The sequence below is a fragment of the Martes martes genome (assembly GCF_963455335.1).
Source record: "Martes martes genome assembly, chromosome: 7".
NCBI classification, from domain to species: Eukaryota; Metazoa; Chordata; class Mammalia; order Carnivora; family Mustelidae; genus Martes; species Martes martes.
Window position 1 is genome coordinate 129,570,047 of NC_137894.1, and position 284,352 is coordinate 129,854,398.

Sequence of the window (284,352 nt, forward strand, 5' to 3'; positions counted from 1 at the left end):
TTTAGAAAACACAGTTGGGAAAAGCAGAATTTCTGTACAGATATGTTTGTTGTAGGCATCCTTTATAATGGCAAAAATGTGAACAACTAAAATATTTGGGTAAAGAGTTTAGTTAAAATAATTATGGCATATTTGTACCAGAGAAAAATTTCTTAGCCCTGAAAAGTGATAGAGCGTACAGTTGATAGAGCATGTGGCTCTTGAGCTCAGGGTTGGGAGTTCAAGCCCAATGTTGGGCAGAGAGACTGCTTAAAGAAAGGGGATAGGGCATATATAACTGTTAACATGAAATAATGCTTAGAAGACATTTTAAGTGGAAAAAATTATGTAATAGTAAGTATATGAGCCCAGCTCTTCACGTGGAAGGTATTTCAATAAATGACTGTCAATGGCTGTGGGATTCTACTTTATATATATATTTTTTAAGATTTTATTTATTTGACAGAGAGAGATCACAAGTAGGCAGAGAGGCAGGCAGAGAGAGAGAGGAGGAAGCAGGCTCCTCACCGAGAAGAGAGCCCGATGCAGGGCTAGATCCCAGGAACCTGGGATCATAACCTGAGCCAAAGGCAGAGGCTTTAACCCACCGATCCACCCAGGTGCTGTGGATTCTACTTTATTTTTAACAAGTAAATTGTTTTTTAAGATTGGGAAAGTTAGCAAGAACTCTAAACTGCTTTTATTTATTTTTTTTTAAGACTTTTATTTATTTATTTGAGAGAGAGAGAGCTCAAGCTAGGGAGCAGAGGGGAGTGGGGGAGGTAGAAACAGACTCTGCTGAGCAGGGAGCCCGATGTGGAGCTCCATTCCAGGACCCTGGGATCATGACCGGAGCCAAAGGCAGATGCTTAACGGACTGAGCCACCAGGTGCCCCTCTGAACTGCTTTTAAATTACATTTTCTTATTTACTGGATTTGATCACAGGCACTGTCCTTCTTGTTCCTAAGTCATGTAGTGGCCCCCATGGAGCCTTCTGGCAAGGGCCACAGCCTGTTTCCTGAAATGCCCCACGTGCAGATGGCTTGTCCAGCTGCCCATCCTGGGACCTATTCACAACAGATCCTCAGCCCCCAAAAATAAACAGCCAGGGTGTTTCCTCTTCCTAAAGGGGAAGCAGAAGCCCCTATGAGCAGAGGGAAGGGTGAGCCCTGTCTAGACCATCATCCAGGGGGAATTCTGTCCACCCAGTTCCCCCTGGAAATCCCCGAGGCCCAGAGCCGCTCGGCTGACTCAGGCCACCTATTCGACCAGTGCCTTCGATCCCAGCTGGCCTTCCTCCTTGAGCGCCCAGCTCCATCTCACCCCCCCCCCCAACCAAGGAAAGGCAAATTATCCCAGAGGCACTGTGGTGCGGGGTGAACTTTCAAAGTTTGCTCTCAGATAAGGTAATGGATCCAATTAGAGCCTCCTAGACTGATGGGCCTGTCAGGTCCGGCCTTGGAGATAATTCTCTCCTCTCAAGCTGCGGAATGCAGCAGTCTGGGGCTTGGCCGGAGAGATTCAAATAACAAAGAGACATTTCAGGAGGACAGGTGAACAGGCTGCATTATTGTTTCTGAGCAAAAGAATTAACTGTGGGCAATTTGTCCCCCAGGAGACATTGGGCAACATGTGACATTTCGGGTTGTTACAAGTGGAGGGTGTGTATAGGGGGCTGCTGGCATCTGTGGGCAGAAGCCAAAGATGCTGCTACATACCCCAGAATGGCCAGGACAGCTCGTCCCCCCATCGAAGACCCATCCAGCCCCATATGTCAATAGTGCTTGAGGTTGAGAAACTCAGATCTAAAGTACCTTTTGTGCTTTATAAATGTAAAGGAAGGGGGTTCTGGGGAATCCCCGGACTTGGGGATCTCTGAAAAGGAAGACCTACATGGGGGAGGATTTCCCTAAGCGGCAAGGTTTGCAAGCTGCTGGCCACCCATCAAAACGTGCTATAGCTCTATTTCAAAACTATATTTTTAATTTTTTTATTTTAAAAAATTTTTTATTTAAATTCAATTTAATTAACATATACTGTATTATTAGCTTCAGAAGTAGAATTCAGTGATTCATCAATGGCACACAACACCCAGTGCTCATTACATCACGTGCCCTCTTTAATGCCCATCACCCAGTTACCCCATCCCTCTACCTCCCTGCCCTCCAGCAACCCTCGGTTTGTTTCCTAGAGTTCAGTGTCTCCTATGGTTTGCCTCCCTCTCGATTTTCACCTTAGTTTATTTTTCCTTCCCTTCCCCTATGTTCAAAAAGCATTTTAAAGTGATTGTCTTCTTAGAGTGCAGGGAAGGGTAGAGGACAGAAGGAAAAAGTCCTGGATTCTGGTTCCTAGCTTTGCTCTGATTCTGAGCATTTGGTAACTACAGACAGACTCTTTTGTCAGGAACTTAGCAAATAAAGCAAATAAAATCCGTATCTGTCGTGTTCACTCTTACAATTGTCTGGAACCTTGGAAATATCTTTGACTATGCCTGGAAATATATCAACACGAAACGAGGTGAGCTAGACATTTAAAACCACTGGAGTTAGTCCAACTAACAGGCGGCCAGATATCTATGTGTGGAGATCAAGATGGAGTCACTCACGTCAAGCAGGGGCCTATGTCAAGCAATGACACAAGCAGTTAAGGGGTCTGTAGCTGCCAGACTGTCGCCGAGACCAACGTCATCCGACGACACACTCAGCACGGATAACCAGGAGAAGCAGGGGAGGTCTGCTGGGGCTCCAGACTGATTAAACCCCTTTACAGAGGGAGGATTTTTGTGGCAAACTGTCAGACTCTTCAGACACTGGCCCCTCTATGACCACTTCAAAAAGGCTCTGACCCACAGATGTCCAAACAGACCTGAGCTCCTTCACTGCTTGAACATAATAAGCAGTAAGTGCCGAGAATTGCCCCAGATGGGACTGAGGCCCCATCCCAACTGTGTGCCCACAGACTGACTTCACATTTGCTTCATTAACTTTCTACCCCTGTTCTATCTTGTTTGCTGTGTGACTTGTCTTGGGTCCTGCCTTGGGCTTCCTGTGAGAAGCCAAGTTAACCAAATGTCACGAGTTTGGAATCCCGAGCCTGTTTTATGATTATGTTAACCTTGCTTTGTGACGGAATAAGGCCAGCATGATGGAAAGACACAACTCATGCATGCACCTTCATGCTTCCTCATGGCCCTATGGTTGAGGTTGCGTCGGTGAAGATTTAAGTTAACTGTGTCTGCAGAAGGTCTGCTAGACCTTCACTTTGCTTCTCCCTACAAACTCTGGGTACTTCCTTGGATATTGTGAGCCTCTGATAGGATGTCATTACATGTCCTCCTTCCTGGACTCCTTCCCCAAGATCTGATTTGATTCACCAAGCACTTACTGAACCCTTCCAATGTGTCCAGCTGCTGTGGACACATACCATAGTACCTGGGTGCTAATTTGGGACTAGCATCTCTAGGATTTTGAGACGGAAGGCCTGGAAAGCTGATGTTGCCTCTAATGGAAGAGGATACTTGGTGAGTGAGTAGGAGCTGGATCAGAATGGAAGATAATGACTCAGGGCATGAGATGATCAAGGACATCCCAGTGGAAAATGTTGGTGAACTTATTGGAGCTGGAGGGTTGGATCTCAGGTGAGAGTATGAGCTCAGGATCTAAATGTGGAAACCTTCCATGTTAAGATGAGTCCACTGAGATGGCAGAAAATAGAACAGAAGCCCAAGGGCTGGACCTTGAGGTACAATTCATAGTTGAGAGGTAGGAGGAGGAAGAGAATGCAGCCAAAGGAGATGAGTAAGAACAATTAGAGAAAAAGGAAGAAAACCAGGAGAGCACAGCATTACTGCAGTTGAGGGGGGAGAGGTTTTTGGGTTTGGTGTTTTTTAAGGGACAAGCAAAAAGTGTCCAAACTTTTTTGTTTTTTCCGATGAAAGTATAATTGACATACAATATTATATTAGTCTCAGGTGTAAGAAACTGTCAAAGCTTGGGGCACCTGAGTGGCTCAGTCAGTAAAGCATCTGCCTTTGGCTCAGGTCATGATCCCCAAGTCCTTCGATCGAGTTCCACCACAGACTCCCTGCTCAATGGGGTGTCTGCTTCTCCCTCTGTCCCACAGCCCATTAGTGCTCTCTCAATCTCTCTCTCTCTCTCTCAAATAAATAAATCTTAAAAAAAGAAAAAGAAGTTGTCAAAGTTTTATAGCATGAACCTTGAGGAAAGGGAAAGATCCTGTGGATGGAGGGTGTCCTGGTTTGCCTAAGACTGTCCCAGTTTTAGTCCTGGAAGTCCCACATCTCAGGAAACATGTCAGTCCTGGCCCAACAGGACAGTTTGGGTAAGCAAAGCCCTGAGTTAGAGTCTAAGTTGGGGCACCAATGAAGAGTTCAACTGCTAGTCATGTTAATACGTACCCTCTAAGAGACCACATTTAAAAAATAATCAGATTCTGCATTTGCCACATCCTCCAAACATGACCCTGGCTCGGACATAGGCCAAGGTTAATAAACTGAACTAGTTGGATCCAGTCTTTGAAAATCTTTGAACACTTTTTGAGGTTTTTGGCCTGGAAGCATTTCCTATCATAAAATTCAGTTAGCCAAACTCTTACTTGGCTCCGGTTCTCTTTCTCTAAATTGACTTCACTCAAGTGATTGCTTTTACTGGAAACTCAGCTGTCAAAATAAAGTTGATGGCCTTTCAGAAAAGAAAGTTACCCTAAAAACTGATGTACCTGAGAGAGAGAGAGAGAGAGATTAAAGAAAATGAGCTCACTCCATCAGAGCTATGGATTCAATTTTGAGGAAACTGCAACAGATTTGGGGAACGACAAGATACATCTCTGGCAACTTCCAGAAGCTCACTGCTTTTCTGAAGACCAGATGTGCGGTGTTTTGTGGGTGATTGTCTCAAAGCTCTTCTGTTAGTTTCCTGTGGTGCTTGGAAATCCGGGGAAACTCTGAATGATTTTCATGTTTTTCGTTTTTGTTTTTCTACTTGCTTCTGGTTCTGCCCATTTCCTTTAAGCCGGAGGCCAAAAACTGGCAGCCTGTGGGCCAATTCAGCCTGTGAATGTGTTTTGTTTGGCCCGCAGGGTGTTTTTTTTTTAATTTTCAATTAGTTGCCAGCATTTAAAAAAATCAAGAGATTTCACACACACACACACACACACACACACACAAAATCCAAGAGATTTCACCGGAAAAAAATCAGGATTTCCTGCTTTTCTTGAAAAAATAAGACCTGAAGACATTGGGGTTGCGTGTCCACATGGCAATAATCCACAGGAGCTGAAAGGCCGCTCCCCCCTGGGGCAGGGTGTGGGCCCTGCCTTGGCCCCATCCCCACCTGGCCTGCTACCTTCCTTTACTTTATCTACCAGGCTCATCCCCCGACTCCACAGACAATGAAGCTTCCAAAATACCTTGGTCATTAGTTCTAAACCACTTGCCTTGACCTGTTTCCTGTTCTACATCCCAACATATTCCCAAGCCTTGGATGTTCTACTGTCATCGACTGATTTCCTGTTTGTGGATTTGACTCATCTACCCCCCTCCGCCAGGCCTAATACCGGGCACCATTTCCCCATGTTACCTGTGCTTCCTGCACACCCTGACCCTGCGCCTCTCAACCGGGAAGACCCACCCATGTTCCCTGCTGCTGACAGCCATACAGCTAAGCCACCGGCACCCCCTACTTGGTTGGCTCTCACTCTGGATCTGTCTCTGCTCTTATTCCTCACTTACCACCTCTCTCAAGGCCTCCCTGTTTGCTTCAACGTTGTCTCCTATTTCCACCCTTGAAATCATTCCTTGGGCTTGACTACAGAGTCCAGCTCTTCTTGTTTCATTTCTTGGCCCCTCCCCCTCTCTTAAACATAGCTCGTGACTCTCCCTACTGACAAAATCTCCAATTCAGTCTGGCTCCAGCTCTTGAAAGTGTAGTAGCATGATGCTAGCTGCTGTAACAAGCAAGTCCCAACATTTTAGGGGCGGAAAACTAATAAAAGTTTATTTCTCACTTCTATAGCAGTCAAATGGGAGTTTTTCTGACCCAAAGGACCCAGGCTCCTTCCAACTATGGCTCTGCCATCCTTGAGGGCCTCGCAATCCTCCTTATCCAGCCAGTAGGTGGCAAAAAGACAGAGTGAGGAGGAATCACTCATGAAGCAACACATGCCATGTCCACTCACATCCCATTGCTGAGAGCTAATCATGTGTTACCCACTAAATGGCAGAAAGGACAGGATATGTAGTCTGTGGGTGCGGTGCCACCCCCCAGGGACAGAATCATGCTGTAAAAGGGAGAGCCTGAGCTGAGGGAGGGCAGCGGGTAGTCTCTGCCCAGCACACAGTCCAAGCAGGAGCCCAGATGGGTGCTTCCCTGGCTGAGCTGGTACTGGTCCCATTAGGTGTGGGAAAGGAGGTGCACATTTCTCTCCAGGGTTATGGAACTTTCCATAGCGACAGATAGAAACCCAAATCAGCTAAGAAGAGAGCACTGGGGGCTCTTATAACGGGGAAGTCAGGGGGTTGACGTGGCCTAAAGAACAATTGGGTCCAGACACAGATATGGATGTTAGGTCCCTCTTTCCCACTTCCATATCTTGACTGAGGCCCCTTGTCCTGCAGATTTTTTCCGCAAGGCAGGGAAGGTGGCCAGCAGCTACCCTTGCATCAGATCCTCCCAGTTCCATGTTCTCCAAGGCAGACCTCCTCCAACTCCTCCAGCTCCAAGCTTTAAAAACCACAGAGAAGGCTGATTGGCCTGGTAGGGGTCACAGGATTACCAGGGAGGTGATGAACTATGAGGTCCTTTCCCACCACAGAGGCGTGAAAGAGAAGCAACTTCCTTAGGAAAGCAGGTACTGCTGAAAAGAGAAAGCGGTAAATACACAAACCTTTGACTTCGTAGCCTCTGATTATACCTCTGTGGTCAGCCCAGAGTCTGGGCCTCAGTGGAGGTCCCGGGAAGCAGCCTCCCGAGACCAGAACACTCACTATGCACTATTTTAGTCAAAGTCATGGTTTTGGTAAGACTTGATAGGATCTTCATGACTCCTCATGAACTGCTGATAATTTTTTTTTTTTTTTACAAAATCTGAAGACCTAGTAAGTTCCATCAAGTTCCACCAAAGGGATATATATGTACGAAATGAAGTGTCATTGGAAAATGTATGTTTTTCAGGCAGAAATTTCCTTCAAATGCTGAAGGACCTCCTTTATTCATCCATCCAACAATGAATTACTAAGCAACTGCAATGTGCCCAGCTCGGAGTGAGGTGCGGCTCCTGCCATGATGACTAAGTTCAAGGTCCAAGGCCTCAGCAGATGTAGAGTCTCTATCTAGGACTTCAGGAACCACTGTTGAGACAAAATGTGATACCATGACCAAGTCTGCAAGATAACTTTGTCACACAAACAAACAAATAAAGAAAAGACACCTTGAGTCCTAAGTATGGAATAAAGAGCTGCTCAAGAATGGAAGAAATTCCTGAGATGCTAAAGAAAGGAAGGTAGGAATTAGGAGGAAATAGCTATCAGAATATCTTGAATTCATGGTGGATGGCAAAACGCTTCTGGAACGCAGGTATCACTGGTATGCTACCTGGCCGGGTTTGCTGTTTGGACAAGCCGCCCTCTGGCTCCTTCCCCAAGTGCTACTTAGTTTTGGTTGGAGAGTTTTTTCCCCAAGAACACACATTTCCAATTTTTTATTGTTCAATCAAAGGCAATTGTCCTACATTCTCAGAAACTTACTATTATTACACAAAGTAAAGAAAACCTATGCAGTCTAGCTCTTGATTCTTTTAATAAACTTTTTATTTTGGAATTATTTTAGAATAATAGAAAAGTTGCAAAAATAATACAGAGAGTTCCCATATACCCTTTCCCAGTTTCTCCTAACAGCACATTTGTCAAAACTAAGAAACCACATCGGTACACTACTAACTGAACTCTCTATTGTGATTTTGCCAGTTTTTCTACCAATACCCTTTTTCTGGTCGAGGATCCAGTCCAGGATACACATTGCATTTTGTAGCTCTTTTTTTGTTTTTTGGGCGTTTTTTTGATGTTTATAATCATTTAACGAACATTCCAAACATACCTTCACTGTGTTACAGGTGAGATTCATGATGATGGAAGCTGAAGAACTACCCACCCAAGTGAGCACATGATTCACTCATGGTTTCCCAACACCTGGATATCAACCAGAAAGATTCAGCAGGGAATAGCATGATCACTCAACCAGAGGCTCCTTGGGATTCTTACTTTCCTTCTTCCTTCTCTTCTTCCTCTACCCCTTAAGGACCTCCTGCAAGGGTATGGATGCTCAGGATGGGAGAAGGGGCTTGGAAGGGTGCCATCATACCAGTGCAAATGCATTTTGTAGCTCTTGATTTTTAAGGACCATTATTCTTCAGGCATGGGTCAATGCTGCCTCTTTTCCTGCTTGCTGCCAATGCTTTCGATATTTCATGGTTCATTAGCACCTGCTCTGGAGTGTGAGCAGGGGAAGGAAACAATTTTGAAATGCAAATTAGCCAAATGTTGTTATTTATTGGTTGGTGGCCATTAGCTCAGTTGCTAATAAGGCCAAGGTTATTTTGTAAATGAGTCAGATGGCTTTGCAATGACGGGAAATTTTGACCTGTGGCCATTATTTGCTCCCTCAACCCTATCCAGCTTCTCTTAAATGCAAACTTTCTGCCAGAAGGGGTGATGATAGGACCCCCTTATACTGTTACCTTGCTACTTAAAGTGTGATTCATGGACCAGCAGCAGAAGCATCACCTGAAGCTTGTTAGAAATGCAGATTCTCAGGCCCTTGCTTGGGTCTAAGAATCAGAATCTTCCCTTTAACAAGATCCCCAGGTGACGAAGAAGCATGGTCAACCAATAAATGTTGATTGAGAACCTACCCTGTGTACAGTGCTTGAGTCTCAGAAGAGTAAAGGAAGCACATCTCGCTATCATAGAGCATACAGCCAAGTAGGGATTCCAGACAAGCAAAATGATAATTACAATTACAAAGGCATTTGCAGGGCGCCTGGGTGGCTCAGTCAGTTGGGTGTTCAACTCTTGATCTCAGTTCAGGTCTTGATCTCAGTGTCATGGGTTTGAGCCCCACATTGTACTCCTCACTCCTTGTGCTCCATGCTGGTTGTGGAGCCTACCTAAAAAAACAAAAGAAACCCTCCCCCCATCCCCACCCCCACAAAAAAAGCTTGTTAGGTTAGATCAAAGTCTTCAATGATAGGGTATAGCTAGAGAACAAGAGAGGGCCTAATCTTGGACTGGGGGACCAGAGGATTTTCAGAGAATATCATATTTGAGCTGAGGCCTGAAGAATAAAAGATTCAGCCACTTGAAAGAGGGAGGAAGTACAGAGAGTGGAGGAAAAGCAGGTTGGAGCAGAGGACTCTGGGGCGAAGGAGAGACCATGGAGTCTCTTGAGAATTACACATAATGTAACGGCTATAACATCCAGTGTCAGCACTGGGAATGTTTGATGAGGATGATCCAGAGATTTCCTTCTCTCTGTATTCAACAGCATCATCAACACATATTATTTTAAGATTTTATTTATTTATTTCACAGACAGAGATCACAGGCAGAGAGGCAGGCAGAGAGAGAGGAGGAAGCAGGCTCCCCGCTGAGCAGAGAGCCCGATGTGGGGCTCGATCCCAGGACCTGGGATCATGACCTGAGCCGAAGGCAGAGGCTTTAACCCAATGAGCCACCCAGGCGCCCCAGTAAATAAAAATTTAAAAAAAATTAAAAGGGTATGTGAGTCCCATGGAGCAGGGGGTGATGCCAAGGTCAACACCGGGCAGGAAATGGGAAGCACAGATACTCACTTTCTATTGCCGTGTAACAAATCACCACAAACTTTGTGGCTTAAAATGATACCCACATATTAGCTGCAGTTCTGCAGGTGAGAAGTCCAGCAGGCCAGGTTGGGCTCACTGCGTAGATTCCCCCAAGTCAACGTATCAAACAGCTGAGCTTTTATATGGAGGCCCCAGGGAAGAACCACCTTCTAAACTCCTCCAGGCGTTGTTGGCAAAACCCAGTTCCCCATGGCTGTAGAGGTGAGCTCCCTGTGTCCTCTCTGGCTGCCAGCCAGGGTCCACCTTCTGCTCCTAGACAGTGCCCACGTTCTTTCCCAAGTGGCCCCTCAAAGCCAGCAACACTGCATGCATCTCATCTCCCTGGTGCTCTAAGTCTCCCACCTCCTTGGCTGGGGCCTGCGGCAGAGAGCTCTCCTCTCCCCACACGCCGTGAGATTAGATCAGGCCCACCTGGCTCATCTCCCTGGCTTCGGGTCCCCTGTGTCATGGAATATATCACCACAGGTGATCTCTCATCCTATTCAGGGGTTCCGGGATTAGGATACCTGCGGGGGTGGAGCGGGGGCCATTTCAGAAATTCTGTCTGTGGCAGGAGCTAGAAATGTAAATGGAGGTTGGAATCCTACCTGGTAGGCCTTGGTCAGCAGCCAAGTTTTCCAAAGAGACTTGTGGCAAAGGCAGAGATGGAGTCTGCCCTCTGATGAGCCCCTGGGAGGTATGCCTATGCACCACGGTGACTGCACACGGTCGGAGGAAGTCTTCTATCCACCCATGTTTTAGCTGATCTCCTGCAGGATTCTGGGGATCATGGCTACCTCTGGGGCCAAACTCCCCTTTCCCCTGAATTAGATCAAGACTTGTCTCTTCTCACCATCCTGATAAAGGGGCCCTGTTTTGTCCCACAACATCCAGATCTGGAGCTCAGTCCCATTCCGGTCTTGGCACAAAAAGCCACTCACTGTGTCATGGTGGACAGACCTTACCGAGGTCTGAGACACACACCCTAGAGTCCCCCTAATAGCACTTAGACATCTCTCTCCTTTGAGGTCCTTCATGACACTTGGCTCTCTCCCCCTCTCCTCTCCCAACTTCCCTTCTCGTACCGCTTGACTTCTTCCTTGCTCTCAGGAGCCAACCCGTCTCTCCCTTTATCATGTACACAGCAGTTCTGATACCCCCAGCTCCAGACCTTCTCTGCACAGCTGATGGTTTGGCTAAAGCTTTGGTGTCACTGCATGGAAGGATTTACCAGATTCACTCCTCAAGTCAAGACCACCCTCCTCCCAAGTTTTTGTCTTCCTGTGGGAGCGAGGTTGAAGGTGGTTCCCTCCTTGCAGTTTCACGTGCTGTGGACTCAAGTGCCAAGTGTAACGGGGGCTGTGGACTCAAGTGCCAAGTGTAACGGGGGCACAGGGTTGGAGCACCTCCCAGGCAGATCAGAGAGGTGTAGATAGGAACAAGAGGCAGTCCTCCTCTCTGCCGTTCCATCAACGGGACCCCGCCTGGAAAGCTGCTTCTTCATCTTCATTACTTGACACTTAATCTTCTTTCAAGATTAATCTTAATCTTCTTAATCTCCTTCCTCACTCTCTTCCTTTTAAAGATTTTATTTACTTATTTGAGGGCAGAAGGGCAGAGGGAGAGGGAGAGAACCTCAAGAAGACTGCACACTAAGAGTGGAACCCAACTTCTGCCTTAACTTCTGCTGGGAGAGGTTATAAAAGTGGCACTTTTCACTAAATAGACTTTCAAAAAAATATGCTCATGGTTGGCATCCACGTTGCGATGGATTGAGGGGTCTGAAGCCACATGCCTCTTAGCACATGGGCTTTTCTAGGTTAATGTTCCCAAAGTGTGCTACAAACATCCCTAATGATACATAAACCCTCCTCTGTGGGAGGATTTTGGATAGTACACAGGTGAACAGTTATAGAATTTTAATAGACGTGTATTAATTTTAATGCATACTAGAAGAAAATTGACAGATAGCATACCAGACCTGATTTCATGAATCAATGACTTGATGAATAACATAACATTAATTGTTCATAAACAATTATTCACAAACACTATTGTTTATGGCAAGACTAGAGTTAGGGTGGATAGCAAGTGCTCCAGCAGAACATATTGATTTTATGGAAAATACTTAGTAACAGGTGATATGCAACTTTGGCAAAAACCACGAGAATGGTGTTCAAATTGACTGTTTGGGAAATTCTTTCCCAGCGACTCATTTTTGGGAGTCCCCTCCCTATAAAAAGAGGGAAAGGGAACAATTTGAGATCAAAAATCCTGTTCTTGGGGTGCCTGGGTGGCTCAGTGGGTTAAAGTCTCTGGCTTCGGCTGAGGTCATGATCCCAGCGTCCTGGGATCAAGCCCCGCATCGGGCTCTCTGCTCAGCAGGAAGCCCGCTTCCCCCTCTCTCTCTGCCTGCCTCTCTGCCTACTTGTGATCTCTGTCTGTCAAATAAATAAATAAAATCTTTATAAAAAAAGAAAAAAAAATCCTGTTCTCGGGGCACCTGGGTGGCTCAGTCCATTAAGTGTCTGCCTTAGGCTTGGGTCATGATCCCACCATCCCACAGTCGAGTCCTGCATCAGACTCTCTGCTCTGTGGGGAGTCTGCTTCTCCCTCTACCCCTCCCCCTCTGGTGAGCTGTCTCTCTTGTGCATGTCCTCTCTTAAATAAAATCTTAAAAAAAAAAAAATCCTCATCTCCAATCTGTACCAGACCCCACTCCCAAAGACCACCATTCCTTTTAACTCCAGATATACTGAAAGGTCTAAACTTCTCTGCAGTGTCATAGAGAGAGAACACCCGGAGCCGCAAGTAGGTTATCACACGTCTAGGTTGGATCAGCCCATCAGTGGCACCAGAGAGTGGGGTGGGGAGGAGAAACTGCAAAATAAGCCTGGCTCCAGGAACAGCCTGTATTCAGCACAGAGCTGTCAGCTCAGAAATACCAGACTTGGGTGTGTTTGTTATGGAGACTTTCTACGGCAAAAGGGAGGGTGAGAACCCAGGATTACTCTCCCCAAAGGGAAAGCTGGCAAGGTCATCTCCCAAGGGTCCCTGTCAAAAGCACAAGCCCCAGACGCACTGACAAAATAAGAGGACAGCTAAGAGCCACCCTACCTCCTTGTCCTTATTTTCATCCCTCCGACCGCAGAAGAGATACTGCAGATATATGACTCCAAATGTAATGAGTACAAATTGCAACTACTCCAAAGCTGTACCTTGATAATGCTTAACTGCAGCAGCAGGGAGATAAGACAAGAGACTGGACTGGAGGACATTTAGAAAAAAAGGGTATAATAGGTCAGTGATTTCCAAACGCCCATCTACAGATCAGTGTCCGGCTGGCTAAGAATAATCACCTATATTGTGGATGGGTGTGTGTTTTTTAAAAATTTTTTCCAGCTTTATGAGATATAATTGACATATAACATTGTGTAAGTTTAAGGTGTACAATTGTTGATTTGATATGCTTACATATTGCAAAATGATTACCACCGTAGCATGGGTGTGTGTTTTACTCCCCGTCACCACCCAGGGCAAGTTCTGGTTCGGGCTGGAAATGGACTCATGGAGGGGCTCCTTGGTGGCTCAGTTGGTCAAGTGTCTGCCTTTGGCTCAGGTCATGATCCCAGGGCCCTGGGATCAAGCCTTGCATCGGGCTCTCTGTTCAGCAGGGAGTCTGCTTCTCCCTCTCCCTCTGTCTGCTGCTCTGACTACTTCTGCTCTCTCTCTCTGCCTGTCAAATAAATAATTAAGATCTTAAAAGAAAAAGAAATGGACTTTTGGAATGGGTATTTTTAACAAGGTGTCTGATGGTCCTGCTGTTCAGTCTCGTTTGCAGACTACATTTTGAGCACTTGAGACTCAAGTCTGGTTGCTTCTGCTTCCTTCCTCTTCCCACTGGCCCAGTCTGGCTCATTCCTTCCATGTTGGGTGACTCTGAGAGTTTGCTAACCCATCTCATACCTCTCTCTTTCTTTAAACACTTTAGAGCCAAACCAATGACTGTAAAGGACAGAAAAATCATATAGGAAAGAGAAACAGGATTTAGTGTTTAAAAAGAACATTACCTCTTGGGAAAAGTCATGGAACCTCTCAAATCTGCAATTTTCCTCATTTTAAGGTAATAAATGTGCCCATGTTACTGGGCTGTTGTTGTAAGGATCAAACAAACCTGTTGATTCAAGCACCCAGTGACATGTGGTCTATGTTAATCGCATCATTTCTATGCTTAGAAGCATCTAGTGGCTCTTACATAAAGCATCCCATGGTTGTCTGGCTGGTTGTTCTTCCTTTAAGAACTCTTTTCCTTTCCCTGTTCTGCAAAATTCTGGAGGACAGTGCATCCCAGAGCCTCTAAGGTGGGCACAATCTAAGCCAGTCAGACTCTTCTGGAAATCTGGATTTTGAGTGGGGATTCAGGGATGGGAGGTTTGAAGTTGAGTCATGAGTTCATCCCCTGGAGATCCCCTCTCGCCTGGTCAGTTCTTCCTTCAATTCCGTAAACTCCCCGATGTCCTTCCAACAGATTGCCCATTTTTCCCTTTCAGTTAACCCAGAATTGGTTCCTGCCTTCTGAAACCGAAGAGCCCTAATTAACAGAGCTCATCGCCCACAGAGTGCAGCATGCGACCTTCTCATCCTATGTTACAAATTCTCCACATTGTGTTCGTATCTCACTTGATGATCCTTCCCTCTCTAAACTTAAGCCTCTATGTGACAATCCCTGTGGGCTAGTTATTATACTACTTGCATTTTATGGGCAAGGAGGGTGTCTAGCTCATCTCTGTCCCATGCTAGATGGCTTGATGTATTTTGATCAGATTTAATTGAGGACCAACTCTGACAATTAAAAATAACAAAAGGCATTCTGTGGCTCCAAGCAGAAATGGTTGCCAGAGATTAAGATTAGAGAAAATCTGGATATAAACCAAATTCTGGGGATTTTTTTTTTTTGTAAGATTTTGTTTGTTTGAGAAAGAGAGTGCACGCACATGTACAGGAGGAGGGGCAGAGGGAAGAGGGAGAAGCAGACTCCCTGCTGAGGCGGGAGCCTGATGCAGGGCTGACCCTAGGACCCTGAGAACATGACCTGAACTGAAATCAAGAGTTAGAAAGTCCAACCTACTGAGCCAACCAGGTGCCCCTCTATGAATATTTTTTTTTATCTTTTTTTAAAGATTGATTTTATTTATTTGTTTGTTTGTTTATCAGAGAGAGAGAGAACAAGCACAGAGAGTGGCAGAGGGATTAGCGGACTCCCCACTGAGTAGAGAGCCTGATGTGGGACTTGATCCTAGGACTCTGGGATCATGACCTGAGCCAAAGGCAGATGCTTAACCAACTGAGCCACCCAGGTGACCCTCTGGGGATATTTTTTTTTTTTTAAGATTTTATTTATCAGATAGAGATCACAAGTAGGCAGAGAGGCAGGCAGAGAGAGAGAGAGAGAGGAAGGGAAGCAGGCTCCCTGCTGAGCAGAGAGCCTGATGCGGGGCTCGATCCCAGGACCCTGAGATCATGACCTGAGCCAAAGGCAGAGGCTTTAACCCACTGAGCCACCCAGGCACCCCTCTGGGGATATTTTTAAAGCATATTCTAAAGGTATATTCTAGTCCTTCAGCTAAAAATTAGATTTGGAAGTTTAAGATAGAGGATCCAAACGAACTAGCCCACTGATGGTCAACGAGGCCAAACGTCTTTGGGTTTACATATAACCCTCTGGGTTATGCATTTGAATGTTCAGAAGGGTTATTTGTACCCTCAGGACATTCTGATGACCCAGGAAATCTTACTCATAAGTAGTTAGTTTTGAAAACTTAAATCAAACTATAATTTTTTTTAACTAAAGGAGTGCAAATTCTTAACTGATCACCAATAAAATTAAGAAACAAGACTTTAAGTTGATTTTAAGTTGATCTAGTGGCAAAACTATTAATAAATTCTCTTTCCTTTCCTTATCTGTTTTGCTCCCTCTGCTAAGTTAGCTCCAGTTACCAATTAGTCATTGTTATCTGGGTCCATGTTCACTAGAGGGTTTTTTTGTTTGTTTGTTTGTTTTTTAATTTATTTATTTGTTAGAGAGAGAGAGCAAGCTATCACAGGCAGAGAGTGGTAGGCAGAGGCAGACGGAGAAGCAGGCTCCCCGCCGAGCAAGGAGCCCGATGTGGGACTCCATCCCAGGACGCTGGGATCATGACCTGAGCCGAAGGCAGCCGCTTAACCAACTGAGCCACCCAGGCGTCCCTAGAGGTTTTTTTATTCTCTGAGAGTAGAGAGAGAAAATGATTAAGGTAATTTCTCATTCCAGAATGATGCAATGACCAACACAGCCTTGGAGTCCAGTAAACTTGGGCTTACAATCTGCTCTGGCATTTGTTAGTACTTTAACTTGGAGTAAGTAATTTTCCTTTTCCAGGTCTCAGTTTCTTTATCTGTGCAATGGGGACAATAACATTGCCCCCCCCCCCCAGCTCCAAGATTTTGATCCTGTTGGTGGCTGTGGATCCTTGGAATTTTGTTAACAGTGGGTTGATATGAGAATCAGATGTATGAAAAGCCCTAGAATTGTGCCTGGCACCAAGTCAGTGTTCAATAAATGTTTCTTTTCCTTCTCCTTCAATGCTCTCTTCCCTGATACCTTCCATTCTTTTCCATTCCAGACCTCTGGTTGCATTATATACAGGAATTATGCACATAAAAACACATGATTTTGATGTGTAAACATATTCTTTGTACATATTCACTCGTTTGTTCAACAAAGAGTTATTGGGAATCCATTTGTACTGGGCACTGTGATAACCAGCTGGACAAGTTCCCTGTTCTCATAGATCTTATCCTCTAGTCGGGGAGTGTCCCCTCTGATGAGGAGCTGCGGGTGTGGGGAAGGAAGGCCACATGGACCAAGCAGGGAAGGCTTCTCTGGAAAGGAAGCTTTTGAGGCCCAGAGGAGGAGAGGAGCCAGCCACGAACGAGCCTGGAGTAGAGTACCCTAGGCAGAGGGCACAGCAAGTGCAAAGCCCCTGGGAGGGGGCAGCTTGGTGCTTTTGAGCAACAGCAAGTGTCCAGTGCCAGGAGGGATGAGAGTGAGAAGCGGGGTTGGCAGGGCCCTGTTGTCATGGTGAGGTGTTAGGATTGAAATGGGACACGCTGGAGATGCTGAAGCAGGGAAGGAATGGGATCTGATTTAGGTTTAAAAAGCACCACTGTGGCTGCTGTGTGTCAGGGCAGATGGCAAAGGGCCAGGACGGAAGCCAGTGCACATGACTACATACACATGATACCAGGCATGTAGACTCCCAGAGTCAGAAAGGAGTGCAAAGCGGCTCTGGCTCAGAGGTGTGGGTATTCCTGGGGGTTGAAGGGGGTGGTCACCATTGTGGGGACCACTGGTTCTCACCCCACCTACCCATTGCAATCACCTGGAGGCACAGTTAAAATTCCAAGGATCTACAGCCATTGTCATGGGTCAAGAGAATCAAAATCTAGACGGGGGCCAGGCTTATGGGATTTTCTTTACAAAACTCCCCAGGATATTTTATATGCATCCAGAGCTGAAAATCACTGTGTCCAGGTGAACTCTCTGGGGCCAGAGATCACTTTCCAGTGTCCGACCTCCCATTACCTCTACAATGTTCTTTTTCGGTGGCGCTTCCCCACATGCCCACTTATGTGACCAGTCAGCAACTCTCCTTCTCCTACTAAAGTTACCCTTCCCTTCACCCCCACTGCCACACTCACCGCCACCCAAGGCAAATCTCGGCAAAGGAAACTGGCTGCGGATGCTGGAACCCTGGATAGGAATGGGGTGGTCAGGGGCCTCCTGGGGTGGCTCACTCAGTTAAGTGTCTGACTCTTGATTTTGACCCAGGGCATGATCTCAGGGTCCTGACATCAAGCCCCTGTGAGGGGCTCTTTGCTCAGCGGGGGAGTCTACTTGGGATTCTCTCTCCCTCTGCCCATCCCCCCGCTCTCATGTGTGCTTTCTCTGTCTCTTTCTCTCTCTCAAATTAATTAATTTTAAAAAAGAAAAGGGAAGAGGTTGTCAGGCTTCTGGGTATGCCCTGCAACTCCCCGCAGGTTTCCATTCTGACAGATCCTTATACTCAGGGTCGCTGTGTGTACTACTCAGAGCCCAGTCTCTGACCAAGTCCCCTGGAAGGTAGGTGAACCGATAAGTGTCCTCCCTGACCCAGTCAGCATGTATTACTGGAGAATTTGAGGACTGGAAGGGACTTTCACATCAGTAAATTATAACTTAACCCCAGGTTGGTAGGGGGTGGAGGAGGGGACCAGACACTAAATATGGCCAGTCTTGTATTTATGGAGCATTCTTAGAAGCTTGAGGTGGGGAGAGAACTTGATCACCTGCATTCTGGCAGGCTCTGTACTCTATAATTTACGGTTCTCATAATAGCTCCATGAAACAGGTGTTATTATTCTTTTAGAGATTAGGTAGCTGAGATTCAAAGAGGGAAAGTAACTTGGCCAAGGTCACACAGGTGGTCAGTGCTGAAGACCCGAGGAAAATTGAGTCAGCCTTGCACCAGTGCTGAGGCTCTGCCCACCACTTCCCTGTGCTCCCTCTCGGTATCCTTCTCTAGAATCTTCCTTCAATGGAGAGATAATCAGCATCACCCCTTTTCCCATGTCACCCCATTTGAGTCTAGGAGCCAGCTTTCCAATTCCTGCTACTCCTCACCTGGCACTGTGTGCCCCCTACCAGGGCCCTGCCCCTCTGTCCCCTCTGTCCTCTTCCTCCCTGCATGTTTCCTGCAAACCTGGACCAGAGCATCAAACAACCCTACAGCATTAAGAAGGAACAAAGCATGGAAGTTAAAAGGTTGTCCATTTTGCTGACACGTTTTGATGGAGGAACAGAGAGAGGGAACTGTTTTTACTCTTGTGTCTTGACATATCACTGGTTGCTTTGCCTGGGTTGCTGTGATTTTGCATGCATACTCAACAGTGAGAAATTTCCCAGCTACTCAAGGCCTACAGTCACCTCTCACTTTAGGCTGTGCCCCCCAGAGTTAGCACTTACATAGGAAATCAACTTACCCTATAAGGTTCTCTTGTTGTTGCATAGGACACGTTATAACTAGCTCCCCCACGCCCTGCACAGCCTTCATTAAACCAAGAGGTTAATTTGTTTTGTTTTTTAAGATTTTATTTATTTATTTGAGAGAGAGAGAGAGAGAGCACGCACACATGTGAGCATGAGCAGAGCAGTGGGAGGCAGAAGGAGAAGCAGACTCCCAGCTGAGCAGGAAGCCAGACTCCTAGCTGCATCCCAGGACCCTGAGACCATGACCTGAGCCCATGGCCAATGCCTAACCTAACAGACTGAGCCACCCGAGTGCCCTTCAAGGGGTTAGTTTTATATGTCATTTGTGTTTCTCAACACCCTCAGGTGCTGATGGTTCTTGTCTGCTAAGTGATTGGCTGACCCTGTCCTAGGAAGGGACCACTCAATTTACACCTGAAAGGTAGCGCCACACCTACTCCTAGACCTCACTGGACCGGGACTAGAGAAAGAAGCGGTTCTTCACGGTGTTTGCTTTCAAGCCACAGTTCAGTCCCTGGAGGAAGCCACTCCTATAAGCACCTTCCTCTCCCACCTGAAGGCAGCCTGGGGCTCCTGGCAGACCCCTCCCCCTCCGCCTCCCCCAGGAACTCTGGAGCTAAAGTCTTTATCTCAGGCACTCTCACAGGTTCTTAATGGGTCTTATCTTACTTCACTCTCCCAGCATACCTAGGTGGTGGTATTCCAGTTTTAGAGCTAAGGGCAGTCAGGACCAGAAAGGGTAAGTAACTTGTTCCAAGGTATAGACTGTGCAGAGCAGAAATGAGTTTAGAACCCAGGTGTGCTGGGTCTCGAAGCGTCCGAGCATCTGAGACTCATTTCTGTGCTTCAGCGCAACCAAGATTCAAGGTTCCTCAAGGTGGAGACCAGGTTTGGGTTCCCCACGGGCCTTAGCATAGGGCCGAGGCAGAGTGAGTGTTTGCTCAGTAAATTGTCAGAGGAAGTTCACCCTGATTACCTAGTGTGTGAGAACCAGTATTGGGGAAAGAGGAAGTGTTTATGTAGTGATAAGGCCTGTGTGCCTGATAGCGGCCACAGGCCGTGGGCCCGGGGCAAGAAGTGGGAGGATAGGCAGCAGAGTGGGGCCCCTAACAGGGGCCGATGGGAGAGTTAGGGGCAGCCAAGAGACCTAGAATTTGGGGAAGGATGGGAGGGACACTGTGAGGGTTGACTGGTTGTTGGTTTCCCTGACATCCAGGCCTACTGGATTCCCCCACTTGAAGGAGTGACAGAAGCAAGAAAGGAAGAGGGAGGCAGGCTTTCCGTGGATACAAGGGCCACCTGGAGGCTGTGGGAGAAACCAGTCAGAGCGGCTGTGTGAGAGGCAGCGTTGACCACTTGGGTTTGGGAGACCCTGGGGGCCGATGTGGGATTTGAAGGGACTTCTGGGAAGATGGAGGAGAAACATGACTTGATTCAGTACCTCAGAGAAGAGGACATTTTCTCGAAGGACCCCCATACAAAGAAGGCAAAGCACATTAGCATGGCTCGGAGGGATCAGAGAAAGTGGGATTTGGTGTGAGGAAGCTGGGGGGGAGGTTTAGGAAGCTGAGATCGCGGGGCCTGACAAGGGTAATGCCTTGCTGGAGGGCGGGGAGGGGTCGGAGGAGCGCAGGGAAGCAGTGGGAGAGGGGACCCAAGCTGATACTTCACAGCTGCACCTCACCATTCACTGACTGTGGACCTTTGGGGAAATTTCTTAACCCTTCTGACCCTCAGTTTCCTTAGCCATAAAATGAGAGATAGTAGTATACCAGCTACCGTCGGTACACCGTGGCTACGCAGGAGAAATGAGATAAAGCACGAACTGAGCTCAGCACAATGCCTGGAAAAGAGAAAGGCTCCGTAAATATTAGCAGTAACTGATGATGGTGCGACGATCAGGGTTTGTTCCCGGGAAGGAGGGATCTAGGAATATAGTGGAAAAAAGAAGCCACTGGCAACCTCTTCTGTTTCATGACAACTTAGGTTCACTGAGGGCATCGTATGTGCCAGACCCCGTTCTGTGTTGCAGACGTTTTATTTCAGTGAAGCCTCCCTGTAACCTTCTGAGTAGGCACCATACTGAACCTCATTTACACGAGGAAGCAAAAGCACAGAGGGTTTAGGTAAACAGTCTGAAGTCACACAGGCAGCAGGCGGCACAACTCAGGCACTCCGATGCCAGGTCCGCACACCAACGTCCTGCCTCTCATCAGCTTAAACAAATGTAAGATATCAGCCATACAGCCAAGAATGGGTCATAGAGTTCACAGGGTAGCATGGGGCTTTTCAGACCTCTGGGATGTCAGACTCCTCCAGGAGATGATCTAAAATGCACATTCCAGGGCCCCCTGCCTAGAAAGGCTGCCTCTGGCCACAGGGACAGTAATAGGGGCTGGAGCAGGAAGGTCAGAAATTTGTATTTTTTAACCAGCCCCAGAGGGGCTGGTGGTCTGGGGGTAGGAAGAGAACACATGGACAGTGCAGAAACAACTAGATGGTCCAATGGAGATAATATCTGAGTGGCATGAAGTGACAAGGTCTCCCAGATAAGGTGGGATTTGACCAAGGATTTTTAACAAATTGAGATATAATTGACATATAGCATTATATTAATTTCAGATGTACAACATAATGATTCAATATTTGTATACATTGCAAAATGATGACCTGGGATTTAAGGATGGATAGTCTCCATTTGGAGGCTATATTGGCTTAAACTGTGTCCCCCAAAAGATATGTTGAAGTCCTGACCCCAGGAACCTGTGAATGTGACCTTATCTGGAAAAAGGGTCTTTGCAGATGTAATTAGGTTAAGGATCTTGACAGGAGACTGTCCTGGATGATCTGGGTGGATCCTAAATCCAAAGACAAGTGTCCTTGTAAGAGACAGACAGAGGAGAGACGCAGAGAGAAGTAAGTCTATGTGAAGACAGAGGCAGAGATGGGAGTTATGCAGCCATAAGCAAAGAAATGCTTGGAGCCACCAGAAACCAGAAAAGGAGAGGAAGAATTCTCTAGAGTCTTCAGATGGAGTACCTCCATGCTGACACCTTGATTTCAGATCTCTGGCCTCCAGACTGTGACACAATACATTTGTGTTGTTTTCACGATCCAGTTTATGGTGATTTGTTATGGCAGCTCTTGGAAACTAATACACACTTGTATCCTACCCACAGCATTCACCCCAGGGAGGTCTTTGTGATTAGACAGAGCTGTGGAGGCCACAGCCTGTGGACAGCTCAGCTGTGCTTGCTGGAACCCCAGCCAGGGCACAAGGCCCTAAAGGAAATTGATGGAGCACACCCATTAGGGACTTGGTGGCATCACCTTTGCCAGCTTGTGACTTCTCCATTTCTCCTTGGATGAAGGCTCACGAAAGTCAAAGAAAGGCTCAGTCTTCTGGCTTCTCATTTTACAAAGGGGGAAGTCACACTTAGAAAGCATAGTTTCCAGCCCAAGGTCCCCCAGTAAGTGGTGGCAGGCCAGGGCCAGGACCCCTGTCTAGAACATACACCTCCTATGGGATGTTCAGTCCATGGCTGTCCATGTGGGCTTGCCACGAAGCCCTGGTTATTATAATGCTGTAATATTGTTACTTGAATTTCACTCCAAAAGACTCGATTATCTGCAATGATTTTGCTCGGTGGTCGGTCTTCTTGCCCTTGACCAACATGTGGGTGGTGGTGCCTGACCTCTGGCTTAGATATTCTGATGGTTCCCTTCCCCATAGCTGGGTCTTCTGCTTTAGGGACGCGAGTTGAGCTATCTTTGGAAGCTGCTATCTGAAATGCAGAAGTTGGCCATCTGTAGGACTGAGAGCACTGGCTGTGGTCTGTGAAACACCAAATCTTGGAGAAGTACCTCTTTAGAAAGCTTATTAATACTTCCTTGTCCACGTGCCACAATGACTTTCTGCAAGGGAGAAGAAAAAGACTCCCTCGTGTGCCTGCGGAGAGCTTCCTCCTCATCTGAAGCCCTTGCTTCTCATTCCTCTCTCTCTCTGTAACAGTCGAGCTGGTAGAATGTGGCCACCCAAGGAATGATCCTCGTCCCCAAGCTGGTGTTCCAGGTACTCTACCTACCAGAGGACTAATTTCGTGCTGAGTTCTAGGAGAAAGGACAGCAGGGCCTCAGCAGGAGAAATCAAGCCAAGAAATATTTATTGAGAGCACACTACTTAAAAGGAATTGAAAGGTTAGGTGTTGAAAATAGGAATGGGGTTAGTAAGGGTTAAGGTGGAGCATTAGGGTTGACAACTAATGCTCCACCTTAACCCAAGGAAGTTTTTAAAAAATCCTAATGCCCACGGGACACCCCATACCATTGACATCAGAATGTCTGAGGGTGGGAGTCTGGCATCAACACTTTTCGAATATCCCCAGATGATTCCAGTGGGCAGGAACATCAGGGAACCACTGAATCATTCCTAGGAATCATACCCAGATACTCTTGTTTTCAGTGGCGTGGGATGGGTTCTAGGTGGGTCCTAGACATTGGCAGTTCTTAAAGAGCTGCTCAGGTGACTTCGGGGTGCAAAAGCGATTCAAGTGAAGTAGTAATGGGAAGTCATATAGGCATTATCAAGGTTCCTGCAGCCAGTGCTCTTGTCCCATCCATATGGTCTGTGTCTCTCACAATATGGAGGTTTGGTTGAAGAAGAATAAGTTTTGGTAGATTTCAGAGACAACTAGTGGTGGTGGACATCAGATGTGGACCGCTTAGTAGCCTATCAAAGAAAATACATTAACCCGAAATGTTCTCAGAATCAAGAGAGAAGGCTGAAAACAGTGTAGTCCTATGCTCCAGGTTACCCAGCTTTAAGGTCTTAAGAGTACTTTTGAAGTAATCCCAAGCCCTCTGAGGATCTGCATATGGACAAGTTTCAGGCATGGCTCTGTCCAGATGCAGAGTGTAACTAATGTTTTGGGGTAGATGCATTTGGTTCTCTGTTAATCCTCCTTTGGAGCGTCTCAACTCTGGGGCTACTTGACAAAGCACTGAGTGATTTTCCCATTTCTTCTTTCTTTCCCAATACTTTTTTCTTCTTTGTAGCATATGTGGCCATAGACATAAGGTAAGTAAGGGCCCCTGCAGTTCCCATCTTACCTCCCTGACCTTACTTCCTTCTCTCCCAGAGTCCCACCTTCACAGCTCTTCTTTTTTGTCCCTTGGTTCTTCCACTACAACTAGTCCAGCGGATATCTCTTCATCTCATACCTGCCTTGAGATTTCCAGGACATCACCTCTCTGCACTGGGCTCTAGGGCTGGTGTTCTCCATAAGCAAACAGTGCTTATGGGGCAGAGGAGATGCCTCCCATCTTCAACTCCCAAAGTTGGTCTTTTCAATTTCTGTTTGCTCTCAAGGCATATGGGTAGTGTTGATGGTTCATGTGATGGCTCTTAAGCTTTCTGAAACTTATTCTTTTGGGATACATTTTATATCCTTTACTTGCATCATCCCTAAAATTCTTCCTAATAATTTTTTTGTTGTTAAATCCAGACTTTTGGGTGCTCTCAGCTCATATACATTACTAGAATGTTGATCCTGGTAATCAGGATTTACAGGCTGTAACATATAGAGCAGGGTCCCAATAGTTTATCTTGACATGTTGTATGGACAACAGTGATGAAAGACATTAATTTTCATGGAGAGCTGGTGAAGAGTTCTTGTTTCCCACCTAGGAAGATAAAACTTTAGCACCATGGGAATCTGGAGAGGAAGATAAATCTCTTTTTTTTCCCCCCTCCAAGTAAGTGAATCGAGGGGAGATGCTAATGGATGCTACCGGCTTCACACCAACTATTGACAACATCACAGATATTCTGGAAGACTTAAATTCACTTAAGCATAAAAGTTATATTATGAATATAAATGAGGATAGAAAAAAGGAATCTTCTCAGTAGTGTGGGAACGCAATAAAAAGTGCCATGTTTCATCAAATGTAATCACAACGATGTCTGAAAATTGGGGTGCAGTTAGGAGCTTTCATTTCTATTCTCGACTCGAACACTGACTCACTGTATGGCTTGAAGCCAGTCACTTAACAGTTTTGGACCTCAGCTTCTCCATATGAAAAATGGCAATTAAAATACTAGATAGAGGAACTAGCATTTATTGAGCAACTGCTCTATGTTGATGTGCTAAACACTTTATTTTATGTTGTATTCTGATTCATTCCCCAAATATTTATGGAGCACCCAGTAGTTACAGGGTATTGTACCTGGCCTAGGGATATATCAGACACGAAACAAAGACCTTGCTTTCTCAGAGCTAAAATGCTAGTAGGGCTGGGTGAGAATAAATAAGAAAAGAAATATCAAGGGTGCCTGGGTAGCTCAGTCATTGAACGGCTGCCTTCAGCTCAGGTCATGGTCTCAGGGTCCTGGGATCAAGTCCCGCATTGGGTTCCCTGCTCAGTGGGGGGCCTGTTTCTCCCTCTCACTTTGCCTTCTGCTCAGTGTGTCAAATAAATAAAATATTTTTTAAAAAAGAAAAAGAAATATCAAGGTACATTTAAATATCAACGAGTGCTATATAGATAATAAAACTAGATCGTGGGACAGAAAATAACGTAGGGAAAGTGTTACTCATGCAGGGTGGGCTCTCTAGGAAGAGACATTGGAGTTGGAACCTGAATGATGAAGAGCAGCCTGCAGAGTCTGGAGTCCATGGGACAATATCTGGGAGAGAGCACTCCAGTTAGACAGTAAGTGCAAAGGCCCTGGTGCCCTGTAACTATAGATAGGAGAGTGAATGGTTGGGTGGTGAGAGGGAGTGATTACTGGGTAAAACGAGATTAGAAAGGTAGGCAGGAGCCAGACCACAGTGGCCTTTTGGGCTGTGATAAGGTATATAGGCTGTATTCTGATGGATCTGATGTACATTTTAAAAAATCGTTAAAAGTGTATTAAGGAGCATAGTGCAAGCAAGAACAGAGGCAGAGACAACAGTAGGGAGGCTGTTTTCTCGCCTAGGTGAGAGAAGCAAACTTTCAGTAAAGGATCACATAGTAAACATTCTAGGTTTTATGAGCCACATAATTTCTTGGGTGATACAAGAACAGGAGTTTGCATGCTGGATTTGGCCTGTCTAGCTGGGCAGTAGCTTGCCAAATCTTGGCTTAGAGAGAAGTAGAAACTGATTGGCATATATTTAGGATACAGAACGGGTAGGACATGCTGATGAATTGCCTCTATGTACGGAGACGGTAAGAGAAAGAGGAAACAAGGACGGCCTCAGTGAAGAAGTAGAAAGTGGTGCCATTTACTGAGATGGGGAAGAAACAGATTTGGGGGGGGGGAAGGGGAAATTAAGAGTTAAGTATGAGTTGCCTATTAGTCATCCAGTTTGGAGATGTCAAGTAGGGAGCCTGATACAGACTCTGGAGTTTAGAGGAGAGGTCAGGGCTGGAGATCCACATTTGGGAGTTAACAGCTTATGGACGCCTTTAAACTCATGAGGCTGGATGAGCTCACTCCCAAGTGCAGCACAAAGGTTCCAGGAACAGGTCCAGGGGGACTGCAGAAATTAGAGGACCCGAAGTACTCCTTGAAATCACTCCCTGGGTCAAAGAGTGTGACACATGACAAATATTGCCAAATTGCTCTCCAAAAGAGTCTTTTGTATCTGCACAGAACCCATCTTGTTTTAGCTGTTTAAATACACACTGTAAGTGGGGCTGTACACACGAGTGGGCAGGGACACAGAGTTAGGAATTCTTGACTGCTTCTGCATTGGGGGCGGGGGGAACAAGCCACACTAGAGGATGAGGCCAGTTAAAGGAGGCGGTTAAAGGAAAAGACAGAAGGCAGAAGTGCTTCCAAGGGCTTCTGACCACAGAATGGCCCAGCAAGTTTATTACAAAGGCAGATTTTTAAAAAGGAGCTGCTCCCTCTCATATCAATGAAAGGTTGAGAAACCTGTGGGGAAGGGATAGTCTAGGTAAAGAGTGCGTCCTGGTAACTTATGTTCACCTCCAGAATCTTGGGAATCTTGAGAACCTGGGTCTCGCTAGGTACATTTCAGGCTGATGGGATGGCAGAGACTGTGAGGCTAAGAAGCAGCATTTTTTCTGGTTGTGAGACACTTTCCATTTGCTCTTTTTCCCCCCACAAAAGTGTAAAATAGTGCCTTCTTCAATGCAGAAGATACAAAGTTTAAAGTTTGGGCTCCTCAGGAGTATCTACTCAGCCTTCCAGGTGCACAGTATAGAGGGGAGAATGGTTTTGGGTTTTTTCTTGTGTTCTTATACGAAAACAATAACATATTTTTAATTTAAAAAAATACCCATTTTGTTGGCAAAACTGAAATCATACCTACACTTTAGATATGTTGTGGATTAAATAAATTTGTATGAAAACAGCTAAGGAATAAGGGAAGGAGTTTGCTGTTAGGCCTTTTGCTAGGAGCTAAGGAATTAATCTTGCATTTACTGAGCCAATATTTATTGTAGCCTAGGACCTATTTTAGATTCAGAAGATAAAGCAGTGGACAAAATAGACAAAAAGCTCTGCCTCTCACAAAACAGATAACCTAGCTAAGGACACAGATTAATTAACACGACAAAGAAATAAAATGTATACTGTGTAAAACAGTGATGGGTGTTATGGACAAAAATACAAAGGAGGGAAGGGGAACAGGAAATATGTGGAGGCAGGATACATGATAATAAGGACACGAAAGTACATGTGGGCTGCTAGTTAGAATCAATTTCTGTAAGTCTCAGTTTCTTCATCTGTATAATAATAAATAATAGTGCCTTCCGAAAGAAGGCTCGGGCCCTCAAACTGACTTTGTCACTTTTAAACAATGGGATTTTGGTCTCTGAGGACCTCAGTTTAATTTCCCTTCTGTAAAATGAATAGACTTGTCTAGCCTATGGTGTTTGAAAATGTCAAGTGATATAATTAGGTGAAGATATTTAAAAACATGTAAGCTATTATATAAATGTAAGATAGAAATTAAAACACACACACACACACACACACACGCACCCCCAGGATTTTATGGGATGCAAATCTTTGGCTGATGGTCAGCAGAGCTTAAGGACTGAGAGTAAACAATGAAGTAGATAACTCCTTGGTACTGATCCCCTGGCCAGGCAGGGAAAAGGCCAATGCAAATTATCAGAATGTACTGCGTAGACTAGCAATCTTATCTTAGATCAGGGATAAAATAACCAAACTAAATGTTCGTAACTGGACACCTCATAAAATAATTATTATATGGCATTTGTCAAATTTTAAAATGCTTTATAGCTCCTTTATGTTTGTTCTTGTTTTCCTTGTGGGACTTCAGTTCCAGAAGAACCGGAAGGACTGAAAGGAGTTATTAAACACTGAAAGCAGACAGTCCCTCTTTTGGGTATTTCTGTAGATGCTCAATGAACACTAATCAAAGCAGATGATTCTAAACAAAAGCTCTTGTGTAGTCCTTTTTCATCTTCCTATTTTCTTCAGCCCTGAATATTTGATAGCAATAGTGATTTGTTAAATCAATACATGTTAGTATTTATACATAATATAGTGTCCAGCACATAGTAGGTACTCAATAAATATTTATTAAAGAAATACATGAGTGACTATCATGTGAATTTACTTACTACAGACCGGCCTATTTGATCCCTTAGGTGTTTATGCATTTAAAACACACAAACAGGGGCCCCTGGGTGGCTCAGTGGGTTAAAGCCTCTGCCTTCAGCTCAGGTCATGATCCCAGAGTCCTGGGATCAAGCCCCCCATCGGGCTCTCTGCCCAGCAGGGAGCCTGCTTCCTCCTCTCTCTCTGCCTGCCTCTCTGCCTACTTGTGATTTCTGTCTGTCAAATAAATAAATAAACCTTAAAAAAAAACACACACACACAAACACTTGACAGGGCTTCTCTGGTAAACCGCACAGGCTCCATCTCTTAGGCTGAACTAAAACACTGTTTTATTCAATTTAAATACAAAATACAGGGGCGCCTGGCTAGCTCAGTGGGTGGAGCATGCAACCTTTGATCTGAGAGTTGTGGATTCGAGCACCACCTTGGACCTAGAGATTATTTAAAAGTAAAATCTTAAAAAACAAACAAACAAACAAACAAATCCAACTTTAGTTTGAATGTTACCTAATATAGTAAGCACCTAAGGTTTAGCCGTTACTCCAGCCCAAATACTCTGTTCAAATGCATTCAGGATGCCACCCAGCTCACATCCAACACGTAACCCGTACACCTAATCTGAGATACTGGCCACTGGCCTAATAGCCAAATTGGAGTCTTTCCGCTCAGCCTCTCAAACTTTTCTTCTTAAGTGCTCCATGTCCCAGCCGTCACCGAGGCTGCAAGGTGCTTAGACTGCACGTCCGCCTCCGCCCGGAGCGTCTAGGCGGCCGGTGGGTGGGCCCTAGGAAGGCCTTGTGGCTGTTTCCTATTGGGGCATGGTTGCTATGGTATCGCCGACTTTAAAACTCGCGGCTACTACTTCCGGAAGCTAAAGGAGAATTACTTCCAGGGCTGCCCATACTTGTTACGGCTGACTGAGCAGTCGCTAAGCTCAACAAAAATGAAACTTGGGCAGTAAACAGCTGGAAAACCTTACTTAACCACTTTAACTTGTGGATACTACGTGGTGTCGTATCCTTTCTTCCCTTTCAAAAGACTTATCTTGCGGTCCTCGTCTATTTGCCAGTCTCCAAAATGGCGCCCACGGCATTGGGTCAGAGGTGAATCACGTGGGCCCTCCCGGTTCCGGCGCGGGAGAGGCCCGAAGGGGTGAGCAGTCTCCGGCACCATGTCGGGTTTGTCCGGCCCACCAGCTCAGCGTGGCCTTTGCCCGTTAGCACTGCTGCTTTTACTCCTGCTCGGCCCCAGCTCGGTGTTCGCCATCTCCTTCCATCTTCCCATTAACTCCCGCAAGTGCCTCCGCGAGGAGATCCACAAGGACCTGCTGGTGACGGGCGCGTACGAGATCGCCGACCAGTCTGGGGGCGCTGGCGGCCTGCGTACCCACCTTAAGGTGCGGCAGTGGGCGGCGCGGGGAGGGAAGACTGTAGGCGTCGACGAGGGGAGGCTGAGGATGGGGACGGGAGCCGGCGGGCGGAGGCCTCGAGCGCGGCCTGGCCTCCTCGAGGCACTCAGGGTGCACTGTCAAGACCGCCCCCTCACCCCGCTGGTTGGCGTTCGCGGGGCGGGGCCGAGCGCCAATGCCTGGGAACCCTTGGAAGGACCGTGAGGCCTTGGCGGATGTAGTGACAGCTGCGCTGGGGCGGCCTCGACTTTGGGTCGTGGTCGGGGTCCTGTACCAGTTTCGGTCTTAAGTATCTTGAACTGTGACTTGTTTCTCCAAAGAAGTCTCTGGGTGTTGAGTATTTGTGGGTATCTTAAGACAGACCAGTATCTGCAGGAAAATCATGGAGACACTGAAGCTTACTGTGAATAAAAAAACCTGATTTTATTGAGTGGTGGCTGTGTGTCAGGTCCTGTGCCCCTTTATACGTGATACCATTTAGTTCGTACTCTACCCTATGAAGTGGGTACCCTTGGCCTCATGTTACACGTGAGCAAACAGGCTCAGAGAGATGATGTCAGAGCTGGAATTCTTAGTTTGGGAGTTAAGTAAGGGGAAAGAAAAGTACTGCAATCTTACACTCTCCTTTTTATTTGTGATTCCTGTGTTTGGTTAGAGCCGATCGCAAAATGGTCTCAGTCTAATACTTATTTCCTGGTACCCCAGAGTCTGGATTTGGTCAATTTTTATGTAAATTTCAGCAATACTCTTAGATGGTGATAACTACTATTACAATGCCAGTTTGGTCCTGTTTTGCTATTAGGATCACCAGCCCGATCTTTGAAACATTAATACGATTTTAGTCAAGATTTTATTGTGCTTTATTTATTCGCAATAAGCGTTTTGTTTTGTTTTGTTTTGTTTTAACAAAAGGGGTCTTTAAATAGGAAGAAACATTTTACTTTCTAATAGAGCTTCAGATGTAATAAGACTATTATTTTTGTTTAAGGTGTTGGAACCCAGTAGTGGTAATAAATGCAATTTATTTATACTTTATTTGGGAGATATAAACTATTTTTAGGGGTGTTACTCAAGTGACCCTTTGTTTTATTATTCTCTTCAGGTACCAAACTTCTGTCTGGCCAAGAAAGCTGTGATTGTTTAATTTTAGAGGCTTAGATACAACGTTTTGATGCCAGCTCCTGGAAGGATACAGTGCATAGAATAAGAGAATTTGAGCAATGAGGCAGACATTACTGTCATCTCCAGTGTTGCCCCTCTGATTTGTATTTCTTCTTCTTTTTTATTTTTTTTAAAGATTTATTTATTTGACAGAGAACACAAGTAGGCAGAGAGGCAGGCAGAGAGAAAGGGGGAAGCAGGCTCCCTGCTGACCAGAGAGCCTGATGTGCGGCTAGATCCCGGGACCCTGGGATCATGACCTGAGTCGAAGGCAGAGGCTTTAACCCACTGAGCCACCCAGGTGCCCCTGCTTTGTATTTCTAATTCGAAACCCTTCAGTGGCTCACTGTTGCTCATCTGATAAAGTTTAAATTTCCCAGCATGCTCTGTAGTACTCTCTATGATCTGTATCTGAAGCTTTACTTTGTCGCTTTCCACTTTGCATGTTATATGAGCCACCCTGAACAATACCCTAAACTCAGTTATTTTCATCTTCTATTGTAGCTATTTTGCTTTATCTGTCTTATTTAACTGTTAGTATTCTGGGGGAAGGAATTATTTTCATGTTCATATTTTCCAGAATATCAGGCATATGGCCTTGCTTCTAGTGAGCACTTATACAGGATAATGTCGCTTTGTGGCCTCATGGGAATTACATCTGTCTCCAAGGTTGTTGGGGAGACCTCAGTAGCAGGAATCTGTACATCTACACGCTCGCATTTTGCTATCACTCATTTGCCGTCCCCATGTCTGCTCTGTTCTCTTGCTTCTAGCCAGCTTAATTGAACTACTCCTGGGGTCCTACACCCAAATGCCCAGTAGTCAATCTAAATGAATGAATTGGGCCAGGCATGTTTAAAACCAGCAGCAGAAACGATAAATGGGGGATAACTGGGAGCAGTAGTAACAGTTAATTTGGAGTACCCAGTACTAATCTCTTGATGTGGGCCTTATTGGCATGTTTAATTTTTCATACGAAGTCAGAAATCCAGATTTTGATGTGAAAGCTCCTGATTTTTAAATATCAATAATTCAGATTAGTTTTCGCATTGGTTTGTTTGCAAGTTTTTTTTTTCTTTTTTTTTTTTTTTTTTAAGTAGGGTGCATTGCCAATGTGGGGCTTGAACTCACAACCCTGAGATCAAGAGTCGCATGCCCTACTGACTGAGGCAGCCCGGCGTCCCTGGTTTGTTTGCAGCTTTGTAGAAAAGAGTATGGTCAGCCCACTACTGTAAGTGCAGTACCCAGATTTAGTAATTATCAGGACGTTGCCACACTTTTTTCATCGAAACTGCCTCTCCCTTCACATTTTCTGCTGAATTGTTCTAAACTAAGTCCCAGATAGCGTGGTATTTCAATCTTGCATACTTCAGCATGAATCTCTTTAAAAATATGAACATAACCACCGTGTTAATGTGGCTATAACCACACCTCGCAAAACTAACAGTAATGCTAATAGTACACTCAATTCATACTCAAGTTTCTCCACTTGTCTCAGAAATACATTTTTAAATTAATTTGTTGTATCTCTCAGGTCTCTTCAATTTAGAGCAATTCACTCACTCTCCTTCCTTTTTTTTATTCTTGCAGTTGTATTGTTAGAGTCAGTTGTTTTTAAAGAATATCCTGTGTTGTGGATTTGTCTGTTTACTTCTTGAGGTAGCATTTCAACACTTCCCCCATATTTCTTGTAAAAGGAATCAGCTGTAAAGATGTAATTAGATTCAGGTTTATCTTTCGGGTGAGAGTATGTGGTATCATGGCAGAGGACTGTACTTTTCATGCCTCTTAGTGCTAAGATTGATCAATGGGTCCACGTGTGTAGTAGTAGCCTACTGCTGCTGTAACAAATTATGACAAACTCAGTAACATAAAACAAGATGCATTTATATTATAGTTCTGGAGGTCAGAAGTCCTAAAATCAAGGTGTCAACAAGGCAGTGTTGTTTCTGAAGATTCTAGGGGAGAATCTGTTTCCTTGCCTTTTCCATTGTCTAGAGACCACCCGCATTCTTTAGTTGGTGACCCCTTCCTGCATCCTGAAAGCCAGTAATTAGTATCTCTAAATCTTTTTCTGTTTCTCACCCCTCCCTCTCTCCTCTGCCTCTCTCTTTCCGGTATAAGCACCCTGTGATAATCTCCTTATCTCAGCCTCTGATCACACTTGCAAAACCTCTTTTGCCGTGTAATACAACATTCACAGGTTCTAAGGATTAGGATGTGGACTTCTTTGGGGAGGTGGGTATTATCCTACTACCTACCAAGGTGGTAACAGCTCAGCGCCTCCCTTGTAAAGCTTCTCAGTCTTTTACTTATCGGTCCATTGATAACTGCTGTGCGAATTTATTGTTTTATTAAGGTTGTGTAACGATGATTTTTCTAATTTTGTTATTCCTTCCATATTTATTATCTCGAATTATTTTTTTTCCTTTCTAAGGATTTTATTTATTTATTTGAGAGAGAGAGCACACTTGACGGGTGGAGACAGGGAGAAGCAGACTCCCCACTGAGCAGGGAGCCTGATTTGGGGCTCAGTCCCAGGACCTGGAGATCATGACCTGAGCTGAATGAAGGCAAATACTTAACCAACTGAGCCACCCAAAAACCTGTTAGCTGGAATTATTCTTAAAGAATTCACCAATTTTTTAAAAGGATTTATTTATTTATAGAGAGAGAGCGAGCGAGCATGTGTACAGGACAAGCAGGTAGAGGGAGAGAGAATACCAAGCAGACACCCAGCTGAGCATGGAGCCTGACACAGGTCTTGATCCCAGGACCCAAGATCATTACCTGAGCCAAAATGAAGAGTCAGATGCTCCATCTACTGAGCTACCCAGGCTCCCCAAGAATTCATCAATCCTTTTTTAAAGATTTTATTTATTTGAGGGAGAGAGAGAGAGAGAGACACATTCCCTCAGTGAGAGAGGGAATACAAGCAGGGGGAGTGGGAGAGGGAGAAGCAGGCCTCCCGCTGAGCAGGGAACCCGATGCAGGTTTTGATCCCAGGAACTCAGGGCCATGACCCAAACCAAAAGCAGATGCCTAGTGACTGAGCCACTCAGGCACCGCAGGAATTCATCAATTTTTAAGACCATTTGGTTACCCTAAAATTTATAGGATAAACACAATTCATTCCTTCTTGACAGTTTTTGTTGCCCTTGTCTTTTCCAATGTGGTTGGAAGAAGGTGTTTTTTGTTTGTTTGTTTTAAGATTTACTTATTTATGTTGGAGAGCGAACAGGGGCAAGGGCAGAGGGAGAGAAGCAGACTCCCCATTGAGCACAGAGCCCAACACATGGTGTGATCTCCAGACCCTGAGATCATGACCTGAGCTGAAATCAGGAGTTGGACACTTGGGGCGCCTGGGTGGCTCAGTGGGTTAGGCCTCTGCCTTTGGCTCGGGTCATGATCTCAGGGTCCTGGGATCGAGCCCCGCATCAGGCTCTCTGCTCCGTGGGAAGCCTGCTTCCCCTTCTCCCTCTGCCTGCCTCTCTGCCTACTTGTAATGTCTCTGTGTATGTGTGTGTGTGTGTGTGTGTGTGTGTGTGTCAAATAAATAAATAAAATCTAAAAAAAAAAAAAAGTTGGACACTCAACTGTCTGAGCCACCCACGTGCCCCAGGTGTTTATTGTATTTTGTTTTATTTTATTTTAAGTATTATACTGAAACCATTTTTTGTTACCATTTCTGTTTTTAGAGTTACTGTTTTTATCAGTTGGATTGTTTCTTTATACTCAGGTGTCCCTTTGACTCTCGTATCCTTTTGACAACAGCCCTGTTAGATTTTGATAGCTTCCCTGTTTTGTGGAAAAGGTATCGTAGGCCCATCTTTGTTTGTCCAACCTCTGACCTGGAAGCAGTTACTGCTTCAAGGAGTTCAGGTCCCTTTTGTGGGGAATAGTGTTTTAGAGAACACAAGCCGGGTGTCATTTAACAAAATTTAATATTGTGTGCAGGTCACAGAACACTTTTGTGGGCTTGATCCAGTTCCTCGTCATAGTTTGTAACCTTTTTTCATAGCATTGCTTCACTTTCTCTTAACTTTTGACCACTCATGTCCCAAACTCTGCTCAAGGATTCTCTTTGTGCGTCATTTCTGCTTCCGAAGTATACCTCTTGAGTGAGAGAATCTGATTGGTTTAACTCTTTTTATATGCCAGGCCACATTCTAGGTTTCTTACAGCCTATTGATGTCTTCTCTTGGGTCATTTGTCATTGGTTCAGGCAGCATTTGGGTTAAGGTTAAGGGGTGGGGGGCGCCTGGGTGGCTCAGTGGGTTGGGCCTCTGCCTTCGGCTCAGGTCGTGACCTCAGGGTCCTGGGATCGAGCCCCACATGGGGCTCTCTGCTCAGCGGGGAGCCTGCTTCCTCCTCTCTCTCTCTGCCTGCCTCTCTGCCTACTTGTGATCTCTCCCTCTGTGTTGAATGAATAAATAAAAATCTTAAAAAAAAAAAAAAGAGGGGGGCTGGAGGCTTTCTGAAGTGCAAAACCTGGGCAGCTGGGCTTGATGTTTCATTGTTGCTCTGAATGAGGCAGGCTCTCTCATAAGGATTTTTGTGAATGTCGTTGAGCAGAGACTGTGTCTCATCGTTGAATGCCTGTTACAGTGCCTGGCACATAGTACATAGTAGGATTTCACATAAAGGGTTAATGAACAAATGAATTGGCAGTGTCCTGCCCTTATCTCTTAATTTTTTTCTCCTCTTTCTTCCTCTTCACTTCTTTTCTCCCATTCCTGACTCTCACCATACTGAACCCCGTGCAGTACCTTGAATACAGTGTTCTGTTAATATGGACTGGCATTTGCCTGTACACCCTCCGATGTATTTCCATTATAATCCTGTTTGACATGGCACTTTGGATGTAGTATGGCACTTACTTTGTGAAGTCTTTAATATCTCATTCATCTTTGTGTCTTAAATTTAATGTACTATGTATTCATTGTTGTACAACTGATTTAAATATATTAGTTGTATTAAATAGAAGTAGAGTGGAAAGAACGTGGATCTGGAGTCAGACAGATTTGAGTTCAAATCTCAGCAGCTTCACCACTTAAAGGGTGTACGGTCTTGGGGCGCCTGGGTGGCTCAGTGGGTTAACGCCTTCGCCTTCAGCTCAGGTCAGGATCTCAGGGTCCTGGGATCGAGCCCTGCGTCGGGCTCTCTGCTTGGTGGGGAGCCTGCTTCCCCCTCTCTCTCTGCCTGCCTCTCCGCCTACTTGTGATCTCTCTCTCTGTCAAATAAATAAATAAAACCTTAAAAAAAAAAAAAGAAAAGGGTGTATGGTCTTGAGGGAATTACTTAACTCTTCTCCTTGGGTCTCTGATCTGTAAGATGGGGATGATAGATCTCATAGAATTGTTGGAAGGATGATTGAGGTGGTTCTTTATTATTCAGGGGATGGGTCATATATACTGGTACTCTTTTGTTTCCTCTCTACTGAATGAAAATTGAATTGCTAATCTGACTCCCCTGTTTATGTCATTGCAGTAACTTGATAAAGTATATTATAATGAGAAGACTTCTGTGGATTTTGTTTGTGATTCTCCTATTCATGCGATAAATATTTTAATGTTTAGTATATGTCAGACCTAAGTGGGGAAATGGGGATGAACAGCAGACAAGGTCCTTGAGTTCTACTGGCGAACAACGACAGCAAGTTCAAAAAATACAGTTCAAAAAATACACACAATTGCAGGTAGCAATAAGGACTGTAAAGAAAAATCAAATAGTAGCAGGTAGGGAGTGACTGAAGGGTAAAGAGTATTTGAGTGGTCAGGGAAGGCCTTTCTGAACAGGGCTATCTGAACAGAGAAATGGATTGAAATGATGGGTGGGACTCTGCTGCTAAGAAATCTGGCCTATAAAATGTGTTTTGTGTTGACATTTGTACTGAATTTATCCCATATCACCCTTCCCTGTTCTTTTCACAAAGTGAGGCTAACTCAGGCTAAGTAGTATCAGATTTAAAGACTTTGCCTCACGAAATTGAAGCAGGAAGTACTGACTCATCATTGACTCATCATTTATAGTGAATGTATAAATTTTCTTCATTGTTTCAGGTCCATAAAAAGTCTGTTGTAGGGACTCAGAATCTCAACTCTGTTGATTTTTGAATTGAAAACCATATTTTTATTAAGACTAGATGATATTATAATAGTTTAATAAGCTCCAATACCACTTATTAGTTAGAATGCTTGTTAATAGAGGAAATTGGAGGGTGAATGAATTTTAGGGGATGAGATGGGTTGTTGCCTAAGGGCGATTTATACTTTAGAAATAGATTACAGAGAGAGAAAAGCAGTTGTCTGCAGTTGTCCTAATCATCACCCCAAAAGAAAGAAAAGCTTAATGGTAATAACTGAAATGATTTATGCTTTTTCAGCCTCTTCCAAATAGTCTGATCAGTCTGACTTTTTTTCATTGTCGTTTTCCAAGAGTGCTACTGCTAATTAACAATTCATTTTGGTAAATGCGGTCATTTTTCACTGGATGTTAATACCTAGTTGTGCCACTCTCTCTCAGCTAGCTTCTAGAAAGCCAAACAGATCACTTGAAGGGCTCAGCCTTGAGTCATAGGCATGTCTCAGTTTAAGCCTAAAAATTATCGAGGTGCATCTTGGCAGCTGGGAAACCATTGGCTTTTAACTTTTTTTTGCCCACTGAAAGCTATGGAAGGATTGTGTGTGTGCACATGTGTGTATACACATACGCATATATATGCTATAGTTTTGAGATTCTTTTATTTACAACAGTTACTTCATTTTATTACTGACATCTGTAGTAAGGGCTAATCTTTTTCTGTTGGGAAGAATCTGTCTTTCAAATTGACATTTGATGTGACTATTGTCCTAGGTTAGAAACAGTTCAATAAATAGGTGGTTTAATAAAGAAGGGTAATTGATACATTAGCATTTAATAGTATTAAAAGCTGGGGCGCCTGGGTGGCTCAATGGGTTAAAGCCTCTGCCTTCGGCTCGGGTCATGATCCCAGGGTCCTGGGATCGAGCCCTGCATCTGGCTCTCTGCTCGGCAGGGAGCCTGCTTCCTCCTCTCTCTGCCTGTCTCTCTGCCTACTTGTGATCTCTGTCTGTCAAATAAACAAATAAAAATCTTAAATTTAAAAAAAAAGATACCTCTTTAAAAAAATAGTATTAAAAGCTAGTTTCTTTTTGTATCATATACAAGATTTCTGACCTTGTGTTTCCTTCTCTGTAAAAGTTAAACAGTATGTTACTTCATTTAAATCTCTCTTATTAGGTGAACAGTTGTCTGCAGCCTTCTGTTTTGAACTGATGCAGAGAAAAGGGCTGCTTAGAAATTGAAATTGCTATGCCATGTCTTTATGATGGCTTCTGAAGACTGAGCCTAGTTTCTAGGAAAATGGAACAGATTTATGAAGGTAATCTAGCAGAGTACAATTACTTCTCTGCTGTCCTCGCGTGAATTGCTGACTGGCGGTTAGATCTGAGCCATTGCCCCCATATGCATGCTCAGCCAGGCAGTCTGGACAGTAGAGCCCTCTGTGAAGTCAGCTAGCTGGCCACAGACCAGAATCTGGACTCCCAAACAAGCCTCTTACTTGAGGGAGGTTGATGTCATCTGCTTTATCCTGTGCCCCAAACCTCATTGTTCAACGTAACGTGTGGGAAATCAAGGGACTAGTTGTTAAGAAAGAACAAGGCTTTGTTTGTGCCTAAAAGGGTCACGCTGGAGGTTTTTACCGTAAATAACTTTGGAACAGTATGAAAAAAAACATTTGATCTGGCTTCACCCCCGCAGTAGTATTGTTAGGGCAGCAACTGGTCTTTCGTTCTCATTCCCTCCCTTCCTCCCTCTCTTTCTTCCTTTCTTCCTCTCAACTCCTCCTCCTCCCCTCACCCAGTCAAGCATGACGTTTTGCCTGTATTGAGTTAATGTAGCAAATGTTGATAGAAGTAGGAGGACAGCATCTATCCATTATCATACCCAGTGCTGGAAATTTTCCATTTCTGATTTTTAACACGACTACTTCTTCCTTTTTTTTTTTTTTAAAGGATCCTTTTTGGGATGTCTGGGTGGCTCAGTTGGTTAAGTATCTGCTTTCGGCTCAGGTCATGGTCCCAGGGTTCTGGGGTCAAGTCCTGCATTGGGTTCGTTGCTCAGCTGGAAGCCTGCTTCTCCCTCTGCCTGCTGCTCCCCCTGCTTGGGCTCGCGCTCGCTCTCACTCTCTCTCTCTCTCTCTCTCTGACAAATAAATACATTTAAAAATCTTCCAAAAAAAAAAAGAGAGATTTTATGTATTCGTTTATTTTAGAGGAGGGGGGCAGATTGAGAGGGAGAATCTCAGGCAGACTCCCCACTGAGTGTGGATCCTGACATAGCTCAGTCTCAGGACCCTGAGATCAAAACCAGAGCCAAAACCAAGAGTCAGATGCTGAACCTACTGAGCCACCCAGGTGCCGCAAGTTTCATCACTTTGACAAGCCTCCTCAAGCAGTACTTCTGTGCTGTGCTATGTCGTGTTAGAAATTGGAAAGAATTTAGTGTTGCTAAATGCTGCTTGTAGCCTAAGTTTGACTTTGTTTTGCAAATAATCTAGATGTGATCCTTTGCTTTCAGGGATGCAACTGGTAGACTTGGTTGGAATTTGCTGTTGTTTGAAAGATCAGGGTAAATTAATTTTATGCCCATTATATATCGCTTCTAGGCCATCCGTTACTTGTGTTCTTCAAGTTAGAAAACAGTGGTGACATGTGGTAGCTTACCTTTCTTGTGATGATGTGAGATGATGAAATGTCTGTGTGATGAGAAGAAGTGAGGTGAATGACGTAGACATTGTGAAGTAGCATTAGGCCACTGCTGATCTTCTGAACGCACATCTGATGGAGGATCATCTCCTTCCATACCGCAGTGGACTGCAGGTGACTGGAACCACAGAAAACAAAACCAAGGATATGGGGAGACTGCTGTACCATTTTTCTAGTCTAAAACTACAGCATCTTCAGTGATCTGGTCTTCTTTCTCATTTTTTATGTCTTAGGGTAATAGACCCCATGGCTCGAGATTCACTCATGAACTTTTACCAGTAGAAGGATATAGGCCTACCACCCCTAATCATGCACATGTAACACTCTCCCCTCCCCCCCTCCCCTCCAGTGTTGGGTCCTTCCTGTAGTTTATTATTTATCAGGTTAAAAAACATATGCAGGAAATGCTGGGGTCCTCCTGTGTTTCTTACTACCCCCTTGTTAGCAGCTAGAAGGTATCATGGAACACCTGCTTAGTTGGACATTTTGTATCCCTTCAGTTTTTAAATCTTGCTCCTGCTTCCTTGAGAATTTACCTTTCTGTCTTTTTCTGTTTCTGTGCGGTAACCATTTGGCTCTAACTATCCCTGGGTTTAGTCATTATAGTGTATTTTATGTAGTTTGGTTGGGAAGTATGGTTAGTGACCTAAATGTTTATGGAGTTCTGAGTTGTTACTAACAAGCAGTTAATCATAATAGTGCCAATGACCGTGATGATAATAGTGACACTTACTGAGTGCTTGCCATGTGCCAGACACCATTCCAGGCGCTTTTACCTGTATTAAATTCAGTCTTCACAGTAACCTCAAAAAGTGTATGCTATTGTCCTGATAAGGAATATGCCCAAAACTTTACAGCTAGTAAGTGACACAGTTGTGATTTGAACACAAACCTGAGATCTGACTCTAGAACATTCAATCTCTTATGCTGTGCTGTCTCTCAAAGGGAGAAGAGGATAGGTGTTTCTGTTTCAGTTCATTTTTATCAGGGTACAAGGCTGCTACAAGGGACCTGATGTTTCTGAATTCCTGAGTTAGTCATTCCAGGGCTTCAGAGGTTGATACAGTTACCCTGAAAATATATGTACACTTTGTATACTCAAATGTTCTACCACAGACTGATTGTAAACCTGAGGAAGACAGAGTGCAAGGAGGAGTCTATTTGAAGGAAGTTACATCTTCAGATTTTCACCAGTTACACCAAAGCTGTAAGCTGATTGATCTCTGCTGCTGTGGTAGCCCTCCTGGAAATGAAGTGTTTTTGTTTGTTGTTTATTTTCTAGCATTTTCTTGGACTGTTGGGGTATGGAGCTGATTGAGTGAGTGAAAGCAATGTGTGACCTGTGCTAATACAAAGACAGACTCGCCACCTTCCCCATGCATCATATGTTATTTTACAGGAATAAATACAGATTTTGTCTAAAGTAACTTTGTATATATCTCAAAAAAGTTTGTGAAAATAATTTGATGCGGGGTGCCTGGGTGACTCAGTCTTTTAAGCATCCAACTCTCAGTTTTTGCTCAGGTCATGGTCTCAGGGTCATAGGATTATCGGGCTCTGCTCACTGTGGAGTCTGCTTGAGATTCTCTCTCTCCCTCTCCCTTTGCCCCTCCCGCTGCTTGCATGTGCTATAAATAAATAAATAATCTTTTTTTAAAAACGCACTATAATTTGAAAAAAAGATGCTTGATGCTTTCTTGGCTCTGAGTAGACTGTAAATTTCTTTTTTTTTTTTTTTGTAATTTTATTTTTCTAGTGTTCTAGGATTCATTGTTTATGCACCACACCCAGTGCTCCATGCAATACGTGCCCTCCTTAATACCCACCACCAGGCTCACCCAACCCCTGACCGCCCCCCCCAAAACCCTCAGTTTGTTTCTCAGAGTCCACAGTCTCTCATGGTTCATCTCCCCCTCCAATTTCCCTCATCTCACTTCTCTCCAACTCCCGATGTCCTCCGTGTTATTCCTTATGCTCCACAAGTAAGTGAAACCATATGATAATTGACTCTCTCTGCTTGACTTATTTCACTCAGCATAATCTCCTCCAGGCCCATCCATGTTGATAGAAAAGTTGGGTATTCATCCTTTCTGATGGCTGCGTAATATTCCATTGTATATATATACCATATCTTCTTTATCCATTCGTCTGTTGAAGGGCATCTTGGCTCTTTCCACAGTTTGGCGACTGTGGCTGTTGTAGCTGTGAACATTGGGGTACAGATGGCCCTTCTTTTCACCACATCTGTATCTTTGGGGTAAATACCCAGTAGTGCAATTGTAGGGTCATGCAATTGCAGGCTCCTAGGGTAGCTCTATTTTTAATTTCTTAAGGAATCTCCACACCATTTTCTAAAGTGGCTGCGCTTTTGGGGTAAATTTCTTGAGACTCTGGAGAGATGTGTGTATATATGCATTTGATTTCATCTTTCTGAATAGTATTTTTTTAAACAAATTTTTAATTTCAGGAGTTTTAGATTTGCAGAAAAACTGAAGATGGTATAGCTGCCATATTCCCCACGGCCAGTTTTCCCTACTGTTAACATTTTACTTTAGTTGGGTATATTTGTCACAGTGAATGAGCTAGTGTTGGTACATTATTATTGACTAAAGTCCATATTTATTTAGATTTCCTTAGTTTCACTTAATGTCCTTTTTTCTGTTCCAGGATCCCATCCAGGATATTTTGTATTTAGTCATGTCTCTTTGGACTCCTCTAGATTATGACAGTTTCTCAGATTTTCTAGTTTTTGACAACCTTTTGAGTTTAGAGGAATATTGGTCAAGTAATTTTATAGGATGTCTATCTGTTAGGATTTGTCTGATGTTTTCTTTTTTTTCTTCTTTTAAAGATTTTATTTATTTATTTGACAGAAGGAGAGAGAGAGAGATCACAAGGAGGCAGAGAGGCGGGCAGAGAGAGCAGGGGAAGCAGGCTCCCTGCTGGGCAGAGAGCCCGATGTGGGGCTTGATCCCAGGACCCTGAGACCATGACCTGAGCCGAAGGCAGAGGCTTAACCCACTGAGCCACCCAGGCACCCCTGTCTGATGTTTTCTTCATGATAAAATTGGGATTATGGGTTTGGGGGAAGAAGCCCACAGAGGTAAAGTGCCATTTTCATTACATCATATTAAGGGAGCGTACTGTCAACATGATTTATCATTGTTACCATTGACCTTGATCATCTGGCTGAGGTAGTGTTGGTTAGGTTTTTCCACTGGAAAGTTACTTTTGTGCCCTCTGGAAGGAAATCACCATGTGCAGCCCACAGTTCAGGAGTGAGGAGGTTTGCTCAGTCCCAGTCTTCTTGAGAGTGCTGTTTTCTACATAAATTATTTGAATTTTCTGCGTGGAGATTTGTTCTCCTGTGTTTAATCCTTTATATCAGTATGGACTTGTGGATGTTTATTTTCTAGTTACACTTTGGATTGCAGTCAAATACTACTTTATTTTGTTGCTCAGATTCTTTCAGCTTTTGCTATTGGGAGCTCCTTCATTTGGCTTCTATGTCCCTTTGACATACCCTCATTCTGTTTTTTTGTTTTGTTTTGGTTTGGTTTGAACTTTTTATTCATTTATTTGACAGAGAGAGAGAGATCACAAGTAGGCAGGGAGGCAGGCAGAGAGAGAGGGGGAAGCAGGCTCCCTGCTGAGCAGAGAGCCCGATGAGGGGCTCGATCCCAGGACACTGAGATCATGACCTGAGCTGAAGGCAGAGGCCTAACCCACTGAGCCACCCAGGCACCCCTTGGTTTTGTTTTTGAATGCATCCTTAATCTCTGGTACTACAAAATGCAGCAGGCTCATCTTGTGTAACTTTCTGCCCCAGTCTAGGATCAACCATTTCTCCAAGAATCCCTGGTTCCTTTTATTGGGGAATGGTATTAGAAATTGAGGTCTGGGTAGATAATAGTATTTTTAAGACCTTTCTTCCTAATCCCCCCCCCCCTTTTTTTTAACACACTTGCAGATTCAGCAAGTGGCCAAAAGTAGTCCCAGCCTTCTTGGAACTTTAGTAAGTCTGGGAATTTTGTGAGCAGTAAGGAGGGAGGTGGGATGGGGAGAGAGATGGTAGTGCTCAAGGGCAGAGAATTGGGGCACTGGAGCTCTTATCTAGATCCTTCAGGTCCCACCTCTGCATTAGGTCAGGTACATCATTATAGAGGAGCACTGAAAACACTCATTCTACTGTCTTTGTATTGTTAGCAAGGGCACGGTTATTTGGAGAGTCTGATATTGGGCACAATCCTTTTACAAGGACCTTCCCGATACATTGTTCTTCCTGTCTAGCCTAGTTCCAGGAAAATTATCTCTGAAGATAAATTTGTGAGCTTTCATCAGAAAACAAATGATGTGTAACCAGCTTGGTTCTCGTTGTAGTCTTTTAATGTTGGCTTCCAGAAAACTTAGAGCCAAATATATTGTGTACATATCATTTGCTTATTTTGGGTTCTTGATAGTGTACCTATTTGTTTCTTCCTCCAGGTGAATTCTGTATTCTTTTAATCCTAATTGCTTTATTTACCTAGTGTTTGGGCCTAAGCTGCTGCTGCCTTTTTTTTTTTTTAAAGATTTTATTTATTTGAGGGGTGCCTGGGTGGCTCAGGCACAGGTCATGATCCAGGGTCCTATGGTCAAGCCCCGTATCAGGGCTCCCTGATCAGCAGGGAGCCTGCTTCTTCTTCTCCCACTCCCCTGTTTGTGTTTCCTCTCTCCCTGTCTCTGCCAAATAAATAAAAATAAAATAAAATTTTATTTATTTATTTGAGAGAGAGCATGAACAGAGGAGAGGGAGATGGAAACTCCCCACTGAGCAGGGGGACGGATGTGGGACTTAGGATCATGACCTGAGCCAAAGGCAGATGATTAACTGACTGAGCCACCCAGGAGCCCTTGGCCTAAGCTTCTTAAAGATCCTTTTCAAGTAGGCAGCGTGTTATCTTGACTGTTTCATAGAAGAAATGGGAGCAGGCTTTAGGAGCAGGACCTGCTCAAGAACCTTGTTTTCTGGTTGGGGCCTAGAATGGTCCAAGAGAATCCAATTCTAAATGAGTTTATTTTCCCAGTGACCTGTATTTTTACTTACTTGACAGTTTCAGTGTGAGTATTCACATATTCTTGACATCAGCTACTCTGCTTATACAATTAACACTTTTTCCCTACTTACTAAGTTGTGAACTTTGGTTTGCTTTTCAGAAGGTGTTATCTAGAACAATCTGTATTACTTCCCATTCCTTGATGTCATGTGAGCAAATTTTAATCGTTCCATATTACCTTTTTTAAAATTAAGAACTTTATAATAAATATTAGAAGTGTTTATTGTTTAAAGAAAAGTAAGTACTTTTTAAAGTGCTGTTACAGGATGTAAAAGTGGCAGTTACTTTCATAATTCCAAAGTACGTTAGTAAAATTTAAGAAAAAAAAAATAGAATCTCTTAATTCTTGAGAAATCAGATGATCTTTTAAGGTGATCTATAATTAGAACACTTTAATTAGAGGAAATTTAAAACCATCATTTCAACCTTTTAGACTTTGCCAGCTAGTCATGAGCTTGGCTCAGTTTTCTATTTCTTAATTTTAGCTGCCTGCTGATTTATGTAATTACGTTGAGGTTAGTGTATATGATTTTTTTTTTTAGATCAATGGCGTGGGTCACACAGACATACACACACAGATCAGTGATTTGTCTCCTAAAAAGCTGCAAAGTTATGAACTACATGGGAAACCTACTGATTCTCAGAAAAATTCTAGGATCTCAGAATGCCCAACAGTTCTTAAATGCCTAAACTGAAAGTTAATCTGTCATGTTGCCTGCCTGGATTTCCAGATATCTGGAAAAACAACCCTCATATAGTTGTGTCTACTGAAGGTCATAGGGAGTATGGAAATGTGAAGGCCCTTAGGGAATTGTGATCATTATCACACACTTTCAGGGAGTTAATTTCATGGTAATAAAAGGTGTAGGCAGTGATGGGTCCTTTGCCTTCAACCTCTCCTAAAGCATTTGAGGCTTTGCCCTGGGATGAATCTTTAATACATTTTCTTTCAGATGTCATAGAAGGATGTCCTCTTTCAGATGTCAGATCACCAGAGCAGGTGATTCTACCATAATTGTAGTTACTCAGTATGATGTAGCAAAGGACAGTTTAAACAATTTTTACCCCTTCTGAGTACCGGAGTCTTTCAGAAAAATAAGGTTCGCTTCTTAGTTTATTTTGCGGAGTGATCAGTGGAGGACTTTGCTAATGCCTTAATAAGAGTTTTCTGTTTTTAAAGATTTTTTATTTTTGAGTGATCTCTACAACCAGTGCAGGGTTCAAACCCACAACACTGAGATCAAGAGTCGCACGCTTTGCTGACTGAGTCAGCCAGATGCCCCTTAATAAGACTTTCCTGACTTAAATCTAGGCTTTTTTGTCATCTAGAGAGGCTCCTGTCCTTAAATTAGTTATTTAAAAAAAATTTTTATCTATATATCTGTCTTATCTATTTGAGAGAGTGCAGACAGGTGCAGGAGCAGGAGGGGCACAGGGAGACAGGGAGAGGGAGAGAATCCCAAGTAGGTGTCCCACTAAGTGTGGAGTCCATCACAGGGCTTGATCCCACAGCCCTGAGACCATGACCTGAGCTGAAACCAAGAATCGTATGCTCAACCGATTGAGGCACCTAGGTACCCCAGGTGGATTTTTCCTAGGCTAGGTCCTTTCCTGACTTGTAAAGATGATGACATCTTTAATGACCGTTTGGTGCTGTATTCTTGACGCCGTGCCCTGCTGTCCTCCACTGGTTTCATCTACATTCAACATTTCTAATAACCTGTAAGCCTTTCCTTCTGCCTTATGGATTAAATTAGGGGCGCCTAGCTGGCTCAGATGATAGAGCATATGCGACTCTTTATCTTGGGGTTGTAAGTTTGAGTCCCACGTTCGGTGTAGAGATTACTTAAAATTAAAATCTTTTTAGGGGCAGGGAAAAAAATAAAAAATAAATAAAATCTTTTTTTTTTTTTTAACGAAATAAACTAGTGTGGTCAGCAAATCTGGAAGCTTTTTTTTTTTTTTTTTTAATCCAAATATGCCTTGGAGAAGTTCTACATTTTCTACAACTTTATTCATAGGAGCTAAACCTAAGTTAGAGGTTTTAGATCAGCTTGAAATGTGAAATTCTGTTATTCCTGCAGTCTGTCTTTTTGAACGTCCTCTTTACTCTTAAGAATTGTCGTTAGGCTTTTGGGAGCCGGGGGATGGGGATGTGTGAGTATCTGGTGGGTGAACAGATTCTGAAGAAAGGAAGAGTGACACCACACTGGTAACTACATATTACTTTGAAATTTGATCAGTTCCCAGACCTTTTGCCCTATGTGTGTGTGTTCAAGGTTCGAAAGAAGTCCTTCCTTAAGCCTTTTCTTTTAATTGATTCAGGAAAAGTATTACATGAACAAGAGGCCTTTAGGAATCTTCAGGGCTAAATATTGCCTCCCCCTCGCAGATGACGCAGTTATTGCCAGCCTCAGGGCCTCGCCCTCATGTCTGTTGACCCCTCCATGGTGGACACTGGCGGGCTGAACAGTGCAGCGTCCCACCTGAGAGGACTCTTCTGCACTCTGACTTGCCCCGACCCAAAGAGTCCATCCCATTCTGTTAGTCTTTCTTGGCTTCTGTGCAGTCCATTCTTTCAGATGTTCCTTTTGTGGGAAGGCAACATGGAATGTGGGAAGAACATGGATTTTTTTTTTTAGGTTCTTATTTATTTATTTGACAGACAGCGATCACAAGTAGGCAGAGAGGCAGGCGGGGGGGGCGGGGGGAACCAGTCTCACTGCTGAGCAGAGCGCCCAGTGCGGGGCTTGATCCCAGGATCCTGGGATCATGACCTGAGCCGAAGGCAGAGGCTTTAACCCACTGAGCCACCCAGGCACCCCAAGAACATGGATTTTAGACTGCTTCAAATCCACATAGACAATTTATTAACTCTGCTGATGGTCAAGTTACTAAGTTTTCTCATCAATAAAATGGGATTAATAAGACAGGCCTCTCTGGGATTGTTGTGAAGATTAAATAAATATTATGTAATAAGTTAATAGCATAATTCCTAATCCCCTTATCCTTCCAAACCACTCAGTTGCAGAACCTCAAGCCTAAATCACTTAATACTTTTTCCTTTGTTCTGCATGCTGGCTGTTAAGCGCTGCCACTAGAAATCAGTGGTCCATAATCTCAGCTGAGACCTCAGTGCTGCCTAGCAGTGCTTCTATGTGATTTTTTTTTAAAGATTTTATTTATTTATTTGAGAGAGAGGGAGAGAGAGAGAGTACAAGCAGGGGAGGAGTAGAGGGAGAGGGAAAAGCAGACTCCCCACTGAGCAGGGAGCCTGACTCAGGGCTCACCTCAGGACCCCGGGATCATGACCTCACCCAAAGGCAGATGTGTAACTGACTGAGCCACCCAGGAGCCCCCTTTTATGTGATTTTAGTCATCTTTCTTCTTGTCTTATGCAGAGGTCAGAAGTTGGTGGCCCAGAAGGACTTTGTTCTATAGTCCTCTTTCGTTTGGCCTTGACATAGTTTTTCATATGTTAGGATTGGCTGTGAGGATTTAAAACTTGAGAGATTTCAAATAAAAGTTAAAATGTCTACCTTCTTGGGGTACCTGGGTGGCTCAGTGGGTTAAGCCTCTGCCTTCGGCTCAGGTCATGATCCCAGGGTCCTGGGATCAAGCCCCGCATCGGGCTCTCTGCTCAGCCGGGAGCCTGCTTCCTCCTCTCTCTCTGCCTGCCTCTCTGCCTACTTGTGATCTGTCAAATAAATAAATAAAATCTTTAAAAAAAAAAAAAAAGTCTACCTTCTTTTGAAAAATTGGATGCTCTGAAAACCCAGCGTGACATGGCAGTCATTGGTTTTTCTCTTGAGACAGGCACATCATCTCACTTTGCCAAATTGTCCATGACCTTGTGGACCTACACGGGCCCATTAGATTCAGTTACATTGCTCACTTGATCCTTGTGGATATTGACTTTTTGGTTTTATCCTGTGGGCTCTCCCTCCTTAAAATCCCTTCAAATTTGTCCCCTTCTCCTCATACCCAAAGCTTTCATCATTTCTAACCTGGAGTCCTAGAATAGAGTCATAATCCATCGTTTCATTGCTAGTATTATCCCTCTCAAGGGACTTGTCTTCACAGTATTATCAGATTCATCTTTCTAAATTGCAAACTGAATCACATCACTCTCTTGTTTCAGATTCTTCATTCACTGCCTTTCCATTTTGTATCAAATGAAGTTTAAACTCCCTAGCATGGTGTTGCATTTCTACATGATCTGGCCAGTACCGCTCGCTCTGGCCTCTTAACCTCTCTTTGTTTCAGTTTCCTGCTATGGAACACAAGAGAAATAATAGTTCTTACCTATAGCATTATAATAAAGATGAAACTTAAAATGCATATAAAGCACTTGGCATAGTACTCAAGCTTTAGTAGGTGCTCAGTAAGTATTTGTTATTAGTATTATGATACTCCTGTATTTTTGTTTTGTGTTTTTCTGGACCCTAGGTCCTCATATTTGTCTTTTCTTCTACCCTGAATGTTTTTATGTCCCTGTTTTTTCCCTAAATTGCAGCTCATCCTTCAGGACTTAGCTCACGGGTCACTTCCACAGTATACTCCTTGAACCTCTGTATCCCACGGCACCTGTGCTTACCTCTAGTAGTGCACTTTTCACGTTACAGTGAAGTCTCATTTAGACTTTTAAGTTCTTTGAAGACAGAAGCTATCTTACCTATCCCTGTATCCCAGGCATTGACAAATTAATGGTCCACCTCATTCATGGCAGAAGATACTTGAGTAGTATTACTACTGTTACTTTTAGGGAATTTAGAAAATGTGTCATAAAACCTTTTTTAATTAACCCCTCATTTCAAATTAGTCTAGCAGAGAAAACTATTCTTTTTTTTTTTTTTTTGTAAGATTTTATTTATTCATTTAAGGGAGAGAGAACACAACCAGGGAGGAGGGGCAGAGGGAGAGGGAGAAGCGGGCTCCCCGCAGAGCAGGGAACCCAATGTGGTGAACCTAGGCACCTGAAAACTATTCTTTAGTTACCATGTTTTTCCTCAAAATAAAATACCTTCATTTCTGACCGTAAATGTTACACACCTTTGTAGAAAATCAAAAGAAAGATAAAAGTATAAAGAAGTCTTACTACTCAGGAAAAAACTAGTGTCATTAAAGTGCTTTAAATGCATAAGCTTTTGTGTTCTGCTCAGTTTTCACATTTAAAATCTCACCTATAGAGACACCTGGATGGCTCATTCGGTTAAGCTGCTGCCTTCGGCTCAGGTCATGATCCCAGGGTCCCTGGATCGAGTCCTGCATTGGGCTCCTTGCTTGGCCGGGAGCCTGCTTCTCCCTCTGCCTCTGCCTGCCACTCTGCCTGCTTGTGTGCTCTCGCTCTCTCTCTCTCTGACAAATAAATAAGTAAATAAATAAAATCTTTCAAAAAATAAAAGTAAACAAATAAATAAATAAAATCTCACCTATAAATTAATCTTACTTTACAGACAGCATTAGAACATCTAGTTTAAGGAAGCTACTGCTTTTGTGTTCCATTTTGCAAGTAGCTTCCTGTCTTAAATAATGAAATGTGCCTTCTGCCAGGACAGCCATGAGCCCTAAAAAAGAAGTTGCAATCCAGTGTGTCATACTACTGTGTCATCCCCTTGTTTTATATATGACCATTCACTTACCAGTGTATGCCACATCATCCGCGCTTACAGGCCATTCTCTGCCAGTGGAGCAGTTCCAGTTTGGAGAACTAAAGCTAACAATCTAGAAGAAAGAAATTATCACTGGTGGAAGCCAAGGATGTCTTTTTAAGGACAGATTTCTTGTTTATCCCCATGTCTTTCTGCCACCCCATTTGACCACTGACATAATTGATGTGAAATTTGGAGTTGATCTTCCAGACTTTCTTTTCCACACATGCCTTCTTTCCTTCTTTTTTTGCATCAGATGTCTCATTTCCATTCTCTGCCTCTACCTCTACCCCGTCAAAATTTGTTTTATAGAAGAGATGTGTTTGTTTTAAACATATAATGTATTGTTTTAGGGGTGCTAGGGGTACAGGTCTGTGATTCATTGGTCTTACACAATTCACAGCACTCACCATAGCACATACCTTCCCCAGTGTCGATCACACCGCCACCCCATCTCTCCGAGCACCCTCCTCCTCTCCAGCAACCTTCAGTTTGTTTCCTGAGACCAAGAGTCTCTTAAGTTTTATCTCCTTGTCTGGTTTCATCTTGTTTCATTTTTCCCTCCCTTCCCGTATGATCCTAGAAGACATGTGTTCTTCTGTGTCTTTCTCCTTTTTGTAGTACGTTCTTCTGGTAATTGTCCACTTCATTTTTGTGACCTGTCTCTTTCTAGGTATTGATACTGGTATACATTTTCTATAGCAAACTTTTGCTAATAAGCCAATTTATATCAGTTGTTTGCCTTTTTAGTATGGTAAGACATTCAGTAGCAGTGACGTTTTAGCCTTAAGTGTGGGTATATGTATGTTTGAAGGAAAGAAATTTGCTGTATTTGGGTTTCATCTTCTAATCCAATTCCTGTCTTTTAGAATGGACTGAACATAGTCATCATAATGAGAAATAACAGCTGTCTTCCTAAACATTGTTTCTTCCCATTCTCCAGTTTCTATTAAGTTCTCTTCCCCAGTGTTATTTGCTTCCTATTCTTACTTACCTTTTATTTTAGATCACAGATTCTGCTGGTCATATTCTATACTCCAAGGAAGATGCAACCAAGGGGAAATTTGCCTTTACCACTGAAGATTATGACATGTTTGAAGTGTGTTTTGAGAGCAAGGGTAAGTAATCACAGTGTTTTCCCTGAATTAAGTGTCTCCTCTCAAGTTAGAGCATGAACTTTCTCTCTTGGGCTATTAGGAAAAGGGAAAGGAAACTACATTTGTTTATGTCTTTCACGCATATGAGTGAAAGTTGGCTAATCAGCTGAGTTCTTCATGTACAGGAGTAGGCATTTCTTCAATGCTGTGACATATCTGGCTTGAATGATAGAGTTGAATTTCATATAGATGCTGGAATATAATGCATTTATATATATGCTAGTGACACATTTTCTCAGGCATTAGAAATAAGGCCTGTCTGACAAACGACGTATGGCAAAGTTAGAAATACTTTCAGTCTCCAGAGCATTTTCCTCGTTCTATCTTGGTGTGAATTCTTCTGTGCATCTCAAGGTCAAGACCCCATAGTACCGTTCAGTCTGAATACTTGATGGCTTCTGTGCTTAGTAATGGGTGAAAAGGCAGAGTCCTTTTTACTCCCTATTCATTAGCTTAAAGGACACTAGACTCTAAAAGCTTAATGCGTTTATACTTGTTACATTACTTGGGACCCTTTGGGGCTGCAGGACGTAAAACCTCAAAGTGTCTTAAAGAAAAAGAAGAGATAGATTGTTTGATTCTCTGAACTGGGGAGTTTGCAGTGAGTGTGGTGCTGACCTCAGGCACAGCTGCATCTTGGTGTTTTAACAGTATCATTGGAACTCTGCCTCTCTGTTTCCTTTCCTTGCCTCCATTTAATTTTAGTCTCGGGCTTCTTCTGTGTAGTAGCAAAAGGACTTCTGCCAGTTTTACATTTGTAGAATATTCAGAACATAGGATTCTGGAAGAAGAGTGAGCACCTTGGCTAACAGTGTCAGTAGATTCCCTTACCGGGACGGCAAACAAACCAGCTGCTTTTAACAGTTCATCAAGAATTGACTCCCTAGATCTAAAGTTGGTCAATTTAGCTTAAAAGCTAAGGGAGTTTGCCAGAAGTAAATGGGCAAATAGATGAAAAATTTTTAAAAAATTAAAGGATTTTAATGGTGATTTCATCACTGATATCCTTCTGTCTGCTCCCACTGGTGCCAGTTCCAGGGTGTCTCAGCTATATTCTAGACATTTCCACATGGTTGTGCCACTCTTGCCTCAAAACCAAGGTGTCTCAGACTGTGTTCACAAGCCTCCCTTTCAAACGAATTCCCCTCTTACTAGTGTTAACCACTATCCTCCCAGTTACTTGGGCTCACATTTTGAAGTTATTCTTGCCTTTTTCAGCCTATCATTGAGTTATACTGATATTTCTTTCAAAATATCTTCTGTGTCTGTATCTGTCACCACACAAATGTGAACTCTTTTAAATCATGGATTGTGTTGGGGTGCCTGGGTGGCTCATTTGGTTAAGTGGCTGGCTCTTGATTTTGGCTCAGGTCATGAGTGATCTCAGGCCTGGGATCGAGCCCTGCGTTGGGCTCTGTGCTGGACATGGAGCCTGCGTAAGATTTTCTATCTCCCTCTCCCCCTGTTGTACCCCCCAAATACATATGTGTGTATATATATATGTATAAATGTATACATACACAGTATAGTCAGCACTCAATTTCTAGTTTCATTTATTTTGATATGGAAACGAGATACCTTATAGTCTTTGGAGCAGCTTTTAAGAAATTGTCCATTTGACAGAGAAATGCAGAGAAGTTTGGTGTTTGTTTTGTTTTGTTTTTAACAAAAGGGACCCTCTAGGGCCATGATGTCAGCTAAGGGGCTAGGCTAGCTGGTTTGTGCAAGAGACCCTATGGTCTAAACTGAGAATAGCCAGAGGTCTGTGGTTTCATGGTTTCACTTGTGTTTGAATAATGCTAATGCTGTGCTGTGGCAACAGAAAGATGCTGGGAAGAGTCTGTTAAGAAGAAAATATTTTCGTCTTTTGGGCCAGGTGGGGTTGTAAGCTGATTCAGTTTCATAATTTTTTAAATGAGGAAGGAGAAGCAAAAATCTGCACTGCATCTGTTATGGGCCAGTGCTGTGATCACGATTACACATTGGATTTGAGAGAAGAGAGCTCCCTCTCTGGGTGCCACTTTTTGTTTTGTTTTGGAGACTTACTGGTTTAATGCTCAGAAGGCATCTGTGACTTAGTTTCTTAGTTCTTCCTAAGTAGTGTTATTTCTGTTGCTTTCTCTCTCTTTTTTTTTTTAATTTACATTTTTAAAAAGATTTATTTTTATTTATTTTTGAATATTTTGTTTATTTATTTGACAGAGACAGCAAGAGAGGGAATATAAGCAGATGGAGCGAAAGAGGGAGAAGCAGGCCCCCCGCTGAGCAGGGAGCCTGATGCAGGGCTCAATTCCCAAATCTTGGGATCATGACCTGAGCTGAAGGCAGACACCCAAACTGAGCCACCCAGGCACTCCAAGATTTTTATTTATTTATTTGTCAGAGAGAGGGGGGGAGCATAAGCAGGGAGAATGGCAGAGAGATGGAGAAGCAGGCTCCCTGCTGAACAAAGAGCCTGATGTGGGAGTCAGTCCCAGGATCCTGGGATCATGACCTGAGCTGAAGGCAGATGCTTAATCATCTGAGCCACACAGGCGCCCCTGATGTGCATTTTTTAAAAGATTTTTATTTTATTTTTAAGTAATCTCTTACACCCAATGTGGGGCTCGAACTCAACCCAAGACCAAGAGCCACAAGTGCTACCAACTGAGTCAGCCGGGTACCCCTTTGTTGCTTTCAGGTTGATCCTTCTAATCTGTCTAAAAGAACTTCTTAACTCATACTCATTTCAGTGTTTGAGCCCTTGCCTGTGCTTTTGCCCTTTGTCTAGAGTACTTTGTCCTTGACTTCAGGTGCTCTCTCTCTTTAGTAAAGTCTGTCCACAGCTACTCCCTTCCCTTCTCTAACCTTTACTCCATAGCTGGGATTATCTGAACTGGTTTTTTCCTCTTCAAGTTTTTACTGCTTTGCATTTGGATCGTAGCTCTTATGCATGCTTGTCTTAGATCCCCATCGAATTATTTGAAGGCAGAGATTGTAATTCAGTCACCTGGTGTGTTCTCACTGAGTAGTTATTGAATTGACTTCAGTCCATTTCAGAAGCTTCAAGACGCAGAGTGTAGTGCTATTCTCTCTGGCTTGTAGTATGGAGAACTCCCTTGCTTAAGTGGCACTGTTGCCCTAAACTCCTAATTCCATATAGGCAGGGTTTTTTAAAAGAATTTATTTATTTTTTTGTCAGAGAGAGAGAGAGAGAACGAGCATACAGGCAGGGGGAGTGGCAGGCAGAGGGAGAAGCAGGCTCTGAGCCTGACGGGATGTCCCGGGACTCTGGGATCATGATCTGAGCCAAAGGCAGACGCTTCATCAACTGAGCCACTCAGGTGCCCCCCATGGAGGCAGTTTTCTATTCCACAAATAATTACGTGAATTCCTGGGGACTGGGGCTGAGCAGTTTTCTGGGACTCTTGACTCTTTTTATCTCTCCTACCTGTTGATTTAAGATTAAATTCTTTTTTGATCAAGCTGAATCAGTTTACCTTTTCTAATATGAGCCTAGCTCTGTTGGCACTCCTGTCCCAAATAGACATTTCTCTTTCTAAGTAGCGTCCCTGAAAATTGTACTCTTCTTTACAAGTGTTTTTCTTGGGCTGTTCTCTTTTAAGTGTTTTGTGGGTCCTATAACATTTTACCGACCTACCGAAATGTCCTTATATTGAACCAAAAGGCTTGAATTAAAGTGGAATATTAGCTAAATTCTGTGATGTTTTCAGTACTCATGTTTATGTTAAGTAAATCCAAGCTTAGCATATACCCAATAATCCTTTTTTTCAAAATTTGACAGGGCACGCTTTTCAGATGTGGAAACATATCTTTCAGTCTCAGTTGGTGTCTACTACCTGTTGGTCTATATGCCACTCAGTTTTATACTGTTTTGACTTGACTTTTATTTCCTAATCCAGTAAGCCTATACGTTGTCTCTTCTGCTCTTCTGTCCCTGTGCAGTACCAGCTGCAGTGTCTTGTGTCCTGCCGGCTCAGAGATGTTTGCCAGCAGCATGTTCTCGTTGCTTTCCGGCACCCCACACAGATAGAGGCTTTGTCTGGAATGCTTGTGATTTTAGCCAGAGCCAGGAATTTTCTGCAGCTGAGTAGGGGGAGGAGTTGTGGCTGTTTCCCTCTATTGAGAGGGTAGGGGTTAGAGAGAGGGAGGGTGGGTGGGTGATTTCCCGGAATTTTAAATATTCTACACAATGAATCTTTTGATTTCTTTCTCAGGAACAGGGCGGATACCTGATCAACTCGTGATTCTAGACATGAAGCACGGAGTGGAGGCGAAAAATTACGAAGAGGTATGTCCTGCTCTAACAGCCAGTAGTAGTGTGCTGTGCTATGAGGCTTCTGTGACCCAGTCAGGCCAACTGGCTGTGCTTTGCCCAGAAGGCTTTTGTTTTCTCAGCAGTCATGTGACGACCAGCTACAATCTTATTGATACAAAAAGTTGTGCTAACAGCCTTGAACAATAGTTCTGGCTGTGGCTTCTGCCAAATGACTGAACCAACTACCCATAGACAGTGTTGGTGTGTAGGGACACCTGGGTGGCTCAGTTCATTAAGCCTCTGCCTTCAACTCAGGTCATGATCTCAGGGCCCTGGGATTGAGCCCCATGTTGGGCTCCCTGTTCAGTGGAGAGTCGGCTTCTCCCTCTCCTTCTCCTCCTCCCCCTGTTTGTAGGCGTACTTTCTCTTTCTTTCTCTCAAATAAATAAAATCTTTTTAAAAACCCCAAAGCCACAGAACTATTTAAGACTGGAGGATTGGTCTTTACAGAAAGTTGAGTGTTTTTTTACCCAGATCAGAAATCTTCTTACAACAGGACCTGAAGGTGCAAAAAAGAGGTGGGGGACAGGAAATGTAAATGGTTTTTTAGAGAATGTAAACTAAATAAAAGAAAGTTGATTTAAGTGATTTGAGAGAATTTTCTGGGACTGGTGGACCCACAGAAAGTTCCATCTTTGGTCAGGACCTGGGAAGGAAATGTCCTAAAATGGAAGAAGATTGGAAGTGACCCGCTAATTCTCCAACAGGAAGTAGCAGTACAACAATTGCAGCTCAGGTCTTTCCTCTTTTTCATAGTTCAGATATCCAGTAGAAGAACACAAGGCTGAGTTATTTGTAGGTGATCAGCAGGAGGGAGGGAGGCGCTAGAGGTAGTGAATGGGAGATAGTTCCTGGTAGAGACTTTGAATTGCTTTGTTTCTGTGTCCAAGCTGGTTTAGTTAAAAAGCAGAAAGAAAGCAAGAGAGCCTCTTTATTTGATGAAATGAAGAGTAAATTGAAATAATCCTTTTTAACCTTTGATGGTTGAGGGGAATCTTAATTATATTTAAATAAGATGTTGTAAAAATGCTATTGTAAGGTAAAAAAGAGAAAACCTTGTTGCAGTTATTCTGAGGTAGAAGAGTGGGTAAGATGATTTTCAGTTTTCAATGACTGCTGCTGTCTTCTTAACTTGACACCACTCTCTAAACCAGTGTGCATTGTTACACCAGAAATTTTACCTGTTGTAACTTTTTCCTCCTGATACGATGGCTGCCATTATATTAAGTAATAGGGCACTTGATTAGACATTAGATACCATTTTTCCCTCTAAAACAGAGGGCATTATTGTGAGTTTACATGGAGAATGATGTGGACATCTCTGTCACAAAGCATGTTAGAACTCCTGTTCTTCCTGGAATGTCTACCATCCTTAGACTTTGTTGACATTGGGGACGGGCTTTTGTCTTTCCTGACCTTCTGCTTAACCCAAGAGGGGAATCCCTAGCGGAAAGGAAACCACAGCACTTCCTTTGCCTGCTTCCTGCTTTGGAAGTCTGGCACGTCTTAAGCGTCGTTGCGCACATAGTTACAACACAGCTCTAAATTCTGTTTCTTAACCAAGAAACTAACTCCTGCTACTACTCTTTTTGGCGATCTTACCACCAGCACTTCCCCCCCCCCCACCAAAAGCAAACTGAGGCAGAGGAGAGGTGGTTTCAACACAGGCCAAAAGCAGCCCTTTCCTCAGTCAGTGGCTAGGCTCCCTTGAATCTTGCTTAGAAATAGCTATTACTTGTCTCTCAGCAAATGCCTGTGACAAGAACATGAATAATAGAAACACTTGTTCTCTGGTTAATTACCAGAGAGCACTGAGTGTATGTAGAGGTTCTGAGGCATTTAATTTCAGGCCCTTGAAGTAATAGCTTTTATCTCCAGAGGATTTGGGCCTATTGGTATAAGCATTTGGCTTTGGGGAGGTGGCACATTTCTTTAAGTTTCTCCCTCACAGTTGTGGGCTTCATGATTCTAAAGTCCCTTGTGGTTTTGTAAAATTGAATAGTAGTCAGTGTTTCAGTAGCTGGGCTAGAGGGCTCCAATGCCTGCTAAATTGTTACAGAGGATTTACTTAATCAGTGCATGTGAAGTTAATATGTAAACAGTACAAATGTAAGATGATATTTAGAAGCTGGAATGGTTGTCCTGTTGTGAAGAAGCATAGAGTCTTATAGTTTGAATTCTTTAAAGAGTTCGGAATGCTTATGTCCTCAGAAATAAAGCACTTTTGATTTCCTGTGTTGAATTTTAAGGACCTTTCACCACTGTCTTTTGCCCATGGTTGGGGGGGGGGGCACATCTGTATAGAGTCGGTATGTGAATTGAGCCAGTATTTTTTTTTTTTTTTTTTTTTGAGTTTGTGGTCTGTGGAACTAGAGCAGCTGCTTAGGAGAACTAATTGTCTAATCCTGCAGTTGCGGAAATGAAGGCAGTAACTATTCCACGAAGAAGGAGCTATCTGACCCGTCCTCTAACTCTTGGGCAGTGTATGTCCCTTCTTGATGTGGGTGTCCGCATTTTCAGCACAACTAAAATCCTGTTGTGCCTGTGAGTTCTGTTAGTGTGTCATTTGCTGTCAACGTGTATACCAAAAACAGTTGCTCTTGTTGGAGCAACAGTTGAAGACTTTCCAAAAGTTCTACTTTTTTTGAGTGCCCTTAGGGAGGAAGAACTCTGGTTCTGTGTGCTAGCTCCAAAATACTTATCTTGACATGGCCAAAATGAAACAACGTATGGGCAAGGAACCCGACCCATAGTTTGGTTAGTTCAATAGATTTTGCTCCCTTTGCCTACCCTTTCTGGAAACTCTGACAAAGTAAATAGGATCCTGCTAAATTCCATATAACCCTAAGATTGGCCGTATTATCTGGCCTTATGTTGGCACATTCTTGACCTTTAGAGCTTCTGTGAAGAGGCTTGTGATTCACATACCTCCCCACACAAGTAGACTTGTCTTTGGCTGAGGTCTGCCTTCTTTATCTTCATTATGGAGACTAGGTGATGTCCGCTGTTACTCTTCTAAAATTTGGGGGGCCCTGGTGGGGAATGTGGAGGTAACAGCAATTTGACTGAAATTGGCTTACCACAAGAAGCTTCTTTTGAGTTTCAGTGCTCCACCAAGGAAAACAATCCAATAATTCTCTAGATAGAGGTCGGTTTCACGTGTGTTTTAAGAAGTTTTTCAGAGAACGTTTCCTTGGTGCAGTTACCTATGACTGAATTCTAGGTTCAAGTCATCACTAGGGCAGTGGAAGATTTGGATATGGCTTAAGAAGGGTAATTTCGGGGCACCTGGGTGGCTCAGTGGGTTGGGGCCTCTGCCTTCGGTTCACATCATGGTCCCAGGGTCCTGGGATCGAGCCCCATGTCGGGCTCTCTGCTCTGCGGGGAGCTTGCTTCCCCTGCTCTCTCTCTGCCTGCCTCTCTGCCTACTTGTGATTTCTGTCTGTCAAATAAAGAAATAAAATCTAAAAAAAAAAAAAGAAGAAGAAGGGTAATTTCACATATTTTTGGAAATATGCAGGGAAAGGCTTTCTAAATTGCAGCTTTTCCAAGCGGTCCTGACCACTGCAGATGAGAGATAGCATGGTAGGGAGGACTTTCTCCTGAGCACTAGGTCACAGTAGATGCAGAGTGCTCTGAAGAAGCCTTGCTTCAGGACACCAACAACACTTAATTATCTCCTATGAGAAAGTTGGCTCCTCTGAAGAAGGCATCAAATGGGGATGCTACACAAAGTATACATTGTGTGAGTTCAGGGGCCAAACTAGCGTGGGGAAAAAATCAATGTGACTATGACAATATATGATTATTAATTATGTGGCACGGTCTGAGTGCTGTAGGACTTTAGGAAAGAGGGAGTCGGTGTTGACGGAAGTGATTATAGGAAGCTTCACGGTTAAGGCTTGAAAGATAGGAAGGATTTGGGTACACTGAGTGGATAAGGCTTTTGGAAGTCAAAGGTATGGTTTTGCTTGCATTTTACAGCAGCAGAGCTTTACAGTTCTGATGCTGAATAAATGCTCTGGTGACCTTGTCTAGGCATTCAAGAGACCGGGGATTGCTAGGCCTGGTGTTCCACCCAGGGGACTTGATAACTGGAAACTTCAGTTTCATTTGTCAAATGAACTAACTCCTTTGTAGCTCTGGTACTCTTCATTGAATGGCCATTGTACCGTTCACAGGGGGAATGCTACCCTCTAGTGGACAACCTCTGGTACATAACATCAAGTAGGCTTTGCTTTCATCAAGCTGTTGGCAAAATACAGATCATCCTTCCAGGCTAAGGAGAGAGAAGTAGACGGGAATAATGGCGTGCCGTCATGAAACAAGCGTAATTTCACATTCTTACAGACAGTTTGAACATTAAATCACACATTTTAGGAGGAGCAGAACAACAGTCAGCGGGGATTTTTGATACAGGTGTTCTTGTTATCTTTTTGTACTGACTGTGATAAAAGTCTTGATGATACTCATTGAATACTTAGTCCTGGGCAAGCGAAGAGGGTCTTCCTGAGAATAGTGACAACAATTTACATAACATTTTTACTCTGTTAGTCTGTAAAAATTAAAATAATAGCAGTACGAAACCATGGAAGTTTGACTAATAAACTGGACAACTTACCCAGATCTTTGTGGCCTAATATAGCTTGATCACTTCACCTTTGATCCAGAAAAAACTTAGTGGAGTCTGCTAGTCTCTTTCATCAAACTTTTAGTACCTTCAGAATAAACTATAAACTCAGACTTGGATTCCAGTCTCCATTCCCATCAAGCTCTGAGAACTTGGGCAAGTTATTTAACACTTTGAATCTTAATTTACTCATCTGAAAAATTTAGGGATAATAGTATTCACCTTATATAGGATTATGAGGATTAAGCAAGATTATAAGGTATAAAATATATACACATTGTGGATATATACTGATAGATCTAATTCTTTACACTACTTTCTTCATCCTCGGCTCAGTTGAGCTCCACCCGAATTTTTGAGCATTATATTTGCGATTACTAACCACCCTCCCCCAAGAATGGGTGTGTGTTGACACATGAGTACACGCACACGCGCGCGTACACACACACACAGATCAGACAATGTACAATCTAAACAAGATCTGCCTGCAGTGTCCTCCCTCCGTGTTTTGGTTTGCAAGTTCCCCTCAGCCTTGAATGTCTTTCTCTCTCATCTCTTTCAAAAGCCTACGTAATTTGTGAGACCCACCTCACCCACTTCCTGTTAAGCTTTCCTTTATCCTTGCAACTATGATTAATCTTGTGCTATTTTCTTTCCTTTTCACTTTTAGTGTGTACCTATGTTGTAGAAGTTAATATATAATGCCTTATATTATGGTTATAGCTTTTTATATGAGCCTCCCCACCAGACTATGAGCTTCTTAGGAGCAGAGATCATCATTTATCTTTGTTCCTTGCACATAGTAAGCACTCAAGAAAGCACTGTGGTTAGGGTCTTAAAATGTTTTTGTTTTTTTTTTAAGACCGCTTTGTACATTTTTTTTTTAATCTCTAGGTGTAGATTAGATGTAAATATATATCCATTATTACTGTTATTTTCCATTGAGTATCCATGATGTGTTAGATGGTTGGAATAGAAAGTTGGTTTTCAGCATTGTTTGAGTCTCTTGGCAGTTATTTAACTTTCCTAGATTTAAAATTAATATCAAGTAAGTAAAGCTGTTTGTTAGGCAGAGATGTGTTTTAGGGAAAGAGACCTTCATCCCACTCATAGAAGGCTGAAATAATTTACCAAATTAAGGAAAGGGTTGAGTAAGGGTTATTTCATTGAGGAAATAACATCAACAACATTTCCAACATCAAGGAAAATGGGAATTGGGCTGTTTGGTTATGAATAGAACTAGAGTTTGGAGGAGGACCTCTACTGGAAAGAAGTTGGGGAATTGAATGATTAAGTAAACAATGGCCTGTAGGCAGTATGGAATCCTGGGTAGCAGTTAAGAAGAATAGGTGAATCTATAAGCACATAAGTTTTTGGAAAGATCTTATTAAATGAAAAAAAGCAAGCTGTGGACAATGTGTGCAGTAGGACCCCCATTAATAAATATGGTTTTAATTGTGTGTTTCTGTGTACATTTATATGTGCACCAAAGCATAAATAGCGTGTATCTTTCTAGCGAGGTCTAGAAAGATACACACCAAAATGCATGAGCATGGTTACCTTTGAGAAGGAATGTGTGAGTAATGGGAATTGCGGAGCCACGTGAAGGTAGGCTTTTTGTTTTTGTTCCCTTTGCTTCTGAATAGTTTACATGTGTAGCAAGAGAACATGTTTATGTGTTGCTTGTACAACAAAAAAATAAATGAAACGTCAGAAAAGGAAAGGATTGGGAGCAGGATTTTTGGTCTGTAATCTACAAAGGCCATCCTCAATACCAAGTTTACTCGGTTTTTCAGGTTTTAGGGCATTTCAGGTTTTAGGCATTTGGCCTATTGTCATTTAACAGAAAAGGTGAGGAGGGTTACAAGTAGGCTTCAAAGTATTTTTTTTTTTTAATTTTTATTTCTTTTCAACGTAACAGTATTCATTGTTTTTTCACCACACTCAGTGCTCCATGCAATCCATGCCATCCCTAATACCCACCACCTGGTTCCCCCAACCTCCCACCCCCCGGCCCTTCAAAACCCTCAGGTTGTTTTTCAGAGTCCATAGTCTTTCATGGTTCACCTCCCCTTCCAATTTCCCTCAACTCCCTTCTCCTCTCCATCTACCCTTGTCCTCCATATTATTTATTATGCTCCACAAATAAGTGAAACCATATGATACTTGACTCTCTCTGCTTGACTTATTTCACTCAGCATAATCTCTTCCAGTCCCATCCATGTTGCTACAAAAGTTGGGTATTCGTCCTTTCTGATGGAGGCATAATACTCCATAGTGTAGATGGACCACATCTTCCTTATCCATTCATCTGTTGAAGGGCATCTTGGTTCTTTCCACAGTTTGGCAACCATGGCCATTGCTGCTATAAACATTGGGGTACAGATGGCCCTTCTTTTCACTACATCTGTATCTTTGGGGTAAATACCCAGTAGTGCAATTGCAGGGTATTAGGGAAGCTCTATTTTTAATTTCTTGAGGAATCTCCACACTGTTCTCCAAAGTATTTTTTTTTTTTTTTTTAAGAATATTTCCAGGGGCGCCTGGGTGGCTTAGTTGGTTAAGCTTTTGCTATCAGCTCAGGTCAGGATTGCAGAGTCCTGGTGGGCTCCTTGCTCAGTGGGGAGCCTGCTTAATCCCTCTCCCTCTGTGGCTCCCCCTGCTTGTGCTTGTCCCCCCACCCCCCGCCCCATCAAATAAACAAAATCTTTAAAATAAAGAATATTTTCAGCTGGCAGAGGCATGGCCATAGTTTCACTTCCAGTTCTTTTTGCAAGTTTCTGTTTAGAGAGCCCTAAATCATTTATCGCTAAAGAAATTTCATGCCATTGCTTTTATACTATCTCATTCAGGATGCTTTGGAGATAAAAGTATAAACCAGGAGGGAAAATGTTAAACAGACGAAAGCTGAGGTTATTATATATATATATCTTGTATTGATATCTTTTCCCTGGGGAATTTTTTTGCTCTGTGGCTCTATACAAGATCAACAGATATGTATTCTAAATTAATGACAAAATTTGGCATTTGGGCATTAAGCTAGGAGAGTTAGCTAAATGCATTAACTATTAGTTAAATGTTATAGTCCGTTAGCTTCATTCTGTTTCTAGCTGTCAGTTATGTCATTAATTCTAAGCCAGCACTTTACGAATGTAAGAAAATGTACATCTAGTCTGAGAAAACTTAGGTGGATCATTGCAGAGTCATCACATTTTATGTACCTTACTTAAATATAAGCTTAAGGGATGCCTGGGATGGCTCAATTGGTTAAGTAGCTGCCTTTGGCTCAGGTCATGATCCCAGAGTCCTGGGATCGAGTCCCACATCAGAGTCTTCTCTCTCTCCCTCTGCCTGCCACTCTGCCTGCTTGTGCTCTCTCTCTCTGTGTCAAATAAATAAATAAAGTCTTTAAAAAAATACATAAATAAATAAATACTTAATTTTTATATCCACATCCTAACAGCAATTTCTAGTTTCATTTTAAGTGACTTTTTAAATTTTTTTTCTAAGATTTTACTTATTCATTTGAGAGAGAGAGAGAGAGGCAAAGAGAGCACAAGCAGGGGGAGAGGCAGAGGGAGAAGGAGAAGCAGACTCCCCACTGAACTGGGAGCCAGACGTGGGACTTGATCCCAGGACCTGGAGATCTCAGACTGAGCCAAAGACAGATGCTTAATCATCTGAGCCACCCAGGTTTCCCCAAATAACTTTAATTTTCAGTGACTTCACATGTTCAGTGCAGAATGTAGATGAGCAAAGAGAGCATAAGAACACCCTTAAACTTTTCCTGTTCATCCCATGTTAACTGCTGTTAACATTAACTGAAAAAGAACAAAGAAGGTGAATTGGACAAAAGAGAAGAAAAGGTAGGGAGTTCTATAGAGAACATAAAATAAATAGAGAGTAAAGAAGCAGATATAGAAAAAATTTTTTAAAGATTTTATTTATTTATTTGAGATAGAGTGAGAGAGAGCATGAGCAGGGGAGCAGAAGGAAAGGGAGAAGTAGAATCCCCACTGAGCAGAGAGCACGACGCAGGGCTCGATCCTAACACCTCGGGATCATGATCTGAGCTGAAGGCAGACGCTTAACTGAGCCATCAGGCACCCATAGAAAAAGAATTTTTGATGAATTCTCTATGTAGAAAAGATCTAAGAGCAACTGGTATATGAGTTTTAAGATCTAGAAAACTCTGGTGGTATATCCTCATTTTAAAAGTAAATCACAGTCTTAGATTGATAGGAAAAAAAAAACAAAAATAGAATAATGAAATCTTTGCTTTTGTCATATCTGCCTTTAGTTACGAGGTACTCTTGGAGGTTTCACAGTGGTCTAGGCTGAGAAAGGAAAACAGTTCATTTCTTTCTCACATCCTTCCTTCTTTAGCATACAGGGAAGTCCTCGGAGATTTCTTTTGATAACTGGCTGTGTAATTCTTAAAAAATATATATATATAGTGTTTTTTGTTTTTGGCTTTTTTGTTTTTTGGTTTCTTAGCAAAGCTAGGATTCATCTGGGCTCTGGAGCTCTGATATAAACCCTAAAGCTATTGTGGGATTTAAAGGAGCAAACCAGAATTCTTTAATTTTACAGTTTGAGTTGTTATCTTGATGTTATAGTTACATATACTCTCATTCCTGTGCATTGTGTATTGGGAATTTGGAGGGTTTTCTTTTAAAATCACATCTGACTAATAATGACTTCAACTGTGCTGATAATGTTGTTTCTTTCTTGGACATGAGTAGAAGGTCAGTGTAAAGCCTGCTTCTCCCTCTCCCCCTCCCCCAGCTTGTGTTCCCTCTCTTGCTGTGTCTCTCTCAAATAAATAAATAAAATCTTTTAAACAATAAAATAAGAAATCTTAGGAAAATATTTTACTTTATAACCTACCATATTATAGTACTTCCAAGAAGGTTTTAATCAAAATTAAAGTATCAAAAAAGTCTGAGATGGAAACATAGAAACAGTTCGTGGGGAAGGACAGAAGCCCAGATTTTAAAATATGTTAGAGTGATAACAGAAGAGATTTTAAGTTTGGTAAAACTTTTTTTTTTTTTAAGATTTTATTTTTAAGTAATCTCTACATCCAACGTGGGGCCCAAACCCACAACCCTGAGATAAAGAGTCACATGTTCTACCAACCGAGCCAGCCAAGTGCCCCAGGTTTGGTGAAACTTTTAAAAGACTCATCTGTCACCTTGTGTTCTAGACTAAAGCAGTTTTGTCAAGGAGTGGGTTCATAATTCCTTTCTTTTCCAGATTGCCAAGGTTGAGAAGCTCAAGCCTTTAGAGGTGGAGCTCCGACGCTTAGAAGACCTTTCAGAATCCATCGTTAACGATTTTGCCTACATGAAGAAGCGAGAGGAGGAGATGCGAGATACCAATGGTGAGGGGAGAGCAGCTCTTGTTTCTTCGTAAAGGAGACCAAGCTCTTTTCTCAGTTTTGCCAGATGGGGATGAGGGGAATGGGATGATCACTTACTTCAGTGTTGCTACTTTTCCAAGTACATGAGCTTTGTTAGATTTTCAAGGCAATAGAAATTCCTGTGGTATGCAGTTGACCATATTCTCAGCTTACTGAGTATCAAACTGATCGTAGTAATCTTTGTAATTTTTAACATTTATATGTAGAACAGTGAATTTTTTTTTTCTTCCAGAACAGTGAACTTTTAAGGAAAAACAATCCAAAATCTACTGTCAGGTCTAGGGACTGAGTGAAGTTAATTATTTACTTTTCCCCCTGGCCGCCGTGTAGCCTGCTGAGCCTCACTTTGTTGCCTTATAACACTTTTATATTTTTTAGAGTCAACAAACACTCGGGTCCTGTACTTCAGCATCTTTTCAATGTTCTGCCTCATTGGACTAGCCACCTGGCAGGTCTTCTACCTGCGTCGCTTCTTCAAGGCCAAGAAGTTGATTGAGTAATAAGGCCCAGTCTCCTCCCACCTTGTATCTCGGCCAGCTGAACATCACTGGGACATGCCTGACTTAAGGCATCCTACTAACAGCACCATCAAGGCACATTGGAGCTTTCTTGCCAGAACTGATCTCTTTTGGTGTGGGAGGACAGGGGTTACTGCCTACACTCAACAAGTCAGTGAGAGACTTCTTTTTAACTTGGTAGCATTGGGACTAGTTTTGCAACAATAGGACTATTATTAGAGTCCTCTATAACAAAAAATAGGGGTTACCTAGGTAATGCCAAAGTCAGCATTTGTACTGGGTTTCCTCCTGTGATCTATTTGAACCATGTTTTCTTTCCTTTTCCTACTTGCTCACCAGCTTGGGCTTCCACTTTAGTTCCTTTACCAAGGTTTGTATGACCATGTTGAACTTGTTTCATTCTGATTGTCCTCTTTGGATTTCTTTGTGAAAACACACTTCGCTTTCTCTTGACCCTTAGCTGAAATGTTTAGGTAGCTTCTGGTGATTTCCTTTCATCAATTCATGTCTCTTGAAAGGGTGATAGATGGACACCTCATAGAAATGAGCTTTGTACTGTACATAACTCTTAAAGAGGACTTCATTTTAGAGAATTAAAATATTTGTGCTCAACTGCTTGAACCTCTTGTATTTATGTGTGTTTAGCTCTATGCAGTTTTATCAGGTGTGGATTTGTGTGATCACCACCGCAAGATAGAGAACAGTCCCAACTCTCGTATCCCTGTACTACTACTTTTTATAACCATAGCCACCTCCCTTCTTTTCCCCAAAGCCCCAACTTCTGGCAACCACTAATATGTTCTCCATCTCTAATTTTGTCATTTCAAGAATGTTTTATAAATGGAATCATACAGTATGTAACCTTTTGAGATTGGATTTTAAAACTCAGCATAATTCCCTTGAAATCCATCCACGTTGCTGCATGTTATCAATGGCTTGCTTCTTTTTATTGCTCTGGAGTATTTCATGGTACGCAGGTACCACAGTTTGTTTAACCATTACCCCATTGGAGGACATTGGGTCATTGTCAGTTTTTGGCCATTTCTACTAAAGCTGCTGTGAACATTCGTGTACAGGTTTTCATGTGAACATAAATTCTCATTTCTCTGGGATAAATAAATGCCCAAGAGGGCAGTTGCTGGGTTGTATGATAAGCACGTGTTTATTTTTGTAAGAAACCATCCTGCTCTCTTCTTGGAGTGACTGCCATTTTACCTTCCCACCAGCAACATGTGACCAGTCCAATTTCTCCAAATCCTCGCCAATATTTGCTATTGTTGTTATTTTTTATTTTAGTCATTCTCATAGGTGTGTCTAGTAATGCCTCATTATGGTTTTAGTTTGCATTTTCCTAATGGCAGATGATGTTGAGCATCTTTTCATGTGCTTATTTATGGTCCATATATCCTCCTCAATGAAATATCCTTTCCTATGCTTTTTACCCACTTTCTAATTAGCTTGTTTTTTCTACCAAGTTACAGAGTTCCTTATATATCCTAGATACAGGTTCTTTGTCAGATATGTGGTTGCTTGAATTTTTAACATAACTTCTAGCAAGGAAAATACAAGTAAAATTTACCAGCTACTCTTACGTGGCCGGTCACTGACTTAATTCCTGTCCTTATGTGTTCCATCTAGCAAATTAAGACATTTGGGGTCTAAGAAAAACACATCTGGGAGGATTATGAATAGAACAAATACTTGAAACTGAATGTTGCAAAAGCAAAGCCAAGAATTACTGTGGGAATGTAAGGTGCCTAAAGGCCATTAAGTAAGCAAGGTGTGGTTACAAATGACCATGTTTGTGGACAGTTACGAAAAATAATGTCACTTGAGAATATCTCCATTTCATCCACGAAAATGGATAGGAGTCTGTCCTTTCTGTAATCCCTTAACCCCTGCTGACTGTTACAGGGCTTTGTCTAACCGCAGAGGCAAGAATTACAGGATTTAGGGCATATAGCTCGCAGTTAAGCAGTGCATTAGAATTAACAGAACACTGTTGTGATGACCAGGGTAAAATACAAAAGTAAAAGAGGGAATGAGTTATGTTGTTAAAATCTCAGGCTGTTAATGTTCCAGCTACTGTGAACCCGAAAGCCCTTTATCCCCGACTCTTGACTTCTGTGAATGCCTCTGGTGTGGCATTAATTTGTGCAACATTGCCATCTGCTGGTGGGAATTGATTGGTACGGCTCCTGAGAACCTGGAGGCCAAATCCTGAGCGTAAGGACCGCGGATGTTGAGAAAGTCCATCTGTGGTATTACATACACTAGATGACAGAGGATACATCCAAGTGGGGAAAAGAATAACCAGATTTGTGGGTCAGATCCATTCTTAGAGGTCTGAAGGTCAAATTTTCTTCTGTACCTTTAGCCTAATAAGAAACTCTCATATTTCTGAATGGTGCCTTTCCCCTTTTTCAGAAGCAATGAAAGTTCTTCTGTTTTGACAAAATGGCAAAGAAAAAGGTAGGAGAGGAGAATATTTTATTTTAATGATGCTTTTGTTTCCAGGGGTGACTTTGTGAAACTGGGATTTTTTTTTTCCATTCTTCCCTTTTACTCACATGCCAAAAATACCAGCTCAGACACTTGTGCTTTCAGTTTAAAGTTCGTTGATAATTACACCTTCATTTTACCAAAAAAGTAAAAATTATTTGCCTTTGGTAGAAGGCTAGTGCAAGAGTAAATCAGCTTTAAAAATGAAGAGTTTATCTGCTTTCCTCCATTTCGAGCCTTTTCAACACAGTCTGTATAATACAGATAGGGGAATGATACAGTTTAAGCGCTGTTATACCATTGTCATAAATTCCTGTCATTAGCCATTTTTCTGTTTGCTTAATGGAAAGAGGCATGTGGGATTTCTACAGATTTGCTTGTAAATGTTGGATTGGGGATTTTTGTGTAAATTTTCTCAAATAAATGCTAGCAGAAACCATTTTAGGTGTATTGAGTATCTCTTTGTCTGAATTGGCAATAATTCTTCCATTTTCTTCAATTTTAAAGTACGGCAAGTTATCTGTGATAAATTAGGGAAAAGATTCTATGTGATTTACTACAGATCGATAAAGTTTATTTGAGCTAATATAATTTTATTATCTTTTATATATAAATATGTAAGCTATATATAATGTGTATGTAAACTTAATCATAATAATTAACATCTTCAGAAAGGCTAAAATAGGGTTCTGTAAGCCAAGCATTTTCTGTAGCTTCTCTCTTTGGGAAACTGCTGTTGGAATTATTTCCAGAGTGTCCTCTCCCTTACGTTCATTCTTAAAATTCCCCTCCCAGTTTAGAACCTCTCAGGACTTCTTTTTTGCCCATTACATCTATATAAAACCCAGTCCAGTGGGTTAAGGCCACTTTCTCCTTCCTTTTACTTACAGTTGAACATTTTTCATAAAGCTCCTTTCCAAGAGTCAACCTGAAGGCTGGCATCTTATTTACCCTCAACCTCCAGTCCTCCAAAAAACAGATAATTTGTCAGTGAATCTATAGTCTATAAAGTAGGGATTCCCAAATTTGAATATAACTTTTAATATCAAAAATGTCTTATTTCTCACTGATGATTTACTTTTAGGGAACATAAACGGTGAACGAATTCAGCCAAACTTTTAAATGAACTTAATCATCTCAGCAGTATCATATGCTTGTTAAATGGTGGTATGTGTTTGGCATATTAATTATTCAGTCTGCTGTAGTGGTATCCCACATAACATACACCCCATGTATAGTTTTAAATTTTCTAGTATCACAGTAAAGTGAAAAGAAACAGGCAAAATTAGTTTTTTTGTTTGTTTGTTTTTTTTAATTTTATTTATGTGACAGAGAGAAATCAGAGCTAGGCAGAGAGGCAGACAGAGAGAGGGGGAAGCAGGCTCCTGCCGAGCAGAGAGCCAGATGCGGGGCTCGATCCCAGGACCCTGAGATCATGACCTGAGCCGAAGGCAGAGGCTTAAACCACTGAGCCACCCAGGCGCCCCAAAATTAGTTTTAATAATACAGTCTAACATATCCAAAAGAGCATTTCAACATGTAGTCAATATAAAAATGATTAGTGAATATTTTACCTTTTTTTAAGATTTTATTTGTTTGACAAAGAGCACGAGCAGCGGGAACGGCAGAGGGAGAGGGAGAAGCAGACTCCCCACTGAGTAGGGAGCCCAATACGGGGCTGGATCCCAGGACCCCAAGACCATAACCCGAGCTGAAGTAAGGCACCCAACCGACTGAGCCACCCAGACACCCCACGAGTATTTTTCTTTCTTTATCTCATATAAAGTCTTTGAAGTCCATTGTGCATTTTACAGCTATAGCATATCTCCATTCGGACTAGCCGCAATTCAAGTGTTTAATAGCTGCATGTAGCTAGAGGCTAATATTGGAAAGTGAAGGTACAGACTTCGCTTGGTACTTTGGTAGATTTTTTAATCTTTACAGTGACTCTGTGGCCCCAGGGATCTGCCATTCACAAGTGGGAACTTCTGCTATATAGCATCCTGTTTACTTGTTAAAATACAACATAGATATATCCGTTTTTGACCAGAGGCAGTCTGAAATCAGTTATACCTTTAGAATGTTCAGTACTTCTGGATTTATGAATATTCAAAGGTTAGATGTTTAGTTTCATTTATATCCAGTATAATGAAGAACTGAGCATGAGTGTTTCTGTTCCATACTCTCTAAGAGAACAGGACGTTTGTCTCTTGAGCTTGTATCTATGCATTATAACTAAAACAATTTGTAATACCAGGCTAACCAAGCTACAGAAAACTATCATTCCTCATGGCAAAGATACCAGAATAAAATGAAAAAGCTGTGGCTGAAACCTCTTTACTCTCGATTTTAAGTAATTACTTTTTCCATTCTTTTAACTGAAAAAAAAAAACAACAACAAAAAACCACATTTATTGAACATATATTCTGTTTAATATGCTGAGTTAAACTCTGGAGAAGACTCAGATAAATAAGCAATACCTATCCTCAAAGTGCCTTGTAATGAATAGGAGGAGGTAGCTGAAATGGCCTCTATCCAGAATGATCTCCCTACTCTGTTTAGCCATCACTGACTTAACATTTTGCATATTTCTCCAGGAAGCCTTCATCAACCCAGCAAGTTTGGCTTGGAAAGATGCCCCTCTTAAATTCCTTTCTAGGAGCTTGTACTTACTATAGCACTGAAACAGTTGTAATTGCCTAGTTATTTGTTATATAGACTGTAAGCTCCATGAGAGTAGGAACCACGTTATTTTTGTTTTCTGTTGTAACTCAGCACCTGGCACAAGTTGGTATTCAGTGTTTGTTGAATGAATTAATTGAGAAATTTAAAAATATCTATGTAATCCGGCATACTGAAATGAAACCAACATAATGAAATCTGACAGGGATTATCAGTTGGGCTTGCGTTTAGGTTTAAAAAATATTCTATACAGAGGTGATAATGACCCAATATTTATCCATCAAATTTTTTTTTTTAGATTTTATTTATTTATTTGACAGAGATTGCAAGTAGGCAGAGAGGCAGGCAGAGAGAGGGGAGAAAGCAGGCTGCCCACCAAGCAAAGAGCCCGATGTGGGGCTTGATCCCAGGACCCTGAGATCATGACCTGAGCCGAAGAGAGGCTTAACCCACTGAGCCACCCAGGTGCCCCACCATCAAATAATTTTTAAGCTTATAATAGCAAGCACTTTTCTAGGCACTGATAAATAGTTGTAAATGAGTACAAAATCCAGGCTCTTGTGAAGTTTACATTCTAATGAATGGAGATAGTCAATAAAGAACATAACAAGACATCAGTATTTTCAAGCTTTGCAGATAAGTGATGTGATCTAGTGGAAGAGCTGTGTTACTTTGGATTGCTTTGGATGTGGAAAAGAAGCGTCGTAAAGTACAAGTATGGTATAAGCAGACTATTGTTACAAAGCCTAGTATACTAATAGAAGTATTCCACCCAGATCAAGGGAGACAGAAGTCCCTTGTGCTCTCCTATTCAGAGCCAGTGTGGAATGTTATACAGAGTGTAGGATATCATACCTTACAAGGGTCACTGATGAGCTGTAGAGAGGTCATAGGTAGGAGTGTGAGCTCATCCTTCACAACTCCCCTATCCCATTCTACCAGGTGTCTCATCCTCTGCTTGCTATCACTGTCCACCTCATGAAAAATCACAAAGTGAATCTTCTGGACTCATACTTACTTCATCAACCACATCTCAACTGATCACAAAGTTCTAAATGTTCCTCAGATGGGGCGCCTGGGTGGCTCAGTCTATTAAGTGTCTGCCTTGGGCTCAGGTCATGATCCTGGGGTCCTGGAATCAAGGCCTACATCAGGCTCCTTGCTTGGTGGGGAGCTAGCTTCTCCCCCTTCCCCTCCCCTACTCATACTTTCTGTCCCTCTCTCTCAGGTAAAATAATGAAATGTTTTTAAAAAGTTAAAAAAAAAATGTTCTTCAGATGGATTTCTCAAACCTGGACTTCCTTTCTACTCACACTGATAAATACTTCAGTGCCTCTTCTTTTCTTAGAATATAAATCGCCTCTTAACTGGTCTCCTTGCCTCTAGTCTTTGTCCTCCACATTGTTCTTTGTATACAAATATAACTTTGGTCTTATGTAAAGTGACTGTATTGTTTATTATCTGAGCTGGGCACCTGAGCAAAATAAAGCTCTGTTATTCCTGGGGGAAAGGTGTGAACTGGGACTTCTCTAGCAAATTGAGACACACAGTCACTAATCATATACTCCCCTGCTTAAAAATCTTGAACAATTTTTTATTGCCCACAGGAAAGCCAAACTTAACAGTTGAGGCCCTGTCTTCTCTTGCTTTCATACCACATATACCCTGGCCTCCAGCCACATAACTTTCTCTTGGTCCCAAAACATCATGCTCTCTGAATGGTGTGGATCCAGATTACTGGGTTTGACTCCCAGCTCTCCATACTAGCTGTGTAACATTGAGCAGGTGACTTAACCTGGGTTATCTCCGTTCCTTCTATAGAATGAAAATAATTTGAGGATTAAGTGGGATGACTACTTTAGCGTAGTATCAGGAACATAACACTTAATAAAAGTTAGCTGTTACCTCTGTGATGTTAGTCCTGTTCCTACAACTTTACAGATTAAAAAAAATAATAATAATCTTGGAGATGTAAAGTTGACCAAGATCAGTCACTGATGGAACATGTTTTTTCACTGTATTACAATTCTCTTAGTGACTTGCGGGTAAGGAGCATCTTCTTGTTTTCCCACCCACAGAAACACTGTCTGGCACCTAGTGCTTTAAAGAATGTTGCATGAGATGAGACGGTCAAAGATGTGGAGGGGCGCCTGGGTGGCTCAGTGGGTTAAGCCTCTGCCTTCAGCTCAGGTCAGGATCTCAGGGTCCTGGGATCAAGCCCCGCATCGGGCTCTCTGCTCAGCAGGGAGCCTGCTTCCCTTCCTCTCTCTCTCTGCCTGCCTCTCTGCCTACTTGTGATCTCTGTCAAATAAATAAATAAAATCTCTTAAAAAAAAAAAAGATGTGGAAATACACACGAAAGGAGAATGTTAAATCTGGGAAAAGAGTGTTAAGGAGAGTTGACTTGAATTACTTTTGGAGTTGCATAGAAGAGGAACCTAGGGTGGCTCTGGGAGCTATAACTGGGCCCACGGACTGAGGTGACAGGAGGCAAGCATTTCCGATTACTAGAGTATCTTCAGTATCTCACTAAACAAAGAGCACTGTTCAACGTGGAATCACTGCCCTTGAGATAGGCTTGGCGCCGCAAAGCGACTGGGCGACCTCCGGACCTCGAAGCTGTTTGGAACCTGGCCAGGGATCGGGGGCGGGGTCTACGCACCCGAAGACGACTCCCCTGCCGCAGCCTGAGGCCTCCGGTTCCCTATCCCTCACAGCGGCCGGTGGGAGGGAGGGAAGTCGGGACCGCGAGACTAAGCAAGTGGGCGAGCAAAGGCGGTGAGGGCGTTGGGGGCGGGGTGGGGGGGGAGAGAGTGACCGCCGGGCCGGAAGCACCCGGAACTGTTTCCGGGTCAGGGGGAAGGAGCCACCATGGAGCCTCGCGGGTTTGCGGGGCTGACGGAGCCGCGGGCCGGCGTCTGAACAGAGAGAGGCGTAGTGCGGCCAGCGCCGCTGGGGACACGCAGGCCGGTCCCGCAGCCGCCACCATGTCGGTGCTGGGCGAGTACGAGCGACACTGCGATTCCATCAACTCGGACTTTGGGAGCGAGTCCGGGGGTGGCGGGGACTCGGGCCCGGGGCCCAGCTCCGGCCCGGGGCCACGAGCCGCCGGCGGCGCGGCAGAGCAGGAGGAGCTGCACTACATCCCCATCCGCATCCTGGGCCGCGGCGCCTTCGGGGAGGCCACGCTGTACCGCCGCACCGAGGTAGCGGCCCCTGGCTCCGGCCGCCCCAGCCCCTCCTTCGCCGCCCCGCTTCCCAGCCCCGACCCAGTCCCGGCTTTGGCTGCGGCTTGCTCCTCGTCCTCACTTAGGTTTGCCTGGCCGCAGGGTGTTATGTCTCAGGGTCTTCTCCATTCTTCCAGCTCACCTGCACTGGGAACTGTAGATCACTGGTTTTACTGACTGGTCGTTTCTGTCGAACCCGGGGAACTGAGCAAGGCAGTGGACCTTCTCTGAGCTTTAGTTTCCCCATCTGTGCATTGGGGTTAATGATAACTATCCTAAAAAATAACCTTGATTTTTTAAGTTTAATTTTGAGGATCGAACGAAGGTACTTTGCAAACTGTAAATTAAAGTGGCATACGAATGTGAAGTCTTGTCAAAACTTCCTCTCATGTGTATAGCTCTCCAAGGTCGGGGTGGAGAGGAGGGGCGTAGCCTCAAAATTCCCACGTCAGTGGCAACTCCGTGTCTTTGCCGTTATCTTTAAGTTCAGGTATGAACACTTAATTGGAGATTTTTCTGGAAGATCAGTGGATTCGTCGTTGCTTTCTTCATCAGTGTTTATGCACGGGAGATACCTTTTCGATATATTCTGAGCCACTATTTCTTAACTTGGCTTGGCGGGAGGCAAGGACTCCTTTGAAAACCTGATGTAAACATAATCCCACCCTTCCCCCCATCCCCTATTGCATATATACAGATCCTTTGGAGAGATTCGTGGATCACTGACCCCCAAGTTCAGAGCATAACACTGATCTGAAATCCTGTAGTGGTGACTCTACTTCCAAAAACTAACCATCATTTGGATGTGATCCCTTAAGTCTTGAACTTGACTTTGGATGATGATGATTCATCCATAAGTGATCCATCTGCAGTTCTGGGGTGTGTTCCAAGCTAGCATACTTTTAAGGCTGAAAGATGGAGGAGAGGGGTGGTTGCAAGAGAAAATCTTCAAGTGTTTTTTATCTTAATGCAACATTAATGTATGATTTTAGGGTTACCGTTAGTATCTGTTTTTCTTATTTGTACTCATGAAAAAGAGATGAACATTGCTATTTCTGTTTTATAATTAAAGAAACTAAGACAGTATATTTAAATAACTTTACACTTCAATTAGAACTAAATCTTGGGCCAGAACAGAATTTCACATTTCCTCGCCCATGCCTCTCCAGCATGTTGATCTTGATTATTGAGGTTGGTTTTATGTTAAATTTGATTACACTTCCCAAAATTGGCATAGCATTATCCATATCACCGAATGTTTATTAGGTTTGTGAATTTACAAAGGGTTGATTAGAAGCAGCCCTTTCCCTCCAGAAGGTTATATATCAGTGGGAAGACCAGTTAGCCCTGTTAGTAAGAAAAGAGCATTTAAGTTGTATGTGTATATAAATGAGAAAGGATGCACAAATATCTTATCAGTGTATGAGTTCTGAAAATGAAGGAATGGATTGCACTGGATAAATGCACAGTAGAAGGTTTAATCAGGATATCTCCCTAAAAGGCCTGGCAGAATCATTTTAAAGGTTAGGGAAAGTGATTTAGGTGGGGATACTCCTGGGCTGGAGAGCAGTATCAGTAAAGAATTTGAGTGTTATAAGAGGGAGTGAATATTGGGAGCTGCAGATAAATTGTCATGGATAAAGAAAAATACATGACATGTAAAAGTTGTAGGAGACACAGAGTTGCAAAATAGGGCAGGTAAGGGAAGTGAATTCTAAGCCCTCAGGCATGACTTACTCTATCTAGAAAGCATAAATAGAAATCACTATAGAGAAATCTAAATTTATACAAGTAGAGGTAAGTTTAATATTTCCATTTTACAAGAAACTATGGTCAACTCTAAGTAACTACTCTGTCCAGTTCTCCATTTCTCCAGTATCCTCGCCCTACTACAGTGTTTATCATGACTAGAGGCAGTTTGTCATGATGTCCTTCAACAGAAATCTTTGAGATGTACCCCTAGCTCATATTTTTACCTGGAATTGACATCATGCAAATTAAGTAAGTGTAGCAACAATGTCACAGTATCTTAGTGCTTTACTTTCCCCAGTCCTGTAGTAAATGACAATGCTCAGTTGTATGAAAAACCATTAAATTCTGTTCCTGTTTTCTTTAAAGGAAAAAATAAAAGGAGTCAGTCTCTGCCCATCTGGGAAGTTTTTTTTTTCTAGGCTTACAGATCAAGGTGTGGATTCATTCTCTGCCAGGCTAGAGGAAAGCACGATACCTCTATTACTGTGTTGTAGGATGACTCATTGGTTGTGTGGAAGGAAGTTGATTTGACCCGACTGTCAGAGAAGGAACGTCGTGATGCCTTGAATGAGATTGTTATTCTGGCGTTACTGCAGCATGACAATATTATTGCCTACTACAATCACTTCATGGACAATACCACTCTGCTGATTGAGCTGGAATATTGTAATGGTAAGGTAAAATTCAGTGGGACCTCCTCTGGCAAGACATTGTTTTGCTTATACTTACCTTGAAAGGGAGAAGAAAATAAGAGGCATATACGTTGATTAAAAACTTTAAACAGATTGCTAGTTTAAGAGAAATAGTTCAAATAGTTTAAGATAAGAGTTCTTGGAGAATTTTTAAGTGATTTATGAAATAAGGGGAAGGATTTTCCCCTGCATACTCAAATTCTCTCCTAATGCTTCTAGTTCCGTCTTCAAATTATTTGTTGAGTTGAATTTTACATTCACTTTTCAAGGTTTTTTTCACATGAATTGACTTTAGTTAGGCATTAATGTTAGACATCTAATTAACCACTAGAGGCATAGTGTGGCTTGGCACTGCTTGATGTAATATTTAATGAAATCTTGTGATATTTATATCGACTCGGACAAAGCTATCCAGTTGAAAAGTGGTTCAAAGATCATAGCTGAATGAAAATGACACATAGCAATTCATGGCCTTAATTTATGTGGTCTCTGATTTCTTTGGACCATTTTGCTTGTAAGATAGCAGTATTAGCTCAGTCGTAGGAATATAGACTCAACCCATATCACAAACTCTATACTTCTTAACTCTGTAACTTTGCACAAGAAACTTCTTTGTCCCTCAGCTTTCTCATCTTAATATGAGTTTATTAATAACAGTACCTGTCTCCTAGGGTGATTGTATTAAATGAATATGTAAACCCCACAGCTTAGTACTTGGTGTATAGCAAATCTTTAATACACACTGTACTAGCTGTTATCCTTGTTACATAGGAGAACCCTCAAAGCCCTTTCTTAAGCTACATGCTAAGGAAGTCCCAGCATATCCTTCACTTAAATCTCTAAGAGAAAGCTCTTAGACTTCTAACTTTTTGTCTTGTCTCTTGTGTACTATGATTGTTGCTGGTTCTGATCAACCCTAAATGTACAGGATTATATTACAGATTGTGAAGTAGCAGAAGCCTCAAGCAGTTAACTTCCTTTGTGGTTAGGAGGGACTAGAACAAATGGTAGATTTGTTGAAACACTGAGTTACTAAATTGCAGGGGAAATGAAGCTGTGAAACTGAGCCAGGACTAAGGTGTGAGTTATAGTTTTAGGAGGAAGTAAAATGAGTGGTGATCATTTGTAGTCTGTTACTTGATAAAGGAAAGGGAGAAGCACATTCAGACTTATTCTGCAGAAAGGAGTAAAGGGAGTAATGAACGGAAGCAGTCTAGGGTGTCCCCTAAATTATGGGAAACCTTTTCAGTGTGAAGTAGTAAAAAAGGAAGTTGTTGATGAGATGCCCCTGTACATACAAAACATTGCATCACAGGTATAGCCCAAATGTTCTAATAGTCACATCAGAGAGTTGTTACAGAAACATCACAGATTCCTTTAAATAGAGTTCTAGAGAAGAAAATCTTCTGATTTTGAAGATATTCAAGGTATTTTGTTAATTGGGATAATATAGGATTGGCCTTTATTCTTCTCTTTTCTAAAAATGTACTTCCTATTTTTGTATCGAACCTCATTTGTTAGGGAGGGGAATCTTTGAAGAAGACTTTGGATACAGTCCTTGAAGGATAGGGAGGGTTTTATAAAAAGCCAAGAGAGATTCATTTTTTTGTGTCAGCTGTTAAAACCCTAGTAGCTACAGGAGCCAAGCTTTGATCTTTATGAAGCATTTCACACCTTTCTCTTGTTTAATTGTAGGAGGGAACCTGTATGACAAAATCCTTCGTCAGAAGGACAAGTTGTTTGAGGAAGAGGTAATTCATGCTTCTGTGGAAGGAAGCTAGAATTGTATTGTTGTGATTCTTGCATTCTAGGCCTGTATTTACTCTTCCAACAATGAAGAGTGTTTTTTTCCTTTTGTTCAGACTCCTTCCAGGCTCTGGTTGCTATTCATGAGAAAGGAAACCTCTAACAAGGAAGCTGTCTATAGCTGCTTCCTAAACGCTTTACCTCCACATCATGATTCTCTATGGGCTTTCTTTCCCGGTTCTATTACTGCAGACTGGTATGCCCAGTTTTCTATACCTTTGCATTCTTCTTGGATTTCTTTCCACAACTCTGCTTCACCATACTATATTTTATAATGGCATTGGAACTGTTTTATGATGACTTGCTTTTTATTTTTACCCCTTCCACTTTTCTTTGCCTACTCAAACTCCAAGCAAGAGATGTCAGGTCATGTCGAATCATAACCTCTGATTGTAGCTTCCTTTGTTTGTTTGTTTTAGTGTGTGTGTCTTTATTTAAGTGGAATTTTTTTGTTTCCCATCTAAATATAATTTATTTACTTTTTCTATAGATGGTGGTGTGGTACCTATTTCAGATTGTTTCAGCAGTGAGCTGTATCCATAAAGCTGGAATCCTTCATAGGTAATGAGTAAAAGAATATGGGACGGAGGGGCACCTGGGTGACTCAGTTGGTTAACCATCCAACTCTTGTTTCAGCTCAGGTCTTGATCTCACAGTCATGAGTTCAAGCCCCGCGTTAGGCTCCATGCTTGGGTGTATGTGGGGCCTATGTAAAAAAAAAAAATACAGGGTGGATTCCTCCCCACCAATCTAACCCCCACCTTGGGTACCTCCCATCAGCACTATTATATTTTTGGTTAAGCAGGCAAGGCTTTTCCGTTAATATAATTTAGGAAGGAAAGAGTGAGTAATGACGGGTGTTACCTTCACTTCCTGAAGTTAAATTATGTTTGTGATCTAAGAAGACTCTCAGTAGCTAAGTACTGCTCAGTCACTTCTTTAAGAGATGTTTTAGAGTTCAGTTCATTAATTCATCTACAAAGTCTAAAAGCCACTAAGAGAAGTGGTATTAGATTGGTTGGAATTCACAGTTAATGTTTTCTATGACCAATAATAATTGGCAAGTATTTTTAATTTTATAAATGAGTCTTAATTTAGATAAAAAGCTAGTTTGTACAATTAATTTTACAATTTTACCAGATCTTTGGGGGAGGGGACCTGCTTTCTTTTCATTTCTAGCTATAGGAAAGAACTATTAGAACATTTCCACATTATACCCTTATTAAGTGAGTCATTGATCATTGCTAGAGATTAATGTTGATTCACCAGTATTTTTTTGTTGATGGTTTATTCTTTCAGTTAAAATGTGCTTCTTAATAGCTATTGAACGGCTACTAGTTGCATATTATTTTCTTTTCAAAAGTTACAAAGAGTATTCTGGTTTTTCCACATCTTAAGGAAACCAGAGTGTGAACCAGGCACGCTTTATTTGTGTTACATATGACCAACTCATCTTTAGAAAAATAGCCAGTGATTTTATTTAGGTGACCTAAACAGCCTAGTCATGTTGCTGCTGGGGTGTGAGCCTCTTCCCTCTTCTTAACAGATTTGAAACTTTAATACCAACCAATTCAAGACATAAATGGTAATTGAAGAGGCAGTGCACCTTATAGGAATTATAGGATTACCTGGAGCACTGTGTTTTCCATCTGGCCCTCTCAGTTTTTCCCAACATCTTCAGTGGTGTGGGAGACATGCTTGTGCTATGAAGCCCTGGAGAACGAAGTTAATTCTCTGACTCCATTCCTCCAAATCCTCTTTTCAATGTTAAAGTACATAGGAAAGTGGTGACCACTGTTTGGGATCCCATAACAGTTTGAACAGGGGTAATTCTGTATTCTGTACAGAATTATTCTGTACTAATTCTGGGCAGAGTCGGGGATGAAACAAAACAATTGTCTGTAGGAGTTTAATATACAATATATTTTTTTTCCAGAGATATAAAGACATTAAACATTTTTCTGACTAAGGCAAACCTAATAAAACTTGGAGATTATGGCCTAGCCAAGAAACTTAATTCTGAGTATTCCATGGCTGAGACGGTAAATATATGTTGCTCTTGTCTTAATTTTTTTTTTCTTTTCCTTTCTAGTACTCTGAGATATAAATGTACACCACTCCAAATCTCACACACTTTTCTCAGTATTCTTGCAAGTTCTCCATATTTATAAAGCAAGTCTTCTGGAGTCTTTTTCCTGTGCTTACTAACAGGCATTCACATGCTCAGGTATTCTTTCAAGAGTCATTGTCCACATCACATCTCCGACCTCATAGCCCTTCCAAATGCTTTCTAAAAACAGGAAAATGGGGCACCTGGGTGGCTCAGTTGGTTGGGCGTCTGCCTTTGGATCAGGTCCTGGTCTGGGATCGAGTCCCCCATTGGGCTCCCTGCTTGGTGGGGAGTCTGCTTCCCCCTCTCCCACTGCCCCTCTCCCTGCTCGTTGTCTCTCTCTCTCACTCACTCACTCTTGGTCTCTCTCAAATAAATAAAAATCTTTAATTAAAAAAAAATAAAAACAGGGAAATGCTCTACCATTTTTTTCTGGTTTAGGATCTTTCATAGATTTCAGTTTAGCTCTTATTTAGTATTTGAGTTTATGGTGTTGGACATATCTTTTTGTGTTTCCTCTGAATTTTTCTGGTTCAGGAGCCCTATGTTACAAATAAAGGCTGATGCGCAGAGAACAATCTGATGTTAATACCATACACCATCTCAACGGCAGGGCTCCCTTCTCACTTGATCCTAAGAAAGACCATTGGTAAAGAATAGACATAAGTTCCTCTTTAAGGATAGTGATTTCATCCTTCTAGGAATTATAAAACCCATTTATTACTCTTCTGGTTTCATAGTACTCTGTCCTTGAAAGAATTTGAAAATGTAAGTTAATAAAATTAATTTTGTCCTGTTGATGTTTTTGATAATGTCAAGATATACCTGTAAGTAATTTAGAATCATCCAAGGATGCTAATAGCCAGGTTTGGGAGTCTGCTTCAGGAACTCAGTCTGCTTGTATGATGGTGCCATATTGAGCTTCTGAAGAAGCAGTCATGTCCTTATATGGATTTTTCTCATCAAAAATAGTCTGGTAAAGCGAAGACTTGACTTTTTTATCCAGTTAAATGTAAAGAAGGAATGATATGAAAATTTATAAATGCCATATAAACCATCTAAAAATTGCTTTGCTTCACTGGTTAGAGATGGCTATCAGTTTTATTAGAACTTCTGGAGTACTCATTGTCTCATCTGGGGAGAGGCACAGCCTCCATTGAAGACATTTTTATTTCCAAATCCATTCCTCAAGGTAGAATGTCTTTTTCAAATTTGAAAGAAATTTCCCTAGCTGTGTTACTATTGCAGAGGTCAGACTGAGCCATTTAACAGAGTTTTAGTACTATGCACTTGGGTTAGAACTTCTGACCCCTTTATTTAGTTATCATCTCCCCACTGCCAGTTTTTTTGTTTTTTCCCATTGGTGAACTTTTACTAAGTATGTCTTTATCTGTATGAAGTCTTCAGTGGGCCTAAAGCCTTTGTGATCCAGGAATCCCTGCTGTGCCTCCCAAATTGCCGTAGTACCCTTCATAATTGGTCCAAGAAATTTGATAAGAAAAAAGATTTCTCCCCATAGTGGCATCATCTCATAAAAAACTTTTAGAATATGCTGATGAATATTTTATAGTTGTTATCACTCATTTGTGGGAAATTTACTTCAGTTGTTGAAATATTAATAGAGTTACCTCAGAAATGAAGTTATTCTTTGATTATTTTCTTTGTCATTCAGCTTGTGGGAACTCCGTATTACATGTCTCCAGAGCTCTGCCAAGGAGTAAAATACAATTTCAAGTCTGATATCTGGGCAGTAGGCTGTGTCATTTTTGAACTGCTTACATTAAAGAGAACATTTGATGCTACAGTAAGTTGTATTATCCCCACCTGGTCCTTGCAAATGATATAAGTTGGTTGAGAAAATCAAATTCCTTTATCCCTGAGTTTCTGATTTCTTCATCAGAAATCAGCTATAGGCAAACAAACAGACAAAGTATTCAGGCAGTGGCTTGGTGTAGTGTATTATTAAAATGCGTATACCAGATTTATCTTTAACTTCAATTCCCCACTGAAATAATGTTACTCAGGTGCTTTGAGCATTGTACTTGAATTTGTTGACTATAATTTTGAAATTGCCTCTAGGATCCACTATGTGATACTATAGTTTGGATAAGCCATTTCATTTCTTATGCTTCAGCTACATCATTTTTTTTTTAAGCTAAGGCAAATTAAGTGTTTTGACCTTTTTTTATAAAAAAATTACACAGTGACTCATATTAGAGGTTGTTACTGTTCAATGGACAACAAATTCCTTTTAGTCTTTTTTCTTTTCTTCCTAAGTAAAGCCCAGTGTAAAGCAGTGCTTCTCCAACTTTCATACACATAGGAAATCACCTGGGCACCTTGTTAAAATGCAGACTCTTTTTTTTAGTAGGTCTGGAGAGAGTCCCAATACTCTGCATTTCTTTTTTTTTTTTTTTTTTTTTTTTTTTTTTTTTTAATATTCTGCATTTCTAACAGGCTCCCACATGATGCTGATGCTGCTAGTCCATGGACCAATCTCAGTAGCAAAAGTGGATTCACATCCAATGTTCTCTACAAACCATGTGTGAGAACTTCAGAATAGTTTTCAGAATTTCTTTGATCCTCTATTTCATTATCTGTAACAAGGAAAAAATCTGTATCTTTCTCATAGAGATGCTGTGATAATGTATATGAAAAATGCAAATGTAAGAGAATGCAAATTCATTGGCCTTTCATGAGACTTGTTTATTTTTCTAAATCCTTAAGTTTATTCTGGTGGATCATCTGATTCTTCTAAATACTATAGTGGAAGAAAAATGAGTTTTAGAGTCAACACAGACCTTGAGTGGAGTTATGACTCCATTTTTTACAGTCTGTGTAGTCTTGGGCAAGTTACTTTACATCTCTGAATTGGTAATCATAATAACCTCCTTACGGGGGTTTGTAAGAGTGCCTACCTAGCACACTGTGGTCTCTCAATAAAGTTGTTAACGGTGTTATTATTATAATATTATTCTCATTGTCATCTTATTATTCACTGCCTTATCTGTTGCAGCAGAGTATCCCCTGCATAACCATTATGAGAATATATACATTAGGAGGCAGATTACTTGGCAAAGAAGATACTTAAAGCCAGGAAGCATAGCTAATCTTGTTTTCCTTTTTCTTGGGATTCAGTTGAAGGGTCGGATTCTGATATACTCCAGGTATTATACTATTGGCCACATAATCATATCTCTGTGTTGGCCGTTTGGCTTTATTCCTTCTGATTGGAACAGTGTATTCCTAGCCATTTCTTGGTGATGCATACTAATAGTTATGAAAGAAATCAAACCTAATGCAGAACTATTGCCATTTCTTTAAAAAAAAAGAAAAAGTCATAGACATTTCTGCTAGTAGATTATAATCTTTATATAACCAAGAATAATCATTTTGTCATAGAATCCACTCAACTTGTGTGTGAAGATTGTACAAGGAATCCGGGCCATGGAAGTTGATTCTAGCCAGTACTCTTTGGAACTGATTCAGATGGTCCATGCGTGCCTTGACCAGGTAAGTGTGACTTACATGTTGATTTATGTTTAGGGTTTTCCCTTTACACCATAGTGTTTGGAGTATGGTATGCATAGGTGAACCCGCACAAAGACACATTCACTTCTCCAGGGTAGGATATATTTGTGGCTATACCCAGAGGAATAGGCATTGGTAATTCATGATAGTTATTTGTTTCAGGCAACAAATCCTGAAGCTTTATTCTGCTTTATTCTTACTTTATTGATTTGTGAGGTGATTTTACCATCTAAGTAGTGCTCCGTTTTTTTAATGATCAGGATTAATTTTCATAGATTAATTTTACAAAATTGTAGTCAGAGATAATTTAGAGTTCCTACGGTGCAGAATATGTGTAGTTGTATAGATAGTAGTGTAGCTCCAGGTTGGTATTATTCAAAATATGGTTCATGAACATAGAGTGTTAGAATTGCTAGGGAATGGAGGATTTTTACAAATAAAAAATGAAGATTCCTGAGTCCCACCTCAGACCAACTATATCAGAATTTCTGTTGAGAAAGCCCAGAAATCTTTATAACAAGCACTATGGGAGATTCTTATGTGCTATATATATTGCAATTTGAGAGGCAGTGCCGTAACTGAACAAGTAAGGAAGGTGCATTCTCATTCATGTGCAGGTATTGATGATAATAAGATGATATGCATAAAACATAGAATGTGACATGAGAAATTGTTTTTTGAAACGAGGATAACATACAGTGATCTTTGAGTAATTAGCATGCAGCCTTCTAAGAAGTAAAATGCCTCTTTAGACACCATTTTGCCCTTTTCCTTTAAATTAAAACTGACCCAGTTTGTACTTTTTAGGATCCTGAGCAGAGACCCACAGCAGATGAGCTTCTGGATCGCCCTCTTCTCAGGAAACGCAGGAGGTAAAGTACAGAGACGTCCACTCTGTTGTCTTTCTGTGGATGGTTGACTGTTAAAGGCCTGATCAGAGGACCACAAGAGAGGGCAGCGTTTCCTGACTTGGCCGCTCTGGTGCCTTTTTCTACCAACATCTTTGCTTTTGCTGCTTGAGAGGAGCTCCTGACTTTCACCTCCTTAGCCTGTGCTATTTTGTTCTGAATTTATACTGATGAGACCCTAGCGCCCTGCGCTGTCCTCATCTGTGAGTTTTAATCTAGAGTTAGGGCATTGGAGTGTAATACTTAAGGGGGGAGGTCTCTGCACTCCGACATCCTTAGGTTTGTATCTGAGTTGTGTTATTTTCTTTGCCAACTTATTTAACATCTCTGTTATTTAATTTTCTCCTGTATAAAGTCAGATAGGGTAAGGATTAAAGGAGGGAATGCATATAAAGTGCTCAGCCCAGGGCTTGACACAAGATGCTCAGCGATTGTCAGATTTAAAGTGGGCCTTTGTTTTTCAGTGCATTCATTTAGACGGTATATTGCAGTGGGAGGAATCTTCTTCAGAATAAGCTTGCATGAGTGTTGACATGTTACTTCCTGAGATTTTTTTCTGCGTTAGAGGTCTCTAGAGATAGGAAGGAGGTCCTCTATCCCTCACGTCCTGTAGGAGGCTTCAAACCCAAACTTAAAGGAAGATGTGTTCTTTGTTACTCCTTTTTTTTTTTTTTTTTAAGTAATCTCTACACTCACTGTGGGGCTCGAACTCACGACCCTGAGATCACGAGTAACATTCTCCTCTGACTGAGCCAGCCAGGCACCCCTTTATTATCCTCATCCTACTGTTTTTGTCTTACTGTCCTTTTTCCTCCCCTACCAGTTCTTTGTTTCTGTATCTTCCCAATGTTCAAACCTTTGCTTTGTTCTTTTTTCAAGTTTTGCCCTTAGATACGTTAAGTATATACTTAATTCCATAATCTTTGTCATTTGGTCAATACCTTTATTTTGTTGTGTTCTTTAATTAATCTTTTCTGGTTCTTCTCCAGTTAAGGTGTAGCGAGTGTTTTAGTGCCTAAAAGTAATACTCCAGAAATAGCACTATTACCTTCCATTTTTGTCCGATGCATGTTCAGCAGTACCACCCTTTGGTGCTGGTTAAGCATATGTAACTTTGTTATCTGACTTTTTTCCCAATAGTATAATCACTATTTTAATTTCTTTTCAAATATTTCCATTGATAATTTTTTTTTAAAGATTTTACTTATTTGACAGAGAGATAGAGAACACAAGCAGGCAGAGCAGTAGGCAGAGGGAGAGGGAGAAGCAGACTCCCTGCTGAGCAGGGAGCCCGATGTGGGGCTCAATCTCTGGAGCCTGGGATCATGACCTGAGCCAAAGGCATCCGCTTAACCAGCTGAGCCACGCAGGCGCCCTCCATTGATAATTTTTAATTGCAGTTTTTATTGAGATGATTATAGATTTTTACACAGTACTTCATTAGAACTTTGTACTTTGATGGAAAAACATAAGACAGAGAGGTTTCCGGATAAAGCATAGTAAGTGGTGGAAAATATTCAGGAAATACTGAGTCCTACTTGACTAGATTAGTGGTTCTAGACCTGGGGTTCTCAATAGCAACACCTCAAGAGCTTTCAGAAACTACTGGTACCTAAGCATCAGCCCCAGGAATTCAGCTATAAGTATTTTAGACTGAACAAGAATCCTGGGCTAGAATATAGGGAGTATGTAGAAGGAAAGAAGGCTGGAAAGGTAGGTCAGGATCTTGAATGCTAGGCTAAGGGATCTGTGCTTAATTCAAGCTATTGTACAGTAGCAGATGTTTATGAGAGCATAGTTCGTGTGATAAGGGGCATGCCTAAGGAAGACTCATTTAGCAAACTAATCTCAGTGTTAACTCGGTATAGGACTAATAGAGTGGATTGGCAGTGTGGGGAGTCAGACCTATTGGGAGGTCCTACTGCAGTCTAGGTGGGAAGCAAAGTTGCCCAGAGCTAACGTGGCAAGCCTGGAGAGGAGAGGGGAATATAAAGGGCGTTGTATTGGAAGAATTTGTAGGACTCAAATATTGAAGAAAGGGAGACAGCTGAATCAAAGGTTTTAAGCCTAGTCCACTGGGAGAATGGGGAGTGCCAGTTGCAGAAATAGGAGAGTCAGAAAGAAAGGCTGTATGGGAGAAAGAATGAGCTGAGGTTTAGAGATGCTGGGTGTGGGAAGTCAGTGGACAGCCTGGATGGAGAGGTCAACAGGTATTTAAAATGTGCAATAGAAGTACTCTAGTTTCTCTGTTCCAGCTTGAATGCTTCTGGGAGAAAGAAAACAAATGGCCCCAAACTGCTGGCCCTGTCATATCTAATGATTTGTCCAAAGCCAGGCCCGTGTAACTTTGAATTGTATCGAGGTACTTTTCCAAAAGTATTGTCGTGTTGCAGGAGGCATATGGTTTATAGATGATTGAATCTGTGAAATGTATTAAAGAGACACTGGTACAATGTAGGAACCTGTTCTTTCACTCATGTATCTTTGCTTTTCTTTTGGTAGAGAGATGGAGGAAAAAGTCACACTGCTTAATGCACCTACAAAAAGACCAAGGTAATGCCTAGGACACTCGTAAAAAGTGGTATCTCTTAAAATACCATCGGGGGTCTTTCTTTCTTTGCTCCGTGCATTGTTTGATCCCACTAAGTAGCCGCTGGCATCCTTTGAGAAGCCAACATCTGCGTAAATGTCAGATAGTCATTTCTGAGAAAACAGAAGGCTATAATTTCATCCTCATACTGAAGTGGACATCATTACCATGATGAATGTTGAAAAACTGAAAAGTGTAGGTGTTACGGACCAGACTAGAATCCGATCTGGCTGTGCCAGGATGAAGCCCTGAGGCAGGAATTGCAAGGCCTGCGATGATAGAGGGTTGAAATAAGTTGTCGAGAAAGAACATACTGTCTCATGCCATAATTGGCAGTTCTTCTCTGGGAACAGACTGGAAGCATTTTTCTTTGATACAGTTTTTTATGTTAAATGTGCCTTTGTTCTGGGGGTTGTTGACAGGTCAAGCACTGTGACTGAAGCACCCATTGCTGTGGTAACATCACGAACCAGTGAAGTCTATGTTTGGGGTGGTGGAAAATCCACTCCCCAGAAACTGGATGTCATCAAGAGTGGCTGTAGTGCCCGGCAGGTGTGTGCAGGGAATACTCACTTTGCTGTGGTCACAGTGGAGAAGGAACTATACACCTGGGTGGTAAGTGAATGCTAAGTACGTCAGAAGACTGATGTAAGCCTGATTGTTCACTGGGCTGAGGCTGTCTGAGTATTTTGTTAGTTGAACGTGTGCTGCAGGAATGGCAGCATGGGGTACTGGAATGTAAGCTCTTACAAGAGCAGGGATTTTTGTCTGTTTAGTCCACGGAGGTATCTTTCCCCAGTGCCTGGTACATATTAGGTCATTTGTAAATGTTTTTTGATGAATGAATGAATGGGGGAAAGAAGGAAAAAAAGAATGAAAAGAGCCCCAGGTTTGGACTCGGGAGACTGGACTCTCATTTATAGCTGAGTGATTTCAGAAAGTCACTTAATCACTCTGTTCTGTTACCATGAGTTTCGGAGCAACCAGTATCTATGAAATAGTTACAAACAAACAAAGCAGTTTGTTTGCTTATCAGGAAAATTCCAAGACCTGTATCAGTGATTGAAGATATCTTCAGTAGGATTTTCCTTTGTTCCCCTCTAGATTTCATCCTCTCTCTCACCTTCTGGAACAAATTACCTGTATTTGTTACCTGTTTTCTTATCTCCCACTCAGTCCTCATTCACCTACAATGCAGCTTCCATCCCTGCCACTTGATTAAAACTGCTCTTAATAAAATGACTTATAAATTATGAACATAAAACAGATACTTTGGGGACACCTGGGTGGCTCAGTCGGTTAAGTGTCGGCCTTCATCTCGGGTCATGATTGCCGGGTCCTGGGATCAAACCCCATGTTGGGCTCCCTGTGGAGAAACTGCTTCTCTCTCTTCCCCTGCCGGCCACCCCTCTCTTGTATCCTTTCTCTCTCTCTCTTTTTCTTTCTCTCTCAAATAAATAAATAAAATCCTTAAAACTTCGTTGTCCTTACTTTCTTGACCTCCTGGCAGCATTTGACATAGTTGATCTCTTCCTCCTTTGACCTTTGTCTTCCCTTGACTTTCATGACAGCTTCCTCTCTTGGCTTTTCTCCTTTTTGTGCCTTCTCACTTGTTTCAGGGTGCTTTTCCTTTACCCAGCCTTGTCTTAGTTCTTCTCACTCTTCCTCTTCTTCCTGAGGGAGCTCGTTTTTTCCAGTAGTCACAGATAACTTCTCCACAAGGACAGGCTTTGTCTCGAGTATGTACAGTAGATGTTCAGTTAGCAATAGGTTGAAAGAATGAATGAATGATTGGACCTCTGTTATAGAATATTAACTGTTATCTCCTTAAAACCCTGTCCCTTAAAGAACTAGCCCCCGAGGGGCTGCCACAGATGAATTGAAATTATTGTCCCTTAAAAAACATTTATATAAGGACTTACAGTTGAGTTCTTGAATGAAAAAAATTACTTTTCTCTATAAAACTGTTGAAACATCATTTAGAACTATTCTCAGTACTATGTAGCAACCTCTTTGATTCAGCTAGATTCTTTATAATTGTTCCATATTTCAGGGAAACTATGACCAAAATTTGTAAAACTTCTAGTAAGGATTTCCAAGAGGCTATCTTCCGGTAGAAAACAATCAAATTAGACTATATAAAGCATTTTTTTCACTAACACCCATAGTTAAATATAGAAGTTCACCTTAGACTTGAAGGAGAAGGACATAATTGGGAATATACTCTTTTAAGTCTTGATGGATATCAATCTGGATACTTTTTAAATCTTTACCTGTTGGCAGGGGTTTTCTACTAACCATCATTAAAAGGTTGACTTTCCTTTGATTTTTTTTTTTTCATTTCTAAATTTCCAGCTGATTTTTTCCTTTGGTTTTTGATAAGAAATTATATCGAAGATTAGCTTTTGGCTTGAAAAGTTAAAACTTCACAAGATCTCTTTATTTCACAGAATATGCAAGGGGGTACTAAACTCCATGGTCAGCTGGGCCACGGAGACAAAGCCTCCTACCGACAGCCAAAGCATGTGGAAAAATTGCAAGGCAAAGCTATCCGTCAGGTGTCTTGTGGTGATGATTTCACTGTCTGTGTGACAGGTAAGCCATCAACAGTAAGCATCCCAGCACATTTAATGTGGGGTATTGTACTTAACGCTGTGCAGGTTTAACTGGGACTTTATAGCAAAAGACAGTATTCAAAGAACCAAAGACAGTGAACAGATACAAACATTAATAACAACATCCCCAATTTGCTGTAGTATTAGGGTGGTTGATAAGCAAGGAAAGGCACGTGGAAAACGGAAGAGGTAGGTTCAGGAAAAACATGTTGTCTGTTCCAGTTGGGGGGAAAGCTAATGTTACCACCTAGTTAGGTATGGATAATATCAAATCAGGAATCAAGAGTTTAAGTTTAGTTAGCTTTTTTTTAATCCATTTACATTTTTTTCCTCAAATTTTTATTTAAATTCTAGTTGGTTACTATACAGTACAGTGTTGGTCTTAGGAGTAGAGTTCAGTGATGCGTCACTTCCATATAATACCCAGTGCTAAAGTTTAGTTTTCATCTTGCCATTACTTACTTTTCCTTTTCTGTAGAAAATAGAGATGACCCCAGTAGAATTTCAGCATGGTACAACCACTTTTTAAAAAATTGTTGTAATAGTACCCATGACCCCCTAAATAAAAGCAACTCTAGACTTACACAGTCTGTCCTTCGGATTTCTCTGATGTAATCATTTCATACGAGATCCCTCGCTGGGATAGTCACATTCTAGCCCTGCCCAGCTTTCTGATTGGACAGAATCATTCTTTTGATGGGTTATGCCTGCCTGCCTTTTGCAGATGAAGGTCAGCTCTACGCCTTTGGATCTGATTATTACGGCTGCATGGGGGTAGACAAGGTTGCTGGGCCTGAAGTGCTAGAACCCATGCAGCTGAACTTCTTCCTGAACAATCCAGTGGAGCAGGTCTCCTGTGGAGATAATCATGTGGTGGTTTTGACACGAAACAAAGAAGTCTATTCTTGGGGCTGTGGCGAATATGGTAGGTGTAGCCTTGTCTCTGTCCACTTATTCCCAGGGGCCAACTTGATTTCAGGCTTGTATGTATCTAAACACATGTAGCCTGTACTTGAGAAGTGTTGATTCAGTAAAAGAATGTTACACAACATTTTCATTGGGACGAAGGACTTCATTTTAATGGTTTTCTTTCTTATGTATGTCTCAGGACGACTGGGTTTGGATTCAGAAGAGGATTATTATACACCACAAAAGGTAAACTCAGAAGCAGCTTCTTCCTAAAGCTTATCTAGGTCACACAGATTCCACTGATAACGTAGACTGCTCTTTCCCTGACTCCTCATGTCAAGGTATTTATTTCTTAAGTATTTTCTATCTGGGAGACTGACAATCTAGCACTATGTGGCCTTGTCATCTGACTAAATCATAAACAGTTGAGAAAGAGGATACAGTCATTGTGGACACTCTGGAGTCACATTTTACTCAGGAATGAGAGCTGAAATCAGTATGTACCATGAAAAAGTCACATTAAGCTAAATACACCCCAGAAAATTCCTTGGGAAGTTACTGGAAAGCAGTATATTATCTCTTTACCCAATACAGCCATTTTCGCCTCCAGTTTCCACAGTTGAACACCAGACGAAATACGTGTTTGTAGTTAGGGGTCATGTTGTATGAAACATAATACTGCAGGAGCTAGCCCTGCCGGAGTTGGCACAGGCGCTGAAAGCTGCAGGAGGAGCATGGTCAGCTGGCTGGCCTGCCCACTGGAAGGTTGCCTGTAATTGACTGTACCATTCACTGTTAACTATGTTTACTTACATTTAAAAAATTAACTTACAGTATTTGTGGGACCATGACTGCTCCTCTTCTGAAAAGGCTGTAGTAGAAACACTGAGGTTTGAGTTTCACAGACAAACCTCCTGTCCCTTTACCATTCCCAGCCCTGTTTAGTTAGCTTAGAGGGATGTGAGCAGTTGGAAGGAAGTCCTGGCTGCTGTCTCAGTACTCTGTCACCACACTTAAAATGTGACCAGACTAAGACCCTTGAGGGCTACTGAGTTTCTTCTGTAGCTGTCGTGGGGCCTACCTTCTTAGAGGACAGAATCCGCAGTGGGTTAATGCTTCTCCTTTCCCAGTGTTTTCTGAGATGTCTTTCTAAGTAGGACCTACTACTAAAACAAACATGGACAGGGCTGTTTAGCCAACCTGGAATTGCCTTCTTTTATTTTATTATCAAACCTGAGCTCCTTGTTGAAAACTATAGTCTTTAAGCTGCTGGGAAAAATAAGAGGATATAACAATCTTTCCTGTGGGCAGTTCTGCTACATGTAAGACATTACTTTTGAAAGAATTTAAGGGTTTTTTTCCCCAATGCAAGTTACGTTTGGAGATTTTTTTTTTTTTTTAATTTCTGATTTTTTTTTCATGCAGGTGGATGTTCCCAAGGCCTTGATTATTGTTGCAGTTCAGTGTGGCTGTGATGGGACATTTCTGCTGACCCAGTCAGGCAAAGTGCTGGCCTGTGGACTCAATGAGTTCAACAAGCTGGGTCTGAATCAGTGCATGTCTGGAATCATCAACCATGAAGTGAGTACCCTCTTTGGTGCCCTAACCACGCTGTCAGAACTTCTCTTAGGTTGGAATTTCTTTGGGAATGCTATTGGTTAGTGACCGTGGAATTTTACCTAGAATAAAGTATTTCACAGACATTATTACGTTCAGCAAAAGAAGCCAGCCACGCAAGAGTACACACTATGTGATTCCGGTTATATGGAGTTTATGATGGCAGAAGTCAAAGTAGTGGTTACTTCTGGGAAAGGGGGTATGGTTATTAACAGAACAGATCCCAGGGTTGTGGAAGTGGTTTCTATTTTGATCTGGGTGGTTTTACATTTACAGAAAATTTTTTCAAGAATTTTTTTTCAAGCTGTACAATATTTTATAGTGTATTATGCCTCAATAAATAAAGTGGTTACAAAGAATCAAGTGATGGGTCAGGTTCTACCCTATCACTGAATTAGGTACAAGAAAATTAACATGAAAAGAAACATTTTCATATACCACCTCCCTGGAGAGTTTTTTTGGGGTTTTGTTTGTTTGTTTGTTTAAAGATTTTATTTATTCATTTGACAGGCAGAGATCACAAGTAGACAGGCAGGCAGAGAGAGAGGGGGAAGCAGACTCTCCATCGAGCAGAGAGCCGGATGGGGGGCTCGATCCCAGGACCCTGGGATCATGACCTGAGCTGAAGGCAGAGGCTTTAACCCACTGAGCCACCCAGCGCCCCCCTGGAGAGTTTTTTAAGATTTATTGTTCCCAAATCACTGATCCTGTGCGGGCTTAGTACATGTAATTACCATTCACTTCCTTGAAGGATGTCATGAAATTCACTGCTGATATTAAGTCTTCATTTTCTCTTTGTGTTAATATGATGAGTTTTTGTCATGTTCTAAAGAACCAGATTAAGAGACAAAGGTTTCCAAGGGCACCTGGCTGGCTCAGTTGTTGGAGCATGTGACTCTGAATCTCAGGGTCATGAGTTCAGGCCCCACATTCGGCATTTTTCCTACTTAAAATAAAAAAAGAGAGACATAAATTTCCTGACTGAATAAGAATTTTCAAGCGGGGTGCCTGGGTTGCTCAGTTGTTAAGTGTCTGACTATTGTTTTTGGTTTAGGTCATGATCTCAGGATCCTGAGATTGAGCCCCGAGTTGGGCTTTGTGCTCTGCATGGAGTCTGCTTGTCCATCTCCCTCTGCTCCTTCTCCCACTCTCTCTATCTTCTGTTTCTCTCTTTCCCTCATAAATAAAATCTTTAAAAAAAAAAAAAGAATTTTTAAGCAATCTCTGAAGTAATGATTCTCAACTGGGAGAGTACAAATTTGGGGAAGTCTGGGAAGTGTGTCTACATAGTTGGAAAAGGCATATTTAGAAATATCATTGCTTGATTTGGGTTTTTATTGTAACATTGGATTTGTTGTGAAATTTTAAACTTACATGAGGGGAATATTTTAATGCTAATCTAAAGGGAACATGGGGGCGCCTGGGTGGCTCAGTTGGTTAAGCAAGTACCTTCGGCTCGGGTCGTAATCCTAGGGTCCTGGGATCGAGTCCCGCATCGGGCTCCCTGCTCACTGGGGAGCCTGCTTCTCCCTCTCCCTCTGCCTGCCGCTCTGCCTACTTGTGCTCTCTCTCTCCCTGTCAAATAAATAAATAAATAAATAAAATAAAGGGAACATGGGTTTTAACATGTTGAGAGCACTGCCTTGTAGATGAAATTAGATCACAGTAAACTTGTTGCCTCATGGGCTGGACAGAGTCCTCAAGATTTTAATTCTTTGCCCTGCATTTAGATACACAGAGTCTCTAACCAAGAAAAATGTCAATGGCTCTATCCTTGTGTAGATACTTTCTGTGATACAGAGTTCATGTTTTTTATACTCTTAGATCAGGTATCTAAAACTTCTGTTGTCAGAAAGTCCTGCCTCATACACTAATTAAATTCTCTGATTACATATTGAGCTTATTTTGTCTTGTGTTCTGTTGGATGTAAAGCTACCTGGCACTTTCTTCTTAATAACAGATTTGCTTAAAAGCCCTTTTGGTCACCATGACAACATTCTCAGCCTACTACCCCTTCATTTTTACCTTTGAGTCTTTGCTTTGTGTTTTACCTTGTTTCAGGCATACCATGAAGTTCCCTACACAACCTCCTTTACCTTGGCCAAACAGCTGTCCTTTTATAAGATCCGTACCATTGCCCCAGGCAAGACTCACACAGCTGCTATTGATGGTGAGTTGATTTGTAACTTTATACACAGGCTTCAGTAGCTCATGCTCTTTATTTTCTCAAGTGTTAGCTCTTCATTTTTTTTAAAGATTTTATTTTTAAAAAAGTAACCCCCATGTCCAATGTGAGGCTCGAACCCACATCTCTGAGATCAAGAGTTGCATGCTCCGGAGCGCCTGGGTGGCTCAGTGGGTTAAGCCTCTGCCTTCGGCTCAGGTCATGATCCCAGCGTCCTGGGATCGAGCCCCGCATCGGGCTCTCTGCTCAGCAGGGAGCCTGCTTCCCCCCTCCCTCTGCCTGCCTCTCTGCCTACTTGTAATCTCTGTCAAGTAAATAAATAAAATCTAAAAAAAAAAAAAAAAAAAAAAGAGTTGCATGCTCCACTGACTGAACTAGCCAGGGGTCCCAAGTATTAGGTTTTCTTTCTTAATATTAACATTCTCCTGCTTCCCCCTTCCCCCACATCCAGTATTATCTCATTAACAAGTTAGGCATGCAAGTAAATGGGGTTTTTTTGGTAATCTTTATAAATGCAGCCACTACATCCCTTAATGAGAATGCCACGCCTACAATTCTAGACCACTACTGCCTTTAATTAGTACCACTTAGGAGTTTGCTAAGTTAGGTAGTACCCATTTTCCACATTTAAAATATAGTATTAGAGGGTTGCCTGGGTGGCTCAGTCAGTAAGCGTCTGCCTTCGGCTCAGGTCATGATCCCAGGGTCTTGGGCTCCTTGCTCAGCAGGAAGCGTGCTTCTCCTTCTGCCTGCCGCTCCCCCTGCTTGTTCTCTCTGACAAATAAATAAAATCTTTCAAACAATAAAATAAAATACTAGAAGATACGATATTGAGTCACTTCCTGGGTCAAATTGGTCATAGATCTTGATTCCATAGCTGCCATAGGTGCAAGATTGTGCGGCTAGCTTTCTGTTTGTAGACGCTTAATAACCAGAAGCTAGTCCACGGAACTGTACATTGGCTACATTTTCCTTCTGTTCGGTGCCCCATTTGTGCCTGGTTATTTGTTTTTATTCTCTTTCAGAGAGAGGCCGGCTTCTGACCTTTGGCTGCAACAAGTGTGGACAGCTGGGCGTTGGGAATTACAAGAAGCGTCTGGGAATCAACCTGTTGGGAGGACCCCTGGGTGGGAAGCAAGTGATCAGGGTCTCCTGCGGTGACGAGTTTACTATTGCTGCCACTGATGGTGAGTCTGTACATACCATCTCAAGCTTTCTAGACAATGGCTGTATTTTAATGTTTGACCGGCACAGAGGTGGACTGGTAATTTATATAGCTGGATCATACATTTACTTTTTATTTACATTAAATCGGTATCCAATTGTTATGCATATGGAGCTTCATTAACTTGTCATGTGTTCAACATAGTGATTGCGTTAACAAAAAAATATTTCTAAATAATGGCAAAGTTAATATTCTAAGTCCCTACTTTTTTTACTTTAACTTTTTTGGTTAAACATTTTAAGAATTATTAAATATTTCTATATATGCCTGGCCTTGCACCATGTTGGTTTCAAAAAGTGTTGGCTGGGTGGTTGGAGAGAAGGACATAATCTATCCTTGCTCCCTGTCTGGGATCAGCCAGACTGCAGTGATGTTCTCAGGGACTGCTGAGGCTTGAAGGGCTGAATACTCTGTCTTTTGGCTTCCAGAATTGGAACTGGTGTAACTGAATTTTCTTCTCTTTCCTCTCATTGCTCTTTCTTCTCCAGAGCATCTTCTTGCTCCTTTCACTGCTCTTCTTCTTTACCACCACTTGAGCTCGTCTTCATTCCTTTTCCTCTCTCTTCTGCTTTCTTTTCTTTTCTCTTTCCGATATCACCTTCTGAACTTTTTTTTTTAAGATCTTATTTATTTATTTGAAGAGAGCGAGCAAGAGAGCACAAGCAGGGGGAGTGGCAGAGGGAGAAGGAGAAGCAGACTGAGCAGGGAACCTGATGCAGGGCTCGATCCCAGGACTCTGGGATCATGACCTGAGCAGAAGGCAGACGCTTAACTGACTGAGCCACTTGCCCCCCGACTCCCCCGCCTCTGAACTTTTTTCATTATTGTAGCCATTTCTTTCTTGTGACTGGTGAACAACAAAGCACATTTCGTCTTCTTGTCTTTTGACTCATTTCACCTCTTTTAAGGTATCTTTGTTTCCTTTTGGTCTGTGCCTATTATATACACATGAGGGATCCAGGGACAGTGTCAGACAAGTTATCTATTACCAAATTTAATTAAGTCAGCCAGCTTTTGGGGTGGCATGTAAACCTTTCCCACTTGTCCCAAAATAAGTTCTGACTAAAATGGAAATAAATTTAATGGAGATAAATGGAAATGTTACCTAGAAAGACAGAGTAAGAATGTCACTAAGGATTAAGTAAGTGCTGCAAGTCCAGTAGCACTTCCTGACACGGCCTCGAGGAGGTGATGTTTCTTCAGTACATCCGTGTCCTTCAAAAGGTCAACTTCAGAATGAGAAATGTAGAATTGGATTCCATGGTTGGGCATATTACCTCCTAATAAGTGTTTCTCTACTTCTCTGAATTTACTCTATCGTATTATTCACACGCTCAACATAAACCGAGTGCTTACTATGCTCCAGGTCCTCTTTTAGGCTCTGGGAATATAAAAGGGAGTCTCAGAAAGCGCCTAATCCTTAAGGAGCTCACAGTCTAGTAGGGTAAGGGAGACGTTCATATAAACAGACTAGTATAGGCAGATAGATCAGGCACCATTGATATCAGTATCCGATCCCTCTAAAACCTGGAATACCCAGGACTCAGTGCTTCTTTCTCTCCACTGTTTCCCTTACGTGAGTATTACCTTAAGTTCCCCCTGTTCACTGATAGCTTCATATCACCACCTGAACACCAGGTTCAGTTACTCATCAGCCCCTGGACTTAGACGTAGGGTGGCTTTAGAGCTCAGCTTTGCCAGGTCAGTCCTCATTCGTGCCTATTGTCTAGGCTTAATCAGTAATAGTACTGCTTTTCATTAAAAAATGTTCTGATTTGGTAAGAAGTTATAGGATCAGACAAACTTATTATAGTCAAAATCAGACTTTTGATTTTTCTGCCCAAATCTGTTCCTCCTACAGCTCCTGTGTCACTAAATTCAGCTTCATTCTATACCCTACATCTCATCCATCAGCAAACCCTACTGATTATCTTCATAATATATCTGACCCACTTCTCACTGTCTTCACTACTAGAACTGGTCTCCTGCTACCACCCTCGGTCCCCTACAATTGATTCTCCTCATGGTAGCCTGATGGGTCATTTTAAGTACCTAAATACTACTCCTCAGAATTTTTTTCTCAAATTGTGTTTATTGGAGAAAAAGAGCACGTGTGTGCAAGAGAGGAGTGTATAAGCAGGGGAGGGGTGGAGGGAGAGGGAGAAAATCTCAAGCAGACTCCACACTGAGTGCAAACAACCTGACGCAGGGCTTGATCTCATGATCCAAAACCAAGAGTCAGATTCTTAACTGACTGAGCCACCCAGGTGCACCCTACTCCTCAGAACTTCTAATGGATTCCTATCTCAGTCAGTAAAAACCAAAGTCATTACAATGGGCTGCATGGCCCTACATGACCAGGACCCCATCTGCCTCCTGACCCCTTCTCTGTCCACTGTCTTCTCCTTTATTTTGCTCCTGCTGCAGGGTTCTTCATAGTCCTCGTTCATGATACTCACGTTACGCACATAGGACCTTTGCACTTGCTGTTCTCTCTGCCTGGAAAACTCTTCCCCTAGCTGTCCACGTGCTCTTTCTCTCTCACTTCAGTCAGGTCCCTGCTCAAGTGTCGACAAGTACTTCTCTGACTTCCCTATCTAAAATAATGAAACCCCACTATTATTCTTTATTTCCACCTTTCTTTACCATTTAATTTCCTTCATAACTTTTATGACTACCAGAAGTATTAGATAGTTGATTGATCAGTTTCCTCTGACTAAAATGTCAGTTCCACAAGGGTAGTGACTTCGTTTTGTTTACTGCTCTATTCCTGTACCTCCAGCAGTGCATGTCATGAAGTAGATGCCCAGATATTTATTAATATCTGAATGAATGACCAAAAAAGTTGTTGAATGAGTGGATGGGTAGACGGATGGATGGATGGCAGCACATAGGAGAAGTGGTCATTTTTACCAGGTTGGCATCAGAAATTTTTCAGGTTTATTTAGGGAAATAAACAGCTTTCCCTTTTTTCTTTTCCTTTCCCTTTTTCCTTTAGTGGAAAATCTTTCTAACTCTGGGACATAAAGATGGGGAACCCAAAGAGTAGGGAAATTAGGTTTCTATTAAACTATCTGCTGTTTGATTTTTTTTTTTCCCTAGATAATCACATTTTTGCCTGGGGCAATGGTGGTAATGGTCGCCTGGCAATGACCCCCACGGAAAGACCACATGGCTCTGATATCTGCACCTCATGGCCTCGGCCTATTTTTGGATCTCTGCATCACGTCCCAGACCTTTCTTGCCGTGGCTGGCACACCATTCTCATCGTTGGTAAGAGTTTCATACGTGAGGGTTGGGGTGGATTTGGCAGAGGGTAGACTCACACCTAAGATTCTGGTGGTCACATTCTTAGAAACAGAAGTGTCCTGAAGAAAAGAGGCTATTCCTTTAAGTCTTACAACAGTGACAGCATACCTGGTGGTGGGACAGAACACTGTCGTTTCCTGAGCTTTGTTGTTTGCCACCTTCTGACCATTTCTTAGCATGATAACTTTGGGCTCTGCCTCCTTTGCTATAGAATTGTTATCTCTAGTTGTCCACCATTAATTGGTTGTCTGTGTTCATACTGTTGTGAGAAACATGCAGGATACCTTTAAAAAGAAATGAAATCATAACTCTTTCCTGCATAAAGAAGACTCTGTTATGGACTAAATGATTAAAGCCTGCGTGAGGGTCTCCACGTCCATTCTTTCAGATCAGTGCTTCACAACCTTTGCTGCACATTACGATGACCCAGGGAGCTTTCAGAAATCCACTGCCCTGACCAATTAAATCAGAATCTCTGGGGTGGGACCTAGGTGTTGTTCCTATTTAAAGCTTCTCAAGTAATTCCAGAGAACAGTTAAAGTGGAGAATTGCTGTTCTACATAGTGAATATAGTTAGAGTAGCTAGTGGCGCTTTCATATCTAGAAAAATAAGTAATTATAAAGTTACCTGGCGTGAGGGATAGCTCTTATCTTACAGATGAACTCCCTATTCTAGTCTTCTCGCTATTCATGCCTCTAGCTCTTTACAGTGCTTACCTACTGAATATTTTTCCTCAGAGAAAGTATTGAATTCTAAGACCATCCGGTCCAACAGCAGTGGCTTATCGATCAGAACTGGTAAGTAGCAATGTCTCGGCACCAGCGCTTTTTCTGCACTGTGGGTCTTTGAGTTGGATTCCATGTAGTCTCCAAAAAAGGGAAATAGGAAATATCTTTGGGAAATGAGAAATACGGTGATCAGGAGAGAGGATCATATTTTGATGGATTTCACAATAAGTTACGACTTTTATTACATTGTGGTCAGAGGGAGAGTACATCTTTGCCAACCAGGCATATGGAAGTAATGAAGTGGCTTGCCCAATACTGTAATGTGGCTTATGTATTGTTCCTTTCCTTACCATGCTAGGGGCTGTGGGTTCTATCTGCTCCTTACTTCTACCATATTCATGGGGTTATTCCAGTCTATAGAAATAGTCCTTCAAAACAGGCGCTCAGAATTAAAAGTTGGCGAAACTTCCAGTGTGGTTAGGAAACTCAGCCCAAAACTCTCTGATAGTTTTCCTTTGGCTGCTTTCTGCATGGTTCTCTGTTATTTGGGACTATGCCAGAAAACTAAATTTATGTTCCTTTTTGGTTTTCCATTTGCTCTAAAATACCTTTTACTCTTTGGTATCTCAGAACCTGGGATTCTGATAGTTTGTAGAATCAAAGCAGATAAAGACCCAGAATAAAAGCAGATTAATTCTTGAAAAAGAAAGTTGGGTGTCTGATCTGGACTTGTACTCTATTTACACACACATACATCATACCTTTTATTAGTTTCCTTTAGTAATCTCTTGCTCAGCATTTATCTGGGCATGTTAGTATCTGTCACAAATGATACATCTTTTTGCTAAATGCAGCTATTCTTTTACAGCTTTGTTTTGGTGGAACAGTATTTAATGGAAAAAATAAGATTAAAAGCACATATCCATTGGCTGGAAAATGTAAACTCCATAAGGGCAGGGATTTTTGTCTTTTTTATTCATCAGTTTTATCCACATTGCCTCAAAGAGTGCCCGGCAAATGGTGAATGTTCAGTATATATCTGTTGGTTGAGTATGTTCCAATCGTCCAGTGCAATCTTATAGAAGAGTAGAAGTGAACATCTACAAATAGTTCCAGAATGTGAAATGTCAAAAGCAAGTTGCAGCAGACTATGTGCCTTTTTATATAAAGTTCAAAAACAGCCCAAATTAATTACTTAAGGATACATAAATATGTGATGGCCTTTTTTTTTTTTTTTTTTTTAAGAAGAAATGATAAGTACAGAATTAAATCAGTAGTTAGGTCTAGGTAGGAGGCCAGAGAAGGAAGGCGTTCACAAGGCAGATGCGATACAGGTAATATTTTAGTTCTGCACTGTCCCAAAAATCTTTCTGCAGCAGTGGAAATATTCTGTGTGCTGTCCAACACTTGAAAAGTAGCTACTGAAGGAACTGAACTTTTTATTTTATTTAAATTTAAATTGCCGTATATGGCTTGTGACTACCATATTGGAAAGTACAATTCTAGTTCTTCTAGTGCTAGATTCATGTTTTTATTTTGTTAGGTAGCAAAACTTACACGTATGTTAAAAGTAGTCTTATGTATATTTCAAATGTAACCAGATTTTTAAAAGCCATTTAAAACAACAAGCCTCAGCTTTTGTTGGCATCTGTGGTTCTGCTGCTTCAGCAGGATCAGTGTGGCAGTTAGTGTCTGAGCCACTAGAGCTGGGGATCAGGAGCAGTCCTTTATGTTTAACTTGAGCATATACTGGGCAATTACTTTTTTAGCTTTGGTAACTTTACTTTCTTAAATATATATATCTTTGGCCCATATTTTATATATATATATATATATATATATATATTTGGCCCATATTTTGTTTCATTTTCTGACAACACATCAGCTAGTCTTCATTTCATGACGGTAACTTGGAATAATCGGCATGATAGGAAAGAACCAGCCATATTTTAAAAATTCTTAACAAGTAGTTATCAAAGAACTTAATGAATTGAATGGTTAAAGACTTCTCCAGAAAGTTTATCTGGCAGCTTTAAGAGGTGTTTGGCTGAAATGTGAAAGAGCTTTGTATTTCTGTGAAACCTTGATGAGCCGCGGTGGAAATGCCGGAGTCTGGATTCTCTGTTAAAGCCTGGGTGGTAGACTGAGTGAGCTATGGTTGGGGCAACTGTTCAGTAATGCTTTCAGATTTGATAATCTGCTGTGAACATAGACATAAGTAACTTTGGGTTGTAGAAGTGGATTATCATTTTGAAGATACTGATAATACCTTGTGTAAAAGCTAAAAATTTAGCCCCAGATATCTGACTTAAACTGCTGCTGTTACTTCATGTGACTCTAGGAAGCTCTCCGGGGGTCACCAGGGCTGTAAGATTGTAAATCTTTCTTGCTGCATAGCAAGGTTCTCTCTTTCTGTGCTGTGTATCTGTTAGTGGTTCAGAGCTCTAGCCCAGGAGGCGGCGGCGGTGGGGGAGAAGAGGAGGACAGTCAGCAGGAATCTGAAACTCCTGATCCGAGTGGAGGCTTCCGAGGAACAATGGAAGCAGACCGAGGAATGGAAGGTTTAGTCAGTCCCACGGAGGCCATGGGGATCAGTAGTGGGGCCAGCAGCTCCTGCCCTGGCTGGCTTCGAAAGGTAATTCCTTTGGCAGAGGTTATCTTCAATAAAACATCAGGCTCTTGGCAACAACTTGAAAGGAGCTGTCAGCATCTCTCTGTGTCCCATGCCCTATTCAGGTGTTCTACAGCAGGCATCGAGTCATCTGATTTCCACCTAGAACAAAGTTACCAAATATCTAATCCTTTTTTACTTCCTGACAAGGAGACACACAAAATGTTCTCATATCTGTAGTACTTGACATGAATTTAAGTAAATTAAGAAAACCTTCCTTGAAGGCAGTTTTTATAATGCATGTATGCAAAGATTAAGCTTAGAGATTTTGTACTGTGATTTGTAGAAGTGAGATTTGGGGTAGTCAGGATGTTTTACAGTAGAGAGATGGGTTATGAGAGTTAAAGTGCAGCAATAAAAATGTTGGAGTATATTTATTTGGATGGAAAGTTGGTTACAATATATGGCTGGGCAGAAAAAGATGGAATACCTTTGCAGTGGGACCCCATTCTCTTGGAAAATATATAATGCATAGAAGGATGTCTGCTATGAAGACTGAAAACAGTATTGCTCGTTTTAATAGTGTTTATCTATGAGTGATGGAATTGCTGGTCCTTTTTCCTGTCTGTATTTTGCTCACTTTCTACAGTGAGCATTTGTACTTTATGAAATTTTAAATTTTTACAAAAAAAAAAAAAAAAGAATCTAGAGATTTAAAGCTGCCCTTACAAGACAGCTAAAATCGATAGACAATTAGGGGTAGGGATGCAGGAAGCAGCACAGCTCTTCTATCTAAGGTTTCAGCCTCGGCCTTAAGCAGCCTGGCCACTGGCCTGTCATCACCTTCCAGCTGCCCAGCTCACTGAATAGGCTATGTAGAGTAAGTGTGTCGAGGAGATGTGCCACAAACTCCAAACTGCGTTCTTGAATTTGAGTTTGAATTCAAAGCACTGCTACTCATCTGAGGAAGGCATGGCCGGCTCTTGACAGGTGCAGTGAGCTGTGTTTGAACCCACAACTGTCATGCTCCCACTAGAGGGTGCTGATGTCACAACAGAGGGAAAGCTGTAGCAAAATGGGAATGGGGGAGAAAGAAAATAAACGGCTCAAACAGAACTGATGAGATTCTCTCTCTTACACATAGGAGCTGGAAAATGCAGAATTCATCCCCATGCCTGACAGCCCATCTCCCCTAAGTGCAGCTTTTTCAGAATCTGAGAAAGATACCCTGCCCTATGAAGAGCTACAAGGACTCAAAGTGGCCTCTGAAGCTCCTTCGGAACACAAGCCCCCAGCAGGAGCCTGGGTAACTGAGCTTTTTGCCTCTGAGTCACAACTAAGTAGGCAGAGAGCTCTCCCCACTTCTCCTGGCCTCACCATCTCCTCTAGCTTCCTTGGTCACCCTCTGCCCTGTATCCACTCATTAGACGGTCTGTTCGGTAGTGCTTAAAGCCGTAGGCTCAACTGAGTTTGCCTTGGAAAAAAGTATTGACCCTTTTGCAGTCCTGATGGGCTAACAGCTTTCTACACAGAGGACTGTCTTTCTTTCTCTCTGCCTCAAGTACCAAAATTAAAGTTGCATAATTCAAATCTAGTTTTTTTTTTTTACAATGCTAGTGTGGGTGGGAGGCTCTGAATATGAGTAAGAAGTAATGCTTGTAGTCCAGTGAGGGAGCTGCACATGTGTGCCTAACCTTGGTAGAAATCAAATTGTGGTAAATGCCTCAAAGGCAAATCCCAGGGGTCATCAAGCCTTTTCTATAAAGGGCCACATAGTAATTATTAAAGGCTTTATGGACCATCCAGTCTCTGCTGCAGCTTCTCAGCTCTGACACTGCAGCACAAAAGCAGCCACAGATAATACATAATGAATGAGCACGATTGTGTTCCAGTAAAACTTCATTTACAGAAACAAATCGGTAGGCCGGATTTGGCCCACAGGCTATCATTTGCTGACCCTTCCTATAAACAAAGTACAGTAGAAGGGGAGAAATCCAGACTAGAAAAGATGTAACAAAACCTTTGAAACTTCCAAGTGAATGTTTAATTCGTCTGTCAGTTAGCGTTCTTGAATTATTTTGGCGGTCCTGTTTTCCGAATACCTCTCCGCTGTCTCCTAAAGTGTGGTCCACTACATGTTATGGATTCCAAACCGAATCAGGCCTCCCCCACTTCAGCATTTTCAATGGGAGATCAGTGCACTTTAAATTTTGTGAAATTCTCCAAAACAGACGAATGTTCTTTTACCTTAGCATAACAGAGCCTGAGGCACTGAGCATTCTCCTGCCCTGTTCTGTTAGAGCCAGGGGCTGTTGGAATCCCAGCGCGTTCTGCTCCTGTTGCATTTACTTTGTGTATCTGAATGGTTTATCTTGTTACTTTAAAGGTAAAATCTGATAGCATTTAGGGGAAGATGAGGTTGGGGAGCTGTGGCATCCAGGCAGAACTGCCTATGACCTCTTCCTCCTCTTCTTAGCCACCTCAGCTGAATCCTGCAGCGACATGTGCTGGGAAGGCAGCACCATTACCTCCTACCTGTGCCTGCAGCACTCTGCAGGGGGAGGTTGAGAGATTGCAGGGGCTGGTGTTAAAGTGTCTGGCTGAGCAACAGAAGCTACAGCAAGAAAACCTCCAGATTTTCACCCAACTACAGAAGCTGAACAAGAAATTAGAAGGAGGGCAGCAGGTGAGAGCATTAAAAGAATAATTCAATTTCTAATTCTGTTTGAAGAAACACAGAAACAAAACACCAGTAGACACTAAAATAGATCTACTCCTTTGCAAGTCCTATCTTTTGATGAGGTAACTTTTGTAATTAATCCCAGCAGCCCTGGGCCTTGTTCGGGTGCCTGGGTTAAATCATTGTCATCACCTGACTTCCATTGTTTTTTGTTACCCTATTTTTTTCTTTCAGTTTTTATTATGAAAAACAAATCATTGCAGTTCAGTGAACACTCATATCCACCATCTAGGTTCAACAGTTGTTAACATGTTGTTTGTTTTAAATATGTGTATATGTGTGTTTAAAATATGTGGGGGCATATATCTATATTTAAAATATATGTGGGTATATGTGTGTGTGTGTTAGTATTTAGCTAGACCATTTTCAAATAAAGTATAAAAGTCATGACATAGGCCCCCTAAATACTTTCTAATACACACCCAAAAATACATTCGTTCTCCCAGATAAGCACCATAGTATTATCACACATAACACAGTTTATGCTAATACTACCTCAGCTTTCATCCAGTGCCCAGTTGATAGTAGAGTTTTCCCAGTTTGCCCACAAAATTGTCCTTTGTAACTGTTTTGTTTTTGTTTTTAAGGATCCCATTTATTTGATAGACAGAGATCACCAGTAGGCAGAGAGGCAGGCAGAGAGAGAGGAGGAAGCAGGCTCCCTGCTGAGCAGAGAGCCTGATGCAGGGCTCGATCCCAGGACCCTGAGACCATGACCTGAGCCAAAAGCAGAGGCTTTAACCCACTGAGCCACCCAGGGTCCCCTATAACTGTTTTTATGAGATCAGAATCCATTCAAGGTCCCTCTGCTACATTGTTATGTCTCTTGTTTCTTTTTATCTAGAATACTTCCCTGTACTACTGTCACCTTTTTTTTTTTTCCTTTAAATTTTCATGGCACTGACTAGTTGAAGAAGCAGGTTCGGTTGTTTAACAAAATGAGCCACATTCTGAATTTGTCCTCTCTTTTCTTGGGACATTATCTAACTTGTTCTTTTGTTACCCTGTCATTTCTATAAACTGGAAGTTAGACTTCAGGCTTGATTAAAGTTAAATATTTTTCGTAAAAATATTTCCCAGGTGTTGCTCTGTACATTGTTGTTTTAGAGAGAGAGAGCACAAGCAAAGGGGAGAGGGGCAGAGGGAGACAGGGAGAGTCCCAAGCAGACTCCTTGCTGAGCGCAGAGCCCGTGGATGTTATGCTCCATCCTGTGACCCAAGCCAAAATGAAGAATCTCATGCTTAACCGAATGAGCCACCCAGGAGCTCCATGTGTATTGTTTTTAAAAAGCCAGGTATTGCTCTATTTAGAGTGAACCAGGAAGGGAAATAAGGTGCAACCCTTAGCTTTGCCATTTCCTAGTTTTATGTGTCTGGAAGAATTACTTGGTTTCCGTGAGTCCTGGTTTCTCGCCTAAAAGAGGAAAAGAATACCATCTGCCTGGTATGGCTGTTCTGAGAATTAAATGAAATCATGTCTGGGAAAGTACTCTGTAAAGTAATATACTCACTTGAGGTAAGCATGGGGTGATTGGCAGCTATAGCACACAGGAGGATTGTTTGGCTTAGGGCTATCTTGGTTTTAAAGTTGAGAGTTCTAGGGCATCTGGGTGGCTCATTTGGTTAAGTGTCTGCCTTCGGCTCAGGTCATGAGTCCCACATCGGGTTCCCTGCTCATTGGGGAATCTGCTCCTCCCTCTATCCTTCCCCCCTGCTCGTAATCTCTGTCTCTCTCTCAAATAAATAAATAAATATTTCAAAAATATAATTCATAAAATAAATAAAATAAAACAAAATTGAGAGTTCTACATTCCAGAACATCCTACAATCCTGGGCAAACAGTTGGTCATCCTACCTGCAGCAGGTGTAAAAGTGTGGACTTTATTTAATGTAGTGTTACTAAAGTATTATCTAAGGTAGTATCAGGAGCTTGTCACACAACCGTGGCTACAGATCCTTAGAGGTCAGTGTTGAAAACCTAGTCGTGAACCAGTGTGACTGGTGGCAGTATCGTTAATATGGGACTGTGTTTTGTTTGGACAGGTGGGGATGCATTCCAAAGGAACTCAGACCGCAAAGGAAGAGATGGAAATGGATCCAAAGCCTGACTTAGATTCAGATTCCTGGTGCCTTCTGGGAACAGACTCCTGTCGACCCAGCCTCTAGTCTCCTGAGCCTGTATGGCCTCCAGGAAACTGGGATCCAAAGAACTTCACAGCACACTCACTGAATGCAGAGCGCGCTTTCCTGGCTTTGTTCACTTGCAGACAAGGAGTGCAAGGCGGAGGCTCTGAAGCACTTTCCGCGTACACTTGGAGAGTGGCATTGCCTATTAGATAGGATCTAGGAGTGGTTTTGTTCTGGAGAATGGAGGGGCCCCATGGCCCTGGCTTTGTCCTCAGTGGCTGCCATAGCAACAGCAGCTCTGTACCTCATCTGGTGACCCCACCTTCGAAGAGGAGACACAATGCTCACCTTAATGTTGCTGGTAGCAGCTTATATCCCATTTATCATTTCACCAGTACTTGGAAGCTGCCTTGGGAGTTCAGCACCAGGCATTGCACCTCTGGGTGGAGGAGGGAAAAGTGTGAAACTCGAGTGGGCTGGAACCAGGTGGGGCCCACGCAGGCTCATCTGGAGGGTGGTGAAGCGGTCAAGCCCTCTCCGGAACCCTGAGTCTGGGAAAATACGTTTGCTGGAGTCAATCTCGGGCTTGTTTTCAGAAAGTTCAGTTACTTAGCGCAGCTAAATGCTTTAGGAGGAAAAGTGGGCTTCGATTGCTTTTCCTCTGAGGGTCGATTAAAATGTCTTCAGTGACGAAGAGAGAAAGAAGGCTAGGGTCCTTCCTTGTCACACAGCTGGGGTTGCCGTCTGTGCCCGATGCAGGTAGGATTCCCTGACTCTGGAAGGTACCTCTAAAAGGTGAGGTGTCTCTTAGAAAATTGAGTCAGTGGGCCAACAGGAATGGCCTTAAGAGAAAACCATGAGGGAGAGAGGTCCTCCATTGGCTGCCTCTACTTGGTATCTTTAGGAAGGTCTAGAGTGCCTCTGCCTTCGTGGCTCTTCAGGTCTTAACCCACTCCCTTTCTGTATGTCTAGTCAGTATTAGTCTCTTTTTGGTGTTTTATGAAGCCATATCAGTGAATCTGTATCATCTTTCCTACTTGAGTGGCCCAAAGCCAGCACCAAAACCTGGTAGTCCCTGAAGCGTAACAGAACGGGCAGAAGCTGCCAAGTGAAAGGAATTTGGCTGAGAGCTCCGTTCTAATCCCATAGTCATTCTGTCCTTGTCAAGGAGCAAGCTAGCTTTGCCAAAGAGAGAGTGTCCTCAAAGCTCTTGACGGTTTTCACTGAAGGATGCGAGCTTTGTGTTTTCACCTGGCCTTACAGAATGTTCCTTTAGTATTTTGGGTCATAGGACTTGCCTTGATGAGCCTCCCATGCTCCCTCCTTAGAAACCGCTAAATTAATTTTTGTTTCATTTTCCCCAAACCAAAAAATGAATGTTTGATATCTCTTCAGTATTTTGGAAGGATCTGTGCAATGGAGATTTTGCCATTTCCCTAAAACTGGTGGGATAAAGGCTGATGCTTGGGGAAAACCCCATGGCTGGGGACGGGCAACTCTGTTCAATGGGATCTTCTTTGGTTTGATGTTCCCATTGTTTTCTCAATTCTGGGAAGCCTAGTACAATGGTACTAACGTAATCACTAAAGCCTTTTCTTAAAATAAGGGAAGGGGCCAACCCCAGATTAAAGTTACAAGTTCTGGGGACTTCGGGGTTTGCTGTAAACCCCAACAGGGGGTTTTGGTTCATCATGTAAATGCACCTTTGATTTTTTTAAGGACTGACTGGCTTTTCACGTTCCTGTATCCCTCATACTCACCATCTCAGCAGGCCTGAGAGGCAGGCTCAGTTTGGGTGTTAATCCTGAGTATTGCTTCTGCTGTGAAACTGAGGAACAGGGGCACGTTGCTGAGACGGGAATGGAAGTGAGCATGGAAGGGAGGGAAGAGCCCTGCTCTTGTTCCACAGGGGAGCCGTTCTCTAGCAGGGGAACACTGCTCATTTTCTCCAACATGTTCCCTCAGGAAGTCTCGTTTGCTGTTGATCTGGCTGAGAATCTGAGTTCTGTGCCTTAGAGACAATTTGCACTTTCCCAAATTGTGCCTGGGACAGCCACATGACTTCTCCCACCAAACAGCTATGCAAACAGAAACCAGTTCAAAGGTGGTGGCCATGCATTAGATAAAAACTGAAAGGTTAGGCAGCAGAGATGCCTTTGAATGGTTTTCTGTAGCTAATTCTCTTGAAGTTTGTCCTGCTTTGCTTCTTTCTGCAGCGCGAGGTGTTTTCAGTTTCCCAGTAGTATTGCTTTTGAGTTATCGTATAACCTGAGTTACTCCTCTGCTCTGACATTGTTGCTGAAGAACTAGCTCATTGTTAGCCAGATGTTTGAAAGGTTGAGGGTGGAGTGGTTTGGCATTTCTGTTTTAAATAAACATTTAAACTCTCAATCAGTGCTATGCCTGCGCATGGACCTTAGTCACTGGGGATGAAACACCCAGATACTAGGCCTTCGTGAATCTTTGATTTAGTGAGTCTTTCTCTAAATAAATAAAAGACCTTGTAACAGAAACAACAAACACAAGGCACATTTGCACACATAATCTTTGCTTCTTTTCCAGTTTCTTTTTCTTGCTAACAGAATCATCTCTGCTGCTACAACTTTTTTCCCCTAAACTTGTCAAATACAGTGCTTAAAATGCAGAGGCAGGGAAAAAAATGAGCCACTGGAAGAGGAAGGAGCACTTCTTATACTAACCTCCTCAGTCACAGTGGGCTTTTTCAAGTGATTATGTGTGTCTGTGTTTCCAAAACTGTTTTCCCTCTAAGAGGGTGAACACTCTTTGGTCTCCCTGGCATAGCACAGCCAAGTTACCCCTTCTCTTGGCTCAGCATTTCACTGAAGTTTAAAGTTAAAAGCAGCCTTAAACTCACATTTCATTTGACTTGCCATATATTTGGAAACATTCATAACAGAAGGAACAGCTCTGGAGCAAGGATGTATTATAAATAAATTCTTTCAAATGAGTATCCCTGGGCCTCCAAAGAAGTATTACTCATTAGTGTCCTGCAGACTGGGCTGTAGTCAGGACCACAAAACATGTTCCTTCCTGCCACAAAGCCAAAAATCATTTATTACTGCAATGATTAACTATGGAAATAAACATGCTGATCACCAAACCTCACAGAATCAGGAACATGTGAGAGAAAAACACTGTATCACATCTCTGCTTCCTCCTTTGTAGTTGTGAAGAATGATAAATTAATGACCGAAAGCAAATGTTGGCCAAAAGGTACCATGCGGCCTTAAATACACTACTGTTAAGAAGTACTATTTCAGCACGTCTGCATATACTTTCATATGACATGAGTTTCACCATGAGATATTTTCCCCATTGCTTAACTTTTTTAAACTTTAAAATTTATATCATTTGCTTGTACTGAAGCTTCTTGGATAAAGACGCATCACCCACGGACAAGACCAAGCAGCCTTACCCACTGTCATCTTCTGCTGTCCAGGAGGGACTTAGAGAGAAAAAGGGTTCTGACCTCTTCCCAAAGAGCAGATCAAGCTAAATTTAAAAGACTAATAGATCGCCCTAATTTAATCAAGGCCTATGCGTGTTGAGATTGGAGGGAACACTGAGGCACTATTGCGTCACTTCTCCAGCAATATAAGAACGAATAACTGCTTCCTGTGTCTGTAGAAGGCACTCCCCACACATACATTTGTTCTCCCCAGAGGGCCCTGATCTGTGAACTTAATCCCATCATCCGGGGATCCCAAACCTGAGTGCCCATGGGGCCAGGTAGGAAAGGTGACTAGGTGCAGCAGGCCAGGGTGGGGGGCCTGGTGACTGGTGTGGTCAGCCCATCTGAAGGGTTGCTGGCCCGGTATTTCCAGAACTTCCAGCTTTTCAAAAGATTCTCCATATCCCAGATTTTAAATGTCAGATGTATGTCAAATCCGTAGGACAAAGCAGTCCAGAGGCTACCACTTTGCGGCCTGGGCCACAGCTCATTCTTGCCGTCTGCATTTACCATCAAGTGTGAAACTTACAGTCTGTACTTCACTAGACTTGCCTGGGGAAGGTATATATTGGGTTAAATACCGTGTGTGTGTGTGAGGTTTCTTCAAATGGCCAGCCTAAGGCCCCACTCTGTGATCCCTTTTTTTTCTTTGCAAAAATTTAGAAGCATAAAGCAATTCATTATGTTGTGTTTTCTAAGTATGTACGTTTTTTCCAGGCTGGGGTCCTAATTGGTTTGGTCTATTAGCCCAGCCCAGAAGCTGCAGAGGAAAAGCTGTAGTGAGTGGTCATTTGTTGTTAGCAGAATATGGTTTTACTGTCTGCTTAGTCACCTTGGCCCCTGTCAGGTTGGGTGTTTTTTCTGCAGTATTTTAAACTAACAATTTGAGTGTTGCTCTCAGTACAATAATCCTACTGTTATTTCGGATCTGTTCTATCTTCATCCTCTCTGAACTGATACTACCCCCGACGGGCATTACCTTATCACTTCTCCCATCTGACCAATCTAGGACTTACTCATTTTATCATTTAATTTTAAATCCCCAAAACCCATTGAAAGAAGGTCTAATTGTGAAGACTGCAGTACGTACAATGCTGCACAGAAAAACTTTAAAAGATCCAGTATCTTTTTCATCAAAGTTTACTTTCTAAAAGAGAAGTTCGCTGTGGTAAAATGGGCAGGGACAGGTGACTTGGCAATGTCCCAGCTTGCTTTAATGGTAGACTTTGCTGCTGTGTTTAAAAGCCATATACCCAACCTGATCTCAAAGCAGAATGCCAGCAAGAGCTGAAACTGAAGTTTCTTCCTTCTTCTTCTTCTTCTTTTTTTTTTTTTTTTTTTTTTGGACATATGCAGTCCATTAGCAAAGAGCAATTCCTGGGGCATACAGGACGCTCTCTCCCAGCCCTACCATGCAAGGCACAGAAAGATGAGGTTCCCTCTATGGCACAGTACACCCCACAAGGAGGGTTTAGGATAGACTGGCGCCCTAACTTTACATACTGGTATTGGCTTTCGGCCAGGACCATGCATCACGGAGGTCAAGGATAATTTTCCACCTGCCTTACAGCAAAATCGTATTATCTTTTGTAAGCGCTGCCACCGGGGTGATCATGATCCTCTGACACCAGCTCAATCTCCTATAGCATTGAGATTCCTTTAGAACTCTTCTGCAGGAGCAAGAAGAGTTAACAGGAACCACAGGCACACACGCAGAGGCAGGGGCAGGAAGGCACAGCAGACGCAGGCACTCAGCACAAACCACACGCCCGTCTCTCGAGAAGGGAGCTTTACTGTGGGCCACTCGCTACATTGAGAGTCTTCGCCCATCCGTTCCCAGGCCAGTAACAAGGCGCACCAGCCTGAGGTGGTAATTTCGTGGGAAGCTGAGGCTTCCTTTAGCCTCCTGCTGCTTAGCGATGGGTCTCTCCTGACTGATTGAAGCTCTGCAGGCAGATGTGGAAGTTTTAGTTCTGTTTTGCATCAAATTGTTCTACTCCCATTAACTGCTGACGAGAGCAGAGCCTTCTGCGGCTTCGGCTGCTGTCTGCTCAACCGTAAAGCTTCCTTGGAGGCGGAGGCCGGTTCTTAATGGTCTTACACTTGGGAATGTGCCGCTCGGCCACCTTGGGAGCAAAGTGGCGGCTGCAGTGAGGACACTGAATATAATCCGGATTTTCTGCAGGCAGGATGGGAGGCAAGTCTGCGGGGTTTCCACCTTTGGCAATTACCTGCTGGACCTCTCGGGCCTGACGGAGCGTACGGATGAAGGACTCGTGCTTCTGTCTCCAGTTGCTCTTCCGAGGAGGTTCAGCCTGTAAGGGGGAAGAAGACAGGTCATTCAAGTTGCCGTTTACCACATCTCCTTCCCAGTCTTCATCAGAATGACAGTAAGGAAACGTACAGGGTGTTTATCCGTCAGATCAGAGAGAACAGGAAAGGAGCAACAGAGCTGCCTTGCCAGAGTGGAGGCACTTGAGCTAAAGGCCTGCCCCGGGGGACAGCACTGAGAGGCTCGGTGCTTATCGTACAGGCAGTGGAGAGGGAGAGGTGCAGGGCCGGGAATAAACTGGGTGCCTGGGCCCCTCTCCCATCTTGCACACCCAAGTGTCAGTCACTTTGAGCACTCTCACGGGAGAACAGGGCTTTATCCTCTGGAGAAACCGAACCAGACAGGTTTCAGACTCGGGAAGTCCAGGCATAGTGGAGAACAGGGTAATACTGAGGCTGAAAATTGGGATTAAGTGCAGGTATATGTGATGAATTATCGCACTGTCGGCCTCCTTCCCCCATACAGCTCCCAGGATATCAAACACGTTGGCACCCTCATAGGAGACAGGAGTTCTCTGCGTGCACCAAGCAGTCGAGAGAAAAGCCGTTAGATGCCGACCCTGAGTGACTCCAGTGAAAAGGCTCACTGTTTGATAACCCTACTATGAAGGCCTCCAGTCAACAAGCCCCACTTCAGGGCGCCTGAGTGGCTCAGTCGGTCAAGTGTCTGCCTTGGGCTCAGATCATGATCCCAGGTCCTCAGATCAGTCCCACATCAGGCTCTGCGCTCAGAGGGGAATGGGCTTCTCCCTCTGCCCCTCCTCCCTCCCTCTCTCAAAAAAATAAATAAAATCTTTAAAAAAAAAAAAAAAGCACTGCCTTAAAACAATAACAACAACAAAAACAAGCCCCACTTAAGCTTAAATATGAATGGACTGCCTGGGATCACCAGATATTTCAGTAAAGTTCTAACGAGAGAAACCAAAACAGTTACATGAATTCTCTCACTCACTCTCAGGAAACAAGAATGAGGGAGGTAAAAGAAAACTTAAAGCCAGAGAACCAGAAAGAACTATTATAAATAAAAACTGTGATAGCTAAGAGGCGCCTGGGTGGCTCAGTCGCTTGAGCATCCGACTCTTGATTTCAGCTCAGGTCATGATCTCGAGGTCATGGGATTGAGCCCCATGTTGGGCTCTGCACTCAGTGAGGAGTCGCTCATTTCTCTCCCTCTGCTCCTCCCCCTGATCACTTGCTCTCGCTCTTTCTCTCTCAAATAAATACATAAAAATCTTTATTAAAAAAAAAAAAAACATTTAGGGCGCCTGGGTGGCTCAGTGGGTTAAGCCTCTGTCTTCAGCTCAGGTCATGATCTCGGGGTCCTGGGATCGAGCCCCGAATCAGACTCTGCTCAGCACGGGCCTGCTTCCCCCTCTCTCTTTGCCTGCCTCTCTGCCTACTTGTGATCTCTCTCTCTGTCAAATAAATAAATAAAATCTTTTTTTTTTAAAGACCACTTAAAAAACGGTGATAGCTAAAAATAAAAATAGAAATGTTGTAAAATATCAAGAAAATTGCTCAGAATGGGAAAAAAGATCCAGATGGAAAGTAGGAAAGATTAGGAAATTAGTAAACCAATTTAGAAAGTCCAACGTCTGACCAAAAGGAGTTCCAAAAAGAATAGAAAAAGCACACAGAAGATATTATTAAATAAATAATACAATAAGCATTCCTAGAATTAAGGTCACTGCTCTTGAAATTGAAATTATCTACCAAGTAGCCAACACAATCTTTGTAGAATTTCAGAATAGAGAATCCTGTAAGCTTTCAGAAAAAGAGAAACACCAGAAGAGGTTTCATATAGTGGAGCAGGAAGCAATATGGCATCAGATTTCTCAACAGTAACATTGGATGCTAAAAGGGAAAATGCCTTAAAAGTTCTAACAGAAAATCATTTTCTACCTAGGATTCTGTACCTGGTCAAATCATCCATCAAATATAAAGCTATTGTATGGATACTTTAATTCATTCTGAGACATATATATGTATATATACCGCCCATGCATGTTTCTTGAAAGCTTCAGCAAAGCAAGGAATAAAGCAAGAAAAAGGACATAAGAAGCTGGAAACAGGACCCAACACAGAGGAGGAGCAAAAAGAAGCCCCAAAACAACAGGTTTGCACCAGGCCTAGAGAATAACCAGTCCAGACTGGTGCAGGAGGAAAAAGAGTGGTGGTAGGGAAGTTTCCAGAATAAGGAAAAAAAAAAAAATTAAACTGACGGATTAGGTGTTTGGGCATTTAAAAAAACACTAACAGGTGTCTGACATCAGCTAGATCGTTTAGGAAAAAAAAAATTAGAGACAGGTATGTAGGAAACCCAAGCAAATGAAAACATGAGTCAGCTATTAATTCCAGGTTCATGTGGGCAGAGGCAGAATTTATACATTCATCAGTGAACAAAATTTACATGGTTATTATAATGTAAAAGCTGACTACTGGTTTAACCCAACATTGTGATTCCACCGTGATGGAAGGAGAAGGTAAGAAGAAAAGAAAAGGAGAGGAGATGTGAAAGCTTAACCCGCAGCATTCACAGGAGATAGTGTGCAAAACTGATTAATCAAGAAAATAGGCACATTATTGAGAAATATGGAAATGCATACCAGAAAAGTCATCTATCAGGAACTGAAGGCTGCCACTGGGGGCCATTAGGATGGAGAAGGGTAAGGCAGGATCCTGCTTGCTGCCTTACAGATCACTTAGTAACAGGATTTTTAAAACGTATTCAAGTATTTAAATTAATATAAAATTAATTTTAAAAAGACAAAAAAAGAAAGAAGTGGCTGTTTGGTGATCTGATATTATTAAGGATGAATGACAGGAAGAGATATTATCAAAGGAAAAGGATCTTTCAGGAGAGAGCCTTACTGAAACAGACAAGAAAGCAAGAGAATCTGTGTGTTAGAAATAGTATCCAGGAACTTTTAAAAGAATTGGGGAGGGACGCCTGGGTGGCTCAGCGGGTTAAAGCTTCTGCCTCTGGCTCAGGTCATGATCCCAGGGTCCTGGGATCCTGCCCCATATCGGGCTCTCTGCTCAGCAGGGAGCCTGCTTCCTCCCTTCTCTCTCTCTGCCTGCCTCTCTGCCTACTTGTGATCTGTCAAATAAATAAATAAAATCTTAAAGAAAAAAAAAGAATTGGGGAAAGTTCCTCAAGTATATATGATAGTTCATCATATTGAATTAACTATTAATTCATCATATTCATGATATTGAAATTTTAATTCAATTAACACTTATTTTTCACAAAGCACAAAGATGTGGTCCCTGTGCTCAAATGCTTAAGGTCCAGTGGAGAGACCAGAGCTACGAGTCTGCTGGAAGTTCTGTGAAAATTAAAGGATACAAGGAAAGTCACTTGTTCTTGTGAGCACACTAGAGGAATAACAGGGAGACATTCAGCTTCCAAAGGCACAAAGCTTTGGAATAAGACTGAGAACATTCCAAGGAATGTTAGTGCATCTCAATCCAGATCCTTTCTGCTTCAGTATCCTCGATGCATCATATCCCCGCCCCCCCCCCAAAACTAGTTTCCATGAAGCTGGGGTGTCTGATCTCAGAAATCCAATTATGTTGCTTCACTGCTACTGTATTTAGGAATTTAAGAAACACAAGATTCTTTTCAGGCACCTGCTAGAAACCACCCCTATAGTAGGACAGAGAAGACCCCAGTGGATTATTGGGTTGACCAGAAAGAAAACAGGAACAAACAGGAACTGGTGATCCTATCATTCTCTACAAGAGCAAAATGTTGAATTCTTGTTGGAAACTGGACTTCAGATAGATTATCTTTTTTTTTTTTTCAGGTAGATTATCTTTGAACACAGAGGAATTTTTTGTGGTGATCTTTCAAACGATACTGAAAGAAATAACTGCAATTGACTTCTCCTAACAACCACTGCAAAAATTTGAGTTTTATAAGGCCCCAGCAAGTATGCCTGCCCATAAACCGCAAAGTGCTTAGCAGATAAGAGGTGCTAGTGCAGCACGGGGAGGGTTGGAAAGAACCAAAAACACAATACGCTGTCATAATTTTGTTAGAAAATTACAGCTGGATGGGGCTCTGAGATCACGTGGTCTAGGCTTTCCCAAACTTTGGTCATCTGCATACCACTTTCGCTTTATCCCCCTTACCATAAATTACTTAATGTTTTTCTTTACATTCATGATTCCTAGAAAGCACGGGCTTCATATGTTGTTATATTTTTCTAATACACACTAAAACTACTAAAATCAAAAATGGTTGCCAGCATGCCCCACCTTGAAACACTCATTTAGAGGCCAAGGGGCATAACACCGACAGGGTGGTAGATTTATTCATGAGACACAGATCTAACTGTCCAAATACGCCTGTGAAATACCCCTAAACTTACCAGGCAAGTGTCTCACAGTCTTTTTACAACCTAGTTTTTCTGCAGTGGGAAGGTTAACCAAAAATAAACTCCTTCACCTTTAAGGTATTTAGACTCCGAATGGGGAGAAAAAGGATCGCAAACTTAATTGTGTTTCATGTATTTACTAAGAAGTATATCAGAACTGAGCTAATCTTGAGAAAATAGAGACCATTATAGGAGTTGTAACAAATCCTAATCATGGGAGGTGGCAGAGTATATTACAAAGAGCAAGGAACTCTCTCCCGGGCGTGAGGTGCTGCATCATTTTTTTTCTTTATATTTTTCAAATCTTTTAAATTTTCTACAGTAAACATTTATTAACTTTCATAATCAATAGGACATATATTTTTTAAGTCTAGATTTTGCAGTCATTCTGACCCAGATCTATATGCTGACTCTGCCATTTATTTATTTATTAAGATTTATTTACTTATTTTAGAGAGAGTGTGTGTGCGCAACTGGGGGGAGGGGCAGAGGGAAAGAGAGAACCCTCAAACAAACTCCCCACTGAGCACAGAGCCTGATGCGGGGCTGGGGCCAGATGTAGGAGCCCAAAGTGGGGCTTGGGGGGGCTTGATTCCAGGACCCTAAGATCATGACCTGAGCCAAAATGAAGAGTTGATGCTTAACAAATGCTTAACCGACTGAGCCACCCAGGCACCCCATATGTGCTGACTCTGCCATTTATTATTATTTTTTAAAGATTTTATATATTTATTTGACAGGGAGAGACACAGCGAGAGAGGGAACACAAGCAAGGGGAGTGGGAGAGGAAGAAGCAGACTTCCCGCCGAGCAGGGAGCCCAATCCCAGGACCCCAGGATCATGATCTGAGCCAAAGGCAGATGCTTAACGACTAAGCCACCCAGGTGCCCCGACTCTGCCATTTAAAGCTGTTTGTGATCTCAGGCAAGTTAAACTCTCTCAGACTTGACTTTTGAATTGATAAAATAAGAGACAACGAAACCTTCACAGGATTCTGTGAGGATCTTAACGAAACGCTCCCATCACAGTGACTGGCACACGGTAGTAATCAATAAATGTTAATTCTCACTTTCTCCCTATATGACACACGAATTTTTTCTAAAGAAAACTGATATGACATCCCTTTACCATGATCCCCACTCAAAGTCAAATCCATAAGGCCCTTGCCTTGTTACCTTGACTGAGGCCGATCCCTTCCAGTTTAAGTACTGCTCTAGTTCTGTGCCCTTGGCCCGGGCCCTGGAGGAGTCAAACACTTTCCTCTTGGACCCCTGCATCCTGCTGCAGACGTTGGAGTGTCTCTCCAGCCTGAGCAAGAGAAACTTGCGTCCACAGTGGCTACATTCGCCAAGTTCGGCCTCTTCAGTGGAGCAGCTGGGAACCGAGGAGTCTGGGGCCCTAGACAAACTCGGATTGCTGGTGGACCCCTGCCAAGCACTGCCAGGCCCTTCTGAAGACTGAGAACACTCTTTTGATGGCTCTGAGACTAGGTCTCGGATTTTGTTATTGCTTGCCACCAGTCTTTCCCTTTTGAGTTTCTGTATTCCATAATCAGAGAGCTGAAATGGACTAGAATTTTCTTGAGACCGTCCCCAAATTTCATCCTCTCCCTTGGCTCTACTGAAGACCTCCTCAGACCCAAATTCTGGGGAGAAGGCAGGTCTGTATGCGGTATTGCTATTACCTTTAACTCTCCTCCTGGGGAATGTCATTCTCTGTAGCTCTCTTTTTTCATCTTCCTTAGCCTGTTCCTTTTCTTTCTGGATCCTTCTGAGTTCCTCCTCTGTCTTCTTCAGCTTTTCCCTTAGGAGGGTCTCCTTTCTTCGGATTTCCTCCTGTAAGCTCTCCCCTGCAGCTTCTAGTCTTTGGATCTGCACCCATTCAGTTCTGTTGGGGTTTGCCATGGCCCTCTCCTCCTGTGTGGCAGCAACAGTACGAACCACAGATGAATGCACCCAGTTCCTCGAACCAAAGCTGCTGTATGGAAACTCTCTTGGCTCAGGGGGTCTTGGAGAGACATTCTGGTCCCCATCAATGCCAGCCTCCCCAGTACTATGAGACTTCCTGTGGAACACGGGTTTCAGTGGGTATGCCCGGTCTACCCCAACTCGCTTCTTTGTGAAGGAGATGAATTCCTGATTATCTGTTTTGGGATACCGGGACTGAGGACTTGATGAGTAAAATAAACCCTTTGTTTGGCCCTGGGGATTGCTTCTTAAATCTTGCTGGCTGATTCCAACACAGTGGGGATAGGAGCAGTTCCGGACTTTCGTGCAAGTGTTCCATTTGGAGTGAGTGTAGATATTATCCAGTGTCAACTCTTTGTTGCTCAAAAGTTTCTGCTGGAGATTGTTCCTCTGGTGCCCGGTGAAGGACCGCTGAGAAGAGTCACCTTTTTCACAGGGCTCTTGCTTAGTGGAGAGGAGCCCTGGAGCTTCTGTCTTATTATATGGAAGCATAACGCCCACAGGCAGAGATGGTGCCAACTGGAGGCCAGCCATTCAGGGACTGGACTGAAGCCTAGGGGAGATTTAAGCCAGATATATGTGAGGAATTTGTCTGAAGTTCCTCCCCGCTGCTAAAGTAAAAGTGATTCTCCATGTGTCCTACCTACCTATTCTCTTGAACTTTTTAGGGACAGTGGTGCTGGGTCTGCCAGAGCTTTCCTTCAATAAGCATTTGGTGAATGCTCATTATTTCCTGTGGGTGCTTATTAGGTCCTGAGGATAGAAAAACAAATGTGACACGGGTGTTCCTGCCACCTAGCTTTATTCCAGTACCAGCCTCTGCCATTCACAGTGATGCTCCTGCCATACACAGGACACTCCCTAGTTGGGGGAGGAAGATTTACTGGGAAGAGCTATTGGATCAGAAAATCAGGTTTTAGGCCTGTGACACAGGACAAGCAACTTGCCGTTGCTGCCTCGTTTCTTCACCGGTAAACTGAAGTTCCGCTCGGAGTTACACGACTGGCATTTAGGGACCTTAGGACTCTGAGTCCAGCCCTATTGTTTCACAGGTGAGCAAACTGCGGCCCAGAGGTCAGCGACAGGCACAAAGAGCTCTGGGGCGTCCCTCCTGCTGGAAGCGTGCCTGACTCCAAAGAACCCAGAGGCTGCCCAAGGCCTGCAGCAGGTGCCTGGTGTCAAACCCTCACCCGAGAAGTCCCCGCGGCGCGGACTACGAAAGGTCTGTAAGCTGAGACGTGGAGGCCACCTGGCCTGGCCGCCGCAGCTTTTAGATCCGGGACGCTGAAGTCACGCACCGTCCTATAAAGGGTCAGCCGGGGCGCCCCCACTGGGGACTCCGCTTTGAGAACAAGCCCTCGCTCTTCTATCCATGGGGCCCTGGGGAGGTCGAGGTGTTGACCCCATGTCTGCCCTCCCCTTCCGCGTACCTGAGGCTCTGGAGGACCGTTCCTGCTCAGGGAAAACCCCAGCACTTAGCTTTCCAGACCAGAGCAACCCCACGCCAACCGGTCGCCGCGCAGGCGCTCTCTCAGGGCCTCTGTTTTTCTCGTTGCCTGGAGACGGAGCGCGTGAGCGCCCAGCCCCCTTCTCCAGCAGCGAACGCCGCCCGGGAGGCGCGCGCAGGCGCAGACCGCAAGCGGTCCGGAGACGCCCGCGAGGGGGGTGTGGTCAGTTTGAGTGTCACTTGACCCGGTGTCCCGCCAACTCTGCAGCTCGGTCCCGCCCTGCCCTTGGGGAACGGGAGAGGGGGGCGGGAGAGGCTTTCTGGGGCTCCATCAAAGAACTTGTATTTTTCTGAGAACGATGCTCCCAGACCCTGGGGTGTGCCCTTCTCTGGCAAAAGTCGGAGCCCCTAGATGTGCCTTGGAGTCATCCTGCCGCCGGATTCCGGTGTCCGCCCGCTTAGCGGGAGTGGGCCTGCTGATAGCCTTTCTTAGCTCGCTCGGCTGCTTTGTACGGGCCCCAGGTATGGCTGTCCCTCCGTGCTTTTCCCTAGCCAATAGTTTGGAGCTTGCGGTCAGATTTTAGCAACTTGGCTGGGTTTTGCTACTCAGTATCTTTCCGAAGTAGTTTTTGTAGCCAATCTAATTATTTTGATATAATGTTTTTCTCTCACGTGATAACTCTGGCCGTCTCTTCGTGGGGCCCAAGAGTGACTCAGCCAAGTGTAATGATAATAAAGTTAACTACTAGATTGAAAATAATCAGTATAATCTGGTTTCAACACGAAATAATATTCTATAAATTGTAAACATTAGAAGAGAGCTTATTTGTCTTCATGCTTTAATTCATTTGTGTAAGCTTTTTGGAACAGGCGGTTTACTTTTTTTCCTGTAACTACCCAGAAGATTCATGCACATGGGAAATAAAGTGGACAGCAGTAGTCAGTGTTAATGCTTCAACATGTCATTATTACAGTTTTACATGTTACAGAGAAATTCCTTGGTGGGCCCTCCGGGGCAGTCCTTTTATTCCTTGTTTTCTTTCCCAGCTGAGTCTACTGCCTTCTCTATATACCCGCTACTCTCAAGGTCCTAGTTTTCTCAGCATCTGGCCGGCCTGTCACCAGCTCCCGCAGCTCCCCTCCAGTCTGGCTGAATTTCCCAGAATGCCTCCCTCCATCTTGAATTCCTTCTCTCTTGTGTCTGAGGAAAAAGAGCCTCTCTCTTTCCATGAGTTCTTTTGAATTAGTCCCTTTCCATACCCCCGAGGAATTAACTCCATCACTTTATCCCTCCATCTTGTTCACTTCAAGCTGTATCTATCCGCACACTCCTCCTCTTTGGTTTTAAAATGCGTTTACCTTTCCCCTGCAAAACGAATTTTATTTCCTGTGACCTGCTGCCTCTCATCTTAGGGTCCCATTTATTTCTCCTCTTCTCCGCAAGCTTTCCTAATAGACAGCTGTGCATTTGCGGCCCCCATTCTCTCATCTGCTTCTCAGTGTCCCGTCCATTGTGGTCTGGCTTCCACCGCCCCCATTTTATTTAACTGCCGGGCTGTTGATGGCTTCCCAATGGCCAGAAACAAAAGCTGCTATTTCTTTAGCCTACTCATTTGCCATCGTTGATTTTCCACTTCCGTGGAACTCTCTTCTCCCTTGCTCTCTCGTGCCTTCTTGGTTTCTTCTTTCATGTTTTTGCTCCATCGTCTTCCAAGTCTTGGGCATTTATGTCTTTTCCTCACCTGCCCACCAAATTTAGGTGTTCTCCAAAACCCTCTTATTTCTCATATACACACAGTCCCAGACATTCTCTTCCTTAACAGTTTCAACCAAAAGCTGAAATTTCAGGCCTCTCCTATGTTTAAATGATACTCAGCTTAGGGCTCTCTCCCTAGTTACAGACTCAAATTTCTAGCTGCCTATTTAGCACCCCCACCAGAATGTTCCTCAGGAACCTCAGACTCAGTATGACAGAAGACAAACTCATGATCATTTCCCCCCCCAAATTTTTATTTATTTATATGAGAGAGAGCGAGCTCGAGTAGGTGGAGGGGCAGAGGCAGAGGGAGAAACAGATTCCCCACTGGGCAGGGAGCCTGGTGTGGGGCTCAGGGCTCGATCCCAGGACTCTGGGATCATGACCCAAGCCAAAGGCAGATGCTCAACCAACTGAACCACCCAAGTGCCCCTTGTCTGGTTGAAAGCATCAGTCATCTTGCACTCCTCCCTCTCTTTGTCACCCCTTCTGTCTAATTAGTGAGCAGGCGCTCTTTAATGTACTTTGCAATGTCTCATATATGACTGGTCCTTTGCATTGCTACTGCCCTTGGTGAGCTCTTCCTCACTTTTCTCACTCTCCTGCTATTCTTGCCTTCGACATCTACTCCCCGAGCTCATTTTTTAATGCTGCTGCCAGAGTAATGATCCTAAATAACCTCTGAACCCATCATTCTCCTACCCAGGGGCTTATTCTTTACCTATACCTTCTTTACTTTCACCTTTCAAGTTGAAACACATAATTTAACATGGTATGTCAATGTGCCAGATTAGGTCCAGCCTGCCTTTCTAGCCCTGCCTCCCTCCCTAGAGTCTAACCCAGTGGATATCAACCCTGGCTGAGCTTTAGAACTCCCTGGAAAGCAACTTCTGGGGGTGAGATCTGGGCATTGGTATTTTAAAAGTTTGCAGCCAGGGTTGAGAACCCTTGGTCTAGCCACACCTGACTACTTGCACTTCCTCCCTCTTTCTTTCTCTCTCTCTCTCTCCCTTTCTTTCTCTCTTTCACTCTCTTCTTTTCTTTTTTCTCTTCTCTTCTTTTCTTTTCTTTCTTCTTTCTCTTTCTTATCTCAGTGGTGTTACCAGTGGTGGTAGAGCGTAGCATTTATGGGAGTGCGTTCTGTACTCAGACTGCCTGGAAATAAATCCCAGCCCCATCACTTACTGGTTGTGGTTGTGTAACCTGAATGATGTCCTGCTTCCTCCAAGAACACTTTCCCAATCTTCTCAGTCAGAGTGAAACTTTTTGCTCCTTTGTGCTCTCAAGTATTTTCTGTTCTTGTTGAAGGACGGACTGAGTCATGATGAGCTCTTAATGGATGTTCATGGAATTGACTAATTGTGCATTTTAGTGTCATTATGTGCATGCATATTTGTCTCTTATACAAATAAAACACTCTTTGAGAACAAAGATTGTATCATTCATCTTTGTATAGCCTACAGTGTCCCATATGTAGTAGACAGTAGTTGTTTTTTTTTTTTTTTAATTCTATCGAGAAACTCGTTTTTCCAAAAAGAATTTTTAGGGCACCTGGGTGGTGCAGGTGGGTGGGTGTCTTAGTTTCAGCTCAGGTTGCAATCTCAGGGTCATGAGATAGAGCCTGCTTGAGATTCTCTCTCCCTCTGCCCCTCCTGCTAGTGCTCTCTCTCTAAAATAAATAAATCGTTAAAAATTAAAGATAAGGGACTCTTGATTTCAGCTCAGGTCAGGATCTCAGGGTTGTGAGATCAGGCCCCGCATTGGGCTCTGTGCAGGGCGCAGAGCCTGCTTAAGATTCTCTCTCTCCCTCTCCCTCTGCCCACCTCCCTCTCTTAAGAAACAAAAAATAACAAATAAATAAAAATGAATTTTATTTATTTATTTTTTTAAATGAATTTTAGAGAGGGTGCCTGAGTGGCTCAGTCAGTTAAGCATCTGCCTTTGGCTCAGGTCCTGATCCCAGGGTCCTGGGATTGAGTCCCACATCGGGCTCCCTGCTCAGCGGGGAGTCTGCTTTCCCTTTCCCTCTCTCCCTCCCCCCTGCTCCTGCTCTCTGTCTCTCTCTCTCTCAGATAAATAAAGAAATCTCTTAAAAAAATGAATTTTAGGGGCGACTGGGTGGCTCAGTGGGTTAAAGCCTCTGCCTTTGGCTCAGGTCATGATCCCAGAGTCCTGGGATCGAGCCCTGTATCAGGCTCTCTGATCAGCGGGGAGCCTGCTTCCCTTCCTCTCTCTCTGCCTGCCTCTCTGCCTACTGTGGTCTCTGTCAAATAAATAAATAAAATCTTTTAAGAAAATGAATTTTAGAGAAAAAAATAACATAAGCCAGGCACTCTATTTAGCCGTCATTTTCAAACATTGCCAAGCATAACAACATTCAATCCAGCTTCCCACCCCACCCCCAGCCCACTCCAGCGCTGTTATATGATTCTTCAGGATCTGGATCCTCACTTTTCAGTGGGGGAACAAGAAATGATTAATCTTTTTGGCTTCCATTGTAAATCCATCTCACCTCACGCAGTTTGCCCACCTAGAGTGTTCATATATGGAATCTTTTTTAAAAGATTTTATTTATTTATGACAGAGAGAGATTGGGAGAGCAGAAACACAAGTACAGGAGAGTGGGAGAGGGAGAAGCAGGCTCCCCACTGAGCAGGGAGCCCAATGAGGGGCTCGATCCCAGGATGCTGGGATCATGACATTATGACCTGAGCCGAAGGCAGACACTTGACTGACTTGGCCATCCAGGTGCCCCTCACATATGGAGTCTTATGTTATGAAGAGATGTGACGCATACAGGCAATTCAAAGAAGAACAATAAATACTACAGTTTTCCTTCATACTTTCTTAATCATAAGGTTAGCTGGATACTGATGCCTGCAAGGTCACTATACTTTTAACAATCATCAGCCACAACTCCCTTGACAATTCCATTTTCTCAAAAGAAACTCATGCATTTTGGTCATTTGGCTTCAATTGACTGATTCAGTTGTGATTCTGGAGCCCTGGGTAACTTTGCATGTGCTTGTAATCAATTGATTTAGATAAGCATTATTTAGAGTTTTCTCTAAGTAGGGCAGCTTCCAGAAACATAGAAGGAGGAATAACTTTCTCTGGGACTTCCTATTCACTTAACTCCCTTGCTACCAATTCCAGACTGGGGCATGGCCCCAAATTTGAAGAGAACAGAAAGAAAAAGTCAGGGCAGAAAAGTATAGGCACACCTCAGATACTTTGTGGACTCTGTTCCAGTCACTGCAATAAAGTGAATATTGCAATTAAGTGAGTCAAATAGAAACACAACTTTTATTGGCACTGGTTTCCCCGTGCACTATATTGTAGTCCACTAAGTATGCATTTGCAGTATGTCTGAAAAAAGTACATACCTTTTTTAATGAATGTACCTACCTTAATTTAAAAGATACTTTGCTAAAAAAAAAAAAATGCTAACCATTATCTGAGCTTTCAGTGAGTTGTAATCTGATCATAGATCGCCATATCAAATATCATAATGATGAAAAAGCTTGAAATATTGTGAGGATTACCAAAGTGCAATTCAGAGACGCAAAGTGAGCAAATACTGTTGGAAAAAAATGGTGCTGTTGGGCTTAATTCAGGTTTATAAAACTTAAATTTGTAAAAAAAAAACCACAAAAAACGTAGTATCTGTGAAGTGCAGTAAACTACAGTAAGACAAGGTATGCCTGTCTGTGTCCTATTCAATTTATTTGTGTATTTAATGTTTATTGTCTGTCTCCCACCTCCTGAATTTAAGTTCCTCCAGGCCAGTGACCCTTTTTGTCCACTGATGGAGGTCAACCACCTAGAACTGCGCCTGGCATACTGAAGGCTTTCAGTAAATATTTACTGAGTGATTGAATTTATTTCAAGTCCTTCTTCATCTACGCCTTTCTCCCTACGAAAAAAAATGAGGAAAAAACGTACTTAGTGACAGAGATGGGGTGAGGCCTGGGTCTGTAGAATCAGAGCTGAGACTGGACAGATAGATGCCCAGCTTGAGGCTTGCTACTTCTCTCAGAAACCGCGTTTGGAAATCTCACCTTCTGGGCGGGCTCTGGGCCGAGCGCTCCATTTCTGATTGGTCGGCAGAGGTGATGGGCATGAGAGACAGCGAAGGAGGAGCCGCTGTCTAGGCTTCCGGGAGCCGAGGTTACCCGGCGGTGGGAACCGTTGGCGAGCGGGTCGCGAGAGTAGTCCCAGGCGCCCGAGAGGAGGACGAGGAGGGTGAGCGTGGGATAGGGCCCCGTAGCGCGTCCATAGTTTGATACCCCCAAAATGTTAGTAGAAGAGTATTCTGGTGGCCTATGGAAGCTGGGTCCCTGGAAAGAGAAAGGGATGGAGAGGAAGCCCGATGGGGGATGGGCGTAGGGAGGCAATTGGATAAGCAGGTCATTACCCTGTAGGGGGCCTCCGGGCAGCTGCGACCCGAGGCTCCTTGGCCCAGGTGTCTTCTTCCTGTGACTTCGCACCCCCGCGCTTGCACGTACCCGCTAGTGTGCTCTGGCGATGGAGAACCATCGTGTCAGGGAGAGGTTACAGGGGTTACAGATGGAGAAGGGAGCGTCTGGTCCTTTCTTCCTCGGGATTTGGGGTCCTGGAATCGGATAACGAGACCTTTACTTTTCTGCTTTTCTGGTCTTTGCCTTTACTTTTTCTGCTTTTCTGGTCTCTGACAGGTGTGGGCATGAACATGGCAGAAGGGGACACCCTGATATCAGTGGATTATGAAATTTTTGGGAAGGTCCAAGGGGTATTTTTCCGCAAGTACACTCAGGTATGTGGCCTAGAGGCTTTGGGGATGTACCAAGGTTACGTGTAGGGGAACAACAGACCAGGTTCCTGATGAATGAATGTGCATTGGGAGAAGCTGGCTCTTTGGTAGCTGCATGGTGGTTTGTAGAGCAATGGGAATGAAAACGCTTTGGAGTGGACTAAAGACAATATAAATAGCAGAATCAGGAGCTGTTATTATCATTCTTTTCGGACAGCGGTACCACGGTACCTAGACACATATTAATGAGCTTTTCTGTTCCCAAGAGGAGTTGAGGGCTTCCCCAGTTCTCCCTGTTGTGGCCTCATCACTCAGATCACAGTTCTTGTAGGAAAACTAGCATTGATCAGATGGCATTTTTAAAATTAACATATAATGTATTATTTGCTTCAGGGGTACAAGTCTGTGAATCATCGGTCTTACACAATTCACAGCACTCATTATAGCATATACCCTCCCTAGTGTCCATAACCTAGCCATCCTGTCTCTCCCCCGTGACCCCCCAGCAACCCTCAGTTTGTTTTCTGTGATTAAGAGTCTCTGATGGTTCGTCTCCCTCTCTGATTTCATGTTGTTTTATTTTTCCCTCACTTCCCCTATGCATCTTTATTTTGTTTCTTAAATTCCACATGTGAGTCATATGATAATTGTCTTTCTCTGATTGACTTATTCCGCTTAGCATAATACCCTCTAGTTCTATCCATGTCGTTGCAAATGGCAGGATTTTGGTTTTTTCCCAATGGCTATATAGTATTCCATTGTGTATATATACCACCTCTTCTTTATCCATTCACCTGTTGAGGGACATCTAGGTTCTTTCCATAGTTTGGCTATTGTGGACATTGCTGCTATAAACATTCGGGTGCATGTGCCCCTTTGGATCACTACATTTGTATCTTTAGGATAAATACCCAGTAGTGTGATTGCTGGGTCGTAGAGTAGCTCTATTTTCAACTTTTTGAGGAACCTCCATGCTGTTTTCCAGAGTGGCTGCACCAGCTTGCAATGATCAGATGGCATTTAAAGATTTTATTTATTTACTTGAGAGAGAGCATGAGTGGGAGAGAGGGGGGCAGAGGGAGAAGGAGAAGCAGACTCCCTGCTGAGCAGAGAGCCTGCCGTAGGGCTCGAACCCAGGACCCCGGGACCATGAACTAAGCTGAAGGCAGACGCTTAACCAACTGAGCCACCCAGGTGCCCCGATCAGATAGCTTTTAGATGAATTCATGATATTTATGAAATTTATGTAATTGCTTCCTCTGTAGCTGCTGCAGACAACCTTCAGACCTCTTTCATTTATTCAGCCTTGCCCATTCCCCCACTTGATTCCTTTCTACTCATTATGGCTCTGAAAGAAGAGTTACCTTTTCAAGCTAAAGCTTTTCCAATGAAAATACTCGATCTATTCTAGGCTAAGTAATGGTAGCACTGAACATGGAGTCCACTGTTCCTATTAGAGTAACATGGTGTAATTGTGAGGATGAACAAACCGTTGACAGCCTGTACCTCTGCCTTAATGTCACTAATCTTCCCACAACATGCACATGGAGTTGTAATCTGTTTCCCTTCTGTCTCTGTTCAGGGGATATCAGGCTGTTGCCTTCCCAATGTATGGCCAAAGATAATGAGTTAAGACTGCGGAACTTTCCAAGTATCGCATTCCTGGTACTGTGGTACATAAAATTCAATCCTGAAATCTTCGAACTATGGATGTTACATGTCATTACCTCTTTTTTTCCAATAACTTGCAAATCATTTCCTCCTGTTCCATACATGAAGTGCTTGTTGAAAGAGAATTGCTGAAAAGTCGTAGCAAGAGCTATGTTGGAGTTAGCTTTAGTACCAATTATGCAGGGTAAATTCCTGTAACTTAGTGAATGGGGGTGACAGCTTCAAAGAAAAATTAAAGTTGTTGAGGGAAAAGGACCAGACAGTAGTATAGCTCATATTTCTCTACTGTCCCCGCACCCCGCAGTTCAGAGAGACAATAAAATAATGCAGACAACAAATATTGATTTGGAAAACTACAGGAAAATGCCATCTCTGGGTGCCTGGGTGGCTCAGTTGGTTGAGCATCTGCCTTCAGCTCAGGTCATGATTCCAGGGTTCTGGGAATGATCCCCCCCACCTCCAGCCCATCAGGCTCTCTGATCAGTCTGAACAGTGGGGAGCCTGCTTCTCCCTTTCCCTCTGTCTGCTGCTCCCTCTGCTTGTGCTCTCTCTTTGTGTCAAGTAAATTAGGAAAATCTTAAAAAAAAAAAAAGAAAGAAAGAAAATGCCATCTCTTTTTCTTCTTAGACTTATAACGTATTCTTTACTACTTATAGTCATTTAACCATATGTTCATTTTAACAGTTGTTTTCTTTCATGACAGTCTATATGTTGATATCATCTCGCCTCTGAATTCAATCCCTTTAATCACTCATTCCTGGAATAAATGATGATAGAACTCAAAGGAACTTTTTTTAAAGTTGCGATATAATTGACATCCCATAAAATTCACCCTTTTAAATAAAAGTGTATAATTTTAATGGTGTTTAGTCTATTCACAAAATTGTGCACTAATTCCAGAACAAAAAGAAATCCCATCCCTCCCAGCCCCTGGCAATCACTAACTTCATTTCTGTCTCTATGGATTTGCCTATTCTGGACATTTAGTGTAAATGGAATCATGCAATGTGTGGTCTTTTGTGTTTGGCTTCTTTCACTTAATGTAATGTTTTCCAGGTTATCATAGCATGTGTTAGTAGAGTAGTCCCCCTTAACTGCAGGTAATACATTCTAAGACCCACAGTGGGTGCCTGAAACTGGTTAGTACCAAACCATATATATACTACATTTTTTCCTATATAGACCTATGAATGATAAATTTTAATTTATAAATTAGGTACAGTAAGAGATTAACAGCAATAACTAATAAAATAGAAAAATTACAATATAATAAAAGTTATGTAACTGTGGTCTTTCTCTCAAAATATCTTATTGTACTATACTCACCCTTCTTGTGATAATGTGAGATGATAAAATGTCTGTTTGATGAGATGAATTGAGGTGAATGATGTGGCCACTGTGAGGTAGCATTAGGCTACTATTGTCCTTCTACTGACACTTCAGAAGGATGATCATCTTCTGAACTGCAGTTGACTGAGGGTAACCAAAACCAGGGAAAGTTAAACCATGGATGGAGAGAGACTACTATACTTCCTTTTTATGGCTGCATAATACTTCACTGTATGGATGTACCACAGTTTATATATCCATTCACCAACTCATGGACATCTAGGGTGTTTCCACTTTTAGGCTATTATGTAAACACTTATGTATTTGTTTTTATGTAAACATTCTTTTCAATTCCCCTGGGTGTTTCCACTTTTAGGCTATTATGTAAACACTTATGTATTTGTTTTTATGTAAACATTCTTTTCAATTCCTTTATGTACCTAAGAGTAGATTGTTGGGTCACCTGGTAAAAGTTTATAACTTTTTGGGAACTGCCAAACTATTTTCATTTATTTTGTATATTTTCTTTTTTTAAGATTTTATTTGTTTATTTGACAGAGAGAGACACAGAGTGAGAGAGGGACACAAGCAGAGGGAGTGGGAGAGGGAGAAGCAAGCTTCTCACGAAGCAGGGAGCCTGATGTGGGCCTCAATCCCAGGAACCAGGGATCACGACCTGAGCTGAAGGCAGCCACTTATCGACTGAGCCACCCAGGCACCCTATATTTTCTATTTTCTATTTTCATTTCATTTATATCTCCACTAATAATGTATGGGAATTCCAATTTCTCCAGATCTTTGTCAACAACTGTTAATGTTTATCTTTATTAGAGCCACTATTATTCTAGTGAGTATGAAGTGTTATATCACTCTGGTTTTTGTTGTTTTATTTCATTTTAAGGTATTAATGAATTTTAGAAGATTGAAGTCATACAAAGCATGTTCTCCGTCCACAATGGAACTAAACTACAAATCATTAACAGAAAGACACTAGGAAATCTCCTATATCTGGAAACTGTGCAAAACACTTTCTTAATAAATTGTGGTAAAATATACATAATGCAAAATGTATCATTTTAACCATTTTTAAGTGTACAGTTCAGTGACCTTTAAGTACATTCACATCATTGTGCAACCATCACTACCATCCATCCACAGAACTCCTTCATCTTGCAAAACCAAAACTCTGTATCCCTTAAGCAATAACTCCTAATTCCCCCTTTCCCTTCCTAGCTCCTGGTAATCACAATTCTACTTTCTGTTTCTATGACTTTGACTACTCTAGGTACCTCATATAAGTGAAATCCTACAGTATTTGTCCTTTTGTGACTGGTTTATTTCACTAGCATGTATCTGATTTTCCTTGTTTTTCAAGGCTGAATAATATTCTGGTGTTTGTAATATACCTGGTATGTGTGATTTTGTTTGCCTTCTAATAGTTAATGATGTTAAATATCTTTTCATGTGCTTATTGGCACATGAAAGAAAATAAAGTTTATCTTTTTTGAAGAAATGTCTGTTTAAATCATTTGCTATGAGTTATGGCTTCTTATTATGGAATTGTAAAAATTTTTATATATCCAGGATTCTAGTCCCATATTACTTAAATGACTTGAATATATTTCTTATGCCGGTTTTCTTTTTATTTTCTTGATGAAAACTTTGAAGCACAAAAGGTTTTAATATTGATGAAGTCTAATTTATTATTTCTTTTGTTGCTTGTACTTTAGTGTCGTATCTAAGAAACCTTTACCTAATCCAAGGTCATGAAGGTTTATGCCTATGTTTTCTTCTGAAAGTTTCTTCTAAGGGTTTTATCACTTAAGCTCTTAGCTTTAGATGTTTTAATCCAGTTAGAGTTAATTTTTTATATTGTGTGAGGTAGGTGGATTTTATTCTTTCGTATGTGGAGATCCAGCTGTCCCAGGATCACTTGTTAAAAAGACTATTACTTTCTCCCATTGAATTGTCATGGCACCCTTGTCAGAAATCAATTGGCTGTAAATGTAAGGTTTATTTCTGGACTCTAGTTCTAGTCCATTGATCTATCCTTATGCCAGTAGCACACTGTGACTGTCATAGCTTTGAAGTAAATTTTGAAATTGGGTTGTGTGAGTCCTTCAACTTTGTTCTTCCTTTTCAACATTATTTTTAGCTATTCTGGGTCCCTTATGTTTCCATGTGAATTTTACCATCACTTTGTCAATTTCTGCAACCCGGGCAGCTGGGATTTTGATAGAGATTGCTTAAAATCTGTAGACCAATTTAGGAAGTATTGTTATCTTAACAATATTGTCTTCCAATTTGTGAACATGGGATGTCTTTCCATTTATTCACATCTTTATTTTCTTTTGACAATATTTTATAGTTGTATGTAGTAAGTCTGGTACTTCTTTTTGTTAAACTTAGTCCTAAGAAATTTATTATGTTCAATACTATTTATAAATGGAATTGTTCCCTTAATTTCATTTTTGGTTGTTCGTTGCCAGTTTATAGAAATACAACTGATTTTTGTATATTTATCTTGTATCCTGCAATCTTATAGACTTATTAGTTCTAATTTGTGTGTGTGTTTGTATTTACCCCTTAAGATTTTTCTGTGAGTGAGTATGTCATCTGTGAGTAAGGTAGTTTTACTTTTTCCTTTCTACTTTGCATGCCTTCTATTTCTTTTTCCCTGCCCTGGCTAGAACCTCCAGTATAATATTGGGTAGATGTGGCAAGAGTCACTTGACTTTTTTTTTTTTTTTTTAATTTATTTGACAGAGAGAAAGAGAGGGAGCACACACCAGTAGGCAGAGCAGCAGGCAGAGGGAGAGAGAGAAGCAGGCTCCCCATTCAGCAGAGAGCTGATGTGGGGCTCGATCATGATCGAGCAGGACTCTGGGATCATGACCTGAGCCAAAAGCAGATGCTCAACTGACTGAGCCACCCAGGCACCCCAAGAGCCACTTGTCTTGTTCCTGATCATAGGGAGAAAATAGTCTTTCACCATTAGGTATGATGTTAGCTGTGGGTTTTTCACAGATGCCTTTTTATTAAGTTGAGTATGTTCCCTTCTATTCCTAGTTTGAATGTTGGATTTTGTCAGATTTTTTTTTTCATCTATGAGTTGATCATCTGTTTTCATCTGGTTTCTGTTTTATTAATATGCTTTGTTATATTTTATTTATTAATATTGTGTTTTAATTAATATGATTTTTAAACTATGGTATAATTGATTTCTCTGTGTTGAACCAACCTTGCATTCCTAGGATAAATCCCAATTTTTCATGATGTGCCACACTTTTTATATGGTGCTAGATTTGATTTGCTCATATTGAATTTTGTGTCAATATTCACAAGTGATAGTTTATAGTTTTCTTGTGATGTCTACGTGGTTTTGATATGAGGGCAATACTGGCTTAATAGAGTGATTTGGGGAGTTTTCTTCTGTTTTTTGGAAGAGTTTGTGAAGGATTGGTGAAAGAGTCTTCTTTAAACATTTGGTATATTGGGATGCCTGGGTGGCTTAGTAGGTTAAGCGTCTACCTTCAGCGCAGGTCATGATCCCAGAGTCCTGGGATCGAGTCCCATATCAAGCTCCTTGCTCAGTGGGGGAGGCTGCTTCTCCCTCTGCCTGTCACTCCCCCTGCTTGTGCTCGCTTACACTCTTTCTCTGACAGATAAGTAAATAAAATCTTTATAAACAAACAAACAAACATTTGGTATATTCACCTGTGAAGCCATCAAGCCCTGGGTGTTTCTTTGTGGGAAGTTTTAAATTACTGAGTTTCTTTACTTTTCATATTCAGACTGCCTATTTCTTCTTCTTCTTTTTTTTTTTTTTTAAGATTTTATTTATTTGACAGAGAGAGACCACAAGTAGGCAGAGAGGCAAGCAGAGAAAGAGGGGGAAGCAGGCTCCCTGCTGAGCAGAGAGCCCAATGCGGCTGGATCCCAGGACCCTGGGATCATGACCTGAGCTGAAGGTCACCTGAGCTGAAGCCACCCAGGCGCCCCTGCCTATTTCTTCTTGAGTCAGTTTTAGTAGTTTGAGTCTTTTTAGGAATCTCCCCTTTTCATCTAAGTTCTCTAATATGTTGGCACACAATTGTTTATGGTACTCCCTTATAATCCTTTTTATTTTTGTAAAGTTGGTGGTGCTGCCCCCCCCTTTAATTACTGATTTTAGTAATTTGAGCCTTCTCTCTTTTTTATTAGTCTAGCTAAAGGTTTGGCAATTTAGTTGATCTTTTTAAAGAACCGACTTTGGGTTTCATTGATTTTTCTTTTTTATTATTTTGCTAATTCCTACTCTAATGTTTATCATTTTTATCTTTCTGCTTGTTTTGAGTTTGGCTTGATCTTCTTTTTCTAGATTCCTAAGTTGGAAGTCTAGGTTATTGATCTGAAGTGACTTTCTTTTTAGATTGAAACTGGAGTTGGTGATTATATTCCTTAAAATAATGTTTCCAGAATATGGTTATGAGGAAGAATTAGCTTTTTGGAATTTTCTTAGGACCAAACACTATTTGGTTATTTAGATAGATATTCAAAATAGAACATGAGTCAGCAACATTATGGTATTTAAAAGTAAGAACAGAATCAAATGCACAAATAAAACCTACCAGAAATTCCCATTCTCACTAGTCAAATTTGGGAGGTTTTTTTTTCACTCTTAGAAATCAGATAAATCTCATTGCAATTTAAGAATTTATTTGACTTTATATCAACTCCTCCTCAAAACTCAATACAATCATTATTATAGCTAGTTACCATATAAGGTAACTTTGAAGAGCTGGAGATAGCCAACTCTCATAGGTTAATTGGAAGCAGAAGAGAACAATTGTTATACAAAGTCAGTTGGATATGGGCTTCCTTAATATCCATTTGCTACATCCTTTTTTGGTGCCCCTATCTTTGGCACTTAATACATGCTATAGGTATTTTCTATTTTTCTTCCTTAATTTCCTCTGTATGCCTTAAATTGTTATTTGGCTGCAGTCTCTTTTGTTCATTATACAAACATGTCTTTGCTTTGAACATAACTGATTTGATAGATACTTTAGTTTCTCATCAAACATGGTTTTGCTGTGCATAACATTTTCTTTGGCCAACTGCAGCAATTTCCCATATTTACTAGGTCACTCCTCTGGCATTTGGGCATGCGGTCATGGTAACTCCCATTTTCTTTTGTAATCCAATTCCTTCCATTTAGATAGGTTACTTAAATGATAACTTTTCTAATATTTCTGCTTGCAAATTAAAAAAAAAATACCTCTAAACATGGCTACGTTTCCCAGTTCTTCAGTCATTCCACAGTTTCATGATGTAAAGGAAGGAACATTGGAAAGGCTAGAGCAAAGCAACTACAATGATTGGACGGTCTTCATAAAGCTGTGATTATTTAGACAGAAGAGAAGAAAGTCAAGGAAAAACCCAACAGTTACGTAGTCTCATGAAACTTTGATGTTCAGAGGCTGATCACTACATGATTTTTCCTTCCCTAGGAGGACAGAAAGTGGGATTTGGATACAACATAAAAACCTTGGGTGAGACAATTTTTCTCAAGTGGGAACAAAAGAATGAGTTGCCCAGGAAATAATGATCTTTAAAGATACAATGGACACTCATTCATCTGGATTTGTTTAGGTGTGGTCCTGGCTGAAGACAAAGAGAAGGATCAGATAACTTCATGCTTTTTCTATTTAATATACCCACTAGATTCTTGATTAGGAGAAGGGGAGATGAGCAAGATACGGCCCAGGATCCTAAAAACAATCAGCCTCAGGGAATCATTTTAAAAGCATCTGATTTGCTTTAGTGCTTAAGTCTTTACTACTTAACCAAACTGACCATGTAGTGAAAATTTCTAGTGCCTAAGTTTTATAGGGTAGAAGGAGGAGATGAAGTCAAATGGCCAACACTTCATGTTAAGGTCAATGAGATTCTCCTTGCTGTAGTTCTGTTTTGACTGTTCTGGACAACATCAAATTAGTTTCAGTGGCTTGATTCTAGGCCAAGATTCTGGCAACTGATTGTAGTCTTACTGTTTTGTTCAATCTCACTGGATTTTTCTCTCTTTTGTATTTTTCTTTCCCTTAGGCTGAGGGTAAAAAGCTGGGATTAGTTGGCTGGGTCCAGAACACTGACGAGGGCACCGTGCAAGGACAATTGCAAGGTCCCATCTCCAAAGTGCGTCATATGCAGGAATGGCTTGAGACAAGAGGAAGTCCCAAATCACACATCGACAGAGCACACTTCAGGAATGAGAAAGTCATCGTAAAGTTGGATTACTCAGATTTCCAGATTGTGAAATAATGGCTTGAATTTAAATTTTCTAAGATAAACTCACTGGTTTTGTTTTTATTGTTAATATAGATCTAGTCTGTGTTCAGTATTAGAATTGGTCAGTAAGTTATGTTAGTATCAGATATTTGAATATTAGTTTATATTATATGTATGATAGATGACCAACTCTACACAATTCTAAATAAATAAAAATGCATTAGAACCTTTTGCATAGGACACTGTCTTTGCTGAACTTCACGTGGGGCAAAATAAGAGGTATTTATTCAGTAAACATCTGTGGGAAGAGAATTTTGATGTAATTTAAAGAGCTGAAAGAAAAAGCAGTTACTTTGAATCTCTATTTTTTTTAAAGATTTTATTTATTTATTTGACAGAGCACAAAGCAGGGGGAGCAGCAGAGAGGGAGGGAGAAGCAGGCTCCCTGTTAAGCAAGGAGCCCAATGTAGGGCTCTACCCCAGGACCCTGGGATCATGACCTGAGTAGAAGGCAGACGCTTAACCGACTGAGCCACCCAGGTGCCCCTGAATCACTTTTTTACATGGTTTCCATAAAGTTTTCTTCTGGAAATTGCACACCTAATAATAACAAATCCCACAATTTCAGTTTGTTAGTGTTCAAATGATGTTTTTGGACTAATTACTTTTCTGGAGTTTCTGCTGTCATTCCTTTCCTCTGGGCAAGGATTTCATATAAAGCAATGTTATGGGCTAAATTACATCACACACCCCCAGCCCACCCCCGGTTCATATGTTGAAGTCTTAAGGCTCAGTACCTCAGAATGGGACAATCTGGAGATAGAGCTTTAAAGAGGTAATTAAGGTTATATGAGGTCATTAGAGTAGGCCCCAATCTAATATGCCCCAGTGTCCTTAAAAAAAAGAAAGAAATTGGACACAGACATGTACATGCATAGAGGAAAGAACATGTAAAGACAGAGGAAGAAGACTGCCATCTACAAGTCATGAAGAGAGGTCTCAGAAGAAATCAACTTGTCAACACCTTGACCTCAGACTTCTGGCCTCCAGAACTGTGACAATAAATTTCTATTGTTTCAGTCACTCCATCTGGTATTTTGTCAGGGCAGCCCTACAAGCAATAATCAGGATTTTGCTTCCTCAGCCCTCATGTTTCCCAGTTTGGCTTGGTCAGCCATTAAACATGTTTATAGCAAATGCTTACTGGATTTAACAAGTTTGTCATAAATTAAAAAATTTGGAAATAATAGGTTTCTATGAAAATGAGACAGGAAGCAAAAACTGAGGATTGGGTTAATAATTTTCCAAATACTTATTCTCATGTTTTTACAGTTCTCATTCAGTTTGAAAAGGAGCTGCGGGGGCATTAGGAACATATCAAGAAAGTAAATGAAAGGACTCTTGGTGTCTTTATCTGCAAATTAAGAGGGATGGGCTATTTTCTCTGCCTTCTCCATCTCTGAAATGCTATAACTCTGTAAGGTGGAAAGCTGTGGATTTACTCATCCATTGAGTGCCTAACAGGGCAGGCACTGTAAAGTAAACAAAACAGATAAAATCCCTACCTTCGAATAGTTTCCATTCTAGTGAGAGAAGACCTACTAACACAAATAACATATATATTGAATTAAATGGTAGGTAGTACACATGAAGGTGGAAGGGGAAAGGAAAACGAGAAAAGCAGAAGTGAAAATTGCTGGGAACAGCCTTTCACACCATGGTAGAGGGGGAGAAGGATTGAGAATTCGGGGTACCATTGTGAAGAGATCCCCAGGTAATTTCCCAGAGAGCAGCTGGTGCGCATGCGCATTTGGGTGTCACCGACGAAAGCGCGTTCCCAGCGGGTCACCTAGGAAGCGCATGCTCGTGGCGCGTGCATGAGCCTCTCGAGCCGACGTGCGCGCGCCCCGCGTCCGAGGCGATTGGTAACCGGGAGTTGGGTCACCTAGGAAGCGCTGTTTGAGGTGACTTAAGGCAAAGCACGCGTCGAAAGGACGGTTCCGGGAGCCTTTCTAACGGCGGAAAGGCCCTGACGACCGCCGCGAGCGTGTTTGGGACCCGGCGGCGCACGGGCTGCGGGAGGCCTCGTGCGTCAGGGCGGCCGAGCTTGGCCTGCCGGTTGGGGGAGGGGTCGGGGTGGAGCCTGAGCCTGGGGGACCTGCGGCGGCGGTTCTTTTCCCCACCCCCACCCCCACCCCCGGAGCTTTCGCAGCCGGGGAGCCGGACCGAATCGTCGCCTTTGATTGTGGCCCGGAAAAGACTGGGATGTCGTCAAGAAATCGTTACGCTGGGTAACAGTCGGAATACCAGTTAAATGTTGACCTCTCATCCGCTGCCGGCCGCGAAGTTCCTTACCTTGAAAAATACGGTCTGCGATTGGTGTTCCCGGGCTTGAAAAACCAGCCCTGTCACTTGTGAGAGGTCCGGTTCACGCTGCTCTCTCGCCTGTGAGGAAGGGAGGAGATTTAGTGACGCTATAATCTTAATATTTTATACCTGGCAGGAAAGCGTAAAATCCAGTCCAGACAGCCCCAGACCCTCGCTGCTGTGGTGAAGGTAGTGCGGAGCCCTCTGTAAATATCACAAGACGGTTAATACAGGGACCTTCTGAAAACTGATTATCAAAGTAATGTGTGAACAAGATTTAAAAATCAAATAATACAGAAAAGTGGATAATAAGGCAATTCCTGCCGTACCCTTTACCATTCCCAGTCTCTTTCCTCTGAGGCAACATTTAAACCAATAATAAGGAATAATAATCCCTTAATGCCCATCTCGTCTTGATACAACAGTTTGATTTTTTACATTTCCTCTGTCTTAGCACTTCATGAGGAGTTTTTACTAAAAGTCATGGTTATTGTGTAATGTATAAATATTATGAAACTAGCTTGGACACTTTTTTCATGAATTTCTAGCTGAATTTAATTTAGACATCTGTTTTTGGTGAAGTGATTAGAATTTTGAGCACTGTCTTACGGGTCAACTTCAATTGTGATTATGATTTCACTTTAGGGCATGTGGGATTTAGAAAGGAGCAGTGAAAATTATGAAATTGTGAATGCTCCTTTGGATATTAAATCCATTGCACCAAACGTGAGCTGTGTGATCTGCCTAGAGATCAAAGCTATAATTTGTTTTGTTTTGTTTTTTTGCACTGTGGTTTAGTAAGAGTTTTAATTTACCTCAAATGGTATTTCTCTGTAATGCTTGAGAGAAATGGATAATGCTGTGTAACTCTGAGGCTTTGATAATGTGTGTGTGTGTGTGTTTCTCCCACAGGCAATTATTTCCAGTGAGACAAGGAAACCAGTGCCTGGCATTCTTACCAGCTTTCTACCTGCCATGATCAAGTGTTTGTCAGTTGAAGTACAAGCCAGATTGCGTTCTGGTTTGGCTATATGCTCCTTAGGCCAGTGTGTTGAGGAGCTTGCCCTCAACAGTATTGATGCTGAAGCAAAATGTGTGGCTGTCAGGGTGAACATGGAAACCTTCCAAGTTCAAGTGATAGACAATGGACTCGGGATGGGGAGTGATGATATAGACAAGGTGGGAAATCGTTATTTCACTAGTAAATGCAACTCTCTACAGGACTTGGAGAATCCCAGGTTTTATGGTTTCCGAGGGGAGGCCTTGGCAAGTATCGCTGACATGGCCAGCGCTGTAGAAATTTCATCCAAGAAAAACAGGACAGGGAAAACTTTTGTGAAACTGTTTCAGAATGGAAAAGCCCTGAAAGCTTGTGAAGCTGACTTGACTAGACCAAGTGCTGGGACAACTGTAACAGTATATAACTTGTTTTATCAGTTACCTGTAAGAAGGAAATGCATGGATCCTAGACTGGAGTTCGAGAAGGTTAGGCAGAGAATAGAAGCTCTCTCACTCATGCACCCTTCCATTTCTTTCTCTTTGAGAAACGATGTTTCTGGTTCCATGGTTCTTCAGCTCCCCAAAACCAAAGATGTATGTTCCCGATTTTGTCAAATTTATGGACTGGGTAAGTCCCAAAAATTAAGAGAAATAAAATTTAAATATAAGGACTTTGAGCTTAGTGGCTATATCAGCTCTGAAGGACATTATAATAAGAATATGCAATTTTTGTTTGTGAACAAAAGACTAATTTTAAGGACAAAGCTGCATAAATTCATTGACTTTTTACTGAGGAAAGAAAGTATTATTTGCAAGCCAAAGAATGGCTCTGCTACTAGACAAATGAATTCAAGTCCTCGGCATCGGTCTAACCCAGAACTCCACGGGATATATGTAATCAATGTGCAGTGCCAGTTCTGTGAATATGATGTGTGCATGGAGCCAGCAAAAACGCTGATGGAATTTCAGAACTGGGATACTGTTTTGGTTTGCATTCAGGAAGGAGTGAAAATGTTTTTAAAGAAAGAAAAATTATTTGTGGAATTATCAGGTGAGGACATTAAAGAATTTAGTGAAGATAATGATTTTAGTTTATTTAGTGCTACTCTTCAGAAGCATGTGCCCTCTGATGAGAAGGGTGACCAGGCCAGTTTCCAAGAAGCATGTAATAGTATTTTGGATTCCTATGAAATGTTTAATTGTCAATCAAAAGCTGTGAAAAGAAAAGCTGCTATAGAAAACAGAAGAAACACACAGAATTCTAGAGATTCAGAAGATATCAGAAAAGAGACAGATGGTTCATTTTTGTACGTTTATGAATCAGACGGCCCAGGCCATAGTAAAGTGATGGAGTCATCTTTACAAATCAAAGATAGCTCTTGCTCAGAATCAAGGATCTTGGAACAACAGACAGCTGAAGTATCAGAATCAGGAGAAAATGAAAAACGTAAAGAACTTTGCTTAGAATTTAACTGTTCAGAAGATCCCTGTGGAAGCAGTTCAGAAATGTTTGCGAGCCCTTTTCAGACATCATACTGCTTTGAGAAGAGTGGGGATGATCTAGAAATACAGAATGCAAGTACTATTGTTAATGGCATGGCTACCAGTATCCTGGAAAATAATGGAACCCAGAATCAACTGGAGAAATTTAAAGATGCTACCGAAAGGGGATGCCAACCTCTGCCTTTTGCGACATTATCGAGAGTACATGGTGCTCAGAGGGAGGAAGAGAAAAGGAAAAAACAACCTAGTAATTGTGGAGGAATAAACATTTTTAGTTATGGACAAGTTAAGTTATGTTCCACTGGCTTTATAACTCATGTGGTACAAAATGAGCAAACTAAATCAACTGAAAGAGAACATTTGCTTAAAAACTATATTCAACCTGGTCCTGTGAGTGCCAAAGAAACATTTGTAAATAGAACGTGCCATTCAGTTGAGACTCCAAACATCGAAGACAGAAATAGCACTTTAAGTAAAGAATTTGCTCAACTATCTAACAAAAAATTATGCAGAACAAATACAGATTTTGGGCTAGAGAACAAACCTACAGCAACTTATAAAAATGTTTCTATTTCTCAGGAAAGTAGTAAAAAATCACACATAGGTTGCTTATTATCTGATACATCCTCTTCTTCCCCTTGGTGTATACCTCTTTCAAATGGTAGTAAGAAAATAGATGAATTGATTGGTTCCTCCAAACCCATAGCCCGTAAGAAGCTAAGATTAAGTTCACAACTAGGATCTTTAGAGAAGTTTAAGAGGCAATATGGGAAGGTTAAAAATCCTCTGAATATAGAAGTAGAAGAAAATAATAATTTTGAAATCTCTACCAGTCTCAGTCCTCAAACTGAACCTGACATTCCGTGGACAGACCAGAATCACTTAGACAACTCAGACATTTGTAAAGTCACTAGTGTGAAACATAAAGACCCAAATAATTTTTGTGTCAAGAAGTCTCCTAAATCTTTAGCCTCTAAATTATCCAGAATGAAAGGTTCGGAAAGAGAGACTCAAGCAATGGAAATGATGAGTCACTTTGATGAACTTCCACTATCAGATTCCAGGAGGAAAGACCATGACTTGTGCAGCGGGTTAACCTTAGATTCTTGTATGTTATTTCAAAGTGAGTATGAAAAAACAGAGAGTGGCATCATTCCAGTGTTGGACTCTGTCACACAGGATAATTCCTTCAATAAGGATAGTGAAACATACTCTAACAACAACACAACAGGGAACTCTGTGATACCAGAAACTCCTTTGGTGTTACCCTGTAATCATTCTAATGTTGTCAGGAAAGATTCAGATGTTCTTGTGGCTTCAGAACCACAGATAGGAAGTCCTGAGTCTCCCAGTAGAATGTCAGTGGGTCATGTGGAAGATTCCACCTCTGACCAAAATGGACCGTGTTTTCAGAGTGAAGAGTTTAGAGCAAGAACTTGTTCTGTAGATGAAGAGTCAAGTACATGTTCTTTGGATTGGCAGCAGCATTTTGATGTGGCCCTGGGAAGAATGGTTTACATCAACAAAATAACTGGACTCAGCACATTCACTGCTCCCACTGAGGACGTTCGGGCTGCTTGTACTAAAGACCTAACAACTGTAGCTGTGGAGGTCATACATGAGAATGGTAAGCATGTAGTATTCACTGGCATGAAATGCTTTTGAAGGTGGAAATAGTGGCCAAGGCATGAGATAATCATTGCCCAAAGAGATTATCTCAGCTTTTGGAACATTTTGAAGTTTAATTACAAAATGTCTTTTATGGTATATGAAGATTCTCTAGATCCAGTACTATTTATATCTAGAAATACAGGAAAGACTGATAATAGGATGGAAGTGTATGTATATGTGCCTATGGGTGTGTGGACATATAGGAGGATGAGACTATTTTTAATGAAAATGATACTATTAATAGTTGAGAAGATCCACAGTGCTCCCCTACCCCACTTTCTTCTCTCTCCCAAACATACATCTCCTAGAAATTTGTCTTTAAAGATACCTGCAATGCCAGTGTGGTAGTTTTCTGGAAGTTGCTTTCTGCAGCTCCCAGGTAAAGGGCCAGAATGATCCTATAATCATCCTAGGTTTCCCAGATAATCTTTGGCTCAGTACAGTACTATATATTTATGAACTTTGTTGTGTGTTTTTAGAAAAAGACCTGACCATAAATTTTTTGGAATGTAGGTAAAGTATGTACTTTCCTAACTGTACTTTTCAAATATAGTTTGTTATAATATATATGTTAACCCATTTGAACTGCTTATGCTATAAGTAGCTGTTACTCAGAAAGACAACGTAGCTTTTAGATCCTACCACAAGGCTCCATCAGAGCCTACACTGCGACTCTTGAATTCTCAGGTCCCAGTCAACATTAAAGTTTCATGGTTTTGGCAGTGTGTTGAAAGCCAGACGTTGGGAGATGGTAAAGTGATTTCCATCTGGCTATAATCTTGGTTTTGCATCAGGAGGATAAACATTAAATGTGCATCCATATTAAAAGTCTTGAATTTGCAGAAGAGTGTATGTATGAATGTAATTGCAAATTAACTTGTAATTTTCCCTAGGATGAATATCTCTAGCAAGAGGCTCTGATTTATCCAAGGTCAAATAAGACCTTTATTTTTCAATGGTTTCCAGCTTTTCCCTTGTGAAAAAAATAATTACCATAGTAATTTACAAAGTATTAAGTAGGGAGAAAACCCTTGTCTTTGAGTACTGCTCCTGAGACTCTGAGGTTGCTCCTAAAGACACACGTGGTTTTCGGTCTTTGTAACTTAATGTCCTGATTTATACCACATGCTTATCAGAGGTAAGCCCAAGGCACTGGCACCTCATCTTCCTGAAATACAACTGCTTCTAAAATGGTGACAAAAAAGAACTTGATTACATTACACTGACGTGGTTGTTGCTAAAACCAAGGGGGGAATCTCAGTTGCCGGTTGCCGCACTCAGCATAAAACTCTGCTCCCGTTAAATCAATCTAGATGTTTCAAACACTTCAACCTACTTGACTTTCTAGATTAGCAAGTCTTGCAGTGAGCTCTGAAGGCTCATGTTAACTCAATTTCAGAAGGAAAAATAAAGTATGTTGGGTATAGAAACAAGTTCCATGGAAAGATGGCTCCTAAGCGCCCTCTACTCACATGGAATATTACCTCTCTGGAAAGGACTCATATATAGTAGGACATTGGAACACTGTTGGACCTTACATAAAAATGTTACCTAAGATGAGTTGTTAAGAGGTAAATTAAATTGTACAGAAGAGAAGATCTATAAAGGTAGTTTTAAGGAGTAGTGTCAAATCTTCAAGCCCTGGCAGTTTTCTTTAAAAAGGCTTTAACTCTGTCCTTCCTATGATGGTGACACAATCTTATTTCACCTTAGCCTTTAATTTTATCATTCTGAATGAACCTCTCCAATTTTTGCCCAACAGATTTATCTCTTTGAAATAAAGTTTCATCATGTTTTACCCCTATTCAAAAACTGTCAAATTCAGGCATTATTTCTAAAACTCAAAATCATCCTTCAGAGAGGAGGGCAGAATTTGGGCCAGATCTTACTGGACTTTGGAGTTTATATTGAGAAGTTTTCATTCTTTTGTCTACTCATGTATTCATTCATTTATTGACTGATCATACTGTGCTAGGTTGCAGATTCACTGACTTGGCTTGCAGGAGTTCACAATCTGTTAGGGAAGACAGCTATCTAAACATAATATGGTGACATAAATGTTATAATAGAAACATGTTTTGGGTATAAGAGACATACAAATTGGGGACTGGTGAAGTTTGCACCAAGTAGTGAAGGATAACAGTCGAGAACCACTACATATTTAATATTGACTATCTCAACCATGACACTGTTGACATTTTGGACTAGATAATTCTAGTCCAAATGAACAAAAATAATGTCTAGTCGTAGGTTTGTCCTACACACTGTAGGATATTTGGCAGTGTCTCTGGCCTCTGTCTGCTAAATGTCAGTAGCACCCCTCACACAAGTTGTGGCAACCAAATGTTGCCAAATGTCCCGCATACGAAATTGTGCCCATTGAGAATCGGTGATCTATTTTCGGTGCTCATTCTGTGGTATAGATGGATAATGGGACTAAACATTAATGTAGGTTCCTAAGTTAGTAGCATAACTTCATTTAAGAACTCTGATTCTCAGTCTAGTAGTCAATCTTATATCTTGATTTGGTTTCTGTAGAAAGATTTTTTATGTAACTTGATTTTTTAAATAATTTATATTTTGAGTTCAAATGTGTAGGTTTCCTTTTTACATTTAGGATCTCAGTACAGGTGTCATCCTTTTAGAAGCGACCTCGTTCTTCCTTTCCTTCCAAGAGCTCAGGAAGAGAGGACTGTGATGAGACAGAAGAACAGAGGTAGGGGCAATAACAGAGGTTGCTGGGACACCTAGAATGTCCTGTACCACCTAATTCAAAAAATTTTTTAAAAAGCAGAGTTGTATTATTAAGCTTGATCAGTGCCAGCTGTGCCTTACTGGAACCAGGAATTCCCCACGGTCCTATTTAACAGCAGAACTAAGTAATTCAGTGCATGCATTTACACTTGATCTTAGCCAAAAGGCCGAGAAGCGATTCAGTGCATGCATTTAGATCAGAAATTACTTTTCCAGACTTGAAGTCAATACTGGGTGATTATGAACCATCTATGGTGTTTTGTGATTGAGAAAATATCTCTTATTTTTAAAGATTGGAGGTTTGCTCCATATTGTTGTAGTTTTATGTAAGCAAAATTCTTATTTTCAAAAAAAGCTACAGACATTATGTTTGTTCCTTATTTCTAAAAATAGGTAAGGTATGTTTTTATCTAAAGATGGTGAGACTACTAATTTGAACCAGTTTCTTCTCAACTTGTATTCTGAAATATCTCCTGAACATAGTTTGGAGAAAAAGCTATAATGCCAGAAGACGCAGTCATCATCCCTAGTTTAAAAAGTAACAGATCAAAACAATTTAGAGATCCAGCAAACACTGAACATTTGTAGAATATTGGAACAATATGTCTGCTCTTTGATCTTGAGGCTGCACCACACCAAATATGAGACGCCATTCACTTTCTTTTTCTGAGGCTCTTGATGCCAACTATACCTGTTCCCTTTTGCCTTAGATACTGTGGTGGATGATCCTGTTGGTAGAGAATCGCTTCAGTCTTTGTTCTCAGAATGGGAAAATCCAGTATTTGCCCGTTATCCAGAGGTGGGTCTACAGCAGTTTTTCTTTGCTCGTTATTTTAAAATTTGGATTTCATTTAAGTTGTCTATGGGCATGAATGACTATACTAATTTTTATTTTTATTTTTTTAAAAGATTTTATTTATTTATTTGACAGACAGAGATCACAAGTAGACAGAGAGGCAGGCAGAGACAGAGACTGGGGAAGCAGGCTCCCTCCTGAGCAGAGAGCCTGATGCGGGGCTCGATCCCAGGACCCTGGGATCATGACCTGAGCCGAAGGCAGAGGCTTAACCCACTGAGCCACCCAGGCGCCCCTATACTAATTTTTAATTACAAATGGATAGTGGGCATGTTTCCAAATTATTCAGAAATACTATTTAATGTAGAGAGGAGGAATCAGTATTCATAGCATTTTGGGAGCTCACACATTTTGGATTAAACATGTGTAAAGTGTGATCAGTTTGTGAATAGTGAATGTGTTTGCCACTTTTAGAAAACCTGACTTGCAGCTTTGGCAAAGTATTTGGTGAGGGGGTGATAATTTAAAAAAAAAAAACACATTAAATCATTATATAAAGTAGCAAGACTTCTACTGGCAGGATACTTCATCATGGGATGTGAGTTTATGTTCTCTCTTCAGTGGGTTATCACAGAATGTACTCATGTGTTGGAATGAAGATATAGAATAACTAAACATTACTGATTACTGATTTTTCAGTTAAGTTGTGTTTAAGGACTTGATCATGGTGCATAAACAGATTGTTATTCTGAAACAGTATTGGTTTTTGTTAGTAATTTTGTTTATAACCAAAAATTATTATATAAGACTAATAATTTACAGAGCCTTTTGAATTTCTGAAGTCAGCACACCTCTAATAGGTTCTATGAAAATGAATGTTTTAAAGCACTTTGAGACCTTTAGTAAAACAGTTCTGCAGATATAAAGAATTAAAATTTAAATGATGTTTATGCTGGGTCTTTCTAGGTTGCTGTTGATGTAAGCAGTGGCCAGGCTGAAAGCTTGGTGGTTAAAATTCACAACGTCTTATATCCTTATCGTTTCACCAAAGAAATGATTCATTCAATGCAGGTAAGAATTTGACTTTGAAATCTCATAAAAATATATGTAAGACCCAAGCTGGACCAACTTTTATGAAATTGAATGTATTTGATGATCTGGACCACCCTGGTCAAGGCACATGGATGTTCTAAAATCTTACTGGAACTTTTATTATCAGAAGAAAAAGCAAAAGGACTAATTTTAATTCAAAGAAAAAATGTCTTCAGTAGTGTGAACAGGTTTGGAGGGATGAATTATAGATTGAGGTTTACAGTTTCAAGGATTATATGTATTGACTTTATATTTTGATGATAATTAATAAATCAAGTAAATACTGTAGAGGCATTGTCCTTAAATGTATAACAGTGCCCCTTTGTAAACGACCTTCTATTGTGTGAGGCTACAAATGACATGGCTTAGGAGACTCCAGATTCAGGATCTCAGTTAACAAAAGGAACCCCTTGTTTCATCTGCTTTGCTTGTTTGCCCTCTCCCTACACCACTCAGGCTATCTTCATCTTCTTATTTTCAGTATGGAAACAAATTAGGAGGTTAGACAGATATAGGTAAACTCCTAACCTGGCACTGACCTGGTGCCAGAGCAAAGCAAGCTCTTTTTTTTTTTTTTTTTAAGATTTTATTTATTTATTTATTTATTTGACAGAAAGAGACACATAGAGAGAAGGAACGCAAGCAGAGGGAGCAGGAGAGGAAGAAGCAGGCATCCCACTGAGGAGGGAGCCTGATGTGGGCCTCAATCCCAGGGCCCTGGGATCATGACTTGAGCCGAAGGCAGCCACTTAATGAATGAGCCACCCAGGCGGCCTCAAAGCAAGCTCTTGATCCAGATTTAGGGGAGTGAGGCAGGGAAGTACAGGGAGAACCTTATCTGTACCTGGACAGAGAGGAGCTACCACGGGTTAAAGCCCCTGGTGGCTTTTAACTTACAGTTGTAAGGGACTAGCTCCTCCAAAATGATTTTCCTTGCTTTTGCATAAATTTTCAAAATTTATTTTAGCCCCATTTGTTAGCAGTCTCTGATCATATTAATAATTCTCTGGTCCTATTTCCTATTAATAAGAGTTATTCTATTGGGAACATTTCAGGTCTACTCTAAAGTTTTGTTAGCATGTCCCTTTTAGAATCCTTAGCCTGTAGTCTCCTTCCTTTATGTGTTCTGATCATTCTACTTGCCCATTTTTTAATCTTTCCTAATGACTCCTTCAGGTTCATCAGGACCTTACCATAGTTTTAGATATGAATGTTATAGTGCAAATGACTCTTAATTAAGTACACTTTTTTCTCTTTATATGCAGATAAAACTTTGTTAATTTGTATTTAGTATTGTGGCTCTTATTTTAATGTGTGGCAGGTTCTCCAGCAAGTGGATAACAAGTTTATTGCCTGTTTAATGAGCACCAAGACTGAAGAGAATGGCGAAGCAGGTAAGATTGGAGTTCAGGGGGCGACTGGGTGGCTCAGTCAGTTGACCGCTGTCTTCGGCTCGGGTTGTGATCCTGGGGTCCTGGAATCGAGTCCCACATCAGGCTCCCTCCTGAGCAGGGGAGTCTGCTTTTCTCTCTCCCTCTGCCCCTCCTCTAATGCTCTCTCTCTGGCTCACTCTCTCCTCTCTCTCTCAAATAAATAAATAAAATCTTTAAAAGAAAAAAAAGATTGGAGTTTAGCCTTCATTAATAAGCAGCTGGTCTTCTGGTAGACTCCTTTTAAGGTTTTTTTTTTTTTTAAGATTTTATTTATTTATTTGACAGACAGAGATCACAGGTAGGCAGAGAGGCAGGCAGGCAGAGAGGAGGAAAGCAGTCTCCCTGCTGAGCAGAGAGCCCGATGTGGGGCTCGATCCCAGGACCCTGGGATCATGACCTGAGCCGAAGGCAGAGGCTTTAACCCACTGAGCCACCCAGGCGCCCCTTAAGGTATTTTTAATATACAATTCAGTTGCAGTGATTTGGGCAGATTAAAACCAACTGGGAAAACCAATTTAAATTAATATTATGAAAGAACAGTTTTAAAGTACATTAATTTTATATGCATATGCAGAGACATACATATATAAGATACATTTTAAGCTATTAATAATAGTTACCTTGGGAGTGACAATGAGAGTGGGCAAAAGGGAAATTTCATCTTTTACTCTCTAAAATATTTTATAGTATTTGACTTTTTTATGTTTTCATGTAGTCCCTTTATAATAATAGAAAGTTTATATAATGAACTCTGCTAGGTTTATTAAGAGTTATATATAATACCTTGGTGACCTGCTTTAATAAAACAATAATAGTTTGTAAACAATAACATTAACTCATTCAACAAATATTGATTGCCTGTTGCATGACAGGGACAATACTAGGCCCTAGAGCTACAATGGTGGGAAAAATACACATGTAAGAGAAACAGATAAGTAGATAAACATTAAAATTTTAATTCTAGCTAATGTTATGGAACAGAGAAACAAGATGCTGTTTTGTTTTTTAAAATATTTTATTTATTTGAGAGAGAGCGAGAGAGAGAAAGCATGAAATGGGGGAGGGTCAGGGAGAGAAGCAGACTCCCCATTGCACAGGGAGCCTGAAGTGGGACTCGAACCCAGGACCCTGGGATCATGACCTAAGCTGAAGGCAGACGCCCAACCAACTGAGTCACCCAGGTGCCCCAGGAAACAAGATGCTGTGAAAAAATGGTACTGAGAGATTTGATTTAGTTAGGAAAGCCTGGGAAGGTTTTCTTGGTAAAGTGAGATCTGAAGTATGAGTGTGAGCTAACTAGGTAACCAGGGGAGGGAAGAGTATTCTGGGCTAAGGAATGACAAATGGCACATATGTGATTTCCTCTCCTCTAGTGAGAGGAAGCAGGACAAATGCAGCTGGAGTGAGAGCATGGAGATGAGGCCAGAGAAGTAGGTCACAGCCAGATCTTAAGTGTCAGTTACCATCTTCGTATTTGTCTCAACCCTGACTGGAAACAATGGAAAGCTTTTTGTTTTCTTTTGTTATTGTTTGTTTTTGTAGTGACACATGTCACATCACATTTGTACTTTGGAAATACTGCTCTGGTTGCAGTATGCAGAATGGGTTAGGGCTAGGGTAGAGTCCCAGTAATTGCAGAGAGACTGTAGGAGGATACTGCAATATCTAAAGATGATAGTTGGTGAAGACCAGGGTGGACTGGAGAAAAGTGAGTGCATTAGAGAGAGACGTAGAAGATAAGGTCAGCAGCGTTCAGTGATGCATTGGGTATGGCAAGGGAATCAAAGATGACTCCTCATTTTCTGACCTCTTCACTGAGTGGATGATGCAGGACCAGGTGATAGAGATTCCAAGGAGAGACTCAGAAATCTGTCCCATGTAAGAGAGGGACTGAAGGAGGCTGAGGGTGAAAGAAGGCTTGTTTTTCATTTTTCTTTTTAAATGGGAAGACTCGAGCACATTTATGAGGACTGCTTGATAGTGTATGGCTGAGAGCTCTGAGCACCCATGGAAGGCTTGGGTCCAGACAGGCAGACGTACAGGGGGATGCTTCAAAAGTTTGGAAGCAGTTCGTTCTCTTTGTATTTCAGAGTATTCCCTTTTACCTTGCTTATGTTGTAGATTTATTTAGTAAATGTTATAATAGATCAAAGGCAAATTAAAAGTGCTGTCAAAATTGTCATAAATATGAGTGAAAGTCAAATTCTAGCAGTTTCACCATTTTGGGAAACTGAACAGATTTTTTTCTAAGGTTTTGATTACCTGGAATTCTTTGTTGTTTAACGATTTTGTTTATTTATTTATTTATTTATTTGAGAGAGAGAAAGAGACCCAGCACGTAGAGGGAAGGGCAGAGGGAATCGCAAGCAGAATCTCCAGCAGACTCCACACGTGCTGAGCTCAGACCTGATGCAGGGCTCGATCCCACAACCCTGAGCTCATGGCATGAGCTATTGAACCAAATGAGCTACCCTGGCGCCCCTCTTTGTTGAATAACAAAATCTCTATAATGGCATCTGAGATGAGTGTAGCCACAAAATCCGAGATGTTCAGAGAAGCAAAAGGGACCTATTTAAATTTCTCTTGCAATTCTGTATTAGTATTGGGTTATAGTTGACCTTTGAGCAATGCAGAGGAGCCCCAAACCCCCACACAATCAAAATCGATGTGTAACTTCTGACTCCCCCCAAAACTTCACTACCGCATTGGTGGTATAGTGGTGAGCATAGCTGCCTTCCCCAAAACTTAAGATTTTATTTATTTACTTGACAGAGTGAGATCACAAGTAGGCAGAGAAGCCCACAGAGAGAGAGGGGGAAGCAGGCTCCCCGCTGAGAGCAGAGAGCTAAATGCGAGGCTCGATCCCAGGACCCTGAGGTCATGACCCGAGCCGAAGGCAGAGGCCTAAACCACTGAGCCATAGCCTACTGTTAACCAAAGCCTTACTGATAATATAAACAATGCATATTTTGTGTGTTATGTAGATGATATGTTGTATTCTTACAATAAAGTAAGCTATAGAAATTGTTACTAACAAAATCATAAAGAAGAGAAAATACATTTACCTTACTGTACTGTATTTATCGAAAAAAATCGGCATGTAGATGGACCCGAGCAGTTCAAACCCATGTTGTTCAATGGTCGATGTTAGTTAGATACCACCAAAGAGAACTCTTAGATAAATACATTCTTTTAAAATCAAAATATGTGTTTTTACTGTCACTCGTGAATACTAAAAGCAGTTTATTCTTGTAATTGACTTATTTTAATATTTGCATGTTTTTGTAATTGACAAATATATTGTTTTAAATTATAGTGAAATTAATCCCATATACTCATAAATTGGCATTTTGTATTGCATACTTCCACCTGTGATAAAATAGAGTTGTTATGATACCCCAAAGAATAAGGGTTCTTTTATTTATTTTTTCTGTAAATATTTATTTTGTAAATTTATTTTACAAAATTTATTTTGTAAATATTTATTTATTCTGTAAATATTTATTGAGTGTCCTTTATGTGCCTGGTACTATTATACATGCTGGAAGTATAGCAGATAGAATTCCTTCCCCTTATGAAACTGCTATTCTGTTGTGTTAGAATATCAAAAATACAGCTTCTGAAATGATTAAATTACTTCCTGTCTTCTGCTTTATTCAAGGAATGGAGAAAATGTTGTGAACAGTATATAGACTATAAATCATTCTGCTACCATCAGGTACAGAATTGATTTCCTAGGGCCCCTGACTCTTGGTAATTCATGCCGACTCATTTTAAGTTTGAGCTTACTCCCTCACAATTTTTTTATTTATTCCATTGTTTTGCCCAATACAGGATGTTCCCTCTTCATCACAACCAGCTGCAACTCCTCCTATCCTCAAAGGAATTTAAAATTCAACATTTTAGGGCCTGTTCCTGTGGTTGAACATGCCGTCAGAAAAATTACTTCCTTTTTTCCCTTAAGTCTTAAGCTCCCATGCCATGAATTTGATGGTGTTATAGTAACATTCAATTCTTTAGTAGAAATGGGAAAAACAGGAATTATTTATCTTGATCAAATTCAAGAGGAGAACTTTTATTTCAATATGACCAATAGCAATAAACCTCAACCCTTTGGCCCAAAGTGATAAAATTACAAGACAAAAAGATGTATTAATGTAATTGAGAGTCAGTCCTCTCAGTGAGAAAGGGATTTCCCTGTAGGTTTGGCTTTTTGGGTAGAAACATTCTGCCTTCTCTCTTGCACTTGAGAGTCAAAAGCCTTGCTATTCAAAAGCATGGTCTGTAAATAGCATCACTTGGGAATTTGTTACAACTGCAGAATCTCAGGGCACCTGGGTGGCTCAGCCAGTTAAGCGTCTCCCTTTGGCTCAGGTTGTGATCTTGGGCTCCTGGGATGGAGTCCACATCTGATTTCCTCCTCAGCGGGGAGTTGGCTTCTCCCTCTCTCTCTCTCCACCCCCCCAGCTCATGCTCTCTCTGTCTCCAATAAATAAAATCTTTCGAAGAAAAAAGAATTGTATGATCTTGCGTCCCATCTCTAATCTGCTGAATGAGATTCTGCAGGACCCGTAGGTTATTTGTGTGCTCATCAGAGTTTGAGAAGCCTGAGTCTGAAGCAAGGCAAACTATGACTGGAGGGCCAGATCCAACCACCCCGCTTTTGTGCATCCAGGGAGCTAAGAATGGTTTTTACATTTTTGAGTGGTTGAAAAAAGCAAAAGAATAATATTTCTTGACACATTAAAATGATATGAAATTAATATTTCAGTATGAAGTTTTATTGGAACACAGCTACAGTGTTAATATATTGTCTATGGCTGCTTTGGTTCAAAAGGAATAGTTGAGTAGTTATGACAGAAACCATATGTCCTAAAAAGCCACAGAAAAAATTTGCTGATCTCTGATCTAAAGTGTACTAGATCTGGCGGCCACCTTTTTTAATATGTAAATGGTTTGTGAGAAAAGTTGAAGTTGGCCAGAAGAAGGATGTTTTTAAAAAAAAATTCTAATTACACTTATATTTAAAAGACATAATTATTATATAATGTAAATCAACAAATTGAATTTATATGTTTGGCTATAATGTTTCTTAAAGTGAACAACATCTGTCATTTATTAAAAGTGTACTCCCTGGGAAAAAAAAAAAAGTGTACTAGAATTACGTTCTTCATGGGCTCCAGAGTAGCTTGTAAATCAAAGTCAGCTGATTATGATAATGTGTGTAAAGTCCTTCATTGTATCAATTTGAATTAATAAAGCAAGATCAGTCTTTAAACATTAGGAATATAGGGCCTTAACCTTGTTTTATAAATGAAATATCATGAACTAAAGACTTTCTCATCGGGAATAAATTAGTTATAGTTTTCCCCATAATTTCAATTTTTTTTTTTTTTTTTTTTTTAAAGAATTATTTTTTTTTAAAGATTTTATTTATCTACTTGACAGACAGAGATCACAAGTAGGCAGAGAAGCAGGCAGAGAGAGAGGAAGAAGCAGGCTCCCCGCTGAGCAGAGCCCTATGTGGGGCTCGATCCCAGGACCCTGGGATCATGACCTGAGCCAATGGCAGAGGCTTTAACCCACTGAGCCACCCAGGCGCCCCCCCATAATTTCAATTTTTTAAGAAATGAAGGATATAATTGTTACTACTACGTATGTATGTTTCCCTTACGCTTATGTTGTTAAATAGTTTGAATTAATCTTTTTTTTTTCTCTGCACACAACATGATTATTTTAATGTAGATCTGAGAATTTGAAACTCCAGTAATCCTTGCTAATCTTCTAGGTGGAAACCTGCTGGTCTTAGTGGATCAGCATGCTGCCCATGAGCGTGTCCGTTTAGAGCAGCTGATTACGGGTAAGGATTTGTTTGGGACTAGAAGAGATTTGACACTCCCTTGCAGAGCTTGTATACTGAAGGAGTTTTTCTACCTGTGACTGTTTTGAGGAAAGATGAATTTTATGTTTAAAAAATTAAGCTGAAGTCTTCTGGTTTGGCTTCCTTTATAACTGAAAGAACATAGTGATTCGCTCTGGTGATTTGAACTTGGTGGTCTTAAATGGTCAAAGATATATTTGCCATACATTTATCATTGACCCTAATGGTTGGGTACCTAAGAATTAGGCTACTTTATTGTGACCAGCATAAAGATACACTGTGTGCCCATATGATCTTGTTATATGTATCTTAACACTTCATCTGGCAGAAACTACCACCAGCTCATAAGACCCAGTATATTGTTTTTATTATAAAATTTGTTTTGAATAGGTGGTATAATCAAGTAAGTTCAAGTCTGAAAGGTATAAAAGGTAATATAATAAGGGCTCCTTTCTACCCTTGTTCCTTATCCCACTGGTTTCTCTCCCCAGAGACAAGCAATATCACTAACTTGTTATATGTCTTTTCCGAAGTCAGTATGTGCTTTTTAATCTTTGCTACCCTATTTTCTCATCATGAGGTCGTATGTTCTTCAAATGGTAAAATCCCAGGAAAATCTTTACTCCTGTGATCAAGTAATGAAAACTCATGTCAAAGAGTTAGGGGAGGACCTAAGGAGATAGTTCATGGACTAGAATGGCAGTGATATTACTTCGACGTTCACTTTTCCTTATGAGATGAAGACTTAATTGTCAGGAAAGATACCGTAAAATTAGTGTTAGGAAAACTTGCCATAGGCTCGGGACTATTTGAGAACAGTACTGACCAATTGTCTTCAGAGACTGGGAAACCCTTCTGAAGGAGTGGGGAAATCCTGAGCCTTACCTGTGTTATTTTCTCAGTAATCAACAGTATTACCCCCATCCCCTGTTATTAAAACCACATATATTGACTATCTACAGAAACATTGCCTTGTTCATTTCAATGTAAGACTTAAGTCTTATATTTCTTATTTTGGAAAATACTGGTGAAATGAATAAATGGACTAGATATTTACTAGTTTGACTTTAATAATGGAAATTCAAAACCTAAAACTGAACATGGAACACATTGCTAAGCACGATAATAATTAACATGGCTGTACCTCACCATGCCTTATTTTTATCTAATTCTGGAAGACTTCACTTCCTCCTCTTAACCCATTCATCTTTTTTCCAATAGATTCCTATGAGAAGCAAAAGCCACAGGGCTCTGGTCGGAAAAAATTACTGTCTTCCATTGTAAGTCCTCCACTAGAGATAAAAGTGACAGAGGAACAAAGGAGACTCTTACGGTTAGTACCGTCATGGGAATGTGATACTTAACAGTATAATCTCTCACAGTAATTCTGTGGGGTATAACTATTGTTCCTTTTTTCAGGTGAGACACCTGAGACCAAAGTGAGTTTACATGACTTCTTCAAGGTTATAACAACTCTTGAGTGGTGGAGCAGAGCAGTCTTTCAGATTCAGGTCTTCTGACTCCAAATGCTCTTCTTTCCACTATATCACAGATGTTGAGTATAGGATAGTGTTTCCTTGATAATTTTTTCCAGCAGTTGGCTTAGAATGCTCTTACCATTTCTTGGAAAAGTCTGTGTTTATGCTGTGTTGTTTCTGAAAGCAAAGTTACTGCAGTAATTGCTTCCATTCTGCTTTGCCTTGGTGCATTCTAGATTCTTAGTTTTCATTACCATAATCATACTTGGGAAGAAAGTAAAACACTGGGCCATGAGGAAGGGGTAAATCATATGGTGAGTCACAAGATAGGACGCTGTCCCACTTTTGAGCAGCACAGATTATTGGAAATAAAAAAAGAATTGTCTCTGAATTTATGTCAGGTTTGGGAATATGCAATTGCCAATAAATCTTCTTCCCTGGGGCATAATTTATAATAGAAACAGATCCATTTATTTACATGCTGTTAATCAGGACTTCTCAGTTCCTAGGGTTGTTAATTACCTCCCTGCTTTAATGCTGATTCAGAACATTCTCAGCCCTTTTATTTGTGCCCAACTCCTTGAACTGCCAGCAATGAGGAGAAGTTAGCAATTCGTCAGTGAAGAATAAAAACTTAGGAACAAGACTTAGAAACAAACTTGTTTCTCTCAATGGAAAAGAGAAAAAAAGATGAAAGTTACTATAATTCAAAAAGGAAATTTGATGATAAATTCCTAAACAAATGACCATAAGTATGAGAAAAACAGTACAACTCTTAAAACTTGTGGCTGCTTTTGAGAAACTATCCAGTGTTTGGATAGTAAAATGTGAATGAAGTAATACTTTTGTAATTGAGGTTATCTCTTTAGGTGTTACCACAAAAATCTGGAAGATTTGGGCCTTGAAATTACATTTCCAGACACCAGTGATTCTCTGGTCCTTGTAGGAAAAGTACCACTCTGTTTCGTAGAAAGAGAAGCCAATGAACTTCGAAGAGGAAGAGCTCCTGTGACCAAGAGTATCGTGGAGGTAAGACAGAGCTTCACATGTTGAGGAGGTTGCTGAGTGAAGGTAACCTCCTGTTTTCTTTAGAAATTCCCTATATTGGGCGCCTGGGTGGCTCAGTGGGTTAAAGCCGCTGCCTTCGGCTCAGGTCATGATCCCAGTGTCCTGGGATCGAGTCCCGCATCGGGTTCTCTGCTCAGCAGGAAGCCTGCTTCCCTTCCTCTCTCTCTCTGCCTGCCTTGCTGCCTACTTGTGATCTCTGTCTGTCAAATAAGTAAATAAAATCTTTAAAAAAAAAAAAAAAAGAAATTCCCTATATTCGTCGTTTATCTAACAAGCATCTGTGAGATCCCTGCTATGTGCCAGGTGCTAGAGATTCAGAGATGAATTACCTCAAGTTGAAGAAAGAAGGACATTTAAGTAATTATAAATACAATGAAATTTGGCCAGTAGAGCTATGTTCAAAAGTGCTGTGGAAATCCAGAATGATTACTGTGCCCAGGGGGATGGAAGTCAAGGAAACTATCACAGAAAAGCTATTTTTTTTTCCTTAGGAAAAATCTTGTGGAACCTTAGAGGAGAAGGGCAGTCTAGACAGAACAACTGATATGAGAAACACGGAGCAGATCCTGTGTTTAGAGAACTACCAGTATAGATGGCTTAAATGAAGATATATATGTAGTGATGGACTAGATAAGGCTAGAAAGACCATGAAGACCAAGTCATAAAGGGATTTTGCATAGTCTGTTAAGTTTGCATTTCATCCTCCACATACGTGGTTTTTTGTTTTAAAGATTTTTATTTATTTATTTGACAGACAAGTAGGCAGAGAGACAGGCAGAGACAGAGGAGGAAGCAGGCTCCCCGCTGAGCAGACATCCCGATGCAGGGCTCGATCCCAGGACCCTGGGATCATGACCTGAGCCAAAGGCAGAGGCCTTAACCCACTGAGCCACCCAGGTGCCCCCACATATGTGTTTTGTTAAAGGTCTGGAAAACTGCTGCTGGGATGTGGCATTGGTGGTGTTGAAGAGAGAACCATACTTCTTATTTATGTGTTTCACTTTTTAAAAAAACAATATAGTCTCCACGCCCAGTGTGGAGCCCACTGTGGGTCTTGAACTCATGACCCTGAGATCCAAGACTTGAGCTGAGATCAAGAGTAAGATGCTTAACCACCTGAGCCACTCAGGCACCCTACACTACTTTTTACAACAGACAGTTTCTTTTGCCTTTGTCATCTTTTCTTTACTCCTTTCTGGTTTTCTATTAGAGTTTTCTCTATTTCTTCTTTTTTTCCTCTCCTAGTTTAGAAGTTACATATTCTATTGTATTCCTTTAGATTAGCCTTGAATTTCAGCCTTAACAAACTATCAGGTAATTTGTTTCTCTGTTCTCCCTAAACTGTACAAAAACCTTACAACCCTTTATCTTCCATCATTCCCCTCCTATCTTCCATGCTGTTGCTCAGTATTTAACTCTATCTTGTTTTTAATCTCCTTAGCAGTCATTAATTTTATAGTCAATGGTTATTTATTTTATTTTTTAAATTTAAATTTAATTAACATTTAGTGTATTATTAGTTTCAGAGGCAGAGTTCAGTGATTCATCAGTCTTATATAATACCCAGTGCTCATTACATCACGTCTCCACCTTAATGCCCATCACCCAGTTACTCCATTCCCCAAATCCCCCTCCCCTCCAGCAACTCTCAGTTTATTTCTTGTGGTTAAGAGTCTCTTATGGTTTGTCTCCCTCTCTGATTTCATCTTGTTTTCTTTTTCCCTCCCTTCCCCTATGCTTCTCTACTTTGTTTCTTAGATTACACATATGAGGGAAATCATATGATAATTATCTTTCTCTGTTGACTTCTTTCACTTAGCATAATAACTATCCTTTAGGTCCATCCACATCATTGGCAGTGGCAAGATTTCATTCTTTTTGATGGTCGAGTAATATTCCATTGTAGTTATATACCACATCTTCTTTTTTTTTTTTAAGATTTTATTTATTTATTTGACAGAGAGAGATCACAAGTAGGCAGAGAGGCAGGCAGAGAGCGCGGGGGAAGCAGGCTCCCCACTGAGCAGAGAGCCCGATGTGGGGCTCGATCCCAGGACCCTGAGATCGTGACCTGAGCCGAAGGCAAAGGCTTAACCCACTGAGCCACCCAGGCGCCCCATACCACATCTTCTTTATCCATTCATCTGTTAATAGACATCTGGGCACTTTACATACTTTGGCTATTGTGGACTTTGCAGCTATAAACATTGAGGTGCAGGTGTCTCTTTGGATCACTACATTGGTATCTTGTGGTAAATGTCTAGTAGTGCAAAGGCTGGGTCATACGGTAGCTCTATTTTTAACTTTTGAGGAAACTCCATACTGTTTTCCAGAGTGGCTGCACCAGCTTGCATTCCCACCAGCAGTGTAAGAGGGTTCCCCTTTCTCTGCATACTCGCCAACATCTTTTGTTTCCCAAGTTAATTCTAGCCATTCTGACTTGGTGTGAGGTGATATCTTATCATTGTTTTGATTTGTATTTCCCTGATGCCAAATGATTTTGAGCATTTTTTCATGTGTCTGTTGACCATTTGTATGTCTTCTTTGGGGAAATATCTGTTCCAGTCTTTTGCCGGTTTCCTGATTGAATTATTTGTTCTTTGGGTGTTGAGTTTGATTAAGTTCTTTATAGATTTCAGATACTAGCCCTTTATCTGATAAGACATTTGCGAATATCTTTTCCCATTCTGTCAGTTGTCTTTTGCTTTTGTCTGTTTCCTTTGTTGTACAAAAGCTTTTTATCTTGATGAAGTCCCAATAGTTCATTTTTGCCTTTGTTTCTCTTGCCTTTGGAGACGTGTCTGGCAAGAAGTTGCTGTGACTGAGGCGGAAGAGGTTGCTGCCTGTGTTCTCCTCAAGGATTTTTTTTTTAAGATTTTATTTATTTATTTGACAGATGGAGATCACAAGTAGGCAGAGAAGCAGGCAGAGAGAGAGGAGGAAGCAGGATCCCCGCCGAGCAGAGAGCCCAATGCGGGGCTCGATCGGGATCATGACCTGAGCTGAAGGCAGAGGCTTTAACCCACTGAGCCACCCAGGCGCCCCTCTCCTCAAGGATTTTGATGGATTCCTGTCTCACATTGAGGTCTTTCAACCATTTTGAGTCTATCTTTGTGTGTGGTATAAGAAAATGGTCCAGTTTCATTTTTCTGCATGTGGCTAGCCAGTGTTTACTTAGATTAACCAAAACATTTACCACAGTCTTTGTTCACTGTTACTCCTTGAATCCTACTGTTCATTTCATGTTCAGCTTTCTTTCTACCAAAATCTTTTAAAAGTTCTTTTATTAAGAGTCTATAAATGGGGGCGCCTGGGTGGCTCAGTGGGTTAAAGCCGCTGCCTTCGGCTCAGGTCATGATCCCAGTGTCCTGGGATCGAGCCCCGCGTCGGGCTCTCTGCTCAGCGGGGAACCTGCTTCCTCCCTTCTCTCTCTGCCTGCCTCTCTGCCTACTTGTGATGTGTCTGTCAAATAAATAAATAAAATCTTTAAAAAAAAAAAGAGTCTATAAATGATAAACTGTCTTTGAAAATGTCTTTATTTTGCCTTCACACTTGCATGATTGTCTAACTAAAAACAGAATTTCACATTGTCATCCCTCAGCGTTTTGAGAACATTCCATTACTTTGACATTCTATATGCCACTGGAGTCCATTGTCAACTAGTTATCAGTACTTTGTAGGTATGTGATTTTATCTCTGGTGGCTTTTAAGATTTTCTCTTTGCCTTTGGTGTTCTGCCATTTCACTTTGATATGCCTTGTTTCCATTTCCTTCTTGAGATTCATCAAGCTTCTTCCATGTGGAAAATGTACAGTTATTATCACTTCAAGCACTGCTCGTTCTGCCATTCTCTCTTGTCTCCTAGAAATCCTGTCAGATGTCTACTGGACCTTAACTTTTTAACGTCTCAGTCATATTTCCCATTGTCTTACCTCTTTATGATACATTCTGGGCAATTCCCTCATTTATCATCTAGTGAACTAAATTCTCTCTTCACTTACTGTTTAATCAAATGTTTAACTGATCCACTGAGTTTATTTCAGTGACTGTATTATTTTACTTCCAGAATTATGATTAGGTTCTTTTTCAAATCTATCTGTTCTTTTTTCATAGTGTCCTGTTTAATTCATTGTGGTTTCTACTCCTTATTTATCTCTAAGTCTTTCTGTTTGGAGCACAGGCAAATCCACATGAATCCAGTCTACCATTTTTCGAGAAATCTAAATTACCTTAGTCATATCTAAAAATTAAAAAAAAAATTAGAAGATTGATTTGGTGGATAAATTGTGTGATAGATTGATACAGGAAAAGTTTGAGGCAGGGAGAGCAGTTGAAAGACTATTGCACTCGTTCAAATAGGAAAGGATGAGGGCCTAAGTCATAGCATTGGGAATGGAGAGGAGGGATATATTTGAAACATAAGTTGGAAGGTAGAATCAAGAGGACCTGAGCAATAGAAAGTATAAAAGGGATAAAGGAGAAGAGATGAGATAGGATTCTGAAGGTTCTAGCTTGGATGACTGGAAGGATGGTGGTGCCATTGCCAGAAGAAGGAAATAGAGGAGGAGGGGTACACCTGCCTGGGGAGCTGGATTATGAGCCTGGGTTTAGAAGCATTGAATGTGCCTTCAAGTGGAGGTGTCTAATGGATAGGCAGACATACAGATCTAGTGCTTGGGAAAGAAGCTTGGGCTCTGTGTACCTATCTGGGAGTTAACAGTGTATATATTTTGATAATATCAGAAGCTGGAGAAGGGTCTAGCGGAAGTGTGAGTGAGTGGGGAGAATATGAAGAATAAAAAGAGGAGAGCAAAGGGTGGAGTTGATGGAACACCAGCATTCAGGGGGCATATGTCTTGGCAAAGGTATGGAAAGATACTGCTGAAAAGAAGAAACTGGAAAGGATGGTTGAAAATATTTGGTCAGAGAGAGAGGAAGGAAATGAGGAAAAAGTAATATCTCTAAAGCCCGTGGAAGTTTTAAGCAAGAAGGAAGTGGTCAACAATAGCCATAAAGCTTGAAAAGTTGGGTTTGCAATCATGAGAACAGTGGTGCCATGGTGGAGTCTGTTCCTGGGAGTGGGGGTGCAGAAGACAGATTGCTATGGGTCCAGGAGGGAGTGGAGGGAGAGGAGGTGGAACTGAGTAGACTGCTCTTTCAAGATCTTTGGCTGCATTCAGGAGAAGAGAGAGAGGGTGATAGCTAAAGGTTAGGAGTGGTCTGAAGTGTAGGTCAGGACACAGGGTTGAGGAAAGATTTTTGATTGTTTTCAGATGAGAGAGACTTCCGCATGTCTGTAGGCTAAGGGTGAGAAGACATCCGAGAGGAAGAGGCAGTTAATAGCACCAGCTTTTGGATTACCATGAGTTTAGCCCTTCCAAAATTGCCCTTTGATCAGACAACCTTTGCTTTGCTTTCATCAGTGCTCGGTCTCCCAACACAGCCTTGTTCTCCAAGGCTCCTCCTCCTAACTGTCTTAAATCCAAAAGATAGGATCTGTTAGAATCTTTTATTGTAATTCAATCCCTAAGTATTTAACCAGAAAATTATAATAAAAACTTTTCCCAAAGTGACTTCAAAGACTACTGGTAAGGAGTTTACTTCAAATTGAAATAAAACTTATGGCTTCAGAAACTCTTGACTATGGGGCGCCTGGGTGGCTCAGTGGGTTAAAGCCTCTGCTTTCGGCTCAGGTCATGATCCCAGGGTCCTGGGATCGAGCCCCACATCAGGCTCTCTGCTCAACAGGGAGCCTGCCTCCCTTCCTCTCTCTCTGCCTGCTTGTGATCTCTCTCTCTCTGTCAAATAAATAAATAAAATCATTTAAAAAAAAAAAATTTAAGAAACTCTTGACTATGTTAAGTCACACTGATCAGGAAAGATTTTGTTGATTCTGGAAGAAGCTGGAACAGTTTTGGTGTCTTAAAAAGGAGATAGCTACTTGGATCTTAACAGTTGAAAGCTCATGAGTATTTTCTTTCTTTCTTTCTTTTTTTTTTAAAGGTTTTATTTACTTATTTGACACAGAGAGAGATATCACAAGTAGGCAGAGAGGCAGGCAGAGAGAGAGGGAGAAGCAGGCTCCCCGCTGAGCAGAGAGCCCAATGCTGGGCTCGATCCCAGGACGTTGAGATCATGACCTGAGCCGAAGGCAGAGGCTCAACCCACTGAGCCACCCAGGCACCCCTCATGAGTATTTTCTATCAAGTTCTGTCCTCTAGCCCAATGAATGAGCTTTTTAAATATTATTTAAATTATCAAGCATTAATTGAACTACTGAAATGTGAAATGAACAGAGAATATAATCTGTCTCCCCCTTACCAGGCTTAAAAAACAGTATTTCACAAGTCCCAGATGAACAAGCACAAGAGAGAATGGTGAAGAGGTTAGGTTTGATCACTGTCCATATTGAGCTCTGTTAGTGGGTCAGGTATTATGAGATGTCTTTTTGCGTAGGTTTGTTTGGAGAAGTACATGGCTTTTGAAAAATACATGGTATCTACCCCTAGCTCTTGCTAACTGTGCTTATTTACGAGCATGGTGGACTAGAGTGCATATGAGGAAAGGGGGAGAATTTTCTGAGTCTGATTTAAGAAGATCTATCATGTTGTACTCTTAGGAAGGTGATTTATATACACCACCAGTTCTAAGAGTGAAAAAATCTTGTGTTTTCTTAAAGAAATTATTAAATGGGCCTTATCTCAGAAGAGTTTTTTTTTAATCTCTAGAGGTTAAACAGATTGGTAGCATGAAAAATAGTGTCTGCTTTAAATTTCTTTGAAGTCCTTTTGTAAATATTAACATCTGCAGGGGTAACTATCGAAAAGGCTACCCGAGGGACAGAGATATGCTGGTGAGGAGAAACTTCTGAACAAATTGCCTCAGAAAATAAGCTTTTTGACCTGAAGGGAATTGTTAAAAAAAAAAAAAAATGTCTGTGGGAACTGAAGTGACTGCTTATGTTCATGATATATCTAAGTGCATGTCAGACTCAGTGCCCAGTTGTGTTGATGACCATGGTGTATTTATTCCATTTGTGTGTAATATTACACTTGTTTTGGCTAAGATCATGAGTACAAACAGCCTCTTAGTGAGAAGTCTCCCTGATACTTAGACTCAGTTGAATCATCAGGGCTGCTCTCAGCAGTTACATAACCTCCTGAGTTATGAGCTATCTCTGGAGGAGGTTTCAGTAGCTAAATATATTCTCTAGTCAGTAGGAGTTCTATTAAATTGTCTTGGTATTTTCAGACTTGAAGTGCCTCACAACAAAAAAATTATTTGCACCTAAGTGCTATACTGCTGGAACTCTCTTCTTTAGGGGGTGTATTTTTAAACTATAAAAGGATATAAAAAGACAATTAAAACAGAGTAATGCCTGTTTTCCTTTCTGCTTTGTAGGAATTTATTCGAGAACAAGTGGAGGTAAGCCTTTCTCTTATTTTGGGGTTTCATACAGAGACCCTACACACAAAGGCTCTGTTGTCCCATTTCCCTTTCCCATTAATGAAGAATGTGTTTATGCATTAGCTACTCCAGACCACAGGAGCCATCCAAGGGACTTTGCCACTAACTGTCCAGAAGGTGTTGGCATCCCAAGCCTGCCACGGTAAGACTCAGCACACCAGCTAGTGAGTGCTTCTGTATGCTAAGCACTGGCAGGGGTATGACTGTTAGGAAAGAAGTAGAAGGCACAGTTACTACTCCTTGGAGGATACAGTTTGGGTCAAGAAAGTGTATACACTAAAAGTGAATACTAAAAAATCGCTTTTACAAAGCAAAATACCAACACATACGTTTGACCATAATTCTGACTGACATATATGAGTAGAGGAGTAACTCATGGAGGAGAGGGATTTTGAGTCAAGCTTTGAATGAGCTGAGGGACATGGGTTCCGGATAGAAGGGAACGTTTACCACAAGAGGTAGAAATAGCCCGTGCACAGACTGAAAGGCAGAAACAGATTAGTTATATGAGGAGCAGCAGAGAATACCAAGGACACCAAGAAATTAGGCTGGTAAGAAAGATCAGAGGCCTACAAAAAAATTTATGACTATTGTATAATTATTTGCTTAATGTTTGTCTCTCACCTGTTAGACCCATTAGATCATAAGCCTGTGAGGGCAGAGACCGTCTCATTCACTGCCTGGCAGAGGTCCTGCTACAAAGTATATACTTACAAGTATTTGTTGACCGGGAGAATTAATGTATGCACAAAGGCAGGTTCTGGCCACATGAGAGTTTAGACCAGGAAGATGATTACAGAAATAGAAAAAAGCAAATAAAATGGGCATTGTAGGGAATAATCACAGATCTTGGCAATAGATTGGCTAAAAGATGACCTCGATTTCACAGCCTATAAAAATATTGCCCTTGCCTCTTGAGGAAAACTCAGAAAGCAAAATCCTAACAAGTTAAGGAATGCCTCCTAGGACAACGATTCCATAGGGAAAAGCTGAGACATAGGTTGGTCCTGAAGCCTTAGTTTCATCCACGGTCAGTAAGTCCCAATTTCAGGCAGTCTTAAAGTCACATGAAAAAGTCTAAGAAACCTTTTACTTTCCCAGATATTTGGCTCTGGCCCAGGGTCAGGATTGGTTTCCCACTATACACACCATAACCTTCTTGTTTCTGTCTTTCGTTTAGGGGCCATTAAGTTTAATGATGGGCTGAGCGCAGAGGAGAGCTGTCGCCTTATTGAAGGCCTGTCCCGGTGCCAGCTGCCATTCCAGTGTGCTCATGGGAGGCCTTCTATGCTGCCGCTGGCTGACATAGAGCACTTGGAACAGGAAAGACAGGTACCGTGATGACCGACAGGAGAGGAGGGAGCAAAGTTTATCTTCTCTTTCTGGTCTAGATCCTATTAGCCAAATGTAATCTACCTTAATCCTTTCCAAAATACGAGAGTTTTATAAAGTATGCATTGAAAGTTTATTTATATACAGTCTCACCATTTCATCTTCTACTTCAAATTCGACACGGAGCCTAGGCTACACTGTCAGATTACACACATGATGCCTTTGTATTGTATAAGCTTCACACATGTTCAGACTAACATAGCCTGAACATCTGTTGTCTCCTGGCTTTCGGTTTGATAAGATGTAGAAGTTTGCTGTGGGGCTCCAGAAAGTTGATAGAAACACAGCAAATCCCCTGCTAGCAAATACAGACTATAAACAGCCACTTGCTTGATGGTATGTGCTGTAAGTGGGGCCCTTGCTGGAAATGGTAGCCATCTCTGAGGATCTCTAGAGTTATGATTTGGGGATCATTAGGCAGGAAACCAAGCTTAGGAGATTTTCACATTATGGTTTGGCCTTGATTACTCAACAACCCAGGAATAATGATGTGGGTAATGCAATAAAGCCCCAGAGTGGTTTAAATTAAAGAACATTTTCTGTTCTCGCTATAATCTTAAATGAAACAGAACATGAGAGCATAATAGGAATGTCCATGTTGCTGCTTTCCAAAATCTCTTCTTTTGCTTGCCTCTCTTGTAAGGGCTAGAGAGTCTTCCTTACATGGAGTTTTCTGGTACTTTTGTTTTCTGATACATCTAGTAGACTTTACTCCATTAAACTTACTGTTTCACATGACAATGAAAAAAGGTTTTGTCCTCATTCCTGAAGAGATGAGAATCTAGTTAGAGTTTGTAGTCCCACTTATCCTAAGAAAATCTCTCCTCTTTTCTGAATCCAGAAATTAGAAATCTAAACAGATTGGAATAACCATAATTAGGAAATTTTTATATGCTCCTTGGCTTTTTGTGATACATATGGGAGTTATTCTGTTTCTTCCCACAGATTAAACCCAATCTCGCTAAACTTCGCAAAATGGCCCAGGCCTGGCACCTCTTTGGAAAAGCAGAAAGATGTGATGACGCAAGGCAAAGCCTGGAGGCATCCATGCCTCCTTGTGAGCCACCATGAGAACAGAACTACTTATCTATAAGGAACCAAAGGGACACTAACTCTATGCCCCTGAGCAGAGAGCATGAGCTGCAGGTACCAGCAGAGATCTGAGTTGGCCGGTGCCCCCAGGCAACATGACGGGCCAGTCTGGAGCAGATGAGCCCTCCAGCTAAAGCCAGTTCATTCATCTGCAGCCCTGGACACAGGAGGTTGCCCTATAATACCTACTTTTTATAACTTATTTAAAGATAAAATTTAATGATTAATTGGTTCATTTGTGGGGTTTTTTTTGTGGGGGAGGTAGAAGTGGTTTGGTTCTATTTTGCAATTTTTTCCAGCCTCACAGTTTGCATTGATGTGATTTGCCTGATGTTGAACTCCCCAGGATCCAATCTGCCTTCCTACACAGCCCATAGCCACGCTCCATGGTCCCCACCTTCCTCCCAATCTTCTTCACTTCCTGCTGCTGCTGGCTTTACATTCTAAATCTCCGACTTAAAGAGCTTCTCTACACTCAATAAAAACATCCCCTGCAGTCTTCCATCAGGCCTATAGTTAGATTATTTTAGGGATTAAAAACTATTGGTAGAGAGAGACAAGGACAAGGATAGAGTAGAGAAAATTTGAAGTCCCGTCCTGGTTTTTTGTCTCATTGCCTCTTTAAAATCTCATTCAGAGTCTGATACTGTTCATATCCCAATTGGTAAAATGGTGAGAGTACTATGAACTTGTTTTTTAAAATATGATTTTTTGTGGGTATTTTAAAAATATCTCTCTTTATGTGAAAGCAATTTTCATATCAAAATGCAGCATTCATTCTTTCAACCTAACCAGGTATGTTCTTTGCATTTTTTCAGGAGTCAGTGGTTCTTTTGGTCCCTCTCAAGTCCTATCTCAGTTTTATTACAGTATGCCTATCTAATGACCTCATAATTTCACTTGGGACCAGAACTGATCTTTGCACAAATGCTTGTTATGCCACCCTTAAGCTGTATTTCCTCTACCTTTTTAAAAGGTTTGATTTCTGGTTAATAAGATTCAGTAGAATAAAGCTTTGTAGGAGGACAAAAAGAAAAGCACAAAACCAGCTGGCAATGTTTTCTGCAACTGGGATACTGTACAATGAGAAAGACGTTGCAGTGAGAATTTCCCCTTTTGTATTTTGCAGCTTGCTTAAATTGGCCTTTGTATCAAGGGAATGATTTTTCTCATTTTTAATACAGGAAACAAATTTGTGCTCATGGAAGAAAAGTTTGTTCGCCAGTAGCCCTGCAGTGAATCTTACAGGAGCAATGAAGTATTGCATTCATTAGTGTGTGTCTTAGAGAAGGTTCAGGAAAAGCCTTCACTGGTTTTCAAGGGGATCCTTGTAGAATTACGTAATCGGAACCCTGAAGAATAGGCACCACTGTCTAAAAATGGTCTTTATTCTTCTAAATACATATAAACGGTTTCATAGACTGGGAGACATGACCTTAGAAAGGAGGGTGTTTTCAGGGGATTTGCAAGGCTCTCAGGGACTCTGCCTCCAGGCCCAGTGGGGTGCTGTGGCCTCGGGACCTCAGCCTCCACTCTCCAGAGCTATACAGAGGCCAGCTGTCCTGGGAGTTTAAAAACTTTTTTAGGTTAGACCAATGTGTGGTATTTAAATAAGTATTATGATACCTCTTACATTAGGATGATGGTGTATGTTTTGCTATAATCCCAAACCACATGTTTTTGTTTTTGTTTTTGTTTTTTCAGAATAGCGGAGGATTAGAAAAAGTTATCCATAAATTATGTAACTAGTCTTCCTGGCTAGCCTGACTCAAGTAATGGAAGAGATAATTACCCTATTTTAATAATTTATAAACTCAGTTGCATACATCAGCATAAAACCAGCCTATTAGCCAAAAATATCTAACATTACTTTTGTTCCCTTTTAGGATTTTGTTTTGTTCTTTCTTTTTCTTTTAATTTTTATTTATTTATTTGACAGAGCGGTATACTGAGAGAGGGAACACAAGCAGGGGGAGTGGGAGAGGGAGAAGCAGGCTTCCCACCAAGCAGGGAGCCCAATGCAGGTCTCAATCCCAGAACCCTGGGATCGTGACCTGAGCTGAAGGCAGGTGCTTAACGACTGAGCCACTCAGGTGCCCCTGTTCTGTTTTTAACTTACCTGCCATAGAGCAAAGATACATTTAATTTTCTAACACATGATAGTAATCATTATCACCTTATGGTGCTTTAAGATTTATAAAATAATTTTTGCAGACGTTATTTGAATTTCTTGGCAACCCATGAGATGAGATGGTGTTATGCTTCTCACTTTATGAAAGCTGAAATACATTAAGTGATTTATTTAAGATCACGCAGGGACTAAGTAGTAAAGCTGAGAATGGTAAACAAGTTATCTGGCTCCACCAACAAGAATAAATGTTATCATTTATTAAGGCCTACTATATGCCCAACCCTGTGTACATTATTTCTAGTCTTTACAACAGTTCTGTTAGCAAGCTAGTGTCTCTCTTTCAGTGAGACTGCTAAGCCTCAGAGAAGTTTCCCCTTTTAAGAGAGTCAGAATTCAGACCCAGATCTATGTGGCTTCACGTGGCACACTCCTTCCCATTGTTAACCCATGCTGCCCCTTCATTTCTTAGTTGTGAGGGACTTAAACAGCTTGTCAACTTCAACTTTATTAGAGTCTGGCTGGTGGAGACTTCATTAACTTCAGAGTAAAACTTGACAGATGCCATGTGCAACGAAGCCACCCTCCAGGGTTCCTTTTTTTGGGAACATTCATCACAGTTTTATTGAGCGACAAGGGTGCATGCCCGCAGAAAGCTTAACTTTAGTCAGGGAGAGGACAAGGAAACATGATTGAACGCAGTAACTTCCTCCAGGCCTAGGGGTCACTGAGTTCCAGCTATGTCGTCGCTTTTACTGGGATAAGAGGAGATAATGGTTCTGTCAGAAATTAAGGCTATAGATGGTAGGAAGAGCTAATATAGGAAAAGCTTAAGGCAAAGCTTAGAGTGTAGGCTAGAAGGGAGGGGAGGGACTGGGGAGAAGGCTAGGGAAAGATCCAGAACCTAGCTCGGGATCTGGAACTCCATGAGCAGTTGAGAATGGGGATGTTCTAGCAATCACATATCAGAGCAAGGAAATAAAAGGTCAGGCACAAATGAACAGATGGGATCTGAACCTAACAGTGAAAAAAAAAAAAACAAGGCAGCCGAAACAGGGGCGGAGCAGGAGGGGGCCCAAGACCGAGTTCTAGAGATGTGTAGGGGGCTGAGGAAGCCATGCGCGGTGAGAACAGATGCAGCCCATCAGTTCCTAGAGAGCACTGACAACCGTGCTGGGCTGAAGCCTCAAGAGGGAGCCCGCAGTGGCATATCCGTCGGCATATCTGAACGAGGCGGGAAGAGCAGTTTCTGGCACAAAGAGCCGGACTCTTCCAGTCCTCTACCTGAAGTGCCACCCCGTTCCAGGAAAACCTTTACACAAGCAGGTTAGCGAACTGACCACTCACTATGTTTGCCATTATCTGTCATGCCCTTTCTCCCTTTCTCATATCGACAGGAAGACAGCAGCAAGGTGGACTCAGAAGAGAAGAAGGAAGTTTGGGGAACCGAAAATCTAGATAATCTTTGCCAATTAAACCCTTCCTTCTCTTCTCCACTTATCATTCAGTAACTAAATGTGTGGGTCCCTTCTAAATGTATCAGAATTTGTGGGGATATAAAGAAAAAAGAGGCTCTTCCCTGGTTTAGGATTTTTCAGACCATTGGATCATTTTCACCCCCTTCCCGTTTGTCATAGAGCACTCTGCTCAGAAACATCTGATAAAATGCAGGCAACCTGATCCCAGTCCAGGGAATTTGAGTGTCTGTGGAGCCTACAAGCTAGCGTGACTCCAGCAGCCATGTGAAGAAGCTAGATTTGGTCCAACTTTACTCTTACAACTTGCCCGACTAAACAACTTAATCTTATTTACTGCAAAAGCAGGGAGTACGCAGTGGTGGTCGCCTATCCACCTCCCCACCCCCAAAAGAAAAAAAAAAGATGGTTTGGAGTCGGAGTTCGCTACTGCTGTTAGTGTAGCCTTTATTCATGGTACTTTGCTGTGCCTCTTTTATAGTAAACTGCAGAATTTTACATATAAATTATGAATTTTAGGAATCTTGTCAAGTTTTCAAGTAGCTTCCTCCTTCTCAAGATAGGTCTTAATTCTAAATGTAACAGGCCTGAAAAAACACTCCTGAAAGGCTCCTTCTCTTCAGCTCAGTATTTAATATAAACATCAGGCAATCACAGTTGTAAGTGTGGTTAGGCTCAAAGGCGGCCCTCCGTTGTGTGAGTGTCGTGCAGAAGACTGAAAGCTTAGACTATAAGCTCTTTATTAATAATTGCTTAGCCATTGCACAATAACCTGGAACAGCTGTTTGGTGAGTGAAAGAATAATTCAAAGCAAAGTAGGCCAGATATAAAACACTTCCAAACCACATTTCAGAATAGCTCCTTTGTGTCCAAAAGAGGTGCGCGCCTGCAGAAGGAGTTTTGCGAGGACAGGTGGATAGTATGGGGCCTTTATAGTAATCACGCCACTATCTGGTACTATCTTTATGTCAAAACGATTCTGATGTGCTGAGTTCTACATATGTGGTGTTATAGTCACGTAGCTCGATGATGGAACTGCAGGACTGGCAGCCTTCATTACCCCAAAGACTGATAGGACGGATTGCTTTGAGAAATGGTTTCAAAGCACATCTGTGAAACGTATGATCCTACGGGTACTAGCATGTATTTCTTTGAGGTATCATTTTACGCTGAAGTTTTCCTTGGTGGAGTATTTTTCAAAGACTTCTCTTCTGAGACTAAATTAGGAATTTCTGTTCCTTATTTGAGTTCCAAGAATTGTGCCTTTCCTGCCCTCCGCCCAAACTGGAAGATATAAACCGTGGGAAAAGTGTCTTTACAAACTGTATTGAGTAACTCTCTAACTTGGTTTATTTAGCGTATTCAGGAGGACTTTTACCTCCATGGAGTCCTCTTTCTATTAATTCCCTTCAAGCTAAAGCTACAAGTTTTTGACCTTAGTTTCTGGGTTCCGCCTGCAAAAGCAGGGGCAGGAGGCAGGCACAAAGGCCAATAGGTAGGAAGTTAACACGGAACCCCTGTCTCTCCCTGTTCAGATCAGGCTCTCCCGTTCCAATATTTACTCTTCCTCAAACAGGAAAAGGGAGAGAGGGAAATAGAAAAATGAGGCCTATAAATAGCTTTGTGGGATTTGCTTAATTGAGGTCCTAAAGAGCTTAAAGAATACACCAATGTGTATTCTTCTGTCCCAGGAACTTTAAGAGTTGACCAAAACGAGACAGCCTCTACCCTTGTAACCTTCATCCATCTCACTTATGCCTGGGAAGAATGTGGGTGCTAATTTTAGATCCAGAGACTAAGATGCACAAAGGACAAGTATCATAAAGCATTTTTGGAGCCAGAAACAGATTTAAGTTCCTTGACTCACTGTTTCTTTTACTCCAGACCACACAGTTGTACCCAAGTGAATTGCTGTTAGGATTGGTGCCTTCAGAGGAGACAATTGCTCATAATTGGTAGCTACAAGCCACTTCACTGAGAAAGCGTGGGGTCTTAGATGCTTTAAGAAATAACTGACAGACTGAGGCCTGAGTCAGGCTCTTCTGAGTCACAGAGCCTTTAGGTCTATCTTTCAGACTGACCCTCTTCAATCTCGTTTTTACCCTCTTTCGGGGAAGACAAAGGCCTTCAGGCAAAGATATACCCCAAGTTAAGGTCAATGAGTAGAGACCTTTCCCTCATAGCCTACTTCTGGCCATTATTTACCAAAGTGTGGTTATCAAATCACCTGTTAAAATCCCTTGGGGTCCTCATTAAACAGGCAGACTCCTGGTGCTCCCTCCCTCCACCCCACAGAGGATGCTGCAGGAGCCAGGAAGCTGGCCTGTGACCAGCATCCAGGGGGTTCCTCAGCACACTTGTCTGCCTTGGACCTCTGCTCTGGACCAGTGGTTCCCAAACATGGCAGATCCTCTGGATTACCTGGGGAGACATTTTTTTTCTTTTTTTTTTTTTTTAAAGATTTTACTTATTTGAGAGGGAGAGCAAGCTTTGAGGAGGGGCAGAGGGAGAGAAAAGCAGACTCCCTGCTGAGCCAGAAGCCTGATGCTGGGCTCAATCCCAGGACCCAGAGATCACAACCTGAACCTAAACCAAGAGTTGCATGCTCAACCGATTGAGATACCCAGGAGCCCCTTCTTTCAGACTTTTATCCTACTGTATGTACACAGTTTTGTTTTAATGAAGTAAAAGTCATATTATGCATACGGCTCTGCAGCTTGACTTTTTCCTAGCTTATTTTTAATTAATAGTATTAAATGGACCTCCTTACAAATCTGTCCCTTTTTTTTTTAAATAAAGATTTTATTTATTTATTTGACGGATAAAGATCACAAGTAGGCAGAGAGGCAGGCAGAGAGGGGGTGGGGGGAAGCAGGCTCCCTGTTGAGCACAGAGCCCAATGCGGGGCTCGATCCCAGGATCTGGGATCATGACCTGAGCCGAAGGCAGAGGCTTTAACCCACTGAGCCACCCAGGCGCCCCTGTCCCCTTCTTTAGAACACAAGGTTCACAAAGCAAATGCCTATAGGGGTTAGGCACGTAATGTAAATGAGTTAAATGGGAGGGACTGCAGAAAAGGTTTTTCCATTTTAATGGAGTCAGAAGCAGCCCAGCTACAGCCAGCTGCTACCACTTTGGAAACTGGGCCCAGAATTGCCAAAGCCTGTTTTCAAGGGAAACAAGAAATCTGAATTTGTTTAATGTGCAACCTCCACATTTTTTTTTTTGCATTTTTAAATATTGGTAACTAATTCAAATTAAATACAGAATGAACAAGACAAATCGTCTTTAATGCAAACACTGCCCTTAAGCCACCCTTTTGAAACCTCTACTGCAGTGTATACATAATGTTCCACAGTATGTCTCACTTGCTTTAAGCAGATTCCCAGGTGCCATCCCAAAGATCAGATAAAATGGGTCTGGGATAGAACCCAAGATGGTACATTTTTTTAAGCTCCCAGATGATTCTGATGATCAAAAAGGTTTTGGAACCACTGTCTTACATTACTAACAAGTTGTTTGGGACCACTCCCAGTGAATTAGGAAGGAAACTGTAAATACTTTTGCATTCTGTTTTAGCCAATTCCCTCTAACTACAGCCCTCTGAAAGCACAAAAAGGGCTCTGCCGCTCCTGTTTCAGGCTGTTCAATCAGAGCAGAACAATAAATAAACTAACTCAGGAATCTTCAAGAAGCTTTTATTGGCACAGCCCAGGAAAAGGTGTGGTAGCCATTTCTGAGCAAAAACCTGTATCCCAGCAAGGTCTTCGGTGTTACGTTTAACACCCCACTGAACCAGAAAGTTTAAGTTCCTGAGACTTAAATTCTAGGCTCCCCAGGTCACTAGGAGGTTAAGAGGTTCCCCCACCAAAAAAATTTTTAAGTAAACTCTACACCCAACATGGGGCTCAAACTCACGATCCCGAGATCAAGAGTCACGTGCTCTACCAAATGAGCCGGCCAGGCGCCCCAAGAGGTTCCAAAATTTATAGGTCAAGCCCTGCTGCTCCTGTTAAGATCAGAAAGGCAAGAGATAGTCTTGAATGTGCATCCTGTTCTGGGATGACTAAAAGGGCAGGAAACAGTATTAAGTTTTCTCAGATTGACTCCAGGTCACTCCCCAACACAAGGACGATGTTTTTAGCAATCACACTGAAGTCCCTCTCCATTCTGTATTTGGCTAAGCAGCTTCTGCTTAGGATGGGTGGTGGTCATAGGACATGATCATCAGGATGGTAGAGTTCACTCATCAGGCGGTAGATGTAGGAAGGTGCATTCCCACCAATGTTGGAGATAAAGAGGGTAATGAGCTCTGGGGGAACGTAGTCAAACACAGGGCAGTGAACGCTGACCTTCTCCAGAATGTCCCCTGAAAGGCAATCACATATGCTAAAGATAAAATCAAGGATCCTGCTCTAATAAATGAGCACACAGATTCTAGGCTCAACAGCACACGTATATGTGCTACCCCAAGAAAAGGAAACTCAGCAAAGTACAAACCAGAAGAGATGGCTTCACACCATGACACTCCTGCTTCAAACTCTCCCATGCCTTTCCATAGCCCTTAGAATAAAATTCCATCTTGGGAGAGTAGCCTTCAAGATCTGGCCCCGCCTCCACTGCACTACACTAATCGGAATTCATCCCACTCTCCCTCGTGCTCATTGCTCTCCAGCTATATGAACATCTTGTTCCAACTGGCTAAGCTTGGACCCAACTCAGGACTTTTGCACCAACACCTGGGAGACTCTTCTTGATCTTTACATGGTGGCCTCCATTCATTCTGGACCCAGCTGAAAGGTCCTCTCATTTAGACCCCCTCCCCGACTAAGGTAGTCTCCTACCACTTCCCATCACATCAGCCTATTCGTTTTCTTCCCAAAATATCCGATGACCTGACATAATCTTGTCTGTCTGCTGCAACTGAATGTGAGCTCTGTGCGAGCAGGGCCAATCCGTGTGTTCTTTGTTATATCCTTAGTACCTAGAATAGTGCTGGATATGTAGTGGGTACTCAAAAGATACAAGTAATCCTTGAAAAATATGTAAATAAATGGATGAAGTTATTCAACTTCTAAGAATTAGCGCCCCAGGTATGGTTTAAGGGAGCTTAAGGCCATCTCATGTTGATAAGGTGGCAGGCTCACTGAGCACAGCTGCTGCCTTCAGAAGTCAAAGGGACCCCAACACATGAAGGTACCCAGGTTATAGGCAAGTTTTAGAGTAGGAGCCTTTTAGAGCATGCTTCCTTTGGCAGCCATGTCACCAAAATGAGTCCCTACAGCAAATGAGAATGAGTACATTTTCCCACTGGGTTGCTGCACATGTGTCAAGCAATGTGCAAAGCCATACCCCATCAATGCTGGATGATCCAACCACCATGGCCCCAGCAGACAGTTAAATACATGAGTGTCAGAACAAAATGAACACAGATGAGGTCCCCCCGCACTCAAAGATGCTAAAGAGAAGTCCCCACAAGAACTATGATAAAAAACACAACCTGGCAGCATTTAATCCCGATTACCAAAACGAAAGCAAAAGACCAAAACATACACACATGCACACCCCCACACACCCCCATACACCCTTCTGTACCTTCTGTGAAAGGCAGGACTTCCTCAGGAGCCACAAACTTGTGAAAAGAATCTTCTTCATTAGGGAACTAGACAAGAAAAAATTTTTTTAAAAAAAGGAGCGAGAGAGATCCAGCAAATTCCACTTTTAAGTATATGCCCAAGGGAAATAAAAAAAAGGTATGTCCACACAGAGACTTGTACACCAATGCTTACAGCAGCATTATTCACAAAAGCCAAAAGGTTGAACAACCCAACTGCCCACCAACAGGTGAACGGATAAATAAATGGCGGTACATCCCCCAACAGAGTATTATTCAGCCACAGAACGTGCTGTGCTATAGCTAGGAACCTTGAAAACATGCTAAGTGAAAGAAGTCAGAAACAAAAGGCACATGTTGTATGACTTCTTTTATATGAAATATCCCAAACAGGCAAAGCCACAGAGACAGAAAGCAGATCAGTGATTCCTAGGAGGTGGGTAGAGAGGGACATAAGGAGTGATTACGTAATGGGTACACGGTGTTTTTCTGAGACGATGACATTTTAAAACTAGAGAGTGGTAGTTGCCCAGTGCTGTGAATGTAGTAAATATCCCTGAACTGTACATTTAAAAATGTTTAATTGTATGTTATATGAACGTCACCTCAATTTTATTTTTTTTTTAATTTCACCTCAATTTTAAAAAGAGACCTGCAAATAGATTGGTATTTCAGAGCAAACAGCTTCAATCACTAATGAAATGGCTCTTCACTTGGTAATACTGCTTATATTCAGGATACAGAGGACAGTCCCTCCAACGATGACAAAACCGATTCTGTGTTCCAAGTTTCAACTTGTTTGGCATTCTCAGAAATGATCAGCGTGATGGGTGATGGTGGCAATGTCAACAAAGGGCCTTCCCTAACAATGTCCCATCCTGACCTAACAATTTTGATTTCTCAAAGCTGACAAGTTATAACTCTCAATATTTTTTCCTGGGTCAAGACTTCCGTGGCTTTTTCCAGCCTCTAAGGGGTCTAATCCATTGAGTAAAGGCAGCTAAAGAGAAGCCCCAGAGTGAGTAGGTTGAAGGCCCAGAGTTCAAGCCTACCGTTTGGCTTCTTTCTCTCTGTTGGCTACAGACAGACAGACATACCTGTGGGGAAAGCTTGAACATGGGAGCACAAACGATGAGCGGGGTGGAATGGTGTTTTGCTGCCAGTGCTAGAGTGTGAGTTCCTGTCACAGCTCTCAGGGCACCGTTGGCCAGGATTGTCTTTGTGCCAATGATCACCTTTGGAACAGAAAGCAAAATGTGAGTTATCTTAGGGATAGAGCCTTAAGTGGACCATTGGGCACCAGAGGCTAAATGCCCAGGCCTCAGTCTTCTGACATCGTGAGGGTCACACACTAGTCAAGGAAAAGGGATTCTATGGTAAGGACCAGGTGTTCTGGCTCAAGAGTGGCTTCCCAGGGCGCCTGGGTGGCTCAGTGCGTTAAGCCTCTGCCTTCGGCTCAGGTTATGATCCCGGGGTCCTGGGAGAGAGCCCCGCATCCGGCTCTCTGCTCGGCAGGGAGCCTACTCCACACCCCACCCCCCACCCGCCTCTCTGCCTGCTTGTAATCTCTGTCAAATAAATAAATAAAATCTTTAAACAAACAAACAAAAAGAGTGGCTTCCCAAAGAAAGAATGAACATTGTATGTGATAGGTAGCTGCACTATCTCTTGCTATTAGCCCTGCCTTTTTCTGTAATCTATATGCCATACCTCCTGAGAAGCTAAGAGCCTTACTAGTCACCATCCACTACTGTCAAGCTCTCTGAGCAGAAGGCAGGAACCCTCTACCCAATGCCTAGCAGCTGCCACACTTAGCTTAGACCTATTTCATTCTCTTCAATGCTTTCACCAAAACGAAGCTACTTGGGGCAGCTGGCTGGCTCAGTCAGTAGAGCATACAACTCTTGATCTCAGGGATGTGAGTCCGAGCCCCACGTTGGGTGTAGAGATTGCTTTAAAAAATAAAATTTTTATTTTGTTTAAAGATTTTATGTATGTATGTATGTATGTATGTATTTATTTAACAGAAAGAGAGAGAAAGAGAGACAGACCAAGAGAGAGGGAACACAAGCAGGAGAAGTGCAGAGAAGGAGAAGCAGGCTTCCTGCAGAGCCGGGAGTCTGATGTGGGGCTCGATCCCAGGACCCTGGAATCATGACCTGAGCCCAAGGCAGACACTGAATGACTGAGCCACCCAGGTGCCCCCAAAATAAAACCTTTAAAACAAAAACAAAAAGAAGCTATTCTAAGTAAGGAACAATGATACAGATAAAGGGACAAGAAATCCAGTTAATATATTAAAAAGGCATGTATGTACTTTCAAAAGGCACTAGAAGCTTTCTTCTCTTCTCATGGATATTATAGGAGGGAGAAAAAAAAATCAGTATTTTAGAAGTATAATCTTCATGAATTCAACATAACTCCAAATACACCCACCTTGTTGACTCTTGACATAACAGCAAAAATGGCAGCATCAGTCATGACAGTTGTCTCAATACCTGCTTTGGACAAATTGACTGCCATTTCATGACCCTGCAATAGGAGAGAAAGGCCTGACGTTAGAGAAAAGGTGAGAGAGAGTGGAAGGCACCTCCAGTGGAACTGGATCTGGAGAATTCTGTGATACTGGGCACAGTCAACACACAACTGCCAACAGTTAATTTCTTCTTCTCCTCATGGTAGGTATTCTCTGGCATGCTGCAGAGAAGCCCAGGAGAAGCCAATAAATGTTGAATTTTCCACAGGAGCACTAGGGCAGCCACAAAACTGGAAATACCGCTTGCTTGGGTAATTAGGGAGCACTGACAGGATAGCTCCTGGCTTATTATTTTACGACCTCCTGCACCCTTACATATTTCCTTTCTAGAGACCTATTATTTATGTAGGGACTGAGTGAGGTCAGCCCAAGCATCAGTCATCCCCAAGATAATTTACTCTTTTGATTCCTAAGAGAACCAATGCGTTTCTTTTCTTGGACCCAGCATTTCCCCTAACCTTCCTAAGCCAATGTTTAAGAATATTGACAAGGATGAGCAACTTGAAAATTCCCTTCATGCTTTCCTTTGTCTTCTCAATGTCTTACTTATCAATTCAAAGGTGGCATGGAACTCCATCTATCACTTCTTTAGTCCCTCCTCCTTTTTCATTTTTCTTACCAGCTCCAGCAGTCCCCCTACCTGACAGAAAGGAGCACATTCTGCCACAATGACATGGAATTTCCTCTTCCGGGCAGCCTCTTTGAGGAAGGCCTCTACTGTCCGGGAGAAGCCAATGGTCATGATCACCTCATTGGAGTGGATGTGCTCCAGAGCCTGGGCGGCAATATTCTCTGTAGTCCCTTCTGCAAGAACAGTTGGTTTGGCAAGGGAAATGTGAAACTGCTGTGCCACAACACAAGACAAACGTGATAAAACATGGAAAGAGACAGGTGCCCTTCTCACAGACGGCCCATGTAGCAGACATGGGTAACACAGAGTGAAGGGACTTAATGTGAAGGTCACCTTTTCTTAAAAGTCCCGCTCCTCTGCGATCTTCTACTTCCCAAGTTCTCAGTCAACCCTTCCCCAATGACACCAGCTCCTTATAATCCATTCTGAACACAATGAATTCAGGCAAAAAGTGGTCCAATTTGGGAAACTGTAAAGTGCTGACAGTGGGGTAAACAGTTTCCCCCTAAAAGAACTCCTCTAAAAGGTAGCCGCAACATGCCCACCTGAAAAGGAGGCCACAGAAGAAAAACAGGAGAGGAATTTGGAAGTAGCAGGGTCAGACACACAGACCCAGCTTCTTCCTCCCTTGGGGAACCCTGACTGCAATGAATCTACGCAGGCCTCCTGGGTCATAATGACAATGGGAATGGCAGTGGTGCATCTGTGCATATAAAAATTCAAGAGAAAATTCAGGGAAGAAGAGTCTATCATCTGTGGTTTTAGGGAGCTCATCTTTAAAATGAAAATAAAGCTCTGTCCTAACAGTCTCGGCAGCAGTGGACCTGCAGTCTACCAAGGGCTGGTCTGTAAGGAAAGGCAGAGAGGGCTATCTTAGCCCTGCCACCTGTTCCAACCTTTTCTCTTAATCAGGATGGAAGACAAAGCTCAGAGAACCGCAGACTGGTTACCTCCTCTCTCTGCTGATGAACAACTTCCCGGGTCTTCTCTTCCCTCATCTGCCTGTAACCTGTCCTGTCCATCAGGGATCAGGACTCTTACCGAGTTCCACAAGAAGCTCGTTAATTGCGTCAATGATGTTGGACTGGAGTTGGGCATAAGGGGAGCTGAAATCTTCGCTCAGGCCTTCGGATGTCAAGAGTTTGTGCAAGGACTCCTGCTGATCGCTCTCATCGCTGCGTCCATGGAGTCTAGGGAGGCAACAAGAGCCAAACAGGGAGGTGGGCGGAGGTGCAGTCATTTAAGTAACAGGAGCTGCTCAGCTCCACCAAAGGCTTCAAGCAGGGAGAGGGGCTTGTGCAGAAAGGCCCACATTCTGACCTGCCATACTCCTCCCGGATGATCCTGAGCACTCTCCGCACCATGTTGCCCACCGTGGTCTCTGAGGGCTGCGCAGCCGTCATCCTCTGGCCTTCTCCGCGGATCAGTTCCATCAGCTCCCCTGCAGTCCGAGGGAGACAGAGAGAGGGCACCAGCGCGATGAGGCCCGGGCGACTCTCCGCCTGAGGACCGGGGTCAGATAGTGGCGAGGAACGCGACGGAACTAGACCTGCCTTACCTGCGTTGCTCCAGCGGTGGTCCGTGATGATCCGGCGCAGCAGTCCCAGGGTCTCCCGAGCCATGTCCTCGGAGCTGCGCCGCCCGCCGTCCCGCTTCAGGGCCTCCACGAAACTCTCGATGCTCTCGTACAGCTCCGAGCCCCTAACCGCGGCTCCCGGCATCTCGAAAAGAGCCGCCTCGCCGGCGGAATCCACACCTGTACGACCCCGTCCCTTGCACTTCCGGGGCAAATGAAGTCGCTTTCCGCTCCGCGAGGAAAACGCCAGTCGGAGGGTCCGCAGGCCACGCCCCTAGGCGTCACGTCCCGCCCCCTCCATCTGCCGAGCCAATCAGAAGCTAGGAGTTCGAGTTACTGAGTTACCGCAGAGTGACCGCGAGTCACCGAGGCTGGAGGACCGGAAGTGGCCTTTCGCGGCTCTTCAGACGCTGAGCAGAGGTGAGCGGTGGGGGACCGTGAGGGTGGCTAGTCTCGTTGCTATGGGAACAGCCAGTCTCGGGGCCCCCCTACCCCCCCAAGACCCGAGGCTGCGCTGCACAAGTTGCCGCCCTGGGCCTGGTCCCCAAGCGAACACCCGCACTCCTGACAGACGCTCAGAGTGCGGGTCCAGGACCCGCTGCACCTTGGGCAGACGCGCCATTATAATGCTCTTATACTGCATGGAACTGGTTCGTTTGCACCTGTGTGTTCCTAAGAGCTTCGGCTCCCCGAGGGCGGGGACCGTACCTTTTTTGCCTTTGCAGTCCCAACGTCTCGCGCACCTAATGTAAGACAGGAATCAGGGATGAGGAGACCGAATACTCCCCAGTAAGGAGATTCACAGGGGGAGCTCAGATGGGAGCAAAGACGATGTCCTTCCATTTGGACAGACTGCAGAGGCTGAGAAGCATAACATAATACCAAGAGCTACTGGTGACTTAAAAGTTCACTAGGTCTTGAGCACTGTGTGTGAATTGTGTCATCTATTGCAATTTATGAGGTAGGTCCTCTTATCCTCATTCACATGTTAGAAAACAGGCATAAAATTTAAGCAGTTGGTAAGGGGATACGTTCGTATTTAAATCTCCATCTGTCTGAATACAAAGTCTGTGCTTAAGGAGAATCCCTATTTCTTTAAGTTCTTAAGTCTCTTCGGACACACACACTTTTTTTTAAGATTTTATTTATTTATTTGACACACAGAGATCACAAGTGGGCAGAGAGGCAGGCAGAGAGAGAGGGGAAAGCAGGCTCCCTGCTGAGCAGAGAGCCCAATGTGGGGCTGGATCCCAGAGCTCTGAGATCATGACCTGAGCTGAAGGCAGAGGCTTAACCCACTGAGCCACCCAAGCACCCCAGGACACACACATTTTAAAGACATTTGTTACAATTGACAAATTGACCTCCAAAAAGATACATCAATACCAAAATCAGAGATAAAGCTAGTACAAGAAAACTACAGACTAGTATCCCTCACAAACACAGATGCAAAATCTGTAATAAATTAGCAAATTAAATCAAGCAAAATATAAAAAAGATTAAGACATCATTGCCAAATAAAGTTCAAACCAGGAATGCAAAGCTCTTTTAATATTTGAAAATTAATCAATTTAATAAGCCATAGTAATAATATAAAAAATGAAACCACATGATCATATCAATTGATGCAAGAAGCATTTGACAAAATTCAACAGCCATTGAATTAAAAAAAAAAACAAACACAGAGAACTAGCAACGGAAAGGAACTTCTTTAACTTAGTAAACAGCATCTACAAGAGCCTGCACTTAACATAATACTTTATAGTGAAAGACTGCCTTCTAAGAACAGGAACAAGACAAGGATGTCTACTCTCACCACTCCCATTTAACATTATACTCAAAGTCCTAGCCAGTGCAGTAAGATAAGAAAAATTTTTTTAAAAAACATACAGACTAGAAAAAAAGAAAATTCCCTATTCACAGAAGACATTGTCCACACAGAAAATCTGAAGAATGAACAACAATGACAAAAAAACCTCCTAGAACTAGTGAGTGAATATAGCAAGGATATAAGGTCAACACACAAAAATCAATCTTATTTCTGTATACTAGCAATGAATAATTGGAAACCAAAATTGAAAACACCATACTAGCCAAAACTTATAATAATATATTTGTCAATTTTATTTGTGTTAAGTTTAAACTGTCCTAAAAATTGTACCAGTTTACATGCTTACTAACACTTACCATGTTCTGGCCAATTTTGGATATTGTTCTTTACTTTTCCAGGCATCAAGCCATCACCAAATAAGGTATGTACTATTTTACACATACAAAAGAATGCATGTTTGGGCATATATAATATATATATATACGTTATGAAACATGACAACAAAATGAACATACATGAACCCATCTCAACTTAAAAACCAAGATTCTCAAATACATAGACATAAAAAGTAGAATGGTGGTTTTCAGGGGCTGGAGGGAGGCATGAGTTATTTAATGGGTACAAAATTTTGGTTTTACAAGATAAAAACAGTTCTAGAGATTGATGGGGGATGATGGACGTATGTTAATGCCACTGAACTGCACACTTATGGGTTAAAATAGTAAATTTTATGTTCTATGTATTTTGCCACAATTTAAAAAAATATATGATATATGCAAAAAAACCTTGAAATACTTCCAAAACCATCTCATTGATGTGTGTGTTTGTCCAACCTATTTCCTTGTCTTCTTGAATACCCAAGGATAACCACTGAATTTTGATTGATTTTGCTTTGCTTTATTAAAAAAATGTATTATATATTTATAATCCCTAAACATAGTGTTTTGTTCTGCTTGGTTTTGAGTTTTTTTACAAATGGCATTATAATGTAATTTCCTATAACTTGCTTTTTTCACTTGATATGACATTTCTAAAATTCATCCATGTTGCTACATGTATCTGTGGTCCTCTCATTAGCACTGCTGCATAATATTCCATCATGTGACCATACCACAATCTATGTATTCATTTTCCTTCAACAGATATTTGGGTTGTTTCCAGTCTTTTGGGGGGTTAGGAGAATATAAACTGTAAATATCCTTACGTATATTTTGGCATACCTACAGGTGGAACAGCTAGGACATTATCTATATGAATATTCAGCTTTACAAATAGTGCTTGTCTTCCAAAGTGGTGAAATTAATTAATGCTCTCTCCAGTAGGACTTAGAGTTCCAACTGATCTACCTCATTACCAACACTTGGTATTATCAGTTATTTTATTTGGGGGGGAATCAGATAGATATAAAAGGTTGTATCATTATGGTCTTAATTTGTTTTCCTGATTACTGATGAGGCTGTTAATTTTTTCATATGTTTATTGGCCATGTGTTTTTTTCTTGTTTGTGAAATACCTGTGTGTGTGTCTTGCCTACTTTTTAAAAAATTCTTTTTAAAATAGACTTGTAGGAATTCCTTGTATATTCTAAACACTAATCTTTTTCAGTTATTTGTTCTATAAATATCTTCTCTCAGTTCATGGCTTGTCATTTTACTCACTTTGAGATGTCTTTGACATCTTTGACATCTCAACCTTGTCATGTATAGTCATGTATAGTTAATGCTTTTCATGTTTTATTTAAAAAACACTAATAGAAAGGCTTAAAGATTATCTCTTATTTTTTTCTTCTAAATAATTTAAAAACTCAAATTTACAAGTGATTTTGAGTTATTTTTTGTGTAGACTGAAAGGTGGGAATCCAATTTTCTTTTCTTTTTCCACTGATTTTTTTTTTTAAGATTTTATTTATTTATTTGAGAGAGTGAGCCAGAGAGAGAGAGCACCAATTGGGAGAGGGAGGAGCAGACTCCCTGCTGAGCGGGAAGCCTGATGTGGGACTAAATCCCAGGATCCTGGGATCATGACCTGAGTTGAAGGCAGACACTTAACTGATTGAGCCACCTAGGCACCCTCCATTGATTTTTAATGCTACCACTGTAATATGTCAAGTATCTATAATGTGTGAGTTGTTCAGGGACTACTTTGTTCCATTGCTAAATTTGCCTATCCCTTACCCAATATCACATTATCTGTTTTACTATTGCCTTATTTTATAAAAAGTCTTGCTATCTGGTAAGAAAAATTCCCTTGCCATATTTGTTTCTTTAAGAGGGTCTTAACTAGTTTTGGGCCTTTGCTTTTTCACATATATTTTAATTTTTTTTTTTTTTTTTTTTTTTTTGAGAGATCACAAGTAGGCAGAGAGGCAGGCAGAGAGAGAGGGGGAAGCAGGCTCTCTGCTGAGCAGAGAGCCCGATGCGGGCCTCCATCCCAGGACCCTGAGACCATGACCTGAGCTGAAGGCAGAGGCTTAACCCACTGAGCCACCCAGGCACCCCTCATATATATTTTAGAAATAATTTGTCTATTTCCTCAAAAAAAAAAACCCAAAAAACAAAAACCTAAAGATTTTGCTTGGAATTACTCTTTATCTCTAAATTAATTTAAAGAGAATTGACGTCTTAAGGATACTGAGTCTTTTTGTCCATGGACTTGATATATATCTCCATTCATTTAGGTCTTTTTAAAGTTTGTTTGATAAAATTTCATAGTTTTCTCCATGTAGTTTTGGCACATCTTGTGTAAGATTTATTCCTAGGCCCTTTGTATATTTATTACCATTGTAGATGATTATCATTCTTTTTCATCCTTGCCAAATTGTTAGAGAAAATACAGAAACTCCTTTTAATTTGCATTCCTTTGCTCATTAATCAAGGTGAACTTTTTTTTCATGTTTATTTGCCTTTGCGTTTCTTCTCTTATGAATTGCTGGTGCACGTGGCTTGCCCATTTTTTTCTAACATGATACGTGATGGACATTTTGGTTGTCCACCTTATACCCATTTCTTTCTTCTTCCCTGTTAAAAGAACTGATTTTGTTTGGTGTCTATCCACAGGGAAAGTGGTTTTAGCTTATGAGTAAATCCTGATTGGTCTAAGCCAATCATGGCAGTTTCATTCTCCTTTAAAAAAAATTTTTTTTAACAGGTTGGTGTTGGGTAGCCCATTTTTTAGGCAGCAGGATATGAGGGAGATCTATTTGGAAAAGTTTCTTTGTTCTTAAGTAACAGGGAAAATTACTTTGTCTCTTCTATCTCTGATTGTCTGAGATATGATGCCTAGAATTACTGCAGCTATCTTGTGACCATGATGTCTCAAGATTAAGGATAAAGTTAACATGCCAAAGATGGCAGAACAGAAAAATATCTAGGCTCTTGATGATATCAACACTTAATGGGTATTTTATGTATATAAACTCTTTTCATTCTTACAGCAATCCTATGAAATAGATACTACTATTATAATTGTTTTCAAAATAGGAATCTGAGGGGTAAATAGGATAAGTGATTTGCTTAATGATACACAGTCAGTAAGTGGATATTAATCTAACAATGTAGCTTCAGTGTCTGCACTGTTGGTCTGTATACTGTGGTGCCTTTTATTGAAGTTGTATAAAATCAACAAATCTAGAAGTTGCCCTGCTTTTGGACTTCTTATTATATAAAGTGATACATTTCTCTATTGATAAAATTTTGAATTTTGAGTTTTCTGTCACTTTCTGGAGCCCAAAGCATCTTGATATTGGGTATTTAATCTTCTTCTGGTTGATACATAGATCTATATATATATTAAAGATACCAATCATTTGCAATTTGTGTTGCAGTATTAGTAGTTTTAGAAACTTTGCCCAGTTCTCATATATTGCTGTGGGATTTTATATTGAAACACCTTTCAGTAGGACAATTTTTTTTTTTAAGATTTTATTTATTTATTTGACAGAGCACAAGTAGGCAGAGAGGCAGGCAGAGAGAGAGGGGGAAGCAGGCTCCTTGCTGAGCAGAGGGCCCGATGTGAGGCTCGATCCCAGGACCCTGGGATCATGACCTGAGCCGAAGGCAGAGGCTTTAACCCACTGAGCCACCCAGGTGCCCCTCAGTAGGACAATTTTTTTTTTAATGTAGCAAAAGACTTTAAAATGGGGGTGCCTGGGTGGCTCAGTTGGTTAAGCCACTGCCTTTGGCTCAGGTTGTAATCCCGGAGTTCTGGGATCGAGTCCCACATTGGGCTCCTTGCTTGGCGGGGAGTCTGCTTCTCTTTCTGCCTCTGCCTGCCACTCTGCCTGCTTGTGCTCTCTCTCATTCTGTCAAATAAATAAATAAAATATTTTTTAAAAAAGACTTTAAAATGTTCATTCATACTCTTTAAACCAGCATGTGTAAGTCTAGAAATTTATCCTAAGGAAATAATCAGAAATAGGCACAAAGATTTATTCACAATCACATTTTTCACTTTATTATTTGGAACATAAAAATCAGAAATGTTCCTAAGTGTTCACAATTAGGAAATTGGTTTGGAAATCATGTACTGCCATCCATGTTTTAGAAGAATATTTAAGAACTTAGGAAATAATGATAAGAATTGGTGACAACATATTGTTAAGTTTAAAAAGTAGGTTGCAAGCAGTCACTCTAGAAATTAGTTTGGCAATTCCTTTCAAAACTGAAAATGGATTTATAATACAATCCAGCAATTTCACTTCTGGTCATTCATCCCAGAGAAATGAGTATTTGTGTCCAAACAGCCGCTTTATTCATAATAGCCAAAAACTGGAAGCTTCCCAAATATCCTTCCATTGGTTGACGTTTAAACAAACTGTGGCACATCCCATAGCCTGGGATATGGCTCAGCAATAAAAAGGAACTAACTGTTGATACCTGCAACAACTTCAGTGAACCTCAAGGAACTTACACTGAATGAGAAAAGCCAATCTCAAACGTATATTTTCTGCATAATTCCATTTATGTATCATTCATGGAGTAACATGTGGAGAGATATAAAGAATGGATTAGTAGGGGCACCTGGGTGGCTCAGTGGGTTAAAGCCTCTGCCTTCAGCTCGGGTCGTGATCCCAGGGTCCTGGGATTGAGCCCCATGTTGGGCGCTCTGCTCAGCGGGGAGCCTGCTTCCCCCCCCCCCCCCCGCCTACTTGTGATCTCTGTCTGTTGAATAAATAAATAAAATCTTAAAAAAAAATAGATTGGATTAGTAATTGCTAGGGGTTAAGGATGGGTTGGGGGCACGAGATGGGGGTAGCTATGAAAGAATAACACAAAGGATAGTGCAGTTGAGTCTGTGGATGTTGTAGGGATGGTTACGCAAGGCTTCACGTGATAAAATTTCGTAGAGCTACACACACGAGTGCATGTGTAAGTGGTGAGATCTAAAACTATGGACCATATCAATGTCAGTGTTTTGGTTTTTTTTTTTTTTTTTTTTTTTTTTTTTTTTTTTTAAAGATTTTATTTATTTATTTGACAGACAGAGATCACAAGCAGGCAGAGAGGCCGGGAGAGAAGCAGGCTCCCTGCTGAGCAGAGAGCCCGATGCGGGGCTCGATCCCAGGACCCTGGGATCATGACCTGAGCCGAAGGCAGAGGCTTTAACCCACTGAGCCACCCAGGCGCCCCAGTGTTTTGGTTTTGATACAGTACCATCGCAAAGGTTGTGGAGGATGGAAGAGTACATGGGACTTTGGTATACATTCCTTTCAATCTCCTGTGACTCTGCAATTATTTTGAAATAAATAGACGAAAACTTCATAAACCAGGATTTATAAAATAAAAGCATCTATTTAAGAGAAAATTATAGGGACGCTTGGCTGGCTCAGTTGGTAGAGCATGCAACTCATGATCTCGGGGTTGTGAGCTTGAGCCCTATGTTGGGTGTAGGGATTGGTTAAAAATAAAATCTTTAAAAGAAAAAAAAAGCGTGCCTGGTTAGCTCAGTGGGTTAAGCCTCTGCCTTCAGCTCGGGTCATGATCTCAGGGTCCTGGGATCAAGCCCCGCATCGGGCTCTCTGCTCGGCAGGGAGCCTGCTTCCCCCTCTCTCTCTCTCTGCCTGCCTCTCTGCCTACTTGTGATCTCTGTCTGTCAAGTAAATAAATAAAATCTTTTAAAAAAAAGAAATTAATGAATTACGTTACATGATGTTAATTGTTAAATGACTCTGCTAAAATAGATAATAAAAGACTTTAAAGTGCAATTTTTCAAAAAAGCAAGATGCAAAAAGCATATTTGCTATGACTTCAATTTCATTTAAAAATATTTATATGATATTTTTATGCTTTGTACGTAAATACATATTCACGCACATACCACCCCCCCCACACCCATATATATATAGTGTGTGTGGATATCTGTGTGTAAATGACACACCAAGATGTTAACAGTGACTCTCTCTGGATAGTATGATTACTGGTTTATCAGAGACCTGTAATTGCCTCATAAGCCATTCTTCTATAGTAATAGAGTTTTGGCTTGTCAAATAGGCACCCAAAATAAAGACTCCATTTCTTAGCCTCCCAAGCAGCTAGGTGTGGCCACATGACTATGTTCTTACCATTGGGATAGTGCAGAAGTGTAGTGTTGCCGTTTCTGAGAAACTTCCCGGGAAGATAACTGGCATGTTCCTTTGGCCTCTTTATCCCTTTCTCTTTCTGGCTGCCTTTCTGCTCTGGATTCAGGCCACACTGCAGTGATGGCAGAGTAGTGAGCTAGAAGGAGCCGGGGCACCCTAAGGCCTCTGGGAGCAAAACTATCGTACCAGCCTGGACTTCTCAACTTCATGTAGCTGCAAGCAAAATAAACTTGTCTTCTTTGAGCCACTGTTATCTTGAGGTTTCCATTATCTGCAGTCACACCCAATCCTAACAAACACAAGAGCGATTTTTATGTTCATTTGTGTTCTGTATTTCCCAAAATTTCAGCAATAGACGCATCGCATTTAGACCTAGAAAAAAGTTATTTGTAAGAAAAATAAATCCTTCCATCAGGCCTGTTCTCTTAAACAGGAATACGATTATGTTGACCAGCTCTTCCAGATTTTCCCAGTGTCCCAATTTCAGACATTCTGGCTAATTGCCTGCAAAGTTATCAGATCACAGTTTCTGAACTTAATTTGGAGATAGGGTGATTATGATGGTAATTCTCAACTGTGAGGAGGGAGGCTGACCAAAATATTTGTGTCTTTCTCCTTCTGTTCCAAAGAATCTCCTTTATGCCATCAGATCACTTCCTTTTCCTGAAAGGCTTTGACTCAACACTGCGGCATGTGAATGCACTACTGTTTTTATCCTTCTCTGATTGTTTTGGTGGATAAGTCATGTCTCTACGCAACCTGAGAACAAGTGCTATTGTCATGGACACCTGTTGTTTTTGTCTGCTCTGCACCCCCTTTCCTCTGGGAACTGTCCCTCCTCATGTCATTCAGGTGGAACTGTCAATCTCAGGGCCTCCTAGCCACAGGGATGGCAAACCACCCGGGTCTGGACAGTCACCCCAGTTGCATACAGTTTGTATTAAGTCATTCAGTCCTTCCCTGTGATTTGCTGTACGGACCCAGAAGAAAGCAGGTTTCTTGCCTTTAGATCATCTGATATAAGGAGGTTGGCTTGGGACTATTGCTGGCTGGCTTTCCTGTTTCATGGAAGAAGCATATCTGTAGAAGAAAGTCAGGCAACTGCTCCAGAAGAAGTAGAAGTGAACAAAGACAAGTCCTGGAGTGAGAGAGAAAGGGCGAATGAGCTGATGACTTGAACTTATGTAGGCTTGTAGAACTAGCCAGGCTTGAAGGTAGAGCCATCCTTGGACTTACCAACAAATCGCCATTTGGCTTAACTTTTTCAGTTGCTAGGGCTTAACTAAGCTTCTCTTTTGTCCTCCAGGGAGCCCAACCCTCTTCTCAGCCATTATTTGATTGATTCTGCTAGACTAGAAGCTGATCTTGGTCTATTGTAGATTTATATTTTAGTGATATCTGGCTCTGTTCTTGAGATTCCCGCCATGTGACCTGGTCAGTTGCTAGGAATTTGGAGGAAAATTCTGACAGACACAGGTAATGATACCAAGGCATGTGATTAGGGGGAAAAAAAACAAACCCTATTGTTATTAGGACTGCCTGTTAACAGTTGGTCTTCATAGATCCACATGTACAGTATATAACAAATATTTGTTGAGCATCTTTTCATACCAAGCACCATATTGCATATTGGAAAAGAGCCCCTGTACTAAGGGAAACTCAGTAATAAAACAGCATCATCCTTTAAACTTAGAGGATTTTGCCTTTTACTCAAAGATTTTCATATTCCTTATCTCTTTTGTTCTCTAAAGATCTCTAAGAAGTGAGGTGGTTCTAATCAAGAGATCAGTTATCCCACAATTGATAGGTTCGTCATAAGTGAGAATAATACCAAGTACATAGGGAGACAAAACAAATAATCTGTGATTCTGAAAAAAAAGAAAAATGTGGAGACTAAAGCGCACTAGCCAGTTATCCTCTCATACTGTGTTACGCCGTTTAAAAGTTTGGGCTTGGAAGTCAGATGAATCTCATTTCAGATCATAGGTCTGCCCTTCCCAAGCTGGGTGATCTTGTCTGTCACTTGAAAGGATAGTAACTGACATTTGATAAATGGTAGTGACCTCAGAGATTTAGAGATATTGTACTACTACTGATCTTTAAGATTTTATTTGTTTATTTATTTACTATAGAGAGAGCGTGCACACAAGTAGGGGGAACAGGAGACAGAAGGAGAAAGCAGGCTCCCCGCTGAGCCAGGAGCCCGATATAGAGGTTGATCCCAGCACCCTGGGATCATGACCTGAGCTAAAGGCAGATGCTTAACCGACTGAGCCACCCAGGTGTCCCTGTTACTAGTGATCTTTAAAGTAGTAGGTCTCGATACCCATTACCTAATCTGGGGAATTTTTTTAAAGTCTCCATAAAAGTTTATTCTAATGTACTTAATAAAAGTCTGGTTATATTTTTTAAAATTTTTATTTAAATTCAACATAGTTAGCATATAGTGTATTATTAGTTTCAGGGGTAGAATTTAGTGATTCATCAGTTGCATATAACACCCAGTGCTCATTACATCAAGTGCCCTCCTTAATGCCCAATACCCAATTCCTCTTCCTCCCACCCACCTCCCCTCCAGCAACCCTCAGTTTGTTTCCTAGAGTTAGGACTCCCCTATGGTTTGTCTCCCTCTCTGTTTTCATCTTATTTTTCCTTTCCTTCCCCTATGTTTATCTGTTTTGTTTCTTAAATTCCACATCTGAGTGAAATCATAAGGTATTTGTCTCTCCTTGACTGACTTATTTCACTTAGCATAATACCCTCTAGTTCCATCCATGTTGTTGCAAATGGCAAGATTTCATTCTTTTTGATGGCTAATATTCGTGTGTGTGTGTGTGTATGTGTGTGTGTTCATTCCACGTCTTCTTTATGCATTCATCTGTCGATGGACATCTGGTCTCTCTCCATAGTTTGGTTATTGTGGACATTGTTGCTATAAACTTTGGGGTGCAGGTGCCCCTTCGAATCAGCATTTTTGTATCCTTTGGGCAAATACCTAGTAGTGCAATTGCTGGGTCATAGAGTCATTCTATTTTTAGCTTTTTGAGGAACCTCCATACTGTTTTCCAGAGCGGCTGCACCAGCTTGGGGAGTCTGCGCTCCCACCAACGGTGTAGGAGGGCTCCCCTTGCTCTGCATCTTCACCGACATCTGTTGCTTCCTGAGTTGTTCGTTTTAGCCATTCTCACCAGTGTGAGGTGGTATCTCATTGTGGTTTTGATTTATATTTCGGTCTGGTTGTATTTTAAAGACCAGATAATCCAGATAAAAATTATACCAGCTCTTATTTCTAGAACTCCTCTCTTCCAAGAATGAATGAGTTACTGCAACTACCTGAGAGCATTTGAGAACAGCAACAGACCTTGCACGCGGCTACATCCCAGTCAGGAAGCCTGGGCCCTCCACCGGAATAGCTTCCTGCCCGCCTTGGTACACAGGGATACTCACTGACTAACCTGCGGACAGAGGCTGCTGGTGGCTTCTAGAGGCCAGAGGCTTACCCTCTCCCATCTGGCTCCCCTCCTTCCCTGAAATGACTTCTAGCCCTGGTTTGATGTCTGTGACCCGCAACATCTTTAAAAACAGTCATTGTCTAGCCTCGGAGGGTAGCTTGATTAACTGGTTCCTAACCAAAGTGGAAAAAGAAGAGGTGGGGGCACTTCACAAGTGCGCAGAATGCCATGGGTCAGAAGAACTAAGTTGACCGTTGAGATCAGAAAGTTCTTTCCAGGGGCGCCTGGGTCGCTCAGTGGGTTAAAGTCTCTGCCTTCGGCTCAGGTCATGATCCCAGGGTCCTGGGATCGAGCCCCACATCGGGCTCTCCGTTCCGTGGAGAGCCTGCTTTCTCCTCTCTCTCTGCCTGCCTCTCTGCCTACTTGTGATCTCTGTCTGTCGAATAAATAAATAAAATCTTTAAAAAAAAAAAAAGAAAGAAAGTTCTTTCCAGTCTCAGCTAATTTCATGCCTTGGGGCTTGTGTGTTAAGAATCACAGTGTCTTCCTCTTATTAAGCACTCACACGCGCCACAGACTACATATACCACATCTGAACCCTCCGAGACTCAACAGTAGAAGAAGCCAAGTCTTGGAGGGACATGCCCAGTCAAACCGCTAGTGGGGCAGAGCCCAGGTTCTAGGTCAGGTTTGTCTGTCTCCAGAGACCTCCCAGTGCCTCCTAATGCCACGCCATCCACACCCTTCCTGTTAGAGTGGCAGGAGTGGCCTTTGGGGGTCAAACAGGGGCCAGACTTCCAACAGTCTCCGAGGCCTTCGGGTTCTTAGGGCTATAAGCTCTGTGACCCGCTCTGCTACATGAGTAAGGAGCCAGTGGATGAGACTGGAGTGGGTGCTGAGAAAGCTGAGTAGCAGTCCTCTGAGAGCTGTACCCCAGCCTCCTGCAAGGCCCAGCACACACTGCAGGTGCTGGGGGCTGGACAAGGAAGAGCCCTGCTGGGTTCTGGATCTCCCTGCTGGCCCTTGTGCCCTGAAGGGAAGACTGCATGGAAAACTCCCAGGGTTTACAGGCCCTAGCCTGGAGTGGATGGCTCCGTAGAGCCCAGTGGCCAGTTGCACCCCGTGGGAAAGCCTTGGCCCGGGCCTGCCTGGGAGCCACGGTGGTGCCGCCTCCTGCCCACGGCTTGGCTCAGCTTGGTTCAGCGGGTTCCCAAGTGGCTTGACTTCCTCCCCTATACTTCCCCCCACCCTGCAGTCTCCAGGGAGCCGGGGAGGCCACTGTCAAAGTTGGCTTTCAGTACCCCAGTCCCCAGGCCTTCCCAAGCTCCTTCCCCACACACCTGGGAGCCAGGTTTTCCCAGGGAGCAGGAAGGGACCCTCCAACCTCCTGAGAGTACCCCTGCCCCTAGGTCTGTATAGGACTGACAGGCCCCATTCCCACTCCTTCCGCTGCACACTGAGGCTCCACTCTGGGCTGCAATAACAGGGCTTGGGGTATGGGCTGTTGTTTTTGCAGCTGGGCTGGGGCGGAGCGGCAGTGGGAAGGCGGCATGGGTACTGACTGTCTGAGAAAGCCCCGAGCCCGCATTCCCACTAGAGCCGGGACAGCCCCTTCAGGCTAGTGACTGCTGTGTCTGCAGGGAGGCCCCTAGGCATGGCTGGAGCATGGGGCTGGGCAGGGGGGATGGGGGTAGGCTGAGAGAGAGGCCAGCCAGGAGGGGAACGAGAGCTTGGGGAGACCCCCAGGCTTCTCTGAGCCAGCCCTCCCCAGCAGGCTGGGCTTCTCCCCTTATTTCCAGCTGCAGCTGGACTGAACCTCTCCCCCACCCCACCCCCGCACATCTGGGAGATGCTGAAGCAAGCTTCCTTAAAACAAACAACAAACAAAACAAAATATCTCATTTACTAGGGGCAAACGTTGGAAACTAAAAAGAATAAAGGTCACGCATAATCCCTTCACTTACAAATACCCATTAAGAACATTTGATGTATTTCCTTATGACCTCTTCTTTTATTGTGATAAAAGGTACATAACATAAAATTTACCATGTTAATCATTTTTAAGTGTACAGTTCAGTAGCGTCAAGTACATTCACATTCTTGTGTGAATGTACAATTCACATTGCCATCTCCAGAACTTTTTATCTTCCCAAACCGAAACACTGTGCCCATTAAAAAATAACTGTCCATTCTTCCCAGGCGCCAGCCAGCAAGCACCCTCTACCTCCTGTCTCTATGACTTTGACTTTTCTAGGTACCTCAGGTAAGTGGAACCATACAATCGTTGTACTTTTCTGTCTGATATACTTCACTTAGCGTAATGTCTTCAGGATTTGCCCATGCGGTGACATGTGTCAGAATCAGAATCCATTCCTTTTTAACGGAGATTAATATGCCATTTTGCGTGTGTATAGATACATGTGTATGTGTGTGTGAAGATAAATATCACATTTTATTTATGTACTCATAACATTTTTTCACATAATTAAGATTATACTTTGTCATCCATTAGATATCCTGATTTTTTTTGCTCGGGTGTTACTACGTCATTAAAAATTTTCCCTAAACATAACCTGTAGTGCTTACTCTTTAATTCCTTATGTGCATGGATATAGTGTAATAGACTTAACCAGTCTTCTGCCATTGGCTGCTGAAGTATCTTCTTTGTTTGTTTTATTGTTTGCTTGTTCTTATAAACAAAACCGAGAACATCTCTGCAGACATTTTTATGGGCCTTCCTTGCAGCCCTGTCTGCCTTCTGGCATTTCAGATTAGTTCTCAAGGGAGAGTACCGGAAATGGAATTGCTCATCAAGGTAATAAGCATTCCTCAGTCTTCTTGATAACTATCACCCCACACTTGCCAGGAAAATTATGCCTATTGCATTTCCCACAAACAATGCGGGAAATCCAGAGCCTTTTCCTTCCTTCACCACACATCTGGCAATTTTCTGAGCACTCATCTACCTGGCACGGAGGAGCCAGATGCCTGTGCGCTGCCTTCTCTTTTCCTGGAGAAAGGTGAAGACTTCCACAAATGGGGCTTCAAGGCACCCCGCCAGCTTCCGGTGCTTCTGAGACTGCCCTGGCAGGTTGGCCTGTCCAGTTGAGGTGGCAAGTTCTTGATGGCCATGGAGCAGAGTGGCCCAGAAGAGAGCCATTCTGGGCCTTCAGCCTCCTCAGGGAGATGGCGGTGCAGAACCAGCCTGGGAGCAAAGAAGCAGCTAGCAGGGTAAGGGGTGCAGAGTCTCTCTCCTAGGTGTGGACTAGGCTTGGCCCAGGACAACTCTGCAGACTCTAGTGACTGCTCGGCCCACTCCATACAGACAGAGAGCTATATAAATGGGAGCCGTTTATGGAGGGCTTACTATATGTTAGGCCCAAAAGCTCTACTGAAGCTAGGTTCCTCTCACAAAGCCTATGCTGTAGGTTCCTCTGCTGTCACCATTTTACTGACAAGGCAGCTGAGGTCCCCAGCCATTTGGTGCCTTGGTCAAGGTACACATCTGTGTGTAGTAGAGCTGGGATTTGTACTCAGGCCTCTCTAACTCCAGGCTATTTGGTTTTCTGCTTCTCCTCCTAGGGGCTCTGCTGGCACCCCAAGGCTGGGGAGGAGAGAGGAAAGAGCTGTAGATCAGTGATGGATGGTCTGTGGGGCGGGGTTTGGCTCTGCTCTCTTTGCTGGGCCTTGCCAAATTCTAGGCCAGAGACCCCTGGCCACTGGGAATGAGGAGTGCTTCATGCCCCAAGGGGACCTGGCTGGGGCAGGGACGGGGGCGACCAGGGAGGGGGTGGCCAGGGACTGCACTGCACACAAAGAGCCTGATTGTGTTACAGAATCTGCTCTTTGGGAAAATAAGTATCATGAAGTCGTCTTGTTTTGGACAATCTGGTGTCCTAGAGACCCAAGCCAAAGAAAACATGGACTGAGGAACAGGAGCCAGCAATGCTAAAGCCTGCAGGTGAAGCCCACGCTTCTGGGGTTGAGCACGGGACCTCCCATGGGTTCCCAAGCTGGACGCAGGGTGCTGATGTCCAGAGCAGCCTCCTTGCTCAAGGCTCTCAGGGGTCCAGGCAAAGGACAGGCCTTGGGCTGGGGAAATTTTTCCATAGACAGATGGGAAGAGGAGATGAGGGGAGATCAGCGCCCCCTATGGAACCTCAGCCTTGGGGGCCTGCATGCAGAGTGGGCTTGCCATGTCCAGGAAGCACTGGGAGGCTCAGAGATCTACAAATTCTATGGGCTCCATGCCCAAGCCGGAGGACCATGCTTCGAGATGAGCCAGGTTAGGGGCTGGCCAGGCCTCTGGTGTCAGAGCACCCTACAAGGCAAGGGAAGGCAGCTCAGTGGGAACCCAGGCCGGGAGGGGTGAACTTTTTTTCCGGAACAGGATTCCCTGTGGGGCACAGAACAGAAGTCTGTGGGCTGCAGAGTCTGGGACGTGCCTGTTGGACTGGGCTGGGGTCAAGAGGGCGGCCCACTGGCCTGGCCTCATCGGCCAAAGCCAACACAGGAAATGCCAAGCAGACCTCAATGTCCAGGCACCTAATTTGCTCTGGCTGGCAAGGAGCACCGCCTCCCCTGCTCAGCCCGTGGGCAGCACTGGCCGCAGGGAGGGAACAGTGGCCTCCGTGCTCAAGGGATGCTCAGTCCCCGGGCAGTCTTTGCAGACCCCCGGCGGCCACATGGCTGGAGGAGCCGGGCAAACACTCAGGAGGCCAGCAGGCAGCGCGAGGAGCCAGGCGTTACCCTGGACGGCAGCCACCGGGTTGTTGCTGGGATCCAGTTTCCCGCTCACGCTCCTCCGAGAGGAGAGCTGCAAGGGGTCAGCCCGTCCGCCAAGCCCCAGGAAGGAGCCTGGTGGGCAGACAGTTGTTAACGCCGCTGCCGCCGGCCACGGGGTGATTAGGCTGCTGTGACGGGCCTCGCAGCCGCAGCCGGGCGGGGTCGGGCCTGCCAGCCGGGCCACCAGGGCCGTGGAGGAGCCGGGGAGGGAACGGCGTGTGCTGCAGCCGCTCGTGCTGATCCAATTAGTTGGTGAATTGACACTCCTCCTTAATGATTTCCTTTCTGCGGCCAGCCAGGGCCAGAACTGGGGGGTGGGGGGTGGGGGGCAGAAAGGAGACTTCGGCCTTTCCCGGGCTGCTTCTAAGCCGGGCAGCAGCTGGAGGGGAGGCAGAGGGGCTTTCGTCCTGGGTGCCACCTGAGCTCCTCTGAGAACCAGTCTGCAGTCTCTCCAACTGGCCGGCCACCCCTGTGTGAAGGGAAGGGCTCCTCTCTTGCTAGTTACGGACCCTCTTTCCCATTTGCCCGGTGGTGCCTGGTACGCTGGAGCCTTGCAGGTGCCGTCTGTTCTCCTAGGCTCAGCTAGGGGCTGGCATGGAGTGGGTTTGCCAAGGATATTGGCAACATGAGTGGATCAGCAAGTGGACCCGTTTTCCCCAATTGGCCTGACTGCCTCGTGGGAGAATCTCTGTGATCCCCTCCAAGGGTGGTCCTTGTGGGAACATCTTTCCAGACAGTCTTGGGAGTGGAGAGCTCTCCCAAGGCCTTCTGGTCCATTCCCTTGCCTCTACGGGCAGCATTCCCTAAACCATCTCTGATGGGCAGCTGTGCCACACTTTGGCCAAGGTCCCCCTTTCGGCACGAGTGTGTGCACACGCACGTGAGGGTGTGTGCGTGTGCCTGGGTGTGAGCATCTGTGTCCACCCAGAAGGAACGCTGGGTGTTTTCTTCCTTGCCCATCCTCTGTGTTCTCAGCTTCCCAGATTCCCTCCTTTGGAGGTCCCAGGCAGGGAGGAGGAAGGCTAGGGGTCTGGTGGGGAGGCTTTCTGGGTCACGACCTTTTCAGAGCTGGTCTTGTTTATATTTCAGGCTGAGGCACAGGCTGGGCTGGCCTCCCACCTGCCTGTCCCCTCAGTCACCTTCCGAGGGGGTGCCCTAGGCCCTCTGAGAGTAGGAGGTGGTCCTGGCTGCTCAGGGTCTGGGCTGGGGTAAGGGGTGCCTCCCTCCCCACGCTGGTGAACATACTGGAGGCCAGGTAGCTGGTGGCCACAGGGAAATATAGGATGGCAGTCCTGGAGGGGGAGCAGGCCCACCTCATCAGCATAAGCAGGTGGGGGCGGTGGCCAGCACCCACCAACGGTGTTAGGCAGGAAATGCCCCTGGAGGCCAGGGTAGGAATGTATGTGTCCCAGATACATTAGGGGCGGAAATGCAATCCTTCCTTCCCTCTTGACAGGTTGGGTTTGAAAATCCCTCCACCACCAGCTAACCAGCCCTGCCCAGCCCCGGCCTCTAGGGCCCCAGAGCCACAGAGGACACTGAGGGACCCTGGGGGACACTGAAGGAAGAGTGCCACTGCATCCAAGCAGATCTAGCACCCACTCCTAGCCCACTGCTTCCTTCTCACTTCCAGTCCCTCTCTCCCATCCTAACCCTCCCTCAGGGGGTTTCCAGCCTTTCTACACTATCATATCCACCCTCTGCAGGGAAGAAGCTGAGATTTCTGGCAGAGTGAGAACAAGGCCAGGCTGTGCTGTCTGGGACAACCACTAAACCTTTCTGAACCTCAGTTTTCCTCATCTTCAAAATGGGAATGAGGAATATCCACACTACTTACTGCCTTGGAAGGATATTAATGATGCACTGTTGAATCAAAACAGCAGGATATAGTACAGAACGTGCTGAAGATGGGCTTGAAGGAGATCTGATAAGCTGTAGGCAGAAGGTATCCCAGAGTTTGGGAGTAGGGAGGAAAAGACCGAGTAGTGGTGTGGCGGAGGAGAATTTTCACTTGTACTTAATACGCCTTGATATTGCTTGAATCTTGTTTCAACAAGTGTGTGCTTCTTTTGCAATGAAAAAAAAACATGCAAGGGCTCTATCTTAAAGTGTTGAAGCCAGTTTTAAATTTTAATGTAGATTTATGGAGTAGGTGAATGAATGAATGAAGACCTAGTACATACCTAGCTCAGGACATGCTTCTCTTTTCCTCTCTGAGCCGGGACTCAGGTCCTCCCTCCCAGCTTATCCATTCTCTTACCCTGAAGGAGTTAAAAGAACCGCACTTCCAAAGCAGTGTAAAGGGAGTCCGAAGCCCCAGTGAGGCCACAGTGGGGTGTGTGGAGTGGCACGGAGACAGCATCCCCCTGCCTTTCCTCGGTCCCCAGCCCTGCAGGCCACTAGAGCCAGCCCACTCTGCTCGGCTCAAGACCTGCTTCCAATTACCCATGAAATCTGAGCTGGAAGAGACCTATTAAAGCCCCATTTAGTTTGATCCCTCTAGGGGCCAGGGATCTTTTCCGGCGACATCCCCCTCCTTGTCTGACTGGGACTGCAAGCCCTTTGGATGTTATCTCCTCCTGGGTCAGTATGTTGACAACTCCAGCTGTGACCCAGGCCACCCCGGAGCCAGAGCTGATCTAGGCCTGTTGTGGTTCAGGGGGCCCCAAACCCAGCTCCCTTCTTACCTTAGGGCTCCCTGAGAGAGCAGGCAGCCCAACAGGGCAGACCTGCCTCCGGCCAGAGCCCGGTCAGCCTGCACCCCTCCTTCCAGGCTGTCACTGTCCCCACTGCAGGTGGCCTGTGGTTCCTAAGCCTACCTGGTCATCCCATAGGAAGCTCTTACTAGTAGGGGCCATCTTGCACATATTCCCGGTTGTGCCTGGTACAAGGTCCCATGTTTCATAACACCGGTTACATAAGAAATAATAAATAACGGTGATTAATGATCTCCTCCCCTCGTCCCTGGGCTCGCCTGGGTCAGACCTCCCAGGGAAGGCATAGGCGCTCCAGGAGGAGGAGGGGAGCCCAGGGTGTGCGGGGGCATTTGCCCTCCCCATCCTCCCTGAGCACCTCTGCGTATCCTTTCCTGTGGCCACTCCTTGGGGAGCCAGAGGAAGCCACCAGGAAAGGCAAGGTAGGGAACCCAAAGTCCCTCAAGTAGGAGGACCTCCAGCACCACGGGCTCCTCTGCTGACCCATGCCAGGGTACACTCTCACATCCAGTTGGCCTTAGCTCCCTGAGGACCACCCAGGTGAGGGATCTTGCCCACCAGGCCTGCTGTCTCCCTGCCTCCACCCCAGCGCCCCTCCCAGTTTGAGCCTCTGAGTGCCTCTCCTCTGGGTGGGAGGCCCAGGGCTGTACTCCAGGGACCAGGCAGGATTGGGCTGGGCCTTTGGGGATGGTCTGCTGGGAGAATTCTGGAGCAGCGGGGAGGGAGTGAGGAAGCCACTTTGAGGCCAAGGCTGGGGCAGCCACTTGGAGGTGAGAGGAGAGAAGCAGGAAATGAGGGATAAGAAGGTTCCGGAGGAGGGAAGGATCTCGGGAGCTGTGCACGGAAGTGCGTCTGACTAGTTCTCTCCCCAGACGCCCCTCTGGGCCCCTTCAGAGCTGCAGAGGACAGAGCCAGGACAGTGGGAGGGGACACTTCTAAAGGTCACCCCAGCCAGTCTCTCTGACTCCCTCCACCAGTCCTGTCGGTGGACACGGATCCTGTTGTTGGGATCTTTGAAAGCACAGATTTTGTTGCCTTTGTCAAGGAGAACATTCCTTCTCTAGGTCTAGCCTAAGCTTCGTTGCTGCACTTTAAACCGATAAATCCTTCTTCCACGTACAGCGAGTTCACATAATGGACTCTCCCTCGGCCTTAACTGGGTGCTTTGTTTTTTCAAAGTTTGGTCCCCAGAGGAAGGAGGACCTGGCATTCTCTGGGTACTCTGGCCCTGTCACTGTCCCCACTGTCATGGCCCAGCATAGGCAGCACCTCACAGGCCTAGGGTAGAGTCTTGTCGCCTGAGGACTGGGATAGAGCCATTCTCTCTTGCTGGACCCCTCCTGAGCCCTCCTAGGCTTGGTTACCAGCTCAGTGGGGGACAGGGGACAGGTCCCCACAGGACCAGATCCCTGACACTCACAGCTGCTCAGCAGCGCAGCCCAGCAGCCTCACAGGAGTTCTCCTTTTATCTCTGCAAAAGTTAGGGTGCAGTGTACAGCCCGTCCTTATGCCCCTGGAGGTTGGGAGGTTTGTGGGAAGCGGACTGACTGGCCTTGGCCTTCCCGGGACCCCTGGGCTGGGCGGAAGAAGGTGTCCCGGGACATATACATCCACATGCACATACGGATTGGCTTGCACATGCAAGCACACACCTTCAGCACACACAAGCACCCTGTAGGTTTCCATGTGCACACATGCTTTGGCACATGGGCTCATGTGCACACCCATGTTCACACAGGCATGACACACCTGCTCTCACACATGGAGAGGCTCATTCATTCCTTTGCATTTCCAAACACACTCTGCACGCTCCCTGTGCGCATGTTTGCTCTTATCTTCCCACGGACACACTCATTTGCACTTACACGGAACATTAATGGGTGGTTGTTGGCGGAAGCTTGGTTCAAATTATGAAATACATGATGCAAGTTGATCAAAAGCGATTGGCTCTAGAGATCGGGGAGGGGGCGGAAGAAGAACCCTAGTCCCCCCAAGGGCAGTTTCTCTTATGCCCTTCCGAGAGCCACCAGCCTCCCAGGGCCACAAAATGCAAGAGTAGGTAGGATTTCAGTATGTGAGTGTGATGGTGTGTGTTCTAGGAAGAGGGAATAGCCTGAGCAGAGGAGTGGAGAGGGGAAGGTTCAGACCAAGTTTGAGGAAGGCGAAGGGACCACTTGACTGGAGTGGAGGATTCTTTGGCACAGACTAGGGGATTGATGAGGCCCAAAAGGGCAAAAGGCTTTTTCACAGCGGGGAGCCATGGAAAATCTTTGAGCAGGAGACCGTCAAGACCAGAAGCTTTTTTTCTCTTTGGGAAGCTTCGTTCACTCAGTGCTCTGTGCTAATGAAGCACAGAGCAGGAAATGAGTGATTCTGCCTGAACAGATGGGGAGGAGCCGGAGCTTTCCATCCGACATGGGCCCAGAGGATGGATAGGAATTGTCTAGAGGAGGACAGAAAAAAGGACCAAAGCTGAACCTGGCAGCTAGGACTGCTAGGGAAGGGCTGTGTTATTATTCACGTATGCCCTGCAGATCCAAACAAAGGTCGTCTTGAGGAGCTGAACAGTGTCTATACCAGAGTCAGGAGTGCAGGCAGCTGTGACCAGGTCTACCAGGATGTGCAGAAAGAGGCAAGTGAGCAGTGTCAGATGTTACCCTGGGGCAGGCTGACCTGACCCCAGGGAGGAGGGAAACTATTCTGAAAAAGTCAGAGCTGCGGGGTAAGGACAGAGAAGGGAGTTTCAGAGCCAGCTGGCTGCCCTTCCAGTGGGACCTGCTCAGGTCCCAGAGACCCCGGATAAAGAAGGGGTAGAGGCATGGGGACCACCTGGTCCTAATCCTTTGACATATCCCCTTGCTGGGAAACCTCACTAAGGACAGTCCATCCAGCCTCCACCCACCCTTGACCCCACCATCCTGCTGAGCTCTGTCACTGATGGGCCCAGCGCTCCAGACTCCAGCCCCATCATGGCCCCATCTCCAGCCTCTGTCTCTTCAGAGCGGGAAACACCACATCCCAGCTGTCTGTCCCAAATCCACCTGGAGGCCAGCCAGCTTGGCCGAAGCCCAACTTAGTTAGGCCAGACCCTGGAGACACTGCCGGGAAGAGGCCAGGATTAGAAGGAAGCGGCTGGGCCAAATCGGACCCCTTTCTGGGCCCAACCCCATAGGGTTCCCCCCCGGCACACCCATGGGCTTGCCCATTGCCTAATGAGCCTCTGGTCCCCTGGGCTGCAGACTCTAGGCCTTTCTGTGCAGTTCTAGAGATATAGGTTGCCATGACAGCTGGTGGCTGGATTCCACCCTGATTGCCAAAGGCCCAGAGGCCTGGCTTTGAGCCCCACTCAGGGTAGAAGTGAATCTGTTGAGAACCCAGAATCCCATCTTGCAGACTTGAAAGCTTGTCAACAGGCTTACGAAGAGACCCTCACTCTGAGAACAACTCCCTTCCTCCTGCCCTCCCATCCTGGGCAACCCAAGGCTCCCAACAGCAGCAGTAGCAGCCCTCAGTGAGGCCTGGGGCTGCTACCACCACTTCCAAAGCCAAAGAGCACAGGGGGGCCCAGGGCCGCAGCGCTCTGCCTCGTTCACCCCCTCATCCTCCAGATACCAGCCCCACTGGCCCCCAGCCCCCGAGCTGGCTCCTCTCTCCCTTCCCGCCTGCTTTATTCTCTACCCATTCATCTCCCAGCCGGGAGACACTCTTCTGTAGCCCGTGGCAACTGGGTGCCACAATTTGTTTGCCACATTCCATGCGAATTCCCTCTTTGTCCCCTTTGCCTACCAGAGAGAAGAGCCAGAGAAACCCAGAGTCAGGGCAGGATAGAGAACAGCCAGAGGACACAGCAACGGAGGGTCTCCAAGGACACCTGGGGGGGCGTGGATGGAGACACAGAAGGGGATGGTGAGACGGAGGCTGAGGGACAGGGACTCCTGCTGACTAGTGCCACACCAGGAACAGTGTGGGTACTCCTGTGGGGACCGGTTGTCGGCTGTGTGGGGGCAGAGTTAAGGGTGTGGTTTTGCAGTCAGACATGTGGGTCTGCCTCTTAGAGGCTGTGTGCTCTACAGTAAGTGCCTTCACCTCTCTGAGCCTGGGTTTCATCAGGGAAAACGGGCCAGCTGTTATACCTGCTATTCTTGTGAGACATAAAGAAGTTAAAACATCGGCAACATGTGCAGCACAGTTCCTAGCACCTAATAAGCAAATGCTAGGTTAGGCTCTTATTAGTCTTATTTTCTGAGCTTTGATTTCCTTTTCTGGCAGAGGAAGACAATAGTTCATACACCCCAGGGTCGGTGGGGAGGGAGTGGTGCATTCAGGAGATGTCGACGCGGCGTCCCCCTCCTAGCTTGCCTGCCCCAGGCCAGCACCCACCCCGGGTCCCAGCCCCATGCCTCGCTCTGCCGCCAAGGCTCCCAGGCGGGCTCTGTGCCCAGGCAGGCGGCAGGTGGCAGGGCCAGTGGAGCACAGGTGCAGCCTTGCAGGGGATATGGGGGGTGGTCCCCCCTGTTTCCTCCCCAGCTGCTGGCGGGCCAGGCTGCGCCTGGGAGGAAGGCTGGGTGGAGGGGCGCGCAAACACAGCCACGTGCAGCCCTGCAGCCGGGGCTGAGTGAGCTCGGCTTCCTGCGGCCACCGTCAGCAGCTTTAGCGACTGTGGCCAGTGGGCGGCTCACAATGCTTGCTGGGGCAGGAGCTCGGCTACCGGGCAGGGTCACTTCCCTGAATTGTTCTCACGACCGGCTCTCCCCAGCACATCTGGCCAGCCAGCCGGCCTGCTGGGAGAACCATGGAGTGCCCGGCTGGAACCTGACTCCACCATCCTGGGTGGCAGCCAGCACCCAGGCCCCAGTAGGCCAGGAGGCGGGGACATGGCTGGGACTTGCTCTGGAGTCTGGACACAGCACACGGCTGGGGCCCACAAAGAAGCCAGACTGGGCCTGAACTGGGCCTAAGCGACTGTGTTCTCAGGCAGGCAACAGCGTGAGCATCTACTCTGCGCAGGGCCCTACACCGGGACTGGGCTCAGGCCACCCTCTCTGCGGTCCCCGGTGGTAACATCTCTCCCTATCTCAGCGGGAGAAGTCTGCCGGATGGCCTTGCGGAGGCCCTGTGACCTCTCCACGAGCTTTCTCAGCCAGACAGCTGCAAGTATCCCTTGGGAGTACGATCATTAAAAATGACACCAGAGGCACCTGGCTGGCTTAGTTGGTTAAGCAGCCGACCCTTGGTTTTGGCTCAGATCATGATCTCAGGGTCCTGGGATCCAGCCCCAAGTCAGGCTCCACGCCCCATTGTGTCTGCTCGAGATTCTCCCTCTCCCTCTGCCCTTCCCCCCAGTCATGTGTTTTCTCTCTCTAAAATAAATAAATAAATCTTTAAAAAAAAAAAAAAAAAGAGAGAGACACCAAACAGCACTCTCAAACTTTAAGATGCACAAGAATTACCTGGGGATCTTGTTAGAATGAAGATTTTGATTCAACAGGTCCAATATCAGACCTAAAATCCTGCATTTCTTGCAAGCTCCCAGGCAATGCCAGTGCTGCTGGTCCCGTAGAATTTTCAGTACTGATATGAAGAAGCATTACCAAAATATGACAAAAATGGAGAAAAGCATGCTACAAAACAGTAAGATGCCATTTTATAAGAAAAAGTATGCACGTGTAGAAAAAACACACAACAAAATATTAATAGGGATTTTCTCTGGCTGATGAGATTGGGTGACTTTTATTTTATTCTTTATGCTAATTCATATTTTATACAATGGATTTATATTGTTTAATTAGAACAAAGTATGTATATACTGCTAGGCCACACCCCAAATATGAGAGGTGGGTCTCACTAGAAGGGGAAACATTGCTGAGATCAGTTACAAAGAATGTTTCCCTTGGTGCAAGACCCCACCCTGAACTGGAAAGGCCTGGCCAGGCAGCCTAGGAGTGGGGTTCTTTGCACCTGGACCATGAAGAGGGGGCAAAGTTAGAGGGACCCCAGGGCTGGCAGATGAACCACCCATGGGGAGGCAGGCACAGGCTGGGAACCGAGGCCACCAGGACTTTGACACTGGAACACAGACATCTCAGGTTCTCACAGTGACCCATCCCTATTCCCTCAGTGTGTGTATCCCCTTTGAACTTCCTTCATCGGAGTGGAATGGACAGGGTGGGAGCAGTGGGAAACAGGAAGAAAGATTCCCCTAAGCGAAGGTGAACACGGTTTCAAGAGTTGAGATCAGACTCCCAAGATGGCTTCTTCAGAAGCTCTTCTTCCAGGACCAGCCTCCAAGGGTCTGGGTTTCCTTCGGCGGGGAACGGGTTTTTTGCACAAAGTGGATGCTGCATTCACCTACCTGAGGATAGGGGTGCTGTAGAAAGGACCATTAAGGACCTGCTCAGTATTTTGTGGAGTAACCTGCTGGATGACCTTGGGTAGGCCCCGTGACCTCTACCGAGCTTTCTCAGCCACAATAGAGAGGAAAGTTACATGGGGGTCTTGTGGGCCTCCGAAGGCTGTGAGCCTCATATACTTAAAAAAAAGTTTCCTTTGTAAGTTGTAAAAGGATATACCTAAGCTGAGAGCCCGGCTATCCTGTTGTTCTTTTGTAAGAGAAGATGACATGACGCTTCCGTAGGGCCCCTGTGAGGTCCGTTCTGCAGACATCAGACCCGCCTTGATCACAGGCACTAGGATGTTTATTTCCCTGTGCCACTGGTTCTTAAAGAATGGACATACGAGATGATTCGGGGCATGTTTGAGATAATTTTGGCTAGTCTTTAATAATATGGAAATTATGGAGGAAGAAAATTGTCCCTCTTCCAATCCTTTTCCCCTCCTTCTAATGAGTCTAGGAGAAAGCCCCAGGTAGGGGGCCAATGTGTCTCTAATACCTCATAAACACTTGCTGTGTTTCCTTTTAACAAAACGAGAGCAGGCCTCAGCCTCGGGCTCCCCCCACGCCCCCTCCACCCCCCGCCCAGCAACATCCACCTAGAATTTAGTTGATTTTTACAGTTACCTTTCCAGGGTAGTGGATGAAATTTCCTTTAAAACTAGTTTTTTAAAGTTCAAATGAATCAGTATACACCACTAGATACATAGTACTGTAGGCGACTCTGGGATATGGCAAGCATCATGGATGTGGCATAATGTCATGGGAGATTTGTGGTCCCTGGAGAGAGGGGGAGGGGATCCTTCTGATGGACCCCCACCCCCACTGCTACTTACATCAGCTCTGGGTGTTAGGGGTGATGCCTTAGCTTTTCTTCCTAGTACTGCTGGTTTTGAGTGTCTCAGTGGCAAGAGTGTGTCTGGGGCCCCAGTACCCAGCACAGAGCCTGGGACAGTGTAGGTGTCATTCAAAAAGTGTTTGAAGGGCCTGAGATGAGAGGTCAGGGCCGGGAAACTGAGTTTGGTCTCGGTCTCTTGCCAGCTGTGTGGCGCTAGACAACTCCCGTCCATCTCCTCACTGGACTGCCTTACAGGGGTGTTTTCAGCACACTAAGTATATATAAGGGGTTTGGAATCATCAAATCTCCATAAAGGATTATTAATATTAGTGGTCGAATCACAAATCCGTGTCACTGAAAACCTGAGTGAAGACGCGGCGGGAGGAGAACGGGTGGTGAGATGGGGCACGACACGGGGGAGCTGGGAAGATCAGGATGCCCCGGACCGTGCCCTGCCTTCACAACCTGATCTAGGTTTGGGAGAAGTTGGAAACTGCCCTCTATGACTTTAGGCAGAGGCGGCTCTCCCACCCGACCTCCCAAGCCCCCAGGACTCCCCAGCAACATCCAGCACAGAAAGCTGGGCTTCGGAGTCACGTGACTAGTGTTCCTGGTCCAGCTCAGCCACTCATTGGCTGGGTGACCTGAGACAAGTTACTTAATCTGTTTGTGGCTTCATTCTCATCGGCTAAAACGGGGCCGATGCCAGCTCTCAGGGCTGTTGTGAGGACTGGATGAGGTCAGACTTGTGCACGTGAGACCTGCCACATCGTAAGTAAGTGCTCAGTAAGTGTGGGTTCCCGGGAAACCCCGCAGGTTCCTGGCAGAAACATAGGGAAGTGATTCAAGGTATTTGAGGTCATCTGGAGCCTTTGATTAGTGCTTGGGGAGAAATCAACTCCCCAGAGCTTTCCTGACCTAAGGCTAGAGCTGGAAAGTTGGAGAGTGCAGCTGCAGATGTCCCTCGCAGCCCAACTGCCCCCTGCTCCCACTCCTTCCATTTTACCCAAGGCAGGAGCCAGTGCTGCCCCTGAGGGCCTCCGGGGCTATAGACTCAAGGCCCCTGTTCTTCTCCAAGATGAGGGGAGCTGGAGGCAGAGGAGGATCTTTGGAGAAGCAGCCAAGTGTTCTTTGACTCAGAGAAGAGCCCGGGGCCTGAAGGGCCAGCCGGAGGTCCACAGTCTGTCTGCTGAAGCCTCCGCTAGACATTCTGTCTCCTCCACCCCTGGGAATCCAACCATAAGAGGAACTAATCTGGCTCCCCTCTGCACCCCTTGCCCCCAACCCAGTTTCCTTCCTGTGCTCTCTGGGGGAAGATGAGCACTGAGAAGGGAGGGATGAGGCTGCGGGGGCAGGTCCAGCTCAGCTGGGCCCCAACATCTGTATCTTTAACAGTGGCCTCCCCGTTCCTGCTTTGAACTGTGGGGTGATGGGGGAGCCCCGATTCTCCCCAGGAAGCAGTGATATGATTCATTCCCCAGGATAAGCCGTGGAAGAATGCATCCTTTTTTAAAAATAAAACCCATGTAGGACTATGGAACTCATTTTTTCACCTTTATAAGGCAAAATGGGAACAGCACATATGTTAACAGAAAACTCTAAAATAACTGTGATTTAAGTGAGATAGAAGTTTATTTACTTTTCACATAAAATCATTCTGAATATAAGCAAGCCAGGGCTTGTATGGTGACCCTGAACATTTTTAGGGATCCAGTGTCCTTCCAACTCTTCTAGGTCTAAGATGACTGCACCAGCTCCTGCCATCATATTTGAATTATGGGCAAAAACTTGGCGGATAGAAATGCTTCTCTCTTTAAAAAGGCTTCCCAGGGGTGCCTGGGTGGCTCAGTGGGTTAAAGCCTCTGCCTTCAGCTCAGGTCACGATCCCAGGGTCCTGGGATCGAGCCCCGCATCAGGCTCTCTGCTCAGCAGGTAGCCTGCTTCCTCCTCTCTCTCTGCCCGCCTCTCTGCCTACTTGTGATCTCTGTCTGTCAAATGAATAAATAAAATCTTTAAAAAATAATAAAATAAAATAAAAAGACTTCCCAGAGGTCAAGCCCAATGCTTCCACTTATCTCCAGTGCCCTAAGAAGCCCTGGGGAGAAAATCTTGGCCAAAACTTAGTCATCAGGCCATAGCCAGCTTTAAAGAAGGCTGGAAAATGAACTTCTACCTGGATAGCATTGGCCCGTCCCATTGCCTCCCACAGCCACTACCTGATTCAGACCACTCAAGTCCATGACAACGACAGATATGGTCTTCTTGCCCCTAGGCCGAGCCCCCCACCTGCCATGAGTTGCTTCTACAAAATACACATCTGGGCATTTCACTCTGCTGCTCAAGAACTTGCAGTGGTTCCCCAGAGCCCTTGGAATAAACTCTGAACTCTCAGCCCTGCCTTCAATGCACCTCACAGTCTGACCTCAGCCTCCCCTTGACCATCTTGCTCAGCCCCAGACACAGTCCCTCCCCCGACTTGCACACAGTTGAACTCCACCAGATTCTTCAGTGTCCCTCAAATAATCCATACTTCACCAAGCTACTTCCCTTGACTATAATGATCCTTTGGCCTTTGATTCCTGATAAGCCTCCATTCGTCCTGTAGGACACTGCATAAGCATCATCTTCTCTATGCAAAGTCTTTTTTTTTTTTTTAAAGATTTTATTTATTTATTTGACAGGGATAAAGCATGACAGGGAACACAAGCAGGGGGAGGGGGAGAGGAAGAAGTAGGCTCCCCGCTGAGCAGGGAGCCCAATGAGGGGCTCGATCCCACGACCCTGAGGATCCTGAGCCAAAGGCAGACGCTCCGATGGCCTATCCTCTCGAGGGCTTTCAGGCATGTTCTGCTGGACCAGCTCCTCAAGGGCCACCATCTTGGTGTCCCCAGAACTGAGCCCAGGAGTTGGCACTGAGTAGTGTTGAGTGCACAGAGAACCCACAGAAGATGCAGCCCCACCCCTCCCCCCATCACTAGCTTGAGTCCTGGTGATTCACTGTGCCGCCTCCCCACCCCCCCCACCGCCCCCGGCGAAGTACAGAATGACAACTTGACCAGTGGCTAACACTCCCAGAGATGACATTAAAATGGAACAGATCTAAGCCCTCATAGGGATCCTCATCCACATCCACGCTGTTCCAGTTATGAGATGTTTAGTCTGGACTGTCTCCCCTAGCCTTTTGACCCACAACAGAGACAGTGTCACTCCTGACAGAAACAGAAGCCCCCTCTCCAGGGCTCTCTGCATCGGGGTGAGCACCAAGCAAAGACTCCAGGCCCCTTGCCCCCTGCCAGTTCCGGGGTGTTGAGCGACGGGCTGCCTCCCTAAACTCTGCGGTCTTTGCACACAGTGTCATGAGGCCAAGGAGTGGGGTGGGTGTTTTGGTCGCTGTTTTCCTCGACTTCCCCACAAGTGCTCAGAGAAGTCCTTCAGTGACTACCTGGAAAGCAAGCGTTATGTTTTTGTTATTTTTTTTTTTCCTTTGGGAGAGTCCCTGCAGAAGATTTGTGTCACAGTGCCACCTTGAAGACATGGCTAGGGCATGACGACCTTCTTCCCCAAAAAGCCCCGGGCTCTGGTTCTAGGGCCCATCTCCCTTCCCCTTTCACAGAATCTTCCAGTTTCGGGGGTGAGTGCCTTCCCCGGGGGGAAAGGATGACCAGGATTCCCAGGCCAGGGAGGTCCAACATTGGTTTGATTCTTCGCCCCCATCCACACGTGCCAGCCTCACATTCCCCACTCTTCATGCTCCCACAGCACTTTGCACCTTGATTCTGGTTTTTCAGTTTCGAACTCATAATCATCTGTGATGATCCATGAATGAGGAGCATCTCTGTCTCCTTATGTGAGTGACACAGAGAAGGGGCCCAGTGCTTGCAGAGGCTCTCTTCTCTCCCACCCTCTCGCTGGATTCCCACTCCACGGAGAAGGAAGTCCCTGAGGTTAGCTCTACCCCTTGGAGGGCAGAAAAAGCTAGAAGGCTTGCCTCCTCCGGGATGGCTTTCCTGTTATCCATGGTGATCATGATGAAGCCGGCTTGCAACGTGCAACTTGGTGGGGGTAATCTGGCCCATCTCTTTCCCTCCCAGCAAGAAACGATCACAGTGACTGAAGTTATTATTACTGCGTACAGGGCACTGGACTATGTGACGACCGCCACTTTCTCATTTAAATCACGCAATCAGCCCCTGAGTTGGGGGTTGGAAAGCTGAAAAGACTTGCCTAAGGTCACGTAGCTAGGAAGAAGCAGACTCTTAATCCCTGCGTGCAACACTGCCTCCTTGTATGGCCCCAGCAGATCCTGCGCCATCCCTCTCCCTCCTGCTGCTCGCAGCCCAGGGAATTCACCTCGCTCAGCCTGTGCTTCCTCATCTGAAACGTGGGAAAAACAATACTTCCCTCGAAGGTGGTTGCGAGATTCCCATCTACTCCGTGTGTCACACGCAGAGCCTGTTGCGCAGGCGGTGTTCCCACTCGCCATCATCCCAGCAGGGTGGGGGAGGAGAAGGGTGACCTGCCGTCCCCAACCACCCAGCTGTCGCAGAGGCGGGACAGCCCGGAGCTGTCGGCTCCCTGAGCTCCGTTCCACATCACAGCCGATTAGTTACAAATAACTTCCTCTCCTCGTGTATCACTTACACAACAGAGAGAAAGGGGCGATTGTTCCTGAGGAGGAAGGTCTCCCAGGCCCCCTCTCACCAGGGCAGCTGAGAGAAGCTATGGAGAAAAGAGGAGGGGCAGGAGGAGAAGCAGGGCACAGTCGTGGGAGATAAGGGTGCAGGGGGGGTCCCTGCAGTTGGGAAGGGACCAGCTGAGGGTCCATCCTGGAGGGCAGCGTGCAGGCAGGGGACCAAGACTTAGCAAGGCTCCTGAGCTGGGAGGGCAGGAAAGGGAGGCCACTCTGGCACCCGCTTGTGCACCTGATTCCTCGACATCAGCTTGCCAAGTGGCCCCAGCTGGGGAGGGACTGCCCACCCCTCATTGGGTAGCTGGAGCACAGCAGGTGCCCCGCCTCTGGATTTCTCGAGAGCTTTGGACACCACCAGGATCTGAACAAATGCCCTCCCTCAAAGCAGCTGTGGCTGGCTAGCTAGCCCTCCGGCCCCTCTGGTTTCAGTGAAGCCCAGTCTGGGACCAGGCCGGAGGCTCAGCGTCAGAGAGGCTGCTGAACACAAGGTGCTGGCTGGGGCCCCAGAGCCTCCCTTTGCCCTTGGTGGTCCTTGACTCTGCTGTCACCACTAAGTGAGGTCCCTCCATTAAAGTGGAGGGCCAAGCACGCACAGAGGACCCCTTTGTCATCCTCTTAGCACAGCTGAGACCAGCTGGCATTTTCACAAAGGGCTTTACTAAATACTAAGGGAGAACAAAAGGGAAATAATTACAGAAAACACGAAAAACCCAGCCCTGGCTGCCAAGTTCCCAAAGTACAGGTTTCTGATCCTTTGGTGACGACGCGTCGCCCTGAAGGCCTGGGACAAGGCGGCGGGCACCTTGCCGGGCTTCCCTTGTTCTCAGCCCTCGTGGCGGGTGCCATCTTGTTTCCTGCCTGGGAACCCGTTGGTCACCCGTGGGCTCTACTTTTGTCTCCTTTCCAACTTGACCCCACCCCAGGCCCCCCACTGGGTTCTGATCTCTGGCCAGAAGCATGAGCCTTGTCCCCTGGGGGCTGGTGGGGCTGTGGTGACCAACTCAGGGTGTGATTACATAGTAATGGGAGGTTGTCCTCCCACACTTACCCCTACCAGAGAGGCCCACCCAAGTTGTCCTGAGCATGGGGTCTAGGAGGACTACCTCTGAAGACTGAAGGACGATTGGGTAAGGAATGGGCAAACTTGGGACATTTTCTCTGTGGGGAGAGGAGAGAGTGCTTGGAAGATTGGTCCAACTCAACAAACACTTAGGCCTTATTGTGTGCCAGACACTGGACAAGGTGCTGGTGATCTGAGGGTGAACTGAGTCTCCAGTCTGAGGGAAGGCGGACAAGTAGCTGGGCAGTGATGAGACTGGCGGCCAGGTGCTATGATGGAGAAGCAATTCAAGGTGCTGGGGAAACCTGGATAAGGGGTGTCTCACCTAGTGGTGGTCGCCAGCAAGGCCATCACAGCCTGCCTGGAGAAGTGCATGGAGAGAAGGAAAGGGGCTCAGTGGTTAGGCTGGGGTGGGCCCACAGGAGCTCCCAGCCCGAGGAGAGGAGGAGAAGGCAGAGAAGGCCAACCAAGCAGCTTCCTGCTGGTGACTTTGGCTAGCTGGTGGCTCCAGCTCATCCAGCCCATAAAGTGGAAAGGTCCTCAGTCCCAGCTGCCCACTGCTGCTGTCCCTGCCAGCCAGGAAGGAGAGATTCTAGTCCTCGGATACTCTACTTCTCACCCACCTCTGGCCATGCCCAGGTCTAGGGCTCAGGGACAGGGTCCGAGGGCTCGTGCTTACCCAGCGTTAGCTGAGACACTGCTCCAGAGGTAGATGCTGAATTGTCATCACAGAAATAGGAAAAGGTCACAGTTGGGAAATAGTTCAGAGGGTCAAGACCATGAGGAGGCTAGACCAAAACGGGAAAATGAGTCAGGAAGCTGAAAGACAAGAAATTGGGATGAGTTGAGGCAGGTGTTTTAGGCTAAAACCATGACTAATGCAGGGTGTGGGAAGCCAGGGGTTTGGGGCAGACTTGGGGGGAAGAGGCTGGCCTGGCTGCCCAGCATCTGGGACTAGACCCCACAGCTGCTCAGGGTGACTGTTGTCATGGCCCAAACAGTGTTTCCATGGCCTACACCCTTGTGTTGACCTATATTTGCCCAACTCCCTGTGACAGGGTCAGCTCCAGGCCTGGGATGAGGGCTTCTCCTTCCCACACATCAGAGTCTGTCAGGCACCCACTCAGCTCCAGCACGGGGAAGACTCAGCAAAGGTTCCAGACGTGGACCTACCTTCAAGGTATTTGCAATCTGGTTGGCAGAGAGAGCACATGCTTACTGGAGAGAGCTTGGAGAAAGACCTAGGCTGACCTTCATCTTGTTGCTTCTTTAGTAGCTAAATGACTATGGGCAAATTACTTAAACTCCCTGCCCTTCCGTCTTCTCATCTTCAGAATGGGAACAACTAAAACCATCTCCCAAGGTTGTGGTGGAATTCAGCCACGTCGAAGTGACTGAGGCGCCAGGCACAGTGCTTGGCCCATAGTAAGTGCTCACTAAACGTCATTTTTCTCCTTGCAACACCCACCAATGACTGCGACGGTAAACAGTTCAATGTGGAATATCCAGCATTGACTCTGCTAGTGGATCTACTTAGAAGCCCCTGATGACAGCTGCGACCTGATCTCCTGGATGGTGATGGTGAGACTGGGCAGGGTGGGAGGCAGAGGACCGTACGCACATACGCAAATCCCTCCATCGTTTTGCTCCCTGCAATTAGCAGAAACATACAATTCTTTATTTTTCTATCTGTCTCATGTCCATGATGGCAAGGACCCTACTCTGTAACTGGGGTGTTTTTGTATGTCTAATAAGAATCAAAAGTTGAGGGGTGCCTGGGTGACTCAGTGGGTTAAAGCCTCCGCCTTCGGCTCAGGTCGTGATCCCAGGGTCCTGGGATCGAGCCCCGCATCGGCCTCTCTGCTCAGCAGGGAGCCTGCTTCCTCCTCTCTCTCTGCCTGCCTCTCTGCCTACTTGTGATCTCTGTCAAATAAATAAATAAAATATTTTTTTAAAAAAAGAATCAAAAGTTGAATCAGAAGTCAGGCTATCAATGAGAGAGGAGTGTCAGTAGTCCCACTCTGGATGGCTCTGACAAGTCGAGGAAGTTACTTTAGGTTATACCACCGGTAAGGACTGGGCTCGCAGCTTAGGAGAGCAGAGGACAGGATGTGAGCAAGGGTAGACTTCTATCAACCCCATGGAAATGCTGGGTCTCATTGCTTGCGGCCCCTCACCGGCCTTAGCTAATTCATCTCACGACCTAAGAAGCCAGGTTTAGAAACATATGGTCCCAGGTTAGTGACAGAACAAGCCCATTTGTGGGAACCGCAGACATCGGCCGGGTATGGAGCTCACTCGAGTGTAGAAAGAGAGGAGACGCCTCAAACGTCTGTACCAGCCCCCCGCGGACGGAAACTTTGAGGGAACCTCTGCACCGCAATCCCGGCCCCCGGGGTGGTGCCTGAGGCACAGTAGGGCTGAAACAGTTTGAGACGGATGAAAGCATGAATGAATACAAACACACACGCAAAAACAGCATATGCACACCTCGACACACAGTCACAGGCAAACATGTCCAGTGCGGAAGTGCTCAAAACCTTCAGTTACAGACTGGCAGATACAACACAGATATTTCAATACACACACTCAAGCACAACACACACCTGTGCTCATATACACAGATCCAAATCCAAAAGAAAGACACACCTAAACGCATGTCCTACACATACACAGATGTCACGGGCAAACATACACGATCCAGATGTGCACAAACACACATCTACTCACCCCCACTAACATCCACAGCGATGCCTAGACCACCCTCCACCATGACCCCGGGCCCAGGGAGGAGTCTGTCTGCTCCACAAGCCCTAGCATGTTGGAGCTTGTCGGAAGGTTCTTTGCAGCCCCCGCTTAGCTGGCGGAAGACTGGCCCCTGGCTCTCGGACCTCCGGGCTTGGCCAGGCAGGGAGGCAGCGTCTCTGGCAGGCCCGCGTGGGTGGGCAGGCAGGTCACTGGGGTGAGAGCTGGGGCTGGCCTGGCCTCCTTGGTCCTGGCTGGAATGTGAGAGGTAGGGGCTGCCTCTGAGCTCCTTGCTTCCCCTCCACCCCCCGTCTCCCACAGCACCCACCGGCCCCAGGCCCAGGCCAATCCCTGACTCCTGCAGGGTTCTTGCAGCCAGGGGACTGTGCATGCAGGGCAGTCGGGCTGACGTGTGCTCAAGGACCGTGGGAGGGCACACAGGAACACCCAGAGATGCACAGTCTTACAGGGAAGCCAGTCCAAATGCTCACCCACACAGGAAAACACACACACAAAGACACAGACAGGCATACAAATTCACAATCCCACTCAAATGCACATTCAGGCACACTTGCAAACACACCTAGAGATACAGCAGACACACACACACACATAATCACACAAACATACAGAGATACGTGGCCAGATCCACACACAAGCCTCGCTTGAACATACAGCAGACACACACAGATGTCTACAGCACAGAGACTCCTGGCACATGTGGACCTCCACAGTCACACACAAATGCCCATACACATGGGACATACACAGACCCCTAGAGGCAGACCCCTGCCCAGTTAGAGCATTTCCTCCTTCTCCTGGGACAGGGAGGAAATGCTGCACTAGGCCACTCTCCAAACCACACGTGGCAGCCTGAGAAAACTGCTTCCCACAGGAGGAAACAGTGCTAGATCCTCAGCCAGGTGCCCACTATGGGGGTGCCCTGCTGTCTGAGTGCTTGGCCAGAAGCATGGTGCCTGGGATGGAGAGACAGCTCTGGCGTCCCACACTTGTGTGTTGTCTCTGTCAGTTCCTGAAAAACACAAAGACACACGCACACACTTCTCAAGACTGCATATGTATGTTCAACATATACGGGCAGGGGCACTCTGGGAACCTCGGTTTCTTCAACTATAAAATGGGTTTACTAATCCTTTCACCCCTGAGCCCTGTGGGGGATGGCACAGGTGGCACCCTAAAGGGCCAGACCAAACGGCTGCCCTCCTAGGGATCCGGAGCTGCGGTTTCTTCCAGACCGGTGAAGTCTGGAGCCTCGTGGCGAACACTGGGCTCCACCACCTGGCTGCCCGCACCCACGCCGGCCTCGAGGAGCGGGAGCGCCCTCGCCCCAGGTCACGGGCGCCCCGCGGGGCACCAAGCTCCGAGCAGCCCCGTGGGCAGCTGCGGGCTGGAGTGGCGGCGGCGGCGGGGCGAGACCTGCAGCGGCTGGGGGGAGGGGGGCGTCCCTTCCCGCTGCAGGCCGAGCGCGCTCGGGTCCGCGCCGCCGCCGCCGCCGCCACCCCAGCCCCGCGAGGCGCTCGGCCGCTCCCAGGCCTCGTCGACGGTGGGCGGGGCGGGTCTCCGGCCCCGCCCCACTCACGGCCCTTGAAACCCGGTCGCCAACGGGCTGCAGTCCCAGAAGGGAGCCGCAGTGTGCGAGGAGACTGCGTCTCCACTGGCCAGCCAAGAGAGGCCCTGGGGTCGCGCTGGGCGCCCGACGGACCCTCCCCAGGGACCCGCCTGCCCCACACCGCCCCGCCCCGCCGGGCGCTCCGCATCAGGTGCCCCGGCCCCAGCCCTACCTGCGGGCTCCAGGCTCCTGGGGCTTCCAGAGGATGCTCGGGCCACCTGCGGGGACCTCGGGGCAGCAGTGAGGTCCTCTCCTCCTGTGCCGGGGGCTCCCCCAGGGGGCCGAGCATGGTGGTTTTCCCTTGGAACCTCCTGGCTTGGGACGTCTGAGAAGATGCCTGCCATGAGGCTGTTCACTTGCTTCCTGCAGCTCCTGGCTGGGCTGGCACTGCCCGCTGTGCCCCCCCAGGTAAGACCTATCCCAACCCCAGCCTGCCCCCCCAATCTTCCCAGCCCCCAGCAGCCCTCGGGGCAGGGGTTCTGAAATCACAGACCCACTCGGGGGAGTGGCACCTCCATGGATGTCCACACTCTTCCCAGGAGCCAGGCTGGACCACGTCTTCTGGGAGGAGACCTCAGTCAGGCTGGGCTGTCCCAGACTCCAGCTCCAGGGTCTGTCTTGGCGGGGGCAGGGAAGCCACAGGGAAGGAGGGAGGTTTCCTCTCTGGCCCCTGGAGCCCTGGTGGCTTTGCTAAAAGCATCTTTCCACTAATCCCAGGCGGGTCCCTGGCCTTGTGGTCAGGGTCGAGGCCCCATGACCAGGCAGGCGCCCCCAGGACCTCTGACCTGGCCTGGTGGAGGGGAAAGCCAGCTGAAGAGGCCATTGGTAGGGAGGCCGGGCCCTGCCCCCACCAGGGCCTGGGTGAACCCAGGGCTCCTGGGTGGCCTGGGGGTGAGACAAGAGGTCCTGCTGTGCCCTCTTTCCTGGGTGGGCAGTCGGAGCTCCTGCGTGCAGGCCTGGGGAAGTGATCAGGGCCCTTTTCCCAGGAGCCGGGTGAGTCTGGCTGGGAGCCAGCTTGGGCAGTGAAATCCTGACAAAGCCAATAAGATCCCTTCCCACTGCACTGTCCTGCTGCCCCAGGAGTCTCCAGCTCCAACCGAGGAGCGGGTGGGCTGGGCAGCCCTGCGGGGCGGAAGAGCCTCACTGCCTTCCACTGCCTGTCTGCTGCGGGGCTGGCCAGAGGTGTAACCTTACCGGCAGCACCAGCTCATGGCGCCACCGGCTCCAGCCCCTCAGCTCCCACCAGCTGATCACCTCCCCCCGGGCTCTGGCGCCCAGCCAAGGCTGCTGCATAGGGCCCAGTAGGGCTGGCCTGGGGCTGGGGAGAAGGGAGACCCCGAAGGATTGCAAGATCTTTGAGACCCAGAAGGCAAAGGGTCTCCCAAATCCTCTAGCCTCCCACCCTTTCCAAATGAGGAAACGGAGGCCAGAGAGAGGGGTGGGATCCATCTAGGGCCCAGTGAAGTTTTAGTTGCATTCGGAAAGGGGCAGCCCTGAGACAGGGCAGAGTGTGTGCAGCGGGTGACAAGGAGCTCAGAGGGGCCCCTACGCTCTTGCCAACTCGGCACGGAGTGTAGAGGCCCAAGGTGGACCCCCTCATCTTTGACCCTTTCTGTCCACAGCAGTGGGCCTTGTCTGCTGGGAATGGCTCATCGGAGGTGGAAGGTAAGCACACTGGGCTGGGCATGCACGTGCTCACCGAACCCGCTCCGCCCCGTCCTCTGCAGGGGATAAGAAGGGATTGGCATCAAGGATGGGCACAGGCTGATAGGAAGTTCGGGAGAGTCTGCAAGCCGGCTGACATCCTGGCTGACAAAGTTGGCAGGACCTGAGAGATCCTTCTTTTGGGACCTAGAGGCCTAGTGAGGTGTACTCCTGGGCCGGGATCACCCTTCACACAGAGAGTGAGGCTGGGGCCCGTATACCCGGGGTTCGTCCGGTTGGCTCGGAGCCCCTTCCCAATATGATGTAAGGAGGCAGGCGGGGTCTCAGAGGGCAGCGCAGGCAGGGAGAGCCAGGGGCCCCACTAGGCGTCCAGGAACTGGTTGCGGCGGCCAGCAATCAAGAGGACTAGGGAGGCGTGAGGAGACCTTCCTAGAGGCCCAGCCCTGGCGGGGCTGCGGGAATCTGACCAGACCTTTCCATTGATTACAAACAGACAGAACATGAGCTGTGCCCTCCCAGGCCCCTCCACTCCCCACCCTGGGTTGCATCAAGAGGGAATCTTCAAAGGGTGTGTCGTTTGCCAAAGAGACATACGTGCAGAAGACAGGAGTCGCATGCCAGGCCCCCTGCCTCGCTCCTCCCTCCCTGCCTCTCTGGGACGTGCAGCAAAGCCACACACCATTACCGAGGCTTCCTATCGTGCTGTGGGAGAGGGAGCGTGTAGGGGCGTGCGCACGCACACTCGTGATAGCCTCCGAGGGCGGGCACACCCTCCCTCTGCTGCACGGCCCACCTGGTGGCCATCCTCTCGTGGGCCTGGCTGTGCTTCTGGGCCCCTCAGGCACTGAGAAGGTAGGGGAGGTAGCAGCCCTGAACTTCACGGACACTCTCTCCCTCTCCCTGCTGTGCCCCCTGGGACTGGCACAGGGTCGTGCTCTCGGGATTTGGGGAGGGGCCCAGCAGCCATCTCCACCCCGTGGCCCCTTTGATGCTTTTTAGCATATTTCAGGCAACAGTTACGGAAGAAGTCTGATCCTCCGTTTCCTCATCTGTAAAATGGGAACATTAGATTACATGATATCCAAGGTTCTTTTTCTAAGACTGTGGGCTTCTCTGACTCCGTGGAGGAGACACAGGAGTACATATCTCCCAGGGACAGGGGCGAGGAGGCTCAGAGGTGTCAGTTCATTAGGGCAGCTCACCTGTCATCCCCATCAGTCAGGGAGGCTGTACTGTGGTCAGCGGCAGTACCGTGAGTTTTGGAGCCCAGTCGCCACATTCTGAAAATACCATGCGCTCTTGCTAACACCAGACAAGAGACAGCATGCTCTGTACTTTGCAGCTGTGGACGTTGATTTTTACTCTTACTCTTCGTGGTACTAGGATTGGGCATTTCCTGTGATTCTGTCCGCCCGCAGGCTGTGAACTGGGAAGGCGTTCACAGTCTCCACATTTTGAGGAACCTGAGGCTCAGAGAAGCCCTCGGGGTCTCCTAAAGCCTCAGACACAACTCAGTGTATGTGGCGAAGTCAGCGTGCATAGCCCCAGGCCCCCTGGAGCTGGCGAGAGGTTTCGGTAAGCCCATCTGAGGCCCCGCAGCAGACCCGTGGGACTGTCCAGCTCTGGGCAGGTGCCTGAAGGAGCCACGGCCTCCAGTTCCTCTTACCCCTCCGCCTCCGGAGCAGGTCTGGAGCCAGAGGAAGTGCTCTCAGGAGCCGCTGAGCAGGGTTCTCTCCTGAGGGGCTCAGCCCCCATCTGGGGGCAGTCCCCATGCTCCTGGAGCCAACCCCTCACACGGCCCCCCTCTGATTCTCCCACTGCCTCCCAGATAGTGGCCTCCAAGGGTGAATGGCCCCCTTTCCTGGTGGCTGCCAGGTAAACCGGGCCCAGCCCACCTCCTGCTTAGCCTCACCCCCTCCTCCTTCCCACATGCTCTGGCCATGTGACCCAGAAAGGGGCAGATTTTTGGGCTCTGGGGCATGGTGGGGTGTGGGGTGAGGGAAGGAGAGCCCTTCTGCCGCCAAACCCAGGCAGCTCTACTTAACCTGGCCATGGGCCTGTCCGCCCAGCCGGGTGGGGTCTGTGTAGAGAATGGGAGGGGGTTTAGGCGCGCCTTCTCTGCTGCTGGCCTCCCCCGCCTGCCCGGATGGCTGGTCCCAGTACAGGAGCCTGGGCTGTCTCCGGCGCTTCGGCAGCTGACTGTTCCTCTGCTGTTGTTGACGTTGTCCGTGGTCGAGGTTAAACACTCAGAGTTATGGAGCGCTTATGGGTTTCAGACTAAACACGTGCTCATGGAGTTCCACGAGGGCGGTGGTCCTCCGGCCTCGCACCGCACAGGCCGGCTTCCCTGGGGCACGATGGCTGCTTACAGGGAGAGGGGCTTGTTTCCCCCTTGGGTCCCGGGAGAGCATCCCTGTGGCCTGGAGAGGTGGGATCAGGGGAGGCATCTGGTCCCCTGCCTGTCCCCAGGCCCAGCCCCTAGGACCCCCTAAGCAGACAGGGTGGAGTGGAGCGGCAGACACCCAGATAAGCATGGCTTATTGCCCCTGTGGCTGCCTTGGCCAGCTCCACAGGGACACACGGCCTCTTGGGTATTTTCCGCCAGCTTGCAGCCCTTTCCAGAAGGCCTCTGCTAGGACTGAAGTTTATTTTTCCTCTGAGATTACCCTGAGACCAGGCCTTGCAGGCTCAGTGGAATGGACTTTGGCCCCTTCTGCCTCCAAGGAAAGGCCACAGGGAAGAAGTGAGGGGCTGTTGGAAGAAGCCACAGCTCTAGGGCAGAGGCTGTGGGGTCCCCAGGGGATCCAGCTGCCCTAGCCTCCCCCCTCAGCTATGGATAACCATCAGGTATAGGGCAGGATGACCCAGAGTGGGAGAGGTCTCTCTGCCCACAGTCTCAAGGCTGGGCTGCGTTGCGCGCACTGAATCCCAGACCGTCTGCCAGAGCCGAGAGGGAGACCTTAGCAACCATCTAGCCCCAACCTTTTTGTTTTCCCCCCGGGGGAGGAAACTGATAACACCCAGAAAGGTTAAGTGACCTCCCCAAGGTCACACAGCCTGGACAGGGCCAGGACTAGAAGCCAAGTCTCCTAGCCCTAGCTGCTCACTTCCTCTGAGCCTCTTTTACGGACCAGGCCCCAAGCCTTTCCCCGAAGGAGCAACATCTTTTGAGAGATTCTAGGTCAGCCCACACAGGATCCTTGTCATGACCACACCAGGACCTGGAAGGGGTCAGGGATGTCCCTGATAATTCTCAGTGAACCATCATCCAGCCAATCAGTCATTGCTCAGCCTGTGTTTCCCAGGTGCTTGGGCTCCTGTCCTCACAGAGCCTTGACGTGGTTGTGAAGGAGATAAGATCTACTAGTGGCCGAGACAGGGCTAAGCCTAGCGGCCACATTCTGCTCCAAGGAGGAGTATCTGGTCAGACTGGAGAAGCTGGAGAAGGCTTCAGAGAAGAGGTTGGGTGGTGGGCTTTATTTGATTAGAAACGGGAAGGGGACGTGGAGCATATCCCCCGAGGTGGGAGTTACAGTGACGCAGCCAGCCATGGTGTGAGGGTTGGTCTGATGGTTGCAGAGAGTGGGTTCCGGGCACAATGCTGGCCGTGGCCTTGGCTGCCAGGTGGAGGAGCTGGCCCAGAGCAGGGCGGGAAATAAGGACTAAGGGGGAGGCTAACCCTCCCTGTGGGGCTCTACAAGCCAGTCATGCAGAACCAGCTGCTTTCTGCAAATTCCCCATGATCGAGAAAACACTCGATTGGGCCTGAGAAAGACCCAGAGGACATGAGGAGCTGCCAAGATGCGTTCCTCCAAGCTCCAAGGGCACCGAAGCCGAGGTGCGCGCCTGCGTTGAGAACAGGGCGGAGAGCCCAGACACTGAGAAACTCCCATCGCACTAGGATTTCTGTCTGGCAGATGGGCTCCGGGTCCAGCCATCACCCCAGAGGCCTCATGTTAGGGATTCAGAGCCCAGGGAGCTCACAGAGGCTGGGGGCTTCCTGGAGGAGGGAGTGTAGGCTGAACCTGGAAGAGCCTGCAGGGCCCGGGAGCCGGGAAGGGGGTTTGGCCTGACCCGGCCGGCCGTGTGTGTCTCCTCGTAGTGGTGCCCTTCCAGGAAGTGTGGGGCCGCAGCTACTGCCGGGCACTGGAGAAGCTGGTGGACATCGTGTCGGAGTACCCCAGCGAGGTGGAGTACATCTTCAGCCCATCCTGCGTCTCCCTGATGCGCTGCACGGGCTGCTGCGGCGACGAGAACCTGCACTGTGTGCCCATAGAGACCGTCAATGTCACCATGCAGGTGGGCGCCCGGGAAGGAGGAGAGCGGGCCGCGGTCACAGTCATGGGAACTGGAACTGACTCCCAGGCACGAGCTCTCCCCACCCACCCCTGTGCCAGCTTGGAGCCCACTTGCTTCCTTCATTACCAGTGCTCTGGTCCTCGAGCTTGGTCCTACCCCAAGATCTAAGGGTATCTGGTTGCGGTTGGAAAAGAAGTGTGTTCAAATTCAAGAAGTCCCTGTGTACACCGGGAGCATTTGGCACTCTGAGCTTTATGCTCATGTACACACACACACACACACACAGACACTGGTTTATTGAGCACTAGCTAGTGAGGCCCAGCCCTGTGCAAGGCGCCTCATAAATGCGACTTCTGTTACCTCAACATTCAGTCCCTCGAGGCAAGGCTGAGGAGGGCCAGGGTCTCCCTCGACCCACACACAGGTGCGGGGCTGTTTGCCCCCCGACTCAGAGCAGAACGAGAGTACGTCACGCAAAGGCTGGTGGGAAGCAAGAAGTCTGGCCCTCCCCGCGAGGAGAGGGTGGAGAGGATATTGCAAGCCCACAGCCACCCCCCAACCCAGGCATCCAACCCTTCTCTCCCCGAAGGTCCTGAAGATCCGCGCTAAGGCCCGGCCCTCCTACGTGGAGCTGACATTCTCTCAGCACATCCGCTGCGAGTGCAGGTAGGTCCTCGGGAGCGGCTGGGACAGGCCCTTCGTACTTGGCAGCCTCAGCCAAGTGGCTGCCCAGCCCCCCTGCGCCTTCCTCGTGGCTGAGAGAGACCAAGGAAGTCGGGGGCCAGTGGCAGCTTTTTATCCCCCTTTATCCCTCTCACCGGCCTGGTTGGCCCGGGGAAGGGGTTCCGTCTGCTGGAGCACAGCTGCCTGAGACACCGTGGGGGCAGCGGAAGCCTGGGTCCCTCCTAGACGTGCAGGGGCAGGGGGCACACTGTCCTGCTCCCTGAAATGGGAGGGAGCTGCCACAGCCCTGGAAAAGAAGCGTGGGGTGAAGACATCGCTGGCCTAGACATTGTCCTGGGTCTGGCTGGTTCGCTGGGGAAGGGGACACTGGACTGAGGAGCGGAGAGGGATGAGCTTGGCAGGAGAAAGGCAGCAGAAAGTAGGAGTCATGGGCTTTCTTTAAAGTCATGCCTCCACCTGGCGGACACTCTGCCCAGCACCGGTCTTGCTGCCTTTGCCCAGGGCACCCTGACACGAGTGACCAGGAGCAGCAGGCCCGGCACTTCCACAAGTCTCGGGAGGAGAGAGACGGGCTGCAACCCAGTACTCTCCTGGTACCCCTGAGCCATGGACAGAGGCGCTGGACTAAGGTCCTGAGCCCTGTCCGGGAGCCGGGAGATGGGGGCGACCACCATTTCTCATGTGCACCTCTTCTGTGCCTAGCCCCACACTAGGCCCTTGAATGTTTTCTCAGTTATTCAACAAACATTTATTTTTTTTTAATTTTTTTAAATTTATTCATTTGTTAGAGAGAGAGAGAGAGCGAGCACAGGCATACAGAATGGTAGGCAGAGGCAGAGGGAGAAGCAGGCTCCCCACCAAGCAAGGAGCCCGATGTGGGACTCGATCCCAGGACACTGGGATCATGACCTGAGCCGAAGGCAGCCGCTCAACCAACTGAGCCACCCAGGCGTCCCTCAACAAACATTTATTCACTGCCTACTGTATGCCAGGCACTGTCTTAGATGCTTGGGATGCAGTAGTGAGCAAGGCAGACAAGGTCCCTCCTCTCGAGACAACCCTGGGAGGTAGTAGGTACTGTTGTTGTCCCCTTTTATAGAGGAGGAAACTGAGGCTTGAAACCGTTACATTATTTGCCACGACTAGTGAGTGAACCCCCGCCCGTCTAACACCTGAGCCTGCCCTTTCTCGTGCTACCTCGCCTGGCCATGACCACATTCTTCAGGAGCCCCAGCACTGCCCTGGGCTTGCCCTGCCTACTGCCCAGGGCTCTGGCCACCCCTTTTGGACCCAAGCCCAGGCTCCAGGCCCTCTTCTCTGTACCTCTGTTGGAGGCCCTGTTTCAATCCGTTTCCTCCCTTCCGTCCTGGCCAGGGCTTAGCCACATAACAATAGTTCAGTAGTGAGCCCTCCCGGGCACAGTGCCACCGGTGACCTTTACCTTCTATGTCACCTTTGCCCTCACAGCTACTTTTGGGGGGCAGGCAGACTGGGGACACTGAGGCCCCAAGAGTGTCTCTTATGGGCCCAAGATGGCAGAGACATGACCAGGCTGTCCAAGAGGCCCGGCGCTGGCTCCCAGGGGAGGTAGCTGGCCTAGGGCAGCATTCTGTGGCGCCAAAGTGGACGGTTACCACACTGCCCACTCCCCCACCGCTGTTCCCAGGGGAGACTGAGGTCCTGTCCCCTTCCAGAGGTCTGAGCAACAGGGACACCTTTCTTCTCACTTCTGGGCCACCAGCCACAGCCCCGCCAGGCTGAGCCAGACCATGCCTGGTGACTGTGGGGCTCGGGCTCCCCTCCCTCCATTCCACCCCCTCCCGCACTCCCCCTGCTGTTGCCTGCCGTGGCATATGTCCCCAGGGTGGGGGTGGCAGTTGTGCCCTGACAGGCAGAGCCTCAGCTGGGGGCAACCCTCCTCACGTCCATGGCCTTGCCCCTCATTCACTGTCCTTGCAGAAACTCCCACAATGCACTCTGGGAGGAAGGGCAGGTACAAGGGAAGGAAGTGAACAGAGAAAGTCAGCAGAGAACAAACTCACAAGTCCACACGCTTGATACAAAGAGTCTGAGGAGTGAAGAAGGGTGTGGAAAGGGGCCCAAAGAGCAGATTCCTATCTCTCTTCGTGGGGTCACAAGAGCCTAGAGTGGAAGCTGAAGCCCAGAGGGCCTCTGCCCATCCCTCTCTCACCGGCTCATCCTGCCCCCTAGTGGCCCCAGTACTAACTGCAGGACCCAGGCTCTGGAGGTCTGAGAGATGTGGGGGTGGCAGGGAGCCCCACTTCTTGGTTTCCTGACTCTCCCCTGGTCTCTGTCTGTTTTCCTAGGCCTCTGTGGGAGAAGATGAAGCCAGAAAGGTAAGTGGCCTGGCCGGGGCTCTGGGCTATTCTCGGGCCTGCCAGTCCCTGTCCTAGCATGGGGGCCCCCCCCCCCAGCCACTTGGTCTTGACGCTTTGGCTTATTGCAGGAGGAGACCCAAGGGCAGGGGGAAGAGGAAGAGAGAGAAGCAGAGACCCACAGACTGCCACCTGTGAGTGTGCGGAGGCGGGGAGCAGGGATGGCAAGGAGGCCGGGCCAAAGGGGAGCCCCAGCCCTGCCGGCAGGGATTAGCGGTCGGGAAGGGGAAAAGCAAAGCCCAGGGCCAGAACAGGGAGCAAGCATCTCCTAGAGAACCTAGGGCCCAGGAAGCATCAGGGTACCTTGGTCCTCGATCTGGCTTAGCCCCGCGTCTCCTCATGGCCCTGAGCAAGTCATGTCACCGCTCTGAGCCCTGTTTGTCTCTGTGTGTAGAAGGAGGGGAGCCTAGCGGCACTGGGGAGGCGTAACCCCCCATCAGCTCCCAGGCCCGTGTTTTTGCCAGCCCTCTGCTTCCCACCCATCCCGGGGACCTTGAGGGGCCACTTGCTTCCTCTTTCCCTCTCAGCGTTACCTGCCCATCTTGGCTTCACACCTGGAGGCCCAGGCTGGAGCCCAGGCCTGCATGTGGATGGGAGAGGATTAGAGTAGGGATTGGGGGGACCCAAATCTGTGAGAGTAAATAGTAAAAGTATTTCGCCTGCACAGAAATTCAGTCACACGGTGGTTCTGCTAGAGCCTGCCTCTTCCCGGTGCCAGACTCCAGGAAATCATTCATACCATGGAACTGGAGCTGACCCATGTCCTACCCCATGAGCCCTCCCCTCCAACACTTCCACCCCATTCCGTCAAGACAGGGATTCTGGGGAGCTTGGTCCCCTGAAAGTGTGTGGCCCTCATTTGTTCCTTGGGCCCAGGCATGGACGGCAAGGAGAAGCTGGCAGTGTAGACAACGCAGGGTTCCCCCAACCCCACGGACCAACAGTGAGAGAGCCCTGGACCAACAGTGTCTCATTGCTCTGTCTTCCGGGACAGCAGTGCTCCAACACCTCACTTGGGGATCTCCTGAAGGAATTTTTTTTAAAGATTATTTATTTATTTATTTATTTGACAGGCAGAGATCACAAGTAGGCAGAGATCACAAGTAGGCAGAGAAGCAGGCGGGGAGAGAGAGAGCAAGGTGGAAGCAGGCTCCCTGATGAGCAGAGAGCCCGATGCGGGGCTCAATCCCAGGACCCTGGGATCATAAACTGAGCTGAAGTCAGAGGCTTTAACCCACTGAGCCACCCAGGCGCCCCTCCTGAAGGAATTTTAAAAACTCATGTACTCCCTCACTTATTTTTAAGTTGACATTGAACTTTTTCACCAAAATTATAAATAGTTGCAAAGGGTATCGTTTCTGGTGTGTTATAGATGTTAGTATTTTAGCGAAGTCATTATATGTCCTCCAGGTTACCCCACGCGATAAGCTATCCTGATATTCACCATCATTCACTTTTTTTCACAAAAAGATTTTATTCATTTATTTGATAGAGAGAGCACACAAGCGTGGGGAACAGCAGAGGGAGAGGGAGAAGCAGGCTCCCCGCTGAGCAAGGAGCCCCATGTGGGGTTCGGGACTCAATCCCACGACCCTGGGATCATGATCTGAGCCAAAGGCAGATGCTTAACCAGCTGAGCCACCCAGGCGCCCCTGCCCATCATTTCACTTTAAAAATGAGATGTGAACACTCTGCTTTAGTGGTCGTGTGTTTACATTGCTTCTTTTCCCCTTGGTCTTGTATATCCCTTCCACTTCCCCCACAGAATGGCCTAACTTAATATGCTTTAATGTTCAAAGTCCTTGATGTATCGCCTTGTCTTATTTATCGGCCATGACAATGGTATATACATCGAAATGATTTTCATTTTCCTATGAACAGAAAACTCTAAATTAAGTTCTCCCCTGGAATAAATCATTGCCATAATTATTAGTAGTACCACTTGATCAAAACAGCACAAATACATCATTAGTTTAATAAATGCAAAACACAGAAGTATCATCAGTCTTACCAGGACTGCGTCTCAGTGAGATGGCAGTGGCTACCTCTTTTTAATTAGTTAATGAATCCATTAATGAATGTTACCTCCTGCCAGACCGAGACAGGATTCAGCATTAATTCCATTCTCATTTTTTAATAGATGGAAAGGTTGAGAAACCATGCTCCCATAAATAAATGGGACTAGATGTCACGCAGTCATTTGAACTCCTTCCAAGTTATTTGCCAAAGCCTCAAGGTGATCTCACAAAAATCACTCCTCTTGACGTAGTAGCTGACAATTCGGTTAAACCGTTCTTCAATTTTGTTGAAAGAGGAAGACGGAAACCACTTGACTTGCAAAAGGCTTGGTGGCCCGGTTGTAGGCCCTTTCTCCTTTCCTAACACTCACCTCAACATCTCAAGTTGTCTTTTTGTTCACCGTCCCCACCCCAGTACTTTTACCCTGGGGCAAAGTACTGACCGGGTTTAGGAAGGGACAGGATGCTCCTTTCCTTCCCAGAGGGAGCAGGGCAGTTGTGGGCAAGGCCATGGGAAAGCAGACCTTGGGTACTTCTCATGCAGATGGCCTGCAGGCTGAAAACCCATTCTCTGAGCACCATCAGTACTCACACACCCCTCAGACAACCTCCATGCACATCTGGGGTTGCCTGTCCCCCTGCTAGGGGACTGCTGTCCGAGAATAACCAGAGGCATTATTATGTGGAGCCAGACTGTGTTCAGAGTTGGCTCTGTCAGTGAGTAGCTGTGTGACTTCCAGCAAGTTTCTTAACCTCTCTGAGCCTTTAGTTTGCAGATTTTTGTTTCTGTTTTCATTTTTGTTTTGTTTTGTCTTTGAAAGGGAAGTGGCAACAGGGCCTTCCTCACAGGAAGTTGTTAAAGGGCAATGAAAAAGTACTTCGCACCGGGCTGGGCACCGGGCTAAGTGCTTGGTGCAAAGTAACTCCCAGCTTCTTGGCCCTGGTGCGAGCAGAGACCCAGGAAGGCTGCAATCTCCCTGTGCTCCCTGTCCAAGCTTTCCCTCCAGGTTTGCCCCCCTCCCGTAGGAGGGCCCCCCACCCTCCCAGGGTGCTGATACCCCCTTTCTGTGTTTGGTCTCTGGCAGGTGCGGCCATACTGTTCCCCGGAGGTAACCGGCCCCTCGGAGGAGAGTCGCCTCCGCCCGGCTCCTGTATTTATTATTACGGCCACACTCAGTCCCCTCCCTGCTGACGCCTCTATTTATTAGCCAGTTGTATCCCTGCTGAATGACTTGCTCCCTCTGCGATGAGGGCCAGGGAGGGACAGGACCCTCAGGAATTCAGTGCCTTAAACAGAACGTGAGAGAAAGAAGGCGGCCCCGGAGCCACGTGTGCTGCAGCTGGAGAAGAAACAAGACCTGAGGCCTGGTGAGGGGCCGGCCAGGCCCCAGCGGGCTTCCTTGGAGCGGGAGAGAGAGCGGGGACGGCGGCAGGGCTCGGCCTGGGGGCTCCGCGTGGACAAGCAGCCCCGGCTTCTGGGGGGAGGCAGGCAGCGGCCGGAGCAGCAGCAGCTCCGGAGACGGGCCATGGCTTGGGGGCCTCTGCCACGGCTTGTCCCCTAGGTCTCTCCTTCCATCTTGTCACTGCTCGAGCTGGGATGTTGTTCTTTACGGTCAAGGCATCCCCCCCTGCCCCTCTCAGGGACACAGGCAAAGAGGGGGCCCTGGGCTGGCCGTGGAGCCAGCTGCCCCGAGTGGCTGTGTGACTGCCAAGCCAGATTCTCTTGAATAAAGTATTCTAGCCTGGAAACAGCTTTTCCAGGGGTGTGTGTCTGTGGAGCGGGGGACCACAGCAGCAGAACACGGAAGTGGGACAGGAAGAGGGACAATGGGCTCAGGGCCACCCCCCACCCCTACCCCGGGTGGCCCCAGCCACTCCCACAGCACCCCGCGGTGCTACCTTCCCAGTTGCTTCAGGCAAAAACCTGGAGTCCGCTTCTCCTGTGCTGAGGTGTTCCCAAGATGTAGTCTTGGCCTCAAAGTGGGGGCCCCTGGCTCCAGCCGCCCTGAACAACGTCAAATTCAAGAGCACGCCCCTCTTCCCCTCCCCCTCCACCGGGCCCCTGCCACGCTCAACTCCAGTGCCTGGCCCCTGGGGCCCTGAATGAAGGGGGGCTCCTGGGCTTCTCCCAGCCCTTGGAGGAGACGTCCCAGCTGCAGCCCTCCCAGCCTGCTCCCCGCTGAATGATGCCTGATTTCTTCTTCTTTTTACCTCCCATCTTCCTCTGCCTTCCTCCTGAACCCCTTGGCATGACAGGAGAGAAAATTCTCTTTTCTCAGTCCAAACCACATACTGTCAGATTCCCACCTGCCTGTGACCTGCCAGGCATGCACGTGGGTTTATGTTGTCTGAGTGGCGGGGGAGGGGGGGTGGATGCCCCACTTCTGTCATCTGAGGCTGCTCAGGACAAACCCGCAGGGACGCAGGGAGCAAGGGCTGGCCTCGGGCTCTGGAGGGAAGCCAGGGCTGATGGGGCGCCGTGGGGTGGGATGGGGTGGGGTGGAGAAGCCCTGCTGAGGCAGCTGCCCTTGGCAGTGTGTTCACGGAGGCCCGGGCCCCCCAGACAGAGGACGCTCTGGTCCGTATGTGCTTCTGGCGTGGTCGCAGAGGAGGTGTGGGCCAGCCTCGGGGGACACGTTTGCAGGAGAATGCACTTCTCTCCTACTTCTCCATGTTGCGGCTGCAGCCATCCTGAGCCACTTCCTTTGACAGACCGAAAGCTGGGAAGAGCGCCCCTTCCCCTTGGTCAGGCCTCTGGCTTGGCTCCGGGGACCCCAGCCCAGCCCCTCTAGCATGTCCAAGGCCCTCAGCCTCACAGGGCCGCTCACTTGGACATCAGCCTCCCCTCCCAGGCCAGCAACCCCTCTAGGATGCTAAACCAAGACCAGAGAAGCTTCCGGAGGCCCGAAGTGAAAATCGGCATGGGTGGCTGGGAGGCTCATGACAGGAACGAGCAGGAAGGGAACTGACTGGCCCATTTGACTGTGTTGGGTGTCCTTTAGGTCTCAGAGGGCCCCCTTCCTTTGCTCATGATATGTTTGTGGAGCAAAAGTCACTGCACCTGACACTGTCCCAGCACCAAGGACTCAGTGGGGGAATAGAGCACACAAGACCCCATTCCCACGGATCTTAGATTTGAGGAGAGAGACAGACCACGACCATATGTTGCCGGATACTGGGTGGACTTTTCCATTGCTCAGACTGATGACTGGACTCAGGGCTAAGGAAAAGGGTCTTGAACATCTCACACTCTGAAACAGAGGGAAATAATCTGGGGTGGGACACCTCTGCCTACAGGATTTGTCACGAGACGGCTGGTGTTTACGAGCCCCAGACACCACCCCCGACCCCCTTCCTCAGTCTTCACGGTCTTTACAAGCAGGAACACCGGGAGGGGGAAGGGAGAGGGGGAGAGGCGAGGGTAGCAGAGACCTGGGTTGCTGGCCCTTCCCCTCCTCTCCCCGGGGCTGGATGTGCTATGCCGATGAGCCCATGTGCTAGCTGGACTGCAGCTGGGGGGAGTGGAGAGCTGAAGCAGGACAGGACAGAGAGAGGGGCAGCCAGCGGGAGTTTCCCTGGGGTCAGGGTGTGTAGGGTGGAAGGCGGACAGCCCTAGGCTGCCCTCCCCTTCTCCCAAGAGGAAAACCTGCAGGTGAGGAGGCTGCGGGCTCTGGGTGGAGGGTTGGAACAACCGCTGAGTGGGGCTGGCGGACCTAGAGCTGGGAGGGGAGCACACTAGGGGATGGTGCTGTGGGGGCCTGGCACTGTTGCCCCACAACGGAGCTGGCCTCCAGAGGCCCATCCGACCAGCTGCCTTCACAGCCAGAGAAGACGTGGCCACAGCTAAGTAGTCCTTTCCCCCAGCCAAGTAGTCCTTTCCCCCAGCCACTCCTTCTCGACCCCGTGTGAAGGAACAAAAGGGAGCCATAGAGAGCACAAGGCGGGGTACAAGGGGAGACTGTGCCCTCCCCGCTCCCTTGGGCCCAATCCAGGCCCTGCCTGGGGGAGGAAAAGGGGTTGGTCTTCTATTGGAGAGACCAGCCTAGATGGTGCTGGACTTTTCCTAAATTAAAGTGACAGGAACATTAGAAAGTCTTCCCAAAATGCTATTAAGAGACAGGAAAAGGACAATGAACACGGTTCATCTAGAAACCTTAATGGCAGAAAAAAACTAGTTTGTTTTAGACCCACTGTTTGCTCAACAAGCAAGTTTCCCATGTAAACAAAGAAATTAATAAGAAAATGTCTTTTCGGGGCGCCTGGGTGTCTCAGTGGGTTAAAGCCTCTGCTTTCGGCTCAGGTCATGATCCTAGGGTCCTGGGATCAAGCCCCGAATCAGGCTCTCTGCTCGGCAGGGAGCCTGCTTCCTCCTCTCTGTCTCTGACTGCCTCTCTGCCTACTTGTGATCTCTGTCAAATAAATAAAGTCTTTAAAAAAAAAAAAAAAGAAAGAAAGAAAAGAAGAGAAAATGTCTTTTCACCGAAATGTGGCTCTGGCACATTAGAGATGGCCTTGAATTCTCTGACATTATATTCCTCGAGAGGTCAGGTCTCTGTTCCCTCCCTCTGAATCTGAGTTGACCTGGGTCTTCTCCGTAAGGCAGAAGAGACCCAAAATGGTTCCTTCTGAGCGGACTGGCAGCTTCTGCCTTGGTCTCTTGGGAGACAGAGCTGCCACATAAGGAGGTCCGTTATCGTGAGACCACCATGCTGGAAGGAAGCCCAAGCTACCACAGAAAGGTGGAGAGAGAGAGAGAGCCTGTGTGAGCAAGAGTGAGTGAGCTCAGCCGGCCTCCAGCTTTTCCAGCTCCCAGCCTCACCTCCCTCCCCCCTCACCTCAGCTGAGGCCCCAGACCCCATGGAGCAGAGGAGCTCGTACCTGTCATGCCCTGTTGGGTTTCCTGGCCCACAGAACTGTGAGACTCATTAACAACAAATTGTGTGGGGCCAGTTTGTCGCGCGGCCGTAGAGGCTGAATGGAATATAAGGAAAATAAGGAAAGGGGATGAGATGGTGTTTGGAGGAAGGCGCTCCAGACCAAGAGGCCATGGGGGGGGGGGGTGCTCAGGGGAGGTGACATGTATGGGGAAGTTTTAAAGGACAGGAAGGAGTTGGTCAAGATCACGAGGAAAAGCACTCAGCCAGAGGACATGGCAGTGTCACGGCACGGGAGGAATTCCAGGCCACAGGAGCATGACGAGAAAGGGGGAAAGGGCACGGGATGGGATGTCAGGGGGAGGCGGGGGTCGGGTCATGGGGTCACGAAAGGCTTTACAAGACAGCGTGAGGGGCAGGAATTCGGTTATAACGTGGAGGGAAACTATTGGAGGATGGCAAGCAGGGGAATGAAGTGATATTAGGTACATTTTTGAAAGATCTAGGGACTCTAGGGACACCAGACTAGAGGTACAAGGGCCACTTCGAAGACTGTAGCAAATCCAGACAACCAATTACCATGCGGCTTGGCCTAGGAGATACTGGGAAGCAAGAGAAGTAACGTTTGGCCTTAATTATGCATGTGAGCTGGTAGTCCCGATCATTCCTTCGCTCACGAGCACTCTCTGAGGCTCCTAGAAGCAGGCATTTCTTAGTAGATACACGTGTGAGGGGCCAACATTAGCACCACATGAAAGCCTTCCCAGTTTCCCGCTTAATAAAGAAAATCCCAGTCTGCGAGGCGGAAGGAGGCTGAGGAGAGAGGTCTTGGCTGGAGAGGCTAAGCTGATCTACCTGAGAACTAGGAGAGAGCACTCAGGGAAGCTGGGGAAGGGAACAAGAGGCCCCGGGGACTAGATCTAGAAAAGAGCTTAGGGTTTTGTCGTAGAGCTCTTGAGGCTTCGGGTCATTGTTTCTGATCGTACAAAGTTGGTCAAAGGAATCAGATGTGTGCAGGTGATTATAATAGAAGGAAAGAAGGCAACGTGGCTTAAGCAAATGCAGGTGAAGGGCTACTAGGGAAACCCGAGATGCCAGGGATGATCGGCACACAGGAACAACCAGGGCCAGCTTCGCCAAGCCCGTGGCGCTTGAGCTACTTGAGGAAAGGCAAGCCAGTGTGGGGAGATGACCGGGGACGGCGTCTCCTGAGAGGCAACCCGTTAACAAAGGACCCGCCGTGCTTTGGGATTTTCGAAGTGGTGCGGTTTGGCTGATGCTTAAGGTACGTGAAACGGAAGAGCGATGGAGAAGGCCAGAAGGTAGCCCGGGGCCCTGGATGCTATCCTAGGGAATTAGGGCTTTGCTAGGCAGCGGGAAGCACTGAGGTTTTTTTTCATCAGGAGAGTGACACAATTTTGGAATTCAAGGCTGACAGAAAATTTGCAAAAAAGCTGTTTCCACACAAATGAAGGACCTGAGGCCCACGCTTGTCCAAAGCCCTGAAAGTGAAGTGAGCCAGAGTTTGAAAATTTATCAGTGAGTGAGATGAAGGAGAGGAAAAGGGGAGGAGAACCGTGTTTGCTCCAAGCCTGAGAAGCAGGCCAGACATCTGCGAGGCGGGTCGGGCGGGTCGACAGAATCGGCCCCTCCATAAACTCTGGTGGGAAATCAAGGCTCCAGACAGGGCAGCGGCAGGACAGAGCCTTGGTGGGGAAAGATGGCTGTCTGTCAGCACCAGAGCCCAGCAGCTGTTTTCCCAGAGAAGGCGGACCCTTCCCTTTCCTGAGGGAAGCCTGGAGCGTTCCCCCTCCCCGTGACATTGGCTGCGACCGAGGCAGATGAGGGCCTGGCCCCCCGCTAGCCGCCTGTGGGCCCCACCTCAGAGGCCACGGGGCTCCAGGCCAAAATGATGGTGTGTTTCTAGTCCCTGAGGTATAACTTCGTTACCATAGAGACCACCAGGCAGGAAGGTCGGGCAGGGAGGAGGTCGGCGTTGGGCCCCCTCCCTGTTCCTCCCACCGAGAGGGTATTACCTGGGTGGTGGGGACAGGGTCCGGCCACCCTACTGGCCTCTCATGGAGGCACTCTGGAGAACCGGCCCTGACCTCGGTTGGACTCCCCGACCCCCATGCTGAAGTGTGCCCCCTCTCCTGTCCCCTCTAGGGCCCCCGCCTCGCCGTCAGCCGGGCCACCCATGTGGGCAACACGGTAACGGGAGCCTCTGTGCTCACACAGCGCGGGTTGTTTACAGCCCTGTGACCGCCGGCCGCCCGGCTGGGGTCTGGGGTTTAGGCTGTAATGGTGATATCCTCCCCTCGTTGAGCTCTTTATCCCTTTCCAAGCAGTCTCTGCCACAGCCCTCTTCCGAAGCCTGTGAAGTCTTCTCACTTACCAGACAAGCTGGAAGGAAGTACGGAGAGGGCGAGGAATCTGCCCAGAGGATTTCAGCCCCGGCGTCTCTGGAGGGTCAGGGGAGCTGACAGCTGGCCACGGCTGCCTCGAGGCCAGGCAGAGCAGGAAAGGCAGAAGCTGAGGCCTCACAGAATCTGATTCCCGCGTGGACCCAGGGCCAGCCACGTGCGGTCGTGGAAGCCATCACCGGAAGGGAGGGCCCAGTCCGAACCTGGGGCTGCATCCTGTAGCTGTCCCCAGGCCGGCTGGAAATACAACTTTCAGCAGCCGTGGGGAGCACGTGGGGCCTGGGGATTCTTCTCGAAGAGCCAAGTTCCAAGTCCAAATCCGGGAGACTCCAGGTGCCTTTGGGATCCATGAGAATCCAGTCCTAGCCAGTCAAGATCAGCTCCAGCAACCAAGACCCTAAGTCTTTGTGTAGGTGTAGACTTCCCTGCCATCCGCCACCCCCTACCCCACCCCTTTCCCCTGGGAATAAAGTGTTCCCATCCTCTTGGGCAAAGACTAATGGTTCTGTGGCTGTAACAAGCAACTCTCAGAACCAGTCATGAACCTGGTTTATTCGACCACTTGTTCCAGTAACCATGTTCCTTAACCTGTGTGCTTCGTAATAGCACACCGTGAAAATAACCAGTCAGTGACAGGCTCCCTCCATGTTCCAGGCTTCCGGGGCCGAGGCCAACCCTCTGAAAACCGACCCACCCCTGAACTCCTTGCTTCCCGACGCCTAGCGGAGGTTAGCCTCAAACACGTGCCTTGACACACAGCTCTCCCCTGCTCCCGCAAGTAGGAAACTTGGCCTCTCGTTTCAGATACTGACTAGTTACGTCTTCCTTCCGCACTTACCCCCGCCAAAGTCTTTCTTGTGATCTAGCACAGATTGAAATGAAGAACTTCAGTGAAATGAAATTCTTCCAAAATCCAGAGAATGAGGAATACATTTTCTTTTTCAGCTTTGATATGAAGTTGGTCTAAGCTGGGGCCAGCAGCCCCTTCCTTCTCATCCCACTGGCCTCCTCCAATATCCCAGCTCCATGCTGGGCCTACGGGGAGCATCCATAAGACAAATAAACCTCTCTTTTGATAAAGGGGATCACTTCCTTTGGCATCATTTGTATTGTGTTGCAGGAGGGCCCACAGACCCCTTTTTCTACCATCAGACATGAAGGCAGGGAGAAAGAAAGTGATAAAGGAATCATCTCGATACACATACTTAATTTTTGATATCAAAATGAGATTGTGGGGCACCTGGGTGGCTCAGTCAGTTAAGCACCTGCCTTCAGCTCAGGTCATGATGATCCCAGAGTCCCAGGATCCAGCCCAAGTCAGGCCCCCTGCTCAGTGGGGAGTCTGCTTCTCCCTCTCCCTCTGCCCCTTCCCCTGCTCCTTTCTCTCCCTCTCTCTCACTCACTCACTCTCTCTTTCAGATAAATAAATAAATGAAATTGTAATATACTCATTATTTTATAACTTGCTTTTTAAACTTAATATATCATAGACATTTCCCCATAACTATAGATATTCTTCAACAATATGATTTTTTAAGGGCTGAATTGTACTGCATCATTTGGGTATCCCATAATTTGATTAACTGATCTATTACTAGATTTTTAGGTTCTCTTTTGTTGTCCTAATAAACCGTGCTACAGTGAACATCCTTGTGGGTTTGTCTTTGTGTGTAGAAGTCATTCTCAACCTAAAACTAAAAACAGCAGCAAAAATCAAGTCCGTCCTTCAACTGCCCGTTCTCCTTGCAGGTGTCTCTCCGTGCCCGTCTTGTGCTCCACGGCCACGTGCTTTGACAGTGGTCTACGCTTTCGCTCTCTATCTTGGCATTTCCGCTCACTTCCATGGCTCAGCCCTGAGAAAGTGACTCCAGGGATTTCCAGGGTGTCAGTCAGCGTTTCCGGGTCGTATCTAACTCAACAGCACACGCTGGTCTTAGAATTAAGGTCCCGGCGCTTTCCCTCGGCCTGGAAGCTTCCATGAGATCTGAGCTCTGCCCACCTCTAGCTTCATCCCATGTTAGACTTGTCTCTAAGGTCCAAAACGCTTGTCTTTTTCTAGTTCCTGGAATTTGTGGTGCCCCCTCAGGGCCTTTGCTCATGTTGCTTCCTCTGCCAGGAAATCCCTTCCCCCCCTCCCACACCCAATGTTGCTGACTAATAAATGCATCAGCCATAGCTCAGCTCAAAGGCACTTCCTCAGGAAAGTCTCCCAAACACGCCTGCCCATCAGCTGGGTCCTATTCCACCATTAGAGGCTATGAAGCACCATCTACTTCCTTGTAGCACTGATCACTGTATCTTGAAAATTAATTCTATAATTTCATGGTATGTATTCAATATATCATATTTAAATATTAATCTTAACACCACAAATAATATACCAATTACCTTTGTCCCCAAAAACCAGAACCTTTTTTAAAAGATTTTATTTATTTATTTGACAGAGAGATCACAAGTAGGCAGAGAGAGAGGGGGAAGCAGGCTCCCCGCTGAGCAGAGAGCCCCATGCGGGGCTCGATACCAGGACCCTGAGATCATGACCTGAGCCGAAGGTAGAGGCTTAACCTGCTGAGCCACTCAGACACCCCTAAAAACAGAACATTAATGGTATTGTAATGCCCACCTGCTCCCTGACCCCATCCGTCCCTCTCCTCCCCTCCCTGGAGAACAGCGCTGTGGGGAACTCAGCGTGATTGGCCCAGGGGGCCTGGGCTCAGGCTCTGGAACCAAACTGCCAAGGTTTGCTTCCTAGTGCTCCTGCTTCCTACCTGTGTAAGCTTAAGCAAATTACTTAACCGCTTACTGAATTATTGAATTACTTAACTAAACCTGCCTCAGTTTTTTCATCTGTAAAGTAAGGATAAATAATAGTAACAAAGTGTGTGTGTGTGTGTGTGTGTGTGTGTGTGTGTGTGTGTGTGTGTGTGTTTAGTGGTGTTGTTTTAAGATTCATGTAAGATGTTCTATATTAGGTGGTTAGGATGCGTGCCAGGCTCACAGTACATGCCGAATGGGTGTTAGCTATTACTATCTGTAATCGTTACTTTTATGTGTCAAGTTTGCTGGGTCATGTGGTGCCCAGATATTTGGTTAAACATTATTTCTAGAGAAATAATGTTAGGGCAACTGGGTGGTGCAGTCGGTTGGGCATCCGACTCTTGGTTTCGGCTCGGGTCATGATCTCAGGGTTGAGGGTCGAGCCCCACGTTGGGCTCTGTGCTCAGCATGGAGTTTCCTTGAGACTTTCTATCCCTTTGCCCCTCCCTCCACACACACACACACACACTCTCTCTCTCTCTCTGAAATAAATAGATAAATCTTAAAAGAAAGAAAAAAGGGGGGGCGGGGAAGGAAGGAAAGAAAGAGAAGAAAGAGTTTTTCCAGATGAGATTAGCATTTGAACTGGTGGACTGTGTAAAGCAGGTGACCTTCCCCAGTGTGGGCGGCATCGTGCAGGAATAGAACAAATGAGTCAGAGAAGGGAGAATTCACTCTCTGCCTCACGGAGCCGGGACGTTCATCTTCTACCCTTGGCCTGGGACTCAAACCACTGGTGCTCCTGGTTCTCAAGCTTTGGACTTGGACAGGAACTTTTACAATCAGATCTCCTGGTTCTCAGACCTTTAGATTCAGACTGGAGCTATGTCCCCAGACTTTTCTAGGTTTCTAGCTTGCAGATGGTAGGTCATGGGTCTTCTCAGCCTCCGTAATTGCACGAATCAATTTCTTATAATAAGTCATCTATCTATCTACTGACCTACCCATCTATCTATCCTATTGGTTCTGCTTCTCTGGAGAATCCTAATACACTATAATAGAGTGGTAATATATAATATTGTTTTGTGTGTGTATTTAACAAATATAAATGTAAAAGACATCACATTGTAGGTAGCATTTAGGAACTGTTTTTACTCAACAATATGTTTTGAGATCTTGCATGATCATACGCACAGACTTAGTTCTGGTTCATTCTTCTTTTTTTTTTTTTAAGATTTTATTTATTTATTTGACAGAGAGAGAGATCACATGTAGGCAGAGAGAGTGGGGGAAGCAGGCTCCCTGCTGAGCAGAGAACCCAACATGGGGCTCGATCCCAGGACCCTGAGATCATGACCTGAGCCGAAGGCAGAGGCTTTAACCCACTGAGCCACCCAGGTGCCCTCTGGTTCATTCTTCTAAAATGCTGAATACTAGGGCTGCCTGTGTGGGCTCAGTTGGTTAAGCGTTGAGCTCTTGATTTTGGCTCAGATCATGGTCTCAGGGTCATGAGACCAAGCCCTGCATGGGGCTCCACGCTCAGCGAGGAGTCTGTTTGAGATTCTCTCCCTCTCCCTCTGCTCCTCCTCATGCATGTTCTCTCTCTCTCTAAAATGAATAAATGTTTTTTAAAATATTTATTTATTTATTTGACAGAGAGAGAGAGACAGCAAGAGAGAGAACGCAAGCAGGGGGAGTAGGAGAGGGAGAAGCAGGCTTCCCACTGAGCAGGGAGCCCGATGTGGGGCCAGATCCCAGGACCCTGGATCATGCCCCGACCCGAAGGCAGATGTTTAACTACTGAGCCACCCAGGTGCCCCTAAATAAGTCTTTCTTAAAATGCTGAATAATAATAATTGAGTATATGAAATGCCACATCTCATTAATTCATTTCTATATTGATGGTCCAAAATATATTGAATTTGAAATTTTTTCCCAATTTTTTGATACGGCAGGCAATGCTGCCATGAATATCCATATACATCTTTATGTATGTGGGCAAGTGTTTTCCTGAATTAAATATCTAAAAGTAGAACTGACAGGTCATAGATTAGGTGTATTTCTACTTCAAATGGTCAAAACCAACCTCCAAAATATATAATCACATATCCCTCCCCACCAGGAATATTTAAAAGGCACTTTCTACCCAAGAATCGTGCTGACATTCTTCGATGCTTTCTTCTAAAATTTGAGGTTGTTCTGGTTCTTTTTCATCTAGAATTTTAAACTTGGATTTATTTTTTATTTATGAGTAGGAATTAATCTTTTCCCCCAAGTTAATTTAATTGTGCTAATATCTCTCATGAAGAATCCATCCTGTCCCACTGGTTTGAAATGGGTTCTTTATTCTAAGTCAAATCCCCCTAGATGCATGAGTTTCGTTTTGGGTTCTATTCTATTCTTTTCCTCTATTGATGTGTACCCATCACTGTTCTTAAAATTGCAGCTTTGTGATATATCTTTTGATCTGGTAAGTCGACCTCCTAACCCTCACTATTTGTTCTTTCTCAAGGGGTTATTGTTGCCCATTTATAAATACTGTGTATAATCACCATGGGATATTATGTACCTATACCTCTATGTTTTACCATTGGTTTTCTCCCATAGGAATGAAGGGCTTTTTTGTTTGTTTCATTCACCTCTGTATCCTCAGTACCTAGAACAGAGTTGGACCCATAGTAAGTCCTCCACAAGGTTTTGTGATGTGAATGAATAAACATAGGAATTTTAGAAGCATTCGCTCAAGTTCTAAGAAGTCCTTTTGGGATTTTGCCTGGAATCACATTGGAGTTTTAAATTAATTGGGGGAGGGGGAGAACTGATCTTTTTTTTAAGATTTTATTTATTTATTTGACAGACAGAGATCACAAGTAGGCAGAGAGGCAGGCGGAGACAGGCTCCCTGCTGAGCAGAGAGCCCGATGCAGGGGCTTCATCCCAGGACCCTGGGAGATGCGGGGCTTGATCCCAGGACCCTGGGATCATGACCTGAGCTGAAGGCAGAGGCTTTAACCCACTGAGCCACCCAAGTGCCCCGAGAATCGATATCTTTCAAGGGTAGTCATCCCATTACAAAACACAACACATCTCTCCATTTATTTGGGTCTTTTTTGTGTCTTTCAATTACAATTTTATTGTTTTCACCATGAAGGTCTTATCTATTTCTAATTAGTTCATTCATAAATATTTCATAGTTTTTGTTACTACGGTGAATGGGATTTAAAAATTATTATTAAATTTTCAAATTGTTAATTCTGATATATGGAAAAGCTCTTGATTTATAAATAATGATCTGGCCTCCAGCCATTCTGCTGAACTCATCAATTTTTTGCTCTGGGTTTTCCAGGTAGATAATCACATCACCACCAATAACGGGCACTTTGGCCTCCTCCTTCCCAGTCATTAAACCTTTTGTTTGTTGTTGGTTTCTTATGGCGTCAATTGTAACCTCCAGTACATTTTTGAAGAGCGGAGGCATTGGTTCACTTCTGACTGCTTGGTATATCATTCCAGATAGGTCAGGGTAGACTGCGATAACCAACAATCCCAAATCCTGTGGCTTTACACAATAATTCTCTTTCTTGTTCACATTCACTTCTCACTCACACCTCTCATGCAACACAAGTTATGGGGCAGGGAGATGATTCTTGTTTCTCAGAGACTCAGGCTGATGGAGTCCTTGTACCTCCATGGACCCGTGCTTTCATGATCACCGAGGTGGGAGGGAAGGGCTGGCATGAATTATGCACTGTTTGAAGCTTCACCCCGGTCACTCTTGTTCTGTCCATTAACGTCTCAGAGCAAGTCCCTTGGCCAAGCCCCTTCCAAAGGGGCAGAGAAGTGTGATCCTACCATATGCCAGAAGGATGTCTGGATCGTGGGAAACCTTCCAATGCTCTCCCATTACATACGCTGTTTGCCCTGAGTTTCTGGCAGATAACCCCTTATCAAGTTAAGAAGTAGGTTCGTAAGTTTGTTTAGAGTTGTTATGGGAAGGAGTTTGCTCTTATCATGAATGAGAATTAAATTTTATCAAACGGTTTTATGCCAGGCCATTCGTTTGATGTGCAAATGTTATTTTTCTCCCTTAATTTGTGAAGACATTTATGCACACCATTTCTCTACCCAGAACACTTCCTGCACTTTTCTTGATTAATTCTTTCTCATCCTTCGGAGCTCATTCATTCATTCATTGAGCAAATATTTATGGAGCAAGACTATGTCCAAAATGCAGTTCTAGCTGCTTGGGGTAAGTCAGTGAACAAAGCAGATAAAGGCCCTTGCCCATGTGGATCTTACCTGGAGGCAAGGAAAGAAAATAAACATAGAGAAAGAAAATAAACACAGAGAAAGAAAATAAACATAGAGAAAGAAGATAAACATAGAGTAAATGACATTGTGTGCTACTGGGGTTGAGAACAGTGGGAAAGAAGCAGGGCAGGGTAAGGGAGATGGGGTGTTGGGAGTGTGTAATCAGAGTGGGTCTCTCAAGAAAGTGACAGCAGGGCAATGACTTGAAGCAAGGCTAGGGTTGACCAGGCAGAGGGCCAAGAGTATTCCAGACTATTCCAGGCAGAGGGTAGCTGCAAGGCAAAAGCTCTGGGGTGGGAGCTGCCAGGTATGTTCCAGAAGCAGCGAGGAAGCTCGAGTGGCTGGTGTTGAGTCAGTGAGGTTGGAAGGGGGTGAAGCCTCAGAAATAATGGAGAAGGGTGACCTTGAGAGCCTTGGAGGTCATAGTAGAGACTTTGAGCTTTTCATATTAGAGGGATGGGAGCCCTGGCAGACTTCAGAGCGGAAGAGGGACAGGATCTGACTTGTGCTTTGAAAGGATCCCCTAACACAGTGTTGAGAACCGCCTCAAGGGTGGCGAAGGTCGAAACAGGAGGCCGGGAGGAATCTCCAACAGTAAATCAGGTCTGTGAGGAAGGGGCCTGTCCCAAAGTCACACCAGCCGAGGAGGAGGTGAGAAGTGGGAGGGGAGAGAAGGGCTCAGAGTCTGGATATATTTTGCAGGAAAAACCTGTATGATATTCTAATGGACTGGATATAGAGTGTGAGAAAATAGGAGAAGCTAGGACGGCTCCAACATTTTTGGCCTGAGCATTTGGAAGGGTGGAGCTGGAAAAGGCTTTAGAGGGAGTTTCAGGTCAGGAAGGATCAAGAATTCAGTGTTTTTCTTTTTCATTTTGATAATTTTTAAATCGAGATATAATCCACATACCATTCACCTCTTTAAAATGTGAATTTGCGGGACACTTGGGTGGCTCAGTCGGTTAAGTGGCTGCCTTCAGCTCTGGCTGTGATCCCAGGGTCCTGGGATCGAGTCCCGCATCGGGCTCCTTGCTCAGCGGGGAGCCTGCTTCCCCCTCTGCCTGCCGCTCCCCTTGCTTGTGCTCGCATTCTCTCTCTCTGTAACAAATGAATAAAATCTTTTTCAAAAATGTGAATTTGGTGGTTCTTAGTCTATTTACAAGTGTTGCAACCATCACACTAATTCCGGAATATTTGTTGAACTGGAAAAGGAACCCATATTCTTTAACCACTCTCCCATTCCCTTGTCCCTGAAATCTATTTTCTGTCCCTGTGGACATGCCTGTTCTAGAAATCTTGTATAAATGAGCTCTTACAATATGCGGTCTTTTGTGTCTACTTTCTTTTACTCAGCATAATGTTTTCAAGGTTCATCCACCCATCTGTACTTCATTATTTTTTTAAAGATTTATTTATTTATTTATTTGACAGAGAGAGAGAGATCACAAGTAGGCAGAGAGGTAGGCAGAGAGAGAGGGGGAAGCAAGCTCCCCGCTGAGCAGAGAGCCCAATGCAGGGCTCGATCCCAGGACCCTGGGATCATGACCTGAGCTGAAGGCAGAGGCTAACCCACTGAGCCACCCAGGCGCCCTGTACTGCATTATTTTTATAGTCAAATAATATTCCATTATATGGATATGCCAATTTTATTTATCTATACATCAGTTGATGGATGTTTATATTATTTCCACTTTCTAACTATTATGAATGATGCCATTATAAACATTCATGTGTAAGTTTTCATGTGGACATATGTATTTAGCTTTCTGGAGCTTATTTTTTTTTTAAAGATTTTATTTATTTATTTGACAGACAGAGATCACAAGTATGCAGAGAGGCAGGTGGGTGGGGGGAAGCAGGCTCCCTGCTGAGCAGAGAGCCCAATGTGGGGCTTGATCCCAGGACCCTGAGACCATGACCTGAGCCGAAAGCAGAGGCTTAACCCACTGAGCCACCCAGGTGCCCCAGTTTTCTGGAGTTTAGAGGAAGCCACGAGTGGATTGCTTGGTCATATGGTAACCCTTTTTGAAGAACTTTCAAATTGCTTTCCAAAGCAGCTGCACCATTTTACATTCTGACCAGCAATGTGTCATAGTTCCAACTTCCCCAGGTCCTTACCAACACTTGCTATTGTCTATCTTTTTTAATCATAGCCATCCTAGTGGATGTGAAGCCATATCGCATTGTGGTTTTAATTTGTATTTATTTAATTTGTATTCCCCTAATGACTAACCATACTGAGTATCTTCTCAAGGGCTTATTGGCCATTCGTATATCTTCTCTGAAGAAGTGTTTACTCAAATCCTTTGCCTATTCTAAATTGGGTTATTTGTCATTTTATTGAATAGTAAGAGTTCTTGTTATGTTCTGGATGCTAGACCCTTACCAGATAAATGATTTACAAATGTTTTCTCCAATTCTGTAGGCTGTGTTTTAAACCTTTAGTTCTGGACTTGTTGAATTAGAGATGTTTTATTAGGCTATTAAGTATTTAAGTCTGATAGACAGGGGAAGGCTAAGAGATACAGAAGATAGAAGATATCTGTAAACAGGTAAATAGATATACAGAACCATCAGCATATAGAAGAATGCTGTTTAAAATCATAAGACTACATGCAATCTTCATTAAGAGAGGAAGGATAGAGGGAAGAAAAACATCAAGGGCTGAACCCTGGGCCACTCTAACACTCAGAAACTGGAGAGGAGGAGAGGAGCCATCAAAGGAGACTAAGAAGGGGCTGCCAGCGAGACAGGAGGTAACCATGAGAGTTTGGGGTCCAGAAGCCTGGAGAGAAAGGCATGATTACCCGGGTCGGATACTTCTGAGAGGTCAAGGAAAGAGAGGACCAAGAAATGACCATTGGGTTTGGCAACCAGGAGGTCATTGGTAACTTAACCAAGAGCAATTTCATTTTTTAAAAGATTTACTTATTTATTTATTTGAGAGGGAGAAAGAGTGTGCATGAGTGAGAGCAGGGGAAGGGCAGAGGGAAAGGGAGAGAATCTCAAGCCGACTCCCCACTGAATGTGGAGCCTGATGTGGGGCTCGATCCTACAACCCATGAGATCATGACCTGAGCTGAAACCAAGAGTCTAGTGCTCAACAGACTGAGCCACCCAGGCGCCCCCCCCCTTTTTTTTTTTTGAGAGAGAGTAAGTGGTGGACGGGGGAGAATTTTAAGCAGACTCCATGACCAGCGTGGAGCCCCACTTGGAGCCCCACACAGAGCTCGATCTCATGACCTCATGACCCTGAGATCATGGCCTGAGCCCAGATCAAGAGTCAGCCACTTAACCGACTGAGCCACCCCGGTGCCTGGACCAAGAGCAGTTTCAGAGGAATGCTGAAGAAGAAAGCCTCATCAGAGCAGGTTCAAGAAAGAAGAGGAGAGAAATTGAAGACATTGAGCATAGACCTCTCTTTCAAGGAGCTTTGCTACAAACCTAGGGTGGTAGAGAGTGGAAGAAGGGAGGCCAAGAGTGATTTTGTTTTGTTTTGTTTTCTTGCTCTGCTTTTAAAATGGGAGAATCAGCATTATGCTTGTATCAGATGAGAACAATCCAGGGGGAGTGAAAAAGTAATGATGCAGGACAGAGAAGGGCTGGAGAAGTTTCCTTGAGCAGGTGATGGGATAGGGCTGATCCCAAGAGGAAGTCTGGCCTTTGATGGGTCACAGACAGGTCATCTGTGGGTAGAGGTGGGCACACACTGTGTGGGTGCAGACCTGGCTGGCAGGCAAATAGCAAACAGAAGAAGAGAGAGCTCCTGTGTTTTCAAGGGAAGAAGGAAGCATGTCTCTGGCTGGGAGTGAGGATAGTGGAGGAGGCATTGGGTTTTAGGAAAGGGGACTTATGTTAATATATCTAGGGGAGAGACAGTGCACTAAGGACAGCATGAGTGCAGCATTGGGGTGCTAGTGAGGGCTGTATGCCCACTTCGGATATCGCTTCCTCTGGAAAGCCTTCTGACCCCCAGACCAGGTCATTCTCCTTGTTGTGAGTCTCATAGGCCCTGTGGTGCTCCTCTCACACAGATCTGATCACAACTGGAATGAAATATCAACTGTATTCTGTAGTTCTTTAATCCCTAGATCCCTCCCTAGACTGTAAACCCCTGAACAGAGGCTATCTGTTCCAGCGCTGGGTCTCAGCATCTCCTTCCTCCTGCATAGTCATGTCTCAGTACAAAAGTACTAAATAGTTGAATGAAGGAATGAAATAATGAGAAAAGTCCCAGAAGTGGCATGCATGTTCTCTAGTCGGCCTAGATTGATTGATTGATTGATTGATTTCTTTTTAAAATTTATTTATTTTGAGAGAGAGACAGAAGGGGGAGGGGGAGAGGGAGAGAGAGAATCTCAATTAGACTCCTCGCTGAGCGTAGGGCTCGATCAGGAACATGAGAGCATGACCTGAGAAACCAAGAGTCCCTGCTCAACCGACTGAACCATCCCTGCTCCCCTAGTTGGCTTAGATTTCTGAAGCAGGCTCTCCCGCCCCCCTGGGTGATTACTGACCGCAACCCCAGCCCCTCCCCCCGCCCCCTCCCTCTCCCAGGTGCGGCTTCGCGGATGCTGGGGCTTTAAGAGCCGCAGAAGCGGAGCCGGGTGCTGATTGGCGGTTTATTCTAACGCCGGGGGATGAGCTCATCCGCAGCCAATGGGCAGACCGCACCCGGCCAGACCCCCGCACCCGGCCGAAGGGCGCAAGGCGGCGCGGGTGCCGCACGGTCTCCCGCACGAGTGAAGGGGCAGTGGCGGCAGGGGTAGGTCCGGCCGCGCGGACCGAGCTCCTGGCTCGGGCAGGTACGGGGTTTGCCCGGCCCCTCCTCCGGGCCCCGGTCCTCCTGGCGAGGCGGTCCCCTCCTCTCACGCCCCCAGCACGCTTTCCTCCGTCTCGCCCGCGCTGGGTGGCTCACCTTGCGTGCCGGGACTCGCGGGCTGGGCGCTCCGCTTCCCATGTCCAGGCGCCACCCCGCAGCCCTGTCCCGCGAGACCCAGCCCCGCGGGGTGGCCCCGGGGGCCTGACTCGAGCAGTCCCGCCCGTCGGCCTTGGCACCCCCACCCCCACCCCACCCCTACACAGGCCTCAGAGCTGCTGGTCCCTGGGGGGCTGGGCGGAGCAAGAAGGGTGCGGCATCTTTCCCTCCTTCCCTCCATCCCCTGGCCTCATCCTGGCCAGGGTTCAGCTCCCCTCTTGGAGATGTGGGTTTCCCTCCCCGCCCCATTCCCCATCCTGCTCTGTCGAGTCCCTTTCTCCGCGGAGCCAGAGGTGGCCTAGTCTTGGAAGTTCAGGCCCTGCCTTTCTCCATGGGGCCTGAGAGAGCACAGGTGCTACTGAGGCTGGAGTGGGGTGGGGGAGGCAGCTCTGCTGGCCGCTCTGAGAGTCCCCTCCTTTCCTGAAGCCACTGCTCTTCTCCCTTTGGCCACTTGTGTCACACTGCTCGGGGAGCAGCTGCTGTCAGGTCCTTGGAGGCCATGTGGCCTCCTGGTTTGCTCAGCCAGCCAAGAGGATAGTGCCGCTGCCTCCCTGGGGCAGGGTTGACCCTGCCCTCCTTCCTCCACCTCCATCCAGAATCTGTCCCTCCATCAGTTCATCTGCCCACAGGTTTAAGACCAGGCCTTGTGCCTAATGCTCTGCCAGGCTCTCTTGGGGGGTCCTCACTTGCTGACCTCGGCACCAAAGGAAATAGAAATAAAGCAGGGCAATCTCTCCTATTCAGGGAGGTGCCACTGAGCTGAACCCTGAAGGATAAACGAGATTCCTGTAGGAGGAGTATGACCAGGAGAACAGGCAGGATGGAGGGAACAGTGTGAGGAACAGCCTTGGCATGTGGTCGACATATGTTTACCATGTGCGAGACACCAGTTTGTCTGTGAGACCCCAGGAAGGACGTTTTGGATCACAGATATCCTCAGCTCTCTCCAGTGCTCACGAAATACCTGTTGATCTGAATTTGAATTGAAAGGAGGAGCCCTGAGCATGTTATTATTCTATTATCACCATTTTAAAAAGGTCTGCCCAGTAAAGGGATGTTCCCTGCACCAGCTCTGATCCCTCCAGCCCCTGGAGGTGAACATTAGTCTCCCAGTCTCCAGCGGAGGAAGGCAGGGTACAGATAGGGGTGTTGTTCCCAGCCGTGGCCTCCCTGGGGCGTCTCTTTATTTCAGGTCACCAGCACAGGGCTGCAACCATGAGCCTGGTGGCCTGCGAGTGCCCCCCGGGACCTGGCCTGGAGCCTGAGCCTTGCTCTCGAGCTCGGTCTCAGGCCCGTGTGTACCTGGAGCAGATTCGCAACCTGGTGGCTCCTGGGGCCCCTGACATGACCAAGCGTGACTACCTGGTGGACGCCGCCACGCAGATCCGGCTGGCCCTGGAACGTGATGTCAGTGAGGACTACGAGGCCGCCTTCAACCACTATCAGAATGGCGTGGACGTGCTGCTGCGCGGCGTGCACGGTGAGGGCCGGACGGGCCAGGGGCCGGAGTGACTGTGGAAGGGTCGGCTTGGGGCTCAGCCTGTCCTCCGTCCGTCTGTGCTGAGTGAGCGGGGCCTCTGGGAAGGACGGTACTAATAGCTGGCCTGTGTGAGCGGTTCCTAGATGCCAGACCGTCGTCTAAGGGCTTCCCTCCCAGTAATGGGAATAACTCCATGCGTTGTTGATGTCGTATAAAGGAATTACTTTTATTCCTATTTTCCAGATGTGAAAACTGAGGCACCAGGCAGTTAAATTACTTGCTTCAGTTTCCATAGCTCTCATTGGCAGAGCTGAGGTTTGAACCGTTGGGGCTCCCGAGAAAGAGAGAGAGAGCAGCCCGTTCAGGGCAAAGTGAGGCACTGTCTCTCTAGGGGAGAGGCCGGTCCTGAGGCCAGGTGCCCCCTGAGGGCAGTGGGGGTCGGGGGTAGGCGTCAGTAGGAGTCAGGCCCTGCTTCACGCATCCTACCCCCCTGCCACAGAGCCCCCCAACGCTGGGGCTTCCGACTGCCCAGTGAATTCATTCCTCTTCCAGTCCTGGGCCCCACTCTGGCCATTTCACACTGGGTGTCAGAGATGGCAGAGGGGTGTTTTCTGGGAGCTTCTGTCTCCTTCTCAGTAAACGGACATGGAAATCCCCACTCTGCTCCTTCCCCCAGGGTGTGTCTCCCACCCGGAGGAGGGCTGGGGCGCCGTGTCAGGGCACGGTCTACAGACCAGCCTCGGAAGCAGGCGCCCTCTCTGCTGGAGAGCAGAGGGCAGGCGGCGGGAGTGGGAACCCCAGCCCTCCGGGGCCAGGGTGGATCCTGGTGACCCCCTTACCCCACAGTTGACCCCAACAAGGAGCGATGTGAGGCTGTGAAGCTGAAAATTGCCAAGTACCTGCGGCGGGCCGAGGAGATCTTCACCTGCCACCTGCAGAGGACCCTGGGCGGGGGAGCCAGCCCTGGCACGGTGAGGAGACCAGCTCCCTGAAGGCCTGGGGGCTCTGGGGGGGTGAGAGAGCTGAACCCTGCCTCCCCAAGACAGCTGTCACCTCCTGTCTTGGGCTGCGTGCCAGTGACAGGGCTGTCCCCCTGTTATCCCACTGGCTCCCTCCATCTCCCACACCTAGCTAGTTCCTTCATCTTCAAACACTTAGTGAATCATCTCCTGGCCAGTCTCACCCCCGCACAGGGTATGTATATACACACACACACACACACACCCCCCTCCAGACTCTCACACATGGCTCGTACACAAGCTCCATGTGTACACACTCGAAGTTTCCCCCGTCTGGTGAAGTTTGAATGGCCTCAGGGAGCACAGCTGACCCTTGAATGGGTTTGAGCCACGTGGGTCCACTTACACTCGGAGTTTTTCGAGAAATGCACCACAGTGTTGGAAACGTGTTTTCTCTTCTGCATCTTATTAGGCTGCTTTCCCCCAAAGCAGGTGCCTGGGCCACATGCCATGTTCCCTGAGACCCACATGGGCCCGGGTTATTTCCCCACCCCTGGGAGCGGCTGCCTCTTGGGGGCGGGGCTTTCAAGATGGGATCTGAAGCCTGAGGACTCCCTGGGCCTTGGAGGGGGGGTTGGTCGGGGGCGGGCGTGAGTGTAGAGGGCGGTGTGGCCCCCCGGGGCCGGGGTGGGCTGGTTGCCAGTCAGGGCCAGGTTCTCCCTCCCTGTGAGGCCTGGGCTCCAGGGACCTCAGGTCTGCCCCCTAGTGCCTCCAACTGTCCTGACGGCTGGGGGAGGGCCTGGCGAGGAAGCGGTGCCTGAGGAAGGCTGGGCCCTCAGTCTGGGGTCTGTCCCCCACCTCTGCAGGGCTTCAGCACGCTGAGGCTCCGGCCCATCCGCACACTGAGCTCTGCCCTGGAGCAGCTGAGGGGCTGCAGGGTGGTCGGGGTCATCGAGAAGGTGAGTGAGCTGACGGCCCCGCTTTTGGTGCTGAAGGAGATGGGGTAGGCAGATGGGGGTGGTGGGTGGGGAGAAGGGGCTGGCAAGGGGTCAGCGGGGCCCAGGGGAGGAGAGCAGCTGTGTCCGCGGCTCCCCACCCTTCTCTCCCCCCAGCACACATCAGTCAGGTCCTGGAGAGGAAAAGGGGAGCAGAAGAGGCAAACAGCCCCTTTTCCATGGCCTGGAGCTCAGAGAGCCACTCCCTCAGAGATTCAAGACAGAAGCCAGCAAGGCAGTGCCCAGGGCCCCCGGCCAGCACACACTGCCCCCACTCACTCCCCTTCTGCTTCCCCACAGGCCCCCACCCACTCTCCCTCTGCACCCCAGGGCTGCGGGCCTGCTGGAGGTCCCCCCCCCCCCCCGCCCCGAGTATGGTTGAGGAGTTCCTGCAGCGGAATTGTACACTTCTCTCCTAAAGCCTGTCCTGCAGAGGGTCCCGGCGCCCAGACAGGCCTCCACAGCTCTGCCCATCCCCTCGGGGCACCCCCACCCTCATCCTGACCCCGCCTGAGGCCCTTTCCCCTCCTGTGGGGCAGGCAGGGGGATAGGAGCCGACATTCCAACCTGAACGTGGGACAGTCATCAGAGCCGGAGAACAGAAGGCCAGACAGCTGGGTCAGATGAGGTCTGGGCCAGTATTCCATTGCCCTCTGCCCCAACCCAGGCCACACCTGAGTAGTTGCTACTCAGTTGCTACGTGGTTCTCAAACTGGCTGTTCATCGGAATCACCTGGGGGAGGTTCCTAAAAAGAGATGCCTGGGCCCCACCCCACCCCGGGCCGTTGAGTCAGAATTTCCAGGGCTGAGCCCAGGCAGTCTGTAATTTAAACACGCCTTGGGGGATTTTGCCGGGCCTGGGAGCCCATAGAGGACGCCTGCTGCATGCCCAGCGTGGCCGCAGCAAACCCCTTCACCTCCCCGTTGGTTTCCTCATCTGTAAGCCGGGTAAGAATCCTCCCCCACAAGGGGGCATGTGGGAACTAAAATGAACTAATTTTTGGGAAAGGCCTGGCACACGCTGAAACATTTGATACGTGTTTGATGGCTCTAAATGCTAGCGACAAGGGCGGGCAGGGAGGCGTGCAGGCTTCCCGTCCCCCAGCCGCGCTCCAGCTGCTTTCCTGGGTCTCTGGAACGGGCCCCAGTCTGTTGGCCCAGGGCCGGCCGACTTCCATCTGCCTTCCCTCCAACGGCACTCACTGGGCTGTGCGGCCCCGGCCAAACGCGGCGGCTCCCGCAGACCCGCCAGGAGGAGGCAGCCGCCACCGTTTCCTCACGTGGGATCCCGCTGAACCGACGGGTGGTGTGGACAAGGGGCTTCCAGGTCCAGCCGGTGTGGGTTGCAGGGAATTACGGTGACCCGACTTTGTTTTTTTAATTATCCGAGTTGGCCGAGCTTTGGGGATGCAAATGTATACCGTGCGTTTCCGAGAAGGAGGCCTGTGATAGAATTTCCCGAATCTGTCTGACCCTGGGACACGCATATGCAGAGCATGTTCAGAATCCAATATTCTGAGGCCTGTGCATATGGAAAGCACACATTAAGGCCAAGCCCAACCATTCTGGTTTTTTTTTTTTTTTTAAGATTTTATTTATTTGACAGAGATCACAAGTAGGCAGAGAGGCAGGCAGAGAAAGAGAGAGAGAGAGAGGAGGAAGCAGGCTCCCTGCGGAGCAGAGAGCCCGATGCGGGGCTCGATCGCAGGACCCTGAGATCATGACCTGAGCTGAAGGCAGAGGCTTTAACCCACTGAGCCACCCAGGCGCCCCCCAACCATTCTGTTTTGAGATTGTCTTTCTTTCCTTACTCTTACCCTTTCTGGGGCACCCAGCTCACCTCCTCCTGAGGTCCTGCTTCCCTTTCCAGGGGCATTTCCAAGTCAGGAACACCACTGTCCCCAAATTAGGAGAGAAGTTAGGGCCCCCCGGGCCCAGATCCCTGCAGCCAGGCCTGAATGTGCTGCAGGGGCAGATCCTGGCAGGAGGGGGCAGCACAGGGCAGCAGCCCCCGGTGGGGTGCAGGGCGGGGCCAAGGGTCTGCTCAGGAAGCCTGGAGTTCCCCCCTCACCCCTGCCGTTTGTTAGGTGGACTGAGCTGGAGAGGGATGTCTAGGGGCTAAGGAGGTACTGGCAGGGGGAGGGGGTTGCTGGAAACTGTGAGGGGTTGGGGGTGGGCAGGGACTGGATAGGTCCCTGGCTAGAATACCCAGGGGTTTGCTCTCAGGGAGCATGGGGGGCCTGAGAGATATCACCACGTGTTTGCTGAGCCTCATGTAGGAGCCAGGCATGGGTAAGAAAAAGGCCATCCAAATCACTTTTTGTTATTTTGGCTCAAACACAGGGGTGTTTTTTAAAATTACCATTCCTTACCAACATTTGAAAATTGGCAGGTTTCACATAGAAGTCCAGATAGCCTGCTTCTCCTGCAAAATTGGAAGATCTGGAAATGCTGGCTCACATTCTCACGTGGCAGCAAGGGGTCGAGGGGGGGCTGCTGGTTTTAATGGGACACTTGTCCTCGGGTTTGCTCCTGTCCCTGCCCTGCCCCCTTGGTTCCCGTCCCAGGCGCCTGTGGGCTTTGGAGTCAGAGAATCTGTTTGGAACTTCTGGACTTGGTTGCTCCATGAGAGAGAAACCTCCTGGGATTTTGATACTTTGGGCATTTTCAAAGAAAGAGTTGCTGTGTTTCACTGAAGCTTTCATTCTTCCGCGTCCCAAGATCTCAGTGGGTATCTTAAAAAAAAGAAAATCCCTTTATGAAAAGGTGAAAAAGCGGTGCCCAGAACTACCTTCTACCTTCCAAAAAGCAACACTCATCTGACATGAGTAAGGCACATTGTCATTTGCAAAACTGTTGCATTAAACCCTCCAGTTGCCCCAGGGAGAGAGCACTAGACTGTGCAGCCCTGTCCACTAGTCATTAGCCACATCTGTTGAAGTGAAAATTAGTTTAAATTGAATATTCTGCTTCTCATTCACACTAACCACGTTTCAAGGGCTTGATAGTTTTTCATACAGTTAGTGGTTTCTGTATTGGACAGTGCAGATATGTTTCTTTCATGCTCTATTGAACAGTGCTGCATTTTATTTTTTTTTCAAGATTTATTTATTAGAGCCAGTACATGCAGGGATGGGAGGAGGGACCCAAGCAGTCTCCCTGCTGAGCAGGAAACCCAGTGTGGGGCTCGATTCCAGGACCCCGTGGTCATGACCTGAGCCGAAGGCAGATGCTTAACTGACTGAGCCCCCCAGGTGCCCTTGGGCAGTGCTGCATTTTAATAATTGTCTATATTATAGAAAATGAAATGGAGGTTCATACGGTCAAGTGAATAGCTGGTGCTCTGTCCCCCATAGCACTGAGCAAAAGATAAGGAATTTTTTTGGTTGCTTACTTTAAGGGGAAAATGCCCCTTTGCTCTTCATATACGAAAGAGAGAGGAGTTTAAAACAGTATATATATTCCACACCATCCTACCTAGCTCTAAGATAACTGCTATTAATGTTTTGGTCTAATTCTTTCTAAATAGATAGGAGTCTGTGTGTATGCATGCGTGTGTGTGTTTAAAAAAAAAATATATATATATATATGTATACACATGTATATTTGTGTGTATATATATATATAATTAAACCCACTTGTTGCAGTATACTGATCAAGTTTTAAATCTGGTTTCCCCAGCCTTCACCGCTGGTTTTTTGGACTCTCTCTGAGAGGACCTTGGCCAGGACAAGGTGGTAGGGAATCCCATTTGGCAAGGGATAGCGGGGAATTATCCAGGGTGTCAGTATTTGTGGGAAACTCGATTCTCCTAAATGACCCCAGAATTTTCTTTCTTGCTTTTTCAAACGTTGCCCAAATTTGGTCAAGGAGCCGGGACCAGGCTGGGTTCCATCTCTGGCTGTTGGAGGAGAGCCCTCTAGTGGTCAGAAGGCAGGCGTCACTGCTGCTTCAGGAAGGACACTGACCCGGGAGCGCGCTGAGGCCCAGAGGGGAGGGCAAGTGCCATGGTCACCCGGCTGTGCCCCCCTTGCAGTTAGGTCTCCAGGGTTCTGGGATCAGCCCTGTCTGCATTCAGATCCTGCCTCTACCTCCTTTTTAGCAGTGGGACTGTAGGTAACATAATCTCTCTGAACCTGAACTTCATCAATAAAATGGGCCACTAATGACACCTTGTAGGGCTGTGGGGCTAAAATTAAGTAATTTATATAAAGCATTTAGTGCAGGGTAAGTGCTCTGTAACCAGCATGGGGCTTCCCTATGACAATGTTAGGAACAGTCACTACAGATTATTGAGGGAGGGCATGTGGCGAGGCAGGGGCAGGCCACCGTTAGACTTGTCTGCTGGAAGAGGTCCCCCCTACTGACCTAAGGGAGGTATGGCCGTGACCCCATTTTGCAGTTGAACAAGGTCCAGAGAGGCAGTTTGTGTGGCCAATGTGGTAACTGGTCTTCTCCTGGCATTTATAGGAACAAAGGGACTTTTTTTTTTTTTAAAGATTTTATTTATTTATTTGACAGAAAGAGAATGAGAGAGAACATAAGCGGGGGAGTAGCAGGCTGAGGGAGAGAGAGAAGCAGGGGGAGCCTGATGCGGGACTCAACCCCAGGACCCTGGGATCATGACCTGAGCCGAAGGCAGACACTTAACTAACTGATTGAGCCACCCAGGTCCCCATAAAGGGCCTTTTTCTTTTTTTAAATTGTGTTGTTAGTCCCCATACAGTACATCATTAGTTTTTGATGCAGTGTTTCAGGATTCATTGTTTATGAATGCTCCATGCAATCCGTGCCCTCCTTAATACCCACCACCAGGCTCACCCACCCCTCCACCCCCCTCCCCTCCAAAGCCCTCAGTTTGTTTCTCAGAGTCCACAGTCTGTCATGGTTCGTCTGCCCCTCCAATTTCCCCCAATTCATTTTTCCTTTCCTTCTCCTAATGTCCTCTGTGTTATTCCTTATGCTCCACAAGTAAGTGAAACCATATGATAATTGACTCTCTCTGCTTGTCTTATTTCTCTCAGCATAATCTCCTCCAGTCCCATCCATGTTGATACAAAAGTTGGGTATTCATCCTTTCTGATGGCTGTGTGTATATATGTATATACATGTATATATGTATATTTGTATATATGGACCACATCTTCTTTATCCATTTGTGTGTTGAAGGACATCTTGGCTCTTTCCACAGTTTGGTGATTGTGGACATTGCTGCTATGAACATTGGGGTACAGATGGCCCTTCTTTTCACTACATCTGTATCTTTGGGGTAAATACCCAGTAGTGCAATTGCCGGGTCATAGGGAAGCTCTATTTTTAATATCTTGAGGAATCGTCACATAGTTTTCCGAAGTGGCTACACCAACTTGCATTCCCACCACAGTGTAAGAGGGTTCCCCTTTCTCCACATCCTCTCCAACACTTGTTGCTTCCTGCCTTATTAATCTTTGCCATTCTGACTGGTGTAAGGTGGTATCTCAATGTGGTTTTGATTTGAATCTCCCTGATGGCTAATGATGAAGAACATTTTTTCATGTGTCTGTTAGCCATTTGTATGTCTTCTTTGGGGAAGTGTCTGTTCATGTCTTCTGCCTATTTGTTTTTAAAGATTTTATTTATTTATTTGACAGAGAGAGAACACAAGTAGGCAGAGAGGCAGGCAGAGAGAGAAGGGGAAGCAGACTCCCTACTGAGCAGAGAGCCCAATGCGGGGCTCAATCCCAGGACCCTGGGATCATGACCTGAGCCGAAGGCAGAGGCTTAACCCACTGAGCCACCCAGGTGCCCCCTTCTGCCTATTTTTAAACGTGATTATCTGTTTTGTGTGTGTTGAGTTTGAGGAGTTCTTTATAGATCTTGGGTATCAGCCCTTTGTCTGTAGTGTCATTTGCAAATATCTTCTCCCATTCTCTGGGTTGACAAAGGGCCTTTCTATTTATGGCTTCAACAAACCAGTAATGAGGGAAGGTGGACATTTGTAATTCCTGTTTGGTAGATGAGAAAATCAGTTCACTTGCCCAGGCTTTAAACCCAGTGCCCCTTTCCCACCCCAATCCTAGGATGCAGCCTTTGTGACTGCCCAGTGGCCTGGCCTCGGGGGGGGACAAGGGGGCCCACCTGCCACCATGGGGGGGGTGCCTCCAGGGCAGGTAGCCAGCCAAGGGGGCACGCCATCAGGGTGCTGGGCTTGCCCCCACATGCCCCTCACCCAGCCAGATCTTCATCCTTCCTGTCCCAGCACGCTCCTGCTCACTCCTGTGGCTGGGGTCCACCCCTGTCCACCACAGAGACGAGTCACAGGCCCAACTCCAGACAAGGCCCGGACCCAGCCATTGGCACATTGCTGCCTCAGACCAAAAGCAACGGGAGAAGGGGGCTGTTCTCCAAAGACACCCCTAGAGAGAAAGACTATTTAAAAAAAGAGGAGGGGCGGCAGGGGAAGGGACCCAAATGAGCGTGCCAAGCCTGTGTGTTCCCAGGCACGGCCCAGCCCGTGAGTGACCTTGGGCCACACTCTCAGAGCCTTAGCTGCTTCACCTGTCAGAGCTCAGAACAGGTGACTGGCTCTGAGGTCCCGCCCAGTCAGGACACCTTCAAACCCCTGCAGGAGGGACGACGCACCACACCTGGGTGAGGGGTCCCCCTGCATCGTGCAGGGCTCTGGGAATACGGAGCTGGCCAGGGGAGTCACTGTCCTCACATTGCTCCCAGCCAAGTGGGGAGACAGGAAGTTAGACCCTGTGATCGGGGTCCCGGCCTGACTGGAGGGCTGGCACCAGAGCTAATGCCGCAGGTCTAACGAAGGGGGGTGAGCAGGGCAGGGTTGATGTCAGCTGAGTGGGGGGCCAGGAGCACACTCTACCCCACTACAGCCTGCCCTCCTCCCTGCCTGGGAGTGAGTTGGCCTCGGTGGAGGAAATGGGGGGCTGGGGCTTGGGCCCTGGAGCCCCAGGAACTAGCCTATGCCTTGACTGGTGCCTCCTGGACCTTGGCAGGTGCAGCTGGTCCAGGACCCAGTGACCGGAGGGACCTTCGTGGTAAAGGCAGGTGCCACTTAGTCCCCTGCCGTCCTGCATTCCCCCTGGGGCTTTCTCACCGCTCTTGGAAACGCCTACCCCTCTGAGGAGCCTCCTGCCCAGAACCAGTATCTGGAGACCAGGCTCTCTCCAAATCTAAAAGCTGAGTCTGTCCCCTGCCTCCCAGACAGACACACGTACTGTCTCTTCCTTGTTCCGGAGGGTGGAGGGCCTGGATTCCGTGGTGGGAGCAGGGGTGAGGGCCGGGTCAGGAACTGGAGGGAGGTGGTTGCTCCCCGGGGTGGCTTCTAACCTCCATCACCTGTTCGCCCCTAAAGCCAGGCTCGGACATCCCCTCACAGGGCTCCGTCTGGTCTGGGCCGCGCTGACCCTCCTGCCCTCTCCCCAGAGCCTGTCCAGGTGTCCTGTGGCGAACCGGGAGCGACTGACCATCATCCCGCACGGCGTCCCCTACATGACCAAGCTGCTTCGCTACTTCGTGAGTGAGGACTCTATCTTCCTGCAGCTGGAGCACGTGCCAGGTGAGGGGACCTCGGGGCTGTGGCATGGCCTCTTTCATCCTCGTGAAACGCCAAGCACGAGGAGGGGGCAACGCGCTAGAGGCACGGTGCCGAGCAGCGGACCCAGGTTTCCTGGGGGGAGGACAGTGGGACCCGGCTGGGGCAGGGGACATCTTGAGGAGGAATTTCATGTCCTGGGCTGGGAGAGGGCATTGATGCAGATGTCCCCTGTGTCACCACTTCCTCCAGTTTGGGCTCTTTTCATTTTTCTAGTCGATGCCCATTCTCCGGAGTGGCCACATGGGACGGTGGTGCCTGAGGTAGTGAGGACAGCAGTGGGGCCATGGAACCCATCACCCCTAGTACAGTGGTTTTTGTTTTGTTTTGTTTTGTTTTTAAATGAGGGACATATCCTTGGGCCATGACATAGAGTCACTGCAGGGCCATGCCTGGCTTTCTTCTACTTGGTTAAATTTCATCCTACTGTTCTCCCTGAAAAGTAAAAAAATTATAATATTTTGAGCATGGGTGAACCTACCACACAAACCAAGGGTAGGAACAGTAATTCACAATTCCCTTGGGGTTTCGTGCCAATTTTGTGCCAGCTTGTGACGCCGGGTCCCCTCTGGGCGAGTCAGAGGGAGAACAGAGAGCATTCCGGGCTGGTGAGGGAGGGGCACAGGTGAGGACCATGGTGGGTAGAGGGGAGGCAGGAGTTGGGGACCTGGGGTCCATGCTCTTCTTCTCCCCTGTCCCCATGCTCGCTGCTCCTCTGCACGGCCCAGGAGGCACTCTCTGGTCGCACCTGCTCTCCCAGGAGCAGCCCCAACAGTCTGGAGGCAGATCTGGCTCCAGCCCAGAGAGGATGAAGGCTCCACTCACCCCACCCCTCAGCCAGCAGACCCCAGCAGTGCTCTCCCGGGAACCCACCCGCCCGCAGGACAGAATCCTTCTGGAGCCTCCACGGACTTCCCGGAGACTTCCCCCAGCCAGGGAAGCCCCGCCCATCACGCCCCAGAGCGAGGCTGAGGGCGACCCCTCCGCCAGGACCCATACTTCCTGCCCCTCGGACTTTCCGAAGGCCCCAGGTGGCCGCCTGCACCTCCAAGCCAGGCGGCGACCTGGCCAGAGCTCGGACGTGAGGCCCTCTTGGGGGCTCCCTTGGGTTCATCAGGGGGCCGTCCGGGTGCTGGGGGCCTGTGGCCGGGGCAGAAGTCCGAGCCGCCCCTTAGCGGCTAGGGCCCGCCCCGGGTCCCGCTGGGGCGCCTGGAGAGTGAAGGAGGAGCAGGTGAAGCAGTGGGCGGCGGAGACCCTGCTGGCCCTGGAGGCGCTGCACCAGCAGGGGGTGCTGTGCCGAGACCTCAACCCCCGGAACCTGCTCTTGGACCAGGCAGGTAGGCGCCCAGGCCAGGGAGGAGGGATCAGGTTGTCCTCACCCCACCCCCAGACTGAGGAGGAGAGGTCCTCAAAGTCCCAGGGACCTCTGAGGTCATCTGCTTCCCCTGCCCCCCCCCCCCCGCCTCTTCATACGGGACCCCGCGGAGTCTAGTTGGCCAAGGTTGAGCCTGAGTCCCGGGCAGTGGCTCCTAGGAATATGGGTTGTCCCTGGGCGTTAGGGGGCCTAGGGAGGCTCTGCCCAGTGCAGCCACTGGCTCCCACTTTGGGCCTGTCGGGGGAAGCCCTGGAGTCCCCTTCCCCATGCCACCTGCTCCAGGACGACTAAACACAAGTTTTGTTCCCCTTTGTCCTCCCTACGCGCACGCTGGCTGAGAAGGTCACATCCGGCTCACGTATTTTGGCCAGTGGTCCGAGGTGGAACCCCACTACTGCAGGGAGGCCGTGGACAATCTCTATAGTGCCCCAGGCAAGAGGGGAGGAGGGGCTGGGGGGGCCTGAGGTCTTGGCTGCCTCTGTGGGTGGAGCCGTGGGGCTGAGCACGGCGGAGGGAAGGGGCCTGTCTGGGGAGGAGGGGTAGAGAGGAGACCAGCCCTCTTGGGTGAGGCTGGGACACGGGTGTTCTTATTGCCACAGAGGTGGGGGGGATTTCTGAGCTGACGGAAGCCTGTGACTGGTGGAGCTTCGGGTCTCTGCTGTATGAAATGCTGACGGGAACCGTGAGTAGCTGGGCAGGGGGTGGGGCCCTGGGGGGGTGTCCCCGGCTGCAGGATGGGCTCAGCTTTGTCCAGCTGAGGCTACCTGGTTTTCCAAGACCTGGCTGTTCCCCCTCCCCGTCCCCCATAGCTGCCCCCACAGGCCCCGAGAGCCCTGGGGAGCTACTCCCGCCCAGGCCACGGGCACACTGAGCGCGCCTGCCACCCTAGCATCTAGAGCTAGTGAGACTGTCGTCAACTTAGGGAAATGAGAGTTGAGTTGGGATAGTCAGGGAGGGTTTCCGGAGAACACCTGGGTGTTCTGGAGGGAGGCTGGGAATGGACACAACCCTTCTTTCCTGGAAGGCCTTGGCATCATTCCCCCCCCCCCCACACACGCCCGTCTGGGCTGTAAGGTCCAGTTTTGGCCGAAGGACAGCGGCCTCTGCCTCTGTGTTCCTCCGTGAGCACAGCGTCACACGGGGGGCTGGTTAGGCCAAGCAGCAAAGGAAAGGCCAGACTACAGCTGAGCAGGAAATGACGGGAGTGGATGAAGTGTGTCTGCTAGACAGCCTCAGAGAGCCCCGAGGCTGGGGTTCTCTCCCCTCCGCCTCCCACCGCCTCTCTATCCCAGGGCTCCTGGCCTTCCTCCTGGTTGCGTCTTGCAGCTCTGCCTGACCCCCGAAAGTCCTCCCCCTGCTCCAGCACTGCAGGGTTCTGGGGCATAGGGAGCTCCTGCCTTGGCCCTGACAGTGGCATTCCAGGGCCTGCTGTGGAGATTTTCTTTCCATAAGGAGACAAGTTCCGGTATTGTTCCTAACAGAGTGCCTGCCCTGAATGCAACCCAAGATTGATGCTTCTAGGAGGCTTGGAGCCAGGGAGCCCTGGGTTCAAACCCTGAACTCAGCATAAGTCCTTTTACCTCCCTGAGCCTGCTTCTTGACTTTAAAATGAAGGTCCTAGAACTTATTTCGAGGGTTGTGGTGGAAATTACAGACAAGGGATGTCAGGCATCTTCCGCCACGCGGCAGGTAGTAGCTCCAAAGCAGAACACCACCCTCCTCCTCATCCCCATGGGCCGTGACTCGGGGAAGTAAAGCCTGGCTGCCGCTGGCGCGGACAGACATCGCTGGGGTTGCCCCCCTCCCTGTCTCTCCCAGGCCCTGTCGCAGAGCCACCCCTCAGGAATCCAGCCCCACACACAGCTCCAGCTGCCTGAGTGGCTCAGCCGCCCCGCGGCCTCCCTCCTGACCGAGGTGAGCTACGCTGGCACAGAGGCAGCAGCCGCTGGGTGGGAGGGCAGGTGCTGGGAGGGCACAGCCCTGGCACTAACAGCAGCCCCATGGGCTGCCGTCTGATGTGGGTGCAGGGGGGGGAATGGGGACAACAAATCTGCATATGCTGGTATCCCAACAACACTGGGGGTTCCGTGGGCCGGGAGTGATGGCTAGGACCCACACCCCGCCTCCCACCCCAGGTCAGCCCAGGCCTCAGCCAAGGGGCTGGGAAGGCCCATCAAGCCCCCTGGGCTTTTTCCACAGCTGCTGCAGTTCGATCCTGCCCGACGCCTGGGCGCCGGAGGTGGCGGTGTAGACAAGCTCAAGGCACACCCCTTTTTCAGCAGTACCCAGTGGAGCAAACTGGGGGGGTAAGAGGGGCCAGAGTGGGTCATGGAAGCTGCTGGACTAGTCCGGATCTTCTCTCCCCTCTGCCTGTCGCCCAGAGCAGGCCCATCTCATCAGTGACCCTTGGGCGAAGAAGGCAGGGCAGCTGTCCCCGCCACCACTCAGCACCACTCTTGGGCATCACTGTAACCATCGCCACTGCCCAGAAGGGCCTGGGCGGCCTCCAGCCAGCTCTGGAGACCCTTTCTGGTCACTGCTGAGGGGGAGGGACAGGGAGAGCTCACCCGGCTGGGCAGCTCGGACCCCTCCGCCCATCTGCCCTCCATCCACCAGCCAACAGTTCTCTGTCCCTTGACCGCAGACCTGCCGGGCTACAGGTGCCTTCCGCAGCCTGAGCTCTGAGCTCCTGACCACCTGCTGAGTGGACTGCAAGCTCTCGTGACTCAGTAGCTGCCCTGTGCCCCATGTGGGACGTCTCTGGAGACTCATCTGAGGATACGGGTCCACTGGCTCAGTGGACCCAGACCAGGGCCGCCCAGCCTGCTCATGTGCACCTAGGGGCCTCTTCCCGCTCCCAGGCTCTGCCTGCATGGGGTGGGGGGCTGGGAAAGCGGGGAGGCGGCTGCAGTGGACAGGAGGCGAGGTGGGGGGACAGGATGATCCACTCCCCACCCTGACCATGCCCCCTACCTTCGTGTTTTCAGATGGGAAAACAAAGGCAGGCAGGAGAGGGAAATCAGGATAAGGATAAGGGGAGAGGAAGTCACTTAGTGCTACTTAGTCATTTTGAGAACAGAGTAAAGGGCTCCCTTCCCAGCTACCCCACCGGGGTGGAAATGGGAGCCTGTCCCATAGGCCTCCAGGCTGGAGCCACTACCACGCTTTGTACCCATTACAATTCCCCTCTTAGGCATTTGTCCTATTTACCATTTTGCATTTTCGTCTTGAGGGTCCATTCAATTCACCGCCCACTGTGACTTCACAAAACCCATGGAATGATTGCCTAAGCTTTTAGCCAGAACCAAAAATGTTTCTGGTCCCTGAGGAACCGGGGTAAGTAGTTACCTCAAAGACAATCCCCTCCCAGGTTTGGGGGCCCTCTGATTCCCCTCGGGGCTCACCCTGTCACTGGGGTGAGGCACCTAAGAAGGAAATTTCACCAGACCTCTGCCCCCAACCTCTTCCTTCCAGTGTCTCACAACCACCACCAGGGGGCGCCAGACACTTCATCAGTCTGGCTGTGAAGGCCCAACTCTAACTAGGGGTAGGGACCACTCCTGCAAAGGGCACGTTGGGGAAACAGACTGCGCGTGCTTTCCCTGGGGCTTGGCCATACCTCCCCCACCCCGTCCCCCAATAAAGCCTGCCATTGCCTATGGTGTTCTTGCCTCCTGAATGCGACCAGAGCAACCCTGCTGGAAGGAGAGTGGAAGGCTCCCTCAGAGAAGCTCCGTGATAGTCATGAGCTTGGGGTCCACTAGAGAAGGTACGAAGCAGGGCTGATGGTGAAGGACATGCCAGCCTGTGCCCCGCATAGCTTTGAGCTGAGAGGAAGGGATGGCATACAGGGGGCCCTGGAACCTGTGGGAAATAGAGAAGTCTTAGAAGGGGGGCATGGTACCTGGGGGGAGGGGGGAGACAGGACAGTAGTCTAATCCTCCTCACAGTGAACCCAAAGATGGGTGGTGGCTTCCATTAAAGACATTAAGGGTAGGGCTGGTCAGAGCCGAGGGAGCCTGTTAAGTCTGTTCTTTTGCTATGCTATTAGACCAGACTGCTTCCAACCATGGCCACATGAAGTGTGAGTTGCTTCTGAACTTCTGGGCCTCATCTGCGCAACACACACTTGCACGCCTGATACCTTGCTGGGCCCTAAATTCGGAATACTAGTGTCCCAGCCCTCATGGGGCTTACAGTCTACCTCATTTTGACAAAATAGGGTTAATAATACCTCCTTTGTAGGTTTACAAGAGAAAGCATCTAGCACCAAACCCAGGACAGATTAATACTAAAGTTCTGCCTTTTGTTGAACCCATCTCCCACCCCACCCCCCCAACCTATTAACTCTGGTTCTGTCCTGAGGCCACTTCGTTCCCATGACAGCTCACCTAGACATGGCATCACTGCAGGCCCAGCAGGTGGGGACGTTGCTTAAGCTGACGCCGTATGTCTGTCTCCCGCAGTCCGTCTAGGTTAGCTCCCAACCCTGACTGCTTACACTCCCAGACCACTGCTCCCAGGAGGTGACCTACTGTCGTCACCTGTGCTCACTGACCACAAGCACCCTTGTATATGTGGCAATCAAGTCCAAAATGCAGAATTGTCTCAGTTGCACCCACTTCCTCAATCCATCCCAGAAATGCTGCGAGCCCCCACAAAAATGCTTGTCTTGATGTCTGGTTCACACCTTTGCGAAGCCACTGTGAAGTCTCTCCAAGAGTGTGGCCTGTCTGGCAGGAGGGGCTTACCGGAAGGAAGCCAGGCACGTTCCTGGCACACGAACGGCTAGGGTTCCACCTGCTGTCAGATTAGCACAGTAGTAACCAGAAGCCTGGCATCTCATGGACTAACCCGGGGGACATGCTGTGGCTTCCAAGGCTCGGGACAGTCACAGTACTGGGGGCGTGCACCGTGGGAACTAAAAGAAACGCAGAAGCAGGAACCTTTTGAGAACATTTGCCCTTTAATTTGCATTTAAAATCAATTTCTTTAAATATTTTAGGTACAAGTTCTGAATAGTGAAGACAGAGTAGATGCTGCAGGCACTCAGTATCAGCTCCCGACCCTTCCCCCCACCCCACCCTCCAGGCCTTGCTTCTCTGCTCAAGATCCAAACGGGCACGTGCACTAAGTCAGTGGCTCCTGGTGTCGGGGGCAGCAGCCTCAGGCCTGGATGCAGCTGGATACGAAGCAATGAAGCCCAGCAGCTTTCAGGACAAGATGTGTGTATTTAAACTTGCTCCAAGCAATTCCAATGATTGTGTCCAGTCCCAAGGGGCAACCCTACCCTGAGCGACACTGCCCGTTCTCCCCACTGTGTGGTAGCATCTTGAGGCTGGTTTCCACCACAGTCCGTCCTCCCCGAGACCCCGCTCCCCCAAGGGCCACGATGCACAGAGAAACAGAGCTGCCCCTTCAGTCCAAGTGCTGATGCCAACGGCAAGTAAAAGCTCAAATCAATCTGAGCCAGTCCACAGGAAGCCCCCTTACCCCAATCTCACCAGGTGCCAGCCCTTGTGACCATGCCCTGTCCCACTGCCATGACGTGCTAGAATCTGCTCTGACAGCAATGTGCTAGAATGGTTCCAAGCAGCCCGGAAAGGGGACAACCACGGGCTGTGTGTTTCTGTGCCGAAACAGAGCCCTGACGGAGAGGGTGGGCTCTGCTCCTGTCTTGTCTACAACATGCCACCTCAGGGAGGGGACTCTGGCCCCCTCCCCCAGACTACCTACCCGCCTCCTCCCCAGATCCCCTGGCCTGTGCTTCCTGGACGAGGTAGAAGAGGCATCCTGAAGTCCATGGCAGCAGAGAATGAACGTGTCATTTAAGCAGCAAGCAGCACCTCTTGGTCTGTGGCCAATACCTCCACACAGGTGGGATCACGTGAGAACGTGCACAGCCAGGCCAGAGGCTGCTGTGAGCTCGGGAGACACCACACCCTCCAAGGCGGCTCTGGAGAACAGACTTCTAAAATACAAACTTGATCACATGGTCCCCAGTGGTTTCCCTATAGAATACTGGCCCAGGGGAGAAGCAAAATCATCTTTGCGAAAGACGAATGGGAGAAAGGCAGGAAGATTAATGAGCATCCACTAAGGCTCTCCCTCCCTTAAGCCTCAAGAAGATACTCGAATGTAAGAGAAGGGTGCAGAGAAGGGAGAGCCTGGCAGAATACCAAGAAAAGACCTGTGGCTGCTGGTTACGTAGTGCCCTGGTTTCCTGCTGGAGGCCAACAACATGTGCCTGGCACCAGGCTAGCCTGGGACCCATGAGGGGACAGGGAGAAGACTGGTGCTCAGTTCCTGCATCGTTGGTGTGTAGGGTACGTGGCTTCCTCCTAAAGGTCCAGTAGGAGGACTCTGGGATCCTCTACCGCTGCTTTGATTTTGCGAAGAAAAGTTACTGCCTCTCTGCCGTCAATCAGCCGATGATCGTAGGTCAGTGCCACGTACATCATGGGCCGTACCTCCACCTATGGAGAGGAGAAGTTGGCAGGTCTGTCTGCAGCAGAGAAAGCCCCATTGGAAGTGGAGAGAAAGTGGAGAAAGTGGAGAGAAAGCATAGCCCATAGAAAAGTTTCCAATTTCAGAGCTTTTCCTATTGATGTTGCTTCTGGAGCCTTCCCATTTTCAAAGACCAAGGCTTACCCTTAGTGCAAAGCTCTCCCACTCAAGAAAACTTAACCAAGAAAATAAGACTCTTCAACAAATGCCTTTTAAAAACATTCCTGGGTGGACGCCTGGGTGGCTCAGTTGGTTAAGCGGCTGCCTTCGGCTCAGGTCATGATCCCAGCGTCCTGGGATCGAGTCCCACATCAGGCTCCTTGCTCAGCGGGGAGCCTGCTTCTCCCTCTGCCTCTGCCTGCCTCTCTGTCTGCCTGTGCTCACTCTCTCTGACAAATAAATAAATAAAATCTTTAAAAAAAAATAAAAAAATAAAAACATTCCTGGGCACCTGGGTGCTGAGTCGGTTAAGCGTCCAACTCTCAATTTTGGCTCAGGTCGTGATCTCAGGGTCCTGGGCTCAAGCTCCAGAGAATCAGGCTCCACGTTCAGTGGACCCCCCCCACCCCCCACTCGGGCACATGCTCATGTGCATGCTCTCTCAAATAAATCTTAAAGGAAGCAAAAACATTCTCTGCCCTTTCATTCACCTGCTGTCTAAAGGAAAAGTTTTCCCTTCAATTCTGCAGACTGAAGTTTCTTCTTGAGGGTTAGAATTGTAAAAAGTAACCAGAGATCCTCAAATTCTCTGAAATAGTATGCAAAGTTAGGTGTGTGAGCATTTTCAGAGGAGAAGACCTAGGATTTTTGGATTCACAAGCCCTAGTGACCCAAAAAGGTTCTAAACACAAGAGTCCAAGAAAATAATTTCCTACCAACATATTTTCTAGGGCCAGCTTAAGACTTCACTGCCCGAACTCCCAAGGGAACACCTAAACCTTCATACAACCCGGGAGCTCATAGATCTTCACTGCTGTCCTGTTTCCCAGGGGCAAGGACCATGTTTCCAACTGTGTCCCTACTGCCAACAGCACCTCGAGAATGGAGCTTGAGGACCCCTCCTGAAGAAGGAGCAAGTCACCTCAACTCCATGGTCTCCCACTTTAACTTGTATCAGAATCACCTGCAGCTTCTGCTTCATGAGGTCTGGGAAAGGGTCCAAGAGTTTGTCTTTCTAAGAAGTTCCCAAATGATGCCGAACCACACACCACAATGTGAAGATCAGTGCCTTAGCTATTAAGCAGAAACTAAGAGATGGAACTGATGCCTGAAATTACAGTGGATTGTCATAATTATTAGTTAGCTTTCCCTCTCTTCATCATCTAGCTGCTAGGACATTAGCAGTGATGGTTCCTACCTTGCCTCCCACAGCCACTGGCCTATCAAAGATGGCGTGCATGCCCAGGATGGCCGACTGAGGGGGGTTGATGATGGGTGTTCCAAAGAGCGAGCCGAAAACACCTCCATTGCTAATGGTGAAAGTACCACCATCCATGTCTTCAATGGCAAGTTCATTCTTTCGGGCCTAAGAGTGGAGATTGAATCATTGAAATATAAGTAAAACCCAGCTTTCTTCACTTACAGAAGCCCAGAAGGCTCCTGCCTGAGATCAACAGTCCAATTTCTAGCTACTGTTCAGCTAAGACACCTGTGGCTAGGCCTCCACCCGAGGACAGGCACGATGCCTTGCGGACCTTTGCTTTCCCCAGCAGGCCCTCTCTGATAAGGTCTTCCATGACAAGAGCACGTGACTTCCGTGACCGAGCACTGCCAGACAGCTAGACTTCGGCTCCTAGGGGTGACTGCCAGTCTCAGGTTCTGCACACCTTACCCAGCACAGTGAGGCTCTGGTTCCCTGAGCACTGACCCCTGGTGAACCCAGCTTTCCCTGGCCGCCCCCGCCCTGGTCCCTGACCTGCCGGCAGCTGACACACACGCTGCCTTCCACTTTACCTTCTCTCCCAGTTCACTGATGGTTCGCTCGATATCTGCGTAATTCATAGATTCCACGTTCCTGATGACAGGAACCACCAGACCCTGATGAGAGTGAGAAGATGTTTTCAGTTCAGATGAACAGTACCCTTTATAACTCCCTTGATTCCAGCAGATGCTCTCCCCACCCCACTGAGTATCTTAATGACAATGTGATTAACAGAGTCTAAATATTTAGGTTTGACATTAAGATAGGTGGGCCAAAAGCAGGTTACTCTTTATTAACACCCTTCTGAAAAAGACAAGATTGCAGAAATGCTCTCTCCCAGGGGTCTGCTTTTTCATGCAAAGGGAGAGTCTAAGACCAGAGCTCCCCACCTCCTTCCCCAACGTACCCGTGGGGTGGCCACCGCGACACTGATGTCAATGTAATCCCTATACACCACCTCTTTGGTTGTGTCGTCAATCACTGTGAGAGAAAACACACGTTACATGTAACGCCCCAAGTAATGCGGAAATACTTGCGTCAACAGAGTGAAAATCCCCCGTGTCTGGTACAGTGCGGGCTGAGCGGCCAGCAGGAAAAGCGCCGCATCACCTGTGGCACACTCTTCTTACTCCTGGGCCAACCAATCCTAGAATCTCCCAAAGACCCTGAGGGAGGCTGAGCACAGGAGCACCCATTTCTCACAGAAGGGCTCAGGGCACCGCCTCACACAGGACAGATACGCACGGGGTTCCCTTTAACTAGCTCGCCCAAACCCTCCCTTAACGAAGAATGGCTAGGTTTGAAAAGTGCTCCCAAAAAGGCAGATTAGCAAAGGGAGGAGGGGTAGTGCTGCCCATTCCGCGGCCTACTCTCCACAAGAGGTGAGGGAAGTCTCGTTCTCGGAGACTCCGGAGGAAGCAGGGTAGTGTAAGCCAGCAAACCAGGAGCAGAAAGTCTAGGTCTGGTGCTCAGGAGAAAATACGAGCTCGGCAATCTTGTCCACAGAAAGACTCTTGTATTGTTAGATAACCCACTGAGGTAAAGCATATTAGTGAGAAAGAGGCCAAAATAACTCAAAAATGCCTACATGTACAGGCAGGCAGAAGAAAGGGGTGGAGAGCCAGTCAGGAAGCATGAGAAAAACGGAAGAAACAAAGAGGTACACATTTGGGCAAAGCAAAGACAGCCCTCTACCTACCTAGAGCGCACCACTCAATGAAAGGGACTAGGGCTTCTATTTCTAGATCTTTAGGGACGCTGGCACTGCTCAGGATTGCAAAAGTGCCACTGTCCCCTCTCCAACCTTCCAGGGAACAGAGAAGTGTCTCAATAGGAAAGAGAACGGCTTGTAAGGTCAACATTTCAATGACGTAGGTGAGCAAAAAGTAAGGAAAACGAGCACCAAGTCCATGAAAGAGGGCCAAGCCCAAGGTCTCCCACGGAGGTCCATCGACCAGAAATCAAAGGTCACCCTGGAGCCTATGCCAAATGGGGAATTAAGGCCCCAAGATCCCGGGGCCCACGGGAAGGCAGGTGCTAGACGGAACAGGAGAAGCCCTGAGAGCTGGGCTGGCTCAGGAGTGCTTGCCCGCAGAGCAGCTGCCCAGCTAGGAACCGGACAAGAAACTATTCTGTCCAGCTAGTGGGGAAAAAATAATCATGGTACCATTTCAGGAAGGTGAATCAAGAAATACCTGAACAAAGACACGAAAACACTCATGTTTTCACAGGTATGAAATAAAGCCTTGGTCTCTGTGTGTGTGGGAGCACACACCTCCCAGGACCTCTTCGAGTCCGGCCAGCACACACTCACCTGCGTTGACCACAGGCTGCTCCTGCAAGGCAAAGGCGGAGGCCTTCACGAACGCCGACATGAAGCCTAGTTTGAGGTTATGTTTCTTCAGAAAAGCTTCTTTGTGCCGAGCCCTCATCTCCTGGATGTTACTATAAAAACACATTACAAAACAAGTGACCACAAAGCCTTTATTTTGCCTTTCATACCAGTTTCTAACTCCATGTACACAATTGGGTAAGCATTTTTCCCTTACTCTGGACCATCTACCTAAGTTCAAGTTTTGAAATAGTCCAGGAGAGGTCAATACCATAACCTCGCTTCTTTACAAAACCTGGAATCAAAGGAATTGGGTCCAGTCAGTCTTCAGGGTAGGCTGAGCCCCTACAGGGCTCCCTCCTGTTCCCGAAGTCACTGAACTCAGTGACCGGGAACGTGAACAAGAGCCCGCGCAGCACACTAACACCCTGGCCTGGACAAGAAAGTGATTTCCAGCTTCCTTAAAATCATGAGCTCTCTACTCTGAGGAAAAGTTATTTTCAGTATAAACAAAGTCTACAAGATAAACAATATTCTTTACATTTCTTGTTAGAACTGCCCAAAAAACCCTCCAAACTTGATCAGGACTTCCTTGTGACATTCTTCCTATTTCCTAAGTAATGAAAACAAAAACCTGACAAAACTCCACAGGTGTTTCGGGCTCCGTGTGGTCAGGTACAGACCACATACGGAACCAGCGTTCTTTTAGGCCCATGGCCAAGTCAACAGACTCCCTCCTATTTCCGCAGAGTCAGCAATTCCATATACTTGCTCCTTCAAACAGGTGCTAACGCCCGCCACACATAATGGCCAAGGCCGGGCATCAAGATAATAAAGACACAGCCCTTGTCCTTCGTATCAGTTTACTGGATGTGGTTCCCTTGGTATTTAGGAAGTGGACATGTGTGGACCTGAGCTTTTAAAGTACAAGCAGCTGGGCCTTCTGGGAAGCCTCTGCAATGTCAACAGCCTTTGTTCATTGAGGACTGGTTTTCCATAGATGTGCCACATACGTACCGCACTTAGTGGGAGATGGCTTTCCCATCATTTTGCTGCAGAAACCTCAGTATTTATCGGAATACCATTCTGTGATGGAAATTGAATTTAACTTTATCTCAGGCCCAAACGCTCCGTTTTCCCTTTCTCCCCATAATGGCCTAATTCGACATTAGCATGAAAAAGAAGATGGTATAACTTTAACTCCCCCTCAGACTGTTTGCCTTTGAAAAAGGAAGTTTTCGGGGGGGGGGGGTGGGGGTGGGGGTTCACTGATTAGGTTTAAATGTTTGTTTTCCTGAGTCTAACCTTATTTAGTGCTAGGATTACCACCCTAAAGACATTACTGGTTCCCAAGACACAAGAGCTGCAGAAGAGGGAAAGAGATGTGATAAACATCTCTGCTCTCAAACCTGCCCAAATGCTATTGTCTGGTCATTAAGTAGTTTCTATTTCAGAGCTCTGCCCTTGGAGGCAAAGCCTGGGACAACAGGGCAGAGGAGGAGGTCTCAGGAAGGCCCCTTATGGGTAGCTGATCAGCACAAGACCCAAGGGCACTCGATGTAAACCACATTACCGACTGCAGTGAGACCCCAGGCCACCGTTAAGTGACACCTCGATTAGCTGCTGAAACAAGATCCAGCTACCGCACTTACCTTCCGATCAAAGCTGTTGGGCCAACTGCATCTTCCAAGGCCACAAATATTTACATGTTTTGTCTTAAGGAATTAGGTAGAATTTCAAAGCCCAATTCAATTTGTGTACAATTTGGCCCTAATGCACTGAAACATAAGCTGCAGCCTTTGTGATTCATTAGCCAAGGTCCTTCCCTACGCCCTACAGAGGGCAAGGACAGAAACCCTTAGCTTGCATGACATCCAGTCTTTTTAGGAAGCTTCACGGCAGTGTGGATGACGTCCAGTGAGCCTGGCCGCAGAGCCCTACTCTGTGAACAATGCCACAGCATACTGTCCATAACCATTCCCTTCTCTAGGCTTTTCAGATCCCTTCCAAAAGAAAACAAATTTCCCTAATGAGAAGTAGGTGAGCAGACTAAACACTGAGAAAAAGCAGCAAAGGGATGACCTGAAGACTTCATGATTTACCTCCCAAATTAGATAGAAACTCTTATTACTGGCATTCAAAACATTCTGAAGTATGGATCCAACTTTATTCCCATTCTTTCCCACATACTCCTCATAGCAGATAGCTCCCAGATGTGTCCTGTACTTTCCTGGGTCAGCTCCATATTATTAACATCATCTGGAATGACCCTTCCCCACATTGCTACCTGTGTCAGAATGCTAGTCCATCTTAAGGTCTATTAAAAATCTCTTTCCTGGGGTGCCTGGGTGGCTCAGTGGGTTAAACACTCTGCCTTCAGCTCGGGTCATGGTCTCAGAGTCCAGGGATCGAGCCCCGTGTCGGGCTCTCTGCTCAGTGGGGAGCCTACTTCCCCCTCTCTCTCTGCCTGCCTCTCTGCCTGCTTGTGATCTCTGTTTGTCAAATAAATAAAATCTTAAAAACAAATGATCTCATTTTCTCCACTTCATACTTGTACCCTTCTGAAACTTCTTTTTCTAGATTTTACTTCATCTGTTTTTTAAAAGATTTATTTTAGAAAGAAAGAGTGCAGGGGGAGCTGGAGAGGGAGAGAAAGAATCCCAAGCAGACTCCCCGCCGAGCCCGACACAGGCCGATCCGAGATCCTGACCTCAGCCAAAATCAAGAGTCACTCAACCGAATGAACCACCCAAACGCCCCTTACTCTCTGTGTATCTGGTGAGCTCTAGAAGGGTGATATTCTTTTCACTTATCTCTGCACGCCCCTCAAAGAGAGTATAGCATTCTGTATACAGTACGCGCTCAAACACGCAAGCTAAATTTAACTACATTCTCTTCCCCACAGTGCTGGCACTTGTACACATCAAACCTTGAAGAAAATGGGTGAGTCGAAAGTCGGCTCACCCTAGAAACGGGTATACTAATTTGCCCCTTTGGTTATCCACCCTGAGGTTCTTACTGAAAAACACAATTTGCTTTCCATTTCATTATCACAGCTGTGAAAGGCGAAAGCTATGACAAGCTGCTGCTTATTCACCCCCCAAATCTAAGTGGCTAAGGAACACAAATCAGGAGCAGTCGCTGTGAGAAAGCAGCAGGGTACTGGGCTCTGGCTCTGAGTTTGAGGTCACGGGGTTCTCCATCCCAAGGGTAGGCCCCATTGTGCCATCTCTACTTGGCAACTCGACACTAGTCATCAGAGTTTACCACCATTACCAGCCTCATTTATCAGCCATCACAAGATTCAGGTATAAACGGCTAAGTTTTTTAAGTCACAGAGACAGGCAATTAGAGAATGAACCCAATGGGTTGCTGGGTTTTAATCAATAAGCAGTGCAAAGAAGTACCTCTTCTTGCTGTTAGTTTTGGAATCAGAACTAGGTAAGGGCTGGGGCAAGTTCAAGTGTTCAAGAAAAAAGGCGTGGGGAGTAAGAGACGCAGAGCTCTCACCTCATGTCGATCTCATTGAAAGTCGTCAGCATGGCACACGTGTTCTGGGCCTCCTTCAGACGCTGGGCGATGCGCTGCCGCATCCTGTTCATTTTCTCCTGGAAGCAGGAGGAGGATTGACGGTCCGGGATCTCCAGATCAAGCCCCCCACTCAGTCCAAGGGGGCACTCAGCTTGCAAGGACCGATGTGTCAAGGACTAGGACACCTAAGTACAACAAGAGCTCCAGGCTCTCTTTCCCGTGGTGGCCTTGGCGCCACCAAGAACAAGAACACCAAGAACAAGGAACGCCAGACAAAAACTACTCGCTCAGAGGTGCCCGAGTTTGACCAAGAATGGAAATTCAGGAAATGGTTTGATTTAAAAATCAGAATCAATTTTTGAAAAGGAATAGTGTGGTGTAGGGCTAGTCAGCTCAAGCAGCACTACAGATTTCTGGTGATAAAGACTTGCATGAGAACAGCTACTTGTGGGATGGAAACTCACCAGCAACAAACTTTGAGGCTGTAGTATTTTTAGGAGGTCTTCTTAGGCAGAGGAACCCACACTCTTGACCATATACTTCCTTGAGGTTTTACAGGTGCCCCTACCAGCTACTGCTACCACGGAGCCCTCAGTGAAGTGTCCCGGGAGAATAGGAACAGGGCTCAGTAAGACCACTTCTCTGCAGTGTGTTACTGTGCGAGGGAGGGGCACACTACTAAGCTCTCACCCCCTGCGGACAGCTCACTCAGGCGAGGCAGACCAGTGGGAGCACAGCACCACGGGAAAAGCCACTGGGCAGGTGTTCTGAAGACTTCAGGTTCTAGGCTTCTCATACGACAAGTAGAGGACTATGAACAAGCCACTTCCTAAACTCGGCTGCCATGAGCTGCCAGCAATTCAAAGGGAGACACCACAACGCCACACTCCCCTAATCTCAATACCGTCCCCTCTGTCTCTTCCTGGAAGTGGTCCCCAAAGGCTTACCCGATGTTCTGAACGCAGACCCTTGCCAGCTCCTGGCTCAGCTACTGGAGGGGCAGCAGTGGGTTTCACTGCAGACACTGAAAACGAAGAGGAGGACAGCTCCATCAGCAAAATCAGACACACAGCAGCTCTCTCAGCCCACAGGTCCCATCCCTGTGCTTTAATAAAACCATCTTTTTGCGCACACACAAAAAAAAAAGAAAGAAAGAAAAAAGGAAATCAGAGAAACATTTACTAAGTGCCAGTGCTTTCAGACTGAACTGTCACTTAATCCTTAAGATACTGTGAGGTGTACTAGTACCATTCCCACTTCACAAATGAATGATCTGCTGAGAAGCAACGTAACTAGCCTAAGTCCCAGAGCTGTACACAGAGAGCTGGGCTCTGAACCCATCTTCGGTATACAGTCTACAGTTCCTTCTACAAAGCAGCCAATGGAGCTTGTTCGGAGCCGAGATTAGTCTCCGATTCCGCTCAGTGAGGGAACGTGGCACTGGAGATGTTCTTCTCCCACACGGAGACACGCAGGAGGTGGAGGCATACCAGGTTTGCTAGCTAGAGGCTGTGAGGGCGAGGGCATTGGTGGCATCTGAGTGGGTATGGATGCTGCGGGGGGAGGAGGAGCTGCCGATGCTGGAGGCTCTGCTTTCGGGGCTGCGGCAGCAGGAGCTTCGGCTGGCTTGGCCTTCGCAGGAGCAGCTGGAAAAGAAGAAACACAGAGGCCATTGGCACTGTCTGGAACAAAAAGCGACCAAACCACAGATACCAAGCAAGGCTAGCAGCAAAAGCTCGACCTCCAATCACCTGACAAATGCTAACCGGCTATATACAAGGCACTATGAAATGCACACAATGATAGAAGGCGCTATCCTTGCACTCCCTGGCCCTCCTAGAGGTCCTACATTACATAACTGACTCCATTCAGCTGCCTTCCTGATTTCACAAGCACCGGCTGGTGATCAAATCTAGCAAGTGCTTTCAAAGCACCTACTAAGCCCGTGGCAATGTAAACTTCCACGCAAAAGAAACCCAGGCAACTGAAGATGTTGAGACACATACATGAAAGCAACACATTTCTAGTAATGCGAGTACAGACAGTCTTGTCTTCCATTTTAACATCACGTAAGGAAGAATGCTCTTAACTATTAAAAAATAAAAGTTTAAATAATTAAAGGCTCACTCAGACTTGAGAGTTCAAAGCATTTCATCTAGCATAATGCTCATAAACCACAACTTTAAATTAGATATTTTTATTTTATCCATCTGTACATACCTGGTTTCATGCTTAAATTACAAGAACATTCTTTTCAAGGAATGAACAGAAGATGCAAGAATTGGTCCTATTCCCTAGCCTTCTACTGCACACTATTTCCATTCTGGGCTTCTGGGCTTACCCTGATTAATCTCAAGGATGCAATCTACTCTCTCTCTCTCTCAACTATTTCGATAAAGAAAGAAAAACAGACTTTAGTAGTTACAGCATTTAACTAAGAATCAGAAAAAGTTATTTTCTTTTCTAATCTCTCATGATGACTGTAAGGATGACTGTAAGGTCCCATACAAATTCATTTCCTTATTTCTCACTTCTTCCCAAGAGAAAGAGCAATTCCGCTCAGAAATGTTATGAGAATAGATATGAAAAAAACACCATGAAATATTACTTCTTCTCCTTTTAGAATAGTGGCTCTTGGGGCGCCTGGGTGGCTCAGTCAGTTGAGCATCTGCCAGGTCCTGGGATGAAGCCCCTTGTGGGGCTCCCTGCTCAGCGGGCAGTCTGCTTCTCCCTTTCCCTCTGCCCTTTCCCCTGACTGTACTCTGTCTCTCTCAAATGAACAAATAAAATCTTAAAAAAAAAAACAAACCAAGAATAGTGGCTCAGCCCTGTGTATCAGTATCACCTAGAGAGCATTTAAAAAAAACAAAACAAAAAAACTTTAATAGATAACGAGGATGATAAATAACCCCAGATTTAATATGTTAGAATCCTTGGGCCATGGGGTCTAGGCATTTGTGGGTTTTGCTTTTTTTTTTTTTTTTTTTAATTTGAGAGAGAGATACATGCACGGGGGGTTGGTGGGGGGTGGGGTAAGAAAGAATCTTAACAGGCTCCATGCCTAGGGCAGGGCTTGATCTCAGGACCTTGGAATCAGGACCTGAGTGGAAATCAAGAGTTGGTCACATAACAATGGAGCCACCCGGGTGCCCTGCATGTTATTTTTAGAGCTCCCATCTGATTCTGATGCCAGGGCTGAGGAGGGGAGGGAAGAAAGAAAGAAAAAAATCACTAACTTTAAAACCTTCACTCTATTGTACTTTTAAGAAAAGGTCCAGCATAAGAAATATATGTGGAAATAACAGTTACTATGAGGTTTTGTTTTTTAAATACCATCTTCTTTTAGAACTCAGCGTTTAAAAGTACCCACTACACAAATATCACCTGTCTTAGTCCCTCAACTAACAGCAGCTGGAATGCCAAACAGTCTTGGAGGTATCAAGGAATTAGTACATTATGCTCAGCCCCAACTCCAGGGGGGAACACTGGAGACCTTGACAACCAGGAGAACTTCTTTACCGCCAGTTTTCCTGAGTGTGAAAAGAGGAGTGCCTCCTTCTACTTTTCCCCCATCAGGTACCAAAAGAGCTTCAATCACGCCATTTGCTGGTGATGGAACCTGCACAGATGTCTGGAAAACAAGGACCGAGGGAGAAAGAGTCCAAATTTTTACTCAGCATTAGAAAATTGTCTAGAATCTCAAATATGAGTCACAACAGTCACAACACAGATATACTAGACTCTGCTTATGGAAACACCAAGGCCACGATCTCAGAGTAATGAAGAGTCAATGCTATTGTGAAGATTCACCATTTGTCCTTCCTCAGAAACCTTAAAAGCAATGTTCAGATAATGTATTTCCAAGTGAGATACAAAAACCCAATTGAAACAGTTCACACACACGTACGCACACACGCAAACACACGCTACAAAATTAATGCTACTGAAGTACATAATACATATACTAAGAACAATCTAAAATTAAAATTTTAAAGCTTTTTCTTTTTAATGAGCTATTCCAGCACTTTTACAACTGAGGTTAGAGCAAGTTAAAAATTATCTTTAAGAGTTAAGTCCCCTTTTTTAAAATTAGGTTAAAAAACCAAAGGGAGACCATGAAAAATTACACTGATACAGGACAAGCCTACCTTGTCAGTTTCAATCTCACAAACCACTTCATCTTCTGCAACAGTGTCTCCAACAGCTGAAAAGACAAAGACGACCTGTTAAAGGGGGGGGGGGGCAGGGGACCCTAGTAGCTACAAAATCCCTTTAGATAGTTGTTACAAGACCCCTTTCCTATAGGGCCAGGAAAAATTACATTTCGCATAGAAATGGGAGGAACCCGATTTATTGGGGCAGGGAGAGGGGGAGGTCAGTGATGACAACCTCATCAAATATTTCAACTTAAGAAGTAGGCCCTCAGGGGCACCTGGGTGGCTCGGTGGGTTAAAGCCTCTGCCTTCGGCTCAGGTCATGATCCCAGGGTCCTGGGATCGAGCCCCGCATCGGGCTCTCTGCTCAGCGGGGAGCCTGCTTCCCCCTCTCTCTCTGCCTGCCTCTCTGCCTACTTGTGATCTCTCTTTCTCTCTCTCTGTCAAATAAATAAATAAAATAAAATAAAAAAAAAAAAAAGAAGTAGGCCCTGAAATCTTACCTTTCTCCCACCTGACGTCTCCCTCTGTGACAGATTCTGCAAATGCTGGAGTTTTGACTGTAATCACATCATCCTCTGGGAAAAAAGCAAAAAATCACATGTAGTGTAGAAATCACATGTAGTCCATATTTTTCCTTTTTAATTAAACTCTTGTCAGTTGTTGCTCTTGCCATTAAAACACCACTCCCACGAAGGCAGGAAAGTGAAGGTAGGTACTTACTGCACACAGCTGTAGTTCTGAAGAAGCGAACACTGAAGACACTACTGTTGTTAATACTACAGAAAAAAAGATAAAAAAAGGAAACTCCTTTAGCAGGTGAACCACGGGCAATCTAGTCTAGAACCACTCACATAGACCACTTTCTCTTAAAATCAGTGATTCTCATCCAGGGGTCCCCATGAGTATCACCTGGAGGGACTTTTTTTTTTTTTAAAGATTTTATTTATTTATTTGACAGACAGAGATCACAAGTAGGCAGAGAGGCAGGCAGAGAGGGAGGAGAAAGCAGGCTCTCCACGGAGCAGGGAGCCCAATTCGGGGCTCGATCCCAGGACCCTGGGATCATGACCTGAGCCGAAGGCAGAGGCTTTAACCCACTGAGCCACCCAGGCGCCCCCCTGGAGGGACTTTTTAAAACATTCATGTCCAGGCCCCATCCCCAGAGACTGACTCAGCAGGTCTACAGCAGAGCCTGGACGACACGGGTACCCTACGTAGTAAACGCCTTGGGTTGAGTCCAGAACCCTGTGCTCGGTGAAATGTCAGCTCCCACAAAATACAGACTTTCATTTGGTTCAGTGAAGAAAAAGATAAGCATCCTTTGCACACCCACCATAAGGAATTAGTTTCCCGAATAAGTTTTTTCCTAGACAAAATCCCAGGACAATAAACTGGGTGCCCTTGCAGTACCTGCCATTATGCCACAAACAATGAGGTTTCTGTCTGCAGGATTACAAACTGAGATCAGATAAGGCAGCAAGAGGAGACAGTTAAGTCAGAATTAAAACAAGATATCATGGCCCAGGGGTTGGGAGAGGGCAGAAGCACCAAAAAAACTCTATCTCCTAGTTGGTTCTCTGGCTAGGAGACAATCATTGGTCCATTCTGGACTCATTCAAGAGGAACTTCAAAAGATCAAGGTATTTTCTGATAGGACACTAACTTCAAATAATGTAAACTAGAGAATGATACTACTTTGTACACACAAACCATTAACAGTGGTTAACTCTGGAGAGTGGGAGATGTAGATATATACAGTACCTATGGTTATCTGTTATATACATACACATTTTGGGAGAGTGATCTGGACCAACGGGGACTTTCACTTTCTACACTTCAGGATTCTGAATATTCTATAACAAGCACCTTTGTAATACAGAAGTAAAACAGATTTAAGTTGTCACTTGATATTTTTACTTTTGTAATATCTTAATATCTTAATAACTATAAGATCTAGTTAAAATAACTTAATAACTATAAGATCTAGTTAAAAAAATCAAGGGAAAAATACTTTTTTTTTTTTTTAAAGTACAGAACACAAGGTGATCTGCAAAAAGTTTATAACCATGTGTTAAGTGTTCATGGACAAGAACTCATGGGTAATTTGCAATTGCAAAGACTCCTCTGTGAGGACGCTCAAAAACCTGGAGCTCTGGCTGACCCTAAGAAGAGGAACTTGGGGAGCACTGCAAGACAAGGGTAAAGTCTCGTTTTACTTTTGAATCATAAAAAAACAAAATGTTTTATAATAAAGAGTTTTTTAAAAATAAAGTGGGTACTTTATTAGATTAGGGTGATCTCACCCCACAAAGTTTAGTGGGGTGTTTTTTTTTTTAAACAAATTATTTACTGGGGCGCCTCGGTGGCTCAGTAGGTTAAGCGTCTGACTTTGACTCAGGTCATGATCTCAGGATCCTGGGATCCAGCCCCATGTCAGGCTCTGTGCTCAGTGGGGAGTTTGCTCGTCCCTCTCATACTCCTGCCCCTCAGCCCGCTTGTGCTCTCTCTGATAAAAATCCTTTATAAAAAGTAATTTACTTTTAAACACTTATTTGTTGTGTTTATTGCATCAAAATTTGTAGTTGTTTCAATTTTCCTTTACGTTGCAGATGAGTAGCACATTTTAAATTGCTCTAATTTTTTTTTAACATTTTAAAAATAGACTTTATTTATTTATTTCACAGACGGAGATCACAAGTAGGTGGAGAGGCAGGCAGAGAGAGGAGGAAGCAGGCTCCCTGCTGAGCAGAGAGCCCAATGCGGGGCTCGATCCCAGGACCCTGAGATCATCACCTGAGCTGAAGGCAGAGGTTTCAACCCACTGAGCCACCCAGGCGCCCTGCTCTAAATAATCTTTAAGTTACAAAAGTATTAGAGGTTCACTTGTAGAATATTTCAAAATAGCAAAAAACCCATGATTATACTGTACAGTAAAAAACAGAATTATTTAATAACCTATGTTTCCCCACTTATCACAGTGTGGACATGTTAACATGACATAGCTTAACCAATCCTGCTGTATTTGGCCATTTTGAGAGAAATCTGGGCATACCAGGAGCTCTTCTGTGATGATTCTTAGAAATGGAATTGCTGGATCAAAAAATACGCACAGTTCAAGACTCACGAATGTAACTGCCCTCCAAAACCTAACTCAGAAATTCATGTTTCTAGTACTGAGTGCATCATTTTCTTAACTGAAAGGTAAATCCCATCATGATGCACAGTGAAAGAACTAAACTGGTGACCCTTCATTTTGAGGGTTCCTCCTCTGCAGAACCCAGCTTAATGACTGTTTAACAGATAACTAGAAAGCATCCTTTTACCGCTACCCTGAAAATACTTGGAATGGAAAGCAGCATTAAGCAACACTCATAAGCAGAAGTTAATCTGAAACACACACAGGTGGCCTTTCTCCAAACCCTGTTACGCAATAAGAGCATTCCCTCTGATGCAGTCAAAGTTCCAGGACTCAAATGACTCTGTCTTTTGCTTTTACTGTTTCTAAAAATGAATAACTACGCTACCAAGAGGATGCTCTAAATCTCCACAGTAAATGTTAACCTCTGCCCTTCAGCTGCACCTGTATCCAACCAGAATACTTAAGAGCAACCTTCTATATCTATTCCCATAAAGAGAGAGTTCCAACTTCACTTTCATTACAATCTAAACACCCAAGGAGAAGCACAATCCACCTGACATGGGGCTGAAGCTCAAGGTACATCACATGTCATAAATCAACATCAAGGTTAGGTCTACAGACTCAACATAAGCACCTTGATTATCTAGGCCCAGAAGCCAGTGAAGCAGGTGGTCAAATTTAGAACTGGTGTCTTAAATACCCGGTGGCCACACATCTGTGCTCCCCAGTGATACTTACACAATCTTCCTGCTGTCAGGGTAACCTGGTCCCTGACATAAGGAGACCCCTGCAAGAAACAAAACAACTTGTAACCAACAACTCTTATAT

General features: G+C 45.4%; 8 protein-coding genes across 18 annotated transcripts in view; 5 read left to right on the forward strand and 3 right to left on the reverse strand.

Moving 5' to 3' along the window:
* The first annotated feature begins 29,581 nt into the window (after window positions 1-29,581).
* TMED10 (transmembrane p24 trafficking protein 10) lies at window positions 29,582-67,301 on the forward strand. Its single transcript, XM_080807353.1, has 5 exons — window positions 29,582-29,923; window positions 51,639-51,750; window positions 56,007-56,080; window positions 65,997-66,123; window positions 66,541-67,301. The coding sequence occupies exons 1-5, from the start codon at window positions 29,699-29,701 to the stop codon at window positions 66,660-66,662; spliced, it is 660 nt and encodes a 219-aa protein (XP_080663479.1). The 5' UTR covers window positions 29,582-29,698; the 3' UTR covers window positions 66,663-67,301.
* A 7,413-nt stretch (window positions 67,302-74,714) lies between these two features.
* On the forward strand, window positions 74,715-111,518 carry NEK9 (NIMA related kinase 9). The gene is made up of 22 exons (XM_080808043.1): window positions 74,715-75,071; window positions 77,339-77,516; window positions 79,232-79,287; window positions 79,833-79,903; window positions 81,279-81,384; window positions 83,125-83,256; window positions 84,855-84,965; window positions 85,791-85,855; window positions 88,394-88,444; window positions 88,904-89,096; window positions 90,932-91,076; window positions 91,821-92,021; window positions 92,205-92,251; window positions 93,431-93,586; window positions 95,684-95,792; window positions 96,833-96,994; window positions 100,135-100,305; window positions 101,080-101,139; window positions 103,503-103,705; window positions 104,826-104,987; window positions 106,158-106,367; window positions 108,465-111,518. Exons 1-22 carry the CDS (start codon window positions 74,853-74,855, stop codon window positions 108,585-108,587), a joined length of 2,931 nt encoding a protein of 976 aa, XP_080664169.1. The 5' UTR covers window positions 74,715-74,852; the 3' UTR covers window positions 108,588-111,518.
* A 1,633-nt stretch (window positions 111,519-113,151) lies between these two features.
* On the reverse strand, window positions 113,152-122,307 carry ZC2HC1C (zinc finger C2HC-type containing 1C). Of its 3 annotated transcripts, none has more exons than XM_080808044.1 (4): window positions 122,131-122,307; window positions 121,348-121,453; window positions 119,909-121,253; window positions 113,152-114,335 (listed from the first exon to the last, which is right to left on the reverse strand). In XM_080808044.1, exons 3-4 carry the CDS (start codon window positions 121,232-121,234, stop codon window positions 114,072-114,074), a joined length of 1,590 nt encoding a protein of 529 aa, XP_080664170.1. In that variant the 5' UTR covers window positions 121,235-121,253; window positions 121,348-121,453; window positions 122,131-122,307; the 3' UTR covers window positions 113,152-114,071. The 3 variants fall into 3 exon arrangements, with proteins under 3 accessions (XP_080664170.1, XP_080664171.1, XP_080664172.1); XM_080808046.1 differs by having other exon boundaries at window positions 113,364-114,335; window positions 120,418-121,253; window positions 122,131-122,219; XM_080808045.1 differs by lacking the exon at window positions 121,348-121,453 and having other exon boundaries at window positions 122,131-122,219.
* LOC308345649 (acylphosphatase-1) lies at window positions 121,898-169,192 on the forward strand. 4 transcript variants are annotated; one of them, XM_080808042.1, is made up of 14 exons: window positions 122,567-122,669; window positions 128,601-128,698; window positions 141,245-144,461; window positions 147,123-147,221; window positions 147,970-148,058; window positions 149,022-149,126; window positions 150,469-150,541; window positions 156,369-156,440; window positions 157,683-157,794; window positions 158,809-158,968; window positions 166,409-166,432; window positions 166,538-166,616; window positions 167,655-167,806; window positions 168,812-169,192. In XM_080808042.1, exons 2-14 carry the CDS (start codon window positions 128,609-128,611, stop codon window positions 168,935-168,937), a joined length of 4,398 nt encoding a protein of 1,465 aa, XP_080664168.1. In that variant the 5' UTR covers window positions 122,567-122,669; window positions 128,601-128,608; the 3' UTR covers window positions 168,938-169,192. The 4 variants fall into 4 exon arrangements, with proteins under 4 accessions (XP_080664167.1, XP_080664165.1, XP_080664168.1 ...); XM_080808041.1 differs by lacking the exons at window positions 122,567-122,669; window positions 141,245-144,461; window positions 147,123-147,221; ... (8 more) ...; window positions 167,655-167,806; window positions 168,812-169,192 and adding exons at window positions 121,898-121,922; window positions 137,783-138,197; XM_080808039.1 differs by lacking the exons at window positions 141,245-144,461; window positions 147,123-147,221; window positions 147,970-148,058; ... (7 more) ...; window positions 167,655-167,806; window positions 168,812-169,192 and adding an exon at window positions 137,783-138,204 and having other exon boundaries at window positions 122,425-122,669.
* A 6,160-nt stretch (window positions 169,193-175,352) lies between these two features.
* Window positions 175,353-183,157, reverse strand: EIF2B2 (eukaryotic translation initiation factor 2B subunit beta). The gene is made up of 8 exons (XM_080809451.1): window positions 182,901-183,157; window positions 182,663-182,783; window positions 182,384-182,532; window positions 181,352-181,515; window positions 180,612-180,707; window positions 179,273-179,410; window positions 178,157-178,223; window positions 175,353-176,930 (listed from the first exon to the last, which is right to left on the reverse strand). The coding sequence occupies exons 1-8, from the start codon at window positions 183,061-183,063 to the stop codon at window positions 176,773-176,775; spliced, it is 1,056 nt and encodes a 351-aa protein (XP_080665577.1). The 5' UTR covers window positions 183,064-183,157; the 3' UTR covers window positions 175,353-176,772.
* A 36,485-nt stretch (window positions 183,158-219,642) lies between these two features.
* On the forward strand, window positions 219,643-232,446 carry PGF (placental growth factor). Of its 2 annotated transcripts, XM_080808915.1 has the most exons (7): window positions 219,643-220,039; window positions 221,254-221,296; window positions 225,399-225,595; window positions 226,185-226,261; window positions 228,607-228,636; window positions 228,747-228,809; window positions 231,779-232,446. In XM_080808915.1, the coding sequence occupies exons 1-7, from the start codon at window positions 219,965-219,967 to the stop codon at window positions 231,804-231,806; spliced, it is 513 nt and encodes a 170-aa protein (XP_080665041.1). In that variant the 5' UTR covers window positions 219,643-219,964; the 3' UTR covers window positions 231,807-232,446. The 2 variants fall into 2 exon arrangements, with proteins under 2 accessions (XP_080665041.1, XP_080665042.1); XM_080808916.1 differs by lacking the exon at window positions 228,747-228,809.
* Window positions 232,447-251,250: 18,804 nt separating this feature from the next.
* On the forward strand, window positions 251,251-264,748 carry RPS6KL1 (ribosomal protein S6 kinase like 1; the record flags this gene model as incomplete). 5 transcript variants are annotated; one of them, XM_080808959.1, is made up of 10 exons in its annotated part: window positions 251,251-251,515; window positions 252,362-252,486; window positions 253,341-253,433; window positions 260,465-260,512; window positions 260,895-261,027; window positions 261,792-262,400; window positions 262,778-262,870; window positions 263,038-263,120; window positions 264,257-264,352; window positions 264,638-264,748. In XM_080808959.1, the coding sequence occupies 10 exons, from the start codon at window positions 251,251-251,253 to the stop codon at window positions 264,746-264,748; spliced, it is 1,656 nt and encodes a 551-aa protein (XP_080665085.1). The 5 variants fall into 5 exon arrangements, with proteins under 5 accessions (XP_080665085.1, XP_080665086.1, XP_080665087.1 ...); XM_080808960.1 differs by having other exon boundaries at window positions 262,781-262,870; XM_080808961.1 differs by having other exon boundaries at window positions 251,251-251,485.
* A 2,639-nt stretch (window positions 264,749-267,387) lies between these two features.
* DLST (dihydrolipoamide S-succinyltransferase) overlaps window positions 267,388-284,352 on the reverse strand; it is a 20,328-nt gene continuing 3,363 nt past the window's right edge. Inside the window, exons 3-15 of the mRNA XM_080808360.1 lie at window positions 284,263-284,311; window positions 281,106-281,161; window positions 280,886-280,960; window positions 280,377-280,432; window positions 279,748-279,859; window positions 277,719-277,874; window positions 277,176-277,252; window positions 276,208-276,305; window positions 272,680-272,810; window positions 271,273-271,346; window positions 270,899-270,982; window positions 270,303-270,470; window positions 267,388-268,914 (exon numbers count right to left, since the gene is read on the reverse strand). Coding sequence (XP_080664486.1) covers window positions 268,780-268,914; window positions 270,303-270,470; window positions 270,899-270,982; window positions 271,273-271,346; window positions 272,680-272,810; window positions 276,208-276,305; window positions 277,176-277,252; window positions 277,719-277,874; window positions 279,748-279,859; window positions 280,377-280,432; window positions 280,886-280,960; window positions 281,106-281,161; window positions 284,263-284,311 — 1,271 coding nt within the window. The 3' untranslated portion in view covers window positions 267,388-268,779. The remainder of the gene's footprint in view (window positions 268,915-270,302; window positions 270,471-270,898; window positions 270,983-271,272; window positions 271,347-272,679; window positions 272,811-276,207; window positions 276,306-277,175; window positions 277,253-277,718; window positions 277,875-279,747; window positions 279,860-280,376; window positions 280,433-280,885; window positions 280,961-281,105; window positions 281,162-284,262; window positions 284,312-284,352) is intronic.

Coding starts and splice junctions, on each gene's coding strand:
- EIF2B2 (XM_080809451.1), bottom strand. CDS start 183,063: ATGCCGGGAGCCGCGGTTAGGGGCTCGGAGCTGTACGAGAGCATCGAG. Junction 181,516..182,383: donor CGAGCTTCTTGTGGAACTCG/GTAAGAGTCCTG, acceptor CTGTTCTTGCAG/AAGGGACTACAGAGAATATT. Junction 176,931..178,156: donor AGTCCTGCCTTTCACAGAAG/GTACAGAAGGGT, acceptor ATTGCCTTTCAG/GGGACATTCTGGAGAAGGTC.
- PGF (XM_080808915.1), top strand. CDS start 219,965: ATGCCTGCCATGAGGCTGTTCACTTGCTTCCTGCAGCTCCTGGCTGGG. Junction 221,297..225,398: donor TGGCTCATCGGAGGTGGAAG/GTAAGCACACTG, acceptor GTCTCCTCGTAG/TGGTGCCCTTCCAGGAAGTG. Junction 226,262..228,606: donor CACATCCGCTGCGAGTGCAG/GTAGGTCCTCGG, acceptor CTGTTTTCCTAG/GCCTCTGTGGGAGAAGATGA.
- NEK9 (XM_080808043.1), top strand. CDS start 74,853: ATGTCGGTGCTGGGCGAGTACGAGCGACACTGCGATTCCATCAACTCG. Junction 77,517..79,231: donor TGAGCTGGAATATTGTAATG/GTAAGGTAAAAT, acceptor GTTTAATTGTAG/GAGGGAACCTGTATGACAAA. Junction 101,140..103,502: donor TGGCTTATCGATCAGAACTG/GTAAGTAGCAAT, acceptor TGTATCTGTTAG/TGGTTCAGAGCTCTAGCCCA.
- TMED10 (XM_080807353.1), top strand. CDS start 29,699: ATGTCGGGTTTGTCCGGCCCACCAGCTCAGCGTGGCCTTTGCCCGTTA. Junction 29,924..51,638: donor GCCTGCGTACCCACCTTAAG/GTGCGGCAGTGG, acceptor CTTTTATTTTAG/ATCACAGATTCTGCTGGTCA. Junction 66,124..66,540: donor GGAGATGCGAGATACCAATG/GTGAGGGGAGAG, acceptor TATATTTTTTAG/AGTCAACAAACACTCGGGTC.
- LOC308345649 (XM_080808042.1), top strand. CDS start 128,609: ATGAACATGGCAGAAGGGGACACCCTGATATCAGTGGATTATGAAATT. Junction 150,542..156,368: donor TGAAGAGAATGGCGAAGCAG/GTAAGATTGGAG, acceptor CTAATCTTCTAG/GTGGAAACCTGCTGGTCTTA. Junction 166,433..166,537: donor TTATTCGAGAACAAGTGGAG/GTAAGCCTTTCT, acceptor TTTATGCATTAG/CTACTCCAGACCACAGGAGC.
- ZC2HC1C (XM_080808044.1), bottom strand. CDS start 121,234: ATGGCTGGCCTCCAGTTGGCACCATCTCTGCCTGTGGGCGTTATGCTT. Junction 114,336..119,908: donor AGGGATCGGCCTCAGTCAAG/GTAACAAGGCAA, acceptor TCCCCCTTACAG/GCTGAACCTCCTCGGAAGAG.